Source organism: Oryzias latipes, chromosome 18, assembly GCF_053564925.1.
Source record: "Oryzias latipes strain Hd-rR chromosome 18, Olatipes_Hd-rR_3.1".
NCBI classification, from domain to species: domain Eukaryota; kingdom Metazoa; phylum Chordata; class Actinopteri; order Beloniformes; family Adrianichthyidae; genus Oryzias; species Oryzias latipes.
In genome coordinates this window covers 16,237,521-16,474,011 of record NC_136254.1, presented here as the reverse complement: position 1 = coordinate 16,474,011, position 236,491 = coordinate 16,237,521, and the positions used below count along the sequence as shown (strand labels likewise).

The window sequence follows — 236,491 nt, the reverse complement described above, 5'->3', positions numbered from 1 at the left end:
TTTTTTTTCTAAACTGTCATTCTTGTGCCTGAAAAATATTATTTGTTTTTAAACTTGAATAGGTGCAGAAACAACAAAATCTTATAATGTGCAATTAACCCCTTCATGGCAACGTACCATTCAGTCCAGGACTGCACTTTTTTTTTCATTATTGTCAGGTAAAATGTTCTTGCTCTGTAAACAAATAGTTAAATAGACTTATCTCCTTGTATACATTTTTACTACATTTTACGCTCATGAAAACCACTTCTTTTTTGTATTTTTTTTGTTTTTTACTGTTTAGGGTAATAATTTTTCATGTTCAAAGCTCATAAAAAAGGATGGATTTGGCACATTTAACCCTTGTGCAATCTTAGATGACCCCACCCTCACATTGACGTGTTCTTCCTACCATGACAAAGGTGGATAAAGGTGGAAAGATTTCATGTACCGGTAATCCATGGACACCAGTGAAGATCACAAATCATTGAAGAAAAAAGGTTCAGCGCACTGTCTAGTGGGTCTAGATGACCCAACTCCCAATGTTAAAGTGCCTAGGATAGCTCATGGGTTACGCTCCAACAGGATGAAAAGAGCCTGCCATCTTGCATCTGATGTGTCCTTTTCCATAAAGGTCAAAGATCATAAATGAAAAGACTTCATAGTTTAACACAAATAAATGTTGTAAAATAAGCATTTTAAACAATTTTTTAAAGATCTGTTGCAACTGGAATTCTAAGAAAAAACTATCTAAGTTTAAAGATTGAATTTGTTTCTGTTTAATACATGCTCAGTTTGTTAAAACACGTAACCAATCAAGGCTAAAAACAATGCGTCATCATCAGCTTCATTTATTTTTAAAGCCTGCATGCCGCTCATGTTACAGTACCTGCTGACTGCAACAGGGTCCAGCCATTGTCTTTTTTTCCCTCTATACAGACATCCTTCCTGCTGTGCTAATATTTAGCTGCAGTATTCCCAGAAGTGTTTGTGTGCAGCTGAGAAGGACAATGGGGTCAGGGAACTGGAGCAGAAAGAAAAGAGTTGGAACACATTCAGAGGAGACTAAAAGAGTTCCTTTCAAATGTTTCAAAATAACTTTTTAATAAATGTGAAGTAAAAACATTTAGGTTGTAAAGTTGAAGGGCCTTGGTTGTCCTGGAGGCGTATTTGATTACTTATTTAGGCTGTAATGACAATGTCTTAATAAAGATGTGCTTAATAGAGGCATAAATAAACAAGTATACGCCAATTACCATAAATGTTCTCTGGTGGAGTTGGAATGGTGCTCCTCATGGATCTCAGACAGAGTGAAAGTGTCAGACACCAGAAAAATCCTTCATCTGCATTAATCCAACACACAGCTTTCCTGTGTCTGCAGATGTTTTTTTTTTTTTTTAATCTAAGTGGATTTTGTTTGTACAATTTGGCAGCAAATTTGTTCAATCCTAATCTACCAGGACAGACGCAAAGACTTAAAAAAATCACTGCCAAAATGGACTCCTTGGAAATGAGTTTTTAATTTCAATGTACGTATGACAATGACAATAAAGATCTATCTATCTATTTATCAAAACTTATTACCCCATTGGCAGATTTTATTTAAATAAGACAAAAAAACTGGCCAATGGGGTAAGAAAAATGGTCCTAAAAGAATTATCTTTTAAGTAAAAGATTGTAAGGTGTTTTCTCAAACTAAGATTATTCTGCTATTGAAAAACAATTGTTTTTCTTGCAAAACAGAAAATAAGACAGTTTTTCTTGAAATAAGGATGTTTTTACTTTCTTAAAATTCAGTTTTTGCTGTGTAGTCATTTCATTAATCATTTACGCTCATGAACCAGCAAGATTGTAAAACAGGATTTTTTGTCGTACTTCCACAAACACCAAAATTCCTCCTCTCTCCTCTTCAGACTTTAATCGGGATGTAAATAATCTAGAAAACTAGATAAAGAGCGTGTTTAGTAATCATTGTCCTGACTTATTAGAAATAGCCTCAGATACTAAATGAGTATCAGTCAAACTATCTCTTAATGTATCCTTGTTCTTTGACATCAATGCATTATCTCCTATTTAAAACATCACAGTTTACAAGAAGATTGGTCTCTTTGAGCATGCTCTTTCCGGATATGGTGATTTAAAATAACTTTAAAAAATTGTGAATCTCATTGAAAATACCTGGAACGTAGTGGTTAGCACTTAGTAAGGTGTACAATCCAGCAGGTAGCTGCAGGATTTAAGATGCTGGTAAGGAAAGCAGACATGGAATGTCTGCTTTCCTTACCAGCATCTTAAGCTATGTTAACATGAAGAAGAAGGAATATGTGAAACTGAAAAAATACCAGAGACTCAGAGAAGAACTGGAAAACGCATGGAAGGTAAAGGTGACAGTGGTGCCCGTTGTAATTGGAGCACTCGGAGCAATCACCCCCAAACTGGAGGAGTGGCTACAGCAGATTGCTGTGGAAGCACAAAGTACAGATTGGTTGTCATATGATATCCACTCCAGCTCATGCTGGAGATTTTCTTGAGCGTGTAGACGTAATATAACTGCCCAGGAGATTACCCAAAACGCACACAAAGGAAGTTTTCTAACCCATCCATGTATTTTCCAAACCGGTTTAATCCCTGTTAGGTTCACGGCACGGGGTTCCTGGAGCCTATCTGAACCACTGCTGAGTGAAGACACTGTACACTACGGACAGGTTACCAGTCTGTTACAGGGACACACACTCACTTTCACACCTAAGGGACAGTTTAGAATGATCAATTTACCTTTAAAGCAGGTGTTTGGACTGTGGAGGAGAGCTCACCACTGTGCTGCCCCGGTTTTTCTAACCGATATTAAAATAACAAGAATCCGAACATCATAACATAAATCATCTGCTGGCTTATTTCGACTGCGACGAACTGAGCAGCAAAATGAGGACAGCAGAAAATGTATTCATAATTTTTATTAAATGTTCTCAATAAAGTAGAACATATACAAAGTGGACCCTAAAAAGAGATGAGACTCTTTAAAAAATGTACACAAAAAGATGAATATAAATGCATCACAACCACAGATATAGGACTCAAGTAATAAACAGTTAGATTATTGACTTTTGTTATATTTATGACCAAAAAAACACTCAAATCATGTAGAAGATAAGAAAAAAACGTAAGAGTTTAGAACTGTAAGGCCTTTATCCACCCACAGTCTGTGAAATGACAGTGATCTACATTTCAACCCCCACATGACAGTTTAACAATATCAGTACATAAAAACAAAATTACGATTTTCACCACCTAGAGCCAAGAATAAAAGTTTGTATTTGTGGTGAAAATACGCTGCAAATCTTACTTTTCCCTGTCCAAACTGGCATCTGATTTAAAATTTAACAGCTGGATAACGCCAGTGTTGTTTGCACTTTTCTTTGCACCTTTAATGTTTGGTTGGGCTGTGAGGGGCTGTAAGCCAGCAAAAGTGCCTGTTATTCATTCGTTGCATCTGAATGGAAAATGCTAACTAGGTTTTGAAAGGTCTTGCTGAGGATTCTGAGTCAAAGGTTAAGCTCTATAACTTTACTGGGATCTCTCTTGTTACATGTGATTCTGGAAATACAGATCTTTAAAAAAGAACTTGGTCTTGGTTCACAGGAACTCTTATACTTTTGCTGTTTTATTTTCCTTCTGGAACCCTTTTGGAGTGGACATTTCCAGTCCATTTTCATTGCACAGTGAATGTCTTCCTACTAAACTTCATTTATTCACTGGGAAACTGTCCCAACAAAACCAGATTTCATGGGATTTCAAAGAGACATTAAGTTAGAGTGTATGTTCAAAAAAGTAATGATTGGGTAGCTCGGTTGGTAAGGTGGGAAGCTACCATGCAGGAAACCAGGGTTTGATTCCCGGAGGGGACTGAGCAATGGTACTGGGGGCAATTACCATATCAATGGCGAGCAGTTAACATCACCCAGTGAGGGTCCTTAGGCAAGGCCCTTAACGCTACTGCCTCCCGAGCGTGGTTTCGGCTGCAGCTCACCGCTCCCCAAGGGGATGGGTCAAATGCAGAGAAAGAATTTCCCTTCGTGGGATAAAATACAGTGTATAATGTGTAATTAGTATTTTCCTTTAGGATGTATTTATCTCATATTTCATTTTGATGGGCACAGAGCAAGTACCTGTAACATACTTGTTCAGATATAAATTAAGACATTTTAGCATAGTTAGTATTCAACTTCATCCATACTGCCTCACTTTAATAGACTACTTGTAGCACCCTCAAACTATATTTTGTTCTATTGTAAAAGAGTCCCTGTGGTCTTTTATTTCTGATTATGACATTTTTTAACCTAAATCAAACGTGTGTTTCGTTTTTTATGACATTTTTTTGCAGTGGCAGGAATTCATCAGCAACAAAAATTGCGAGCAACATCAGAGCTATCCAGCTGGACGAGGAAAAGGAAAATGTTTATGTATGTATTTGTCTACAAGTGAATGCATCAGAATGGAGCGGAGGAGGGAGACTTTGGCCCACCCATTTAGGTGCTGCATCACCACTGAGAGCTTTTACGACATGGCGGGTTTGATCTGCTCCATCACAATTTAAATAAAAAATACTAATCTTGAAATGTTATCCTTTATCATCAGAATTTAAATTAAAATTGAACACATAGTTGTAAATTGGGGTTTTAAATTAGATATTTCTGAGTACGCCCTTCCTCCGCTCGTAATTATGACGTAGTCCAAAAAAAGCCGGACGGCGTTTCTTCCCATCACGCAGGCAGCGGGAGGGGGAGGATGTGGATGCCAGGGGAGGATTAGAACAGCAGCAGGCACTAGCTGAGGGGCTTTAGGGCAAATAAGAGGTAGTCCATGAAGACAGACCCTCATGTAAGTATATAAATATGCTAATATTTAGTCATTTTACCGGGTAACAAAAGTTAGCTGGTTAATTGAGCAGGTTTACCTTGGGTTGTTGACGGCTGAGTTGTTGGCCACAGGCTGGAAATATGCGAATATGTCTGTTCTCTTGTTTTTACACATACTGTATTGTATTTTTAGATAACGTTTTGTCAGTTTATTTCAAAACTACCTCGGCTCAGTCAAACAAGCTTTGTGCGACCCTTCTCGAAAGCTCCGTCCTATTAACCAGCACATAGTCATATCCCACGCCCTTTTGTTTTTAAGCTTTATAACGGTTAAAAATAAATAAATAAAAACATCCACAATGTATATTAGAAATTATATTTGGGCAATATTTTCGTTTAATATGAAGTGCGCTTGCCATCTAGCCCCAAATCTCCCTTCGAATATCTACGTCAACCCGGTGAACCAGGACGTAGACGGAGCCCACTCTCTGCTCCGTTATGTGACTGCAACGCTTTTTCATTTCGGTAGAGCCTCTGTACAGAAAGAAATACGCTTTTCCCCTAAATGCGAGGTTTCTTGTAATTATGTTTAACAAAATAATAATAAAAAAATCGATAACCACCGATTTCTGAAGAGGACCAAATGTTTTAAAGCTGTTCTTATTGAACGCCTAATTGATTGTGTTAGCTTAGCAGAAGGATACAAACCGTAACCTCTAGAAGAGCCACAACTGCACAAATGTGAGTCATACTTTTAGGATTTTGGCCCATTTGTAAAAAGATGTAGAAAGCACGTGATTTTAACTATTGTTTTCTTTTTAGATATTTAAATGTTGGTTTAGTCTCCTTTAAATGATTGTTTCAGTTTGTTTCATACTAATCTTCTTCTTTTTTGTTATTGTTGCTACAGTGAGATGATTCACATCACAGAGCTGAAAGCCATATTGCCTTCCATCATCAAAAAGAGATACCCAGACTGCAGGATGGAGGAGGAATGACACAGTCTTTTGCAGCGGGGGATGACACGCTGACAGTCAGTTTTGAGAAAATGCCGGGCTTCTTCGCATACATCTTGGTGGTGCTGCTGCCTCTTGTTGCTTCTTTCACCCCCGGGGCCTTATTGGTGGACACAGACGGAAACCTAACAGAAAATAGCAACGTCACAGATGGTGGATATGTCCCTGCTTTGTTCAGTAAAGTGAGTCAGATCATTGCCCGCGAGGGGACCTGTGCACTGATTGATTGCAACATCACCGGAGACCCAGCTCCCAGCGTTCAGTGGTTCAACTCCCATGGGGAGCTCCTGGACACATCAAATGGTGAGAAGCCCTCTGGAGTCACTTACAATTACCATATTTTACAGACTATAAATCGCATCGGAGCATAGCAGCTAAAAATAACGCATAATAAAAAAGAAAAAAAAAATTGTATACAAGTTGAACTGGAGTATAGTTCGCAATTTTGGGGGAAAAGTGCAATGCTTCTGAACAAATCTGCCAAGCCCAGCATAACGCTGTGTTCATATACCAAACACAATTCATACATCAAATCTTCGTTCACTGCCATTTTTTCATCAATTTCTATGCCCAGTGCTTGTCCAAAAATGTGTTTGTAAGCTAGACGCTCCCGTTGCATTTTCTCTGTAAATTTCAATTCCATCGCAGGAAGACATCGATGATGTTGAGAGATCAGGTTTATTTATTCCAAAGAGCTCTACAAAAGCGTCGGTAAACGCATCTCCATGGCTGGGTTCATGAGATCACTTAGTCTTTTAATTAGGTTACTGCAGGACCTACTTCTGAATGTTGGTGCTTTCAGTAGTACTTCCTTGTCTCTGTGACACCGTTTTATGACTTGCTGTACTTCATTAATCCAAGGAGGGAAAAAATAAAAACAAAAAATTATTATATTGATGTAAATTATAAAAACATAAAGTTCGGGGGAGGATGATTAGATTCTCTTTCATGTTTGTTTTGGACAGCTTTTCTTCCTCTGCATTCCTCGAAGTACCAAATACTGATACAAGTACCTACAGGGGCCTCTAGTGTGAAACAAGCGCTAAAGGGCAACCTTTAGTCCTTTAGCGCTTGTTTGAGATCAGCCAGGCAAACGCAGCGCTGTGCAAATCATCTGGTGCGCGGTGTATGTTGTTTGTTTTTTTTGCTCCAACGTCACATGTCAGTTATCATGACAATATCACGGGAAAGAGGCGGGTGGAAGGCGCCTACCCAGGAGAACGCATTTGGAAATTTGTTACTGCTCTGGCTGCAAGCTGCCTTGATCACTACAAAACAATGCATTGTGGGAAACTGTGTCCTTACTGTAGTTTAAAGCAGTGTTTTTCAACCTTTTTTGAGCCACGGCACACTTTAACCTTGACAAAAATCCCGCGGCACACCAGCATCCAAAAAAAAAAAAAAAACAAAGATTCATGGTCTGTATTGATCGACAGCGCCGCCCCCCCCCCCCCCCCCCCCCTGCAATCTCACGTGCATTTTTGTGATAATTGTGGCCGGAAAAGCAGGAAGTTGCGGCTGTTTTTTCTAAGAGATGAAATGAAAGTTAAATTTGAAAATTTAGAAACTGTTTGTTTGTTGTGGTTTCAAGGCGTTTCGCAAGGACAACTCATTGTGCGCTGGGACACTGGCCCTTTAAGCCAATGCATCATGGGAGATGTAGTGTGAAAACTGCCGAAAACTTGCAGAAAGACTCGCGTCTCTGAGCTTCATTGTATTGTCCACTTGTTTCACGGTCTGACACCGGACTCTGTGGAAAGCTACACCGCTAAAGAAGAGCTTTAGCTGGCATTTTTGTTAGAACTGAGCGACTTTATCAGCAGAATTAAGAACAAGGAAGTGAAGACTTTAAGCACTTCTTATTGGTCAGACTGATGACATGTGATTAAGCCTTCAAGAATGATTGGTGGAGACAGTTAAAGGGACGGGACTTTTCCGCAAACTGTCATAGCTGCAGGGAAATCGCGGTAGCGTCATTCTTATCAAAATTTCTTTAATAGAATTAAATAAACACAAAGAAAAAGTAATTTTAAGATCTTTTATATTCCTAACTACTCAGTGTTTTATCCGGGCCTGTTTGGATGAACAAAGAGCTGATATCCTGGAGATGGGAAATGTTTTTAGATCAGTGAATGATTAATGAGGGCAATTTCTCCACGGCACACTTGACCATCTCCCACGGCACACTAGTGTGCCGCGGCACACTGGTTGAAAAACACTGGTTTAAAGTGATGCTAAACAGAGACAGCTGGCACTCAATAACGGAAATCTGCATATTTTGTAACTCTTTGCAAATAGTAATTCACTGATGCAAAAAGAACATATACTTCTTTTTTTTTTTACAAATGATAACTGAAATCAACATCACTAAGATTACTTTATCATTAGAAATTGTTTTACTAGAAATATTAAATTCCTTAATTTTTTCCACTGATAATCATTTTGGTTTGAATGCTAAACATCAGACAGACATTTGCATTCATGCAACAAAAGGAACTCATAAGGCATCACAAATTATTTGTGGTTGTATGTTTCAATGTTGCCTGAATAAGTTAACTTCCATTTCAGTTAACATTAAACATTAAAAGGGTCACGAGCTGCTAATCTGTTGTCCCCGGACAGATGTTAAAATTGTCTACCTTAAAACCTGAAAAGAACAATTAAAAACCTTTGAAAATTTCTATAAAAATGATATACAAGAAAAATGCAATTAAAAGACGATGAAAATATAAAATACCTATTGATTAAAATAATAGGCTTCATACATTACAAAACATTAAAATTAATATAAAGACATAATGGAACTGATCATACTAAGGGGGAGAGGAATATTAATATTCACTGAATGTAAAGGACAACTCCAACTTCCTGTCCTTGTTCAGTCTCGCTGCAACAGCTCAGCGTTCGCCTTCATCTCAGGCGCCTTTCCCCCACCTGCAGCCTGCAGCTGCCTGGTCTTGCCAACGATTCAGGCTGGTGCATCCAAGCATGCCGACAAAAATATGTATGTTGACAATTCAATTTGCAGTTCAGACTTGGAATATGAAAATACATTTTGCAATGTAGAATACTAGTCAATACTAGTTTGTTTTAAAGATCGGCCCAGCTCCTCCTCTAACGAAAGGAGGTGGTGGTTTGTTTTTAAGATCTGCTGAAACCTGCCATCAGGAAGTGTGGTGGCGATGTTGTTATCATGACCTACAAACCTAGAACTGTGTCTTTGGAGTCTCATTACTCTCGGTGGAGGACAGTTTTTGAGGATTTATGAACCTCAGCTCCCAGCAATATTTGAGTTTTATTTCTTCCAAATTTGATTCTTGTTTTGGGCTGTGTATTAGTGGTATGGTGTGATTAGGTAGGAGGGAGATAAAATTAGAAATGTTGCTCTCTGCTTGAAACGGATTGGGGTGGGTGGGGGTTCAGTAAGTCTGCTATTCTTCCATTTCCTGACTGCCCAATCATCTTCTCCTGAGGGCATCAATATGGGGCAATTGTTTTTTGGTAATGTAGCATGAGGCAAAAAAATAATATAAGTATGGGTGAAGCTGCACTGTTCCAAACTCTGATATGGGCCTATTTGAATTTCCTCTCAGTATTGGGAACAGAGGAGTGGATGTAAATGCCCACTCAGGATTCTAAGAATGAAGGTCATTGACTGGAACAGGTTGCAAATATTTAAACTTTTCTGCGTTGCCTCTGTTGATTTTTCTTGTCTTTGTGTATTGAAAGCAAATAGATTTCTGCTGCAGATGGAGATGAGATTTAGAGAAAAATATGCTTATGGGAAAAGTAGGAAACACAACTCTAGCTTTATTAATAAATCAGGATGAGAAAAAAATCAGTATAAAACTAAATACTGTATTTTCACGACCATAAGGCGCACTTAAAAGTCGTACATTTTCTCCAAAATGTACGTTGCACTCTATGATGCACTGCGCCTAATGTGTTGTTGCATGACTTCGGTAAAGAGAATGCAGGAGAAGACAGCATGAGAACGGTAAGGAGTGAAGTGAGGACGTGAAAGAAGACTCACCCCCGAATAGTACAAAAGTGCAGGTATGTGAATTATGCAGAACATCATTTTGGTGCCTACGTGGGCAATGACAGTGGCACCTGAAGGGGCATGATTGGTAGGAATGGCCCCCCTGATCTGAACCTGAATGGTGTTTTGTTATTGGACTTCTGTGCTCCTCATAATTTTTCCATAACGAACACCATGTTCGAGCACAAGGGTGTCCATCAATACACCTGACATCAGGACACCCTAGTCAGGAGGTCAATGATTGACTTTGGACTTGGAAGACCCAAACGCACTGTGAGGGTCTCCTGGGAACGTCTGGCTGAGCCCTCCATTAGAGAAGTCTTTAACTCCCACATCAGGGAGAACTTCAAACAGGTACCGAGGGAGGTTGGGGACATTGAGTCCGAGTGGACCATGTTTTCCACTTCCATTGTCTGCTCTGAGCTGTGGTCAGAAGGTCTCTGGTGCCTGTCGCAGCGGTAAACCCCGAACCCGGTGGTGGACACCGAAAGTAAGGGATGCTGTCAAGCTGAAGAAAGAGTCCTACCAGGCCTGGCTGGCTTGTGGGACTCCAGAGGCAGCTGACAGGTATCGGCAGTCTAAGAGAGCCGCGGCCCGGACTGTTTCGGAGGCAAAAACTCGGTCCTGGGAGGAGTTCGGTGAGGCCATGAAGAAGGACTATCGGTTGGCCTCGAAGAAATTCTGGCAAACCATCTGGCGCCTCAGGAGGGGAAAGCATTTCTCTACAGGCACCGTTTTCAGTGCAGGTGGGGGGCTGTTGACTTCGACTGGGGACTCCTCAATCCCACTGACACGCCTTCTTTTGAAGAAGCAGAGAATGAGGACTCTGGGGTGAGGCTGTCTATTACCCAAGCTGAAGTCACTGAGGTAGTCACTGAGGTAGTCAACGAGCTCCTCAGTGGCAAGGCTCCGGGAGTGGAGGAAGTCTGCCCTGAGTACCTCAAGTCTCTGGATGCTGTGGGGAGTGTCTTGGTTCACATGTCTCTGCAGCATCGCGTGGCAGTCGGGAACTGTACCACTGGACTGGCAGACAGGGGTGGTGGTTCCCATCTTTAAGAAGGGGGACCGAAGGGTGTGTTCCAACTATCAGGAACTTACACTCTTCAGCCTCGCTGGGAAAGTCTATGCCAGGGTACTGGAGAGGAGAGTCTGTCCGATAGTCGAACCTCAGATTCAGGAACGACAGTGTGGTTTCCGTCCTGGTCGTGGAACAGTGGACCAGCTGTACACCCTCTTTAGGCTGCTGGAGGGATTGTGGGATTTTGCTCTTCCAGTCCATATGTGTTTTATGGATTTGGATAAGGCGTTTGACTGCGTCCCCCGTGGTGTCACGTGGAGGGTGCTCTGGGAGTATGGGGTCCGGGGAGCCCTACTGAGGGCTGTCCGGTCTCTGTATGACCGGAGTAAGAGTTTGGTACGCATAGCCGGCAGTAAGTCGGTACTGTTCCCGGTTCACGTTGGACTCTGGCAGGGCTGCCCTTTATCACCGGTTCTGTTCATGGTTTTTATGGACAGAATTTCTAGGCGCAGCCAGGGGCCGGAGGGGGTCTGTTTGTAGAGGATGTTGTCCTGTTGGCTTCATCAGGCCGGGACCTCCAGCGTGCATTGGGGCGGTTTAAGGCCGAGTGTGAAGTGGCTGGGATGAGGGTCAGCCCCGATAAATCTGAGGCCATGGTCCTCGACCAGAGAATGGTAGTTTGCCATCTCTCGGTGAGTGGAGTGTCCCTGCCCCAGGTGGAGGAGTTTAAATATCTGGGGGTCTGGTTCACGAGTGAGGGAGGCCGGAGCGTAAGATTGACAGGCGGATAGGAGCAGCGTCTGCAGTTATGCGGTCGCTGTATCGGTCAGTTGTGATGAAGAGAGAGCTGAGCCAAAAAGAAAGCTCTCACTTTACCGGTCGATCTTCATTCCAACACTCACCTATGGTCATGAGCTATGGGTCATGACCGAAAGAACGAGGTCCCAAATACAAGCGGCTGAAATGCGCTTCCTCCGTAGGGTGGCTGGTGCTCCCTTAGAGATAAGGTGAGAAGCTCGGTAACCCGTGGAGAGCACGGAGTAGAACCGTTTCTCCTCCACATCAAAAAGAGCCAGTTGAGGTGGCTTGGGCATTTAGTCCGGATGCCTCCTGGACGCCTCCCTGGAGAGGTGTTCCGGGCATGTCCCACTGGGCGGAAGACCCAGGACACGTTGGAGAGACTGTCTGTCAGCTGACCTGGGAACGTCTTGGGGGTCCCCCCAGAGGAGCTGGAGGAAGGGGCTGGGGCGAGGGAAGTCTGGGCATCTCTTCTTGGACTGCTGTCCCCGCGACCTGGTCCCGGATAAGCGGAGGTAGATGGATATGGATGGATGGAACATCGTTTTGGAAACCCTGAAAAGGCTACCTGCAAAGATACACGCTTATGAAATACAGTTTAAACTACAAGCTATCGGCTACGCGGAGGAACATGGGAATCAAGTAGTGGCAAAAGAATTCCAGATTAATTCATCCATGGTTCACAAGTGGAGGAAGCTGGAAAACGAACTCCGACAAGTGGAGAAGACTGAGCTGAGTTCCCGTGGAAACAAGGCGAGGTGGAGTCGGGTTGCAAGACCGACTTGAGCCTCTGAGATACTGTGTGGGTTTTTAAGTCCAGCTGGATCCTTAGTGGAGTGTTGTATTGATCCTTTTACTGAAGCAGAATCTACGGCTATTATTGGAGCAGACGTTTGTTTTGCTATTAAAAGCCTTCACTAACTTAATTGGAAGAACTAAAACAAATGGGTTGAAAGTATTCGGCCCCCTTGAACTTTTCAAACTTTTGCCACATTTCAGGCATCAAACAAAGATATAAAACTGTAAATCTTTGTGAAGAATCAACAAGGAGGACGCAATCATGGAGTAGAACGAACGCAAAATGTTATGTTTGGCGTAAAAAGCAACACAGCTCATCACCCTGAACATACCTTCTCCACTGTCAAACATGGTGGGAAGATGGATGGAGCCAAATACAGGAGCATTCTGGAAGAAAACCTGATGGAGTCTGCGAAATACCTGAGACTGGGACAGAGATTTGTCTTCAAACAAGAAAATGATCCAAACCATAAATCTACAATGGACTGGTTCACAAATAAACATATCCAGGTGTTGGAATGGCCAGGTCGAAGTTCAGACCTGAATCCAATCAAGAATCTGTGCAGAGAACTGAAAACTGCTGTTCACAAACACGCTCCATCTAACTTCACTGAGCTCCAGCTGTTTTGCAAGAAGGAATGGACAAAAATTTCAGTCTCTCGATGTGCAAAACTGGTAGAGACATACCTCAAGCAATTTACAGCTGTAATCACAGCAAAAGGTGGCGCTACAAAGTATTAACTTAAGGGGGCTGAATAATTTTGCATGCCCAATTTTTCATTTTTTTATTTGTTAAACAAGTCTGTAATATCCAATAAATTTCATTCCACTTCATGATGTTGACTCACTTGTTTTTGATTCTTCACAAAAAATGACAGTTTTTTATCTTTATATTTGCAGCCTGAAATGTGGCAAAAGGTTGAAAAGTTCAAGGGGGCCGAATATTTTCGCAAAGCACTGCAGCTGGCTGGTTATTCATCATTTAAAGAGTCTACCAGCCTGTCTTTGGTGTCTGCTGTGATTTACATGTTGCTTATTTAGAAGTTATCACTGTAGGAATGTTAGAAAAATTGTATACCGTAAATTCCGGACTACAAAGCGCACCCGATTACAAGCCGCACCCACCCATTTTTACGTGTTTAATTAATTTTATACATACACAAGCCGCGTCAGAGTACAAGCCGCGCATGTGTTAGGCAATATTGTGATCCTGACAGATCACGGCCAGCATCCCAGAGTGAGTGCAGTTCATTAGTATGTTGTGGGTGTAGCCAGCTTTGCCTCTGACCCATGCATTTGAGTGTATCGACATCTGTCAAACAGCATGGACCTGTATTCTGTTCACAAGTTCCTCAGTTATGGTATTTTTATTTCATTCTTTTTTTTTTTTACTTATTGACAATCTAGGTATCATACATAAAATTACAAACAGTAACCATATAATCAACATTACATCCCTCAGTTATGATGAGGAAATTTACATCCGCGATTTCACATTTCCCATGAGTCTTAGGGGCTAAAGGCGGGGCCAACGCCCGGCTCGCCATACTGTTGTATGTGTTTAAGAATGAGCAAGTATCAGCAGTGCATGGAGGGGTGAACGGGTAAAGCTCTCCTTCCGCTTGTGTCGCGGCAGCGTTATGGGATTAACAGGGCTGGTTAAAAAACACACCGGTAAAATACCCTACCAACATCCCTGGTTAAATCCTGCCTTCCTTCTCTTCTTCCTTTCATTTGTGCCATTATTCACTCCTCATTGACATCAGGTATTGTCCCCTCACTCCTCAAGATCGCTGCCGTCAGACCCATCCTAAAAAAACCCGGCTCAGACCCCAATTCCTTTCATAATCTTCGTCCTATTTCTAACCTCCCCTTCATTTCAAAAATTCTTGAAAAAATAGTCGCCTCCCAACTTTCCCATCATCTCACCCAAAATGATCTTTTTGAACCCTTTCAATCTGGTTTCCGTCCCCTTCATAGCACAGAAACTGCCCTACTAAAAATCACCAATGACCTTCTCCTTGCAGCTGATTCTGGACTCTTCACCATCCTCATCCTCCTCGACTTGAGCGCAGCATTTGACACCATATCTCACTCCATCCTTCTCCACAGACTTTCAGCCCTCGGTATCGAGTCCACCCCCCTCCGCTGGTTTCATTCTTATTTTTCAAGCCGCACTCAGTTTATTCAACTGAATTCTTTCAAATCCCAACCCTCACTCATTTCATCTGGTGTTCCTCAAGGTTCTGTTCTCGGTCCCCTCCTCTTCATTACCTACCTGCTACCCCTTGGCAATATATTTCGTAAATTCAATATTGATTTTCATTGTTTCGCGGATGACACTCAGCTCTATCTGTCCAGTAAACCCAACTCTTGTATTCCACCTGCCTCCCTCTCCTCCTGCCTGTCTGAAATAAAAACCTGGTTCACCCTAAACTTCCTCAAACTTAACAGTGATAAAACCGAATTACTCCTCGTAGGTTCCAAATCCACCCTTTCCAAAATTCCTAATTTTAACATTTCCATCGATTCCTCTCCAGTTTTCCCCTCCCCTCAAGTAAAGAGTCTGGGTGTCATCCTTGATAGTACATTATCATTTCAATCCCACATCAATAGCATTACTCGGTCAGCCTACTATCATTTACGTAATATTAATCGTCTCCGCCCCTCCCTCACCATCCACTCCGCCTCCATTTTAGTTCATAGTCTGGTCACTTCTCGTCTCGACTATTGTAATGCTCTTCTCTATGGTCTTCCCAACAAAACTCTAAATAAGCTTCAATTGGTCCAGAATTCAGCTGCCCGCATCATCACCAGAACCCCCTCCTTCCATCACATCACTCCCGTTCTCCAGCAGTTGCACTGGCTTCCAGTAGCCTTTAGGATTAAGTTCAAGCTCCTTCTCTACACTTTCAAAGCCCTCCATAGCCTGGCTCCCTCCTATCTCTCTAATCTCCTCCATGTTAACACTCCCTCTCGCTCTCTTCGATCTTCTTCCTCCCTTCAGCTCTCTGTCCCTCCGGCCCGTATGGTTACCATGGGGAGCCGTGCCTTCAGTCGCTCTGCTCCCCAACTCTGGAACTCTCTCCCCCCAGACCTCCGTAACACTGACTCCTTTCTGATCTTCAAATCCAGACTCAAAACCTTTCTGTTCAAGCTTGCATTTCCGGAACACAGTTTCTCATTTTCTGTCAGCTGATTTTATTAATGAATCCAATTTATTTATTGTTTTTAACTTGTGATTTTATTGTGTTTTACCTCTAACTTTGTACAGTGACCTTGGGTGTTTTGAAAGGCGCTTTTAAATAAAATGTATTATTATTATTATTAAATACAGCAGCGGCGACTGAAAAGCGCGCGCCTCAGCGCGATACGCGCGCCTCAGTGCGGCGCGTGCGTCAGAATTCAGAAGCCTCTGCACTCCGCTCCCGCCCCGCGCGCTCCTTGTCTCCCCTTCCTATCTACTCCGACACCTCTGGCCAGGGCGGCTTCAAGGAGGAGCACTTCGTCCCCGTTGCGCCGGTGGATGGAGCAAATCGTGTCTGTGCAAAGCAATCGGACTTAATACTGTACGTTTTGTGTATGAGGGGCGGATGCGTTGTTACGTGTGGGAGCCATCAGACTGCCATTGGCCCCGCAGCTCTATAAGAGCAGCAGGAGAAGATGTCTCCAACTCACACGGAGGCTGTGAGCTTTTCAAAGCAAAATTCCGCTTTTACGGTTTCCTTAGAAACCGTAAATGGAGTGTAAATTCACTCCATGCGCTGTTCTCTCCGTCACGCAGCAAACCGGCTTTTCCAAACCCGTTGGTGATGGTGGACTTTTTTACGCTGCTTTTAACGATTGCTTTTAACTTGAAAGCTTCATCATATTGTAGCGGCGATCACGTGCACGTTGGGTCTAATGGCCCCAAAGGATTCTGGGATGCGGCCGGGCATGCGTGTTTCGTTTTGTTGAACCATGACTGAAGTGTCTAAGACCTGAAGCCAAGTCCATGCTGTTTGCCTGCCAAGAGGTGTGTTGAAGAGAAATGCCTTGTGCTTGGAGTTGGATAGAGAGTTCAAACTATTCACTGAGTTCAAAAGTACATACACGGCGGCTGTCAATGAAATCCATAAATTAGCCGAGTCACTGAAAAAGCCGCAGGGCTGTAAGTGCAGGAAAAAAGTAGCGGCTTGTAGTCCGGAAATTACGGTAATTTAGTTTCAGAAAATGTGGGTTAATAAAAATCTTTAACAAATCTTTTAAAAAAGTATTTGTTGGTGCAGATAAGAATGCTCTTTTTACCTGCTTCCTTTTTAAAGCACTGAGAGAATAGCAGAAACAATCTGACAAACACAGAAAAAAACTTTATTTATCTGACTAATCATCTAATGAGATTGGTGCAGAGAAAGTTGCAGACATGTTGCTTTTTTAGCGAGTTGCACACTGGAGCCCAGAATGGGCAGTTTGTCAATTATCAGATCTGAGGATAAAGTATTGTAATTGTAGGTTGCATTACCGTCAGATTCATGGAGTTTTTCAATGTTTATTTATGACAAACATGTCTCTGTCTGCAGGTGGGAAGTGGTGTCTGCAGGACAGCGGGGTCCTCAACATCACCAGCATCAAGTTTGCAGACCGCGGGAAGTACACCTGCATGGCTTCCAACGTTCACGGCAGCTCCAATTGCACCGTGACGCTGCGCGTGGTCTTCACCAGCGGCGACATGGGCGTGTACTACATGGTGGTGTGTTTGGTCACCTTCACCATCATCATGATCCTGAATGTCACACGCCTCTGCATGATGAGCAGTCATTTGAAGAAAACGGAGAAGGTGATCAACGAATTCTTCCGAACCGAAGGTGCCGAGAAGCTGCAGAAGGCCTTTGAGATTGCCAAGAGGATCCCCATCATCACCTCTGCCAAGACGCTGGAGCTCGCCAAAGTGACACAGTTCAAGACCATGGAGTTTGCGCGATACATCGAGGAGCTGGCACGCAGCATCCCCCTGCCGCCACTCATCATGAACTGCCGCACCTTTATGGAGGAGATCCTGGAGGTTGTGGGAGTGGAGGAGATGAGACACACCTTCATCAGGCACGCCCCAGAGTGGCGCCGTGAGGCGGCCGGCAGGTTTGCTTCAATCGCTTCGCGGGACGTCTTCACCCTCTTGCAGTTGAGGGACAGGGAGCGCAGCGAGTCCCCCACCGCCGATTCAGACAACTCCTCCATTCATGAGCAGCCGCAGCACATCGCCATCCAGGCGTCCGTACACCCACCTCTCGCTGTCACAGACTACAGCAGCATCGAGGCCCAAACCCAGCCTGAGTCCTCACCACCTTCTCCTCCTTCCTCCCCTCCACCCCCGTCTCCTCCTCCATTGGAGGAACAGAGTGAGACAGTGGAAGACATGATCCCCAAACAGGCTGAACCGAGGGCGCATAACACTCCGCCCTGCCAGGTTTTCTATGAGAGCCATGTGTGACGGAGTGATGAGCAGCCATCTTTACCCTCTATGCATTTTCACTTGAAAACAAAAATATATTTAATTTTGGAGAAAACGATCCCCTTTTATTTGTCTTTTCTGAAACCCTTCCAATCTTTTCTAGATTGATCCGCTCAGTCTTAAAACTTTTTCAGGCACTTGTTTTCTCACTCTGGACCTGAATGTAAATGGGAGGAGCCAAGCGGATTATCGGTGTAGTGAGTAGAGATTGTATGTGCCCAAAGCGAACCCTGGCACCTGAGAGGTGGGCTGGTCTGTTTCTGTTAAAGAGGCAAGAAAATGATTTCCTTAGTTTGAGGGTTTTTGTGTTTTTCTTTACAAATACGCCCCAGCTTGGTTTCCTTCATTCAAGATTCACATCCAGCTCCTGTCATGACGTCTCTGCTGCTGTTTATACGCTGCGTTCACGTACAGGTGCATGCTGGGGCCAGAATCAACGAAAGGTCACATGATTGTACAATCCTAAACAAGCAAAGCGAGCTAGTGAGTGCAATGCATTTCCTTAATAGACATTTTTAGGTTGATGTGTTTTTCTTTAAGATAGTTAATATTATTAATACCTAGTGTGACGTGCTTTTGTTTCTCAGTAGTTACTTTTTCTAGTTTTGTTTTCTTGGATGTTTTGTGGTTTAAATCCGACTGGTGCCCTGATCCGAGCATTGTCCTGCTTCCGCTGGGGTTTCACAGTTGGCTGCATTCTGCCTGCATGTGCGAGTGTACTCTAAAGGTGTCGTACGTCTTTCTCTGAATCTCTAAACCTACTGTGCTGCTTCCTGTTGCTTTGGCTCAAAGTCCAGTCTGTGGCAGAGAAGAGCTGGATGCTGTTCTGCTTTCACTGCTGCTTTTTTTGTAGTTGAATAAAAGAAAATTGCTGTGCTTTAAGAGAAAGAGGGTGTGTGGACTTTTTTGGTTTGGTTTTTTACTGTTGAATCATTTCAGAACACAACACAGCATGAGGAACCAATGATAGACTCTTAAAGAATCTGGAAAAATATGTTTCTTCCCTCTGATATGTCATGTGGGCCCCTTGCTCTCATGGTAGCTACAGAATTGTAGGTCATTGTTCTGCTGTGACACTAAAGGCACGGAAGGAAAAGGATCTGCTGACACAAACAAGTCAAATGCATTTTCATTTCTGTTTTTAGAGGCTTGCATGGACAATCACCAAAAATGTTTTTTTTTTTTTTTTTACTTTTTCTGTCCAACAGCTGAGCAGACAGATGAGAGCTGAAAGCGTCTTGTGTTGAACATATCTTACTGTTGCAATAGGGGTTATAAAACGTTTGACACACTAGGTGTACGGTACGGTATATATAAACCCCTTTTGTAATTTAGGCTAAACCTTTTTAATCTTACTCGTATCTATAACAGTGTTTTGTTGGACCGGATGGAAAAGAAGGGGAAGAGGAGAGAGGGATGCTGGATGTTTACAATCATTACAGTCCGGTTTATTAACAAGATAAATCCAAAAGAGGGCGGGGCCTGTCCACACACACACCCCCAAATGCTGCAAACATACCTGTTGGCTCCAAAAATTCCCACATACAAAACATGTGAACATGTACACAATACAACTGATGTTCACACACGCATACTTATGCATTCGCACCAACCCATGTGAAATATTTCATTTGATCACTCAAACTATTTGTTCAAAGGTGAGATAACACATGCGCTCCTGTGAGTCTTTATGTTCTAAAGTGGATGCGGAGCCGCCATCAGTGTATGAATGTGTGTGTAAATGTGTGTGTGACAGGGTGAATGGGTCTGTGACTGTAAAGCGCTTTGTCCTTGTAGGAAGAAAGGCGCTATACAAGTATACACCATTTACCATGATGGAATGTAAAAAGGAGTGAGAGTACCCAGCCATCCCCACACCAAAACCCCTGCCGCTGCAGCCAGGACCCCCCCCCCCAAAAAAAAAAAAAAAAAAAAAACAACACCCGCACTGCAGCAGATAGAGAACAACCACCCGCTGGGCATTTACATCCGCCAGGGACAGCAGGACCGCCACAGGGGCCCCCAAAGCCTGGGGGGAAAGAGACTGTAACCCCCAGCCCAACCAGGAGGGCACCCCCCCCCCCCCCCCCCCCCAGACAAGCAACCCACCACCACCCAGAAGTTCTGGGCATCCCCCCACCCCAACCCCCTCAAGGGAGACCTGCCCTGCGCTTCAGACAACCGCCCACACAGTCCACGGTTGGTCCAGTTGAGAGCAAGTCAGGGGCCAGCCACCCCTGTCCAGGAGGAAGACGCCCCAGAGTGGTACACTTCAGCCCAAAACCCTGAGGTCCACAAACACAAACCTTTGAAATATTCAAAAAACAGCAATAAAAGGAGATCTTACCGTAAAACTGTTGCATCTATTTTTCGAAATCCCCTTCCTGTATTGCTACATCAGCTCAACTGTGTTAAGAGCTTTAAAATCCAGGTCAGGATATTTCTGCTCAGAAAAGCTTTTCTGATCTTAGCCTAAACGTAATTTGAATGTTTATCCTCCCTTTTAGTGTATTCACTTTGGGATTTTATTCAAGTGCTATATGAATACACATGGGTGCTATAAAAGTCTACTTTGGTGATTTTAAAATTTAACCTCAGACTAACCCTTGTGCTATCCTATGTCACCACCCTTACATTCACGTGATCTCCCTACCTGGACAAAGGTGGATAAAGGTGGAAAGATTTCATGGAATCCATGGACACCAGTGAAGATCACAAATCATTGAAGAAAAAAGGTTCAGCGCACTGTCTAGTGGGGTCTAGATGACCCAACTCCCAATGTTAAAGTGCCTAGGATAGCACATGGGTTACACAGCATCATCATAATAAAAAGACCACTGGGAACGCTTTACAATAGTTGAAAAGAAAATCAGAATGGGTCTTTATTATTTATTGGAAAAAAAAAAAGTATGAACAGAGTTAAATAACTAAAGCAATTGAAATAGGTTTTAATTTTATGCTGCAGTTTTGATATTAATCTAAATAAATCCCGTCTGCATTCTAGTCGTTTTAGACCCCACCCCCTCCCCCTTGGCTTTTTGATGAAAACATCCTTAGTGTTGTGATTTATTCCAAGTTTTTCCTTTAGCCTCTAAACTACAGATACTCTAGTCCCCAAATTGCAGATAGTTTTTGTGTTTAAATTGGATTTCTTACAACTCTGCAGACAGTTGAGCTCACCTGCTCCACACCACACCACTTGTTAGGTCTTTCAACAAAAGATGTCAGGTTAAATTATTCCATAACACCAAAGAATCTTCTCTTCTTTTAATTTAAACAAAATGTCCTTTTTTTTTTTTTTTTTTTACATATTCTTTTTTTCAAATGTACAGTCAAACAATCAAAGCAATCATACATAAAATTCTTTATAATACTAATAATGCACAACTCTATTAACACTACCCATAAATTAAAAAAGGAGAAAACATTGAGATCAATATGAAATGTTAGGTAACACCACAGGCTGACGGAGGTGATGCTTGGCGCTGTCGCACAGTCACCGCAGGAACGACAGTCACTGCAACACAAAGACCTTCACAGGAAAACAGAAAAAAAAGAGCCCCGCAATCATACACATTCACTCGGCCAGGCTAGGTCAGCCCCCCCATTTCTTCTCAGGTCCACATGATGGGTGATATGATGAAGTGGGGAAACATGGCGTCTCTTCAACTATGACAGCTGAAACAGATTAAACTGCTGGATTAAAGAAAAGAAAAAATATTCTCCTTCATATCACTGACAGGTTTACACTGCAAGCAAACAAGAGGTTTGTTGTTTTGTCAACACTGGACTGCTTCACTGAAGGACAAACCTTCAGGCCTTTTAGTGTTTTCAAGAAAGGTTATTAAATATCTTATTTACCATCTTTAATCTGGTTATGAATTTAGATTAAATTTAAAAAACTAACGTGCTCAGTGTGTGTTAGAGGCAAAACATCCCATCAACTGCTATTGTTTTGGAAATGAAAGAAAACATATTTGCAACCAAATTTTTTTGAAAGGGGATGAAAAGGAAAATAAAATAAAAGACTATCTTCATCTCCACATCTTGTGAAACAAATTTAGTTTTGTTTTTTCAAGCATATATGAGGAGCACAAATCAGGTGGAAGAACAAAAACGAAAGACTTATTTTTTCTACCAACAGTGCAATAGAAGCCGGGAACTTCTTTCCTCAGTCCACACGGACAGAAAAAACAAACGCACACATCCATATGTGCATTCGCTCGTCTAACAAATGAACACAAACATTTGGACTTTTTTCGCTTCTGTTAGACATCTTTTTTTTGTTCTTGAAATGCTGCACGGATCTCCTCTGTACCTGTTCACATTTAAGCCATCGCAGCGAATCAGGTTGTCCTGAAGCATGGTGCATGTCTTCCTAGTTACCGTGGCAACCTGGCAGGAATGTGGAGGTGCAACACACAGACACATCCTCACACACTACAAGTAAACAGAACGTTTTGTCTTTTTGGAGGGCTGATCGAGCGTGTTGATGGTGGTGGTGAGGGGAGGGGGGGCAGCCTGGAGCTTTGAGGTCCTTTGTGGCATCCCCGTTTGTGGTTCATTCTGACCTTTGACCCCAGCCAGGTGACTCCCACCTCAGTAAAGACAGGAAAGAAGGGGAGGCACATTATGAGTGTCAGTGGGTGTCACTTTACAGCTCAGGGGGGGGGGTCATGTATGTGTGCTGTGGACACAGCATGCATGTGCAGGTGGAGAAGGGGGGCATTAGTGGCCAAAAAAGGTGCATTTCTCTCAGCAGCTGGATGATGGTTGTCACTTCACCCTCTGTTGAAGTCTCTGAGGGCCTCAGTCAGACAATCAGTGAGGTTTAACGCTACATGAAACAGAGGGGTCCATGTGTCAGAGGCTGGAGCCATTAAGGAGGCACACCACCTCCTCCTCCTCCTCTTCCTCCTCTTCGCTCCCTGTGCCCCCTCCCCCCCAGCCATCTTGGAAAGAACGGATCAGTTGAACATGATGGACTCTGGATCTTGGTTTGCCATTTGCGCCATGTGACGGAGGATGTCTTTTTTTGTGATAATACCAAGAAGTCGCCTGTAGGGGGAGACAAAAACAAGGGGAGGGGGGGAAAAAAGACAAATTTAGAGGAGAAAAGAGGAGCTGCTGGTTTGAGCTGGAGTGAAGGAGAGAAACATGTTTTTGTTGGCAAGGCTAGTCCCCATAAAACATTGTTTAAAAAAAAGCCCAGGATTTAAAGCCACTGTTTTTGAAAGCCAACAAAAACACGAGTCCCTGAGGAGAGGAGGTGCAGTGAGGAAGGCCGGTCAGAAAACAGCACCTGCTCCAGAGCAGGGTGTCGTTTTAGACGCAGCCCCGCTGGTTTATAATTTCTGTCCAAAACAAAAGCTGGTGAGATAAAGGAGGAGCTGAATCCTACAGGAGAAAAGGGAGAACCGAGCAGGAGGAGGAGAAAAGTTAGATCCACTGAGAAGCAGGAAACACAGCAATGCTGCAGAAACAGGAGCCAGGACACAAAATTAAGACTAGTTCTTGCTTTGTACTCCCTAAAATACTAAATCACATCAACAGAAGTGTTTTAAATAACTTATTTTATTTTTCAATACACAGCTAGTTGTTTTAGAGCAATACAGCTTAGAAATACTTCTAACATACAGACAAAACTGTTCTTTTCACCATTTTTAACCCTATATGTGTGGTTGTGTATATAATTACTATATATATATAATTTATTTTTAACATTCGATTTACACATTTCAGAGACCCTTCCATTACCTTTGTTTTCTGTCCTGTAGTTCATCATTACTCCACCAGAGGCAGTAGAAGGACTTTTCCTGCTCATTTCAAAACGGCACTTTCTATAAAATCTCAAAAACAATTTTGGCAGGAAAAGTTTAGCTAATTTTCATCTTTCATACTAACTCATCTATTGCTCTTTAATGCTAAATTTGTTGATAATTAATTCTTTATAATACTGTTACACCATGTTAAAAGCTTGTGAATTAAATTTGAGACCGTGGGTAAATAAGGTGCTTTTCCTTGAGAACTCATGTCAATATTTTTGCATCTTAAAGTAACATTGTGAGATAAAACTTCTTTAAAAGTTTGAAAACATCTTAACTGTGAAAAAAAATTAACTTTTCTGTCAAGTCTCTGTATGTAGCTGGCTTTACAGGGATAACTTAAGTTTTTAAAAGCATTTTTTCAGCTCCACAAAATATTGCATTGATGAGGTAAAGTAGGAACATCATTCAAGTCGCATGACTGCCATCACATTTTCAGGATCAGAACTCTTCTCACAGGTCAATCCAGGCTTCCATGTTTACAAAATGTGTGTTTTTTTAATTGTTTAGTCAAAAAACAGACATTTGATAAATATATTTTGTGATCTATTTCATATCGAGTTCCAGACTCCTGTGACATTAGCTTGCGTCCTGCCCTTCTTCCCCTGTTGTGAAGAGAATTTTTGCTAATTCAAGAGCAGCTTCTGCGTGAATTAGTAACATGTTCTGGTTTCAAAGCCCTCTTGAATTCAGCCTGGAATGCACTGTGAGATCAGGTGAGGAGGATCAGAAGCTGAGCGAGGCTGAAGCTGCGAGCAGACTGTGCAGGCTCCCAGAGGCTCAGGTAACACGGTGAGGTTCTGACCCAACTTCCTGAACCCCCCCAAAGGCAAAACACATGAACCCAGGCCTGAGTGGGTGGATCTGGGGGTGTGGTCAGCACAGGTCAGACCTGGGTTCCCCTGGTTGTGTTGTCAGTCATTTTTCAGATGCTTTGAGGCCGGGATCCCAGTGAACTAGGAAGAGGGGGGTGGCAGTGTTTCCACTAACTCCCACAGTCCAGCTCAGATCTAAAGAATACACCGATAAAAGTTTTTCAAAGGGTTTGGGGGAAAAAATAAGACTGCTTGATGTCTTCCTGGGAAGATTTTGAAGAGCGGGACACAGCTTGGTCACTGGAGACACTGCCAGGTTCCAGTAGAGGACGTATTTCACATCACACTAAGAAGCTGAGCTACTACAGTGCTAAGACAACACTTCACCATGAGCTACCACTACACACTGAGGGAAATGTGGAAATGAATGGTGCCACTACAGATCGTTTCTCCTCTTTCTAATGACAAACATCACTAATAGAAAATTGCTTTGCTGTCTCAAGGCGGGCTGCTACTCGCCAAGTGGTTGTTTAGGCGATCCATCACATGTCGTTGATCTGTGAGGACCCAGGGCAAAGCAGCGGGATCGGGCAGTGAGGAGTTTTGAGGAGGGAAAAAAAAAGCCTGAGTGAACTTTCAAAATAAAATAAGCATTTGTTGAAGTGATAAATGAGAGGCACACCACATGCATGATGTCTGATTTTAAAGGACATCATCCGCCTGCACGCACGTAGATTCAACTGATAGAAAATATGATTAATGTAAAGGAAAGATTCATGCTAAGCTTTTACTTTTAGAGATTAAAAATACCACTTTGTGGCCAAAAGTGATGAGTAACAAAACAAAAAGCAAAATAACTAAAAATAAATTGCAGATCCCTATAAAATTTCAATATATATTTATTTCAAACATAAATATGTGATGAAAAGTGTGGAAATATAGATGTTCTATAATGAAGCGGTTAGGACTAAGCAGGCTTAAAGAAGGCATGAATGCAGTTGGAGGTGAGAATCTACTGAGCCCGTTTCAGATATGAAAAGCTGCAAGTTCAAGTCCTGACTGCTGGACGTAAGGACCAGCAGCCAATCATGAGGTCGAAAAAAAAAAGATACTTTTCAAGGAGTTGGAGTTTTTTTTTAATCAAACCTTTTTGAGCTTCGGTGATCTGAACAATACACAGATAGAGTTGTAGGATATTTCTTGAGCTAGAACTTTTATTTTGAGGTTGTCAATTACAAGTAGAAGCAGAAATGTCTTCACTTTTGTGACAGAAACACTTGCAAAGAACTTGCTTCTAAAAAAATCCTTTCACTCAAACTCTCCCAAATTAGTGACAGTTGTTTGTACTTCTACAGTTAACCTTTTCTACATGGCTATTATTTCTATAATTCCATCATAGTTGTAATCCCAACATTGTGAGTTTCCTTTAAGTAAGAGCTGCTTGCTAGAGCTGTTCGGACAAAAGCTTTCATATTTGAGTTGGATAATTGGCATTTGTGTGGTTTAGCACTCTTCTGCCACTGCAGAGCTCACTTTGTGTGTTCTCTTTAAAGAAAAAAAAAGTCTAAATGTTATTTTTAATATTGTAAAATAATGTGGAATAATTTGTTGGGCATTGATTAAAAAGACAAAAACTTTGTTTTGACTTTTGTTAAGCCAATTATAAAGAATTCCAAAACTCAATGAGAACTATTTAGGTAAAATTTATGACTGAGTAAAGTACAATAATGCTTTTATTTTGTCAAATCAAAGCGTATTATTGACCAAAAAATGAAATCTGATTTTCCTAATTCTTTTACTCCTGTTTACATTTTATCTTGGTTTAAGTAAACCCTTTAACACCGGCAACCCCTACATAACACACGCTCTTTTACATACCGTAACTCTGATAGTTTACACCATCAAAGTAAATCAGCTGGTTTTAATGTGGAGAAAAGCAGCTTTTCATATCAGCACCAACGTGCAACACTTTACTAATGTCCAATGTTGCAAAATGGAACAAAGCTGCTTTTCTCCGCAACAGAATCAGCTGTTTTACCTTGACTGCACTAGCTCTTCACTACGGTAAAGTAGGGATGTCCCGATCCGATTGTGTGATCAGAAATCAGGTCTGATCATTTGGTTGATGACTCGATAAAAACGGGATGTTGTAGCCCGATCAAGGAATCGAACATTTAATTTACTCTTATTATGATCAGTGCTATATATTTCAAGCTTGTTGTTCCAGCCAAGCACTCTCCTAGAATTCTGCATATCATGAACAGATCACCATAATTTATTGTAGCGCTAGTTTCGGCAGGAGCCGCACTAAACAGTTCGGCTAAGCTAAGCTAGGCTAGGCTAGACCCAATCCTGTTTTTATTCCTCTTTAAAAAGCCCCAGTTAAGCAGAATTAACTACTGGGGTACAGGTACTAAAACCCAAAACGTGATGTCCATGCATGTGAATGCCGGCCTTAAGAGGTTAAAAATGAATTCCATAATCTCTATAAAATAAAATAGAAATTGGATCGGGCCCAAATGAATCTAATATTGTTACTGTAAAGTGTTGCATATCAGTGCAAAGCTGCTTTTTCCGCTTCAGAATTCACTGGAATTACATTAATACACAGTTAGAGAGTTACGATAGTTGAAAGAATGTCGACACTAGAGCCAAAGCTCTGCTATTAAAGGGTTACACTTATTAAAGAATGACCTCATCTCATTTTGTGTGTAGAATATTCAAATGAAAATGGAAACAAAAGAGATTTAATTTAAAAAACTCCACAGGACTATTGGAAAGGTTCCTTTCCCCCCCCCGCGCCACTGTGGTCTGTATGTGAGGAGATGCAATCAAACCTCCAGTGCATTCAGTGATGCATGTCTGAAAGGGGCTCATGAGTGATGAAGGTGACAGTTCCCACTGAAGTCCCCACGTTACAGGACCCACAAATCTCCAGAAACGCATGATATCTCTAGAAGGCTTCCAGCTACAAGTGATGAAGATGAAGTTCAGAGAACACGGACCTCTCTACCACTGAAGGAATCCAAAACAAACCAACCCACCAAAGACTAGAGTGTGAGGTAAGAAAGATGAGGAAGCAGTTGGAGAATGAGGTTGGGAACTGTCAGCAGTTTTTCACACCACTTTTCATGCATCCTTCCTAAGAGGCGAGTGTAAAAAGTGGGGGGAAAGTTCACGTGTGTAAAGGGGTGGGGCTAGTCACCAGGGGCTCCGTGTGCTGCTTGAGCTCCTCCAGATGCTCTAATATATTCTTCTTTGTGATGATGCCCAACACAATCCTGAAACACACAGCTGTTACTCGGCAGACTGGCCGGAACAATCAACACACACAGACAGCAGCACAAAACATAACAAATGAGTTTGACAGTACATTCGAAAACAAATTAAAAACAACAAACATTTCAGAGAACTGAGAAGGTATGAATGAACTAAAATTAAGTCAAAAGAGTCGCTGTCAGCAAATCACACAAGAAAACCAAAGCTCCAATATTCTCCTTTCATTAAAATCTGAAGTTTTTTGGAGATGAAAACATAAACATACTACATTGCTTGGACCATAAGGCTTAAAATTCTTTAATTTTCTCAAAATGTGACTGTGCTGACTAATTCTGGTTAAGTTATTGATCTCAAATTGATTTTTCTGTGGTGCACGACGCATAATGGGTACGGTAGACAGGAGCCTGGTGGAGGGATATGAACTGAGCTGACTGGAAAAAGCCAGTGTAGTTTTGTTTTTTGTGTGTTACGACTGAACAATGCTGAGCTGGGAATAAAGTTTGATGTATCTGTGGTGTTGCATACTGTGCAAAAGCTGTTATTTCATATTAAACATGAATAACCACACTTCACTAGAATAACTTCCCACCAATGCCTCTGACCAATTCCCTGCTGCCTATTAGCCCCTCTAGGGATTGAGGCCAGTGTAGTCTAACCACATTGTGTGACTTTTGTTTTGTTGTGCCCTAAAGCAGGGGTGCCCACACTTTTTTGGCATGTGAGCTACTTTTGAGATGACAATGTCTTAAAGATATACACGCAACGCAACGACCAACCCACCCACCCACACCCTCGCACGCACACACACTGTATTTTGAGACTAAAATACTGTTTAATTAACATAGTATTATGAACCATTAGTACATAACATTGTTTATGTACTGATAATTCAAAAACTACACAGTAAGAGTACACAAGATACTTCTGTATTAACAGATGAGGTGTTTCATTACAAAAACAGAAAGCAGTGGCTATCGTATTTCATGCTCTGCTGTAAACCGTGCAATGGGGGGAGTATGGCATTTCTAAAGCGCCAGCGCCAGAAACGCGTGTTACAGGAAAACACTGCTGGCTTAGTGAGCTCGGATCCGTCGGGCTGGAACTGCAGAGGCACGCGGTGCGATCTGGGCCTCGATAAACACTCCAGTGGGCCAGAGTGGTCTTCTGCCGGGGACTTGACGTGCCGTGGGACAAGTAGCGACTTTCTGATGACAGACAGAATTTGCCCTCAGTGTATTTATACACGCATGTGCAGTGACGTATGTATCAGGGGATGTTCGATTGGCCGTTCTGCATGTCAATCAAGTCACGTACTTCTCGGTGAGGATTTAATTTGCTGAAGTATATTTTTATTTTTGTGGTTATTTATCTCTGCTGGCCTGCGATCTACCCTCATGTCCTTGAAGATCGACCGGTCGATGGCGATCGACGTAATGAGCACCCCTGCCCTTAAGTACCGGTTATCATTTTTGCCAACTTTAGTGGGTTTTCCAGAATATTTAGTTTCTTACTGTTTACATGCAAGATTACAGTCTTTTCTTTTGTGTGGTTCCCTGAGGACTACATTCCTGCAACTGAAACCAAACTGAAAACTGTCCTCTGATTAAAGGACTATTATGTATGCATTTAAGATCTCAGGCATTTTCTTGTTTGTTCTGCCATTAATGCCATCATCCATGTTAAATTGCATAAAATGTGTTTTTTTTAACACAATACACGGTTTTTCACACATTAGTTACTTCTCTCTCTGTGATTTGTGAGCGTACATAAATGTGGAGGAGGGCAGGAACTAGTACCATTTACTTTAGTACATTTTAAGTATTCCCAAAAGGGAACCATACTTGTTGCTTTTCACACTGCTTTCAGACCAAACCAAATTGGCGTCCACTGCCTCTTTTTTACCACGCATCAAATTCAATGCTTAATGCTTGTCCAAAAATATCTTCATAACCTTGAAGCTCCAGAAGCTAGAGGGAGAAGCTAAAGTTGAGGCTACACCTGCTGATCAGACAGAGCGACACTTCATCTCCTGGTGTGGACCCCTCAGTGGAAACGAGGCATTATACTACAAAATATTGTACTTTTACTTGTACATATTTATTGAATACTCTACCCACATCTGCATTAACGAGGGCTTGGTGTGAACAAAACATTTTCATTGAGTATTTCCATTTATAATTGTTGCTTAATGTTTTGTCTTTCAGTTTACCAAGTTTAGGTGCAACAAAAAAAATTAAAATACCACTACTAATAAGTTTACTCAACAGGATGAACCTGGCATTTCTGCAAACTGAAAGGACTTTAACAAACAAAAATCCAGTTTATCACAGAACAAGTTAAAATACTGTTAGTTTTGGTCTTCTTGAGAGATTTGTTAACAAGCTTAGAACACAAAAATACACCATGATTGGAAACACAAATTAAGTTACCCAAAATTAAATCAGCACAAAAACGAACACTGCTGCTCAGTTTCACTTCAGGGATAACCACAGCAAAATCAGCTGAAGTTCTATAAGCCCACCAACAAACAACTCCGTGTGCAAAACAAATGTAGAGAATAGGAATTCACCAGACAACATAACCTATTATATTAAAAACCCTCTGAAAATCTGCTGTCTTGTAGAAAAATAGTGTAATTTTTCCAAAGATTCGTGTCACACAAAATAGGTGGTTAGTTAAGAGAGCAGCTTAAGGACACTGCTAGTGAACGCCTAGTGAAGGGATAAAGGAAGTGCAGCACAGCAACCAGCCAGTTCATGCAGGATCAGAGAGCCCATGCAACACAATGTGTACATGTGTTTGTGAGCCTCCCATCGGGTAGAATGTGAGACGAGGGCGTGAGGGATCCTTCAGCACGTCCTACCCTTCAGAACAATAAACTTACCCGTTGTGTGTGACTAGGCACTGGCGCAGCCCCAGCTTTCTGAAGATGTCTACCACAATCTCCATGGGGGTGTGGTCAGTGACCGTGAAGGGGCTCATGTCCAGTATGGAGCGCAGTTTGAGGGGCCGAGGGCTGTCAGCAGGCAGTGAAGGCGCATGCTGGGTAAAGTACACCCTGGAGTTAAGTAAAATGCCTTCCTGTTTCCGACGAGCGTTTTCTATAAAGATTTATAAAAAGAAAACAAAGGTAACTTTTTCAAAAATCTTGGATTTTGTATGTTTTGTATGCTTTTCTCCTCCCCTACCTATAGCAATGGTGATGTCCCTGCGCAGAGCAAAGCCCACCAACCTCTGCGACTCCTTGGACACTATGACTGGGAAACCATTGTAACTGGTTTCATTGATGACACTCTGCAGCTCTTCCACCGTCAGGTCATCCTGAGTCAGGACTGCCAAAGGCGGGTCGTTGCGCCGCGGTCTCATCACCTCTCTGGCTAGCGTGGTGTGTGTAAACTCCTCTTTGGCATCCAGGAACGGGTATCCGTTCAGGCGAATGTGAGCCTCGTAGATCCCTTCTCGGCCAAACGCGTCGCCCACCCATTTGCTGGTCATGACGGCTGCCATGAGGGGGACGATGTACTCCAACCCACCCGTCAGCTCGAACACAATAACAACCAGAGAGACGGTCATACGTGTCACACCACCTACCAGGAAAGAAAATCATTCCATTTTTACATTGAGAGTCAAATTTCTCAACGATTTTCTAACTTTTTTCTCCAGTTAAACCATTACTTGGTAATTTTTGGACTTACCCAAACAGGCCGCGGCTCCCACCATGGCGTAAAGCCCTGGAGTGATGCAGTCCGCCCCCACCTCACACCATTCTTTGAACAGAAACCAGTCGTGGTGGTAATAAGCCAGCTGCTCCACGGCAATGCCAACAATTCGGCCTGCGATGGCGCCGATGGCCATGCTGGGGATGAACAAACCTGATGGTACCTGAGGATGACAGATGGTGATTGGACTTTGGGAGAGTCATGCAGGGTAAAACTATATCATACTTCTGTCTCCTGGGATCACCTTTAGCCCAAATGTGAAGATGGTCATAATGATTTTAAAAATGAGTGCCAGGCAGAGCTGCCACATGGCGGAGTAGACCCCGGGCTCCGCCGGCTGATTTGGATCGTCGGTGAAAGCTTTGCTGCCGTTCATCTGGCTGCGGTACTTGCAGAGCTGAGAAGTTTCCAGAGGGCCGCAATCGGTGAACAACTCCTTGATCAGCTCACTGGTGTTCTGACGGGTGTAAGGGTTCGGAAAAGCCACTATTGCTGTAATGGCCGCCACCAGGATCACCTCCAATACTGGGTACTTCCCTTCAAAATAAAATCCAAAGCAAGTCAGACAAATGATACACTTGCAAATCTCAGTAAATTTTGACAAAGTAATTTCCTTTAACTCACACACTAAGGGATCTCGACTGTGAACTGCTACATTTCCTCTCTCTATTAGAAAATTCTGCATTTTTTGTGCCTGTTAAGACTTTTCATTGATTTTTGTAACAACATTTTGAGGCAGATAGCTGGTCTTCCTCTGTCTACTTCCTCTGAGGTTTCAGTCGTTCCTCTCCACTGTCACCTCTTGCATGTTCAGTTTGAAGAGGGTTATGGAAGAAAATTCTTAAAGATTTTGCATAGTAAATGACTTCTATTCAAAAGAATCAAAGGTTGTTTAATTTTATGAAGTTATAGTTAAAATCCAATTAGTTGTCACACGTGTGAAATTTGTTCTTGTCCCATCCTTGTCCCATCCCCTTAGGGCAATGGTCCCCAACCTTTTTAACGCCACGGACTGCTATGACGTCAGACAAAGTTTTCACGGACCAGTCTTTAAGATGCAGCAACGCTACGACAAAGGAGGAACAGAGACGTGACAAAACGTACTTTGAACTTTTGTTTTGACACGCATGACATTGTACATCGCATAGGTGTCATCATCCTCTCCCCTTCCCCACTCTCATGGTGCTAAAAAGAAGTACTGTCTATTAAATGTAGCTTTCTTTTTTTGGAAGTCAAATGCTCCTCTTCTGTCTCCTGGCTGGACCTTTTCCCCCTTGGCACAGAAACTTTCCAAAGACGTTTGTTTTTTACTCATTTTGCTCATTTTCGCTTATTTTAGCGGTAACCTATCACGTGACCGAGAAGAGCCCCATGGCCTGCTTCAAGAGTGACATAGACGGATGGAGAAAATCGGGCAATTTTTCAACATAAAACATCTTTCAGATTCTGAAATAAATAAAACGGAATGTAAGATATTTATTCTTTCTGTGCGGCCTGGTACCAAATGACCCACGGACCGGTACCGTTCCGTGGCCTGGGGGTTGGGGACCGCTGCCCTAGGGGAGCGGTGAGCTGAAGACAAAGCTGTGCTTGGGAAACATTTGGTCGTTTAACCCCCAAATCCAACCCCTTAATGGTGAGTGTCAAGCAGTATTACATTTGGGCATGTTTATAGTCTTTGGTATGACTCAGCCATGGTTTTGAACCCTCGACCCTCCGGCCTCAGGACAGACATAAGAATAAATTAAATGTCTGATCCCTGATTGGGTTATAACATCCAATTTTCGATTGAGTCATTAACCACATCAACAGGCCCAATTTCCGTTCACGTGATCGGATTCTGACATCCCTATTAATGACAGATTGTCTTCTCACCGAAGCGCGTGGACTTGCGCCGCCGGCACCAGGCGATGTTGGCTCGGATGAAAAAGGCTCCCCAGAGCCCCCCAAAAACTCCCAGGAGAATGAAGGGAATGAGCTCAAACAGGTACCATGGTGTGTGGTACTCCACATAGAACAGCACCAGGCGGCTGTTTCCGAACGGGTTAATGGAGCGCAGGACGAAGGCCGCCACTAGGGCAGCAAAGAAGGAGCGCCACAGAGTTTTGAGTGGAAAGTAGTAACTCACCTGGATAAAAGACAGGAACATTTTTGATTGTTAAATATGCAGTTGTTAGCATAATGTTTTTTGGTTTTTTTACAATAAAGAATCAAATCTGCTGCACCTCCTCCAAACTAAAGAGAACACCTCCAATTGGTGCTCCAAAAGCAACAGACACACCAGCAGCTGATGCAGCAGAGAGGACCTGAGAAAGTGAAACACGTTAATGATGAAAAAACATGCAGCAGTAAAACGAGGGAGAATTGAAAACACCAACACACACGTTACCTCTCGTTTCTTTGCCTCGTTCTTGCTGTATTTGGGGAAGAGGTAGGAGAAGATGTTCCCACAGCAGCAGGCCACATGGACCAGAGGACCCTCTTTACCCAGGCTAAGGCCAGATGCTACAGCCAGAACCAGGGTTATGGTCTTGATCATCAGCGTCCACTTCCCCAGGTAACCCCGGATGATAAACCCACTCAGGATTGTCTTGATCTGGGGACAGAGGAGAGTGGGCAGTGAGGAGGAGCAGGACAGAGGTCAAATAAAAGCTCAAGTAGAAGGTTGAGTTTCACGTTCAGGAAGTTATGACTCAATAAACTAAAGTGTGTGTAAATAAAGAGTAAATGAAGGAGCACAATAATAGCGTGCTTCACTTTTTACCAAATGGTTAAATTTAAGAAAAGGTTTTAAAAACAACTTGATTATTTATCTGTTTTGATACGGATTGAATGAGTGTTACTGAAGCCCAAGCTTTTCTAAATCATCTGCCTGGATAATGACGTAGTGGCAGGGAGTGAGGACAGGGATCACCCAGAAAAACACATACTGTGTGTTTTTAGAGCTTTAGTGACAGTTTGTTTCTACACTGGAAAGATCAGTGTTTAATTATAGGCTATATTAAACTCAAATTAGTTGTGAAGAGTAAAAATTACACGTCAGCAAAGACAATTCTCTTTAATACCCACATTTTTCACCTTTAAATGAAACAGCCATATATGAATGACGTTACAGATAGGAAAGTTTCTGCAAAACACCTTCATCTCCAGATAATTTTTGCCTTTTATATACTAAAACCAACTCTTACAGGAGGTAATAAAACTGCACTTTTATTAAAGAAAGTGAATATTTAGTTGCTAAAGCAAATCTACATAATACATTAAGCTAGTTGCTTGTAAAAAAAAAAAACAAGTTTAAAAGATTAATAAGCAAAAGATTCAAAGTCTTTGTCTTTTGTCTAACAAAAATACAAAAAACAGTTCTATTTTCTTGGAAAAAGAAAAAGAAATTCTACTTCTGAAAGGGGAATGCATGTGTCTTACCTCAGGGATCCCTGAGCCGCACGCGTAGGGTGCAAATACTTTGACCAGGCAGACAGCCAGGAAGGCGAAGGAAAGAGCCCAGTATATGTACATGAAGTAGTTCATGATGTATGAGCCAGGACCCTGCAGAAAACAAGCACAGAGCAAGAAAAGATCAGAAAAAGAAGCTACAACAAGCCCTGCAGACACTTCTTGACGCCATTTTCCGTTTTCGTAGTTATCGAATTATTTTTCTTGTGCTGCATATACCCACATTTTTTGCGTTAAAAGGGTACTTTTTTGTCATTTCATAAATAAGCAAACCAACAAATGCACAGCAGCTCTGACTGCTCTGAAGTGGTATTCTACCTCAGCCTGTCCCAGTATGAGCTCAGCCCAGCTCTTCCACTGAGGACACTTGTCCCTCTCAGCAAAGGTGGTCTCATTGGACGTCCAGCAGCACTGCTCATGGTTGAACCACATGGCGCTCAGACACACGCCTTCCTTCAGGTCATTCATCCAATCAGCAGCAATGTCAATCAGGCCAGCCAAAGCACCTGGCAGGGGAGAAATAAAAAGGGAGGAAGGAGGTTGAGACAGGGAGGGGAGAGGTACCAGACGAGGAAAGATAAAAAAGGAAGAAAGGCAAAATCCAGGCTCAGGATTTGGAAGATTTTCAAAAGAAAATAAACAACTACAAATGTTCAAAATGACTTTTTGCATCATAGCAGCTTTGAACTTATTAACAGTCTTTACACTGTTGATGTTTATGCATCAATTTTGATGCATCCAATTGCAGACAGAAAGATCCACATACGTCTTTGTTTTCCTTGTCTAGACTGGCATCTGGCTCAAAACGGTACATCTGGATAGCTCCAATATTTCTTGCCATATTTTTTGCATCAGTACCGTTAGGTAGGGGTTGTGAGAGGCTTTAAGCTAGCGGTAGAGCGCCTAAACAAAGACCTCTCAGCAACAGGGAGGGGCACTGGAAATGTTTTGCAAGATAGATCAAAAGATGATCAGAGTGGGTCTTTCATTTTTTTAAAATTAGGAGTGAGAAGTATAACTGGCTAAGTGGCTAATAGTCCACATATATACTTAAAAAAAAAAAAAAACATCTATATGTGTTCTAATTTTGAGTCAAGTAGTTGACAAGTACAGGTTGGAGGGGAAACAAAAGCTGTTCTTCATGTAATAGATTTATAAATGTGACTATTGGGGAATCTGTAACTTTTGGAAACAGGAGTCTGCTTTGGCTTTGCCATGGAAGATGGTTTGTTCTGAATACATGAAAAGGAAGCAGAAAACAGAAAATGCAGAGCAGAGGCTGCTTGAGGCAAAGCATGTGAGAGTACACAGCAGTGAGGCTACAAGTCATGTGAGAGTGTGTGCCTGTGTGTGTGTGGTTTAACCATTGTGTTACCTGATGCTAAACCAGTGAGCGTTACGACCAGCCAGCCGGACCAGGCGTCGTACAGGCTCTTTGTGAACTCCCATGCAGACTCTTTTTTCTTGCTGTTGATCTATATGTGCAAAAAACAAAGATAAACCAGAGAGATTTAGTATGTAAACAAATGCGAATCTTAACAAATTTAGACATAAAAGCAGAAATAAATACAAATTTTAAGTAGTCGAGTGGAAAAATGAAAACTATCCATGCAGACCATTTTTTTCAAGTATTTATTCATTTTTATTTAAAATATAATCCCTTTTAAATACATTTTTAAACTATAACCAAAGTCTGTAAGACTACCTCAAAAAAAAGGTTTCAGAAGATATTCAGACTCTCGCAAAATTCAAATGGGTCTAACATTTCTTCTACTCCTCTTTATGTTAGCTTAATAAATCAGCTGATCACACCACTTACTGTATCATACGTGGGGCTGTTTTAATAATACAAAAACATCAAAATTCAAGTTTTATCTAAAGAGTATTGAGTTGAGCAATGTTTGGAAAACGTGCTAAAAAACAAAATCAATATTTGGACAATAAAACAGTTCCATCAGGGTAAAATACTCATGGATTGTGTTCACTTTTTTTTTTCCTGCAAGGCTGCATGACAACTTTCAAATATATACAGGCATAAAGATATGCATCTAACATTTTATAAATAGTGGACTGTTTAGTCCAAATGTTAATGTTTATTGTCAGCATTTGAAAAAAAATCCTTTTTGTTGAAATATCCAACAGGAATCGGGTGCGGAAGTTCTTTTTTTTTTTTTTTTACAATTCATAAAATTATTATTCACCAGCCTATTGTTTTTTATTTGATTGGTTGTATTTAATTGTATTTCTAAAAGATAAACTTTAATTTCCACAGAAAAAAAAAATCAAATGTTTTTATGCTATGAAAACCTTTGCCTTTAGAGTGCTAAAAAGGTTTTAGTCTATGAGACAGGATAAAGGTTAATGACCTACTCTAATGAAAATCATGTTTTTGGTCTTTATAACGTGTTTCTGTGAAATTTTTCTCATGATGGAGAACATTTAAAGAAATTAAGCTAAAATAAAGTATTTCTGACTATTGCTTTATTAAAATCATTGTGATCAGCAGCAGATGAAAATATGTCAGTTTGTAGTTGTTATTTACAAACAACAATTGAAAGGACACAAGCTCACTGCTCTGCTCTGCTCCATTCTAATGCATCCATTTGCAGACGACTACATCCATGTACATCTTTGTTTTCCTCGTCCGAGCTGGCATCTGACTCAAAACTACGGCTGGATAGCTCCAATATTGCTCACCATTTTTGTTGCACCAGTAATGTTATATTGGGGTTGTTACGGGCTGTTAGCTAGCAAAAGTGCGTATAGACAAAAGCATGATGGGAAATGGGGGCAGGCTTACTCCACCCTAAACTCAAAGGGGATTTTTTTCCTGCAGAAAAATGTCCTAGTTTTTAGTTAGCCTAAAAACGTCATAACAAAAGTACAAGACCGTATGAGTGAGAACTGAGTCATAACGCTTTGAAATAGCCACAGCATTCTGGCATCCCCTGCTTCTCTTACTTTTTTTTTTAAATGTACTTTTGCTATTTTATGAGATGCAATATACAACAATGCACTTTCTTTATATGGGCATCTTGAGTATTTTTTTGTTTAAAGGAATATCTTGAGTTAAAATAAATCATTAATGTTTCGATATATTAATATATACACAGTATATATATTTAAAGTACTTTATACATGTTTTATTAAATATATGCTTTGAAGCTTTTAAAACATTAATTTGGGGCTATATCTTGTACATTTTCCTGTTGTTTTTTTTTTGCCTTTTACTGATCCAAAAAATGATACAAACCGTGACTCTCAAACCACAACACGATCCGAACCGTCAGTTTTGTGATCTGTTGCATGCCTACTTAGATAAACAAAATAGATAAAGATGATCGGAGTGGGACTTAAAACTGGCTTTAGTCCTGATAGAACAGGATGTAATCGCTTTTTCTGTGTAAACATACCCTAAAAAAACCCACCCCGAGAATGTTTTCATGTCAAAGTTAATGACTATTTTCTATTTGCAGAGTTTAGTTTAGCTGGCTTAAAGGAGCATCCCAAACAAGCTATGGCTTTACCTTTTTATGCTGCCATTTCCCAGAATGCCATGTTTCCTGTGCAGTTTGGGATTTGTTTTTGCTGACACAACAAAAGCTTTGTGAACAGGAAATGAGACGTCTGCTAAATTCTGCAGATTGGGGTGAATGTATTAACATGGAAGTTCCTACATCCTCCATTCTTTTTGCAACATTCTGTCCCACATTAAACTTGAAAGGGGAACTGAAGCTGCGTCGAGGTAGTAAAGCCTTTCCTGATGAAACATTTTGCTGTCCTGTGAGGACATTTGGTTCTACAGAGCTAGAGCATGTGGAGCATGTGGAGCATGTGGAGATTTTCTGTGTCCTCACCTTTCGATGTCTCTCACGATCTTTGCACTTCTCTCTGACCCAGTCAATGGTGTGGAAGTCGTCGTAGGTTCCCACGCCAGGGATAGGCTCCTCCAGGAAGTCCAACAGGTGAGTGGAGCTACTGGCGGCTCCGCCCCCATTAGACATGGCGTAATTAGATCCTAAAGGGAAAATTAAAATTAATGAAAAAACTGACGATTTCAGGAATTTATACTGTAATTTCAATTCACCACATTTTTGGAGGGTTCCTTTATTTGAAACATCTCATACGATGTCACCCATCTCAAGAAACCCACACATTTGTAATACTTAAAGCTGATCTCTAGGAGGGAAACCACATTTTATCCACAACATTACAACCTTATGGTTGATATATTGAACATTATCACCTCTAAATCAGCTAAATGCAAAGTCAGATATTCACACATCGGCCTTAGACAGGCCCAGCATTAAGAACCACAAAAGTAAAAAAAAAATCATGAAAGTGAGCTTTAAAGATCAATAAAGAAAACATTCCTATTTTGGCCACATTTCTGGTGGTGGATTCCTAATGAAAACCTCTTCCAAGGACATTTTTCTATGACATATGTAACAGTGACAAAAATAAAGACAAAGAACCTCCAACAAGAGCATTCACAAGTGATACAGAGATGGCCAATGACCTGCAAGATCAGGGTTGCTCCTTAATTGTGGGCACAAAAGAGGGCTGTACAGTTTCATAGATGTAATCAGTATTTTAAATCTACAAATAAAAGGTTTTTACTTCCAAATTAATAAATTGAAGTCACTTGTAAATAAAAGCATCTGGATTAAAATAATGCAAAAATTGCTTCATTGTAAACAAATATTAACCACAGGACTTCATCCTATCTTTGACCAAAATGATATCTGAATTTCATCAACCAAACTTTTATGCAATTGCCCTCCGTTCTTATGGAAGTTGAAAGAGAACATTTTACTCTACTCTTTTTCATTATATAAAACCCCCAAACTGTAAAAATTAATGCTTTCTTTGACACATGACTGCATTCAGTACCAAATTTATGCAAGAGGAAAATATCCTGCACCGCCTTGGATTATGCTGTAGTCATGTGAAATCTCTTTAACAACACACAGTGGAGTATGAGCACCCTCAAATATGATTATTTAGGTGCAACATTTATCCACTTTTTGTTACAATGCCTTCAGAGTCCTTTCTAGACCACAGTATTTGCCCGTTTTGCCCTTCATTTGGGACAAGAAAATGGGGTAACTTAAAGAATGATTGTGGGTATGGTAAATCCCACCATCATCAACAGAAATCATCAAGAATACTCAGTTTAGGTGAAGCCTATTTCTGCAGCTTTACTACCAGAAATCCCATGATGCAATCTGATCAAAGTTTGATAGTAAAAATCAGTAAGAAACCATCTGGTGATTATTTGAAAATATTGACACAGTCAAAGCTCCCACTTCTGACAACACAAAGAGTTTTACGCAAACTTTTGTTCGGTATTAGACTAAGAGACAAAAGTAAAAGTAACATCAAGCATCTCTTGTTATAACCCATTTAAAAACTCATCTACACTTACAATGATATAATATACATATTGTGTTTCCAAGGTTAAGGCCGACTCTACTAAAGCAAGTCAAGACAGATGACAATGCCCCAATCATATAGAGATAACAATGCACAGGAAACATGTCCCCTATTCATATAAACCAGGTCTGGCAAAGTGGCAGTCTATATGTCCTGTGATATGGTTAATACGCTAAAGAGGCCTATTAGCTAAACTATGAATATGGCTCAAATTAAAAAATGGTTTATTTTGCCAAAGGATCTAGCTTTATTTGCGGCCGTGGTGCAGTGTTAGGGCGGTTGACCACTGTTCGGAAGACTGCAGGTTTGATTCCCGCCTTGCCTGCCCATGTGTTGAAGTGTCAAGTGGGCAAGTGGTCAAGACTGTAGTGGGCAAGACACTGAACCCCACCTTGCCTCTGGTGGAAGGTAGGCACCACTGTGTTCTGCAGCAGAGCCGCTGCCAGTGTGTGAATGTGTGTGTGAATGGATGAATGGGTCTGTGACTGTAAAGCGCTTTGGGCCTTCGAGGAAGGTAAAAAAGCGCTAGATAAGTATACAGCATTACGGCATGTTTAAAAAGTTTATAACACATTCCACAGTCCGGGTGAATTCTCGATTGTGATTGGCTGCTGGGTGTGGATTAAAAAGTGATAATGCACACCTAAAAAATAAGTTCGGGTCACATAGCTTAAATGTTCTATATCAATGCCCTGGCTTCTTTAAAACAAACTTTTACTTCAACATCAGGACAAAAACGAATTTAGAACGAATTATCTCTCTGAACTGATGCTTTATTTAACCCATCGAGATGTTCAGCATATATATCACTTTCCTTCGCCGCTGCAGTTAAGGTCGGTGCTGCATGAGCGGCGCGTTGTCACATTACAGTAACACGCTGTGGAAAACTGAAGCATCGGTCCGCCTAGCGTCGAACGGTTGCTTCAGCAAAGTGAGTTAATTCTGATGATGCACACTTCTTGCTATGTGACCAGAACTTCTTTTTTAGGCGTGCGGTTATCACCGTGGTATATAACTTTTTATCGACACCAGGCAGCCAATCAGAATTGAGAATTTACCCGGATCCTGGTTTAAAAGGTGGTTGTAAAGATGGTCAATGCCAGCTGCCCCAGAACGCAGCTTGAAGAGCAAGGAGAGCGCAGGAAATATGAAGGACATGAGTGAGCTGAGCACAAAAATAAGTCCAAGGTAAAACTGTGACATTGGCAAGATAGGATGATAAGTCCGTGAATTTTTCTGAAATCAACCCTCAACTCTTCCAAAAGCACAAAAACTTCTACATGGATGCGTTACAGTCTATGTTTGGAAAAAAAATCTCTCTCGCATTTTAAAGCGAGAGATAGCATTTACTTAAGCTGAAAAGATGCACTCTTTTTGTTACCTTTCTTGGCATGAAACAATTTTTTCGTAAAACTGCCGGTTTTCCCTGCCATGCTTGCTATCGGACATGCGAAACATAAATGAAAAAATATGATTTGTATTCATAAAAACAAAGACAGCAATCTTCCTTTGCATTTGATCCATTGTGTGCTAAATTGATTTGCATCTGCTCCACTCAAGCTTTCTGCAAGAAGAACTTATAGTATATTCATCAATGGCAAACTGACAAAATTGATTTTATGTACTATTCTGCCCTTCTACAGATGCAAACCAGTTAGTCAAGTGCAAAAGGTTAACCATTTGCATAAGTTTTTGTGTATGCAAAAAGAGCATAGTAAATAGTCAGAATGATTTGGGTCTAATAAGTTCCTAGTTCTTTTGCTATCAGACATGTGATATATTTGAAACATTATATGGGTCTGTAACAGATATTTTTTTTGGACTAATAGTGTGTTTGGTGATCTAGTCCTGAAGGCTCCTGAACTTTTTCATTTCTGTTGGTTCAGTGGCCCTTACTGTAGAAATAAAACAGAATTACATACAATTATTAGTCAACGTTTAATCCCCACACTTAGGATTTTTTATTTAAATAATTTCAGTGTAAACTTTAAGTTGCTTCATCATCAGGACAAAAACAAGCGGAACAAACTTTACACTTAAAGTAAGTGTAAATAATTTTCACTTACTTTAAGTACGTGTAAATTAGTTAAACTAAATGGTTAAAAATCTCATGATTCACATGGATGTTGAGTTGATATTTTTTAGACAATAAAAATATTTTGGTTATTTTGAAGATATTGTGATTAAATGAAAAAGAAATGGAAAATAAATCTTGCTATCCAGGTATGGATTGTAAATTGTATTAGTCAAAATCTATTCAGTACTAAATAACTTCCTGATCAGTTGATAGTACTTTTTTAGTTTAATGGTGTAAATGACATATAATCATATAGCACTTTATTACCTTCCTTGAAGGCTCAAACTGCTGTACAGTCATAATCCCAATCACTCATGCACACACTAATGGCGGCTCCGCTGCCAAAAACTGGCACCAACCTATAACCACCAGGAGCAATGTGGGGTTCAGTGTCTTGTCCAAGGACACTTTGACATACGGGCGGGCATGGCTGGGAAAGAGCATTTCTTTATTCAAATTGTGGTGAATCGGCAGCAGACGAAAAATGCCATTAGAAAAAGCTTGTAGTTGTTATGTACAAACTACAATTGGCAAGTCACTAGTTCGCTGCTCTGCTCCTTTCTGATTCTGATTTATTCACTTGCAGAACGACTAGATCCATATATGTCTGTTTTCCTCGTCTGAGCTGGCATCTGGCTCCAAACTGTACAGCCGGATAGCTCCAATATTGCTCGCCATTTTTGTTGCACCGGGACTGAGGGACTGTAAGCTAGCGGGAGAGTGTAGACAAAAGAATAGTGGGAAAAGAGGAGAAATTTAGTTCTGCGCCAACAATATGCGCCACAACTCAGGGGTGAATTTTCTAATGACCTCCTGCTGCTGTGCAGAAACTATGTCATAGAAAGTGACAGTTTTTTTTTTTATTTAGGCTAAAAACAACTTGATAAGCTGCATGGTGGAACAGTGGTTTGCGCTCTTGCCTCACAGCAAGAAGGCCCCTGGTTCAAGTCCCAGCTGGGGAACCTGAACCAGTACATCAACGGAGGACCTTTCTGTGTGGAGTTAGCATGTTTCTTCCCATGCATGCGTGGGTTTTCTCCGGGGTCTCCGGCTTCCTCCCACTGTCCAAAAACATGCTTCATTGGTCAATTGGCAACTCTAAATTGTCCCTAGGTGTGGTTGTGAGAGTGAATGGGTGTGTGATTGTGGCCCTGCGACAGACTGGCGAACAGTCCAGGGTAGGGTTGTGCCGATGGACGATACCATCGTCTATCGTGATGGGTGACTGACATCCCGATGGAGAGACCACCATCGTGATGCCACGCCCCCGCCACGCTGCGAGTCGACACCATAAGCCGCGGTTACATGTGAAAAATATCTTGACCGGATCAATGGTCGGATTAGAATCCAACCGTGTACATGGTTCCAGAAAAATGTTTTCAGAATATAACAAACGTTCACATGGGTCACACTTTCGGTCGGAATAAATCATTCACACATGCGCAGTAGGATTTGAAAAACCGGAAGCGGATATCAGTTCCCCCGAGCAGCTATTTTTTTCTCAAACTTTATTGAACGTAACAATTCAATACAAAACAATGTTGCCGAGCGGCTTTATACATTGACATGTCAGCTCGGTAATATACAAGACGATCTTCTAAACGTGCTTTTAATAATGTTACGATTATTATGAAACGCCTGTTCGCTCATCATTTTATTTTTAATCCGTGTGGTCATTGCTTTTTTTGTTGAAAAACGGAGCCGGAAAGAAGCCAGAATTAGCAGAATGGTAACACTGGCTAACAGCATTAGCTTTGGGTGGTGCTGTAATCTGCATCTTGGCTGCATGTAAACATGTGGGAATAACATCAGCCTTTATTTAGTCGGGACACGACTCGAAACACAAATCCACGTGATTGTTTGAATGTTTTCTAAGGACTGAGCGGCCTTTCTGCTTTGAAGCTTACACCGCCCCAAAGCGCTGTGTGTGTGCTCACGATCCTCTGCTCAGACACACACTTTTAGACCCGGTTCTGAGTTCGGTAGCCCGTTCCCCTAGAGCTGCGGAACGGATCGCAGTTCTAAATTTCCCACATACCGCTCATGTAACAAAGCACCCCCCCCCCCCCTTCCACTCAAACACAAAGCTGTAAGTCCGCGCTCCGCCGGTCCACTTGACTAGTTAAGTGCGGGAGCGGACCATTTCTTTTCTAGTTTGTTTGTTACTTTTTTTGTTAAAGTCACTTCCCTCAGTTTATACTGGATAATCGCGGATGAGTCATTAGTTGGGAAATAAAATAAATAAAGTAATAAAGTAAAATAACGAATAGCAATTATATAAGACCGAAATATCAAAAATAGCCCCCCCCACGACGATATCATCGTCCATCCCGATGGTTGACAGCAAACATCGTCAACGGCCAATTTAAGGGACATCGCCCAACCCTAGTCCAGGGTGTCTTTGGCCACAAGTGGCCGGGATAGGCTCCGGCAGCCCCGTGATAAGGCCCCAAAAGGGATAAAACGGTAGAAAATGAATGAATGAACAACTTAATCATAATTAAAACATGAAGAAACAGACTAAAGTTTGAGCAAGTGGCATAAGATCAGAAACTTAAACTGGGATGAAAATGTTACCTTGTTAGGCTGAGTCGGTAGTTTAATTGACTGTCTTTTCTTGTTTATGACTGATTCCTAGCGAAATCTAATCATCATGACGGCTAAACCGCAAAAGTTGACCACAAACTCCAATAACAATAGGCAAGTTTCAAATATTGGTGCTACAAATGTTTTTAGAAGCCTAAACTGTCTTTTAAAATGAGAAATAATTATTTACTAAACACCCACAAGAACCAAAACACTAAGGCATTCAAAAGCTTCATTTGACAGAAACTAAAGAAGAAAAAAGGATCAAATATACCAAAGCCTCTGCTGTTGAAGCAAATTATGTGTATAAGAACAGTAACTTTGCAATTCTATTAATCCTGGATTAGTGCAAATAGCCACATTAGAATACGTGTAGGCTTACTGACTCTCTAACATTAAATTAAAGAGAACTGTTTCATTTCACTCATTCTAGTTGCACTGTCAATTCTGTTCATGTGATGGATGACTTCAAAAGTGTCTCGCCCAGCTGAATCAGTGTTGGGCTTCTACTATATTTAGTTAACAAAGCACACATGCATCGTCCTCATAAATCCTCCATCATGTCGAGTAAAGCAGATCAGGGAGGTTTAGAGGTAGAGTAAGACACCCTTGATCAGCAGAGTTGGACCAGAGTGCTCCGCCGTCATGTGATCATTAACTGACCCAGCTGTTGAGAGTTGAAGTAATGTCAAAAGAATCAGTTACTTGAAGGGCTGGCATAAATGTATCGCAGTCTTAGAGACTTTCAACATTTATTTTCCTTTAGACTGTAATAACTCCAAATCTGTGTTCAACATCAATCAATTAGTCAGTTGCATCCACACAACCCAAAAACCTGCAGCACCAGTACAGGGGTAGACCCGTATGGGTGCTGCAGGTTTTTGGGTTGTCTGGGCCCATGGAGGGTATAGACAGAAGCATCTTAAGGTGAGCACAGTTGTGTCTCGCCGTTCCCTTGAGGGTTGTGCGGCCACCTTAAGGGGCGTCATAAACACGGAATGTGCCATTGTTGTGGTAATGGTATTGTGAAGTACATGTAAGGTTAACGTAAGCTACACAGACAAATAATGAACGGATGATGCTGTCGTGTGGTGTCCTTAAGATGCATTCTTGTCATTAGTAAGGTGCGTGTACTGGCTCCTTACTCACCTTAAGTGGTCACTACAACCTGCCGCCCGCAGCATTCCCATAAAAAAATGAACATTTTCGATCTACAGGTCCACACTGTGGTCTCAGTCTTAAAACTTCATGTGTGGCATGTGTCCCAGGTTTGCCCATTTTTCCCCCTCAGGCTGTATCCACGTGTAAGGGCAGTTCTAACTAAGGCATTAGCTGCAACCAGATATCTCGTCACAAACTCAGTGACAATGTACAAGTCTGCGGTGTACTAATAAAACTCACCTGTGCACTGAAGCAACTTTTCAATGTTCCAACAAACATGTTACACACCTCTAAGGCTGCATTTAATAAGGTTTTGTCTCTAAATATGTAAACATGTTACTACAAGTAAAATCCATTAATCCGCCTGATGCCATTTAATTGGTAGAGAATAGAAAAATGCCTACATTCAGGAAAGAAAATGAAAACATTTTTGGAAAAATATAACATTTAGAAGAATTCACATGCTGAACCCTCTATATATAGTAAACATTAAAGGTTGTGCCTGCCATGCATCGTCTTTGCATGCTCTTTATAAAACCTAAAACAAGAATTGGGGCAACAGATGTACTGAAAGAGGAGATCCTTAAATGTCACATAAGGATGCAGATAAAACTCAAAGTACTGATTGCACTCATATATGTATAAATGAAAGGATGCCAAACCATCCTGTGCCCCATGTGGTGTAATGTATTACAACATCCTAAATCCCACCAACAGGTGCCACGCAGCCATCATCTCGGACATTAAAAGCGTCTGCATCCTTCTCCTGTTCAAGCTTTTACTCTAATGTCATCTTTATTCACTGTCAGTATGCAGGCTAAAGGTGCACTTGAAATTGACTTATCTTTGACACACACAGCTGGTTAATGATCAACACACTGTACAGATGATTGGGAAAATGAGTCAATTTCCCTCACAAATCAACTTTAATCCATACTGGTCCTCCAATTTCCATTTGTTTATCAGCTGTGGAGGTGGCTGCTCCTCGTCTTCCTGCCATAAATGTTAGCAAACACTCGCAGTACAAGACGAAAAGGCCTCTGTCATCAGAGCAGCGTGAGGTAAGGACGCAATCGGAAGCAGAAGGAGAAGAGGAGACGTGGCGTACCTCGCCTAGGAATCTCCTGCAAGGGAATGGTGTCCCCTCCCCCGTCGTAGGGTAGGTAGGGGTCAGCCGCCGCGTCCTCTTCTTCCATGTTGACAGTCACAGGGAAGCTAAGCTAAAATAAGCTACGTTTCGCAGGGCTCGGTTTACTGCGTGTGCCATTCGCTGCCATGTTTACCAGTGGAAGACAAGCAGCGCTGTGTAACAGCGAGAGTGTGTGTTTATGTGTGTGTGTGTGTGTGTGTGTGCGTGCGTGTTTGTGTAAATGCGCGAGCGGAAAAATACTTGTGCGAGCTCACAGTCCTCCCCCTCCCTCGCTCTCCACTGCAGCAGCTGACTACAAGAGTTCATGACGTCATCTAATACAAGCGCGCACACAGAAAGACGGTCCACTCTGCTTGCTACCATTGCTAAGGGACTATTTGAAGCTCTGCCTTTATTAACCTGTAAAGCAAGTCACAAGTGTCTGTTCATCTTTTTAATATATATCTATCTATATATCTATATCTATCTATATATCTATATATATCTATATATCTATATCTATATATATATATATATCTATATATATATAGATATATATATATATCTATATATATAGTTTAAGTTGAGCTGTAAAATTGATTATTCAAATATTTTTTGGGATAAAAAGTCATAACTAAACAGATCTGAAAAGGGATTTATAATATCACTGCCAAGTCAAAGAAACTTTTGTTTCCTTTGTATTTTCAAAATAAAATTAATTTACGGTAAAGCCACAGATCATGAAGGCAAAACAACACCTTAATTTCTTACAGTTAGCTTTGGAGAGCAGACATTTAAAACAACATTGACCCCACGTGTAATCACCCAGAAAAAGGGTCCAACTGTTTATTTGTTAGAACATTTATTTTAACACCGCTGAAATGCTTCCTACACTTCCCTGTAGTGCCTTAACCGAATTATCTTAAAACAATGCCATAACACCTCAATGATGAGACACAGCAACTCATTGAAATTTGGTCAGATGAATGCAGGCTCATCAAAACAACTTTTAACATGATGTCCATTGCTTTTCACAGTTTCCGACAATCTATAAGTCATAAACACTTATCAGCAAACTTTCTTAGCAGTCTTCTTGCCAGTAACCACCAAACCAAAAAAGCGAGTAAAAAAATGTTGAGCCTGACGTTGATAGACGTTTAAAATTGGTCTGCAAAATATAAAGTTTGAATGAACTATCTCAACAAGGATTGCAAAGCGCAGGGCTTCCATAATTTCTTCCTCTTGTTACTTTGCCCCACCCTCGTAATTCCTGACCAATGACTGAAGAGATCTTTAGTCATGTGGTTTTGCTTAGAAGCTTTTGTCCAAAACAGGAAAGTCTCAATACAGCCCAAACGCAAGGTTCAGGACTTTATCTGGAACAAATTAATTGAACTGGGTCCAAACCAACTGATTTTTCCAGTCTGAATACACCCTTAAAGTAGGATTACTATTTATGAACACTCTGCCAGGACTACAGAATCTGCCTTTCTTATTTCCCCTAGAGATAAACTAACGCACTTACCAGGGCAAGGGTCTGCAACCTAAGGCTCCAGAGCCGCATACGGCTCTTTTATTCTTCCACTGTGGCCCTTTGACTAAATGAAATATTTGTTAATTAAGTTTTGTCAGTTATTTTCACATTTTTAGACTGAGGTGATCTTACTTGAGTAAAAATTAACTTTTTTTCTTAACTACCATGTAACTAAATCAAGAATCACAGAGCTTTAGCAGTCCTCCAAAATGCACGACAAGATAACAAAGCAAAACCAAGGGAATAAAGTTTGTTCTGTTGTTAGAATGGTTTATAATTGCAATTAGCTACACTTATTTTCTTACCTTATGTCTAGTTGCTGTTCAGAAACAAAGTTCTTAAAGTGTAATTGCAAATCTACTGCAGCAGGATCTTATTTGACACAGTATACATTTTATTTTGAATGAAACTTGCATCAGCTGTGGTCAAAAGCTATTTAATAGAAATATAAAACTGTTATAAATACATTACTGCAAATGTTTAAACACTACATGTTACAGTGGTGGACAAAATTGTTGGTACCCCTCCATTAAAGAAAGAAAGTCCACAATGCTCACTGAAATGACTTGAAACGTTCAAAAGTAACATTAAATTAAAATTTATTGAAAATTAAATAATCAAAATCAGCCAATACTTTTGAGTTGTTGATTAACCTAATTATTTAAAAAAAAACCTAATGAAATAGGGCTGGACAAAAATGATGGTAACTTAATATTTTGTTGCACAACCTTTTGTGGCACTCACTGCAATTGAACAGTTTCTGTATTTGTCAATGAGCCTTCTGCACCTGTCCACAGGTATTTTGGCCCACTCCTCATGAGTAAACTGCTCCAGTTGTCTCAGGTTTGACGGGTGTCTTCTCCAAATGGCATGTTTCAGCTCCTTCCACAGATGTTCAATGCGATTCAGATCTGGGCTCATAGAAGGCCACTTCAGAATAGTCCAACGCTTTTCTCTTAGCCATTCTTGGGGGTTTTTGGCTGTGTGTTTTGGATCGTTGTCCTGTTGGAAGACCCATGACCTGCAACTGAGACCAAGCTTTCTGACACTAGGCAGCACATTTCTATCCACAATGCTTTGATAATCTTGAGATTTCTTTTGACCTTGCACAACTTCAAGACACCCTTTGCCAGATGCAGCAAAGTAGCCTCAAAACAGAACTAAGCCTCCTCCATGTTTCACAGTAGGGACAGTGTTCTTTTGGTTGTATGCTTCATTTTGAGTCTACTGTACGAACATAGAGCTAATGTGCCTTACCAAAAAGCTCCAGTTTTGTCTCATCTATCTAAAAGACATTTTCCCAGAAGCGTTGTGGCTTGTCAACATGCATTTTTGCAAATTCCAGTCTGGCTTTTCTATGATTTCCTTTCAACAGTGGTGTCCTCCTTGGTCGTCTGCCATGAAGTCCACTCTGGCTCAAACAACGACAAATGATCCTGATGTACCTTGATCTAAGAGTTCACCTTTAATGTCTTTGGAGGTTGTTCTGGGCTCTTTGGTTACAGTTCCAATCTCCTCAATTTGTCATCAATTTTCCTCTTCCAGCCACGTCAAGGGAGGTAGGCTACTGTCCCGTGGGTCTTAAACTTCTGAATAATATGTGCCACTGTCGTCAAAGGAACTTCAAGCTGCTTAGAGATGGTTTTATGGCCTTTACCTTTAAGATGTTTGTCTATAATTTTGTTTCTAATGTCCTGGGACAATTCTCTCCCTGGCTTTCTGTTGCCTATGTTCAGTGTGGTACACACCTTTTCATCAAACAGCAACGTGACTATTTTTCTCCCTTTAAATAGACAGACTGACTGATTATGGGTTTGAAAACAGCTGTGATGTCAATTAAAAGACATACCTGAGTTCATCATGACCCCCTGGGCAATTAGTTCTCAGTCTTTTAAGGATGTACCATCATTTTTGTCCAGCCCTATTTCATTAGTTTGTTTTTTTTAATAATTCTGTTAATCAACACTTTAAAAGTAATGGCTGATTTTGATTATTTAATTTTCAATAAATTTTAATTTATTGTTACTTTTGAGCATTTCAAGTCATTTCAGTGAGCAATGTGGACTTTCTTTCTTTTACTGAGGTGTACCAACAATTTTGTCCACCACTATATAAATGAATGACTTAATTGCCATAAAAATATGATTGTATTTTTCTAAACAGCAAAGTGGGACTTTGTGGCTCTCATTGGGATTTGGTCTGTAATAAACTGGACCAAATGGCTCTTTTAGTGCTGAAGGTTCCAGCCCCCCGTCTCGGGCATCACTGTTGAGAATTGACACACTAATTATGCAACATGCATCCTGATGATAGTTGCAGGTGTGTTTCTGCTCATTTCTCTTGGTTTCAGATGCTTGGGGTTCTGTAAATATCCACCTACACATTTGCAAAGACAAATAGCCTTATTTAAACAAAAGTATTTTTTTTTCTTTTCAAAATAAATATTGAATTTAACACTAAACTGAAAATTATCCTTAATGTTATCCAGTAGTTTCACATATGTCCCAAAAAGTAAGTGGTTATCTCAGTTTAAGGTCAGAAATATTATTTATTGAATATTAAAGAAAAAAATAAACTCCAGCAGTATTTTCCCCAATTAAACTTGGTAGAAGATTAACAGAAAATGTTTCATTTATTAAAAAGCAAATACGTGACCACCTGTGGTAGTTTCCTGGATGACATTCCAGGATAAATGTTGTAGTAGTCCCTTTTTTTGGAATCAAAATTCAAAAATTCTCAGTCAAACTTGCATTTAAAAAGGTGTAGCCCTTAAACAGAACACAATGTCTACTAATTCTTGAAAGTCTTTCAGAGACTTTACATATAATTACATGTTTTTATATGAAACACAAAAGTTAAGCCAGGTTCTTTTCACACGACTTACCTTTCCCATGCTTTACTTGAAGAGTGGTTTAACTGTAAAACGCAAAAAAAGTTTATTTTCTCTTACCTTTTATTGCTGTTCCTTATGGTAAGCAGTGACACGCATAATCTCACACAGTAAGACTCAGTTTTTCACCTCCTTATACAAGAAATTCCATCAAAGCAGTGAAACGACAGGGAAGTTTGGTTAAAAGTAAAATGACTATCTGCATTTAATGCTGTTTTAAGAAGGAAGCAGACTTTCTTCTAACTTAAGATATGCAGTTTCCTTTTGTACTCCTCAGCCAGCCAAACCCGTCAGTGCACAACTGCATGTGACTAAAGCGTGAACCAGCCTCTGGTCATTTTGCACTCTATGCTTGGAGGAGGGATTACCAAGTTTCCAAAAAACACACCCCATTGCCACACCGTCAAAATAACCCAAGTAGACTGAGATGGACGGCGGAGCTCAAAGGTGGCGAGTTCATTCAGAGACTTCCTGGCAGACACATATTTAAACCAGCTGGTAGTCAAACTGGTTTAGTTAAACTTCTGGAAGGGCCATGCCCAAACACATTCAGGTTTTTGCAGCCAGACTCATACAAAAACATACAACTGTATGCCCCATAACAATACTGAATATGACAAAAACATACAACTGTATGCACCATAACCATACTGAATATGACATAGTAAATCATATTTTCTAAATTATTGTTGTATTTACAGGTTTACTCAGCCTCACAGCTGTAAATTTTCTAACTCTTCCAAACATCACATCAATGGCCTTTACAATAGATATTCAGATGAAAAGCAATTAAATAAATTTTATATTCTTAGATTTTGTCTTAAAATAAAATCCCCAGCTACAAGAGTTAAAAATTAACCACTTTCATTCAAACATTTATTTAATTACTTTTTTTACAATATTACATTAGTAACATTTAGGCTCCACTGAAACTCGTTAAAAGCGCACAGATGAGACAGAGAGAATTTTTAATAATCTCACATGCCTTTTCTTTGCCTTGTTGCATATGGTCTACGGTATATTTTCAAATACTTAAAGACCCACTCTGAAGATCTTTTGGGCTACTTTAAAAGTGTTCCCAGTGGTCTTTTAATTATGATTATGCAGTTTTAGCTATAATCAAAAAACCTGTGTCATTTCCTATAGTAGGACAGTTTCTGCAGAGCGGCAGTAGTTCATTAGAGATTCACCTCTGGGTGGGACTGTTGGTGCGGAGCAACCCCATCCCCCTTCCCCAACTCATTCCTGAGAGCTCAGAGCAGGGAGCTTGTGGCCCACCCAGCCTTTTTTCTTCATCACAAATAAGATCCGTTTCTAACATTTTTTTGTCTACTCCTGATACAATCAAACTTTATTTATAAAACGCACTTCTCATACTTTGCACAGCTTGAAGCGCTTTACAACAATTTTAAATAAAGAAATAATTAGAAATGCAATTTTAAGCTTAATTTTATTTATATGTGCTCTCAATCATCAGAAAAATGCCACAAGAACATGTTAAAAACAAAATTTTCATAAAAGTGGGTATATAAACCATCCTAAAACAAATTATTTAATTTTTAGATCAATAATAAAAAAGTCCTACTAATATTCCAAAGCCTTTTCTCAGAAAACAGATTTTCCATTAGATGTGCTCTCCACTTGTTTGCATAATTGTTCATAAACCATTTGTAATCGCAAAATGGATTCTATTTTATTCACAAAACATCTCTTTGATTCAAAGTTTAAGTAAACTCAAACTCTTAAGTCAGCAATATTAACATAAGGCTCCGTGCAGGATCATGTAGCAGTGACTTTCACAGCACATTTCACTTCTCTATTTCTAAATATAGGGCCCAACATCCCGCATGGTTTTCTGTTTTCCACCAAAAACACACCGGATTCCACCCATTATTTGTGTGTGCACAGGCATGATAATTATAATCAAAATCTCTGTCAAAGGTTTGTGAACAACTGTTGAATTGAAATAATGTTATACATGAAAATTCCCCCCAATACAGTTGTCACAAATATTGAATCTAACCAAAGAGGGCAAGATTTGTTCAAAAAGCAGACTACTTAAAATTAGACTGACTAAACCAAACCCTGCTTGCATTAGGGTTAATCTGGAAGTTAAAGGGTTGTCACTTGGCAAACGCATACAGTACAGACCAAAAGTTTGGACACACCTCATTCAAATAGTTTTCTTTATTTTCATGACTATAAAAATTGTAGATTCACACTGAAGGCATCACAATTGTGAATTAACACATGTGGAACTATATACATAACAGAAAAATGTGAAACAACTGAAAATATCATATTCTAGGTCCTTCATAGTAGCCACCTTTTGCCTCGATTACTGCTTTGCACACTCATGGCATTCCCTTGATGAGCTTCAAGACGTAGTCACCTGAAATGTTTTTCACTTCACAGGTGTGCCCTGTCAGGTTTAAGAAGTGTGATCTTTTGCTTTATAAATGGGGTTGGGACCATCAGTTGTATTGTGCACAAGTCAGGTGGATACCTGACTTCTGCTGATAGTCATACTGAATAGACTGCTAGAACTTGGATTATGGCAAGAAAAAAGCAACTAAGTAAAGAAAAACGAGTGGCCATCATTACTTTAAGAAATGAAGGTCAGTCAGTCCGAAAAATTGGGAAAACTTTGGAAGTGTCCCCAAGTGCAGTCACAAAAATCATCAAGCGCTACAAAGAAACTGGCTCACATGTGGACCGCTCCAGGAAAGGAAGACCAAGAGTCACCTCTGCTGCAGAGGATAAGTTCATCCGAGTCCCCAGCCTCAGAAATGGCAGGTTAACAGCAGCTCAGAGTAGAGAGCAGGGGCCTCATTTATAAACGTTGCGTACGCACAAAAGAAGGCGTACGCCACTCTCTACGCAGTAGTTGATATTTATAAAAAGCAAACTTGACGGGAAAATGTGCGGTCTTTCACGCAAGGCGTACTCACAAAAACGGGTGAAATGAGAAACGGCGACACCGTCGGCAGATGGAAGAAACACGTGAAAGTGAAAATGATAATACTTCCTCTCATAAATAACATGAAGACTTCACAAAGCAAGTCTTACAATTAACGGCCTACACGAACACCCGTTTGATCGATCAGCAGTGAAACAAACAAAAAAAAAAAAAATCAAACGAAAATTACAACAGAAATTCAAATGAACACATATTTGCAGAAAGAAAAGTGAAATATGTTCTGCAATATTGGCCTTTTGTGCAATTCCTCCTCATAAATAATATAGTTAACAGAACGAAATAATGTCCAAAACTGATATTCTCGTCAGTGTGTCCGTCTGGCGGAGCAGATATAGGTGCCAATTGTCCACTGGGGAAAGTTGTTTTCATATCAAAACATTTCTTCATAAGATATGGAATTATGGTATTCATACATATGCCTTTAGTTTGTTTTATTTTTGATAAAACAATGTATGGCGTATCCCGCACTTAACTAGTCAAGTGGACCGGCGGAGCGCGGACTTACAGCTTTGTGTTTGATGGAAGGGGTGTTTTGTTACATGACCGGTATGTGTGGGAGATTTAAGACTGCGATCCGTCCCGCAGCTCTAGGGGTACGAGCTACCGAACTCAGAACCGGGTCTAAAAGTGTGTGTCTGAGAAGAGCTTGGATCGTCAGCACACACAGCGGTTTGAGCTTCAAAGCAGAAATGTCGCTTAGAAAACATTCAAACAATCACGTCGATTTGTGTTTCCAGTCGTGTCCCGACTAAATAAAGGCTGATGTTATTCCCACATGTTTACGTGCAGCCAGGATGCAGCGCCTCCCAAAGCTAATGTTGTTAGCCCGTGTTAGCATACTGCTAATCCTGGTTTCGTTCAGAAAAAGCACTGACCACACGGATTAAAATTCAAATGATGAGCGAACAGGTGTTTCATAATAACCGTAACACTATTAAAAGCACGTTTAAAAGATCGTCTCGTATATTACCGAGCTGACATGTCAATGTATATAGCCGCTTGGCGCTGTTTAACATTGTTTTGTATTGAATTGTTACATTCAATAAAGTTTGAAAAACAAAAGGCGCTCGGCGGAATTTATATCCCCTTCCTCTTTTCAAACCCTACTGCGCATGTGCGAATGATTTATTCCGACCGAAAGTGTGACCTTAGTGAACGTTTTTTATATTCTGAAAAAAAATTTCTGGGCCCATGAACACGGTTGGATTCTAATCCGACCATTGATCCCATCAAGACATTTTGCACATGTAACCGCGGCTTATGGTGTCGACTCGCAACGTGGCGGGGGCGTGGCATCACGATGATGTCTCTCCATCGGGATCTCAGTCACCCATCGGCACAACCCTAATATATATATATATATATATATATATATATATATATATATATATATATATATATATATATATATATATATATCTAGTCCATTTCCGTCTTGTTCCAGTAGCTCACTTTCCATCAGAGTGCTCTGGTCCCCCAGCACCTGACGCAGACCTTGTATGGCCGGGCGACGTCTGAGCCGGCATGACATGTGGTTCATTGTCTCTCATGTTTGTGAGGTAGGCTGTAGCGTAAAGGGTCTTGCCCAAGGACCCTCACTGGGTGATGTTAATTGCTCGCCATTGTTATGGTAATTGCCCCATTTCCATTGTTATGGTAATTGCCCCCATTTACCATTGCCATTATATTGTTCATTCCGCCCCTGGGAATCGAACCAAGGTTTCCTGCGTGACAGTCCTGTACCTTACCAACTGAGCTACCCAGCCGCTATCCTGTGGGACTTCCAGATCCAGACTGATAGGATGGTAATGGCGAACCAACCAGACATTGTAGTGGTGGATAAAGAACAGAGGAAAGCCGTTGTGGTGGATGTGGCAGTGCCAAGCGATGGGAACATCAGGAAGAAGGAACATGAGAAACTGGAGAAATACCAGGGACTCAGAGAAGAACTGGAGAAAGCCTGGAAAGTGAAGGTGACAGTGGTGCCTGTGGTAATTGGAGCACTCGGGGCAGTAACCCCCAAGCTGGAGGAGTGGCTGCAACAGATACCTGGAAAGATCTCAGACATCTCAATCCAGAAAAGCGCAGTGCTAGGAACAGCTAAGATACTGCGCAGAACCCTCAAGCTCCCAGGCCTCTGGTAGAGGACCCGAGCTTGAGTGAGAAACCACCCACGAAAGGGTGATAGGGGCAAGTTTTTTTTTTTTATATATATATATATATATATATATAAATAAATTAAATAATATTAGTAACTGTTTGTTATTTATGTTTAGTAGTTACATTGTTTATTTGAACATTATTGTTTGTGTACTGATGATTAAAAACTGCACAGTGAGATTACACAAAGATACTTTTGTATTAAGATGTGAGGCGTTTTATTACAAACACAGAAAGCAGCAACTATTGTATGTCATGCTCTGCTGTAAACTGTGCAATGGGGAGAGCATGGCCTTTCCAAGGCCCTGCTGGCTCCGTACAGAAGCGCGTGCCTCTGACAAAACAGCTTCCTTAATGAGCTCGTATTTATCGGGCGAGACCTGCAGAGCTGATAGCAGGAGGAGACACGCGGGGCGGCTTCAATAAACAATCCGGTTGTCTGTAGTGGTCTTCTGCCGGGGACATGATGTGCCCCGGGGCAGAAAGAGTTTGCGCTCAGTGAATTTAAAGACACGTCTGCAGTGACGTATGCATCAGAGGATTTCCGATTGGCCGTTCTGCATGTCAATCAAGTCCCATACTTCTCGGTGAGGATTTTGATTGGCTGGCTGATTTTTTAGAAATGCTTTTTTTTTCTTTTTTTTTTTTTTTCTTTAATCTTCTCTGACCCGCGATCTACCCTGATGTCCTTGAAGATCAACCGGTTGATCGCGATCGACGTAATGAGCACCCCTGCCTTACAACAACCAATCAATACCTTTAATGCTGCTGGTGCAAATTCTAGGTACATTTTGTAGAATGGGCAGTGGGGTAGAGGTAGTGGTAAAAATGCAAGAGATGAATTACAGAATGTGTGTTTTAATTTGGGCAAGCATGTAAACTGTGTGCACGTTAAATAAAAATAAAAAAAATGATACATTTATAAAAAGATCTCACAGTTATTCGAGAAAGCTAAAATGCACATAGCCTTATAAATATCAATGCAAGAATCTGTATAATATCCCTGCTAATAGTAATTAATATACCCCACCTTAATTTGAAACTTTGTAAATTACTGGGGGTTCAAGAAAGTTCTTCTTGTAGAGCAAGATTTAAGGGTTCTTTATGCTTAAGGCATGAAACAAAAGCTCAAATACAAAGATATGTTTGCGTCTTACCTGGGGAAGTAGCGTCTCCATCTAAAAGATTGTCATCCTCTGTGGTGTGGAAGTCCATGATAACACCAGCTCCATCCAACAACTCTTCGTCGCTGCTGGCACTGGCAATGCTGTTGTAGCTGTTTCTGCAGTATCCTCTTTGGTACAACTGCTCCGACTCCATTTAGCAACTCACCGTTCCCCTAAAAGACGAGCAAGAATACAGGTGAAGATACAGACACAGAGTAGACAAGGTAAAGAAAGTAACAGGTATACAGACTGGTAAATTGGGAAAATACACAGTTAAGCAGATAGTAAAGATGACGTAATTCAAAAGTGTTTCTTGAGTTCATCATTCATTGATGTGCACAGATGTCCGTAGAGGATTTTAGCTAACAGGTTTTTACGTGAATTTGGTTTGAGCTGGTGAAAATTTTTGGTCAGTTGAAAATTGCACAGTTTACGCGTATTTTATGTAGTTTATATGCAATTATTACGTAAAACCTATGCCATCATGCATGATTCTTGCAAGATGCATACGCAAATTTGTGGCTTTCCACAACCGTTCCATGTATGTCCACATGTGTCTAACAGACTTTTCATGCATGTATAACTTTTATATCGTATATACGGCGCACATATCACGTTAAAATTATGTTCCTGACGCACACATCACTAATGAATTGGATGTAAATAGCGAACATCGAAAATGGCTCATGTTCTACAATGATTTGTATTCTTTGCGTGGTTTATGTGTACTTCCGTGGTTTTAACATAGTTTATTCATGATTCATCTGGGAAATTTTCACATAAAGACCACAACTTTTCTCACTTTCCCATGTATATTCACGCCATATGACAGTTTTCATCTGTGCAACATGCACAAAATGTACGTAATGGCTGTGTGACATGGCCTTTACACATTACCCAGTTCAATAATCTGATGTTAATCTTTCCTTGTATTGTCATCTAGTCTTCCCTTCATCTAATCTGTTTTTAGTAGACTTGAGAAACTACAGGCAATTTTGTAAATTTTTGCAGGGTCTTGAGAAAAAGGAGAGGGAGTCTTACAATATTCTATAATTGGTGTATTTATTTATTATTTAATAATTGTAATTATTATTTTCTGCACTGTTTTATAATTGTTTTAATCCACTCAGACATTCCACCTTAAACAATATTAGAAAGGAATACTTTCTAAAATGTTCAACTTTCTTCTAAATTGCTGTAATTTATAATTTTAAATAGAAATCACAAAAATAACATCCAGAAAAGCAAAAACTACTTGTTCAACAAGAAGAAATGCCATTTCCTCTCAAAGGACACACCCTATTGGACATGCAGAAAACTGCACCCAATCTAATCACTATACAGTTCTGACATTAAAAGACCCTTTCAAAAGCAATACTCACAATACAATACAACTGTTCCAATGACAAGGGACATTTCACAAAAATCCTTAAGCATTCAAGCTTTCATAGAGGAAAAAATATAAAAGGTAACACATTTACATTGATACAGGGGAACAGTAATATTTCGTAGTCAATTACACAATGGATCATGAGAAGGGAACCCATTGACAAAGATGAGTTTGTTCATCATTGATACAATTTAATTGTGATAGACGGAATATAAAAAAAAGAATCAAGGAGAGAATGCTGGTGCAGAAAATAAATATTTAGCTCCTACAAAAAAAGCACGAATTCTGTTCCTTCCAGGCCTGCGACTTCTTCCAAAGAAGTTCTTCTATACTCCACTTGTTACTCATATTAATGTCACCTGTTTGAACTGGTTATTTGTAAAAAAAAAAAAAAAAAGAAAAAAAAAGGCACATGTCTACACCCTTAAACAGTCGGACTGTAACCTCGTCACCATGACCAAAACCAACCATGACCAAAACCAAAGCGTTGTCTGAGGACACCAGGGAGAAGAATGGGAGAATTTCTGCCAGAGAGAATGTCATAAGACCCAAATAGAACTCTAATAGAAACGCCACTCACCACATTTAGAGGGGGAAGAATTCTGAACTGCACCCCAAGAACACCATACCCACTGTGAAGCATGGTGGTAGAAACATCATGGCTTCGGGCTGCTTTTCTGCAAAGAGGACAGGATGACTGATCCATCCATCCATCTATTTTCTTAACTGGCATTATCCCTTTTGAGGTCACGGGGTTGCTGGGGCCTGTCCCGGCTACTGTTGGGCGAAGGCAGGATCCACCCTGGACAGGTCGCCAGTCTGTCGCAGGGCACGACTGATCCACATATAGGAAGGGATGAATGGAGCCATGAAGGCTGAGACTAAAGGCCCGTTCACACCGGGACGAATTTCGCCGACGCTTAACGCCTCGTGACTAAACAAAGGGCACCAATGAGAGTGTGCACACCGACGCGAAAAAACGCCACGCGTCGAAGCGTCAAAAAAAAAAAAACGCCTTGGGTTCGTTTTTTTTTTCGACGCATCGCGTCGAAATCTATTCGACCAATGAGAATGGCGCTTTTGCACACGTGTCTGGAGCTTCTGAAGTTACAGTAAAACACAACTTGGGGGCGCTCAAACACAAAACTGCCTTGCTGAACACACATACCAGCGAAGAAGATGGACGCCGAGTAGCGTCTACACAGCAGCGAAGAAATAATGACGGATATTCTAAAATATCCCCGAACCAAGCACCAGTTGGAGCAACTGGTGCTTGAAATATTCATGTTTTCTTTGTATGATTCTGACAAGCGCGTAAATACTTGCTCTCTTCTTCTGAGGGAAAAGCGACTTTAAGAAGCGTAAAGTTGCGCAGCGCCACCTTGTGTACAGGAGTATTTCTGTTTACATTAAGCGCCATCTAATGTCAGGGAATCAAATTGCATGTTCGCTCGGCTCATCGTCAGCGAAAATGGCCTGGGTGTGAACACAAAAAACGTGGCGAAAAACGCTGGCGAATAACGCCTGGCGAATATTCGTCCCGGTGTGTACGGGCCTTTAGGCCTAAAATCTCCTTCCATCAGTAAGAGCATTGAGGCTGGATTTTGCAGCATGACAATAGCTGTGTTTACATGTGCAAATTATATTTGATCGGATCAAAGATCTGATTAGAATTGAACTGTGTAGAAAAACTTTATCAGATTATAACAAACATTTACCTAGCAGACCAGCCAGACAAACTGCGGTCCCAAGCCTCCTACGGACCCCACACCGTTACAAAGCACCCTCCCCGCCCCGGAAACACGAAGCTACGAGTCTGGCTGATTTGCTCAGAGACACGCTTCGCTCGTCTTGTTTGTAGTCCAAAGCCTTGTCTGGAGCGCCACACCATCTACGCATGACGTAAAACCAGCGCAGTACTGAGCCAGAATCAGCATAAACTGTTTATCGTATTTTCCGGACTATAAGTCGCCCTTTTTTTCATAGTTTGGGAAGGGGTGTGACTTATACTCCGCAGCGACTTATATTAGAAATAAATTGAAATAAATACATTGTTAACCCTCCTGTTATGTTCATTTGTGAGGAACAGAGATGATGTTCCTGGGTCAATTTGATGTATGAGGTATGTTAAGTGTTAAGAGTATGTTAAGTGACTCAGAGAATCAGCAAACCTTTTTTTAGGATCTTGAAGGCTAAAAACATAATATTCTATTTTCCAATGATTTCATAGATTCAGAAATGCAATAAAAATGACAACTGTTTCTACAAATACAGGATGAAAACAGAGTATTAGTTGGCCAATGATGCTTCATGAAAGGAATAGATAAATAAGTATGAGAAAGAATTATTGTGAAATTATGAGATAAACAGTCTGCTATGATTGTAACAGATGAGTTTGTGCAAGTTATTATATCTTGGTCTCAGATTTTGTCAAATAAATTTCCCGTCAAAATGCAACTTATAGTCCAGTGCGACTTATCTGTGTTTTTTCTTTCTACTTTATAATGCATTTTTGGGCTGGTGCGACTTATACTCCGCAGCGACTTATAGTCCGGAAAATACGGTATATGCATCACGATCGGATCAACAATCGCCATAACCCACCTATCTCGATCAGAAAGAAATTTTGATCCGTACAGGTCTTATCGGGGCAGACTATTCCGAACGGCGTGTTTACACGATGCATTTTTATTTGGATCAGGCATTTATTCTATTACTTTCGTTCATGTAGACACAGCTAATGACCACAAACACATCACCCTGGCAACAAAGGAGTGGCTGCATAAGGTCCAAGGTTCTGGCGTAGTCAAGCCAGTCTCTGGACCTTAGTCCAATAGGAATTAAGGGAGTTTAAAGTCTGTGTTTCCCAGGAACAGCCACAAAACCACACAGCATTTGAGAAGAACTGCATTGAGGAATAGAAAAAAAAAGTATGGAATCTTTTTTTGAGTCAAAATTCAAAATAATATGCAATTCTCAACTGACAATTCAATATGCAAATCATGCCTGGGATATGAAAATATATTTCGCAATTAAGAATTTAACAATAAAATATGACAATTTCAAAATTTTAAATTAAATATCCAACTTGACCTCTAATTTTGAAAATGTATTTAGCAGTTTACTATAAAATATTAAAAAATTACATTTCATAACATTGTTTTCTTTAAACTCATAAAGTAACTTCAAATCTATTGCATTTTATTTATTTTTGTGCCAAAAATCAAATGAAATTGCAAAACAGCACCCCCCTGGTGTAATGTATTTGTATTTGAATAGCATCGCGCTGTGTGTGTCAAAGTTCAAATTGAAATGCAAAACTGTCAAGACTCATCATGGCAGGGCCCACCACCTTCCTAAATTAGCTAAATCCAGCCTTAACTTCCTTTGATCGACCAGTTAAAAATATGAAAGACTCTACTAACCAATAACTAATTTGGTGTCTGAGGTTAGAGAAGAAAATGTGCTATCTGCTAATGAATTAGCTTCTATGTTTATGACTACGACTGAACTTGTTGCAGCTCTTAAACAGTTATTTATTTTTGGAGCACATCTTTAGGGCTGCAGTGTCTTTTAAGACAGTGGTCCCCAACCCCCAGCCACCGACAGAAAAAAGAAATACGCCAACTTAGATCATTTCTATTTTGTTTATTTTCTGATAGTGAAGAAAATTTTACTTTGGAAAATTAATGGATTCTATTCACCACATCAGTCTATAACTCACTCTTGACGATGTCAAGTCATTCGCCTTGGTCCCGTTACTCAAAACGGCTATTCTAAGCTAGTACCCCAAAGCTAAAAAGCTAATTAAAATCAAACAATGAAACATAGTTGGAAAGTTTCTTCTGGGAGAAAAGAGTCAGTGAGGAAATCCAAGAAGAGCCTTCAACTTCAAAGAAATATAAAGCTGCTATTTACAGACTAAACTAGGAGTCTTCTTTTACCTACGTATTTATTGAGACAGTTGATCCCACGTACCAGAAGCCGCTCTGCATAATATGCGGTGACAGACTCTTGAATGTTTCACGCATGCAGATAATACAGATGCAAACAGTGGATTCACATTTATTTTTTATATTTAGAAAATACCAGTTTCACAATGGTTTTCATTTTGTTTTGCTTTAAATCGGTCACACCTTAAAAATCGGATGCACCTAAAGTTAATGTTTTTTAGCATCCAAGTCTAAGATTAGATATGGTAGGCTGCTTATATGGCTTCCTGTATGCATCTTTTGTGATGTTGTGTAAATATGTAAGCACATGTGAATTACTTTGTTTAGATCTAGCTGGATTCATTTTAAGCATACTGTATAAATATCCTTCAACAGACTGCTTAAAAATGTGTTCTTTCATCCCCTTTGTTGAGACTTTTTAATATTGAATTGTAAATTGCAAAATGTTTTTTCAAATTCCAAGCCTGAATTGCCAATTAAGTTGTTAATTGCACAACAAACATTTGACATCTGTCAATGGCAATCAATATTACATTACAAAGTATAGAGGTGAACTTTTGCTTTTGACTGAATATGTATTTTCTACTCCGTTTTACAAGTACATACTTTAAAAATCCAACAATGTGATTTCCTGGATTTCTTTTTTCTCTGTCTCTCACAGTTGAAGTGTATCTATGACGAACATTACAGACCAAACTCATCTTTTTAAGTGGGACGGCTTTGTCTTACTGTACCTTTACTTTAGAAACATGCTAAAAACCTTTAAAAAAAGAGAAGTGGGTGTTTCCTCCATATAGAAGGAAACTTCTCTAAAACTGAGAGAACTGTCAGCAGAAAAACACTGCAGTAGTTTAGAGCAGTGTTTTTCAACCAGTGTGCCGCGGCACACTAGTGTGCCGTGGGAGATGGTCAAGTGTGCCGTGGGAAATTGTCCTCATTAACTGATCTAAAAACATTTCCCATCTCCAGGAGTGTTCATCCAAACAGTCATCCAGTGTTCATCCAAACAGGCCCTGATAAAACACTGAGTAGTTAGGAATATAAAAGATGTAAAATACATTTTCTTTGCGTTTATTTTATTTTATTAAAGACATTTTGATAAGAATGACGGTACAGTACCGCGATTCAGCTGCACCTTCGGCTGTAGTTTGGAAAAGTCCCGTCCCTTTAACTGTCTCCACCAATCATTCTTGGGGAGCTTAATCACATGTCATCAGTCTGACCAATCAGAAGTGGTTAAAGTCTTCACTTCCTTGTCCCGATTTAGCTCGTAAAGTCGCTCAGTTCTAACAAAAATACCAGCTAAAGCTCGTCTTTAGCGGTGTAGCTTTGCACAGAATCCGGTATCAGACCGTGGAACAAGTGAACAAAACAATGAAGCTCCGAAAACCGATCTCCAGCCGTTTTATGCACTACATGTCCCATGATGCATTGGGTCATGAGATTGACAGCGCACAAGGAGATCTGTTGTTAAACGTCTTGAAACAACGAACACACATCAATCTGTTTTTAAATCTTCTAACTTAACTTTTATTGCATTTTTTTAGAAAAAAAACAGCTGCAGTTTCCAGCTTTTTCTGACACAATTATCTCAAAAATGCATGAGAGATTGTGGAGGGACTGTAGATCAATACAGACTGAGTTTCTCTTTTTTTTTTTTTTGGATGCTGGTGTGCTGTGGTGTGTGTTTTTTTTAAGGTTAAAGTGTGCCGTGGCTCAGAAAAGGTTGAAAAACACTGGTTTAGAGAACAGAGCTAGTGTACTTTTGGTTTTAAAGGACAACTTTAAAATAACCAACTCAAATGGAAAAAAAACGTATACAGAGTTCATGCAGCACCTGTGACACACAGCATTAAAGCTCAGTTTTCATATGCAGTTACATGAAAGTGTTTCCTGAGAAGATGCAATCATTAACTAACCATGTTAAGGCCAAAAGTGCAAAAGGTTCGATAAAATCAGATTAGTCTTATATATGTTTTAATATTTATTTTTTTATTTTAAGCAACCTTTAATACAAAAGCTTATTCTTGTTTTTATGTTAATGTGACATTGTGTGTTAAAATGAAAGCAAAAAATGAAAAAAGATTAAAAGAATATTTGCCCAGAAAACAGAATTAGTTTTAAAATATTCATGACAATCTCCAATGTTATAACTTGTTTTCTATGGCTTAAAATAATTTTTGTAATATCAAAGCTCTGTCTTATGTCTTACATCCATCTACAATTGTCACGCATGATATTTTGGTCTTGGCATTTGGTCTGTAAAGTTTTTTCTATTGTCAAATTGTTCCCAGTAGTCTTTTTATTATGGTTGTGCATTTTTTAGCTAAAAACATGAAGTCTGTGTCGTCTTTAAGACTTATTTCAGCAGGAGCTTATTTGGAATTTGCTTTTGGGTTGTGGGGGGACTGTTGGCGCTAAAGTTAGCCAAGCTAACTTTTCAGCATCCTATTGTTTATTTACACTCTCTCCCGCTAGCGACACGCTTCTCACAAGCTAACATTAGCATAGCAAATCGCGAACAATCGGAGCTATCCAACCGCACAGTTAGGAGCCAGATAAAAAAATAAAAACTGATATATATGTCTGCAAGTGGTAGATTTAGAATTGTAGTGGAGGAAAAGTGAGACCACCCATTGCAGTAGCTGCATCACATTTACAAGTCCAATCTTTTTGAAACATCCAGTTTTCATCTTCTCCTGATCTAAGGCAATTTGAATAAGAAAATACTCAGAAATGCAGATTTAAGCTTAAATTATTTTAAACAATTCCTCTATTAAGAGAAAAATGCTCCAAAAACCAGATAAAAACAACATTTTCATTGGAGTGGGTCTTTAAGCAATCTTGCACAGTCAATTTTACTACATCCGAAGATGTTAAAGGACCCAATTGTTGGTCATTCCTTAGTTTATTAAATTGCAAAAGATGGTTAGCATAGTTATAATCAAGTTTACACAGAGATTAAAACCATTTGATGATTCCAATTAAAAAAATTATTTTCTGTATTCTGTCACTCTGAATTTTTTTTATTTAACCAGTAGTATAAAAGTTTCTTTCTCACTAAAATGTGGTGATATGTTATATAGCAAAAACAAAAAAATAGTCAAATCTGGTTACAGACTAATGTTATTAGCTACACTTTATCTTGACTAAATGTGATCATTGTAATCAGATGCAGTGACACCCAACAGACACATTTTTAGTAACAATAGTTCTGCCTAAATATACTTAACTTTTTTTTAGAAATCTTAAAATAGTAAAGGAAGAAGTAGCAAATCTTTAATACAAACATCTAAAAAGTATTACAGATTTATTTGAAAAAAAATCTATTGCACAACATTGTAAAACAATCTTCTATATACATCAAAAAAAATTGTTAAATGGCACCACACTATAACTATGCCAGTGAGAGTGTTTTGATAGAGGAGTGAATACCAAGTGACTCAGATTTCAACATTTTCAGGATGCAATTTTCTGGAGGGTTGTGATTGTGCTACAATCAATAACAGAAACACAATCTGCAGTGAAAGAACAAACAACTGCTGATGTTACACAACTTGCTATGGAGAACATTTTTTTTTCCAGCTGGTCACCATGAAAGGGTTGCCCAGACAACAGTTGCTGTGATGTGACTCAGCATTTTACTCGTCTGTGGAGGACACATCTCTTCCACATGGGTGTCCATTGCTACTCGCTTATTCATCAGAAGCAAACAGTTAGATAGATCTTTTATAGGCATTTATTTTTTATTTGCAAAACACCAAACACAAGGAGACTATGCACAGGTAAGTCTTAGCTTTTCGTAAATAAGATTAGACTATTAGAAAAGATTCAGTAAAAAGTCAGGTGAACCTTAGTAAATGAAGCATGAAAAAAGTACATCTCCCATTTTTTTGCACTGTTGTTGAAGTATCATCAATTATTATTAGGGGTGTAACAATTGATCGATTAATCGATAAATGAATTTTTATTCCTAGGATGGAACCAGATTGATCTGTCTGAGGCAGAATCAAACCGAACTATATCATTAAAAAAAATTGATAATGAAATCGAAATTAGAAAATACCATATGAGACATGGTAGTTTTATTTTACTATAACCTAAAATCCACCAAGTGCATCACAGCAGACAACACATGTGATGACCGCCACAAAAAAAAATCCTCAATCATTATAGTCCAATGGTTGGAAACACTTGAATTTTGCAAAGACATGTAACCATGCAGTGTAGTTACTACACTGTAGTAGAATATTCTATAATGTTCCGTTTGTATTATTTTGATGTGGAAAAACAAGAGTAGGCGGAACTTTAGGAAACTAAAATGTTAATGGATTGGCCGTTAAATCTTGTTTACTTGTTTGTTTTCACTAGGGATGCACGATATGAGGAAAACACGCGATATGCGGTATTAGTGATCAATATTGCGATGACAATATAACTTGCGATAAATGAACAAATAGCAAAAACAACAAACATTTCCATTTCACTTCAAAAGTTTAATTTAAGTAAGAGTCAAAATTCCTTAAATTAGTCTCCAAATGACCCTTGTCTAGTTTGTACACATGTTTAATTTACACTTGATTATCTTGAAGAAATCCAAAGAATCTAAAAAACTTCACTTCCACTGTTCAGCATCCTGGTATTTATCTTTAGGTCACACTGGTTGTTTTTTAGGCTAAAGATGTTCTGGATCAATCTTATGTCAGTGAATTGGGTTGAATTAGATCATTTAAAATAAAATAAAAATGGAAAGTGAATCAAATCGGCAACCATAAATATCAAATCGTTGTAAAAATTAATTGTTACACCGCTGTTTATGATTATTTTTTTTACAAATTATCAGTTTCAGACAGAATATGAATTTATGCTGGAACTGAACACCTCAGCCAATATTTAATCTAAATTCTGAGCCGTGTTCACAGCGTTTGGTTCAAAAGATGTTGTGGATTTTGAAACGTTCACCACACAAAGAGGCACTGTAGACACGGATTTGCTGGGTTATGAAAACAGTTTACAAGTCCCACAAGTTAGACTGGGAATTTGCCAAAAAGTTTAGAGCCAAGTTGACCAGTGTAGCATTGCATTAGTTATATAAAGCATATAATTAAATGTAACCTAAAGTAAAAAAAAAAAAAAAGAAAAAAATGGCAAAAAAACAGTACAGTAACCACAAGATTGAGAAGGTAGCACAGATTTATAGGCGGTCCACCACAACGGAAAACAATGACATAATTTTGACATAATTGACATAATTGCAGACAGTTAGTGTGTGGTAGGAAAATTCCACGGGTAGGAAGGATTTGTAGAACCCTTGTAGAACAAATGGTTAATTCCAAGATAAACCTTCCAGACATGTCTAATTGGAACTTCACATGAATACATATCACATTCACATAAGCCCAAACTGTTGGCTTATGGGGTCGGCTTGCGGTCTGCCTGATATTTTTTATACATCACAAATACGTTTTTTTTTTCAAACTGCCTTTTTTTCATTTTCATCACAACAATTTGAATAAAGAAATACCTAGAAATGTAATTTTGAGCTTAATTTTATTTATCTATGTCCTCCATCATCAGAAAAATGCCACAAGAACATGTTCAAAACATCAAAAACACCATTTTCATGGGGGTGGCTCTTTAACAACTTGAAAGAGATTGAGCAGCATGATCTGTGTTCATTGTAACCATTGCTTCACTATTTCAATGAAAACTGTAAAAACCAGACCCAGGAGCTCTACCTGTCCGTTCTTTTAATGAGACAACTAAATATGACATGGAGTTATAGCTGCAAAAAGGATAAGGAGTTTTGCACCACCTTCCAAGGTGATAGAAACTGAACTCAAACTACGGTATGTTGAGTAATTAAGCAAAACCATATGACGTAAATGCAGCTATACTGTTCCACGAAGATAAACTAAGGCTGCAAAATATAAGCTACAATTTTTCTCCATGATTGTCCAATTGAATTAAGGTTTTATTTTTCTTCACAATTCAAAAAAATTTAATTAAAAAAAATGTCATTTTAAAATATATAAATCCATCTAATCTTTAAAAAAAAATGTGTGAGGTCATGAGTTTGTTCCAGAATTTTTATCATAAAACAAGCTTGAAGGGTAGAAAGCAAAGGCAAACACAATACACCACATGTTGCAGATTAACACATTATAGATGGCAAATCAAATAGGGAGCTCTGCTGTGCCTTTGGCCTGACCCGGCTGTGACCACTGAATGAAAAAAGTCAAACGGCTACACAAGGCTAGTCTGCTGTGACGGTACAGTCAGCTCACCAAATCTTGTAATGTTGGTTGTATATTGTGTGTTTGGAAACACACCAAAAAACTATAATTTATCTTTCTGGTAGTACTGGCCAGACCTATATGAACAGTAATTGTAGTCCAACTCCAATCATTGTATGATCTATTTTCAAAGCGTTCCCGGTGGTCTTTTAATTATGATTATGCATTTTCAGACGAAAAAAAAAAAAAAAACCTGTGTCATTTTCTAGGATATATTTCTGCAGACGAGTTGTGGTTCATTGAAAATTCACCTCAGAATTTTTGGTGAAACTGCTGGCGCGGAGTAAACCTTCCTCCATTTCCCATCATCCCTTTGTTTACACGCTACCTTACAGCTCCTCACAACCCCAAGCTAACATTACCGATTAAACAAAAACGGCAAGCAATATTGGAGCTATCCAGCCGTACAGTTTTGAACCAGATGCCAGCTTGGACGAGGAAAACAGAATTACATAGATCTAGTCGTCTGTAGGTGGATGCTTCAGAATGGAGCAGAGCAGGGGGCTTGTAGGTCTTACATCACACAGACAAGTTTTTTCTAACAGCACTTTTCTGTCTCCCCCTCATTCACAAGGATTTAAATAAAAAAAAATACTCAGAAATGCAACTGAATTTCCTTGACATATCTCCTCCATCATCAGAAAAATGCCCTAAGAACATGTTAAAAACACAATTTCTATCGGAGTTGGTCCTTAATAACTATTTAGGTAGGGTGCATTTGGGCTTATTTGAAAACAATGGTTTCTTTGTCTATGCATGCGAGTAAACATTTAAGGTAACCCTTTGTTGTGGTTTATGCCGTCTTTTGCTATACGTCTATTTCACAGGCTGATATTCTAGTATTAAATGGTAAATGGCGTATACTTATATAGCGCTTTCTACCCTCTTTCGAAGGCCCAAAGCGCTTTACAGTCACAGTCCCATTCACCCATGAACACACACATTCACACACTCCGCTCCGCTGCCGAACACTGGCGCCAACCTCCCACCAGAGGCAAGGTGGGGTTCAGTGTCTTGCCCAAGGACACTTCGACTCATGGGCATGCAAGGCGGGAATCGAACCTGCAGTCTTACAATCATGGGTCAACCGCCCTACCGCAGCACCAGCAGTATATTATTATTGTTAATGTTGTACTTGCCAAGTCATTCTATATAAAGAAAACATTAAACATAACATTAAACATAAAAGAAACCCAAAAATAAAATTTTAAAAAACATTTTTTAAAAAGTCATAACATGTTCACTTAAAAATAAATACAGTGCAATAAGCTGCTTTTGTAAAACTAGATTCCGTCATGTTTATCAAACCCTTTCATTGCTAAAGGTCAAAGTGGACGATTTTGTTCTTAATCTCAAATATAAACTGCAGTTATGCGGTTACAGCAGAATGTGATCAGATAAATTATCTCTGTGTTCTGGAGCAACATCGTCAAACACAGTAAAGTCTAAACTACTATGTTCCAAAGTGGGTTAAGGAAATAATTCCAGACATTTCTGAAAAGTAAAATATGAGTAACGTTAGTTGATTTAACTAAATGACAACATTCGATTACATCGTGACGCCAAAGTTTAAAACTTCTGAGTCCCACTATCTGAGCTGTCATATTAGGAGGAACAAAGTATTTATTTAAAGTGGTTTCTAAAAGGTGACAGGAAGAATAACACTAAAGTGTTGTTGTGTAATTGAAGCAAGGGAACTCTGTCAACCCCGCCTGGTACCAAAGACAGCCCCACAACAAGCTCGGCGGTTAGCCGCGTGCGCAGACCGTGGTTAACGGGGTTTGCCCGGAGTGTTTGGGGGAAAACGAGGAAAAAATAGCGCAGAAAAAAGGAAAACAAACGGTAGACCCGACCATTTATCTAATTATAACCAGGCATGCACACAGCAGGCTGGTGAATTTCCACTCACTTTTCAGCACCTGCTTTTAGTTAACGGCGAGCTAGCTCACAGCTAGCTAGCAAACTCAGCGAATAACACCTGTTCAGCAGTGACACGAACGCGAATTCGAGCCGAAGTCCCAACATTTGGAGGGAAGATGACAGGTTGATGGCCTCTGGTGATGTCAAGCCTGATCTAAAACAGCCGGTGATCCATTACACTCAACTGCCGCAGAATAACGGAGCTGCCTGGACGTACCTTCCCGGTGCCTCAATCCCAGTTCGTACACAACACATCCTTTTTCCACAGGTGAAAATGTGGAATTTTTCTCCGCCTTCCCCTGCTTATAAGACAGGATTTGACATTTTTCTCCTCATGATGCTGTTTTCTTGCTCCAGTCCCATCCCCGTGTCAGTGACGTTGACTTCCTGTTGCCGTCCCATCGTCCCAGCAGGGGCTGCAGCGGCACAGTTCCCACCCACAGGCTCAGAGAGCATCAGAGGCTGCGAGGACATGAGCTGATCAATTATTCATTTGATCGCTGCAATCAAGGGGCGGGGGCAAGAACGGAAGAGGGCAAATCAAATCAATTAGGAGGAGACTGACATTTCCCACCAGCGGGAACTCATTTCCAGAGTCCAAGTAACACATTATCACTTAAAACAAAAAGAGAAATTCAGGGATGTTTTTTCTTCAAAGAATTTTGACTTTATTGCCTTAATTCCGACTTTATTCTCAGAATTCTGACTTTGATCTCTATATATGAGACTTTAATCTCTTTAATTTTAGAATCAAACCACATGATACACATTATACCTGCACGGTGTGGAGCATGGGGTGGTGTGTGTAAATATTGATGTATATATGTATATATAGTGAGGTCAATAAGTATTTGATCACCCTGTGATTTAGCAAGTTCTCCCACTTAGAAAACATGGAGGGGTCTAAAATTTTCATCATAAGTTCATTTCCACAGTGAGAGACAGAATCTAAAGAAACATTCAGAAATCAAGTTGTATTTTTTTAAATGATTTATTTGTATATTACTGTGACAAATAAGTATTTGATCGCTTGAGTTAAACAACTTTAACATTTGGTACAAAAGCCTTTGTTAACAATTACAAAGGTAAATGGTTCCTGTAGTTCTTCACTAGGTTTCTACACACTGCAGCAGGGATTTTGGCCCACTCCTCCATACAGATCTTCTCTAGATCTGTCAGGGTTCGGGGCTGTTTCTGAGCAACACGGAGTTTCAGCTCCCTCCAAAGATTCTCTATTGGATTTATGTCTGAAGACTGGCAAGGCCACTCCAGAACCTTGATTTGCTTCTTACTCCTTGGTTTTCTTGGCTGTGGGCTTCAGGTCATTGTCATGCTGAAAGACCCAGCCACGACCCATCTTCAACAGAAGGGGTAAGGAGGTTTTTGACCAATATCTCACAATACAGAGCCCCGTTCATCCTCTCCTTAATACAGTGCAGTTGTCCTGACCCCTGTGCAGAAAAACACCCCCAGAGCATGATGCTTCCACCCCTGTGCTTCACTGTAGGTATGGTGTTCCTGGGATGATGCTCCTCCTTCTTCCTCCAACACGCCGAAGTTGAGACCAAAAAGTTCTATTTTGGTCTCATCTGACCACAAGACTTTCTCCCATGACTCCTCTGGATCATCAAGATGGTCATTGGCAAACTTCAGACGGGCCTTGACATGGGCTGACTTCAGCAGGAGAACCTTCCGTGCAATACATGATTTTAAAGCATGACGTTTTAATGTCTTACTTATAGTAGCCTTGGAAACAGTGGTCCCAGCTCTCTTCAGCTCATTGAACAGCTCCTCCCGTGTAGTCCTGGGCTGATTCTTCAGCTTCCTTAGCATCACAGATACCCCACGAGGTGAGATCTTGCGAGGGGCCCCAGTCCGAGGGACATTGACAGTCATTAGCCTCTTCCATTTACTGAAAATTGCTCCAACAGTTGTTCTTTTCTCACCAAGCTGCTTGGCAATTGCCCAGTAGCCACTTCCAGCTTTGTGAAGGTCTACAATTTTGTCTCTTGTGTCTTTTGACAGCTCTTTGGTTTTGCACATGTTGGTAGTTAGACTTCTGACTGATTGTGGGATGCACAGGTGCCTTTATGCAAGCTAACGACCTCAAACAGGTGCCACTAATTTAGAATCACGAGCAGAGTGGAGTTGGACTATTTAAAAGCAGAACAGCAGATCTTTGCTGGTCGGAAATCTATCTGATAATCAAGTGATCAAATACTTATTTGTCACAGTAATATACTAATATGTTGTTTAAAAAATCATACAACGTGATTCAGATTCTGTCTCTCACTGTGGAAATGCACCTATGATGAAAATTTTAGACCCCTCCATGTTTTCTAAGTGGGAAACCTTGCTAAATCACAGGGTGATCAAATACTTATTGACCTCACTGTGTATATATATATATATATATATATATATATATATATATATATATATATATATATAATTTTTTTTTTCAATTCTGTGCTTACTTGTACCCATTTAGCACATTTTGCATAATAATTATTCCCTGAAGATTGATCAGTCCTTATTTATATGTCCATATTCTACTTTTTTGTAAGTGCTCCTGCTTCACCACTCTATAGATAACCCGCGTTGTTGGAATTTACTCCCTTGATATTTTTTTGAGCAAACCATGCCCCTCCCTCCAGTTAACAACAATGAAGTTAAACGAAATTGATTGGCAGAGTGTACTGAAAATCCAAATTTCTGCTATTGGGTATTTTTAGAAAACAGTTTGTAGCATCCTTTTTTCCACATTATTGGCTTTTGATTAAAAATAAATAAATAACAACTCAATTGGCAATGATTAAAAAAAGTAGAATAATCAAGGTTGTGAGCACCATCCCTACAGTGTAATAACATAAAATTCACATTATTCATGCTGGAGTCTTGAGCCAGTTTCAAGAGTGCAACCATTAGGGATGCCATTGTTATTATTTTAAAACTGAACCGTGTTATCCAATTGAACGAAATAGTTGGAAAAGTAAAACTTTGCATACCTACAACATACCAGTATGTTTACACTAAGAGTGTCAAACATGTATTGGGCTAAATTTAAATAGGATTTTTTTTTTGTTTGTTTCATTACATAACAGTGTAAGACAACAAAGGCTTTTTTCATTGTTACTTGCTTCATAGCCAATGAAAAAAAAAATGGTTCTGAATTTTTCAGTTTTTTGTTATTGCATTATTTTGTTATTATGCAAATCAAATATTAAACCAAACAAAACTCCATACCAAGTACCATCCTAGGTCTCATAGTGCTTCATTCTTCTGCATGTTGCCAACAAAGTACATCTATGCAACTTGTATTTCAGCAAAAAATCAATTCAAATTTAAAGCTGCGAACGGCTTTGTAGGCCTGCAGGCACTACCCACCCTCGCCAACCCCCATTGCCCCTTTTCATCTACCCTCACTGGCTGAGCAGCTGCTTTGGCCCTTCACTCTCTTTCCCTCTGCCTCTTCCACCTTTGTCAGAGCTGCGCGTCACAAATTCATGAAAAAACAACTTTTTTCAAAATAGCAGCTTTTCTGTTTATCTCTATAGCAACCTTTTGTTTTGTCACCTGGGGGTGACAAACGAGATGTAATTTTTTAAAGAATCTGCAAAAGTATTTGTAGTTCCTTAGCAACTGAGGTTTTTGGTAACCACGCCTTCATTCCTATTATGTTCATATCGTATGTTATATAGTTTCATTCACTTTAAGCTAAGGATTCATTTATTAAATTTTCACAGTATTTCAGTAAAAAAATTTGCGAGCGACAGGGGAACGCCACTTTTGCAAGTTCATCACACGAACGCCGGTCAAATTTTACAAATTTACAAGCTCAACATTTTTTACCAAGTAGTTTCTTAACAATGATCTTGAGGAAAGAGGAGGCAACAGATCGAAATCTCTAGGAAGATTTTAAATTTGTAGGTGTTTATTTATTCAAAATGGCGGCCTCTTCCCGGAACAAAGGTATACGAAACGTTGGTGGTAGCTGTAGGCTTTATCTGGTGGCATGTGTATGAAATTCCATGAATTTCCCCATAATATTTTCAAAACTACCTTCGGATACCCCCGTTGTGTGTTTTTTCGTTTCATTTTTTTTTTTGCCTCATTCATTTCTTGGACGGTTTCTCCTGCTGTGATGTCATGGGAGTGGGGTGGGGGTGGGGGATTATTTACTACTCCCAAAATTCCTTTTCACCGAGTATCAGGTGTGTGCAAATTTTGGTGAGTTTGCCGCGGAGGTAGAATTTTCACTCAAAGGGGCAGTAAAAAAGGAAGAATTGCAAAAACAATACAGTCCTTAGAATCCAGGACTGCTGTGGACCATAATAATGGAGAAAAAGGGAAAACCTCTACAGCTTCAATTTGCAAAATTGCTTTTTTGAGATTTAATGATTTTATCATGTTGAAATTTATTCCAGACTGTGGTAGAACGCTGTCTCTCTGCGGTGCTGTTGGACAGGCATATTTTTTCTGGTTCTCCTCACTTTATCCAAGTCGACTTCTACTAGCACCACTGCAGGGCTCTCCCCTCCACAGTCAGCTAGCACCTCGCCCCAAGGGTCCACTGCCAGGCTGTGACCATAGGACGCGCGCTTCTCGTGGTGTTGGCCGACCTGGGCTGCTGCCAAGACAAAGCACTGGGTCTCGATTGCCCGAGCGCGGAGTAACACCTGAAACAGGTACAAATATTAACACTGTCTTTTTTTTTTTTTGTCATCATTTACTGATTTCCGCACCTCCCAATGAGCAGCTCCTGTTGCCACAGTGAAGGCTGATGGGTACGTCAGGATCTCAGCACCGCTTCTTTGCAGAGCGAGTGATAATTCAGAAAACCTCAGATCATAGCAAATACCTAAGCCCACCTTTGCAACACAAACAAGACCAGGAAAAAGCAAAACATTAAGAAATACTCCAGGTCAAGAAACCTCATATGTAAATAGATAAAAAATATTTGAAATATTCTCTTTTACTTCATTTAGTAGTTGAGCAAAAACAGACTGTTTAAGGTAAAAAGTAATGTTTTTCTGCAATAAAATTCAGTCTTGTCCAAAGTCATCTCTTTGAATGCACCTTGCCAATTGGAGTCTGCACTGGGGATACAAGTGAAGGTCCAGGGAGCGTGAAGTCACTTTCCATGAGGGATATTCCTTTTTCTGGCAGCTTCACATCAAACAAATGTGACTTCCTGTACACTGAAACGATGTCTCCTGCAATTACAGTTCACTGGTATGACTATGTACCCAGAACAAAATGTAAACAGTTTGTCTTACAAATTAGTGGACAAAAAAACTTTTTTTTAAATACATAACCTTTGTTGTTGATAATGATGTGACTGTTGTAAATGCGTTTTTCACGTTCCCACTCGGGCCCTTGTTCGTGAAATCCTCCCAGAGACAGCCACACATCTAACTGCCTAGTTTAAAGAAAAGTTACAAAGGTATAATAAAGAAAGATGAATTTGAATTTAGTTTTGTTACTCTTTAGAAAAATGTCACTAAGGCAAAATGTTAGATTTTTCTTAATGATTTGTTCTGGTAAAACAATAAATACCATATAGACAATACTGAAGTGTTTTGTGATTTGTGTGTCTGTTAAAATCGAGAATTCTGGTAGAAAAAAAAACGTCTTTGGAATGTGAGAACTACATGTGTGTCACTTCTAGTTTACATTTGTTTGTATTTGTTGCCTTTTTTTCTAATAAATACCTTTTTCCACATTTCTATTGAGAGCATAGGTTTGGTTTTGTTTAAATTAGTAATGTTTGTGGTAGTATGGCCTATATTTTTACTTTTAGACATATTGGTCAGATAGGAACAGTTATTTAACATCATATTTGTGCAGCAAAGGAAAATAGACAACGGAAAAACAAAGAAAATGATTAAAGTAGACCCAAAAGTTCGAGCTTGAGCCTGTGATGGAATAATAAATGGTGCTTTATGTAATAAGAGATGATAATCTGACTGTCTCAATCTTCTAGAGTATACAGTTTTAACATTACCACAAGAGAAGGCTGGCTTAGCATTAATTCGTTTTTTGTGACTAATCGAACAGTTGAAAATATCAAATGTGTATAAAATAACAAGCTTATCTGAAATGCGAAATTTTAAGTAACTATGCAGCTTACAATTATTCTTACATGTGTGGTTTTAAGTGTGCTTTTATCCTGGTAGTTGGGTGAACTTAAGTTTGTATTTTTAAAAGGCTGATGTTATTCGCACCTATTTACATGCGACCAAGCACATAAATGGATGGAAATTCACGTTGGCCACACGTAATATGTAAGGCAAAGATGCACATTGCCAGCACATATTTTAAGTGTGCCCAAGGCTAAATGTTGTTGTTGGTCACACATATTTGAAGTTAATGTTAAATTTAGGGTCCCATTAGCTGTCACTCACCTAGATGTGTAAAATTTGTTCTCCACAATTGACCCATCAGCTAGGAGAGCGGTGAGCTGCAGACCAAGCTGCGCTCAGGAACCATTCGGTGGTTTAATCTAACTCTATCATCAATGCTAACCCTAACCCTCCTCCGGGTCCGTGCAACCAAGAAAAACGTTTAATACTGGCCGTACATATTTAAAAAAAAATTCTTGTGAATAGTCACTTTCTTTTGTGGGAGCAAGGCTTTTCTGTTGTATTTAGCCCGGAGGTATCTTGTACAATAAATGCTCCTTAAATCAACATTTTTAATATTTTGCACTGCTTGAGATGTATTACTTGGTTGTACTAGTCTGAAAGATAAATGAGTATTGCTGAAAACTTAAACAGTTACAACCTTCAGTTAAAACTACTCTAAATGTAACCTTACTCAAAATTTTACTTGCTTGCACTACACAATTTGTCCTCATTTTTACAATGTTTACATTTGATTATAGAAGGTTTAAATTGACCTTGCCACTTTGATGTATCCAGCTATTGTGTCTCCTGCCAAACTTTCTGAGAGCGATAAAGTTTCTTCTCGACTTGAACCAATGTAGTCAAATCCCTCAGGCAGGAAGGCCATGGAGGCTCCTTTCTCCTTAGCTTCCTCCACCAGCTTTTTACAGATGGAGAAGTTGGCCTCTTTGTTGGGGGTAGCTGTCAACTGACATATCGCAGCCAGAGGAGGAGGTGATGTGGACATCCTGCACAGATTGTTGCACGTCATTGATTATATTGTGGAGAACAGGAGCACAAATTAGAAAAAATAAAAAAAACATCCTTAGGCCTTTCCTTACTATGTTCGTCTACACTTTTGTTTGTTTGTATTTGCAAACAACAGTTGCTGTGAATAGGTCATGTCAACATAAACACAGAATAATATTTATAAAAAAAGAAGTCATTTCTACTTTTATTATATGTATTTATAAACTGTGAAACAAAGCAAACACAGATATAGCATAACACGTTTCATTGTCCCAGTAACAAGCATACCTACTTTAGCTGCGTGGTTTTGTGTCTCAGTCTTGCTAAAGACGCCAAATGCTTGGCACACGATCCCAAAACCCAACTGAACATTGATCCCGGGAACCGTCAACTTCCCTGTTTAACCCATTTTAGTTATTGGTTATCTATGTTTAGCTCGTGTTAGTGTAACATTAACATTTGCTCTCATTCTCAGCGGCAGAAGGTTGACAAAACACTCTTCTTCTCTGCAGTTAACGTGTAGCTAGAAACAAGTGTTTGGCACACTGCTTCCACCTACTGGACATATCTGTGCACTGCTTCCTTACACGAAGGAAGAATCGATTTAGAATAAATAAATGACACGATTCATTAAAAAATAATCTATTTACGATATGAAGTATTGTAAGAAGTAAAGAGAAAAATCACAAGTGTTTGAAATACAACAATATATAGAGATATTTAAAAAAAGTTTTTGGTATTTCATTTTATTTTTAAATGAAAGACTTTTTTTAAAAATACATACAGAAAAGGTTGGTTAATATTATACCAGAAGCTGTTTGCTATCACACTGTGGCAACAATCACATAGGGTCAAATTGTTATGCAGCGAAGTGATATACATTTGGTCTCTACAGGAAAAAGTTGAACATTTTAGCTGAAAATGAAAAAATAAATAAATAAAACAGTTAGACTACCCAAAGCTTTTGAAATGATCATTTCTAATTAGCAGAAACTTTTTAAAATTAGAAATGCCTTTCTTTCTTTAAATTTTATGTCATTGTAGCATGTCAGGCTGATTATTCTGTTAAAAGAAGTTAAACTGTTTTATCCTTTGATTTGTTCGAGGGAAAATGTTTACATGTTACACTTGTGTACTCTACTTGGATTTTATGGTAAAACATGTGCAAAATAATAATAATAATAATGCATTTTAGTTTCTAATTGGCCAATGCACAATCTAGTGAAACCCCGTGGTAGAAATCAATTGTTAGCTGATCAAATAAGCCTTTACTTACTTACTTACTTACTTACTAACTTACCCACTTACTTACTTACTTACTTACTTATTTACTTATTTACTTATTTACTTATTTACTTATTTACTTATTTACTTACTTACTTACTTACTTACTTACTTACTTACTTACTTACTTACTTACTTACTTACTTACTTACTTACTTACTTACTTACAGTTGTGGGGGGCAGATAGAAATTTAACTTGTTTCCCATTTTAAAAAAAAGGATCAATTTGATCTTAGTGCTGTGTCCGAATTTCCAACCTAATCACCAACTACTAAAAACGATATAGTGTCGTGGGTTTTAAAAGCAATTAGGACACCATCCTCACTATTTTTTTTCTTTTTTTAAAACGGGAAATATAACGTTACCGATTTCACGAAGTGAAAATCTGATCAATACATACTCCGTCGTAAATACAAGCAATTTACAACAACTATTTATTAATTCATTGCGTACTTGAAATAAAAAAAATATTGATTGTTTAAAAAAAAGCATTTCAACACATTGTTTTCGCAAAAAATGTTCAAAACGCAATGCATTGTCATTGATCTATGTTGGCCAATTTAATGAGCGTCGATGCACACTGGTTAATTTGCAGAGACTTCCGAGAAATTTCTTAGGAACTGGATTTTGAAATTGTAGATTCGGACAGCATTACAAAATTGCGAACGCACTGTATAGTGCACTGTGTAGTGAGTGGTAAAGGAATTTAGAGATGTATTTTTACACAGGCAGTCATGAGACTGCCTCTGCCTGTGAAAAAAAACTTTCACATGGGTCGGGTCCTTCAAGTGCACTCTATCAAGATGGCAGCCAACAGCAGCACGTTCAGCAAATCGAGCAGCAGCGCGGCTGGAAAACAGCCCGCGCAGTCAGCCGAACAGGTATCCTATTGAGTAGCGGAGTCTTTTGTCTCGGTACTCCTGAGATTGTGACATATTATTCGTATATATTCAGCAGAAAGTAACTAAACCGACGTACAGCCAGTCAGCGCTAACGTTAGCTTCCCCGTGGCCACAGAAGTGTCTTGCAGTCAGACCCATGCGAGGGGAAAGAAATTGTGAGCATGAAATTAGGTCCAATTTGTGCTATTTGCACATCATGGAATGGGATAACGTCAAAGATAAACTAAAGGTACACCATTCTGTATGTGGGTGGTGTGGCCCTCAGAATGGGTCTGACAGAGCATGATGATGCTATTTTTACTACTCAGACAGTCAACAACTATGCACAGCTCAAGGGCTACGGAAGCCTTTCATATAAGAAAAAAACTGTTTCAACACGTTGCCAAATTATTAGTATAAAGCGACGTCTTAGTGATAGACAATAACATGTAGACACACTATAGGAACAAATTAGCATAAAAATGGCAAATGTTGAAATGTATTAATCTTTATTCGATGTTTGTTGAAAAATAACATTAAAAATACATATGAACTTCAAAAAATTTTGGGGTCAAAATTAAATATTTTCATACAGGTTCAAAGAATACTGTGAATTAAGTCATATTAGGAAGTCATATTCTAAGTTATAAATTGCTCTTGATTGAAAAAAGAAAGTAAAGCTAAAAAAAATGGTACATACATTATATATAAAAAAAGTAAAACAATTTGAAATCATTAACATGGAGAAGGTTATGCATTTGGTCTGCTTAAATTGAACCAGAGTTCACTTTAAGGTCTGGGACCTTGACCCATCTTTGCAGGTGGTCTTGGTTAATTTCCAATCAGATTGAGCTCGGGTTCGCTCTAAGATTCCTCAATCTGAATACCACTGAACCTAAATGGCCACCATAGCTGACATAAACAGAGTAGGAATGTGGCTACAGATGAGCCGCGGACAAATAAGCAATTATTATCGTGTTATCAAACAGAAAAAAAGAGTTCAAGTGTTTATTTGTTAGAACGTTTATTTTAACATTGCTGAAAAGGCTACTTGCATGCTTTTCTGTATCTTGTTACGCGGCATTCGCCTGTGGCATGACTAAAAGCTATATTATAGTTTCCTTAACAGAATTCTCTAAAAACAATGCCCTAAAACCACAATGATGAGACACAGCAACTCATTGAAATGTGGTCAGATGAATGCAGGCTAATTAAAATCATTTTTAATGGGAAACACATTGTATCTCACTGCAGGCTGAAATGACACAATTCTGATTGTTTTTTGCCCCTATGCGACCTGTATCTGATCTTTTCATGACAGTCTGAACGACACAGATCCGATCTTTTCAAATGCGACCCAGGCCACTTGCGTATGTGGTCCTGAATCCGATATGTATCCGATCATTTCAAATGCGACCTCCGTCTGAACGTCCAGGCCACATGAATCCGACCCGTACGTCATTGATACGCTGCAAACATCATCATTTTTCGTTGAAGTAGGCGGGAACAAGAACATAAACATCAACCAATGGCGGACGATGCTGCTGAGACCAGTCAGTGGAAGGGAAGCGAAGTCACCGATTTGATTAATATTTGTGGTGACGGCTCTATTCAGGCCAAACTCCAGGGCTCTTTATCGCAACCATGCGGTTGCCCCTCAGAGAGGAGAGAGCGTGGCAGCCTACTCATACCCGACGTCTCGTCATCAATGCAGTTACTAGCATGCTCTGAGTTAAAGCACACACAGCACGTCTCCTTGCCACTGACCGCTTCGCAGCATGCCTTTGCCGTACCAAAGTAACAAATAAAAAGGCTTGTTCCCGACGTTCAAAACTGATAATCGAAAAAAATATAAAATTTTAATAATTTAACTGTTAAGCGGCACACGTCCACATTTCTCTTGTTTTGATCTGCCCTCGTAGTTCCTGGCCAATGACTGAAGAGATCTTTAGTCACATTGTTTTGTTTATAAGCTTTGGTCGCTAACAGAATGGGGCGCTTAACGCCAGTCTGATAAAGGCCTAACGCAAGGTTCGGAACTCGGTCCGGAACAAATTAAGCGGACTGGATCAAAAGGGACTGGGTAAAAAAAAAAACTCTCTAAAGTCACAATTTCCTTTTAAGGTTTGGTAAGTTTATTCAGCCTGAAAGCCCCTCAGTCTGAAACAGCTTACATGCTTGTGTTGGGATCAGACGGATGCGTCAAATGTCATTGGTCTGCATTGATGCCAGCTTTGCGGTGATGTTTTCAGGTGGTTGCCACCTTTCAGAGGATGCGTCAGGAACAACGCAGCATGGCGTCTAAAGCTGCAGAGCTGGAGATGGACATCAATGAGCACAGGTTAGCAGCTGATGACTTCTCCTCTGAGAGCTTTTATAATACTCACTTTTTATGTTTGATTGTTAGCAGGACAGCTAATTGGATCATGTTGGTCTGTAGTTAAATTGACCTTTTTACTTTATATACATTAAACTTAAAAAAGAAAAACATCTTGTAACTCACCTCGTCACATAACTGGTAAGTGGTAAAAGAGTAATAATTTTAATGTTTTTTTCTTTTTGTGTTCAGTTTAGTTATTGAAACTCTTAAGGAAGTGGACCCTTCTAGGAAATGCTATCGCCTGGTTGGAGGGGTTTTGGTAGAGAGGACGGTGAAAGAAGTTCTACCTGCTTTGGAAAACAACAAAGAACAGGTGAAAATAAACAAATAAAAGCTCTTTAACATTTATCACAGGAAGCTGTTTTTCAGGCTAATGGACATTAAAGTCTTACTCTGATCATCATTTGATTTATTTTAAAAACGTTCCCAGTGGCCTTATAAATATGACTATGCCGTTTTAGCCCAAATCGAGAAACGTGTCTTTTTCTAGGAAATTGTTTTTTGTAGCGCGGCTGGAGTTTGTTAGAAATTCACCTCTAAATTGTGGGGAGGACCAATAGGGCAGAGCAAACACCCCCCCCCCCCCCCCCCCCCCCCCCATCCAGTCACCCATAACAGAGCTATCTGTTAACATTCTCTCCCGCTAGCTTACAGCCCCTCACAACCTCAACCTAACATGACACCACAAATGGTGAGCAATATTGGAGCCATTCAGCTACCCAGTTTTGAGCCAGGTGACCGCTCAGATGAGGAAAACAAAGATGTACATGGATCTATTTGTCTACAAGTTGATGTATAAGAATGGAGCAGAGCAGAGTGTTTGTGGCTCACCCAGTGTATTTTCTACGTCACAAATATGCTCTTTTTCAAATTGAATTTCTTTGTCTGCTCCTGATTTATAAAAACTTGAATAAAGAAACTAAACTGCAATTCTAACCTACCGGTAATTTTTTTTTGATTTGCCCGAAATTTGGGTCGGCACAGGCACAGCCAGCTTCTTACTCAGAGGGAGAACGTTCACCGAATGCACACACACACACACACACAGACAGACCCCGCCCCTTCCCACCAGTCACCAGCCCACCGTTGATTGACATACACTGTGGTCCAGCAACTGGCAGAACGAGGGGGGCGCCAGCCACCCGCAGCTCTGCGCACGTGTCGTGAATGTAATCTTCCCTCCGCAAGCCCGCATCTATTTTGTTTAGGTATCCCCGATATGGAGCAGCAAGAAGTCAAGGATAAACTTCAGACAGGGGAACTGAAAAGGCAAACACGCACTGCAGCGGCTGCAGTATTTCTCCGCGTAATGAAGCGAGTGCGCATCAAGATCTCTCTTTCACTCTCTTTGTCTGGCCTCTTATTCTGTGTTCCAGCGTTATTTCGTTGTGTAAATGCATTTATCATGATCATAAAAATATGTAAATTATTTTAACTTTAAGAAATCTGGCGTTTTTTTTCTGTCAAAAATACTATGGGATAAATTGAAATTTCGGGTTTGCTTCGGGTTCAGGCCTGCAAATCAAGTTAATTGGTCGGGTTCGTACCGGGTTCGCCTTTAATGCCCGCGGGCCTGTGTCGGGTTGGGCTGGATTTTTTAGGCCCGATCTTACCTCTAGTTCCAATCAAGTCACTCTGAACAACAGAATCCTGTGATAACATTACCCTGGAAATCTTTACAGACATTGATTTTATTCTATTTTTTATTTGCTTTATAAATACTTTCTTAGAAATTATATTTTTGATGTACATAAAATGATTTGAGTCTTAATAGTAAAATACCTATAATCTAGAATTTATTAAAACAAATTTCCCATTTATCTTTCTCTCTCCCAACAGATCTCCAAAGCAACTGAATCCATCAATATACAGATGCAGGCAAAAGGCCGAGAACTGACAGAGTACAGGGAACGCTACAACATCCGGCTGGTTGGAGAAGGAGAGGGAGAGGGAGAAGGAGAGGGTCAGGGCCAGTCAGGAGCATCCTCTAGAGACAGTGAAAGAGGAGGATCCAAAAGTGGAGCTGGAGTTCTGGTGTCATAGTCTGTAATGATGAACAATGTCAATAGGGTCATTTGATTTTTACATCACTGAAAAACTTAGTTTGAAGAAGGATTGGCTGGAATGTCAAATTGTTCTTCCTCTGTATGTCCATTTGTGAATGCTAACATGTGTCATCTGAGGTTATTATGCATTTGCCTTTTCTCTTTTTGATGGCAAAAATACCGTCTTAAATTTCCTTATTAAATTTCAACGGCTGAAAACTTGCTTTACGGTGTTGCTTTGGAAGACTACAAACTAGGGGTGTAATGATTTTAACAACGATCCGATTCATATCATAATTTGTGGTTGATGATGCAATTTATAGTCGACATTGGTTCATTTTGAACATTCCAATACATTGACCTAAAATTGATCCAGAACATCTTTAGCCAAAAATTCAACCAGAGTGACTCAGGAATAAATACCTGGGTGCTAAACAGTGCAGGTAATGTTTTCCCAATTCTTTGTCTTTCTTGCAAGAAAATCAAGTGTACATTAAATATTTGAACAAACAAAGAAGTATATAAGAATAAATGGAAAAATCCATTCATATTTTAGCTTCATAAAGTTCAGCCCACTCTTGTTTTCCCATCAACATAATACAAACAAAACATTATTAGAACATTCTACCACACTGTATGGTCAAGTTATTGCTAAACTCAAAGGGTTTCCACCCATTGGACTGGAATGATGGACTGATCTTTTTTTGCTGCCATCAGATGTGTGTTGTTTGCAGTGAAAGCACTTGGTTGATTTAAGGTTATAGTAAAATAAACCTACCATACCTGAATCCAAATGGTATTTTCCAAGATTGAATATAATCAATTTATTTAATTTTTGACAGATTATATAATGGTATAGGTAAATTAAACTCTATTTACAACATACCTCAGATCGATCTGATTGGAATGTAGTAATACAAATCGATTTATTGATTAAGTCGATTCATTGTTACACCTCTATTACAAATTTTTTTTGCATGTATAATTTTTCAGCTGTTATAAATATCAGTTATTTTGAGGTGGATAAAATGTATTTCCTTCTAAAGGGGAAACAATAAAATTCAAACAAATTTAAAGGCATCTTGAATGATCAATGCAGGACATGACCTCATTACTTCAGAAATGTTACTTTTTCATGAGCAGAACCGTTTGTTGGAATTAGCAGACCATCACTACTGAAATCTGGCTGAGATTTTTTTTATATGTCCCCTTTCTAATATCGTTTGAAATCTTCCATTGTTTTTGTACAGTAAAATAAATTGATTTACTACATCAAAATATGATATGTGTATTTTTCTCATTTGTTTGCTGTTGTGGGCAATGTTGCTAACGGAAGTAAGTTTGAAAACAGATTGGGCTCTGTAATTCATTATTAGTTCAGAAGTAAAATATTTCCAAAATGACCAGAAAAATCAACCGACGAGGATGGGATTCGAACCCACGCGTGCAGAGCACAATGGATTAGCAGTCCATCGCCTTAACCACTCGGCCACCTCGTCATGACAACTCTCCACAGAGTCTGTGTATAATAAACTTTGCAGAAGAGATACATTGTTGTGATATTCTGTTTATTATGTAGTATAATCCCATCATAAATCTCATTACCGCGTGTACGACCGATTTTACCTACAGAGAACGGTCAACACAAAAACAGGCTGCGTCCTTTAACCCCACATTACGGTCATTACACATCCACACGCGCCGCTGTCGCAGCAGAAGATCCGGTGGTGTTGTGATTTGGTGGATTTCAGTTGAGTTGGGTCTGCATCGGTACCTATTCTTTCACGCGATTCCGAATTGTCTGGAAATCCATGTCAGTGCCAATACTTGGAAGCGGTTCGACATGCGGCCATGTGTTGTCTGCCCGTCTTTTAGGCTGCAGTGTTAGCATTAGTGCAGTGTAGGTATGGTTAGCAGGACAGACAGATAGCCTGCTCCAAAGGAAGAGAAGCAGTCAACTAAAGGAAGAGGCAGTCAACTGCAGGGTTTGGATCTAATTCGATCTTATTTGCGGTTCACTGGGATGCATCTCTCGAAGAAATGTTCCGCTTTCAAAGTGGTGCTGAGTGCTCTGCTGATCGTGGCGCTCCTGCAGCTCATCTACCTGTCCTTTCTGTCCAAGTTCCACGGTAAGCAGCAGCGGTACCGGTACTCCGAACTCTTCGGCGGTTCTGCGGGCAAGAGAAACGCGCAACCTGAAAAGAACACTCGGAAAGAGCGTCTGAGGTACTCCCTATCTACTGGTGGGATCTTTGATAGCAGCGGCCAATACAGGGTCTACAAGAACTTGATCAAAAGCGATTTCACCACAAATCAGATATCTGGCTCAGACCTAAACTCCAATGTCCTGGTTTTAGCCACACACACTACTATTAACAATCTTCATCACTTAGAATCACTATTGGAAAGGTGGCAGAACCCCCTGTCTGTTGCTATATTTGCCCACGGAGATGATGTAAAGTTTGCAACAGCTCTGGTCTATGCTCTCAGCTTCTTCTGCCCTCACATCCAAGGTCTGGTTGACTTCCACTTGGTCTGCCTGTCAGAGGAGATGGCCAGTTTCCCCGAGCAGGACCACGAGCATTTTGTTGGTCTGGAGGACTGTCCCTCTGTTTTCTCCAGACTGGAAACCCACAGAGACAAACACAAAAACTATGACATGAACGGAAACGTCTCCTACCCCAATAACCTCCTTCGTAACATCGCTCGGAGTGGCACAGAGTCCTCCTACATCCTGGTCATCGACATTGACATGATGCCAAGCGCCGACCTGCACCAGCAGTTTCTCAACTTGGTCATGAAGCGTCAACCCACAAGTGATGAGGTGTTTGTGCTTCCAGCTTTTGAGATTCGCCATGCCAGGAAGATTCCAGCCAACAAGGCGGAGTTGGTTCAACTCTACCAGGTCGGTGAAGTTCGTCCGTTTTACGAGGAGCTTTGTCCTCGCTGCCAAGCCCCCACGAATTACTCCCAGTGGGTTAACAACCATGTGAGGGGGATAGGCACTCTGGAGGTTGCGTACACACTTACCTGGGTGGACCCTTGGGAGCCTTTCTACATTGGACCTCGCACAGTGCCCCTCTATAATGAGAACTTCAAACAATACGGCTTCAATCGCATTAGCCAGGTTGGTAAAATCTAAATATGTATGTGTAACCTTTGTGCTATCCCAGGCACTTTAACGTTGGGAGTTGGGTCATCTAGACCCACTAGACAGTGCTCTGAACCTTTTTTTTTTTCAATGATTTGTGATCTTCACTGGTGTTCATGGATTACATGAAATCTTTCCACCTTTATCCATCTTTGTTATGATAGGGAGAACACGACAATGCAAGGGTGGGGTCATCTAAGATAGCACAAGGGTTAAAAGTGAACTTTGAGTTATGTCTTATATTGAAGATATTACAGAAAAATAAAAAAAAAAGTTTTTAATTTCCCAAAGTAACTGTAAAGTAAAAAATAAGTAAAGTAAAAAAATCAAAGTAAACCAACTGAAATTTTACTCAACTCATTCTCAAACAGTCGCTGGACAGTACGTATCTCTCCGCATGGCTTCTGACTACCCATAAAGCTCCAACAATCCATCAAGCGGTTCAGCTTTTCAGTGCAACGCTTGATTGTAAATGAGAACTGGGCTGACCCAGTGAATGTGACTTCACCCTAGACATGAGTTACTTACGGCTCCTTATTTTTTTGGAATCACTGCTGACATTAGACTTTCTACTACCACTTTTTCTGCATTGAGAATTTTCTCTTTATGTTCATGATTGAAGTGGGACTTTGCGGCTCCGATAGGGTTGTGGGCTGCGAGAAATCGACTTGTATGGCTCTTTAAGTGTTGAAGGTTGCAGACTCCTGTTCTAGATTATCCTCACTCCCGTGTCTGTCTTCTCATCTTGTCCTGTCTTCCTGCAGGCCTGTGAGCTCCATGTGGCGGGATACAAGTTTTCTGTACTGAGCTCTGCCTTCGTCGTTCACCGTGGCTTCAAGATCCAGGGGGAGTTTCATGCAAGGAAAGATGAAGAAAACAAACATAACCGGGTTCTGTTCCGGAGCTTCAAAGAGGGCCTGAAAACCAAATACCCATCCTCCACGCGACGATGTTGAGAGAAAGACAAAAACTCGATTTCCTGTGTTCTTTCATATGCACTGAAGCTCTCCCTGCTCAGCTTTCAAACGTCCCCATTTTCTTGAGGAATCTGATGATGCTACACATTCGGGAGTTTTAAATAGTAGGTTCAGGTCTTTGAAGAAGTGCATCAAGCAAATGCTGTCTTGGGACTGGGACTGAAACAGAGAAATGATCATTCAGGAAGGGAAAATGGATTAATTTAAAGGGAGAATTTATTAATTTATTATGATAGTGTACAAAGACTGCATTTCAGTTTTGAAATGACCTGGAAGTTTTCCAATTCAGAAAAAGACGGGAGTAAAGAAAGCTTTTCAATTTGTAAGGAAAAGGCTCATGCCACTCAAACCTCATACAAAACACTCAAAAACCTTTTCAAGTACCAACATTTCACCAATTAAATGTAGCCTACACATTTACAGTCTGACATCCAGCTTTTGGCTCACTGTGTGAGAGCAGAGTGTAAAGCAGACCTGTCTGTTTTGTACCCTTTGGATGTTTTTTCTTAAGTCATTTATATATAAAGTACACCACCAATGATGCTATTTCCCTTATCAGACAACATCAGCAAGGCAAATATGCGTTGTGTTTAAAGTGATGCGTAGCTGACAGACAGACGCAGCAATATCAATATGCAGAGGAGCTAATAGTTTTAGGCACCATCATTTGACTGTGGGATTAAAAAAAGTATACAAATGTCATTACCTGACTAGTATAAATCAGTTTGGTTTTAAACTCATGTAGTTTTACTTTAAATAGCCACTATGATGAAAATCTTGTTGTTGTTCTGTTTTTTCTTTTAACATGTTTTGGTTACTTTTTTTTTAAATGGAGCTTAAAGCAGTGACGTAGGTGCTACAGTCAGCGCCCTGCTCCACTCTATTCTGCTGCAGACAAATAGATCCACGTACATCTTTGTTTTCCTTGTCTAGGCTGGCAATCTGGCTAAAAACTGTATGGCTGGGTATTGCAAATATTTCTCACCATTATAGTTGCACCAGTAATTTTAGTTTGGGGTTGTTAGGGGCTGTAAGCTAGCTGGAGAGCATGTAAACAGATGGATGACGGGACATGGTGGCGGGCTCACTCTGCGCCAATGTCACAAGTAATAGTCCACTGGTAACCCTTTACAATGGATCAAAAGGTGATCGGAGTGGGTCTTTAAAAAGAGGGCCTAGCTTGACTTTTTCTTAAGTTATTTACTTAGTAAAATTTCATTTAATGATTTTTGTTTCAAGCCACAACTTGAGCCAGTTTGTCATATTTTAAAAAGTGACTAAGGTCTCCTGTTAAACAAATGACACTGATTTACTTTGACCACCAGATGGCAAGAGCCACTCTAGTAACACAGATAACACAGTGTGAGTGTTATTTGTATGCAAACTAAATATATTCATCTACATTAGGAACATTTTACATATAAACACAATCATAAACACTGATATGTGTTAACACTGGACAATGTTAAAACACTTGATAATGGACTTTCTTGCTTGATGTTTTTGTTACAGATTAGACATCATTTGAAGCACATGAGGGGACTGGCAGTTACTGGCAGAAACATAGCAAAGTTAGTGATTATTTCAATTATTGTAATCTTTCAAGATTGTTTTTAAAGAGGTCGATATGGAAATGGAAGCATATTTTTGGTTTTAGTCTTTACTTGCTGACTTCATACCAGTTTTAAAACATGAGTACCAGTCTTGTGTTTGTACACTACTTGTCATGTAGGAAGGTCTTGCTTGATCACTTTGTCATGTTTAATTTTATGAAAATATTTTTTATTCTATTTTTTTTTGTGCACAATGGTTATTAATTGTAAAAACAATTTCTTTAACAAGAACTGGCTGGATTTTCCCATTTTTGTTTGTTTTTATTGAACTCAGTAAATTAAAGTTGTAGCATGAAACTGTTACACATCTAAGTTAATTCCTTTTGTATTTTCTTGAAAGTGAGATCAGATTTCATGTTTACTTTTGTGAATTAGTGGTGAGTTTCTCTTGTGTTTGTGTGCTTTCTATGTGATTTTTTTCTTTTTTTCAAGTCACAAAATATAAATTGCCCCAATTGCTTTGATGGATTTTCTATTAAATTTCCAGGACAATGCTCAACCGTGACACAAGCACAGTTTTAGAGGTTACACAACAACAGCTACTGAAAAACAGCCATAATCATCAGAAAGCTTTCTGAGCACTTGGAAACAGATAAATCCAGCAGTGAGATTTGCACTGATGTGCAATGTCAATTACTTTTCTAGAAGCATCACTTAAATAAGAACGTAGGAAGCCATCACAAATAAATAAAGTAAAACTACAGTTTTGAAGCTTTTTTGAGTCGTTTCAGTAACAAATTAACTTTTTTTCTTTTAACCACAAGATGTTAGTGACTTGCCCAGTACTTTGTGGTGTAACATGATTTAGGATTGAGGTTTAAGGTCATCTCTTCGCTGACCTGATTGGTGATAATAAGGTGAGTGGGTTAGACATCCAATTAAAAGCTCCTACTTACTAATTGAGATATGTATTAAAGTGCCCCTTGAGGAGTTCCAGGTAAAGCTTACATCACAGAAGGATATATTTTGTGGAATGCAGCTCACAAATGGGGACAAAGAAAAGTAAAAAAAAAAAAACAACCACCAGTGTGTTTTGGAGTAACCTTTATCGGTAAGCTGGCCATCTGCTGGTGAAGTGGAGCACGTGTGACATTCTGCACTTGACAACTATCTGAGGCTCTGTGGCATTTTGCTGCTAAGCCTGCAATTAACGGATGCATTAATGAGGCTGAGCACATGAGAGCTGGCACCACGCAACTCTGCGCTTAGCTTTAAATTAGCTCTATTTAACCAATTTACCTCATTCTTCCCTAACAGAAGCTGTTCGTTCCACACAATAAATATCAGTCCTAAAAGTGAAAAGAATTTTGGAGACCATAAGCTTTTTTGGGGCACTGACAAATGCACTTAATGCACAGACTCAGTTCTGTGAGGGCTGCATTCATTTTCCTCCCCCCCCCCCCCCCCCCCCCCCCGTTTAGGGTGTTAATTATGTGGCAGAAGGTGCAGAAATGTTGGGTGGGGGGGATCACGAAAGGCAGGTTTGGTGAGGTAAAGTGGGGTTTATCCCAACAGCTTTGGGGAATGATGGCTTATCTGGGTCAGAGAGCTTTGTGACATAAGCAATTAGGGTCGCCCACTCTTGTGTGTGTTAGTAGGAGGGTGGCCTCCCGCTACCAGATTAGCCATCAAACTCAGGCCAGCAGAGCGCCGTTCATCTGAACAGAGGAGGGAACCAGCTGGAAGATGAGTAGATATTGGAGGGAGGTAGTTCCTCAAGAGGGAGATGTGTGCGCTACAAGAGTAAGAGGTCATTGAACTTGTCTTGTAAATACAATGGCCTTTCAATGTGGATCAGCGAGTGGAGGAGAAAAAGAAGGAGCCACTGACCCATACTGAGGAAAAGAATTTACCTTTTTAAATTGCGGGTGCAAATGAAACAGTACTTAGTTAAAGGAGAATTAAGACAAAAGATGATGTTTGTTTCACTTGGCTTCACATCTGGGATTGCTTATCATAAGACAACTGAATAAAAGGACTTATAGGTGACTAAGTCACTAAGTTAACCCTTGTGCTATCTTAGATGAACCCACCCTTACATTGACGTGTTCTCCCTACCATGACAAAGGTGGATAAAGGTGGAAAGATTTCATGTAATCCATGGACACCAGTGAAGATCACAAATCATTGAAGAAAAAAGGTTCAGCGCACTGTCTAGTGGGTCTAGATCAGTGTTTTTCAACGTGGGAGATGGTCATGTGTGCCGTGGGAAATTGCCCTCATTAACTGATCTAAAAACATGTCCCGTCTCCAGGATATTAGCTCTGTGTTCATCCAAACAGGCCCTGATAAAACACTGAGTAGTTAGGAACATGAAAGATCGTAAAATATATTTTTCTTTGTGTTTATTTGATTTTGTTAATAATGATGGTACCGCGATTTAGCCGCAGTTTCAGCTGTTTTTGGAAAAGTCCCACCCCTTTAACTGTCTCCACCAATCATTCTTGAAAGCTTAATCACATGTCAGCAGTCTGACCAATCAGAAGTGGTTAAAGTCTTCACTTCCTTGTTCCGATTAAGCTCATAAAGTCTCTCAGTTCCAACAAAAATACCAGCTAAAGCTCGTCTTTAGCGTGTAGCTTTCCGCAGAATCCGGTGTCAGACCGTGGAAAAAGTGAACACAACAATGAAGCTCAGAGAAACGATCTCTGGCTGTTTTCTGCATTACATCTCCCATGATGCATTGGGTTAAAGTGACAGCGTCTCGGCGCACAATTAGTCTTCGTGTTATACGTCATGAAATACCAACAAACACACATAGAACAGTTTTTAAATCTTTTAACTTAACATTTATTACATCTTTAAGAAAAAACAGCTGCAACTTCCAGCTTTTTCTGCCACAATTATCACAAAAATGCATGTAATATTGTGGAGGGGCTGTAGATCAAGACAGACTGTGAGTTTCTCCTTTTTTTTTTTTTAATTTTCGGATGCTGGTGTGCCGCGGGATTTTTGTCAAGGTTAAAGTGTGCCGTGGCTCAAAAAAGGTTGAAAAACACTGGTCTAGATGACCCAACTCCCAACGTTAAAGTGCCTAGGATAGCACAAGGGATAGCACATTAAAATCAGCTTAATTTAGTGTGTACATTTCTTTCCTTTTATTCTGTCATCCTTTGTCTTAATAATTAATTTCTCTGATTTAATTTGCTTTGAATTACCTGTTTGACTTCCTGGAGTCTTGTGGTTTTTTCTGTTCCAAAGAGATGGTTGAAGGTGGAGCTGCTTTTTATGCTGAAGATCATTTGAAGGACTCAGCCACCATGGTAGAGAAAGACAAGAAACTGGAATTGTTCATTTGTGCTTTGATTAATACTTTTGAATAGACATAACCTTTTTAAAATAATAATTTATTTATGTGTTTATTTAATACAATGTTGTACACTCACCGGCCACTTCATAAGGTACACCTTGCTAGCACTGGGTACCTTTGCCTTCAGAATTTCCTTAATTTTTTGTGGCATTGATTCAACGAGGCACTGAAAACATTCCTCAGAGACTTTGGTCCATATTCAAATGATAGCATCACAGAGTTGCTGCAGATTTGTTAGCTGAACATCCATGATGTGAATCTCCAGTTCCACCATATCCCAAAGGTGATCTATTGGCATGAGACCAGGTGACTGTGGAGGTCATTTGAGTCCAGTGAACTCATTGTCACGTTCAGATGATTCCGGCTTTATGACATAGTGCGTTATCCTGCTGGAAGTAGCCATCGGAAGATGGGTACACTGTGATCATAAAGATATGGACATAGTCAACAACAGTACTCAGGTGGGCTGTAGCGTTGTAGCCATGCTCAAAGTGTGCCAAGAAAATTTCTACCACACTATTACACTACCACCACCGTTGAGTCAAGGCAGGATAGATCCATGCGTTCGTGTTGTTGATGCCAAATTCTGACACTGTAATCCGAATGTTGCAGTAGAAATCCAGACTCATCAGACCAGACTACATTTTTCCAATCTTCTATTGTCCAATTTATGTGAGCCTGTGTTAATTGTAGTCTTAGTTTCCTGTTTTTAGCTGACAGGAGTGGCTCCCTGTGTGGTCTTCTGCTCATTTTCGTAATGACTTACTGATCTCCCTCTGTTTCTTTACAAGCTTTAAGGTTTTTGTTATTTTATTACGATTTCTGTCCACTTATTTCTTTAACCCGTCTAAAGTCAGCAAGTGTTAAACCAAAAACTAGATTTCAATCAAGAAGTTGTACATTCCATTTTTTGTAAACAGTCGCCCAGACCTGACATGTAGGAACCTATTTTACTTAAACAAGTAAGGGATTATCTGCCATCAACACCAGCTCTAGGGGAAGTTTACCTGTCTGGTTCCAGAGGAAAAGCCTTTAAGACATTGTACATTTATATCACTGGACTCTAAGCCTAATGTAGTTGACCAGTCAGGTTGCCTGGCATTTTAAATGTATCCAGCTAAAGCCAGACTATCCAAGTTGGAGGGCAGAAGTAATGAGACCTGACACTCCTCAGGGGAGAGAATAGGAGGCCTAGAGATAAAGGTAATCCCTCTCACCAAGCTAACACCTCCCACCCGTGCTGTCCCATGAACCCAGCAGGAAAGAATGGAACGGACAAACACACACACAAAAGCTTAAAATAATCAATAAATGTCATCACGTTTCCATGTCCATCTATATCTTGAAAAGTGTAAGTTTAAATGATACACGCTCATTTTAACCGCAAACATATGGTCGGGGCCAGCCGCCAACAATGGCTCCAACTAAGATTGATTGACTAATTCAAGGCTCATTCACAAAAACACTTCAACAGATAATGGGAAAATTAGGATACATTAACCCAAAGCTAAAAAAAAAACAACTGTCAAAGATTAATTAACAGGTTTGAGGGGTTACGTAAAAAACAGAACTTTATTTTGTGCTAATAGTGTTTAATGTCTTTAAGCCAAAAAAAATTGCTAATGACAATAATAAATCCAAACAGTGATAAGCAGTAAAACCCGTATTAACTGATTTCATTCTTAAAAGACCCATTCTGATGAAAATTATGTTTTTGGTGTTTTTAACATGTTCGTGTGGCATCCTTTTGATGATGAAAGAAAACTAAACCTAAATTGCATTTCTTAGTGTTTTTTTTAATTCAAACTGTTAATCTGGAGCAGACAAAAAACTGTTGTTTGAGAAAGAGCTTATTTGTCATATAGAAAATACGTTGGGCTGGCCACAAACTCCCTGATCTGCTCCATTCTGATGCATCCACTTGTAGACGACTAGATTTCCTGATGAACTACTGCAGCTCTAAAAGTTCTGTGGTGTTGTGTGCTAAAGAACGACACAGGTTTTTTAAAATTTTTATTTTAGCTAAAATTGGCATGATAATAGTTAAAAGACCACAGGAAACGCTTTTAAAATCCTGTAGTCAAACAGATGATGGGACTTTAAGTAACGAGACAAATCATACTGTTTCCTACCTTCATGTTCTTGGATTCCAAGTTAAGTACACTACATTACCAAAAGTATTGGCTCACCTATCCAAGTGATCAGAATCAGGTGTCCTAAACACTTGGCCTGGCCACAAGTGTATAAAATCAAGCACTCAGGCATGCAGACTGTTTTTGGGAAAGATTGAGCTGCTCTCAGTAGTTCAGTATATTCCAGCGTGGAACTGTCATAGCCACCTGTGCAAAAAATCCAGTAGTGAAATTTCCTCCACAGTCAACTGTCAGCTAAACAAAATGAAAGAGGTTGGGAACAACAGCAACTCAGCCACAAAGTGTTAGGTCATGTAAACTGATGGAGAGGGGTCAACAGATGCTGAAGCTCATAGTGTTAAGAGGTCACCAACTTTCTGCTCTGTCAATTGCTGTGGAGTTTTAAACTTCATGCGACCTTCAGATCAGCCCAAAGATAGTAGGCAGAGAGCTTCATGGAATGGGTTTCCATGGCCAAGCAACCACATCCAAGCCACACATCACCAGGTGCAATCCAAAGCGTTAGATGCAGTGGTGTAAACCATTTCGGACTGCATTGTGCCGAGTATAAAATTTAGTGGAGGAGGAATTATGGTATTGTGTTGTTTTTCAGGACTAGGGCTTGGCCCCTTAAATGCTTCAGGATACCAAAACATTTTGGACAAGTCCATGCTCCATGCTCTAAGAATAAACAAGAGCATGAATAAACAAGAGTTCAGAGTCGACCAAGTAAGCACCATTGAGGGCAAACGAACTGGCGATGAATACTAGTCTGGAGCCATCTTATACACAGATGCAGGTGATGAGGTGAATGCCGACAGCTGGGTCCAATCTAGGAGGAAGCAGAGAAGGGAGGGGGCAGGAGAGGACTCCGGGGGGGTACCATGACAAAATCACAGTGAAGACTGTGAGCAAAGGGATCTTGTCCAGCATCAACTTTTCACTTTTCCGTTCTCCTGGTAGATTGGTCAAACATTCCCATAAACACTATTTAAAGTTGCATAAATATCTTCTTGGAACACCTGGGCGTTCTCAGTCTTAAGGTTGTCTCAGTGTAAGCAGTGCTGTACGCAAAGCTGGGGCTGACATCCAAGAGAGGATCAGATAAGGCAAGTCACCGCAGTAGGAATTAATGAGTATTATAGTCTTAGCTAAAAAAAAAGCCCTGCATTAAGTCCCTGTGGATTTCTGAACCACTCTGGAGACCAGGCAAGAAAGAAAACATGAAATTAAGCAAAGAAAATAATGTTTTCTGAACAAGTTTCTTCATAGGGAAAATCAATTAACGCTATTAAACTTATTTAAAGACCACAGTTTAATGACCTTTTCATCATGTCATTTAACATTTCAGTTAAAAATTGTGTGCAGATAAAGGTTTGTACCTTTATCTGAACATTAAAGGAACAACCTTTGTTCCTTTAATGTTCAGCATCATTTAATCATTTTCTTTAAAAAAAAATTCTCTATTAGTCAAAGCTTAATAAATGAATGAAAAAGGGGTTCAATAAAACTTCAACTGATGTATCTGAACATCAAGCTTGAACACGAACAGCTTCAAGCGAAAATCATTTACTTAAAGACCAGCTGTCTTTTTCTTGTTTTCCTTTAAAAAGTGAGCTTTAAGAAAAATGTCAGAAAATGTTTAGGAATTTGACGTTGATAAAAACATGCATTTAGAGAAAAATCCTGGCTTTTTTTAAATTTCCCTTCTACTTACTATGTAGTGCACTCTCTATGTCGTTCATCTTTTTGTTGGGATGTCCAAATCTACACTTCCAAAAACCAGGGCCCTGGCAATTTCCCAAAAGTGCGCATCAATGCCCACTAGATTGGCGCTTGTAGACGTTCGAACAATGTTAATTGATGATAAATGCTCAATAATTTTTTTTTTAAATCATCCACGTTTTCATCATCAGAACACTGTTGCTACATACATAGTCTTCGGAAAATGTTCATAACTAAAAAATATTTATTTTGGGGAAAAAGTGGTGTCATATTTGGTGTTAAAAAAATAAAAATGTGAATTGCATTAAAATTCAGGGCCGTGGATGATCCCGCACTATAAAGTATTTCGGGGTTATAGGAAGTAGGAGAGAATTCTGACACAGCTCAGGATTAAATTGAGATTTTAAAAATTGGTCCCTAAAAGAGTAGTAAAAATGACCACAATAATCCAAACTTTTTCATCACAGCGTTTGGTCTCCATCAGAGACTAATTCTTTGGACAGTGAATGGTTTGGAAAGCACTAGAGCCTTTCTTTACCAATTAAAAGGCCACTATTGGCTGAAAACCAGGGTCACAGTGGCTCAGGTGGTTGAGCAGGTCAGCCAATGATCAAAAGGTCAGTGGCTTGAACCCCCATTCCTGCAGTCAACTGACACCTCACCCTCTCTGCCTCCAGTGTGGCTCCACTGGTGTGTAAATGTGTATGAATGTCCCTGTGCCCCTGATAGCCACACCCTCATTCATCACCAAGCATGAATGAGGAGTTGATGATTGATGACTACATATATGTACTTTGATAGTCTAGAAAAGCACAGGAAAATCCAAATTAGACATTTAATGATTGCCATGCATTTTTTTAAAAATGCCAGAGGCATCCTACATCCCCAAAAGCAAAGAAGCATGTGTCAGTAAAAAGTTACAAATGGTCTCTTTTTAAATCGACAAGTGGCTGTTGAATCCTGGCTTCCAGGAAAGTCTTCTGGCAGCTTTTCAACAACTTACAGTTTTTTTTAAAATCCTGCCTACTTTTCAATTTCCCAAAGCTGGGGGTTTCTGTGATGAGACAGCGAAAATGGTGAAAAAGTGGAAAAAAATATTTGATTTTATTCTTTCAATACAAGCCGTTCATGTGAGCTCATACTTTTTCCTATTTCTTCAAAATTTATGGTCAAACCCTGCTTTAGGAAAGACGTTTAATTAAAAGGTTCAGTCGTTTTTGCAAGAAGAATTTGAAAAATGAAATACAGTCTATAGTAGGATGTAGTTTCTTCAAAGTGTACGTCTGACAAGTTATCTGTCCTATCTGTTATTTAACTATCTTTCTGAGACAGATGGCAAATAAATTGGATTACACCATGTTCATTAAGATTATAAAGTTATTTTTTGTGGAACTGAGTGGTGTTTGTTGATCGTACCTGCTGTTTTACAGTAAATGTTAAATGTGAAAGTCAGATTAAGCACCAAACACGTTTGCCAAACAATGGCTTTGACTTCAAAAGGAGGGTCTCTGAAAATTCTTAGATGCTTGATAAAGAGGACACAATACCATAATACCATAACACCAATAACACTCCTGTGTTAGCTTCACTTCACTGGCTCCCAGTTGATTCTAGAATTAAGTTCAAAATCCTCCTGTTAACCTATAAGGCCTTACATGGTATGAACCCATCCTATATCAAAGACCTCACAGTGCCTTACCACTCAAACAGAACACTTCATTCACAAAATGCAGGACTACTTGTGGTTCCTAAAATTTTTAAAAGAAGAGTGGGAGGTAGAGCCTTCAGCCACCAAGCCCCTGTTTTATGGAATAAGGTCACAGCTCATGTACTACACATGTCCCTCAAAGTGCTTTGCATAAAATACAATAAAAATGTAAAAACAAAATGACACGACAAACACCCCCCCCCCCCCCCCCCATACACGCACATACACACACCATGATAAAAAGAGTGATAAAATAATGGAATGTAGAGACCTCACTTTGTACTGACGTGGGGAAACGATGTTTTGGGGACATGTCCACATCAGTGACCCCCCACCCAAGTTTATGGAGTACACTATCACAGGACCCATTTTACTTAAAAATGGTAAGTTGGATACTGGAAAATAATTGTTAAAGTTGTATGGATCTAAATTACTCTTCTTCAAAAAAAGGCATCACCACTGCCGTTTTAAATGCAGTCGGGAAGACACCTGTCTGAAGAGAGTAATTTACAATATTTAAAAACTCAACTCGTGAAATGTTTTTAACAGTGATGTGGGGATTGGGTCTAAAAGGCAGGTGGTTGGCTTTAACTGATAGAAAACTTGACCAAGCATCAACCAGGACACAATTTCCAGTGTTTCCTCTGATGAATGCAATGCTATAGTTTCATTCAAAACACCTTTTTGAGTTAAGAGACTAGATCTAATAGCATTGATTTCACTCCTGAAGTGGTCTGCAAAACTCTCACATGTAGCATCCGAGGCTGCTATGGAGGACCTTTGAGAGTCTCTTTTAGTTAAACTGTCTATTGTTTTAAAGAGAACTTTAGGGTCATTTTTGTTTTGTAAAATTAATTTTGAGAAGTGGAGGGTTCTAGCTTTTTTTATTGCATGACTGTACATCATTTGCTGTTCTTTAAAAATTTTGTGATGTACAGTAAATTTTGTTTTGCTCCACCACCTCTCCGCTCTCCTGCATTCACGTTTCAAAGCTCTGATTGGTTCGTTCCTCCAGGGTGCTGTAGCTTTTGCTTTCAACGTCTCAGTTTTAAGTGGAGCTACAGCATTAATGGCTGACTGTAGTTTGTTGTTAAAAAAAATCTGAGCAAGAGTTTGATGTAAAATATTATTTAAATTTGCAGCCACATCAGGAGTTATGTATCGTTTTCTCACAGTTCTCGCTGGAGCTTCCTGTCGAGTAAAACTGTTGATATATTAAGAAATAGTGATCTGACACAGCCATGTCAACAACAGAGGACACACTACAGGACAGGCCATAGTCTATGACCAAGTCTAGAGTGTAAGAGAGGTCAACACAGTTTCTACAAAGTAAGGCTTAAAACATTCCTTTTTGGACAGGCTTATTGCCGGACTAGCTAGTAATCAGAGAATGTTTAACTTACTGTTAATTTTTTTAAATTAAACTTAAGAATAACAATTATTCGTTAATAGGCTGATAGAAGTTTGAAGCTGGGGAAACTATGGTGCACCGGGGATCTGTCCTTTATTCTTATCTACTTCGACTCTCCTTCTCTCCTCTATTCTTAATCATTGTTTAGCATTTAGTTCCCCATGTCTCTGATGGTGCAGTGTGATTCATGTACTGTGCCTCTTTCTCACTCCACTGAGGGAGTGGGAGTGCTTCCAGAATCCAGAATCCAGAATCCACGGACGAGTCAGTCCGTGCTCCTTTACCTGACCAAGTACCTCGTCTCTGGCTCGTCTCTGCTACTGGTCCTACACTTGGCTGTGGATCCTTCCTCTGGCTCGTCTCGCCTCCGCAGCCTTCCACCAACTCCATCTGGATAAAGCTCATCTGCTGGACCTTAAATATGTAGTTGTAGAGTTAGATAAGTTAATTCTTCTCTATGAGTTCTGGTAATTTGCCTGTCCGTCCTGGGGGAGGATCCCTCCTTCATGTGGGCACCCCTGAGGTTTCTTCGTTTTTTCCGGAATCCGTTTTTTTAGGGGTTTTTCCTTACCGCGAAGGGGGGTCTAAGGGCAGTCTGTTTAGTTAGTTCAGTTTCATTTAATATACTATTAAATTCTATGTATTCATGATCTTTTGATTTTATGTTTACTTTACAATTACCGGTACGAAGCCCATTGAGATGACTGTTGTTGTGATTTTGGGCTATACAAATAAAATTGAACTGAATTAACCCTTGTGCTTTCTTAGATGACCCCACCCTTACATTGACTTGTTCTCCCTACCGTGACAAAGGTGGATAAAGGTGGAAAGATTTCATGTAATCCATGGACACCAGTGAAGATCACAAATCATTGAAAAAAAGGGTTCAGAGTACTTTCTAGTTAATAAGTATGTGCAGATCAAAAAATAAATAAGTACAACATCTTACCGAGAGGGAAAAAAAAGGGAAATGCACCAAGGGTCATAAAAATGTAGAGTAGTTTAAAATTGCACAAAATATTTTTTGAAGTGATATAGAGTAAAATGACTAAGAAAACAAATGAGGAAATTTCTAGTTGGTTCACTTGGAACAGCTCAGATTATAAAGTCTCATGGCAGCAGGTTGTAACGACTTATCTACCGGTACATAAAATATTTATATTATAGGGTTTTTTTTCCATTGTATTTTTACAGCAGAGTTTTGGGAACTTCACAAAACAAAGAAGGATGAAGAACCAAAACGCAAATGTGAGCACATGCATTCAGCTTTTCCTTGTTCATCTGAGTTCTTTAACCCAAAAGCTTTCCCTCTTACTCCTGCTGTGATATAGCTGTATATATATATATATATATATATATACATATATAAGTCAATTTAGTTGTTTGTTTGCCACGCCCCCTTGCGTGGTCAGAGGCAACAATGCAATCTTAAGTAACAAAGCTAAATGGAGTATTTTTGGGACAAGGGGAGGGGAAGACGCAAGAGGATAGACCTGTCTGAGAGGATACGGCTATTGAGTTGTAAATGAGCTTGTAATTAGCTCTTACACATTTGCTGGAGGGAATTAGTGTGTGCGTGAGTGTATGTTTAGTGCAAAGATTGTGTGTGTGTGTGTGTGTGTGCCCATGCTCTTGGGTGTCTGCTATTGTGTTTTTAACCCCTTTTCCTTAGAATAAGGGCTGTTGGTGATAAGCAGATAATACTAATTACTTCTCCTCCTAGTTTCTCCTTAATTGTGCTTGGTGTGGGTTTATACAGGATGTAATACCCCCCCCCCCAATTCTGCACCCACATGCACACGCAGATGCATCCCTACTGATTCGCCTGTTGTCAAAATCAACAGGTCATATTATACATAAGCGGGTTATTTTAAGCCACTGATTAATTATGCCAAGTGGGGCTCCACCAAAAATGTGATCCCACCAATCAGGGTCACAGAGTGTTTGTGTGTGTGGGGGTGTGTAGATTCAAATTTCTATTAACATTAACATATGCACCAGCTTCCCCCTCTCCTTATATTCAATTAGCAACTATAATTATAATCACTGTAACTACAAGCTACTGGGATAGCTTACACAGTAGTCTATTTTTTGCACTGTGTGGTAGCTCTCATACACCCTTTTTATTTCTGTTACACTTTGCTCAGTAAAAAGAATAGACTGCTTTGTTTCAAGAGATGATAAAATTGTGGAATATATGAGGCAGGTTCTCTATAAGTGGACAGAAAAACTTTAGAATTTCCTTCTTCAAAAAGTTCTTCAAAAGTGCTTTTTAAAGAGTTTTTATAACCAAAGATTTAAAGATGCTGCTGAAAATAGAGGGACGTGAGACGTGGTGGCTTGGGTTGCTTTCACAGTGTTGTAGCGCTATCGACTCGGTTCAAGTGTGCGGACAATACTGATGGTTTTCACACCTAAGTTTGTTGTGGTATGCTTCAATCATTGACTGTAATGTAATGTTCACACCACATTTGGGAATGCGGGATCAAGCAGCAACTTACAATGGAAGGTTCATGTAAACGTGTGTATATGCGTGCGTTCAAAACTCTTGCATTTGCCGCAACTTTTTAATGATAGTTTTTGGGCTCTACGTTCAAAACCCGTGGCAATTAAACATGTGTTGAAAGTTAAACTTTCACCAGTACGGGACTTGGATTTGGTAGTGACGTATGGGTAGCATCCTCTTCAAAATGCGTAAGTGTCAATCATTTGTAAATTGATCACGAAAATTTATAGTATCACGAAAATTAATAATTGTGGTTTGTGCCCAGTCAAAATGGTATGACACCATTTCTCTCATTTGTTAGAATATCGTAAGATTTGCACTTCTTCTACGTTTGCCATCAAGCCTCTTCCAACTGTGATTACATGTGCTAGCATCGGAAAGCGACAGTCCATTGGTAACACCTTATACTAAAAGCGCGTTCAAGAATGTGCGTTTAGTGGGATCTTGAATGTGCATCACATGCCCGGTGTATGTAGCATGTGGAAACTGGATAGTGTGTGATGTCACCCATAGAAAATGCCGTAATTCCGGCTCCGATGAAATGAAGTCTATTCAGTCACCATTTTCTTTTTAGATACAGACATTGCCATGTTGGAACCAGACAATGTCAGTAAGCAGTGGTTGGTCCGAGTTGGTCTGAGTCAATGTTTCTACCACTCTCGCCAAGTAGGAGTGAGCTTGAAAGCAGAATCTGGAGTATCTGTCAATTAATTGTTTTGAATGTTCAACGTGGGGGGCCAGCGGGCATCCCATACTTTTATTGAGGCATCTGATTGGTCAGTTCATAACTTGAATAACTTGCGCTACAGAAATAACATCATGGAAAAAATGTAGGATTCGCAAGAACACTTTAAAACATACTAGAGCAAGAACGTTTTTTCTGACAAATAAAATGACTGAGTAATAGCTTATTTCTCTATAAAAGAAATAAGCTATTAGAAGGGGGTTCAGTCACTCCAGTTCTGATATACAGTTTATTCTTTCACACACAAATCTCCATGGAGCAAAACAAAGAATAAAGTAGACAAGAATGTCAACAAAAACAATCCCACTCTTTTAACAGCTTATCGGTCAGTAAACTGACCAGGAAATAAAAAGAACAAAAATGACACAATGTCTATCTAACCGATATTTAAAAATGGTTGAATCATTTGCTTATTTAAATTTATGACCTTTTTTTGCTTGCTACTTCTGATGCATGCCATTGATGTCCTGTCTTTGGGTTCTCAAAAAGTCCATCTGCATTCACGGTTCTAAAAAAAAATAACTTTGGTGCAAATCAACTTGTGATTGTAAAAGTACCTTTGGAGTGCTGTCACACTAGTCTGGGTGATTTGTTTTAATAAGGCAATGGGGAATGTGTAAAGGTTTACCACATTTGTTACTTCACTTTCAAGAGCAAAAAAAACCAAACAAATCGGGCAGCTACATACACTATATTACCAAAGATATTTACTCTCCCATCTAAAGGATCAGAATCAGGTGTCCTAATCACTTGGTCTGGCCATAGGTGTTTAAAATCAGGCACACAGGCATGCAGACTGCTTTTACAAACCTTTGTGAAAGATTGGGCCGCTCTCAGGAGTTCAATGGATTCCAGCGTGGAAATGTCATAGGATGCCACCTGTGCAACAAATCCAGTAATGAAATATCCTGACTCCTAAATATTCCACAGTCAACTGTCAGCTCTATCATAATGAAATGAAAGAGTTTTGGAACTACAGCAACTCAGCCACAAAGTGCTAAGTCATGTAAACTAAAGTGCAGGGGTCAATGGAGGCTGAAGCTCATAGTGTTAAGAGGTCACCAAATTTCTGTTCAGTCAATTGCTACAGAGCTCCAAACTTCATGTGACATTCAGGTCATACCAAGTACAGTACGCAGAGAGCTTTATGGAATAGGTTTCCATGGCTGAGCAGCTACATCAAAGCCCCACATCACCAAGTGCAATCCAAAGATGGGATGCAATGGTGTAAAGCACACCGCCACTGGACTCTAGAGAGGTGGAGACGCGTTCTCTGGAGTGATGAATAACGCTATTCCATCTGGCAATCTGATGGCCGAGTCTGGGTTTGGAGGTTCCCAGGAGTACAGTACATTTCGGACTTCACTGTGCCAAGTATGAAATGTGGTGGAGGAAGAATTATTGTGTTGTGTTGTTTTTAAGGACTTGGGCTTGGCCCCTTAGTTCCAGTGTAAGGAACTCTGAATGCTTCAGGATACCAAAACATTTTGGCCAAGTCCATGCTCCCAACCTTGTGGGAACAGTTTAGAGTGAGCCCCTTCCTCTTCCAACATAACTGTGCACCAGTGCACAAAACGAGGTCCATAAAGACATGGATGACAGAACCGATAGAACACCTTTGGGAAGAATTAGAGCAGAGACTGAGAACCAGGCCCTCTCGACCAATATCAGTGTATGACTGTGATATAGTGTACGCTGAAAGGCTTAAAAAAAAGGTATGATATAGACCCAATAAAATGTGAGCTGACTCCCAAGTAATAACTGTTTAACTATTGATTCATTTATTGTTTTTATTTCAAAATCAATATTGTTTGAGTTTTAAAAAATTAAACTGTTTAAAAATAATCAGCAGTTATTTTTTATTCAATAAAATCATAAATCTTGCAGTAAAAAACAGAAAAAATGTTTTTTGTCATGATTTCGAGGAACGGAAACAGACCTAGATGCTGGAATCCGGAAAGATCACGGAACTCTGTAGTGGATTATAGAAAGATTTATTGTCCAGATATGTCGGAGGAACTTGAGTAGCAACGCCTGAGACGAAGGAGATGGACTGAGGACCTGTGGGTAAGTAGAGCGTTCCAAAAAAGGAGGCGAGGCGTGGTGTGGAGTCGTGGCTCGACATGGAGTCTTGGAGTCTTTTGTGACAGCAAAAGCAGGTTGAGAGAAGGTGGAGAAGCCTCAGTGATAATAACTGCTGCATCAGTGCCAAGCCAGGTTTCAGTTAAAAACAGACAAGTTACATTAGTTAAAATACTTATTTAAAATGGATCTGACATTTAAAAGAGCAATTTTTATTGTTAAAATCTGATGTGAGCAAGACGTGGCTTTAGTGACTGGTATTGTGTGAATTGGATGGAGACGTCTGACACCAGAAGCACGTGGACGTGAATGGAAATTATTTGAATATCTATTATGTACTGGTATGTGTGTGGCAGAGAATGAAAAGTCTGGGGTGTGGGTGTCCTGGTTCAATCGTCAGCTGGAAATGGCTTTGTAAGAACGGAGCGTGATGTCAATATTCATAAAGAGAAAACACAATCCTTTATGTTAAACCGTCCGCTTTGAAGAGGCATGGTCTATTGTAAACGGTTGTGAAATTATCAATGTAAGGAATACTCATGGAGCGATAGTATGTTTTTAACCAAATGTAAAGCAGATGCGTGAGAACATGATGTCTCCATAACGGGGTGCGGGCAGTGGTCCAGCTATGATGCAAACTATGTTTAATTGTTGGATGTTGGAATGAGGTTGAAGTCCATTTTCAGAGTCTCAGATTGATGCAGTTTCAGATTGTTGGTGTCTGCATGCTTTATGAATGTTTTAGCAGAGGGGTTTTTAACAGTGAGTTAGGCAGAGTTAATAATATCCTTCACAACTGCTCCAGAGAGTGACAGTGTGTGGCACCTGGCAACTTAGACATGCCAAACAATGGAGTCTCCCACAACGAGCACGGGCTGGCACACATCAGGTCCGGATCTCCCAGCAACGGCAGCAGCAGCAGCCCCTGCTCCACTGGGCTCAGGTGGGGAGATTGGAGCCCCAGAGTGATATTTACTTGAAGACTGTATAATGTAAATGTAATGTTTCCCACAAATCATTTTTGTGTAAAAAAAAATCTGCCAAAATCCAGTGTGGGTCCTTAGGCAAGATCCTTCGCGCTGCTGCCTATCTGGGTCTCTCTGTGCCTTGAAAATACAGGGTTGTGCATGGAATGACAACTCTCTGCCAATTAACCTGTGCGGATCTGTGAAAGCTGATTTACTGTGGCGACCCCTGATGGGATGTGCTGAAAGGTGAACGTTTTGTACAGCTGGTTTGAGTAAGACAAAGCTCTTAAACTCCACAAAATACTTGTGAAAAAAGGCTTTTATGAGGAGGAACAACTAGATTCTATTCAAAGTATTTTCCTCACATGGGTAGAGATCAAGTTATTCTGATTCTTTAGACTCTTCCAAGTTGAAGTTCTTGAAGTGGACCCTTTCATGGGTGGATAAAGCCTCCTGTTTCAAAATAGATGAGGACTTTGCACTTGGTTTATGTCTGATTTTGTTTCTCTTCAGACAAAATTTAAGCTCCTTCACAGTCTTTTAGAGGCCAGACAAAGATTTACCTGACTGCAACCTTTATGAAAAATCTATAGTTATGCTGAGGGATTAGCATTTGTCTGTCCTTAGTGGTGTCTGGTAAAGAAAAATGTAATATCTTAACTATGGAGCATTTGTTTGCAAATGTTTAGGGTATAAGAAAATAACTCTTTAGACTGATTAATGAGCTAAACAGAGATCAGAAGGATTGAAGCAAGCAGATCATTAATTCTGTGTCCTGACTTGCTTTGTCCTGTACACTGATGTCCAGGGGCGTTTTCATTATGCCCTGGCCTGACAAGAGGTCGCAGAGGATAGCTAATGTGCAATCCATGTCTGTTTTAATTACATGGGTATTAGCAGGTGGGGGATCGCTGCAGCTTTGTGCCCCCAACATGCCCCCCCCCCCCCCCAAATGTTTTGATGCATGTGATGACTTCTCATCTGCATGGCACTACAGAGTCACACAGGCATGGTTGTTATTTCCTCTTATCAGATATATGCAATAGTGAAACACCTGAGGGGAAATTATCTTTAAACATTTGGGTTCCTGCAGACTTGATGTAATAGCTCCTGCTCATCTCATGGAGATCCGGCCATCTCAAACACCAATCCTTACTTGTTTGCTCACTGCACTTACTGGCAGTCAGTGTATCCTTAGGCTAAGCCAAACAAGCTGATCAGCCAGGCACCTCTGCACACACCGCCCCCCGCAAAGAGGCTAATGGCCGGGATGTATAATCCTTCTCAAAACAACCACAGAGATGCTAATTGTATCTAGCTATAAATACTGACGACTACTTGTCCCCGTTCTTCATTTGCCTCTCCTTCTCTAAATGCAGAGCCTTCACCGCGGGCTTCCCTGAAGGATTTTCCCCAATACGAGGAAAGACTCGGTTACATAAGAGAGGTGGGAGATAGAGGCTGCAGGTGTCAACAAACTTGCTGGAACAGAGAAGAGAGCAGGCGGAGAGAGGAGCTTTACGCACAGAAAACTAATTTTACGCATCAACGGAACGTTTCTGAACCGAAAGGACGAAGCAACATGTTTCCTCTGCCGATGTTCACTCCGGACCAGGTCGCTCGGGTGTGCGAGAATTTGGAGGAGACCGGGGATATCGAACGCCTTGGGCGGTTTCTGTGGTCTTTGCCCGCCGCCGTCCCCGGTTCGGCCGGGGAAGCGCTCAACAGGCACGAATCCGTAATGCGCGCAAGAGCGCTGGTTGCCTTCCACGTGGGGAACTTTGAGGCTCTGTATCAGATCCTCCAAAGCCACCGGTTTACGCGCGAGTCGCACGCCAAGCTGCAAGATCTGTGGCTGGACGCGCACTACAGGGAGGCGGAAAGACTCAGGGGGCGTCCTCTGGGTCCCGTGGAGAAATACCGCATCCGCAAGAAGTTCCCTCTGCCCCGCACCATCTGGGACGGCGAGCAGAAGACGCACTGCTTTAAGGTAAACGAGTTCACATGATCCTTTATTATAGCTGTTGCACACATTGAGAGCCACCATCATATAACTCTTTGAGTGCAACTTGCTCCAAGTTGCCATTTCCAGAGAGCAATTTTTAACTTCACTGCAGTTACCAAACGGTCTGGTCTTTGAGCTCTTAAGATGATAAAGGTTACAGCCACACAGTGATCCTCCTGCCTTCTGCCGTCAGCTTTAAACTGCTTTAGGGATCCCGAGCTGTACGGTACGAACATCATGCCAAACATGACGCTCCACCTGGTATTTTATAGCACCGCTGAACCATGACAGAACATTTGGTTTGGCATTTCAAAAAAGTTTTTATGCTTGTTTCGCCTTTAAGATATTGAAATACACTGAAATTAAAATGAATCTGTAGCCTTTAACACACATTTAACATAAGATACCTAACTGAACACAAAAACCCAGTTTTGTCTTAAAGAAAGTTATTTTCATAGGATTTTAATTGGTTTAGAGTTGAAACAAAAGAAAAAATCTCCCCAAATAGCATTAAGGTTAAGAAAAAAGTACATTTCACAAATTCTCTTCTTTCCGTGCTTCAAAATGGAGCATAAATGATTAATTTAGATAATTATTTGAAGTTATAAATAAAATCACCATGCAACAGACTGGCGACCTGTCCAGAGGGGCCCCCTGCCTTCGCAGGGATAGGCTCTGGCCGCCCGACCCTGAAAGGGAATAAACGGAAGAAGATGAATGAATGAATAAAAATAAAAGCTATACAGTATTTGAAGTTTCTCTGCATGTTTTTTATCCCTCTAGTGGCAGTCAGAAGTTTTTCTCAAACTTATAATCTTTAATACTAAACCTCAAAGAGGAGTTGCAGGTCTAACAGCCTATTAATCCCCTTACCTTAATCCAATTTAGTGGATATACGTTGTTATGTTCTTTAATGCAGCTGGTGTTTATCTGTTTATTAATCCAGCCTTATATGATTACACACAGCATCATTTGAGAGTGATGAGATTACTGTGGTCTAATACATCAGTTTATCACACATGACGCTTTTATGTCAATATAAATCAGGCTGTAATCGAGCTACTTCTTATGAATTTTCTCCAGGAAAGAACTCGCAGTTTGTTGAGAGAGTGGTATCTCCAAGATCCGTACCCGAACCCATCCAGGAAACGCCACCTGGCCCAGGCCACAGGACTCACACCAACACAAGTTGGAAACTGGTTCAAGAATCGCCGTCAAAGAGACCGTGCGGCTTCTGCAAAGAACAGGTAAACCTTTATTATCCAACCAAAGTAGACTAGTATTCTAGTAGACACTGACACATAAAAATCGAATTCTACGTTCACACCAGGCATGTGACGTGTGAACAAATGCAAATGCATGTTTAGCCCAAAGTGTTCACACTGGACTGTTGGTACCTGATAGTGGCGCTTGTTCTCTTCTGACAGTTGGAAGAGGCTTGGTGTGAATTGCTAAAGTGGTGCAAATGTTGCTCTAGGTTTTTTTTTTTTGCAGCTCTATTCTGATACATGAAAGAATTGGTTTTATATACTTCCAGCCGGGCAACAAACCTTAATTATTCATTTCTTCTCTGTAATTCATTTTCTAACAGTTTTTGTGATTAAAAAGGGATCCCTTACATGCGTCACCACCAAATCTGAATCCCTGATTGCTCAAAGTTCAACCTGGTTCACTTTTCAACACGCGTTCAATGCCCATGCAAGTCATGGACTAAACAAATGTATAGAGTATCTCTAATAACAGCATTCATATCTGTCCTTCAACCCTCCAGGCTTCAGCAGGATCCTTCGCTTTTGCCCTCCGAAGGATCAACTGATGGCTTTCAGGAGCGCCAGCATCACTCCCAGCGACTCCCAGCCTCCCCTCAACACCCAGGCAGCCCAGAGGCAAGCGACTGCAGTACAGAGAATGAGCGTGTTGGAACAAGAGCGTCCACTCCAGAGATCTCTGTCAGCAGTGACAGTGAGTTTGAGCCTTGAGATGAGAGATTTTTTTATGGACGGACTCCTCAAAACGCAGAGAAGTCGGACAATGAGCTTCCAGAGTGGCTGCAGAAGCATGGGAGCTGCAGGGAGGACGGGTCAGGCCGGAAATAAGGGAGAGATTTGCACTTATAAAAGCACTGCTATAACTTATCTTCCCGAGGATCAGAACTCAACAGATGAAACAGACTTTTAAAGGTTTTACGACAGATTTAGACATATAACCTATTGTTTTTAGTTAATTTGAGTGTTTTCACTTTTTCATGTTTTATACTAATTTCAGTACAATGTTTTGATAAGAGACTTTTTGTACTAGTTTGAAGGAAAATACGTTTATTGTTTGGAAACAGTAATAGCAGTATAACAATGCCTTGACTAGGCCACAATTGAATGTGAATGTCAGCATGCACATCAATATTTTGAATGATTTCATTAGTGTGCTTTTATAACAAACAGTTTAAAGTTTTTTTGAGAAAATGTAGTTTTTCTGTTGCATACCTAGACTACCATGTGCATGTCAACATAAACACAAACCCATTCAACTCATCTGACTGCCTTAAGTGGGATGACACTACAGTGCAACATTGAGTCATTAACACCAACACATACATGTGTGATAAGGGCTGCAAAGAGGCTGCTTTAAACATAAACAGTTTTTGCTTTGAAGCTGTTTTTCCTGTTCACTTCTCTTGTTTTTGACACACTGGACAGCTGGTGGCGCTCTCAGATTGCTCTGGTTCCTGCTCACACAGCCATTACAATTCAGGGAGAATCTTCAGCCCTTGTCTGTTCTTAACTCCATGTGCCTATTGACATTTCAGAGCAGTGAGACGTGTTAACAGATCTGTCTTTGTGATGTCTTTCTTACAGATTTCACCTTCACAACAAATTTATGCATTTTAGATGGGTGTATTTTGTAAATGTTTGTGTGAATAAATTGAATCTATTTTTATCCAACAACACTTTAATTCACTGTTTTGTTAGTTTTGGACAGAATTAATACATGATCTATTATTATACCATGGTCCGGGTGCATACTCGATTCTAATTGGCTGCTGTGCGTGCATTTAAAAGTGATATACCACAGGATAACCGCACAGTAAAAAAATAAGTTCAGGTCACCTAGCTTAAATGTTCTGTATCACTGCGCCGGCTTCTTTTAAACAACCTTTTGCCTCATCATTTGGACAAAAGCAAGCAGTAAGAGGTGAACTTTCTCTCTGAACTGATGCTTTATTCAACCCATCGGAAAAGATCAGCATATATATATATATCGCTTTATATCGCCGAATCTTGACTGCAGCGGTGGTGCGGCGTGACGCAGACTATTTGTTACGTCGCGCCGCACCACATAAGAAATAGTCCGCTTTTTGTGAGAGAAGCAATCAAAATCGGAAAAAAAACAAGAATTAAGGACTAAAAACTGGTTAATATTTATTGCTTTTGTAAGTGACCATGGTATAAGTGGGTTAATGCTTTTCAAAGTGTGCATTATCACTTTTTAACGCACTTCGCGGAAGCACGTCAGGCGGTTCAGGCTTCCATTGCGTGCGTTAAAAAGTGAAAATGCATACTTCGTTGGCCATTAACCCTTACATAATTCTCCAAAGTCAGGCTTCAAGCTAAATCTTAGCATTTATAGAATTAGAGCATATTTAAGCTCTGCTGGAGGATTTACCTGAATTCCTCAAGCATTAATGCAAAAAAACAGTCATGCCTACAGTTTATTAACAACCCATATCTTGTGACATTGAAACTCCAATGACAGAAAATTCCAACCCTTTTTTTTACTGTTAAAAAATCCTAAATTGACAAAAGTGCTAATTTAAAGTAAAAGCAATTATTAAATCTCCATGTTTTGTATGGACTGAATACATATTTTATTCTGTCTGAAAATAGTTTAAAGGCTGTTTTTACTTTTAACTTTGCTTCACATTTTGTTCAGTTTAAGTTTCACTTAATTTTTTTTATGGAGGTGTATGTTGATGAAGTCTCAGCACATTTAGTCATTTTAGTAGTGGATAAGATTTTTTTTATGAAGTCAGGCAAAATTTTCTCTTTACAATCAGTGACATAAATATAAAATACTTATACAGCGACAAAAAATAGGAGCAAAATTATTGCTAAATTTACTTAAAAGCTAATCTCCCGACTTCTTAAATAGTGTATAGTTTTTACCAGTCAGCTAGTTTTTCATAGGGTTTTTCTTCTTCAACCTACGATGAAAGAAAACCTTTTTGTGGCATCGTGTGATTGCCTGTAACAAGAGGTCCCACACAGCGTTGGAGGGGCAAATGGGTGATGTGATAAAAAGTAACTTGGCAAAAAAAAAAAAATTCCATCAGATCTTCAACTTCAAGAATGTTTTTACCTGCTGAACGTCTTTTTGTAAATGTATGTTTTTAAAAGCAAAGATCTTAGCTTTTGTTGCCAGTACAACAATTTTGTAGGCTTATTGTGAAGAAATCAAAAGTATCGAGAAACCTGCTGATAAAGGTTGGCTGTTAGTTTAACCTCATACTATCACTTCAAATTGTAAAGAATTCTTGTTTTAGCAACTCTACAAACACAATTTTGTTACAAGGAAAAAGGAAGGATCTCAAGCTGCTTTTAAGCGTACCTTGAATTTAAAGGAAAAAGGCTGAAAATGAACAAATTCATGGTGTAATACAATACTCGGGGCCACTCAAAAGATCATGTGTCCGGCCAAAATTCAACAAGTTTTGTTTTTGAATTCTTTTAACCAGATTGTTAGTGACCTTGATCCTCCTCGACATCACAGATGGAGTCTGTTAAATTCCCTTGTTATAGAAAAGATTTTAGGCCTTTATGGATCAACAAGTGACAATGCTGTCAATAACAAAAAACATTTTTCGTCAGCATTTGCCAACAAAAAAGCTAACAATAAGGACATTTTTGTATTTTCAAAACTTTCCCAAAGAAAGAGTTAACTTTTCCATAGTGGCTTCTATGTCCGGGTTCCTTCACTACTCACCACATCAGGGGTTCTCAAAGTGCGGCCCGGGGGTCAATGGCGGAAAAAAAACCGGTAATTACACCCAGGTGTCAACGGTGCAATGTATTAGTTTCATCACAGGAGGGCAGGCAACATTTACTATGTCACAGCCCCTGCAAAAGTAAGGACCGTGACGACGGATGTAAAGGGAATCAGAGCAGGATTCGGAAAGAGAACCAGAGAATGTTACTTTGAAGTAGGGATGGGAATACAAGCCCCATGAAGCTTTCCTAGGGGTTTATGTAATTGTGCCGGAAAAATGAACCAACCATTCAGGGCTTTGAAACCACATAGAACAGCGGCATCTGGTGGCGGACTGGACATATATCATATGCTTCAACTATGCTCCTTGTAACACTTCAATGCGGGAATGATAATGAAAAAAGTAAAACAAAACAATGTTGTTAATAATGATTAAAAAAAACAACGTAAAACAACACAGCGAGTTACGTTTTCTGTGAGAAGTGCTTGACACAGCAAAACACACATCACATGAAAAAAAAAACGCAGAGCAAAAAAAAAAAGAATTTGTAAAATATCGGTTTTGAACCCTAAATTTCTGTATGCAGACACCTTGACTCTTCCACGGAGCAACCCTACAACTAGAATGAAGCTTTGCCATTATATATTCGTAGAAGTAGTTTCTTTACAAATAAATCAATATAAAATCATTACCATGTTACAAATCATAACAACTATGACAAATTTAAAGGCGAGGAGTGCAACAATAAGCTCCAACAACGAGGCTATGCTGCACACCAGATGTTTACAAAAATGGCTAGATCATGTGAAGCTGTGAGAGAGGATAACTACGTTGTGGCTTTGGAAATGGTCCGGCGTAGTAAGCCCTTCTCCCTTGTGCTATCCTAGGCACTTGGGAGTTGGGTCATCTAGACCCCACAAGACAGAGCGCTGAACTTTTTTCATTAATGATTTGTGATCTTCACTGGTGTCCATGGATTACATGAAATCCTCTTCACCTTAATCCACCTTTGTCATGGTAGGGAGAACACGTCAGTGTAAGGGTGGGGTCATAGGATAGCACAAGGGTTAAGTGATGGGGAGTTTGTAAAATGCTGAAAGAAAAAGTTTGAAGAAATAAGTCTGTCAAATGATATAGTTACTAGACGAGTAGAAGATTCGGGCAGCAACCTCCGACCGCAACTGGGAAAAACATCTGGAGCGCCTGGTTAACTGTACAAATGACTCATCCTCATTAAAATTATTAAAAACTATTTTTTCTGTTTATCCATTTTTGGCCCCCAATCTAATGTTGAGTTATTAATTTGGCCCTCCGCTACAAAATGTTGAGAACCCCTGCACTACATAGTCTACTATATAGAATTTCCCAGAAGTCTCTGCGGAAAACCAGTGTGCATTGATGCTCACTAGACTGCCGGATATAGACCACAATGCATTGCGTATGAACAACTTTTGGGAAAAAAATGTATTTAAATGTATTTATTAAATAAATCATCAACATTTTCATCTTCAGAACACAGTGAATTTATAAATTATTGGCATAAAATGCTCGTATTGATTAGATTTTCACTTTGTGAAATTGGTGACGTCATATTTGCTGTTGAAAAAAAAAAAAGTAGTTAGCATGGTATCCGAATGAATTTTAAACAGTTCTAACTACATAATTTAATGAAGTTCATTGTGTCTACAAATTTAATTGACTTCTTATATTATTTTTTATCAGACACGGTTTGTTTTTGTCAAACATACCTTACATGTTTCGGGGGAACACCTTCCGCCTTCGTCAGAGTTGGACAACTCTAACTACAGTTCCTGGATGCTGCACACCTGACTCTCATTCACTCAATCAACCACAGCATACTTAAGCCCTGGAGTGAGCTCAGCTCAGTGCGACGTATTGTTTGTGCCACCCTGCCTTCATTACCGTCTCCCGTCTCCCGTCTCCCGTCTCCCGTCTCCCGTCTCCCGTCTCCCGTCTCCCGTCTCCCGTCTCCCGTCTCCCGTCTCCCTGCCCTGACACTCGCCTGTAATTTGACCATCCTGTCTCTCCTCTTATAAACATATCCCTGTTATGACTCCTGGCCGACTGACCCTGATTTAGCTTTGCGGACTATTAGCTGAGCTAATAAACCTGCTGCATTTGCATCCAGCCATCTGACTATTCTTGTGACATAGTCCCGCACTATATAGTTTTTATTAGTTTTAGAGTAGGGAGGGAATTTGGACATATTTTTATAGGCTGCTGGTAATTATGGAAGCATTTGTGTCTCATAATTCAAAATAAAACTTACTACCGGAATTGCTTTTTCCTTTTCACAATGAAGCTGCGTTCATTGACTCTTTTTCTTCTTCAACACCGCTCATTCTGTCACTTAATTAAAATGATAAAGAAAATTATATTTGAAATTTCATTCAAAAATGTTCTCTGGTAAATATGTAGCAAAATTCAATTAGAAATATCTAATTTGACAATTAAAATGGATAAAGAGAAATGCCTTTTCATTTTCACAATGAAGCAGCATCAATTGACATAAATGTAAAATTCAAAAACTAACCGTTTCAAAATGCTTTTTCATTTTCTACTTCAACACTGCTCATTTTGTGACATAATTAAAGCGAAAATGCAAAGAGAGAATTGCAAAGCGAAAAAACTGTCGCATAATTCATTTCCCGTCAGCAGTTCCAAGCGGTAGGCGGGGCGATGTCATCAGTGCTCACTCGGTTTGGCTGAACTCTTCTGATAAACGTTCAAATGTGACAGCAAGTATCTCAATTATTTTGTGTTAGTACAGAGATGGAAATACAAATGCATTTCAAAACAAAAAAGATCCTTTTTTTTGGCCTTTTAATGAGAAGTGAACTTTTCAAACTGGAAATGGAGAAACGGCAGCAAGATGGCCGCCAAGGGACCGTCAACAAAGTGCAAGCTCAGAGAAAAGATCAATAATCTCTCAAAAATAAATAAATGTCTACATTTATATGAGCTGGTAAAAAAGACTTGTCAGCATACTCATGCTACACTAAATATTTTGTGAGAAAGTCCATCTTTATTTTACCGTATATATATATTTTAAAATTTTAATATAGATAAATGAATCATAATAAAGGTCCTTAATAGATCTGACGATACTGAAGCTATTGTCATCAAACTATCTGTATTAGTCTAAACCTAACTCTTCTTCCGGGTCAGTTCGTCCAAAAATAAAGAAAGATCGCCAGCTGCAGCCCCCTCAACAGCTCAAGCACAGATTTCGCCATGCTGAACTTTCCAGCTTCTGACAAAATTTCTCAACCTCTTGGTCCCTGTTTTTCCAGCGCCAAATACGTGCAGTAGTGACAGACGAAGAATCCCTGCCTCCCCCCTGGAACTGCTGACTGGAATAGATTTACATGACACTTTTAGTGCTATGATTGTTAAAACAAAAATGAAATCCCCTCTTTGCACTATCGCTTTAATTATGTCACAGAATGAGCAGTGTTGAAGTAGAAAATCCAAAAAGCATAATGGAAGATTATTTTTTTATTTATATTACTTTTAAGTCGATTGATACTGCATCATTGTGAAAATGAAAAAGCATTTGTGTTAATTCATTTTAATTGTCAAATTTGGTATTTCTAATTGAGTTTTGCTACACAGTTACTAGAGAACTTTAAAAGAAATTAAATGTGAAATACCATTTTCTTTATCATTTTAATTAAGTAACAGAATGAACAGTGTAGAAGAAGAAAAAGAAAAAGCTGTTTGGCGGATTGATTTTTCATTTTATTTTTTCGAGTCAACAAACGCAGCTTGTGAAAATGAAAAAGCATTATGTTTTGAATTATGAGTCAGAATTTCTTCCATTTTTTTAGTGGCATCAGACCTCACTGTCAGAAACCTTACCAGCCCCAAATTCACAGCATCTCAATTTCAAAGTAAAAATAAAATACAAAGATGCTTTTGGCTCCAATAAAAGTCGAGGTTCCCCTGCTGAACCGTCATTTAGCCCTTTAAGTAAAGAAGACCTGTGCTAAGGACATAAGTTATGATGACTTTCACTGAAGGCACATAACCTATACAATTTTTAATTACAAAGATTAAAACATATTTAAGACTATAGATTCTGAATTTTCTTTTAAAGGTTTTTAAGCGAAACAAAAAGTTTCAGGCAGAAGCAGAATTTCCTCTTCCCTCCCCACAAAAAATGGGTGTTCTCAAATGCAGCGGTCCCTCCCTTGCTCAAAGTGCAAAGCAACCTTTGCTTTACCTGTCAGTAGTAATCCATACTGAAGTGATGTGCGCTGATCCAAAAATATTTGCTTCTTAGTCAGACAAGTGGGAGCCTTTTGAGCTGTTTTTTTTTACTCTTTGAAGCATGGACAGTCAGGGGAGGAGAGTGGTGGTCTGTGACAATGGGACAGGGGTAAGTCTGACAAAGCTTTAAAAATACAACAGCAAAAAAAAAAATCTGATGTTTGTTGTTTTGCTTCATTTCCTTTACTTTGAAAAATAACTTAAAATAACTTCCCAATATTCACATTATCTGCATGTCAGTTGAGGAATACGGTAAATTGTCGTAAAATATTTTCTAAATTTAATTTGACCAAATAATCTTAAAGGGGCATGCTCACACTTTTGCTATTTTATGCCGAATTTATGAACATGCCAGAAGTGTGAAAGCGTGAATATTAAGCCTTGTTTTCACATCTGTCTGGACTTGCCACACTTGCTTTAACACACAGCCATAAATGGTTGTGATGCCTTGCACAGAGCACACATTGGATGAAAAACAGGAAGAAACATCAGAAGTGCTCAAAAGTCGGAAGTGCCTTTTAAACCAAATTGCTGCATTTAGACTTGTAGAAACTCAGCAGATTCTGTTTCTGAACTTCATGGTTAACTAGAGGGATTTATTTTCCTGCATTAAATTGATGTTTAGTTAATATTTTTCTATGTCAGGAATGTATTGACTGTTTCAGACTAAGGAATGTGAGAGTGGCCACACTGACATGTTGAGACAGAGAGGTGGGAGGTGCAGTCATTACAGGCAGAAGCTCGGTCTATGGTTATTTCAAGCTCCCTAGCACTGTCTCTGTGAGATACAAGGTTTGCACTTGCCTTAAATAACATTGAATTTTAACTCTAAATGTTTTTCCAGATAACTCTAAATTAATTTTAATTATTAGTCCAGAAAGTTTTGCAGATCATTTTTAGTTCAGGGCTATTTGAATTCTGGGTTTTGTCAAAAATAAAATAGAGAACTTTAGAGTCATGCAGAAAGCTTTTCAGTTTTTCACTTCCTTTTACAGTTTGTCAAATGTGGCTTTGCTGGGGCCAACTTCCCTGAGCACATCTTCCCTGCCTTGGTGGGTCGACCAATCATACGATCGAATACAAAAGTTGGAAACATTGAGATCAAGGTGAGAATAATTAGAATTAAACACAGTTTGTAGGTGCATGAAATGTATTTATGACAGACGAAAGCAGGGATGGACAACTCTGAGGCTACAAAGCCACTTTCATAACCGTTTTCCAGGTTATCACCCCTGTCTGTGGGTCAGGTGTGTCCAGTCATCCAAAAGCCACAAGGGCAGTGATAGCTGGAAAAAAGCAGCTCAATGACTCTGAAGAACTAAAGTTATATATCTTTGAAATAAAAGCAAAACAAGAATCTGTTATTTAGAATATTTGGAAAGTGGCACACAAAATTTATGATTTTTGGTTTAAAATTCAAAGATTTTGTGCATCAATCAGTTCAATCAATCAATTTTAGTATTTGTACAGCACCTATAAAATCAGGAGCAACCAACGTGCATCATTCATGCAACAGTTTCAATAAGAAGATCTCTTGAAAGTGTGATTGAAAAATTAAAGCGTGAATAGTCTGAAGTCTTTAGCGGTTTGGCTCAGGGCCGGAGACATCTTCCATCTTTGCGATGACCTTGGACTAAGGGAAGACACCCCAGAGCCAAGATGTTGGTGGTGATTAAGGCTGGACCGCTCTGAATCGAAGAGCCAGGAGGGGAAATTGGCGGAGGTGGAGGTGTCTGGAAAGTACATAAACAAATTTCAGGCTCCCAATGGAGATACATATAGTCTTAAAGAAATAGTAGCTTAAATTTATTTTACTGTGCCAGTAACAATGCTCAACCTTGTATAATGTCACTTGTGTCACTGTATTCTTTTCAAAGCTGAATTAAGATGCAGCTTTGAGTCTGATCAGCTCATTAACTCCCTGATCCACCTTACCCCTCCACTTTGCTTTCATTGCATCTCCTAAGTCTTAAAGTTTCTTAGAATCTCACACCTGTCAGGCTCTGCACACAAATGTCACACACTCATGTAGCCTGACACCACCCCTAACCTTCAGAGCATTTAGCCTGTTAATCCTTGCAGGATTTTGTTCAGGTGTTTTGAAGTGCAGGTGCAGGCAGACTAGCACAAAACTGAAAGCTTTTTGGTTGTTTGTAAATTACTACAATGGAGACTTCTTATGTGAAAAACAACAAATAATTCAACAAAACAAGTTTGAGTGGAGTTGATCTGACAGTTTGTATATTAGGTGGAAAAATATATATCCTAATGTGTGAAAACATACATCTATAACATGTCAATAACAGATCCCAGTCTTGCAATGTCAGTCAATAAAATATTGCTCCTTTCCTGACCAAGCCTGAGGTTCCATACCATTTTGACCCAAAAGTACCAGTGATTGCAGTTTCTTCAAAGACCACTGGAGGCAGCTTTCAGAAGGGAGCAACTCCACGTTGACTCCCAAGTGAAAGAAAATGAACCCATGAATTTTTCATTGACTGTATACGAAAACTGAACTAAGTGAGTGTAACATTACCATAGAAAATAGTTTACTTCTGGCTCAAACCAAATGAAATCATTTCAGTCACTATTTTTGTGTGATACACACACCACCACATTGTCAGTAAGCAGTGACCTGTCTGAATCCTTGTCAATTAGTAGTAAGTTTGACGGAAAGCCACACCCCTTCCACTGAAAGCGGGCTCAAGAGAATCTGTCAATCAAACGCTTTCAACGTTAAATTTGAGACCACACTTCTATTGTGGCATCCGCTTTGTCAGTTTATAACTTGGTTGACTTGGACTACAGAAAAAATATAATAAAAACATTTGAATTATCAATAACCTCTTAAAAAAAGGTATGAGACCAAGAATGGTTATTCTGACAAAGAGAATGACTGCGCAAAAGCTGTTTATTTCTCTATAGAAGTCTATGGGATTTTGTCTTTTTGGAAGCAGCAGCTACTTCCTCTTTGGAATTCCAAGGGGGAGGAGTCACTCACTCCATTTCTCACATACAGTCAATGATTTATTCTGGCCTCTGAATCTTTTTTGAAGAAAGGAAAAACAAACATTACTCTCAGGGATGGGCAACTCCAGGCCTCAAGGGCCGCATTTCGCATGTTTTCCAACGTACCCTGCTCTGGCATGTTCTAATTGGTTGGACACACCTGAACCAGGCAATTAGTCATGACAAGGTAGTGGATTTATCGATCCACTTTAATGTAGACATTCCAGGACTGGAGTTGCCTGTCCCTGCTTTAGATGTAACTCATGACAATTCTGAGGGGCGTGAGAGGATTTTCTTTCAAAAATAACTTATTATTATTGTTATTTATTTTATTAGAACTAGATTTTTGTGGATGTTTAGGGGTTTGGATTTACTGATTGGGCTGGTAAAGATGGGGTGAACCCCAGTTAACATGCCTTGCTCAAGTCAGGCTTCATTTTTACCATGCACAATCCAATGTGTGACATCAGAAATGATCAGTTCTGTGCATTCATGTCTTTGTTCCTAACCTTACAACATCTGAATTCTTATCCTTCACCAGGACCTGATGGTGGGGGAAGAGGCCAGTGACTGTCGCTCCATGCTGGAGGTTTCTTACCCCATGGACAACGGAATTGTACGTTGCTGGGAAGACATGCTGCACCTGTGGGATCACACCTTTGGCCCAGACCGTCTAGACATAAACCCATCAGAATCCAAGGTATGTAACCAACAGAGATGGATCCTCTGATGTCTTCTTAAGATTCGGTCACACCCATCTGTGCTAGAATGATCAGCCAACTCCTCCAGCTTTTCAAGAACGGAACCAATGCATTTGAAATAATAATAATTAATAAAATAATTGATATATGAATGAATATGTTAATATACACTCACTGGCCACTTTATTAGGCATACTTGTCCAAGGGCTCGTTAATGCAAAATTTCTAATCGGCCTATCATATGACAGCAACACAATGCACTTATGCATGTAGACATAGTCAAGACGATCTGCTGCAGTTCACACCAAGCATCAGAATGGGGCAAAAAGGTGATATAAGTGACTGGAGCAGTGGTCTATAACCTTTTCAGGTTTGATGTCAGACTATATTTTAAGGCCACATTTTGCGTTTCATATTTTTTAAGCTTCCGGTTTCTGAAAAAAAGCTATTTTTCAAATTAAAATTTTACCACAAAAAATTTCGTTTGAAAAAGTCATTTTTTTTATAGATGACAAAAAATCAATGAAACAAAGTTATTGATTTTTTAGGAGTTGTCTCTGATTTGTAAGAAGTTCAATAAAAGGGACATTACAGTTTTTTTTTTTTTACATAGAACTAACACTGAGAAGTCAATCAAGCCTCAGATCAGCTTTAGGGGCAAAAAGATTTATTATAATTAATTTTTACCTAAATTCTGATTATTGTGAAAATTTTTTAACATACAGGAAACAGTTTCTGTGCTAAAGTTTCTTAACAGATGCCTGGCTAATTCACCCTTGCTGTAGGAAAATTCATAAATGTCTCTTTTACAAGTTTACACATATCAGCAACTTTATTTAATTGATTAAATAATTAGATTCCCTTTTATTCAAAAGTAGACGTTAACTTTAGCTGCGTCCGACTTCTGTGTTCTCCCTGGCTCTTGTCTCCCCAAATAAACTTGGTTGTTTGGTTTTAATTAGCTTTTTAGGTTTGGGCTATTAGCAGTCCAAGCTGCTGCTTTCAGTCACGTGACGTGTCAAGACAGACGGATGTGGTGAACAGAATCCGTCAGTTTTCCAAAATAAAACTTCCGCCAGTATTAAAAATAAACAAAACGGAAACAATCTAAGTTAGTGTATGCATTTTTTTCTGTCTGCGGCCTGGTACCAAGTGGGCAACGGACCGGTACCAGTCTGCGACCCAGGAGTTGGGGACCACTGGACTAGAGTATTTCAGAAACTGCCGATCTACAAGGATTTTCACGCGCAACCATCTCTATGGTCTACAGAGAATGGTCTGAACAAGAGAAAATATTCAGTGGGCAGCAGTTCTGTGGGTGGAAATGTCTTGTAGATACCAGTTAAAGGAGAACAACCAGACTGGTTCCAGTTAATGGAAAGGCAGCAGTAACTCAAATAACCTCTGGTTACAACCAACATCTGCAAAGGCAGATGGACTACAGCAGCAGAAGACCACACTGGGTGCCACTTCTGTCAGTTAACAACAGGAACCTGAGGCTACAATTCACACAGACTCACCAAAATTGGACAACAGAAGATTGGAAAAACCTTGATGAGTTTCTATTTTTGCTGCGATATTCAAATGGTAGGGTCAGAATTGGGAAATAGGAAAGCATGGATCTGTCCTGCCTTGTATCAACGGTTCAGGTTGATGGTGGCGGTGTAATGGTGTGTGAGAAATTTTCTTGGCACACTTTTGGGCCCATTAGTACCAATTGAGCATGGTTACAATGTCACAGCCTACCTTAGTAATATTGTTGACCGTGTCCATCCCTTAGTGTAGCCATCATGGCTACTTCTAGCAAGATAACACACCATGTCACAAGGCTGGAATCAGCTCAGACTGGTTTCTTGAACATGAAAATTAGTTTACTGCATTAAAATGCCCTCCACAGTCACCAGTTTTCAACCCAATAGAGCACCTTTGGGATGTGGTGAAACCGATGATTCATGTCATGGATGTGCAAACCTGCAGCAATTGTGTGGTGTTATGTAAATATGGACCAAATTCTCTGAGGAATGTTTCCAGTATATTGTTGAATCTATGCCACTAAGGGTTAAAGCAGTTCTGAAGTACTGGGTCCAACCCAGTACTGGAACGTGGACCTAACAAAGTGGTCAGTGCGTGTACATACAAGAAAGTCGTGGCACATTAAAAACAGAAGTTCAAGAGCATTCAACTCTCCTCCTTTCAATGGCCTCCAACATGGATGTTTTGTAGCAGATGAAGTCCATGTCAGAAGTCTGCATGTGTCTGCTTTTCTTTTCAAAGATCCTGCTAACTGAGCCCCCCATGAACCCTACCAAAAACCGGGAAAAAATTGCTGAGGTCATGTTTGAGACTTACCAGTTCTATGGCATCTATGTGGCAATACAGGCTGTGCTCACTCTGTATGCCCAGGGTGAGGAACCATCATCAATGATCCTTCAGCTTTAAATATTATGTTTAATTATCTTTTATAAATTGTTGTTTTTTGTGAGGATCTTAGAAACCATTTTGATTCCCACAGGTTTGCTTACCGGTGTGGTCATCGATTCAGGAGACGGTGTCACACACATCTGCCCAGTGTATGAGGGCTTTTCCTTACCCCACCTGACCCGTAGGCTGGACATTGCAGGGCGTGACATCACACGCTATCTTATCAAGGTGAGCAGATTAAAAATTGAGGAATACTGTCTATACTTGTGAACGCCACCAGTTTCTAGAATTTTTGGAATAAACTATTTCTCAGCTGCTGCTTCTCCGCGGCTACGCCTTCAATCACTCAGCCGACTTTGAGACTGTGAGGATGATGAAGGAGAAGCTCTGTTATGTGGGATACAACATTGAACAGGAGCAGCGACTGGCTACAGAGACCACCTTCCTGATGGAGTCCTACACAGTACGTCATGGAACAAATGTCCAATATAGTCATGCACACACAGTGAATATTAAGTCATTTTCCCTTTTTCCTTTAAGTTTGATTGTGTCAGCGGAAGGAAACCCAAATAAACCCAAAATGAAGCTTTGGTGATGATGGCGTAATTTATGAATGAACCTGCTTATTAAAGTAATTTATCATTTCATTTATTACTGCACCTGGCTCAAAACTGTACGACTGGATAGTTCCGATATTGCTCGCCATTTTTGTTCAACCTGTAATGTTTGCTTGCGGTTGTGAGGGGCTGTAATAGGAGAGCGTGTATAATTGACTGTAGAAGAGAGAACTGGACTAAGTGAGTGTGATGTCACCTATAGAATATGTCTTACTTTGGTTCCAACTAAATTAAGTCAATTCAGTTGCTAATTTTTTGCGATACAGACTTCACCATTGGAACCAGACAACGTAAGTAATGATTGGTCCGAGGTGGTCTGAGCCAACATTTCCATGACAACCACTCTCGCTAATGAGGAGTGAGCTTGTTGGAAGGCCACACCTCTACCACTTGAAAGCGGGCTCAGTAGAACCTGTCAAACGTTTAAACCGTTTGAGGTATGGGCCAGGGGGTACCACATGTTTTATTGAGGCATCTGATTGTGTCACGAGAGTGTGGGGGGTGGGGGGAAGTCACCCAAATGCAGAGATGAGGTGGCAGGTTCCAAGTCAACAAAGACTTTAATTCTTTAATAGCAGGCAAGCCAAACTAATATACTACACTCTAAAAAGAAAAAAGTTGATCCAACTTAATTGAATCACTTCAATTGATAACACCTAATTGAATTAAATTTATTCAACTTAAATTTTTATGGCTATCTAACTCAATTTGATAAGTTGATCTAACTTAAAACAAAGTTTTTCAATTTTGTTTATACAATTTAAATTGACACATTTTTCTAAAGTTTCAACCAATGGGCCTTGTGATTTTCATATCAAAGACATGAATGACCCAGCAATGTCTTGCATTACAAAGTAGAAGCTCACATGTCATGAAATCAGTCTTTAATAATTTAACATACGGTGTTTTATCACACAAGGGGGTTGGTCATCATCCTCTACCAAACTCTAACCCATGGTGCAGAAAGAAATAAACATAACAGTTTAAATTACTAGTTCAAACAGAGTAAAACAGCTAGACAACAAAACCCATTCAATTCAATTTCATTTGTATAGCCCAAAATCCCAACAACAGTCGTCTCGATGGGCTTCGAAGTAAACATGAACTCAAAAGGATCATGAATACAAAGAGTTCAATAGGAAAATACTAAACTGAACTAACAAACTGACTAAGCTATACTGGCATCCCTGCCCTTAGACCCCCCTTCGCGGTAAGGAAAAACTCCTAAAAAAACGGATTCCAGAAAAAAAGAAGAAACCTCAGGGGTGCCCACATGAAGGAGGGATCCTCCCCCAGGACAGACAGGCGATTTACCAGAACTCTTAGAGAAGAATTAACTTATCTAACGCTACAACTACATATATATGAAGTCCAGCAGACGAGCTTCATCCAGCCGTGGTTGAGGGAACAGTCAGGGGCGCGAGTCAAGCCTGAGACAGGAACCACGGCCAGGTGTAGGAGCAGGAGCAGAGACGAGGTACACAGTCAGGTACAGAGCAGAGACGAGCCTGAGACGAGGCAGAGACAGGAACCACAGCCAGGTGTAGGAGCGGGAGCAAAGGCAAGGTAAACGGTCAGGAACAGGAGCACGGATGAGCCAACTGGAGTCTGGAAGCACTCCCACTCCCCAGGAGGGGAGAGGGAAAGAGGGACAATACATGAATCGCACTGCACCAAACAGAGGCATGGAAAACTAAATGATAAATGATGATCAAAAATAGAGGAGAGGAAGGGTAGAAGTAGATGAGAAAAGAGGACAGAACCCCAGTGCACCATAGTTACCCCAGCTTCAGCTTATAGCAACCTTTTAAAACAAATAGTTATTGTTATAAAGTTTAATTTAAACACATTAACATTAAGTTAAATAATCTCTGAATACTAGCTAGTCTGACAATAAGCCAGTGCAAAGAGGAATGTTTTCAGTCTAACTTTGAATGTAGAAACTGAGTCGGCCTCTCTTGCATGAGCTGGGAGCTTATTCCATAAAACAGGGGCTTGGTGGCTAAACGCTCTACCTCCAACCGTACTTTTACTAATTCTAGGAACCACAAGCAGCCCTGCGAGCGAAGTGTTCTTATCGGATGGTAAGGGACTATGAGGTCCTTAATATAGGACGGGGCCAGTCCATGTAAGGCCTTATAGGTTAACAGGAGGTTCTTGAACTTGATTCTAGAATCAACTGGGAGCCAATGGAGCGAAACTAACACAGGAGTGATGTGATCTCTTCTGCTAGTTCCTGCTAACAATCTAGCTGCTGCGTTCTGAACAAGCTGGAGACTTTTTAAGGAACTCTCAGGACACGCTGCTAACAAGGAGTTACAGTAATCCAGCCTCGACGTAACAAATGCATGGATGAGTTTTTCAGCATCACTCTTAGAAAGTAGGTTTCTGATCTTAGCAATATTCCGCAGGTGAAAAAAGGCAGTTCTACATGCCTGAGATATGTGAGCCTTAAATGATAAATCCTGGTCAAATAAACCCCCAAGGTTTCTAACTGTGGAATTGGGGGCTATACATATACCATCCAGGGAGACAATCTGAGCAGACAGAGCATCACTGAGGTTTTTAGGACCTAGTATAATAAACTCAGTTTTTTCTGGGTTCAAGAGGAGGTAGTTAATTGTCATCCAGGTCTTGATGTCATTGATGCAGGCGTTCAGTTTCTCTATCTGGTCATTCTGGTCAGGTTTCATGGATAAATACAACTGCGTATCATCGGCATAACAATGAAAATTAATGCTGCATTTCCTGATTATGTTTCCTAGTGGTAGCATATAAAGCGTAAACAGGATGGGTCCTAAGACTGAGCCCTGTGGGACTCCATAGTTAACTCGAGTGCACTGAGAGGAATGTCCTTTTACATTAACAAACTGATACTCATCGGACAGATAGGATTTAAACCACTGGAGATCAGATCTTCTGATCCCCATGTCCTGCTCTAATCTGTGGAGTAAAATACCGTGGTCGATGGTGTCAAAGGCTGCACTGAGGTCTAACAGGACCAGAATAGAAAGTAGTCCCTTTTCTGAGGCCAATAACAAGTCATTAGAGACTCTAACTAGTGCAGTTTCCGTGCTGTGGTGGGGTCTAAACCCCGACTGAAAGTCTTCAAAGTGGCTGTTGTCCTGTAGGTGGCAGTAAAGCTGCTTAACTACAACTCTTTCTAGGATTTTAGAAATAAAGGGGAGGTTTGATATTGGTCTATAGTTGGCCAATATGCTAGGATCCAAACTGGGCTTTTTCAGAAGAGGTTTAACAACTGCATAATTAAAACTGTGGCACGTAACCCATTTCCAGAGAGGTATTTACCCATGGACAAAAACTCCCGCTTAAACCCCATTCTGCCCAAATAGGCAAAGAACATGGTATCCCATAATTCCTTGCGCTGCCTTACGTTATGACGTCATGACGCATTGACAGCTTCACACCAAAGTTACACCAACTTAATTAAATTAAGTTGATTGAAAATAAAATAACTATGTCAGACAACTGTTATTTTTAAGTTGAATGAACTCAAAAAAATTATTTATTTTCACCAAACTAAATAATTAAGTTGGAACAATGTAAAAAAGTGCATCTTTCCAACTACAGCCCAAATACTCATTTTAGAGGGGTAGACTTACAAACAGAAAATCAAGACGTAATGGACCAGCACAAGAAGAAGGCAAAGACAAGACTTAAATACACACAGAACTGACAAGACACAGGTGAGAATGATCAGGAGAGATTGGGGCCAGGAAGTAAAATTCGCAACACACATGCAGGAAAACTTCAAAATAAAACAGGAAACAGAACTTAAAAAATAACAGAGCAAAAACAGAAGCAAAAACTAAGGCAAAGAAACTCAAACCATGACAGATTGGCCAGTTTATAACTTGAATAACTTGCAATAAATAAAAAAATGTGCAAAAACATGTTAAAAAAGGTATCAGAGAATGAATGGTTATTCTGACAAGTATTATTATGGAGGAAAAGATGTTTATTTCTCTACAGAAGTCTATGAGATTTTTGTTTTCTGGGACCAGCAGTTTTGAAATGCAGGCTTGCTCCCAGCCAGTAGTCCTGTCCACAGCTCAAAAGTGATTTTCTAATGAACTCATGCCGCTCTGCAGAAACAGACTAGTGGGAACACTTTCAAAATAGTTCAAAAGATGATTGAAGTGGAACTTCATTAAAAAATATGATATTGAATCTAGTAGTTTAATGTTCCTTGTCTTTGTTCCAGCTTCCCGATGGTCGTCAGGTGAATGTTGGAGGAGAAAGATTTGGAGCCCCTGAAGCTCTTTTCCAGCCTCACCTCATCAACGTGGAAGGAGCAGGAGTGGCTGAGCTGGTTTTCAACACCATCCAGGCTGCAGACATTGATCTCAGGTTTGAGTCTTCTCACTGCTCCCTGTACCTTTCATTGAGTGAGTTGTTGACCTTTGACAACAAAATCAAAGAAATTCCTGAAAGTGTTTCCGAAAGTTCTCTAATAGGGAAATCCCAATCCGATTATGTGATCAGAAATCAGGCCCAATCATGTGGTTGATGACTCGATCGAAAATCAGATGTTGTTGCCCTATCAGGGATCGGCCATTAACATTCTTTCTATTAAGATCGGTGCTATATATTTCAAGCTTATTTTTCCAGATAAAAACTCTACTAGAATTCTGCATATCATGAACGGATTACCACACATTTTTGTACAGTAGTTTAAACAGGAGGCGCACAAAAACAGGTAAACTAAGCTAAGCTAAGCTAAACTAAACTAGTGAGACTGTAACCACCCGACCTGTATGCAGATCTCTATTGGTTTCACAGTACGATCCAGCATGCGAGAACCACGCGTCACTTCCTTTTTTCGCTAACTTGAATATTACTAATAAACACGCACACAGACAAAATTTGTTATGAGGCATGAGGGCTAATTTGTTCAATCAGCAGATGGCAGGATCCACGTACAATGGGGAGTAAACCGCAGTTGTACGGAATTTCGTGGACGCTTCGCATCGGACAGTTCAGGCTTCCACGCCATTCCACACTTCGTCTGCCATTATCCCTTATGTATAGAATACAAAAACTGACATTTTTATTGCAGATTTTCACTAAACATTCTCAGAATAGCTGTAGGTGACCAATATATCAGTTTGAAAGTTCTTAGTTTGGATTTAGTCTCTGAGTCAGGAATTGAGAGAAATATGATAGAAACTGGACCAGACTTACATGAACTCAAAAACTATTTTTTTTTATCAAATTGACTGACATCCTGAATTATCAAATTTCTTGCAGTTTTATAACTTTAATATTAGTGAGCTACAACTCTTGGCATTGCACTTTTGACGGTGTGCGTGTGTGGATAGTTGGTCTTGTGGCATCACATACTGGATTAAAGTGTTTTCTTAACTCTGGGGATGCTCTCAGATAATTCTGAAAGAGAATACAATGTAATTATGCAAAGTTTTGTGGCAAAGTCAGGCAGTTTTTATTGGAATGAATAGGAAAGGACTTTCTTGAACAACAGCTCACCTAGTGGTTATTTGGAGAACAGACCTGCAATTCTTATGTTTAACAAGCCTGATTGTTTTTACTGGAATAAGATCTGCATCAAACTTCCATGGAAATATTACACAAGTTTACACCATGTATTAGGAGGTGAATTTCTTTATTTATTCATTTGTTTCATAAGAGTATTTCTATATTTTAACTTGCTCTCTGTAGTTTACTTTATCAAACATTTTTATCAGGTATCCCAAATAAAGGAATTTGTCCCATTCTTTTTGACTGGATCAATGCTCTTTTTGTTTTGTTTTTTTGTAAAATGGTTAATCCTAAACAATTTTACCAAGCCATTTTTTCTGCTCAAAGCTGATTTTCTATTTGTACCTCTCCTGGCGTCCCTATATGTGTTATAGCCTTAGTGTTTGCACGATGAAACTCTAAATACCAAAACGTCAGACGATAAATTTTCAGTTTTCTAATTCTGAATGTTGTGCAGGAAACCTTCTTTCTTCTGATTTATGGATATCCTGTTGCCATTTTCCTGAACTTCCATCTGCTAATAAATGTGCAACGGAATGAGTCATTAATTATCCGAATGTCATCGTCCCACAAGTAAATCCTAGTCTTTGATTTTTGCATAGTCGTATGGGCAGTGACAGAAACTTAATCAAAACTGAACTTTTCAGCACAAGATTAATCATGACAATGTTTTGAATACTTCTAAAATTCCAGCAATAACACAGCAAGGCTGCTTACAAGAAAACTAAGGAAGTATTCAGAGACATTTTAGAAAGTCCTTGATGGTTTAAATTTGGAATTTGTTGCTTGCACCTGCAGCCGTGTCACACGGCCACAACCACACCTACACACAATTCGGTGCAAAACAATGTCTTTATTATGTCTCTCTTTGCAGGGCTGACTTCTACAAGCACATTGTTCTGTCTGGAGGGACCACCATGTACCCCGGCCTTCCTTCCAGGCTAGAAAGAGAGATCAAGCAGCTCTATCTGGAGAGGGTTCTTAATGGAGACACTGCCAAACTATCTGTAAGAGCACATACATTTAATTTTAATGATGATGAATTCTTCAAGATTAAAAACCAGATGAGGCTTTCAAAATACTTGGTATAAGTCTTTTGTTGTGGTGTTTTTGTGTGGCAATTTATTATATGTCTGTAGTCAAGAAAACAAGGGTTTGGTGTGTTTTTACCCTTTACACTGATCAAAAAAATAAGTGATAAAATACTTAAATGTGTGAAAATGCGTATGTGTGAAAAACTACTTTCATTTTATTTTGTTTAATTGCAGAGGTTTAAGATCCGCATCGAGGACCCTCCCCGACGTAAGCACATGGTGTTTCTTGGTGGCGCTGTGCTGGCAAACATAATGAAAGACAAAGACACTTTCTGGCTGAGCAGAGAGGAGTACCAGGAGAAAGGCCTGGGGGTGCTGAAGAAGCTGGGAGGGGGAATCAGATGAATTAAAAAAAACAACCTACAATAACAAAACGACAAATTTTTGAACAAAATGTTATAAATGCCTCTAACTTTGTCTTTGCTCTGCACCTTGTTTTAGCTTTTTAGTGATTATTTCCTATTCTGCATTCTTGGAAAATAGTAAAAGCTTATTGAAAAGATTCATAATTTAATGTTGTTTTTTGGTCAGCAATTCATTCTGAACGTTATTAAATGGCAAGGTAGATATTTTAAATCTTTTAAGACAGCCTGCATGCTTAAATTAATGAACTTATCAAAGTATAAGATTAATTCACACAAATTTTAGTTTAACAGTGGCACATGGATTAAGATATTTTATGTCAATACAACGAATAGAAGGAGGATATCCATCCATCCATCCATCCATCCATCCATCCATCCATCCATCCAACTCTTTTGTGCGTTCATAATAAAATGTCACCAATGTAAACGTTTCATGTGATGTGAAGAACAAGGGATGCAGATTTCCAGTGTTCTTTGCTGTCATCTGGTGGTTGACAAAGTGAAATGCTACCTCTGAAATGCTCCACCATCGCTCTTGCAGAGGTGGACTGAGGTATGGAAAATGAGTGGCTTTTGTTATCTTCCCATAGCTTGAGAAAGGAAAATTTGCCATTCAAACATTTATTTATCTGAAAAATTAAAAACTAAAAGATTAAAAAAACATTAGATCCATGGCCTTTATGAAATCAAACTAGCACAGAATAGAAAACACTACCATCATGAACATGGTCAGATAGTAAAATAACTTTTTGAATTATTTGAATAAAAAGAAAAAATCCCTGCTTTACCTAATGTGGAAGATAAATTAAGGATGCATTCTATCAGAGTTTTGGCAAAATCCAATCATTTAAAATTTATTTTCTTTATTGATGAACATTTACAAAATCTAATATTTTCTATGTTATAAATGATACGGCCCACCAAACATTTCTGACTTTTTCTAAGCAACATTACACACAACATGCCAATTTGTTCACCATGGCTAAAAAACAAACAAAGCTGAACCACATTACAAAGAGGTATTTTTGGCAAACATTTTACTGACTCATAATTGCATTTATCTGCTGATGTAGATTTTGAGCAGATGCATCACAAATCCAAACTACAAATAAAAAAAGTAACTAAATAAATACAGACCATTGAGGTAAAAACTGTTTTTTTATCATAAATATTTGCAAGTAAATATAGAAATTATGGTGCAGTAAAAATATTTTGAGACACATTTTTTTCAAAGTAACTGAAGTTAAGTATAATTTTTTAATTCCCACCTCAGCCCCCTGTTAAACACTGATGTACCAAGTCTGGAAACATATTGCAATTTTTATTGCGATACTGAGTTACCTGACAAAATACAATCGTACATTGAAAAGAAAGTGTGACCTTTCATACAGTCATACTCACACACACACATGTGCCCAAACACGACATCCGGAGAACGTTCACATTAAATGAAAAAGCATGCATTAATGTTGAAAACACGTCAGAGCAAACCTCTTTAGCAAAACCAAAACACTAAATGTGTTGAAAATCCATATTTAGGTTTAATATTTACTCAACAAACTGAACAATTAAAGGCTGTTTTTTAATACACAATCTGATATTACGTAATGACACCGTTTGGAACAGTCAGTTGATCGTGATGACTTGCAGCAGTAGTCACCAGAAGCTGGTGACATGGACTTTTACATTCAACCAGTCTCTTCTTATATGTCAGACAGTCGTCTCAGGACCGCTTGGTCAAGAATAACAACAGAACTTAAAAGGGGGAAATGAAAACATAGATCAAGTGTGATTTCTAAATGGTTTAGCTCATATAAAAGGGAAATAAACATTTGCAAGTTAGTAAATCTGTTGTAAGATGCACTATGGGAGGAATGATGGGATTAGTCCTCAATCTCCCACTTTTATTTTTATTTTCCTTACAGCCAAAACCACTTTTTATGCAGGGAAGCTGCATCATTTCTGATTTAAAGCCCACTGGAAACAATTTTTTTGAGCAAGTGAATGGCTGTTTTCCCACAAATTAGCTTTGTCTTTGACATTTCCGTCACTTTGGTATGGAGTCTTGGTCTTCGATTTAATAATTCTCACCCTTTATCTTTATTCCAGCATATACTTAAATATAATCAAAACATTATAGATTTTGCCCAGAACTACACTGTGAAAGGGTTACATCACCACGTGGACAATTTGCCTTTGTGTGTCTGCATACAGGAAGTGATTTTGTTTCCAGGCAACAGTAGCCTCACAATATTTGTCTTTGGGTTTCAGCCTCCTTATGATTCAATGATGTCATCCTTTCTTGGTGTAACTCTGGGTTTTCAAAATACAGTCAAATCCACTTATTACACTTTTTTCCATGTCACAAACAGCACACTCCTTTACACTATCAGCCACACTGAGTGGGTACAACTTTTGGCAACAGTCTCTGTGTGGGTCATGCCCTCACGTCAGTCCCTTTAAGTAAAAGGTCGCCATTTAGAGTCTTTCTGTAGAAGAACTGTGGTTCTGCACGACGAGTCTCAATTCACGATGAAAAACAACTTAAAATTGGGAGAAAGAGACAGAAAAAAAGCAACCATCTATCTCCTCCTCCCTCTTGCCTCCATGCCTCCCACTCACTCCTCACACACCGACTCGCTCAGGTCCACAGCGCCACCTCTGGTGAGCCGCCGCATCTTGCTGAAGTCGTGATCGGTCCTCAGGTAGGAGAGTGAGGGGCCCCCCTCACTGTGGCTGGCCAGGTCCTGGGGTTGGGCCTGAGGCGGCAAGGCCCTCATCTCGCCTCCGCTCCGCCAGTACAGAGTGTATTGCTGTGGGTCTGACACTCCGAATGTGGAGGCACAGAGCTGCGCCAGCGCCTGGCAGGTCTCCCCGGCTCTCCACTGCAACGTCCGCACAGCACTCCGCTCCCCGTCCTGGAACAGTATCCGAACGCACCTCTGGAGCGAGTAGGGGAGGGAAGGAAAGGAGGCGGAAAGGAGATGCATAGGAAAACAAAGTGAATATATGCTGTTTTAATGCAAAACCAGAGGTCAAGAGGCTTACCACGAGAGGGCAAAAGAGGGGGAGGAGAGGGATGGAGCCAGAAGAGGAGTAATAAGTGTGGAAGCACACAGGCTGGTGATCTACGATAATCAGGCAAAAAATGATGCTCGGGAAAGAAAATGCTTCTAAAACAAAGGTTCTGCTTCCCACACACAGGCAGCCGGGTCATTACTCTTTAAATAAAAATCATTTCCATGCAAATGCTCTTTTCTCTACAAAAGCCTTTTTGCCCACACAGCCAACAATATTCCTGTCAAATCTCTAACTCACTCATTTTTCATCCAAAGTTTTTCTGTTCTTAATCAATTTTTTTTACTCTAAAAAACAAAAATCTCTCAACAAACACTTTGGGTGTTACATAATATCAGGTTCACCTACACCTACAGACACGTTCATATAGGCTGTTTCAGCACTCTCATTGAATACATACTGGACGTCACCTCTTCAGCAAATATCAATTCTGGAAAAACTACAGAAAAGCTTCTGCTGAGGCAAGCAAACTCTCAGCAGCAACTGCTACAGCTCGCAACACACAAACATAAGCGCAGGTAGCCACAGAGACTTAAAAATAAAAGATCAATAATACACAGTAACCACAATCAACAGGTCTGCCATCATCAAAACTCACAGAGTCACTTAGCTCCTCGTTGTCCGTGTGCATATTGTGTTTTCCTGCTTCAACGGGTAGATGCAGCTCAATAAATTTCATGTTATCTGACCGCCCACCTCTTCATAGCACTTGGCTCACCGATACCCGCCTGTGTCAGTGGAAAATCTGGCTGCCGGGTGAGTTAGATCGGCTATTTGAAGCCAGTAGAAGCACCACGTGATGAGACAGGAACGTGGATGACAATGCCTTCTTCTTTTGGCATCCGCTGAATTGTTAGATTCAGAGCCAGGTGGATGATAATAGAAGAGTGTGGGCAAAAAAACAAAAACGTAATTGCATGTGTTTGTATTAGTTATAAGCTGATAGCACGGATCAACAGATAATCTTTTAAAATGAGTAAAAAAAATACTTTCAAATAAATCTGTGGCATATTTGAATACAAATGTGCAGGTGTCTCGTTTTTTAATTTTTTCAAATTTTTGTATTTTAAAAGTAATATTGCATGTCTGATCACTCAAAAATTCATGCACTGCCCTAACAGCTGTGGTGATCAACTCTGATTCACATGTGGGCCACTCACTCAGCCCCACCTGTCAGCACCACAGATGTAGGACAATGAAATGTTACTCAACATGTTCCGCCATCACTATAATTAAACAAAGTCACATTTGACCTTTTCTTGACGGATTATACCTGTGAATCTTTGCCAGTTTTGTCTTTTTCGGCTTTTCAATAAACACACAATGCCTGTTTTGAGCAACACATATAGAGGGAAACCTCCCTGAAACGTACTTGAGTTATTCATGTCAAAGATTGACTAAAAGTAAATAAAATGAGAAAAATATCCTTAATAAATCCACAAATGTTTTAGACTCAGAGAGTAAAAGTATTTATGAATATGTGCCAACTATTTCTGAAAACCTTGAAATGTTTAAAATAACTTGAACCAATTTAGTAGATTTGTCAGTGGTAACAATTTGGGTAATGGAAAAGAAATTATTTAAAGATGTGTAAAAACAGAAAATGTGGCAGAAAAAAAGTTAGATGAATACAGACCAATATAAAACATGCACTAGGTCATAAAAATACAAACTACAGTTCCACCGATAGCATAGTAATATGGAGTGGTATTTAAGCAGACAGGTGGGGCTAATGTACAAAGATGAATCCATTTTTAGGTGATTGTAAAAGGTAAAACGAGCACAACTATATGCCTCCTCAATCAAAAAATGTTGCAGTTTTCTGCACGCCTCCAGTTTAATTCATGCCTCCTTTAACCAACCATGGATTTGGGTCCCCTCATTTTTAATTCCACCTTAGACATTTAGGGCCCCTTGGTGAGAGGGTGCTTTTACATCACTGTAAGCAACCAGGAGATGTCCTCGCAGTGCCCTACCCGCCAATTTTAACTGCACCCTTTAGAACACACACCCTTTACCCCACAACAATATACACACCAACACCCACACACACATGCACGCACACATCAACAAACACTCACACACCACACAAGGAAGGTGGGACTTCTGATTTTCTCCCCATCCCTGGCAGGGGGAACTGGGAACGGTGGCACTCTCTCCACGCAGGGAGAGGGATCCCTGAGTTTTTTGGCAAGACCATGAGCCAGGGATCATATCACATCTAAGCCTGGGGGTGTCTGTGTCCTTGTGGTGCTAGTTCTGGTCATTGCCCTTAAATGCTGGGCCTCTCCAAAATGAGCCTGTGGTAAGCCTGGTTGGGCCGCGTTTACAACACTCTTCAGGGACCTCCACTTCTCTTGGGCTTCCTCCTCATGGCTCGTGCCTGGGGTTGGGTTGGGAAGATGTTTAGAACTCCTGGTTGGTAGCGGCCTGCACCTCAGGGGTTTGGGGTGCCTTCCCGGGGTGGGGCCCCGCTCTGGGCCCCCCGGACGTGGTGGTGGGGGGGACTATTTAACTGGTTGGGCTGGACCTTGCACTCTCTGCTCTCAGGCGTTGGAAGTCCTGCTGGCCCTGGTCTGGGTGATGGACGTGATTGCCCTCCGGGTTGATTTCCTCCATCTGCTATACCGTGTGGGTATCGAGGGGTCCTGGCTACCACCGCCTGCTTTGGGGGGCCCTTTTGGTGTGGGGATGACCAGGCACTCTCCCTCTTTTTTTTTCAATTGTTATATTCCATCTTTCACCTAATCAGAAAATAAACACTCACTCAAGCACAGGTGTCAGCTCACCTTTGCACAAATTGTATGCATGTAAATGCTTTACATGTCTGTGTGTTTGTATGCATAGGTATGTGTGTGTGAACTGTAGTTTCATTGTGTACATGCTGACATGTTTGTATGTGAAGATTTTTGAAGCCAACAGGCATGTTTGTAACATTTGAGTGTGTCTGTGGTCAGGCCCCACCCCTTTTAGACCAACATTTCAACAACAGTGTCCTCTGTTGTATTTTATTTTAGAATAAGACTACTGTTTTTGTCTTCTTGGGTATTTTCCTGAAATTCAAACTTAAAGTTTATTTATTTGTGTGGCGCCTTTCATTTCAACTGAAAACACAAAGCGCTTTATATAAAAGCAAATGAAATAGCCATAAAATATTAAAATTAGTGAAAACAAAAAACACAGGACACTCACACAAAATTGGCACCCCTCCCTCCACTCACCCAGTTCCCCCAGTATAACCCTCAACAAAAACGTAAGAACTGGAGCTTAAACAGAGCTAAAAGTCTGGCTTGGTACTGCTTTGCAGAAACGATATAATGGGGATCCATTTATTCCAACCACAGGGGTCAGCCCAAAACAGCAACTCAGGGCTCACTCTATGGCTATTAGACCACAGAGCGGGACCCCAGACGGCCTAATGAGAACGAGCACCGCAGCAACAGCACCCCCTACAGGTAGGGCCAGTAGTTCCCCAGAACAATGGATCCCCAAGAGGAAACACTGGAGTAAGACACAGCATCAGAATATAAAAAAAAATACAATAAAAGTCATGTAAAAGCCAGATTGAAAAAGTGGGTCTGGAGCCACTTCTTACAGTCTCTGCGGCCTTGAGGCTCTCCGGCAGGTTGTTCCACAGGCGAGGCTGTAATGTTGGAACCAGGTCTCGCGTGTTTTGGTCTTCACTTTAGAGACATCTACGAGGTTTTTGTCAGAGGACCGCAGTGTCCGTGAGGGTTCAAATTTTAAAAGCAGATCGGTTAACTAAGAAGGCCAGAGACCATAAGAACATTTATCAACCGTTAGTAGAATGTTATAAGCAATCCTGAAATGCACACGGAGCCAATGCAGCGATTTTAAAATGGGTGTAATGTGTTCCTGCCCCCTGGTTCTCATCAGAACTCGTGCCGCAGAGTTCTGTAATAGTTGTAAGTTTGAAAGAGATTTTTTGGGTAAACCAGAGAGCAGGGGATTACAATAATCTAAACGACTAAAAATAGAACCATGCATTAGCACCTCAGTGCTGGCAAGAGAGAGAAATGGGCGGACTCTGGCAACGCTTTTAAGATGATAAAATCCTGTTTTCACAACGTTTTTGATGTGAGGAATAAAACTCAGCTCAGAGTCAAAAGTACGCCTAGGTTTCTCACTCATTGAGAAGGTTTAAAATTCTTGAGTTTTGGTAAAATCATCTCTCTCTTGTCTTCAGGACCAATGATTAAAACTTCAGTTTTGTACTGGTTGAGCTGTAATACGTTCTCTGCCATCCACAACTTAATGTCTAAGATACAGTTTAAAAGAGTGTTAACAGGTTCAAGGTCATCAGGAGACACGGCGATGCAAAGCTGTGTATCATCAACATAGCTGTGAAAGTCAACACTATGAGGTGCCGTGTAGGACATAATTCAGAATTAGCATTCACAAACACATATGAAAACTCTCACACACACTAGTGAAATGCTTGTATACATACAACTGAAAATGTATTCATTCACATACACATGTGAAATCTCTCACATACACATGTGAAATCTCTCACATACACATGTGAAAATGCTCTCACATACACTATCGAAAACGCTCTCACATACACATGTGAAAATCCTCTCACATACACATGTGAAAATGCTCTTACACACACTACTGAAAATGCTCTCACATACACATGTGAAAATGCTCTCACATACACATGTGAAAATGCTCTCACATACACATGTGAAAATCCTCTCACATACACTACTGAAAATGCTCTCACATACACATGTGAAAATCCTCTCACATACACTACTGAAAAAGCTCTCACATACACATGTGAAAATGCTCTCACATACACTACTGAAATTTTCGACAGAAACGGAAGGCATTTCAGTAGAAACGGAAGTTGGCTGATTATCGCGAGATAATCATTCGTCTGAATCATTCGAAAATGGCAGCCGGTTGCGCAAGGAAAACCACCGAAACGTGTAAGTATATTAAAAAATATCCAGTATCTGTTGCAAAATATATTTGTAAATACTTAAGATGATGTGTTTAATATGTTATATTCCTAAATCAACAACCTAGATTGTTTTGAAGCTCATCAATTTCAGTAATGCTAAAGCTAACGCTAACGCGAATTAGCGCCGAAGGCTAAAAACAAACGCTAGATATTACATCAAAAAGCAGTGACTTCTAACCGTAGTCACAAGTTATTAACACATGCTTTAAATGTGTTCATATATGTAGGGACAGACGAGGATGAGGAAAATCCGATCCATTTGCGTATGGAGAAAGATAGCCTGTTTGTTTTCAAGCTAGCTCGTGCCAGATGGGTAGAGACACATGATCAGATTTGACTTCATTCTAATAAACGGTTAATCGTTGTCGTACTGGGTTAAAGGTTTATGTTAAAGACCCAGAAGAGAGAGGAGGAAAGGGCTAGAAGGGAGGAACAGCGACAGGAGAGTCTGTTAAGTTTACTTGAGTTGAAATTATTGTTCTAAAATGTAATGCAGCCATTGTTTTTCCAATTTGTTTAATAAATGTATGAACAAAAATGAATAATTTACATGTATTATTTAAATCTGAGCTATTTTTAACAATCTCAAAAGGATTTTCATATAAATATCAGATGTACATATTTAGAATTTCGTTTTGTATGTTAATATTTATTTTTATACATGTTAACAATAATCCTGGTCTTCTATTTTTTTTTTTTTTTTTTTTTTTTTAACTTGTCCTGTCCAACAGCTAGGCAAACAGATGAGAGCTGAGGGCCTCTTGTGTTGGACATATTTTATTTTAACAAGAGGGGTTATTCATCTTCAGACAAACCAAAGGTATGTCTGAATAAACCCCTTTTGTAATTGAGGCCAAACTTTATTAATTTCAATCATGTTTGAAAATCTTTGGTTTTGGACCGGACGGAAAAGGAAAGAGGGGAAGAAGAGAGAGGGACGTTAGAGAGAGGGGGGGGTAGGAGGGTGATAATAGGAGGGGAAGGGGGGTAAGACCATGAAGCAGCATAGAGCAGACAGGTTTACTGGTTGTTTATCGTTACGGTACGGTTCAAATGTAGTACAGAAAGGGCGGGGCCTGTTCACACACACTCAAATATTATCAACACACCTGCTAGCCGCAAAAATGTCCACATGTCAACATGCACACAAAACAGATAGTGTTCACGAACGCATACCTATGCCTTTAAACCAACTAGTGTGAAATCTTTCATTCATTCAATCATGCAAACTATTAGTGCAAAGGTGAGCTAACACCTGTGCTCAAGTGAGTGTTTATATTCTTCTAAAATGGATGGTGGAATGTGAAAAGAAGGAGGAGGAGCGCCCAGCCACCCCCACACCCAGACCCCCGCCGCAGCAGCAGCGGCAGCCGGAATTCCCCCAACGCCACACGGGAACAGGCAGGGAACAACCGCCCCCCGGGCGACCAAGACCGCCACCAGGGCCAGGGCCAGCAGGACCGCCGCGAGGCCCCCAGAGCCAGAGAGCAGGGAGGCGCAGAGGGAAAGAGAGCGCCGCCCCAGCCCAGCCAGGAAAGCAGCCCCCCGCCGCGCCGGAGGAGCCCAACGCAGGGCCCCACCGGAGAGGGACGCCCACAGCCCCAGACGAGCACCCCACCACCACCCAGGAGTTCCGGGCATCCCCCCGCCCCGACCCCAGGTACGAGCCAGGACCCCCCAAGGGAGACCCGCTCCGCACTCCAGGCAGCCACCCACCCGGCCCACGGTTGGTTCAGGTAGGAGCAAGGCAGGGGCCCGCCGCCCCCGCCCAGGAGGGGGGAACCCCGGGGAAAAAAGGGCGGCCCACAAGGGGTGTTATAAATATGGCCCGACCAGGCTCGGCCATGTTGGAAGTTTGGCGGGGCCCAGCGCCCAGGGGCAAGGACCAGGACCCACCCCCCAGGGACACGAACACCCCCGGCTCAGGTGTAATATGAACCCCCCCACCGCGCGGAGAGAGCACCGCCGGGCCCAGGGAGCCGGCACCCAAGGGACACGGCCGCCATCGCCAAGGGGCCCGCACCCCCCACCAGGGAAGGGGTAGGGGACAGATGGACCCAGGTCCCACCTTCCTTGTAAAATGTGTGTGTGTGTATGGGTGTTTGAGAGGGTGTTTGTGTGCATGTGTGTGTGTTTATGTTTGAATGTATATATTGAGGGGGGAGGGGTGTGTGTACTAAAGGGGGTGCAGTTAAAATTGGCGAGTAGGGCACTAAGGGGACATCTCCTGATTACTCACAGTGATGTCCCCTCACCCTCCACACCAAGGGGCCCTAAATGTCTAAGGTGCGGTTAAAATTGGCGGGTAGGGTGCCAGGAGGACATCTGCTGCTTGCTTGCAGTGATGTCCAAGCACCCCCCCTACCAAGGACCCTACATGTCTAAGGTGCAAATAAAACCGAAAGAGGGGGGGCCCACTCCATACGGCAACCATAGGAGGGGGGCCACTCCCAAGTAGCCCCCCCCCAAGGCGCATCGCAGGCTAGACCCCCCACCCCCTCACCCTAATATGAGGTTATATAAGGAAGGGGGTAAGTTGGGGACAGCTGGTAGACTGTCCCCCGGTGGTCAAACAGCCGTCCCCCAGCCCACCCCCAGCAAAGGGGCCAGGGCCACCCAGTCCTGGTCTTCTAGAGTCATGTGTGTCACAGTTGGAGCTGAAAGGAAAGCAAAGATTTGTCCTTGCAGACAGACGTGACTCTGCTCGTCCTGCATGTTCCTGGTGTTGTCCTGCTGTGGCTCAACATCTGTGGCTAAGCAGTCGCCTTTGCTGATGCACAGAATGTGCAGAATTGAACTGCAGGCAATGATTTTCATTGCAAAGGTTGGTTTTACTTCCAGTGCCCCCAGAAATATTGCTCTCCTCCTCATCTTTATCATGCCAAATGCTCTCTTCACAACAGAGCGTGTTCTGGAGTGGTTCTGGTTGTAACTGCCTCAATGGCATTCCTCATGGGTTCCCTGTAGGGTGTCAGCAGCATGATGGGATGTGCAATGCAGGGATACCCACCATCACCCAAAAGGATCCTTCAGGTGGGTTTGTTTGATTTACATAAATTGGGCTTTTACGTAGAACCCGTGAATCATGGATTGATCCTGGATTCTCAACAAAAATATCTATAAATTTGGCATTAGAGTCACATACAGCATGCATTTTAATGGAATAAAAAAGCTTCCTGTTAAAATAACAAGCTGCATTTTCTTTTAGGGCCTTTATTCTTATGTGGCAGCCATCAATGCTCCTTGTGACCCTTTGGAAGGAGAAAGACCAAGCGAGCTGCTAAAATCCAGAGGCGACTTATGGTAGTTCATTCCCACTGGGAAGCTGGGTGACCCTGCTCATCAGCTGGAGGATGCAGTCTGCCGTCCTGTGGACAACATCGCTCACGGTGGACCGTGTCATGTCAAAGACTCTGGCTACCACACTGTAAGATGTGCCACACGCCAGCCAGAAAAGAAACACCAGGACGTCAGTCTCCTGTGACCCCCCAGAGTGTGAGGAACCCGAAGCTGATGCTTCAGGACCATCGACCCAGATGCTCGATGGTCCTGCGGGTCAACCGAAAATCCAGTCTTGTGTCGGACTGACCGTCAGCGTAAAGGGCCAGGACAGACACCTTTGTGTTGGTAAAGCAGTAGAGACGTGGAAGACCCTGGAAAATGCAACATTAATTTTTTCATTGAGGAAATTAAATCACATTTTTTTAATGTTTCTATTTATTTTGATGTCTTACATTTTAGATTATGAAGTATTTATTAATTCTGGAAAATCTCGTGGTTTTTATTTGGCTGGGTTTTTGGATTTTCATTTAAACTTTTAAAAATGAAAGTTTTTGTTTTGTTTTTGTTTAAAACAAGTGATATGGTTTGACTCTGAATAAAAAATTCTAAACTTTGAACTCACAAGTGTTTCATGTAATTGGACTACACAACTCACTTGAAAAAGAATGTTAAACTCTTACCCAGCAGACTGTGTAACCTTGAGCATGATTAGTAACAAAGTTTAAGTTAAAGTTTAAGTTTAACTAAAAAAAAAGCTTTAAGTTTAACTCACAAGTTATTCTGTCTGGTCAGGGCATCCAGAGGAAATCTTCTGAGATGTCTGCTTGTCCTTGCCGTCCTGTGATGCTGCATATCTGCTCGTTTTCAGTTTGATCTCACGAAAAACGGTTGAATTATTGCCAGGAACACGGACAGATTCATTTTCAAAGCCATTTTCAGTAAGGTGTAAGAAAACTACAGAAAAAAATGCCTCCTTGCAAGAGCCCGTAAATCGTTCAGCGGCACAAAAACAAAATAAATATTGGCATGAAAAAATAACTTGGGGGTTTATTTATGAACAAATACATTAAATCAACACCAAAGTGTTTGTAATTTAATTATTTATAAATCAGTCACGTTTTCCATGATCAGAACACAGCAGATTGATAAATAGTCTTTGTAAAATGTTCATATTTATTATGTTTTTACTCTGACAAATAAGTGTCATTCTCCGCGTTAAATAGGAGTAGTTCGCCTCCAGACCAGGTGGTGGCGGTAATGCGCCACTTTGTTTTCGTGTCAAGCGCGTTGTGAACAACACCCAAAAGAAAAAAGTACTGAGCACCGGTGTCTGAATTGCTTTTAAATTCAGAGAACTATATAGAACTATATAGTTCTGCACTATATAGGGTTTTAGTAGTTAGGGATCAGGGCAGGAATTCGGACACAGGTTCATTTCCACTGAAATGCCTTCAGTCGACCAACTTCGTTCCTAACAATAAAGTAAAAAAAAAAACGTTGTTTCTACTGAAATGCCTTCCGTTTCTATTGAAATTTTCACATGTGTATGTGAGAGCATTTTGGATAGTGTGTGTGAGAGCATTTCACATGTGTATGTGAGAGCATTTTCAGTAGTGTGTGTGAGAGCATTTTCAGTAGTGTGTGTGAGAGCATTTCACATGTGTATGTGAGAGATTTCACATGTGTATGTGAATTAATACATTTTCAGTTGTATGTATACAAGCATTTCACTAGTGTGTGTGAGAGATTTCACATGTGTATGTGAATGCTAATTCTGAATAATGTCCTACACGGCACCTCATACAACACTGTGTCTCCTGATGACAGAAGGGTTGATCATTGAGATAGGAATGAAACCAGTTGAGAACAGTTTCTGAGGGGCCAACCTGACTCCTAAGTCTGTCTAATAAAATCTGGTGATCTACTGCATCAAAGGATCATCACTAGGATCCAGCATCATCAGAACAGAAAGTTTCTCCGAGTCAGAATTATCTATCTATTATCTATCATTTAAAATTTTTAAAAGGGGCCGTCTCAGTACTGTGATTTGTCCTAAAACCAGATTGACATTTTTCTAAAATATTTTATTCATTTAGGAAATCATGTAGTTTTATAAAAGCAATTTTCTCAATATATTTACCTAAAAATGGTAAGTTGGATACAGGTCTGTAACTGTCCATAATATTTGGATCCAAGTTACTCTTCTTCAGAAGGGGTCTCTCCACCGCCGTCTTACAGGCAGAGGGGAAGACACCCATCTGAAGATAGCAGTTTAATATGTTTAAAAGCTCTGACTCAAAGAATCCATACAATGTTTTAAAAAGATTAATGGGCATTGGGTCTAAAAGAAGGCAGTTTGTAGTGTTTGCTTGGGAAAAAAACTCCACCAAGCATCTTCTCATCAACCAGGACAAAACTCTCCAGTGTTTCCTCGGGTAAAGACAATGCCACTGACCTACTAGGATTAGTGCAATGTGCTATGGGCGGTCGACCCTCTGATTGGAAGATTACAGTTTCAATTCACGCCCATGTGTCGAAGTGTCCTTGGGCAAGATACGGAACCTCACCTTGCCTCTGGTGGAAGGTTGGCACCAGTGTTCAACAGTGGAGCCGACACCAGTGTGTGAATGTGTGTGTGAATGGGTCTGTGACTGCAAAGCGCTTTGGGAATTCTAGGAAGGTAGAAAGCGTTATTTAGGTATACGCCATTTACCATTAACCAGAATGCCAGACAGACAGCGATCCCGGGTGAAGCTTAGGAGGAGGATCCACCAAAACCCCGGAAAACCCGGAAGGGCGTTGTGTTACTGCCTCACGTAGCAGCTGGTGGCGCTTCACTTGTGGGGTGGAGAACTGAGGGATAGCGGCTTCAGGCAACCGGACCGGCGCTACAGCTTCGAGAAAAAGTGTGCTCTGGCCTTGCTCCCGCGAGGTGTGTCCGGAGGCAGTGGGCCGGTCGAAGAGGGCCCGGAGGCCGCAGTGGAAGTCCCTCCCCAATTCAGAACCCTGATCGTAGCCGATGAGGGGAAGGCAGGAGGCGCCATCAGGACCAGCACCAGCAGTAGGAGATGAGACTGCTGGAGGTCCATGCTGACACAACCCCAGTCCCGCTGGGTCCTGTTGGTTCGTTAGCAAATCAGCAGGGCCCGGATCTTCAGCCACCGGGGCATTGCGGTTGGAGAGCGCCAATTTAGCCGAGCAAGCAGCATCAGGTTTCGGCCCATGGCTCTTCCGGGCCTCCGCCCATGACAGCTTGGGTGTAGAGCTGAGTGCTGGGTCCCTGAGACCAGCATCGGCCTGCTCTTGCTCGAGGTCAGTTGGAAACTGAACCCACTATCCAGGGTTGGGGTTGTCTGGGCACCGGATCTCGTCGGTCAGCTCCAATCCATCTGTAACACCACCACGAAGATTCACAACATTGCTGTCGGAGCCAGTGGAGTGAGCTTCAGCTTCAGCAGGCTTTCCTGGCTTGGTCCTCCATGACTGACTGCTGGAGGTAGGAGGTATAATTCGACTGGGATGCTGTAACTGAGAGTATTTTATCGATCAGTTGTTATTTCTCCTTAAGCTCAGATCTTAGCTTTTGAGTGGTGACTTGAAGTTGGCAGTGATCCGAGTTGCAGTCTCCACAAACGGGAGCTCTAGAATCTCCGTCAGGAGGCGAGTCTGCCATCTTGCCAGCCATCTTCTTGTTTGTTTCATCCTGCATTTTTTTTCTTCAGAACTAAATTAAACCAAAAAGAATGCTGTTCCCATTTCTTTGGAATAGTCTGTAAATAAAATACCCATATAATTTGAAGCTGCTTGTGTCTGACCCATCATTCTACACCTGACTACATAAGGATCCTTTTAGTATTAATAGTAATAGTTGGATTATTAGGCATTTTTTTATGTACTTAAGTATCAACAAATGCGTTTGTGCATTACTTACCATTACTTAGCATAAGCCTACAATGAAATGCATTGGTGATCAGTTAGGTAATGGCTAAACATAGGTCAACTGCTTACTTGTGATTTATATTTAGATACCATATTTGATATTTAATTAATGCACTAACAAACATTGATGTAGGTACATCGTAATTGTCTCAATCATCTGAACGCACAGATTGAGGCTGCACAGGTGAGTTCCTGTTCAAACTTTTCTCCCACTGTGTCCTGGAGCTCGTAAACACACAAACCTATGTTTCAAGGCACCACAATAGTGCAACACATCCTTTCAGAACTGCTACCATATTTAACTCATTCACAGTTTTTTTATGTTTGTGTTCATTTCTTTAAAAAAGTTTTTCTTCATTTATTCACATGGTCCTGAATCAGAACAGGAGGGTTACACTAAATAATAAGCATCTGTCCATGCATCCATCAGCATTTCACACAAGTTGGCTTTGTCACAGCTTACACAGCTTGTAACGCAGTAGTAATTCTAATGCTTCCTACACTGTAAAAACACATAATCTCACCAAGTATTTTCGTCTAATCTTTGTCTTAAATACCTTATTAAGTTTAGAATCAGCTTTATTAATCCTATAGGTAAATTAAGTTATAGTTGAAGCCTAATCCAAGCACAATAGAATAATACAAAATGGACAGGGAAGAAATTCTTACATACATGTTCACACATGGCAGCACACTTGACATGAGACAAAACTATATAACTAACCAGTAACTTTTCAGTTTTATGTAATGACTAGTTTCAAGACAATAAGTCTTTAAAATCTTGTCGAGTCATTTAATCTTGAAAAAAAATCTTGTTTTAGCAATGCATATAATGAAACACCTTTTTACTTTGCATGATATTTTCAAGCAGAAGTTTTATTTGTAATGGTAAGTGGACTTATTTAAAGAAACAGATTTGCTTGACTTAGGGAAACTGGAAAATTTTATTTGACTTACTTGACCAATTTATGTGCAACTTTATTGACAAAGACAAGTCATTTAAGAAAAAAATTAGAATTTTAGTCTTTAATATGATCATGATCTCGAAAAAGGGATAATTGGACCGTCTTCTTGTTTAAAATAGGATACATTTTGGGGGGAAAAAACAAATAAATATACCCACTTTAAAGAGTTAAATAGCTCTTTTTGTTTTTTTTAGCAAAACATGCTTATTGTAAAACTTAATATTTCCAGCTACTGAAGCAATATATATAAATATTAGAGTTTTTAGCCAATTTTAAGATTTATTTTTTCTTTGAAGGGCTGAATGACCCTGTGACAGACTGGCGATCTTCTCAGGGTGTCCCCTGCCTTCACCCATAACTGGCCGCGACAGGCTCCGGCAGCCCCGTGACCCCGAAAGGGACAAACGGAAGAAGATGAATGAATGAATGAATGAATGAATGAATGAATGAATGAATAAATGAATGAATGAATGAATGAATGAATGAATGAATGAATGAATGAATGAATGAATGAATGAATGAATGAATGAATGAATGAAGGGCTGAATGTCACACCTTATTTTGAGAAATCGCACCAAGACAAATTGCATTTTAACCAGTTTCATTGGCAGTTTTTTTTTCACTTCTACCAGGAAAAAAAACATCTTGTATTTTATACTTTTAAACTTGTTTTGAAAAGAAATTGTTTTTCCAGTGTGCTACAACTAAAAAAATTGGACATACTTGGTTTCGCTGATTCTCCTTTTGTCTTTGGGCCTCCTGGCTCCGCCTGCGGCTCCACTCCTTCAGTGCTTCCTGGAGCTGTGGTGTCAGGCAGTCGGAGAAAGGCTTGTCCTGCTCCATGCCTTGAATCAGACAGAGGCTGGCATACACGCTGGTCAGGTAGTACCCACCTGGAGGCAAAACAAAGTGTGTGTGACTCCTTCTGTCCTCTTATGCATTGTCTAAAAGCTCTTGTTCAAATACATCTGACTCCAAATCTGTAGTAGAATATTAACATTGGAACACACTTATTTTTAGAGTTTATACAAAGTTGTGCTTACAAATACTAAAATATACAGAAACATTAAATATAGCCAAAAGTCTGAAGTTTCAAGTCATTTTTAGGGCACTTTATTAATTTCACCCAATCAGCCAATCTCATGGCAGCAGCTTTTATATAGAAGCTGTTAAAAGACTGTCGTTGCATCAGCAACTTTCTATGCTGTGGTCTGCTGGTGTGGAGGAATCAACAAAAGGGACAAAAAGAAGCTGGACAAGCTGGTGAAGAGAACTAGCTCTGTCCTGGGCTGTCCCCTGGACTCAGTGGACTCTGTAGGTGAGAGGAGGATGCTGACCAAGCTGTCCAGCATCCGGAACAACCTCTCCCACCCCCTGTATGCGACGGTGAGGACCATGAGGAGCTCATTCAGCCAGAGACTGCTGCACCCCCAGTGCAAAAGAGAGCGTTACCGGAGGTCCTTCATCCCAACAGCAGTCAGACTATTCAACAACACGGTCTAGGACTGCTGAAACCGCTGCTGTTATTTATTGCCTTATTTAATCCGTTATTTATTACCTGTACTTTTACTTCCACCTTGTATTATTTTTATTCTTACCCATTGCTACTTTGTTTTTTCGTACTTTTCCAACTGCTATTTTTTTGTTTTTGGCTGCTGTGACAACCCAATTTCCCCCCGGGGATCAATAAAGTCCTATCTTATCTTATCTCATCTTAAAATGACTAGGTACAACAAACAAAAAGAATGCATGCAAGTGTTGGAAAAAATTGTTTTGGCGATATATCGCGCTAGTTCATTTGGCCATACTTGTATCGATTCAAAATGCTGTCAGAACGATATTTATTTAATTATTTATGAGTGTCCTTCAGCGTCTGACTCTTGCTTTCGACTTAAACCTCAGACCGCTAGTTGGCAGCACCGCACACTGAGCTTGTTTGAGCAGCTCTACACCGGACAAAACAACTACTTGCAGCTTGTTTTGTTGTTATAAGACATGCACTACTTAGTTTTTACTTAGGATGTGTTACGGTGGGGGATTGGGGAAGCACCCAGGTGCAGAGAGGAGGTGGAGGCAGGAGGTTGCAGGATCACGGGTGTTTAATAACCACAAAGTCCAAAACCAAACAAAATACCACTGCAGCAGGCAGGCAAACTCAAAAAAAAACAACACAAAGAGACAGGAACTCGGAACATAACTAACATGAGACTGTGGATGAGAACAGGGGAACGGAAGACACTACTACTAAGGGAAGACAGGACTTAAATACATACAGGACTGACGAGACACAGGTGGAAACAATGAGGGCAGATGGGGATCAAAATTAAACTTAAAAACACGACACAATACAGGAAACCCTACAAAATAAAACAGGAAGAGAACTCAAAACTTGAAGAAACAAAAGACAACAAGAACACAAAAGTAAAGAAAAAAAAAAACGTGATAGGATGGGTACCGTACTAAAACTATGTGCCATGTTGCTGCCAGTATCATATAAAAACGTGGATTGCGGTGCTTTGTAGTGGGCTCAGATAAGAACAAGTGAAGCACTGCAGCTGCACAGCGGCTAATGCACTTAACATTGGCCAAAATGCTACCAGCAAAGCGGGCCAAAGTTCTGCGGAACCTCACAGCAATAGATTCTAGTTCAGCAACATGATGGATCAGAGTGATATGTACAACACTCTGAAAAAAGGCCAACATCGTGGCGATGACCATTAGATTAGATTAGATTAGATTAAATTAGATTAGTTTAGATAGTAAAGTGACCAGTAAAGTAAAGTTACTAGTAAGGTAAAGTGACCACAATTTTTCAGGATTAGCAGTACAAACATTATAAACGAACAGAATAACATCTGCAAACTGCACAAGGTAAAATTAAATTAGAGAAAATAAATAGATAAGTAAAAGTACACACAAAAACAACCGTTGTAAGAACAAAGAACAACTGAAAAACAACAAGTAAATAAATGATTAAATGAAAAACACCCGTTGGTCCATACTGTGTCACTTCAGCACCGTGTTGTACAGTCTGACGGCTGTGTGGAGGAATGACCTGTGGTAGCGCTCCTTGCACCGTTACTAGTTTACTTCCGCATGTGAGAAAGCGGGGCAGCAGCGGTGCAATGCAGACTGTCTCGTAAAATTAGTATCTTTGCCACATTAAAGCAACTTTCTTTCATACTGTCATGCTGCCTCATCACCACACTTTAAGTTACCATTATAAAAGCTCTATGAATTTGCTTGGGTTAAAGCAACCTATATATTAGATACAGTTGCAGTTCTTAACATTGTGAGTATTAAATAAACTGAATTTTACAATTGTATTACAATGGAAGATGGATTGAAATTCAGGTAGAGATTTTTCTAAGTCATACTTTAAAAAAAAGAAGAAGAAAGAAAATGTGTTCCAGTACAATATCGGGATATGTATCGTATCGCCAGGCTCTTGCTAATACACACCCTTAGTAAATACATGAGAATGTATTAAGCTGCAATTCAAAGCCCACCTTCTCCACAAAGCCAGGAGGGCTCCAGGAGCTCCATCATGTACTCCACTTCTATCAGAATGTGAGGCCTGTTACATTCCACAAGCACATAAGATAAAGATGGCAGGAAGTCTTCCCAGCTCACTTCCTGTCCTGAAACGCAAGATAAGAACATGAAAAGCAGGTCATATATCTTTACGGACTTTATCATTGGTAACAAGATATTACCAAAATTTCAGAATTTTGTTTTTGCTCTCAGATATTCCAAGTAAAAAATTTCGTGTTGAAGGAATTGATAATATATATTTTTTTCTTTTTAAAACCAAATATTAGTCAATCATGCTTTAATTTGGGAGCAAAAATTTGAACCTAATGACATAAGAAAGGACAAACAATGGTTTATTCCAAACAAGCTCTAAAAATCTGATCTGGTTTCAGTTTGTTTTTAAGGATTGCTGTCAAAACATGCAGCAGTCTCACCATGTAAGGAACCCATGGCCTTGTGGACACACTTGCACATTTGCAGCAGCAGCAGCACCTTGTCAATGGGTGAATGTGTCCGCTGCATCAGGATCATTTTGCGTTTCACCCTCTCCACCTCGCGACTGTCTGGGACCCCCATCCGTACTCCAAGTTGCTCTATGGTCGCGTCCCCTTTCAAGTGCACCAGGTTCTGGGTGAGGCGTTTAATGGAACCGTCTTGGTTGTGCAAAGCAATCAATGCCTTTTCAAGCTTGGACCTCAGAGGCCGGAGCACGCTAGAGAACATGGCCCTTTCCAACGCCAAATCTGCAAAGAGTGAGAAACTGCTGAACTGGATTTTTGTTCTTTGGATGTAAATTGGTGGGTTGCACAAGGTCTGTTGGTTAGCACCTCACAGCAAGAATGTCCTGGTTTATGTTTGGGGTTTGCATATTCCTGCTATTGACATGTGAGTATTCCGCACATAATCTAGTTTCCTACTAAACAATATCTAACCCATGATTTTGAGAGTGACTGTGAGCACATAGGGTTACATGTTACGTATGTGGCCATATTTGTTTTTTTTGTTCTGTTTAATCTGTGTTTTGTTTTAATTCTATCAGAGTGGGACTTTGTTGTTTTTTTGGATCTTTGTATGCATGTTTGTCTGATTATTTTTAGGTGTGGTGCATGAAGGCAAGGCTCACATTAGACCCAAACTGATGGAGAGAGCCTTCAAAAGCCCAATATGGACCTCCAGCCTGTGGGAAAGGAGCTTTGCTGCAACCGGTCTCCACTGCAGAGTAAGCAAGTTTAGGCTGACTTACGCTAGAGTTCAGGGTTAAAGTCAGGGTCCTTTAAACTTGCTTTCTGGAGTGTTTTTGCTATTGTTGTCCTGTAAGTAGTTTACCAGATTTCTGTCTGTCACTAAGGTTGCCTCCTGCTAGTTTGATCATTCCACAATCATTACAGAGATACAAAAAACTATAAAAACAAATTAACCAGTAATATGAAAGCATGCAAAAAAAGACTATGATAAAGAAATATTAGAAAAAAATACTAAAAGAATCTGGAGAGCATTGAACAGTCATAAGAAAACTGTCATAAGTCAGAACTCTGTCTCCCCCTTTGGTCACTGGCAGGAACTGTCTCCAGAGTAATGAATGCACTTCATCTCCCAGCAACCCCAGCATGCAGTTTCTGAGTGCTGCACACCCGACTCTCATTTGCCATATCAACTATTTAAGCACTGCACTGACCCTCACTCAGTGTTAAGTATTGTTTGTACCACTCTGCCTTCCTTACTGAGCGATATAGCTGTACCCGATCTTCTATCTTCTGACTCTGTTTGTCTGCCCCAACTCTCGCTTGAATTTTGATGACCCTGTCTCTCCTCGGATGAACTTGTGCCTGTTTTTGAACCCTATCAGCCTGACCCTGATTAAACTTTGTGGACATTTAGCTGAGCTAACAAATCTGCTGCATTTAGAACCAGCCATCTGCCTGTTCTTGTAACAAAAACACAAAGAAAAAAACAAATTATCCAGACTTTTTGGTTGGCAAAAATGAGATGTGCAACAATATTCAGGATATGAATAGGGAGTTTAATGAATATTTTGTAAAAATAGGCCCAAATTTAGCCGACGAAATAAATTGTACAAATAAATCAGAAAAGGAAACTGTTTAACGCTAAAAAGAAGTCCTATCTCAATTTATTTGAAACCCGTGGAAACAAAAGTAATTCTAAAAATTGTCAAACAATTCAAAAACAAAACATCTACAGGCTGTGACGGAATTAATATGATGGTAGTAAAAAAGGTAATTCATTCCATTGTTGACCCGCTAACCTATGTTTGCAGTTTGGTGGTGGTAATTCCATTATTCAAATCAGGGGACAAACATCAACTCCCAAATTAAAGACCAGTGTCTTTGCCAATTTTCAAAAATACTTGAAAAAGTATTCCTCACAAGGCTGGAAAACTTTGTGGAGAAACATAAACAAATGTCAGATGATCAATATGGCTTCAGAAAAAATAGATCAACATCCATGGCGATTACACTATTACCTGAACAGTAAATGGCGAATACTTGTTTAGCCCTTTTCTACCCTTCTCGAAAACCCAAAGCAATTTACAGTCACAGTCCCATTCACACACACATTTACACACTGATGGCAGCGCCTCTGCTGAACACTGGAGCCAAAGTTCCACCAGAGGCAAAGTGGTGTTCAGTGTCAAGGACAATTCGACAAAAGGGGCAGACAAGGCGGGAATCGGACCTCCAGTCAATTTGTAGAAGTTCAATTAGCTTTCATATAAAGAGGATATGAAAATATTTATATAATATTATAAATATATATTATATATAATATTATAAATATTAATATTTGCAGTTTTGAATTGAGAAATTTACTTTTTTTTTCAGATTTTTTTTTTTTTTGGATCAACAGTGACGTGGCTCTCCATTAAGGGGACATTGGCAGAAGTAGCTTCTGCTGTTAGAACCATAGCTCTAACAGTACGAATCCAAAATTAGTTTATTTTCCAAGTGCACTTTGAACCATTAACACTCGGTGGATGTTAATATGACATGATTAGTTGCTTAAAAGTGCAGTGTGCATTTTATATTGTAGTTTTTGAGTCCAAAACAGTCAATCTCATCCCAGATGTTCAAATATGGATTTCAGTTCCCCTTTCCTCCTTTGAACCCCCTTCTGAATATTGGCATTTCACATCAGCAAAACCAGCCTACCAAAATGATTGTTTATACTGTACTGTTCTGGAAGCCATTATTAGTTTCCCCACTTCCCACAGCATCGCTGTTTAAATGTTGATTCTGACTGCTCAGTTTATGTCTCACCCCCAGTGAAAACCAAACAGGTCATCAACTTTTCTGCTTGCATGGAATCCCCTCTGAAGCAATGTTTCTCTGAGACCGAAGGATGTTTGCACTGACCTGTCTTGTCTTCAGTTTATCATTCCTAGAACAGTGCACAACTTAAAACAATAGTTTGAAAATGCTCACAAACCTCAAATAAATGATCCCTATGTCATCAACCTTTTTCTTTTTTGTTTTGCCTTGGGTTCTTTTACATTGCAGAATCAGTTTGATGAGACATCTCTGGTTTCAGCTGAAGCTCATTAACTTCCTCTTCTTTATGAATTCCTGGTTGACACTCTGTGTCTCGTTAGTCATTCATGAAAACTTTTTCTGCCCTCAGAGTCAGTAATCTGCAAGACCAGCTTTTATTGCTAAAAGGAATTAAACAACACAATGAACACATTCCAACCAAGGACTTTAATATGGTACTAACTGAAGCCATGAGGCTTTGTTAAACTAGTTCTATATTTATATATTTAAATATATAAAATATATATTTAAACTAGCACTAATGCTAGTTTGCAGCTGTGAACTAAAGCAGCTTATGGCTAACTTTACATCTATAATGTGCAGACAGTAACTATATTCACATAATGCATGGCTAACGTTCATCAGTCCAGTGATGTTATTGATAAAATGGCAAATTAAGTTTTACTCAACACTGATCCAAATATAGTTACCTTCTAAAAAACTTTCTAGGAAAGCAAAGTTTTGGCAAATTTTCTTTTTGACTGTGTTTGCTCATCACTGATGCAAACTGGCAATGTATTTTTATTGTACATTTTGCACTTTGCATGTGCTATAGGCCTATGAGTAGTTGTAAAGGCCATAGGGAAAGGATCTACTTTCTAAACTCTAGAATTTTTGTTAGTTGCTATTGGAACTAACATGCTTCTGGACAGATTTTCTGTACTATTTGTGAAAAGCTTAAAGGTTTTATTTCCATGGGTCAGAACAGTTTGTAGTTGTAGAAGGAGAACTGAAAAAAGACACAATTTATAGAAAACACGTTTATTGAAACCACATATTTTAAATTACACACATGCTACACAATTTTTTTAGACCTTTATTTGAGAGCCTGGCTGCAGAAAAATGGCACCTGACATCATCAGCCGGAAGCGAAAATTATACAACTCACCCTAACCCTAAATCCAGTTGCAATGTTAAGTAAATGGTACAGATAAAATCTAAGGTCCTGCGGCACGATTTAAGCGTCATGGCTACTGTTGGGAGAAGGTGGGTACACCCTGGGAAATCTGTCGCAGGGCCGATGGAGCTGGAGCTATCTCGATCACTATGCCCCAAGAAGGCAAGCTGGCGGCCAGACAGAAACCAGCTGTGGGATGGGAAGCAAGCCTGCTTGGGCCTCCTTAACTTATGGATATTTTTCTTATTTTCATCAAGACAATGATTAAAAAAATGTCCCCTGCTTTATCACTGTTTTTATTTTTACCCTCTCTGTTTAAACCCAGTCAGAAAGAAAACACAAATGCGGAGAACACGTACCTGACATCTAATGGGACTTTAAATTTAATTTTAATTTCAAATATGTGTGGGCAACTACAGAATCCAGCCTTGGACAAACTTAAATATGTGCGGGCACTGTAGCAATGTGCCATATTCTTTTCTGCCACACTTGAGCTTTTGCACACTGAACGGGGAAAATCAGGGAACTGGCACAATGCACATGTGCTCCTGGGCCGTTGTGACATTACAACAGCTCAATAATTCAAACCGAGCCTGTTTGTGACAGTTGATTGACAGCGATTTAAAAGTAGAAATACTCAGAAATGCAAAAATGAAATGATTTTTTATTAAATTTGTTTTCTTTCATAAGAAAAATGCCCCATATACATGTCAAAAACGTTAAATATATTTAAAACGATATTGGGGAACTTCCGGGTCAGTTTGAGGATTTCCGGTTCCCTTCAATCAAGTCCTCTTTGGATTCTATGAACAAAACACGTGGCCATTGAACTCGGCTTGAGATTTAAACTAGGTCAAAACCAGATCGGAACTCTTCCATCATTTCCCAAAGTGGCGTTAGCTTAGCGGACACTTGTTCCATAAAACTTTTCAGCGTTTCTTGAATAATGTCAATAGTCTTATTGAGGTCTTCGTATTCCTGGGGTTTCTTCGGGGGCATGGTCAGCTCTCTTTTTTGGGGAAAATCAACTTTTTAAGTAATTTGAAGATAGTTGTATTCGCAGAGAAGCACGCCACGCGTCCTGCTGTGTAACCCGGAACCGGAAAATGTTGTAAATTGTAAATTGTAAATTGTAAACGTAAAATGTTTCAATCAAGTCTGAAGGAGTATTCAGTAAGCATACTTCCTATACAGTACATGGTCTGTAGTATACATACTATACTTTTACCTACACTCAAGTGTACTTAACAAAAAAAAAACTTTAGGTGTATTAAAGGTTCTAAACATTGCTTCTCTTAAGCTTTTCAGAGTAAACTATATCCATATATATGATAATATATTACCTTTGGCACACAAAACAAAGATTTTATTAAATGAAATAGTAGTTATTTTCATAAGTTCATTTTCCTACCCGGACGTAAGAAGACTGGATGTCTGAGGTACCGCCTTTTGCTCCTTGTGGGTGCCGTCCATTTCATGACGTCAACCTAGAGTTGGCCTCAGCAGCGTGTCTGCGTTTCACCCACAAAAATAAACAACATTCTAACTTTTGTAAAGAGGGATGTGCATATTGTGCTTATAAAATGAAAGCGGAGAAACTGTGTCTGTGTGTTAACCTTAGCAGACATGTGGGGTAAAAGGAATATTTTGCTTGATAAAGCAAATTCTGTTAGCTAGCTAAGCTGATCCCACTGATGTCATCCCCATTTATTATCCTAGACACGGTAATGATAATCTATGCAAACAACTCATGAAAAGATGACAAACAAATTCGTTTTTTTTAGCAATCACTGCATATGAAAAAAAACTAGGGTTTCTCCTTTTTCAGCCTGACAGCAGCAATCAAACACACATTTATCTTCATCCACAGATGATGGGTACCATGACATGTAGAAACACTCAGCGAGGTAATATTCTGCAGAAAGTGGGCAGCCCTGACTCAACATTTTCCACTCATCATCAATATCCTCCTCTCCCTCCTTCATGATTTCCTCCTGTACAATCCCCCACATACCTTCCCATCTATATTACTATAAAACTCATACCTGTGCGATCAATTACTCTCGTCTCCACTCCTCCCTCCCGTCTTTCACTGTAAATCTGCTCTTGAGAGTAACTGATTACAAGTAATCTGATTACAACATCTCTGACAACTTTTCTAAGTGTATTTTGTTGTTATTACTCATGTTTTGTAACTGATTACTTTCTCTAAGTAATCTACCTATGTGTATTTCTACCTCCCACCCTCCCGTGAATCGTGCTGCTTTTCAAGTGAGCGTGGGACTGTGATATCTTTTTATGATAAATGAGGGGGAGAAAAAAAATGCAAATGCCTCCCGCCGACGCAAAGAGAGATAAATCAGAATAACAGAGGAGGAAGGAAGGAAAGGAGGAGTGGATGACCGCTCTCTCCCTGAAGCCTCTGCACAACTAAGCAACAATCATCTGTCACTGCACATGTACACACACCTGCAAACTCACATGCAGCATCACGCAAAGCAGTCCAAAACAGAAAACACCTACACACAGGACCGTGTTGGAGGATCTAAGTACAACCCAGGCAAAGTAACACCCTTCAATGTCTTTGCAATGATGAGAATCCGTTTAAATGCAATAGATGTGAATGCCAGAGCACCTAGAAGGGCTTTCCTGATGCTGTTTACCAAATTTTATAGACAACATGAATATTCCCTTGCACCCACCACCACCACACGAAAACTATGTTCACTTGAGTCTGCCTTTCACTGGAGCTTAGGAAACCCAATATTTATGAGAAAAGATTGTCAAATTCCACAAGTCTGCATCCTCCCTTAGTTTTCCTGTCTTTTGCAATTCACACATGGTTTTCTTGATGCTTCAGTCACATGGGCAGCAGTTTAGCTCAGGCGGTAGAGCAGGTCGTCCAACAACCAAAAGGTTAGTGGATCGCTCCCCACTCTCCCCAGCCAGCTGTCGACCCCCAAGCGCAGCTAGTCTGCAGCTCACCGCTCCCCCCAGGGGGATGGGTCAATGATGCGGAGAAGAATTTCCCCATTGTGGGATAAATAAAGTATCAATTATTTTTTTAGCGGCTGCCAATGTGGAAGGCTGCCACGCAGGAATCCAGGGCTTGATTCCCAGAGGGGAATGAACAATGGTAATGGGGCAATTACAACATCAATGTTAGCTGTGACATACAAGTGACACTGTCATGGGGTGCCTTTTACACAACTCTGTCACCTGGACCACTGTGGTATTACCATAGTTATTCCTCAGTTTAACACAACAGCAAAACAGTAGAAAGACATGAGTGATTTCACAGTTTATTTTAACCTGTTTGATGAATGTGATAATTATCAAGACTAGGATGCAGCAGAAGAGAAAGAGAGAAGATAATACAAGAAGATGAGATAGATGATGAGACACAAGGTGACACAGGAGGAATTGAAACATTTAGACTTTGGACTTTGATTCTTTGAAACAAACTTTTGCTTCATGATATGGACAAAAACAAGTGATAAGAGGTGAACTTTCCCTTGGAATTAACTTTTTATCACGTAACATGATCTTTAGAATACAGTACACCACTTTCCTCGGCTTCAGTAGAGTGAGGTCGGAGGAGTCTCCACAGCCGTTACCATGACAACACATCGCACCGCATATCAAATAGTCCGCTTTTGTTGAAAAATGATTTACAACAAACTATTACAAGATTAAAAGTACTGACATTTGACTTCATATATATTTCTTTTGTAAGTGACCATGATATTATACAGGATGATGCCCTTCGAGGGGTGCATTATCAGAAAAATTATAGACTTCGTAGACACAACCAGTCTCTGGTTTGCGTTGGATGGTTCAGGCTTCTGCATAGTCCATTATTGGGCATAATCTACGGTGGACCAGAAGGGTCACAACACAACACTTTAGATTTCGCAACACAACACAATAACTCACAACACAAAACAATAACTCACAACACAATAACTCACAACACAATAACTCACAACACAACACAATAACTCACAACATGAAACAATAACTCACAACACGAAACAATAACTCAAAACAGAAGTATACATGCAACGATTGTGCTTTTATTCTGAAATTTCCACAGGCCTAAAACATCGGTAATCACGTTTCCAATCAGGGTTCATAAGATCGTTCAAAGACTCTACCGGCAACTGCAGCTTCTCTCCTGCTCCGTCTGAGAGCTGTCTGTGTGTCAGCCGCTTCCGCATGTTTCTGTGTCTATAAGATCCACTTTGAAGGCTCACTGTCCCTCAATAACCCAAGAGGGGAAAATAAAAACATAAATAAAAGTAGGGGACTCTTTTTATTATTATTATTGTCGCTTTGAAAATATTAAAAATATCAGTTTGGTAAAGTTTGAAAGACATTCACAAATTCTGACTTGGGGTTCAATAACTAAACGTTCAAATCCGATTACAAGTATCTCAAACCTTTTGTATTAACACAGAGAGTGAACTACAAATGCATTTCTTAAGAGAAAAGATTGCTTTTTCTGCGTTTTAATGAGAATTCTTCTCCTCCAGCTGTAAATGCAGACACGTAGCGAGACAGTTTCCAAGAGACCATCAACAAAGCAAACTCAGCAAACTCTGTAAAAATTAATAATCTCTCAAAAACAAATAAATGTCCAAGTGTTGTAGCATGCGCCAACATGCAGTGTAGCTGAGTCAAAAAAAACATTATCTGTGTCCGAATTCCCACCCTGACCCCTAAATACTAAAAACTATATAGTATGGGACTGTGTAGTGCCCTGGATTTTAAAAGCAATTCGGACACCATCTTACTATTTTTTTATAAACGAATATGACGTCATCGATTTCACAAAGTAAAAATCTTATTGATATTAGCGTTTTGGAACGATTATTTATGAATCCACTGTGATCTGAAGTTAAAAAAGTCTATGGTTTATTAAAAAATACATTTGAATACATTTTCTTTGCAAAAATTGTTCAAACGTAATGCAATGTACTCTATATTTGCCAATCTAGTGAGCATCGATGGACACTGGTTTTTCGCAGAGACTTCTGGAAAATTTCTAGGGCATTTGATTTTGAAATTGTATTTGTACAACACAAATAAATCTAAGTGAACATTCTCAAAACCTTCTCCACTTGGTTATTTATAAGGCTTTTTAAATGCCAGTTTTACCGCTGTTATAAGACCAAGTCTCGCGCTGACCAAGACCAAGTCTCGCGCTACACTAAAATGTGCTCTCTGTTAATAACGTTAACGTTAATTAAGAGTGAGCCCGGTTTGAGAAGGTTGCGTCAGGAAGGGCATCCGGCGTAAAACATTGCCAAATTTACCATGCGACTCGTTCGCTGTGGCGACCCCTGATGGGAGAAGCCGAAAGTGGAAGAAGAAGAAGAAGAGTGAGCTTTTCCCCCATTCCGCCCAGAATGGATTTGATCATGTGGAGGAGACAGGCCCAAGTGTTTCATTAAGAGGTGAACATGAAATGGGATTTGTAGCACTTTAAAAAAGACTGTTGTGACTGTTGGCAATTTGTGACAGACTTGGAGAGTTAACATCTAGTACAAAAATTAAGATTACTTATTTGTCGAGTTCATTAGCAGTTTATAAGGTAATATTTTAATTAGCACTTTATTAAAATGTCCTTTACAGTTTATTAAATTTAAAACTTTGAAACTTTTATTTTAAGTGTGCTTGTTTCATTACCACAAAACCTTATTCATCAAAATGCCTTGTAAATATTTTTGGAATTCTAATTTGTGTTAAGCATGACGACCCTAGTTTACCTGTTCAGTGTGAAAATAAATGTCTTTGAGATGATCACATTGTATCATATATTTTCCCCACAAAGTCTTACTTTGATGATGAATTTGAATGGGCCTTGAATCACTTTTTACTGGGAAAAATGGGCCCTGGTGTCAAAAAGGTTAAGAACCTCTGGTTAAGTGTCCTTTGCTACCTGTCCTCTGCAGCATGTCCGTAGAAACAAAAATGTGCATGAACATTTTACCATTGCAGGCTCACCAGGTGGTCTACGATTTCACTTGGGCCACCTGCATGCCCTGTACACATTTTCTAATTTTTTCGCCCAAACAGCCTGTATCCACCCGTAAGGACAGATGTGACTAAGGCATTGCACGATTAATAAATCATCTATTCATATAAGAACTTAATAAAGTGGAGTTTTGCTAAACAGGTAATATATTTGTGACAAAAAATGTAAAAAAGTGCAGGTTGCTGGTTTTTTTTTTACCTTTCTCATTCTCTGGCACCAAGGTTTCAATGGGAGGCTCCAGCTCTCCACTGTCCAGCAGGCAGCACTTTGCGTGTGACAGAAAGAGACGCAGACCCTGAAGAAGCTGCACGGCTGTGACACATGGAGACGAAGAAGCGGAGGTCACCGATTTCAGCACTTCCTTCTGCTCTAAAATGAAATCCTGGACCATACTTCCAAACACTGAGCGCATGTCTCTGGACAGCTCCTCCACCAGACGAGACACCCTCTTGTCTGGGGCAAAGAAACATACAAAGGCCTCACTCATACGGTGCAGGCCACCACGGCCTCGAGAGCGGACAAGAGGTGGACGCTGGTAGCTATATGCTTGAGTTTGGACCGTGCTTTCTGGATCCGAGTCGGAGTCATTATCCTCCTCTATACTGCTGAAAGAGCTGCTGCTGTCAAGTTCAGCCAGTGATGGAACTGGACGATTCTCTAAAGCTTGAACTGCCACTTCGATACCTGGCTCATGCTGGGATTTTGACGCCTCTTGAGTGTTGCCAGATGTCTAAATCAAAAGAAAATACTTTATTTACCAGATAAAATTAACACACATACGTTAAATGCACATTTTATAATGTAAAAAGGAAACTACTTGTGGCACATAGACAGACATCACGTCCTCTTCCTCTGCAGACCCAGGTGACACAGCAGGGGTTCTTCTCAAGACCCCAGCACCTGCATGAACTCTCCTTTGTGAGTTAGTGCTGGCCTTGTGCTGTCCCTCAGATCCTTCCGGTTGCTCCACAGACAGCGAAGGTGAGTAGGAGCCGACTCCTTCAAGAGACAAATTCATGGAGGACTCAGAGAGCCGGAGCCTCATACTGCGCTTAAAGCGATGCCGTTTATTGGAGGCACTGTGGTTTGTGGGTTGTGGCTGCTGTACAAAGCAAAAAAAAAGGGATTTTTTTCTATTCGGAGAATAGAAGTTGAACATTCTAATAGATTTTAAGAACATTTTCCAAAAAGTCTTAAAGGCTAAAGTCATGAATGAATGACTGATAGATTTATCTATATTTTATTCTAATGCACCATTAAACAAGCATTTAAATCAATATCAAATTCCAAATTCAGATCTATCTAACTGATTCAGAGAAAGCTGCTAACCTCAAAATCTCCTTACCGAGATAACCTCCAGCTGAAGAAAGAGTGGATTGATGAAGCAAACTTTGCCTTGAGTGCCTTGATTCCACAGAGAACACTGCTCTAGAATCCTCCCCATTTGAGCTTGACTCCCGCTGTTTATTGCAGTTGGTCCTGCCGGCCCGTTCTGAATATCTGAAGCATTTGGCGAACTCCAGAAGTCTGAAATCCAGAAGGAAAGAGGCAGTACCCTTTACCAATACTTCCAGTGCTTCAGCAGTGGGATTTACAGCTTTCTTGAAGAATTAATTTTATAATCCAGCAATATCTGCACTCATGACACTCTACAAGCTAAATTTAAAGTATAGTTTGTCCCAACTGAGGCTAAAGTCGGTTTCAAATCCTGTTTTTTGGTCATCTGTTCTAATCTCGGCAGAGAAGCAGGGTTGGGTCTGGTTAGTCCTTGTGGAGAACACTGTATGGAACCAACAGGTGTTGTAAGTTACTGAAACCACATGGGGGCACTCTTCTGTGTTTCCATGTGCCAGTCCAAGTAAATGCGTGTCTCACTGTGGTATAGAAGCATATGTGTCTCATATTTCAAAAATAAAACTCAATACCGGAAACGCTTTTTTATTTTGACAACAAAGCTGCATCCGTTGACTAAAAAATAAAAGGAAAAATCAATCAGCCAAATGGCTTTTTCTTTTTCTTCGTCAACATCGCTCATAGTGTCACTTATTAAAAAATATACAGAAAATAGTATTTGACATTTCATTTTTAAAAAGTTCTCTCGTAAGTGTGTAGCAAAATTCAATTCAAATTAAAGCCGCAAGCGCCGTTGTATGGCCTGCCGGCGCTACCCGCCCCCGCCACCCGCCTCTACGCACCACTTACACTAAGGCTGCCCACCTCTATGCTGTACCGCCGCCCTCACCGCCCACCTTTGATCAAGTCTAGTCGTAGCTGCATATGATAATTATGCTAACTATGCTAGTTATGCTAATGTTGCTAAAAGTGCTAGCATTGCGATCGGAGATTTTTTGCTAAACACGCCCACATTCCTTATATGTCCATATCCAGTGTTTTTCCAATATGTTCAGTTACAGCCATGGATGCATGCATTTAATTTTCACAGTATTCCATTGACAAAGAGTTATAACAGTATGCCACATTTGCACATTAAACTCGAAAATCGCCAATTCTCAGAGTTTGCCACAAAATGGCCGCCAAGCTGTAGGTCATGTGGCCATCCCATAATGGTTTTTAAAACTTCTTTGGGATATCCCAGACACATGTTTTTGTTTTGTAACTGTATTTTAAAATATTTTTTTTGGCTCCATTTGAGATTTTGGCTGGATTCAATTTATCCTAGGTGTCTGCTTATTTTAGTGACTTTTCAAGCATGTGGTGGGGGGCAAATAGGGGGCTTTAAGGCTTCCTTGAGAGTATTGTTTCAGTGCAACACTCCTCAACCAGGGTAGCTTAAGAATAGAAGTGAGTTCAGTCAGCAGGTTGGCATAAAGCTGCTCACATTTTGAGCCAAGATGAGCCTAGCTGTAACATGTTAGCACTTAAGGTCTAAACCAGAGCCGTTCAACCCTGTTCTTGAACATCTACCACCCTACTTGTTTTGCATTTCTCTCTGCACTGCTATTGATAGCTGACTCAGCTTTCTTCTTGTTTTGATTCGAACATATTTGATCCAGATATTTAGCAGCGGGAAAAAAAAAATCAGGGTTGTACATCCAGACCAGTGTTTTTCAACCTTTTTTGAGCCAAGTTACACTTTTTGCTTGACAAAAACCCCACAGCACACCATCAACCAAAAATGTTGAGTCTGTAGTCTGTATTGATTTACAGTCCCCCCACCATCTCACGTGTGTTTTTGTAATAATCGAGGCAGCTGTAACTGTTTCTCCTCAAAGTTGCGATTGTTCTTTATAATAATTTTTAATTAAATTATTTGAAAGTTTGCCAAGGAAGTTGCTTTTCCCTAAAGTTAATTAAAATGCAGTACTATGTAACTTCACAATTTTTTTTTGTGTTGTTAAATTTAAACTTATCAACATTATATTTTTAAGTTTTATTTTAAAATCTGGAATCTCTGACTGTTAATGATTCCTTTTTTCAAACTTGAAAGAACACTAAACTGTGTTCCTGCTTTTATCAAGAATATTTACAAACTGTTAGAACAGACGTTTTGTTGTGCTTCATAACTGTTAACAGCAACGCAGTAAGACGCCGTCACATTAACCCCAATGCATCATGGGAGTTGTAGTGAAAGCAGAGGTTCTGATGCCGGACAAACTCATCTCTCTGAGCTTCATTATTTTGTTACTTTTTTTCCACGGTCTGACACCCAATCCCGCTGGTAACTAGGGCTCAAGGATGATCCGTTATCCATACGTATCACTAGCCCCGGTTTCAGGTTATCAGCAGTAGATAAGACAGGATTTATGGAAAACAAGCAGGAGGCCAGCCCTCGAGACCTGGTGTTTGACACCCTTGATCTAGTTGACTAGGGCTGAGCAGTTCTGGTCTAGGCACACTCCTTGCAGTTGCAGTAGAAATCACATCTACTAGTCATCCACTATAACATCTTCGAGAAGCAAAGCAGCTCTGAACACTGAACATTCTGGAAAACGTATTAAATTAAGATATATTTGCTCTGGGGCACAATTAAATGTTTCATTCAAGGCCAGATATGGGCATGTGTGTATGTGTGTGTGTGTGTGTGGGGGGGGGTGCCCCTCCAAATTCCATGCTAAGGAGTTGATTCCATCAGATCCTCAGATTTAGTGGCTTCAATTTTCTCTCTCTCTCTCTCAAAGGCTTCCTGTCTGTTCCATCCAATTTCTATGAATTTCTATAAAGTTCAATAACCAAAACTTATTAACTCAGGAGTATTCTGTGAGGCCTGATAGGAGTGGATAATAATAAAAATGATGACTAACCTTGTCCCATGTGTGAGATGGCTTCCAGCTGCCTGTGTGTGGTGGCTTTAGCAATGGCATCTGGTAGCTGCAGAGGAAAGGGTAACGTGTCCCTGCAGATGAGGGGGAAAAGAAAATGTGTTTATGTGGGACCAACAGGTGATGAAACCATATATGTGACTTTAGCAGTTTACTATACAAACAGGCATCTAAGGACTTCTTCTGTCCTCGTGCCTTCATGTATCTGATTTAAATCAGTGTTATATATTACCTGCTGATGCAGTAGAAGGCCACCAGGCGACACAAGTCAGGGAAGCTGAGAGCTGAGCTCTCCAAAGCAAATGCTTGGGACAGAAAAGACAATGACTGACAGCAGTGAAGGCAGTGGGCATCCTCATTTTGCAACAACTGCCAAAAGTAATACAGAAGACTCATCGTCTCTGCTACACACTTTTTTTCTGTTAACAACAACGCAGAGCACCAAAATGTTGAATTTGGAAAGTCTTTAGATTGACCTGGACCTCTGCTTATCAGTGGCTCCTTCATGTAGGGAGCAAACAAAAAGAATAGAATTTCATCCAGATTTACTCTAATAAAGGCAGAGTCTAAGGTTTGATTGATGGAACGCGTCAATAATAAATGCCCTCCAGGTTTAGAGGATGCATTTCCTACTTCATTGGTTTCTAGCAGCCTTTCCTCTGGGGTTTAAGAAACACCTACACCTTCTGCTAAATCTCTACTACAGTAGCTAAAAACCGCCCAAACACGAAAGACATTGAGGCAGAAAGTTGTAAAACCTGTTAATTTGTTGTCTTCAGAGAGACAGGATCAGTGGGAGTTTGGAGCAACATCACAGAGGCTATCCTCAGTTTCTGAGAACAATCTCAGTTCAGGTAAATCATGTACACAGCTCCAAAACGGCATTTGTGTTGTCACACTTAAATCGAAACAAATTTTTATTCACACAACAGCTGGCAGCGTTTTTTCTGTTAGATGACAAATAGCATCTGCAGATCATTTTTTTATGTTCTATGCAGTCTATGCTTTATAACTGTAGTTGTGATTGGAAGCTGGTTGTCCATATTTGCTCTGGGGCGCAATACAGGCATGTCGGGGGGGGGCTCCAAATTCCCCCCAAATGTTATAGCCTGGAAAATCCAAACTTATCTAAAGAAATAGATATAAAAATAAACTCCCCACAAAAAATAAAGAAACAACAAATTAAATAAAATAAATAAAAGGTTAAAAAAAAACAAACAAGGATGGATAGACGGACAGAAATGCATAAATGCATCCTCAACAGGGCACAAACCAGTGCTCTGCTTGTGTTTTTCCCATGCCCGGTAAATGCAGAAGGAAGTCCAGGAAGAGCATTCAACATAAACTTAAAAGACATCAAACAGATCAAAGGAGAAAACAGATCCACTATATTACCAAAAGTATTTGCTCAACTGCCTTGACTAACATTTTAACTTAAGTGCCATCAAATTCCTAACCCCTAAAGTTCAATGTGATGTCTGTTCACCTTTTGTGGCGATTACACCTTCAACTCTTCTGGGAAGGCTGTCCACAAGGTTTGAGGAGTGTGTCTATATAGGAATTTTGGACAATTCTTCCAAAAGCACACTGGTTAGGTCACACACTGATGTTAGTGGAGAAGGCCTTGTAAAAGACCCATTTTAATTGTTTTCTTGTTATTGTTCAACATTTCCTTTGATTGAAGATGCCTTTAATTTCAAAAGAATTATGTTGAAGATGTAAAAGAAAATGACAAAAAGGTGTTAATGTTTGTAAAGTGTATTTTGTTTTGAAGACTTTTATTGTGAAGGTTCCACTTACTTCCGCTTTTTCTGTGAAGTGTGTCAGTTTAACAGAAACAAAAAAAAAAAAGGTTAACAGCTGATGCTACGGCAACAAAGGAAACAGACAAAAAAGACGGACGGATAACAGTGTAAAGCTGTAATTTGTTTTTGGCATCTAGCTGGAAGGCGAACAGGTATGATTTTTGGTTATGTTTACTGTACACATTTTGTGATTATTTTCAATTTGTGTTATGTAAAATAACAAAATATGTTTCTGTTTGAAGTTATCCAACAATCTAACACTACTAGCTGAGGTAAAGAATGGTTGTATATCAAAAGGGAATTATTGTAAGTTTGTTTTTATGCTTTTCTTCATCTCTTATGGTGTGACTATGACTGGGGAGTAAATAAATGGGTTGGAATACCCCATCATAGTCCATCAGTTACTATCATTGAGTCCATCGTCTGAATCGAGTCCGGCTGGAATGCTACAGGCCTGGCTCTCAGTCTCCGCTCTAATAATTCATCCCAAAGAAGTGGTGGGCTGTCAAGGCCTTCAAGGCTTTTTGCACAGGTGTGCCATCCTATGACAATTCCATGCTGGAATTCATTCAGCTCCTAAAAGTGGCCCAATCTTTCACAAAGGTTTGTAAAAGCAGTCTGTATGCCTAAGTGATTGATTATATACACCTGTGGCCAGGCCAAGTGATTAACACACTTGGTTCTGATCGTTTGGATGGGTGAGCGAATACTTTTAGTGATATAGTGCACATGGATAGATGAACTGAAAAGATGTTTTTTTTAAGCACTTTAGGGACTTGGAGGGATATGACACCCTCTCAGCTCACCCAGACCCCCCCCCCCCCCCCCCCCAACACGCCATTCTAGGAACATTTTAACTTTAGTGTTTTGAACTTCAAAACTACAAACATAGCAAGCAGATTGAAGTTTTAAAATATTCTTATTCATTACTCTCACCATGTGTTTTAACTTTTATGCTCTGTGATTTCACATGGGAAAGATTTCCGGTTCCGGGTTTCAGCACGGACACGTGTGGCTCAATGTGGCTATACAACTATCTACATAATAATTAAGTAATTCATCTTTGTCATGTGCTTTATTGATACTTTATGATTCTTAATTCTGTCTGATAAAAGCTAGGAACCGGATAATGATAAATCATGTAATAAAATGGTTACGGTATAACGTGGTGGGATTATAAAAGTTCGCTTCCTTCCACTCCCTTTCAAGCAATATTTATTAATATGTCTAATTATCCTAAGTTTGATTCGTCATTGTATGAATGTATAACTGATGATTGTATTGCTTTTGTGTATTCTTATTTGATTGCTTGAAATAAACCAATTAAAAAAAAACAAAAAACAAAAATGGGACCCAATTCACAGTCTACATTGGGGGACTGGGTGTATTCTTGAACTGTGAAATCTTCAAGTCTGCAAAATAAACGTAGTAGCATTGTGTCTGCTGCCATGTTTTTTTTAGCTACTACTCTCCAGCTTCATATTTCAAGAGGATGCAGGATGCCCTGCTGAAAACGCACTATTATTTGACGATTTTCACGTTTTTGGGCTAAAAAATGTATAAAAATGAATTTAATAAAAAGTTATGAGGCTATTCTATTGTTTTTAAAGTGGAATCTCTTTGTCTATTTGAATGTTACATAATTCCAAAAGTTGGCAATATTCTAAAACACCTCAGTTTGTAAGTTATTCGACTATCCAGCTGCAATCCAACACCTCTCCTACACGCTGATCTCACTCCAGCAGAAACAGTGCACAGCTCTGTGATGGTTTAACTGCAGGTGGAAATCACCTGCAACTGTCCGCGTTGCTTTTATACTCACTGGAGTCCTCCTCGCTGATGAAGCACTCCTGAACGGAGGAGGCACTTCTCTCGGCTGTCACTCTCAAACACAGCACTTTCCTCTGGCTGGAACTGCATTTGCGCACTAGAAAAGTCTGTGAGCGTGAACAGCAATCACAGGAAAATCCGAATGAAAATGTTCTTTGTGCTCATAACATTTTTATTGAGTCTTTTCAGAAAAGGAAACTGAAAGAATCCTGTTTTTTACTGAAATTATCTATGAAATAAGATTATAGGATTACTGGTTTGCAAAAAGCTGATGGAAAATGTTGTTTTTAGATCCTGACGTTAAATATTTCTCCAAAAAACTACAAGCTGTACCTAAGCGAGAACAGGAACCTAACTTGATGCATGAAACTGCCTCAGACACACTGAAGATAGCCTCACCCCAACAGGTTCTCTGAGCAGTATGTAGAGGGCGGAGTCTCGGTTTAGGGACAGCTGCAGCCATACAGGATGAGTTAGCAGCAGACGGTCCAGGATGCTGAAGGCCCGCTGAGCGGCCCGCTGAGAACATCTCTCGTCCTGCATCTGCAAGGCACAGAGGACAACCAAGATATCACAAGCTGCTGTCAACAGCTTCAGATCCAAAGTTTTGCAGGAGAACAATCTGAACGATCTGATATTAATCCAGATAAACATCTGGTGCGTCAGAAGATTCATAATAACCCCATGTTGTAAAAGAGCCATTTGGTCCAGTTTCTTACAGACGAAACCCAGCGAAAGCCACAGAACTCCACATTTTTGTTGAGAACAATACACTTTAGATTAAAAACATTCAAAATGTCAAATATATAGAACAGGTGAATTATATCTATTATATTTTTCTATTTATATTAAATTGAACTTTTTTTTTACTTTTAACAGCAGCACATACAAATTCCTTTTAAAATGAAATGCACCCTCTTTCAAATAAGATTATCCTGCTGCAGAAGATTTACTGAAATTAAAAATGAAAAAAAAAAGGCAAACATGACATTTTCTGTTATTATGACTTTGGTCTGCTCCTGATTCAATTTGAATAAATACACACTCAGAAATTTTAATCTTAATTTTCTCAATTTATTCCCCTTCATTATCAGAAAAATCCCACAAGAACATGCATCATAAAAATACCAAAAACAAAATTTTCATCTGACTAGGTCCTTTAAACTCTTAAGTAACATCTGTGGTATATAGGTCTGTGATGTTGCAATTTTTTTTTAATTTAGACATCGTATACAGTGATTGACTTTTAGTTTACAATTTATGACAAAAATGAAGCAAACCTTGGAATTTAGCAGTCACTTCAAACACCCCAAATTTATTTTGTAAAGCACTTTTTTTTTCATTTGTGCCCTTTAAAGCAGCTTTACACCCTTCTGTTCATTCTGCTGTTTGCTAAAACGTTGTTCCAGGTTCTAAAATATCTGTCTTTGCAATAACAGAAAAAAACCAAAAAAAGACTAGTCTGTTATGCACAAGGACAGAACATAAATCAACTGTGCGTCTTTTTGCACTTTAAAATTAGTGTTCAGTCACAGCTTTACTTTCTCTGAGACTGGCTTGTTGCTATATGTCAGTGTGTGGGTTGCTGGTGATCGCTTGCAAGCAAAGCAGCAGATGGTTGCCATGGCAACACAGGTCTACACATCCTACCAGGCATTCCCACTCAGCGAAACACCCTCTCTCTCAGGTTTGAGTTGCACGCGCCTGTGAACAAACACTCAGGTCTGTGTACAGTATGAAGACAGTACACACCTGTGCAAACTCTAAAGGTTTTCTCTTTTGATATAATAAAATGATTATTAATCTGCGTTGTTGTGCTATTTTCTGTGTACCTTTGTGGGAGCACCAAAGACAAACAGAGGTCGGGTTCTGTAACCTGATTTTAAAGCTCCAGAGGAGGTATTACAAGTATTGCTTCTATTTAATAACACATTTCCATTTTTCCTGTTTTGCATCACCATTTGTCGCTTACATAACCCCCCCACCCCCCGGGAAAACTGGTTATCTATGCTTGAGTCTGTAGCCATTCACAACAAACTCTTTACAGCAGTGAATAACAATTAGTTATGAGAAGTCCCAATCAATGGGATTAATCTGCCTTTAATTTTTATAGACCCACTCTAATGAAAATATTTTTTGGGTTTTAAACATGTTCTTTGGGCATTTTATAATAATAATAATGATAATAATGGATTGGATTTATCTGCGCTTTTCAAGACACCCAAAGCGCTTACATTATGTCCATTATTCATTCACTCCTCATTCATACTTGGTGATGGTAAGCTACGGTTGTAGCCACAGCTGCCCTGGGGCAGACTGACAGAGGCGTGGCTGCCATTTCGCGCCTACGGCCCCTCTGACCATCACCGGGATCATTCATACACAATCACACACCAGTGGAGCAACACTGGAGGCAGGGAGGGTGAAGTGTCTTGCCCAAGGACACAACAAGGATTTTACTCATGATGGAGAACATGTGTGAAGAAAACTAAACTTAAAATTGCATTTCTGAGTATTTCTTGAATTCAAATTGTTGTGAATCAGGAGCAGACGAAAAAATGTAAATTGAAAAAACAAGAAAGAATTATCATCTTCTTCCTCTTTTGGCTTTTCCCATTAGGGGTCGCCACAGCGAAACAACCTCACTCTTGTCTCATGGTTAACTTGGCAATGTTTTATGCTGGATGCCATTCCTGATGCAACCCTCTCAATTTATGTGGGCTTGGGACCGGCACAGAAGCAGAGAAGGGAATAGGGAGCAGCCTGGATTCGAATCCTGGTTCCACGTACGGAAGGCGCCGCAAACCAGCACGAGCTAAACTGGCTCCCCAAAAAAGAATTATCATAATGATACAAAAAGGAATTAACAGTGAAGGAAGAAAAATAGCTTCTGAAATATATATATTTTTTGTGGTGTTTGTTTGACACTCAGTTAACCAGTTTATTACATCAAGAAAACCTGTTTTTATTTTAATTAATAAAAATGGGTGATAAAATATGCCAAATTAAGGATCTTTTTATTAATGTTTGATGCCTGCTAGTTCCTCTCAAACTAGTCACTGGGATCTGGAGTTCATTAAAAGCTGCACACTCAGAAAATGCAGAATCACCAATGTGCTACTTTTTGTGTTGTTTAGAGGAAGCAAAAGTGATAAATTGTCAGGGGCACACGGAGAGCAACACACACAGCAACTAAAGCACACACTATGACTGATGCAGCTGTAACACTATAAATCATATCACAGTTTTATGTTGGAACAATATTCTAAACACTTGCCGTCTCCCTCTCCCCACAATGACAACAAACTCTGAAAAAGATGTAGTATGACTACGATTACAAAAAAATTCTGATAGCTTCGCCAACTTGGAAATTTATAAAACTGACACCATGACTGCCAATCTTTCACAGCATACGCTTAGTCTGTTATGCATGATGTTTTAGTATGGAGTGATATTTCTGCCACCACGTTGCACACAAGCTTTCTAAATTGCAAATGAAAATGTTAAATATTTGCTTTTCAATTATTTTTTATTTTGCTTTGTTTTTTTTGTTTTTTTTCAAAAACTTTTTTTTTGGTTTCAAAAACTCTTTTTGCGTTTGCAAAACACACGTTTTCACGTGCGTTGTCTCAAATCTTGCTTTTTTTTTCCCAACAAACTTTATTGTACATTTTACAATTTACAGAAATTCACAGTCACTTGCACAATAAACAATATAAGACCGAAAAAACAAAAAACAGTAATATTTTAATCTTGCTTTTTACCTATCTTTGATTTTGCTGAATTAAGTTTCAGTTTGACGACAAAGCTGCCATCAGACAACTGCTGATTGGTCCAGATTCTAACCAATCAGGTGTCTTTCTCTCGTGTTGACGGTGCTTGGAGGCAGATATGGACTTTGGACTTTGTGTCGGTTCTGTTCGTACGGGATTCTGCCGTTTTCAACCATTCTGGCCTGATTCTCTCAGAGTAAAACCCAGAAGGAGCAGCAAAACAGCAAAATCAAACAGAGTTTTGTATTTTTTTATGTCAGTGTAGCGACCAACGTGTTTAAAATGTCTGCAGCAGAAAAAAAAATGTCCGAGCTCCGACTCTGTCCAGCAGGAAGTAACACTTTTTAAGATTTGTATCTGAACTAATGTTTTATTTTAATCAATAAATGTTGAAATATTATGAGAAAATTGCATTTTTTCATGAGTAATTTCTTTTTAATTTGGACAAATGCTCACAAGTTCTAAAACACAAGACACTGTGAAAATTAACATAAAAGTCAAATATGCTTCTCCTGTTAAATACATTGAGTCACCTTTGGTGAGCCATCATTCTTTTGCTTATTATTGCTGTTCATCTAATCCCTAACACTTGTGCAGCATAAAATAATATGTGCTTTAAATCTTTTATTGTTTTGTTTTAACAAACAGATCTTAAAGAAAATCAAAATTCTTACTAATATTTTGCTCCAGAAAGTTCACATATCTCACAGACAGGCCTGTTGATTTAGTGTCAGCAGATAAACTTTACAGTTTCAGGAGATCCTCAGCCATTAATTCACAAATTTTACTTAATAAAAAAAATAACCAATGCAAAAAAAAAAGAAAGAAAGTATGAATTATTGTTAAAATGATAAAAAAATGAAAACATCTTCATCCAAAAAGACAAAATTAAGGGTAAAAAGAGCTGGTTTGGTTTCTGAGCCTCGGTAGCTGACACCATGTTAGATACATATGGCTATTTGATTGGTTAGATTCTGGACCAATCAGCAGCTGTTTGATGGCAGCTTTGTCACGTCAAACTGAAACTTAACTCAGCAAAATCAAAGTTAGGACAAAAGCGAGATTTGACACAACGCATGCAGAATAAAAAATTATTGAAAAGCAAATATTTAATATGTTCATTGCAACTTAGAAAGTTTTGTGTGCAACGTGGTGGCAGAAATATCACTCCATATTTTAGCCTTAATTTTAGTCAGATCTCACAGCAGATCACTTTTTTTCAATTACTTCAAAGATTTTCACTGGTTTGAAGAAAATTTTGGAGAGAGATTTTTCTCCTTTACAATCTGGATGTTACCTCTGAGGAAAAACTTTTAGCTTAATTCCATTAAAAAAGGAATTGAAAACAGCTGGCATTCCCAGTCTGAGTCAAGTCTACAATTTAGTCCCTGACGTCCTTTGACGGCTTTTTGGTCTTGGTCGTGGCGGAAAGGTTGCTGTCTGACTGTTTAAAAGTTCACTTTTGATCTATTTTTAAATAATTCCCAGTGGTCTTTTGATTATGATTATGATGTTTTTAGCTAAAATGTAAAAAAAAAAAACAAGTTGTTTTCAAGGACATAGTTTGTGCAAAGCGTCAGTACATCAGAAATTTGCCTCTCAGTTGTGGGAGTAGCTGTTGGTAGGGAAGAAAGCCTTCGATAATTTCCGGTCATGACAAAACATGTTAGCTTCCTTTTGTTTTTGTTCTCACTTCTTTGTTTCTTTATGCAGAATGGCTGTGGCTCCTGTAGGGCTCTGCCCCTTCACGATTCAAGAGATTCAAGAGATTCAAAATTCAAGATTAATTTATTTGTCATTGTCATTAAAGCATGGACAGCGAAATTGTGTTTGGTGCGATGCCTATCACCCTAATACGGAGCCCGTGTCCTGACATTAAGATATAAAAATATATCTTGTTCCCACAGATTAATATCTTGTTCCCACAGGTTATTATGTCGTTCGCACGAAATACTATTCCGTTCCCACAAGATACTATTCCGTTCCCACAAGATACTATTGCGTTCCCTCAAAATACTATTCCGTTCCCTCGAAATGATTAACCCGTGCGAACGCAATAATTATGTCGTTCGAACGCAATAATTAATCCGTTCGAACGCAATAATTATTCACGTCATAAGTCATTCACGCGGATATGCTCTCTGTACGCCGGCAAAACTAAGCCGCTTTCAGCGGTAACTTCCGTGTCTCTGTGACCCATATTCGTTCAAAAAAGGAACATGAAAAACAAAAATGATCACTTTATTACCGTCTCAATGAATATAAGAAAAATATCAAAAGATTTATGATAACTAGGCTGCTTTGTCATACGATAGCTCCTGCTAGGCTACTACTAGCTCCGCCGCAGAGCTCTCTGATCATGTATGCCGGCATTTGGGCAACTGGCTGGTCTGTTGTCAGACAGCTGATATTGTAGTTTAGGGTCGAATAGGAATAATAATATTCAGGACTTGTCTTTTATTAACTTTAGCAGTCAGTATCTTTACATTCGAAGCCTATTAGGCTACATGCTAACTGACTAGCCGATCATTTCCTGTTATTAATTTACGTCATAGATTTACAGCAGATACCTTCACATTTCTCTCTGTGTGTGTCTGATTACATTGCATTGAAGACAGAGGATGTTTAGAGAACAGATTTATTTATTTCAAAAAGCACAAAAGCATCCATCGTATTTACGTTCATTCACATGATGATCTGGTACGCCCTCAGTCATCTTGCTGCAAAAGCCGCTTCCTGCCGCTACCCCTATTGAATGCTCACAGAGACACGGAAGTAGCGGCAGGGAGCGGCTTTTGCAGCAAGATGACTGAAGGCGTACCAGATGATGTGAACGTGAATACGATGGATGCTTCTGTGCTTTTTAAAATAAATAAATCTGTTCTCTAAACATCCTCCGTGTCTTCAATGCAATGTAATGAGACACACACAGACAGAAATGTGAAGGTATCTGCTGTAAATCAATGACGTAAATTAATAACAGGAAATGATCGGCTAGTCAGTTAGCATGTAGCCTAATAGGCTTCGAATGTAAAGATACTGACTGCTAAAGTTAATAAAAGACAAGTCCTGAATATTATTATTCCTATTCGACCCTAAACTACAATATCAGCTGTCTGACAACAGACCAGCCAGTTGCCCAAATGCCGGCATACATGATCAGAGAGCTCTGCGGCGGAGCTAGTAGTAGCCTAGCAGGAGCTATCGTATGACAAAGCAGCCTAGTTATCATAAATCTTTTGATATTTTTCTTATATTCATTGAGACGGTAATAAAGTGATCATTTTTGTTTTTCATGTTCCTTTTTGAACGAATATGGGTCACAGAGACACGGAAGTTACCGCTGAAAGCGGCTTAGTTTTGCCGGCGTACAGAGAGCATATCCGCGTGAATGACTTATGACGTGAATAATTACTGCGTTCGAACGGATTAATTATTGCGTTCGAACGACATAATTATTGCGTTCGCACGAGTTAATCATTTCGAGGGAACGGAATAGTATTTTGAGGGAACGCAATAGTATCTTGTGGGAACGCAATAGTATCTTGTGGGAACGGAATAGTATTTCGTGCGAACGACATAATAACCTGTGGGAACAAGATATTAATCTGTGGGAACAAGATATATTTTTATATCTTAATGTCAGGACACGGGCTCCGTACCCTAATTATTTCAAAGTGGGGAAAAAAACTCAGATCCACCAAATAAATACCCAACAAATAAATAACTAAAGTGCAAAATCACTACAAAAAAGAGCAGAGCGCGGACTAAACAACAATAAGACATTCAGTGCACACGTGTGTTGTAGTCAATAGCAGCTTGATGTTAACGTGCAGCAATGCAAAGTCCAGTTCACAATTATTTCAAGGTGGATATGGTTATTGTGGAGAAGGTGTGGGGTACAGTATATACAGTCTGTTGGGATATGAAGCAGGGGATATTTATTAATGAAATTCAGTTCATAGTGTACTCAGATGAAGGTTGGAGAAGGGTGGGGGCATTTGGTGGGCGGCAGCTGCACAGCCTGTGGATAAAGGCTGTTACTCAATCTGGTTGTTCTGGACTGGATGGACCTGCACCTCCTTCCTGAGCGCAGTTGGTGGAAGAGATGGTGGGCTGGATTGTGCTGGTCACGCAGGATGTTGTGGACTCTCTTTAGACTGCGTGTGGTGTAGAGGCTACTGATCTCTGGGAGAGTGGTCCCAATGATTTTCTGCCGATCAGCCTATGTGCAGCTGTAAAACCACACTAAAAATCCATATGTCAGAACACTACTGATGGCACAGTTGTAAAAGTTCACCATCAGCTGCCTGGAGATTTTAGCATTCTTTAGTACAGGCGTTGTTGGGCCTTACCCACCACTAAGGCAGTGTGTGGACCCCATAGTGACCCCCAGAAATGTAAAACTAGTCAACCTCTCCACCATCTCCGTGCCAATGGAAAGTGGTTGATGGTTTTGACTGCATCTACGGAAGTCAACAATAATTTCCTTGATCTTTTTTATGTTTAGGATCAAGTCGTTCTTGTTGCACCATGACACCAAGTGCTGCACTTCCTTCCTGTAGTCTTATCCATTATTGTCATTGATAAGTCCAAGCACTGTAGGGTCGTCAACAAATTTAACAATAAGGTCGGATGAACATGATGAGCAAAAGCCATGTGTGAACAGAGAGTAGAATAAAGGGCTCTGTTCGTCATTCAAGGTTCACCTGTCTGTACCTGGAGTGGCGCACTGCTGCCTGCACTATAGTTACTTTGTTGTGTTATATTTAAGCTCCCCCTTTTCTATGCTCTGTGTTGCAGTGTGGTTTTCTGTTTGGTTCTTTGACCTGCTTGGCTCTTTGTTAAATAAAACTACTCACTCCACTTTGTCTCTTCGTTCCTGCATTTGGGTTGTCCTTATTCCCTGTAACACTTCATTCATCTGTTTACACTTTCTTTTGCTACCTTACAGCCCCTCACACCCCCAATCTAACATTGGCAGTTCAACAAAAATGGCGAGCTGATTGGATTGTCCATCATTTCAACTACCGGTAAGTTATTTGTCATGAAACAATAATGGCTATGCTCAGTACTGGCTGTTGTGGTGCAGGGTTAGGGCGGTCGACCCATGATCGTAAGATTGCAGGTTCGATTCCTGCCTTGCACACCCATGTGATGAAGTGTCCTTGGGCAAGACACTGAACCCCACCTTGCCTCTAGTGCAGGGGTGTCAAACATACGGCCCGCGGGCCGTATCCGGCCCGCCAGGTGGTTAAGTCCGGCACACACATGAAGAGTAAAAATCATAAGGATGTTTAGAAAAGAAAGCAAGTTTCTAGTCCATTCCTGTGGCGAGTTATACAGCTGTGTATATTTAGTAGAGATGTTAAAGAGACCGTAGCAGCTGAGTTTCTTGAGTTGATGGACACAACAACAGCTGATGACATAATCAGCTCTTTAGTTACTGCGCCAGTCGATGTTGAAGTGAACTGGTCACGTGATGTCAGTCTGGTCACGTGATGTCAGTCTTGTCACTGATGGCGCCCCATTAAAGGTCAGGAAGAAGGCAGATGTTGCCACAAAATTCAGGTATCAATCCAGGAAAAGACTCTTGGACATTTCATTGTGTTTTGCACACTTGAATGAAGGAAATGTGTTGCTGCACAGGATTTGAATCCTGATATTGATGGTTGGGGGAAGTTTCAGGAGAGAAAGGGAGGTGAAATTCTTATGTTCACAAATGTTAGCAGGTTTAATTTAGTTTAATTTTTGATGGTTTGGACATTTACATTTTAGGCACGGTGTTTCGTTTTTTTTCTGTAACCCCTCTTGAGTTTATTATCGGGATTGCTTCAGTGACAGATGTAAAATACTTAGTCTGTATAAAATTGAATAGACCAACTTTTTTTTGAAGGGAAATTGATTTTATTTTAGATCCATTGGCCGCAAGTGATTAGGCTACTATGTTGGTTGAGGCATTTTTTCCAACCGAGTAAAAAAACCAAAACAAAGCTGTAATTTTGGCTTTACGCCACTGGTCCGGCCCATTTGAGATCAGATGGGCTGAATGTAGCCCCCGAAACAAAATGAGTTTGAAACCCCTGCTCTAATGGTAGGTTGGCGCAGCGGAGCCACCACCAGTGTGTGAATGTGTGTGTGACTGGGTGAATGGGTCTGTAACTTTAAAGCACTTTGGGCCTTGTAGGTAGAAAAGTGCTATATAAGTATATGCCATTTACCATTTACTGGTCATAAAACTTTCATTAGTTTGAAGACACATTGGAAAAAATTCAAACATAAAAAATCAAACATCATCCAATCAGCGAACTCCCACAGTACCTATGTTTTTTTTTTACATTTTATTTTGATTTCTGGAAATTCCTATTGTTTTTTGAAACATTTCATTTTTATTTTGTACCATTTTCTTGTAATTGTGCTATGGTTCAGGAATTTTGCTTTGATTTTTAAAATGTAATGTTTTTTAATTGTCGTTTTAATCTTCAATATGTTTCTGAGTTGAGTGATTTGTTTGTGTGATTTACACATCAGGACCATTACGGATACTTTCCAGAACTTGTTTTTGTCCTACTGTAAGTCAGCTGAAGCAGGTACTTTTACATGCAGCAAACGTTTGGCTCACTTTAGCTTAACAGAATGACCAAAGACCGACAACAAAGCTAGCCAGGCTTGGCAAACCGCCAAACCAGGTCGACATTCTGAAAGCAGAAAACAGCTCCAGCGGCAGCGTCTACAGTAACAGTTACAAAGCCAACCAAAAATGGCAAGCAATGGCTGAATAAGAAATAGAGGACATTAAAAAAAATCTTTGAACTTTCTGTCAGAAGATACTGCAAACATCTAAAAAGAAAAACAGTGTCACGGTGAGGTGGCTCGAGAGCCGGTTGGACCCAGATGCAGAGGCAGGAGGCAAGGATCAGGGCTAGTGGGTTTTAATGCACAAAAAGAACAAACAAAAAGCGCTGCAGAGCAGGATGACAAAAACCAAACGAAAACTCACTGTGGCGTGGCGAGGGACAAGGAACGAGGAACAGGGCATGACATGGCATGAACACCAGAACAGGAATACTAATGGACCAACACAGGAGGAAGGCAGAGACAAGACTTATATACAGACAGGGCAGACAAGACACAGGTGGACACGATCAGGGCTGATGGGGACCAAAGGAAGTAAAACTCAAGAAAACAGACAAGACAGGAGACTTTCAAAATAAAACAGGAAACAGAAACAAGACAGAACAAGGACCAAAAACAAGACAAGTTCAAATCATGACAAACAGCAGCAAATTGTGGACTTAGTTGAAGAGTTAAAAAAGCAAAATGCAGAAAAAGATTTGCAGTTTGCACAGCTCCACTGTCGTATGCCGGATCTTGAACGCTATTCCTGCATAAATGATGCCGTCATCAGTGGTCTTTAAATCAAACTGTCTTCCTATGCAAGAAATGTTCAACCAGCAGACAATGGGGTAGAAACAGAAAGACAGACGGAGCAAGAATCAGTGGAACAACAAGTCCTGGCTTTCCTGAACAAAAAGGGCATTGCTGTCAACAGAAAGGACATTGAAGCTTGCCATCCTCTCCCAAAGAAAATGAAAAATAACCCCTCAGTGATAATAATGTGATTTTTGAATAGAAAACATAGAAATGCTCTATTTAAAGCAAGGAATAAAACAAAAAGAAACAAACGTCTACCTGAATGAACATCTTGCCAAAGGAAATTCTGACATTGCACAGAGAGAACGATTTCTCAGAAAAGAAAAAAAATATTACAATTGACGTGGACAACAAACTGCAAAGTTTTCATTAAATCAAACGGCCCACCTGAACAGGCAAAAGTCCTCGCAGTCAAAGAAACTGAAAAACTGGACACATTCTAATAGAAAACAACAAAACTGCAGTCCGCTGCACACACATTACACACACCAAGAATGAAAAAATACGCAACGATGGATGTAAACATTGACCCACATATCAATTTCTTTAGCTTTGTGAATAACGACTAGTTATTTTACAGAGGAAGAATACAATAGAAACACTAATCCAAATCCCGAACTCACAATCATACATTTTCACAGCATAAGTTTGATCACAATATGTTTGATAAATTTTACACAAAAAAACTAACTATATTTATGTTTTGTGTTGAAGTTTTATGTTGAAGTTTTATTAGTTTTTCTTTTGTCTTAATCAAAGATGAAGTCTTTGAAAACTTTAACAAAAATGTTTTATTTCTTTTAAGATGATTAAATTGTTTCAATTTTGTCTGTTGGCCACTTCACCTTAATCCTGTTTGTTAAATGTTGTTATTACTTCTTATTCTTAAGTTTAACATATAAAATAATCCAGACGTTATAAGAAAAGTGTTTCAGTTAGAAAGATGACTTGGACCAAACTCTGGGGTGTTTGGATGTTAATAAAATCAAACTTTGAAGGAGAACTGAACTGTTGACCTCTGATTTCATCAGGAAGATTTAAAAATTGGTGGATGTGTGTTTGTTGTGGTTTCAAGACGTTTAACAGGGAAGACTCGTTGTAAGGCAGAGATGCTGTCACTTTTAACCTATGTGTCACGGGAGATTTTGTTCAAAAAACTGCTGCAGATTGCGGAAAGACTCACTTCTCTGAGCTTCATTGTTTTGTTCACTTGTTCCACGGTCTGACACCGGATTCTGTGGAAAGCTACACCGCTAAAGACGATCTTTAGCTGTTATTTTTGTCAGAAATGAGAGACTTTATGAGCTAAATCGGAACAAGGAAGTGAAGCCTTTAACCACTTCTGATTGGTCAGACTGATGACGTATGATTAAGCCTCCAAGAATAATTGGTGAAGATAGTTAAAGGGGCGGGACATTTTCAAAAACAGCTGAAGCTATTAATATTAATATTTCTTTAATCCAAACAATAGACAGAAGATTTTATGCATACAATGTACAGTTTAAGGCAGGGGTCGGGAACCTTTTTGGCCAAGAGAGCCATAAACGCCACATATTTTGAAATGTAATTTCGAAAGAGCCATACAATAATGTAGTGTCCCTTTCCCACACTGAGGCACGGAGACTTAACCTCTTTTAAGGTTCTTTATTCCGATTACTGCAGACCGCAACAAACGCCGAACAATTAATTCAGCAACTCCTGAATCTCTCCCGCCGAGACGAGACGAGAGAGAGCGCGTCTCCCAACTTTATATTCCCCTGCTCCCGCTGCAGCCCTCCCCTTTCCCTTATTCGGCCCATAGCTGAACCCCATTGGTCCAAACTACCTAACAACAGGCTGAGCGACAGAACTGAGAGCCAATCAGCTCTCTGCTTGATGCGGTCAATGAACTCCAGAACTTTTAACGCGGCCCAACAGCCATCCAACTCAGTCCGCGACAATATGTTTAAAACTAAAATACAAGTGAATGTGTGCATTTGATGTAATTTCAACCTTTTTAAAGTACAATAAGTCTGTGGATTCTTTTTAATACCATTGTTATGCTGTTTCTAATAAATGATGAGTATTTCTCGTGGTAGTTTTGCTGATGGTCTAGTCTGGTTGATACGTGGTGAGTTTCTGCTTCATGCAGGCGTTGAGACTTTAAACGTGATCTTAGGTTGGTATGAATGTTTTGTAGATGTGAGACAGACTGCTCACATGCGGACCTGGAGCCAAACACACACTCACACGCTGCAGTGAGTGACAGGCAGTGGGTTTTACCTATTTACAATCCCTGCGCGATTCACCTGCTGCCTGTCCCCACAACACCTCAGCCCCACCCTCTGCTTTCTCCCTCACACATCCCGTCCCCGCAACTGCGCGCTCTTTCTCAGAGACGGGAGCGCGCAGTTTTAGGCACGTCAATTCACAGGTTTCCGGGTGGTACAAACTCTGTGAATTAATAGACAATTTTAAACTTATACTAGTGCTGGCGCAGATTTGTCTCTCTAAGCACCGCTACTACTGCGCGCCTCTGCCATCGCATCGCGCACGAGAAGGACTGGTCTAATGAAGAAAAAAAATTTGAATTAAAGATTTGTCTGCGAGCCACATGTGACCATCAAAAGAGCCATATATGGCTCGCGAGCCTTAGGTTCCCGACCCCTGGTTTAAGGGATATCCAATAATCAACAAAACCGAGCAGAATAACAACAAATAGTGCCGCCTTGATAGACCATATATTAACAAACTGCCTTGAAAACCGAATAAAAGTGGATTGCTGATGACTGACGTCAGTGACCAACTTCCGGTATTTGGAAACTATGAATGTGTTTGTGGAGAACTAAAAGAAAAAAGGCAAATCATTTACAGAAGAAAACTAACAGAGGAATCATCGAATATTATTTAAATCACAACTACAAGCACAAACTTTGAAAACCTCGTATGAAAGCAGCGATGTCAACTCAGCATACAGAAAAATGTGTGCCGGGGTTTACTACAATATACGACAAAAATTGACCTTTACAAAATCCTTTAGTAGAAAACAATATAATAAAACCCAATGGATGACAACTGGACTGAGAAATTCACACAAAGGAAAGAATAATTTATTCTTAAATAATTCTTAAAAAGTAGAACTGTTGAAGCAGAGCAGCGATACAAAAATATAAGAACGAATTAATCAGTATCATTAGAACACCTGAAAAAGGCAATTATACAAAAATATTACAAAAAATAAATAAATTACTAAAGAAATTTGGAAACTATTGAACAGTGTCATTAGAAAACACAAAAGAGAAGACAAATGATCCAGACTCTTTAGTTGATAAAAATAAGATATGCAACATTATTCAAGATATGACTAAGGAGGTCAATAAATATTTTGTAAAAATAGGGCCCAAGTTAGACGATGAAATAAGTTGCACTACTAAATCAGAAATGGAAACTGTCGAACACTGCATAAAGAGAAATCCAAACTCAATCTATTTGAAACAAGCAAAAGAAATTTTAAAAATCGTCCAAAAATTCAAAAACAACATCTACAGACTGTAACGGCATTAATATGATGGTGTTAAAAAAGGTAATTGATTCCATTTTTGACCTGCTAACCCACATTTGCTATTTATCCTTTCAAACAGGAACATTTCAACAAAAAATGAAATTGCCAAAGTAATTCCACTACACAAATCAGGGGACAAACATCAACTAACAAATTACAGACCAGATTCTTTGCTCTGCCAATTCTCAAAAATACTTGAAAAAGTATTCCTCACAAGGCTGGAACATTTTGTTGAAAAACATAAACTAATGTCTGACGACCAATATGGTTTCAGAAAAAATAGATCAACATCCATGGCGATTACGCAACTAACTGAAGAAATTATAAATAGCACAGATAATAAAGAGTTCACAGTAGGAGTGTTCATGAATCTGGAAAAAGACTTTTGACACTATTGATCATGACATTTTAGTAAAAAAACTGGAAAGATATGGAATATGAGGACTGGCATTAAATTGGTTAAACAGTTACATTAAAAACCAGCAACAGTTTGTTCACCTTGAAGATTACATATTATTCCTGCTAAATTTAAGCTGTGGAGTACCACAAGGGTCAATATTAGGCCCAACGCGGTTCATCCTATACATTAATGACATACACATGGTGTCAAATACACACAAATACTTTTTATATGCTGACGACACAAGTACAGAATGTACAGGGGTATATCTCAGTCAAGTAGAAAAATAGTAAACACAGAATTAGGGAAACTAAAACAATGGTTTGACAAAAATAAACTCACAATAAATGTTAACAAAACTAAATTCATGATTTTTGGAAATCGCCATGTTCCTGCAGATTTAGAAATGAAAATTGCTATTGATACTCATATTTTGGAAAGAGTGACTGAAATTGAGGTCCTTGGAGTAATTATGGAATAAGCTGGAAGCCACAAATGAAGCAAGTCAGAGCTAAACTTGCTAAAAGCATAACAGTGTTGGGAAAAACGCACCATACACTCACTGACAAAGCACATCTACTAATATATTATAGTACAATACTACCACATTAACAATACAAAACATTAATTTTTTAATAACAAGAACTTAGTTGAAATTTCTTTAGAAACATCAAATCTTAAACATTTTAAATAGATATTTTGTTATGAATAAGGGCTGACCCTCCTCAACCGAGAGACAACCTATGGAAACTCAACAAAGCACAAGTGATAATGTCAAATTATAAAACTGCTGCTTCTACCTCACAATAGAAGCTACAATTGAATGTGTAAGTGTTTGTGTTTGATTGTGGGTGGGCAGGGAAAATAATCTCCCTGTTTACTTGGAGCTGAAGATTTGCAGTCTGGTGACCCAACAGCACACACAAGCACACAGGCTGCAGGACTCACACAAAGAAAGGAGCAGAGAAAACAAACCGTGGAGCCAGACCCAAGTGTTTCTCTGGCCATTTCCAGGTTCGCCTTACATAAAATAGAGCGCTACCCACACACACCAAAAGACTTATGTAATTCCCTTAGAGAGACATACAGTAATGGAGAAACAGAGGAGAAAGATTGAAGAAAAATGATAAAAAGATTAGAAAAAGCAAGCAATGCAAATTAACTGAGGACAGAACTCTAGCAGGTCCGCAGTTATTGCTTTGTTAAAGATGCTAAAGAAAATGGTATTACTGTATTTAGAAAAAGGTTTTTATTTGATGGTTTTTGATCGTCTTTTCTTTTTTTTCATGGTTGTACTAAAAAGGAACTTTCTTTAATTTACTACAAAATATGGAGAAAAAATGTCAGCAGGGTTGTAGCTCATTACTGAAGTGGCAATCCAATTTGATCCAACTGTCAACTTCCTAAGGGGTATTTCAGAAAGCAAGTTTAACTTACTCTGACGTTAACCCTGAACTCTCAGTTAAGTAGCCCTAAACCTACTTACTCTGGGTATGACGGTTCCAAAACACCGGTTGTGAGTTTGGTTATTTAACCTCCTTTCGGCAACCCTGAGTTGATGCGCGTGCATGGAGCGTGGATTGGTGATTTCCGGAGTCACCATGGAAACGAATGGAGAAAAAAAAGAGAGCGCTATACTTCAGTGAGACGGAGTCGGAGGTTTTAATGACGGCGTATGAAGGGTTTACCCCTATCAAAAAAAGTAATACGGCTGCATCAGCAACAGATTTTCTGCTTGGCAATAAATAACGGACAGAGTAAATGCGTGAGTTTCTTACCTTATTTCCCGTGTTATTATGATGCAAAATGCTTTTCGTGAATCTATCTATCTATCTATCTATCTATCTATCTATCTATCTATCTATCTATCTATCTATCTATCTATCTATCTATCTATCTATCTATCTATCTATCTATCTATCTATCTATCTATCTATCTATCTATCTATCTATCTATCTATCTATCTATCTATCTATCTATCTATCTATCTATCTATCTATCTATCTATCTACAGTATATACAGTACAGACCAAAGGTTTGGACACACCTTCTCATTCAAAGAGTTTCCTTTATTTTCATGACTGAAAATTGTAGATTCACACTGAAGGCATCAAAACTATAAATAACACATGTGGAATTATATACATTAAAAAAGTGTGAAAAAACAGAAAATACGTCACATGGTTCTTCATAGTACCACCTTTTGCTTTGATTACTTCTTTGTAAACACTTGGCATTTTCTTGATGAGCAAGCAACAAGTTTCTGGATGGTTATACTCATTATGGTGAGGTTCAGATGTATTACAGGTCTATAAAGGCGGGGCCTGTCCACACACACACTCAAATGTTTTAAAAATACCTGTTGGCTCCAAAAATGTACACATGTCAACATGTACACAATACAAATATTGTTCACACATGCATGCCTATGCCTTCAAACCAACTAATGTGAAAAATTTCATTTAATCATGCAAACTATTAGTGCAAAGGTGAGCTAACACATGTGCTCAAGTGAGTGTTTCTGTTCTTCTAAAATGGATGATGGAATGTAAAAAGAAGGAGGGAGAGTGCCCAACCATCCCCCACACCAAGACCCCCAGCAGCTAGAACCCCCCAACGCCCGCACGGTAGCAGATAGAGAACAACAGTAGTTCCGCCTCGGCGCAAAGTTAATACATATGGGGGACAACAACAAAAACAGAAAAAACGAAACAGTACACAAGAGTGCCAAACGAAATTGCCAAACCGAAACGGTTCGGTACAACTACGTGTACCGTTACACCCCTAATATATATAAATTAATTAATTTATTATATATTATATTAATATATGTACAACACTTACCATTTAAATGAGCATTTGTAATGCTTTTTACAGTCATTACTTCAATGTGTCATGCATTTTTATTTTATGTTTAATTTTATATTGCTGCATATGATGTATACTATGCTGATTTTCCTGTGTGTGGTGTTTGCTTAAGAATATATGATGAGTATCTTATTGGTTTTATTGTATTGCAGATGCTGATGGTCAGTTTGTATAACTGGAGCCTCCTGCATCCACACACCGTCATAATTGAGTTAATTAAGTGAGTATTGTCTTTACATCTTTAGTTTTCTGTTAGATCAAGCATCTTTACATATTTACACTGCAGGATGAAGATGAATAGATCATAACTGCTGTCACAGAACTTGACACAGCGAGACTCATCGAGCTATATGATGCCCCCACCCTCTTTTTTAGTTTTTTATTCTTTAAATGAGATAAATATTGTCATTGCAATTTTACTGAATATTGCTGGGGATGGTAATGCAGATGAGTGTCAGTGTACCTCCACCAGGAATCTTGGGAGTGTAAGAACATTTTTGCAGCTACATTTTCTGTTAATATTTGGTCTGTATTGCAAACGTCTAATTCCAATTGTGTGGAATTACTTTGTCTTTGTGGTTGCCTGCCAGAGAGCTGTATAAAGTCCATCTTCTAAGGCAAATTAGAATATGTGACCTTGAGATGGACCTTGTACCACTTTATTGCCAAAAAGACCAGTCTTAAAATGAATTACTGGAGCAACAACTCAAGGTGAGAAACAGTATGTGAACATTTAACCTGTTGTTTGTTGAATGGAGTATAAAGCGATAAATTCACTATTTTTATTCCTTCACTATTTTTACTAAATGGTCAGCTGGGTTTAATGGGGCATCCGTCTTGACAGCATTTTGAATCAATACAATTATCACCAAAGGAACTAACCCGATATATCGGCGATTTGGTTTTTTCTAACACCCCTAGAAATCTTGACTTCAGGATGCCTAGTCATCTCCACCCTGACCCGTGTTCTGCTGTGGGCCAGGTTGCTTTCTATTTTTTTGGAAGTCAAATGCTCCTCTTCTGTCTCCTGGCTGTGCCTTTTCCCCTTGGCAAAGAAACTTTCCAAAGACGTTTGTTTTTTACTCATTTTGCTAACTCCTGGGATTCATTTTAGGGGTAACCTATCACGTGACCGGGAAGAGCGCCTTGGCCTGTGTCAAGAGTGACATAGACAGATGTAACAGACAATTGGGGAATTTTTCAAAACAAAACATCTTTCAGATTCAGAAATAAATAAAACGGAAGTAATGTCAGTTATTTATTCTTTCTGTTTGTCCCTGTACCAAATGACCCACAGACCGGGGCCCGGGTGTTGGGGACCGTTGATTTAAAGTATGATTAAAAGATTTAACTATAATATATTGTTACCTGCACATTGATCCTATGCATTGACTTCCTATTAACATAGTCTCCTTCATTGACTGAAGAAGCTATAATAGGAATATGTGTTCCATTAATGCACCCAATCACATTTGGGAACCCTGACATTGGAGGATATATAATTAGAAACATTGTAATGAGTGTAACTGTAAACAGTATGGATATATTGATGAAGCAGTGCTGTGTAATTGAAAGTGTGTCAAATAAAATAATAGAAAGGGCATACCTGTTATTCTGTGGAATTCCTCTTTAATGACTCTCAGTGGTTTATGGCCAGGGAATTGCACAAACGTTCCTAGAAGGCGTTTGAGTGTCAGACACACTGTTTAAACTGCCCTACACACAGTTGCCTATCCCACATGTTCAGCATCACCCCCCACTAAAAAAACTCGCCGTCGCACAAAGACAAAGGGCGATGCATAAAATGTGCTCAGTGCTCAGCGCTGCTCCACGATGTGTCACCTTTGATCTAAAAAGATTCTTTAAAAGATTCCTTAAATAAATTAACTTTTTAAAACTAAAAACCCCCCAGTAAATATTTATTTGGATTAGAAAAAACATTCATACGTGGTCTTATTACCATCACACGGCGGAAAAAAATATTATCTGAGCTTCTACATCCACTAAATAATTTTCACCTCCTTCAAGTCTCTGAAACTTAACTAGCCTTCAACTAAACCTACTCCAGACCAGGTTATGTTCAGAGCATGATTTGCAATGCCAACTTAACATATTTTTTGTTTAGACAGTCAAAATTACTGAAAACAAATTTACTTTTTTAAAACTTATTTTAATTGACTGAACTTCAGTCTCTTTCTTTTTTAACTATGAAAACACCTGATAATTCTACTTTCAAAATGAGAACCTTTACCAACACTTTACTTTAAAGATTTATTTACTTCCACTGACAGTAACACACTGACCAATATATATTCTATACTGCCTAAGTACTGACTCAGCCATCCAAATAATTGAGTTCAGGTGGTCAACTTATAATATAATAATAATTGACATAATCAAAAATATGCATATTGGCTAAAAAAGTGCAAGCATCAAGTTATTCAGTTTTTTTTGGAGCACTACGCATTATGTAGTGATGTAACATTTGAATATTTTGTTAATTTCAAAAACTCCACCTGTCTGATTTTTGTGAACACCATAGCACTGATGGTTGTTGCGTTGATGTGGGCACTATTATGTCTGCAAACTAAATAACACCATGCCTCAGTTCACTGTTTCTGCTCCCTGAGGAAGAAATAGCGGTTGCCATGGATACGCAACACCACTTTAGGGGCTCATGTGATTTATGTCTGTTCCATTTCTATTAGCCATGCACAGATATGTAAAAATACAAAATATGTCAGATAAAGGGATGTTAATTGGTTTGGCAAAAGAGTATTTAGTCAGCCATCAATTGAGAAAGTTCTCCCATTTAAAAAGACCAGAGAGGCCTGTAATTTTCTTCATAGGTAGATCATACCTTCAATATGCACAGTAAAAGTATTATAAAAGTATTATCAGAGACAAAACGACAAGTAAATCATCAAGTAAATCCTGTAGTCTGATTTTTAAAGAATTTAATTGTAAACTATAGTGAAAATAAGTATAAGTAACAAACGCTGGCAGCTACGCACTAACATAGATGACCAGCAGCTATTGAAGACGTCATTGAGTAGTAATGTCCACATTTGAAGACACTAGCTTTTCCATATCTCTTCACTTAGAGGGATAAATGTAGGGGTTAGGCTGAAGGAGTATAGAAACAATTCGTTATCAAGTCACTGTAAACACAACCTGTTCTTGTCAGTGAGTGTGGTCACGCCAAAGACAAGTAGCTATGATTGTTTGACATGCAGTGTTAAAATCGCTGACTTTTTAGAAACCTTTAAGGAGAGTTAGACCACAAGAAGAACAGCAGTTCAAACTTGAAAGAAGCTGATTCACTGCATTGTTCTGAAAAAGTTAGTTCAAGATACAAAAAGATGACATTTAGTTCTTTTGTACTTTGTGAGCAGTATTGGATGTAACCAGTCACTGATAATGAACAGCCGCTGATCAAAGCCTGGCCTCATGCTGTTGGACGTCATTGTGTCCAGATTTTGCAGATTTTGCCAGAGCTGTGTTCTGTCAGCTCCCATTGGAAAACTCTTAGAATGTGGGAACAACGGGGAAAACAAGGAAAACAGGCACCATATCTTGGTTAATAAAATCTTTCCTGTAGCGAAAAAATCTTAAAATGCAATTGGAAGCAAACTGTCTGATCCTATTATTAATGAATACGATGCCAAAAAGAGCAGAAACAAATGGATTTTTTTTATTTTTTTCAAGTGGAACAATTAAAAAAGTGCTTTAAATAAAGGTGAGAGGATGTGTTTGCAATGAAAACAACAAAAATGTTTAGATCTAACAAAATTTAATAAAGAAAACAACTAATTTCTTTCTGATTTCTTGAACAAGAGTATCTGAACAGTCTTTAGTCACTTTCCTTCTAATGTATTAAAAAGGCCTTCGGTTCAATAACAACACAACTTTATTTTTTTGCTTTGTTTTTCCAAAGTGTGAGGAAAAATATGATTATGCTATATATGCTTTTGTTAACTTTTAGGTAATTATTGTAAAAATCTCTGGAAATCAGCCTTTTGAGCAGCTCCAAGAGGGGAAAGCACATTGCGGGATTAATCCCTCTGTATAACTCTATAATTAGGTCGTTCATTGGTTTATATTTGTGTTAGCCTGCTTTTCCATCTCCTTTAGGTTGTGAATTCCAGCACTGATGCACCATCTCACATAGATTGATGTACCCTTAAAAGCTGTAAGATATATTTTACATATGATTGTAATACATTTGGGCTATATTCAAAACCAAAACTGAAACATTCATGTCACAATGTAGCCAAATCTTTCCTATCTAATTTATAAGCATGCAGGGAAAGATTCATCTCCATCAAAATGTTGACAAGTAACTGGGAAGGAGTTTCTTTCTCCCACAAGTCTTAGGAAATGATCAGCCATCACACTAGAAGTGCATAGACCAATTAGGTTATTCTGAGTTACAACTGTGGTCAATAATGAATAAACAGTTACTGAAATTATTTTATTTAGTTTTCAGAACAAAACAAAACCAATATTTGGCAGAAAGACTGAAATAATACATTTTTATTCCTTTTTTTTAAACATTTTACTTCTAATATTAACAGAACAGATCTGTGCAGATCTATATGTCACAGCTTGTTCTGTCAGACTAACATACCGTAATCTTTTTGTAGTGCCACAGACTGCTGTGTAAACCTCTTTTTTCGGTTTTACCACAAACTTCTAGCTAGGTTTATGTCTATGGTTGTGCATCAACAGATTAAGAGCAGAGATATTTTCCGCATTGAAGTAATATTATAATTTCCCAATCTATTGCAAAAATATCACTGTCACAATTTACAAACACTTAGAAAAGAGGTTGGTATTTCTCCTGTGTATTTCTTGCCTTAATTTAATCAGAAACACAAAATATCTTGTAGTCCACCCACTCCGTTACGGTAACGCTTTCTTTTACAGTACTTACAGTGTACTTAAGTGGTATTTACATGGTATTTACTGGGTACTTACAGGGTGTTTACATGGTACTTTTCATGGGACTAACTGGGTACTTAAATGGTACTTTTTTGTGTCTAGTCTGTGCTTACATGGTACATGCTGTTTATTTATATGGTACTATTTGCATCACACTTATGTGGTACATACTGTGTATTTATTATATACTTACTGGGTATTTACATGTTGTGAAAGGTGTCTTTTGTGGTACTTACCACATGTAAGAACAAGGTAAGTACAAATAAAGTACCTTGAATTTAAGTCTGCACTCGTATTTTTCATGATATTTACCATGAATTTACCACAGAAACTACCCTTTAAGTACAATGAAACTGGACTGTAAAAGAAAGTCAGCCCTATTTCCACTGAACTACATGGTAATTTCAATACTAAATACTGAGTTTGTTCACTTGAATATTACTTGGTACTTACCCCTTTAGTAAAATGAAACTGGACTGTAAAAGAAAGTCAGCCCTTTCATAGCCTACTTTCATAAGTACCATGTAAATGCTGGGTATGTTCACGTATTACCTTCCCGTACAGTGTATATACACACTTGGTCTTCTGACCTTACCAAATGAGACAATGCAAACTTGTTGGTAAAGGTGAAGTAACTGCATTGTAAAAACATATTCTAGCCTGATTACTTTTTGTAACATGTGGCAAATTTAAAGAGAAACAAGACAGTAGTGAAAACAACAATCTTTACTATGATACACTTCTGCGGCATACAAAGTGTCATCACAATGAAATTTGTTTTAAGTTCTCAACAAAACAGTAAAAAGGAGCATTCCAAAGAACAGATTTTTTCTCTCCATATTATTCATCTTTTCTTCCAGAGTTTTGTGTTGTTCCAGGAATGATTTGCACTCCTTTGCTTAGCTCATGTCACCCACCGTGAAAACAGGAAATGGCCTCAGATCCTCACCTTTTCCAGCCTAAGTCATTTCTGTAATAGTTGCAGTCAAGTCTATTGTATTTTTGTCAATATTACACTGGCGACATGTGGGGTCATGCTTTTTGTCCGTCAAAATTCCTTCAGCAGTCCTTATCGGTCAAGGACTTCTTCAGGGTTTGTAACTACAAGAAAAATCACAATACAAGCTTAAATGAACATAAAAAGCATAACGACTTTATTATGTTTTAGTTATTTAATCATTTCTGTAATGAGTTTGAAAAATCTCTGAATTTTTTACTTCTTTGACTGCAATGCTTGAAATCAATCAATTATCCTCAATTATAAACATGATAGATTATTCACAACTTCACTTTTTTTTTTTTTACTATTGTTCCAAACATGAACTGGTTTTAATATAGATGTAAAACAACAAGGCTAAATATTTACTTTCACGTTAATTGACATATTTTTTAAATGTTGAATGAATGATATGTAAATATTTAAACTGATCAAACGTCATAAAGAAGCTCATAGAGTAACCTCGTGATTTCAAGCTGCTCTCTCTGTGTTTGAAACGTGACGTAAGACTAAGAGCATGTTTGCTATTATAAACTACAATAATTTCAGTTATTTCAAAATGTATAACTTTTCAAAGTTTGTAATGAAAATCTACAATCATTGTTGTTACTTACCAGGAGAGGGGCCACTGTAAAACAAGCATTTAGCCTAAATGATACAGTCTGTTGTTCAGTGCACGTTTGAGCGCACGTCTTTCTGGGAAAATCAATTAATGATGATGACGTACTTCCGTCTTTTTACCGCTTTAGAGCAGCTATGGTGAAGACATCCCAGACGAATCCGTGGAGCCACAAGAAAGCAATCAAATGTAAGCTAAATCCACCAAGTGGACATATTATTTAGATGAATGAAAAGTTTAACTGCCTTTTCCCCATTTTCTTTTCTTTCTCCTTTTTATTTTATTTTTATTTTTTCAAATATGATGGAGACAACAATACCACCTAACAGTGAAGGTAACTGTAAGTTTAAAACATATTTTTGTGAGTAACTGTATTGAAATTGCTTCTTTATTTATTTTTTCCTTTTCTTTTTACATTGCCATGTGTTTTATGCTAATGCAAATTGTTGGTGCAAATAATGTTTATAAAGAAAAAATACATACATCATTTGCCTATTAAAACATTACTTTTGTGATTCTTTGTTTAAGCAGACAGATTTTTTATGGCAAATTTGATTTTCTCCTTTATTTTCTTTTTTGTTGTTGTTTTTGTTTTATGTAACTAAAATATCCTTTGTACTTCATTAAAAAAAGTGTAGTTGTGAATAATCTATCATGTTTATAAATGAGGATAATTGATTGATTTCAAGCATTGCAGTCAAAGCAATCAAAAAATCACAGAGATAAATCAAACTCATTACAGAAATATTTAAATGTAACTAAAATGTGCTTTGTACTTCATCAAAGTTGTTTTGCTTTTTACATTCACTTAACCATATATTATGATTTTTCTTGTAGTTACAAACCTTGAAGAAGTCCTGCACCGATACCAAACTGCTGAAGTAATATCGACGGACAAAAAGCACGACCCTCACATGTCGTCACTGTAATACAGACAAAAATAAAATAGCTTTGACTGCAATTATTGCAGAAATTACTTTGGCTGGAGAAGTACCGAGTAGACACATTGAAGTACAATGTAAGTACCCAGTAAGTCCCATGTAAATACCATTTAAACACCCTGTAAGTATCCAGTAGTTACACAATAAGTACCATGTAAATACCACTTAAGTACACTGTAAGTACTGTAATGTTAAATAAAGCGTTACCTCAGTTCCTTTGCTTTTACTTGTTTTTGTTTCAAACACTGTGCAAGCCCCTTAAACCCTTTAATCAGTGTATTAATGAGTGTAAACTGCAATTAATAATTCATAGATCTAGATTAATAAATATGAAGAAATAACTTTACTGTTAATGAGCTCTTTGACCTTTTAACGCAGTCAAAATATGTTATGAAGACAATCAAACCCTCAGACTTCATGTCAAGTAACAAATGAAATAGTACTTCAGAACTTCTACAGAGATAAATTAAATACACTTTTCTGAGATTCTCATTCATTCATCAAAGGTTTTTCTTTTGTAAAGGTTTGCAGCTGATTTATTTTCCGTTTACCAGAAAAAGTAACCTATTAGTTCACTAATTTGCATCCTAGAATAGCAGGGCGCTTGAAATGTAGATCCTGTAGAGTGGGATCTGTGTGGAATCTTGCAGGCCCAAGAATATGCAGAAGGGTCTTGTGAGCATCTGCAAAAAAGCTTATTCCTTAAGACCTACATGTGTGGCCTGTTAGCATTAATAACCTGGTTAACTTGGTTTATTCAATACAAATCGTGGGTGTTCCAAATATAGCAAAAGAAAGGAGGAGTACTTTAAACAACAAGCTGTGTGTGAAAAGGCATACAGCAGATAAGTGGATCTAAATGATAAATAGTGGAAATCTCAAACACAAGGGTAAAGACGGATGATAACAACCTGAAGAGAAAAGCAGAAAAGAAAATCTGTATTTCAAGATTAACATTCACAAGATAAACAAAGCTGTAGGAATGAAAAGCTGAAAGAGACAGAAAAAGACTTTTGCCAGTCAATTGACAAACCGTGTAGATCGAAACATTTTAAACCATCCAGCCATTTTTTCCCCCCTCTCATTGGGGACTGGCACCAGTCTAAGCAAATATGCCCAGACTTCCCTCTTTAAGCCTTAATTTCTCATCATTGATGATTATGACTCCCAGGAATGAAAACGCAAAAGTCATTCTTTCAGAAAATAAGAATATTGAAAAAAATTCCTTGTTAGAAACTCATGCTGTCTCACCCTAATCAGCTAATTAAAAGCAAATACTTGATAGGTGTCCACAAGACAGTCATTCTGTCAGGAACTGGTGGAGGACCCAAAATGCAGGAGACCAGGCTTGGCAGCAGAAACCTAAACATTTGATAAATTAACTTAAACAAGACAAAACCCACAGAGAAACTGAAAAGGTGACACAATAGAGCAGAGCAGATGAACTAAAGAAAGAACTGAAAAACAGACACTTAAATAGACTGAGATCGATTAACCGAAATGAAAGCAGCTGTGAATAGTGATAAATAAAAAAATGGTGACTGACAAAAAGGGGGAATTCAAGACAGAACATGACCAAGAACCATAACATAACTGACACAAACCAAACCAAAGTTCAAAATCCTCACACATTCACACTATTTTTCAAAGAAGGGAAGCCACTAAAAGTAATTGCTGAGCAAGCTAGTTGTTCACATACTGCTGTATCTAAACATGTTAACAGAAAATTTAGAGTGAAATAGTCACAGCAGCAACAGTTATCACTGGAGTCAACAAGCGATTGTCAAGCAAAATCCGATTACGAATTTGAGGGAGCACCACAGAGTGGACTAAGGCTGAAGTCAGATTATCAAGAGCCATCACACACAGATGACAGCCAGACATGACCTAGAACCACAGCGTCCCACTCGTCAATCCACTCCTGAACAGAAGACATTAGTTACATCTTTGCTCAATGTTCAAAAGTTCTTTTTTTTTTTCAAATCCAAGTAAATTTTGCATTTAATTCCAAATACAAAGTCATATAGTCTGGAGAAGTACCAGAGAGGCATAGAATCCATGTTCCTTCAAATCCAGTGGGAAGTTTCCAGAGCCAATTATGGTTTGAGGTACCATGTCATCTGCTGGTGTTAGTCCACTCTGGTTTCTGAAACCCACATCAATGCAGCCATCTAACAGGAAATTCTAGATCACTTCCCGCTTTATTCTGCCGACAAGCTGTATGGAGATGTTGGTTTTATTTTCCAGTAGGAAATCTTCCCACACCACCTAAGGTAAAGCTGGTTCAATGACCATGCTGTTATGGTGCCTGATTGGCCAAAAAAACTAATCAAAATGCGACAGAAAATCTACTTGGGTTTCCATTACAGCCCCGTAGTGACCCTGGATGATCATCTCCATGCCTCATTGATGCATTATATAATGCAAAAGAGAGTCTTTGGGTGATCAGACACCACTGTTGGCAGACGGAGGGGTTCGTGTTGCCCCATTCCACCAATTTTAACTACACCCCTTTAGTAGACACACACATGCAACACACAACAAGAAAAGGGTGGTCATGTCGGGCCAGGTCACTTGCCTTGGCCTGGGTGGGACAGGGCCAGTGACAGATGGTGGGGGTGCCTGAGGTGGTCCTGTGATCCTGGCCTGTGCAGTTGGGGGGTCCATAACATCTGAGCTGTGTGGACCTTGTTCCCCTGGGTGTGGGCAGGATTTTCTGCATCGGAGTGCTGGGCTGCCTGATCTTTCCATCATTGTACATAGCAACTGGAGCCTTGTCCTCCTGACATTGATATCCTATCATCACCCTTCCCCACACTCATTCCGTCTCCCACCCTATTGTCCTGTCTGAGCGGCTAAAACTCAATGAAGTTCAGTTACAAGAGGGAATAACATTACCAGACTAAGGAGTATTAAACAACTCAGATTGTAAAAGCAAAATAAATCCACCGCAAAAGCCATTCAGCTTAAATGTGTTTATTCATTTGCTAGACAGGACATTTTTTTTACAAAAATAAATAATGCAAAGAAAATGCCTAAATAAGTAGAGTGCAAAGTTTTCAAAAACCCACTGTGTATTGATACAGATATGAAGTGCAAGATATAAAGTTTCGGAGATATTTGATTAAAGGTTTTTATAGTCCAAAATTTTAAGAAATAAAGGCTTTTATTTATTACACTTTAAGCTTAGTTTTTAAAAACAATAATATCATTTGAATTGACTGCCAAATCTTTTTCTCATGCTGTTCCTATTTTTTTATTTTAGTTTTTGGATAGAGGTAAAATATTTTTAATAATAGCAAGAAGACAACATAACCAAAACACTGAATCAACTATTAAAACTGTCAAGCTTTTGCTACAAACCAAATGGATAAGTTTTTAATGACAGAAAAAGCTAAATAATGGAACTTCATTATTATCTCTATTTACATGATGAGAAGAAAATGAATAAAAAATACTGAAATATTAGGATTGCTAAGTGAAAAATATCTTATTATGCTATGCTAAGATATGGAAAAATACAAATATTACAGATTAAACCACTAAAGATAACAAACAAATCACAATTTGTTGTATCTTAACAAAAGTATACCGGTACTCACTTGTGCAGGTTGAGTGTTTGTTCCTGACTGACAGATGATTCAGTGTCAGCTGAGCCAAAGTCATTGATGTGTTTCACAATGGAAACAGGACCTTGGATTTTATAAATGGACACAAAAGCATAAATCTTCTTCCTCTTTCGGCTTCTCCCATCAGGGGTCGCCACAGCGAACGAGTCGCATGGTAAATTTGGCAATGTTTTACGCCGGATGCCCTTCCTGACGCAACCTTCTCAAACCAGGCTTGGAACCGGCAGAGGTAGAGAAGGGAACAGGGAGCAGCCTGGAGTCGAACCCGGGTTTCACGGACGGAAGGCGCCGCAAACCAGCACGAGCTAAACTGGCTCCCACACAAAAGCATAAATAACCTCGTGAAAAAGGCTGAAACAGTTTCTGTGAGGATGTCTTTAAGAACTATGCATATTATACTGTTACACACTTCAAGATCTGTAACGTATCAGTCAATAAGTGTCACATACACAAACTCAAAAATCTGTTGGACTAGAATTGTAGGTTTGTGAAAAAGCTAACTCAGTCAATCATTAATCACCAGCAATTTACAAGAAATAAATTATTTAAATTCCATTGTCACACAACAAAAATATATATATAACAACTAAACTAACACATGTATGAGTCAGAACACAACACATAGGGCTTCTTGGCATCTCCTTTCTCCTGTTTACCATCATAAATATAATTTTTTTCCAGTTTTCATTTTAAAAATGGCGTTTTCACTCCTGAAAAATCAAATCTTCATAGAGCCTCCTGTGGTTGGTTTGTATGTGTATCTGTGTGCGTATATGTATGTGTTCCACCTGCAGAAATGTCCTGTTCGCTGCCTGACTCCATCTTCTGCACTTCTGATTGACGCTTCTCTCTTGCTAGCCAATGACTGCAGGCCTGCGAGGCCTTAAAAGCTGGTTTTTATACCATATAAAAGTGTCCTAAGCCCTGGTTGGCTTTATAAATAAAGTTTAAGTGAACATTTTTTTAGGGCTAAGATTGCACCGATTTTTCTTTTACACACCAGTCAGATTTGTAAATTTAGTTTTGTGGGTCATGTTGATTAGCTTCCACACTGTACCCTTCTTTTTTACTTTCCTGCTCATTAACCCCTTCATGCTGGAGACCTTGTCAATAAATCTCCTCCATGTCGTTTCTTCAGTACAAATTTGTGTAGCTTAACAAATCTTTATAAATCTTACATTGTGATCAGATCTTTGTTTTAATTCTATAATACTGGACTTATTTTTCCACAAAGGTTGAAACCTTGAGAGTTAACCCTAACCCCAACCCTAACGAGAAAATAGAGTGAAAATGTTCTGTCTTTCTGAGAAAAGTGTAGTGAGGAGTTTTATTGGCTTAAAACATCCATAGAACAAATCAACCGTTCTCTTACCAACTTTTACCAAGGTCCATTCTAAGGCCCCAATAGAGAATAGGTCATTTATGATGTATTTGTTTGGTGCAGTGTTGGCCATGTCAGCTTGTTTTTGTGTTTCTTCTTTGTTAGTTATTATACGTTTGTGGTGGAAAAATGCTTTTCCCTAGTCCAGGGGTCGGCAACCTTTTTTACTCAAAGAGCCATTTGGGGCCGCCCTTTAATAAAAAAGAAAGCACCCGGAGCCACAACCCGTTTTGACATCATTATATATATTATGCATGTATATTCAAAGGAGCTCATTACGTCGATCGCGATCTACCGGTCGATCTTCAATGACATGAGTGTAGATAGCGGGCCAGAAAATATATATAAAAAAAAAAGTACTTCTTTAAAATCCACCAGCCAATCAAAATCCTCACTGAGAAGTACGGGACTTGATTGACATGTAGATTGGGCAATCGGACATCGTCTGAAGCATAAGTCGCTGCAAATGCACATTATGTTCTTTAAAGGATGATACCGCGACCGCGTGTGGGAGGAGCTACTGCTTCTGGTCTGATCGCTGCATGGAGCGATGTGTTTGTCAATGCATGGTAGACACTGAGAATGTGGAGAGATCAGGCTTATTATTTTGAAGAGTTCTACTTGGTAAGCATGTTTCCATGTTTGAGTTCATAAAATGATCCCAGGGAAAGTCTCTGCTTCAACTCCTGCAGGGAAGGCTGCATCTGAATCTGACGCCTGTGTTTCCATCTCTCTGACAGAGTTTGAAGCCAAAATCCCTCCCCCGCCTCTCTACCTGCTTCTCCTCTCTACCTGTTCACCTGTTCACATCTTCTGCAGCTGAGAGTTGGTTTCCCCGCGCTCCTCAGCGTGTCCTACACAGAGAGCGCAAAATACCGTAGTCAGGGCGCTCCAGCGCAGCACAAGGATGAAAGAGCCGGACGCAGGTTATAGCGGGTTAAGCAAATGAATGGAAGAAGGCGGCCCGCTGAAGAAATATTCAATATTGTACACATTTTATTATTGGTCAGAACTATCTTTTATTTAGAAAAATCTTTTATTTTATCAGTCCAGTATGAAAAAAAAACATCAACAAAAGCTGTGTTGGGCGGTTTTTGGCTGGGTCTGGCGGTTTTCAGATGACTTTTCGGCTGGAAACCTGTGACTCTATCTGGCAACGCTGGCGCGAACTCTCAGTCTGTCATCACCAGTCTCTGTCAAGTATGTCAAGTTACCGGCAGAAGATCGGAGTGTTTATTGAAGCGTGCCTCTCCCTGGTATCAGCTCTGCAGTTCTCTCCCGCTAAATACGAGCTCATTACGAAGCTGTTTTTTTACGTGGCTCGCGCTTCGTGCGGAACCATCAGCGCCTTTGAAATGCCATGAAAAATGAACAAACTAAAATAAAATGTAATTATTATAAAATACTCATTATTTTCCAAAGTCACAGGGAGCCACAACAGATGGATGAAAGAGCCACATGTGGCTCCGGAGCCATGGGTTGCCGACCCCTGCCCTAGTCTGTGTTAAAGAAAATACAAAGTTGGTTTTCAGTTGCATTAGGCCCCAGTCCAGTGTTTCCACAGGAAAGCTATCTGATGCACAACCGTTCTGCAATTTGGTCTGCAATTTTGAATGTTAAAGCGCTAGAAAGGAAGAGAAAGAGAAGAGAAACCATATGACAAACACATCTCAGCTGTAAATCCCCTCACTACACAGTTTCTTGATTTTTCTCAGTCAAACATGAACATTTTCACACTTTTCTCTCTTGTTTACACTCTCAAAGTTCAATGTTTAGTAAAAAAAAATAGGTCCAATTATTATAGAATGAAGAAAAAGATCTGATCGCGATCAAAGAGTTATGTAAATGTGGAAAGCTGAGGGCATTCTGTACAGGAGACATGGGACAAAGGAGATTGATTGACATAGTCAACAGCCAATCAGGATGCAGAACCCAGTGTACTGTTAAAAAAAATAAATTATACAAATAAAAGCTGGCCAAACTGCACTGTTAAAAATCAGCGAGAGAAAGATGCACTGCAAAATAGCAAAGGAACACTGTAAACTTTTTTTTTTCACTTCAGGTAGGCTAAATACTTAGCAATTGTCAGCAGAGTTGGTATGGATGCCTATCTTTGCTCTATCAGTTTAATGTTATAAATAACAATTGCATGTGAGATTTCAAATATTCAATAGTGGGACCAAAGTTTGTCTTACCAGAAAGAAATCCAAGTGAGCTAAAACTGTGATGTGAAAACAACATATACATACGTAATGTTTACCTTTATTCATCAGTAGTGACGACAGCTAAAATCATTTGTGTCTCAGAGTGACCATAAGAATGGCTAAGTATAGCCAGGAGTCCATCACTGCATGCGTAGGATGACTAATGGAACAACATAATTGCAGCGTGCTATAAGTGTCCACAGGTGGCAACAACGAGCACAGGGCCTACTGACTGATGACAGGTAACCGTTTTGATGTCTGCTGCAAAAGTGCTGCAGCACATTCACCAAGACCCAGCGACAAGGAGGTGAGAGCTGAGCCTTAGTGAGTACATGCATGTGTGCACACAGAAAAGTCTTACAAAGGCATTAGTATGACTCAACACCAACACTTGGGCTGCAAGGGAGATGGAAGACTGTTAGCATAACTGTGAATCTTCATAATCTTAGAAGCATATCACGAAGCTGTTGTGGTGATTCAGAAGGAGTAATTCACAGATACTTCTGTCAGACCACAGATGTATGTGTGCCTGATTGAGTGTTAAAAAAAGAAAAGCAAAATGCCACAGTCCATCCAACAGTGTCATAAAATCCATGACATGCTTCTACTTTTACAGAATTGTGTTTTATTTTCTGTGAAATAAGTATCCATCAGCTTCCATTTATAAGCAACAACAGTGTGGGGAACACAAAATTTTGGAAATGTTTTAGTTCCAGATTCGCTAAAATGAGATTTGATTATCCACAATCTGTTGGTTTTGAGGACTACAAGGACTACAGCATCTTCAACTGGTAATAAACCTGAGATGCTATGGACAGTAGTTTTATTTTATCTTACAAGTAAAATGTATATGTACCATATTTTCCGCACTATAAGGGGCAATTCCAAGCCTTAATTTTTTTCTAAAAACGACAGCTCACATTTTAATCCAAAACGCCTTATGGATTAATTCTAGTTGTGTTTACTGATGTTGGAGAAATTTTAGTAGGTACACAGTGCTCTGTCAAAATATCAGTTGAAAAAAAGGTTGGATGTTATTGTTAATTTCCCAATGTGGCTACGTAGCAGTGTTGGTCTGTGTGTTGTTTTTTTACATGTTACCAACAAGTTTGGAAGTTCGTGTAGTCTAAGTAACTTTTGTTTTAACGGTATTGGTTTGTTTTTGTTGCAATCAAGGTTGGAAGTTACAGGTAGTGTGACTATGCTAACAAGGGTAATGCTTCTAAATCGGCTAACAGATATTTGTGCCGAATTGTGTTTTTTTTTTTTTTTACATGTCATTGAGAAAGTTGGGAGTTAATGAAGTCAAAGAAACGTTTGTGTTAATGGTATCAGTCTGTTTTTGTTGCAATAAAGACATTGTGAATATGCTAGCACAGCTTACGGTTCTAATTTTTTTCTTGTTACAAGTGTAGGGATGGGTATCGTTAAGGTTTTAACGGTAATACTACTCTTATTGATACTGCTTATTGATCTGGTATTTTAACGATCTTACTGATACTGCGGTCTTGAAGAATATTGCCTGGGGGCTATTTCAAAACCGGGGCTCGGTACCCATCCCTATACAAGTGTTTTAAATTTCAACAAATTTCAACACATATTTGTTCATTTGATCTTGTACAAATGCTGGTGTGAGATTCAATCATAGAAAAGTTTACTATTACTGTTTTTTCTGGCATGTTTAATGTTACGTTCACACCGAATGCAATACGCACGTCAAATTCACGTCGGTGGAGAATTCGCTGCTCGAAGCCTGTCCAGAAATGTATTCATAAACTTGACGTGTGTGGGAGAAGCTCCTGCCAAATGTTTTTAGCCTGATAGCTACACGCAGCAGTGTCTGGGTGTATATCTCCTTTAAACATCATCTGTCTCCTCCATGCATTTTAGAGATCAGGTTAAATTATCTTGATAAGCTCTACAAAAACATTGGTAGTCACGTCTCCATGTTGGTGTTTATGAGATCAGTCAGAAATTCTCCCAGTATGATGAGGTTCACCTCTGCAGCAGGAGCTGCATCTGAATGACAGCCGCTTGCTGTCTTGCATTAGTTAGAGGAGGGAAAAAAAAATGTAAAAAATTAGAGGATCTTTTTTTATCATCCTAATATCAATAAGATCAAGAATGATTAGATTCTCCTCCACATTGGTTTTGGACTCCACCTGCTGATCGGGTCATTAAACACATTACAGGCCAGAGCTGAGTTCCTGATTGGTTCATGCAACACATCTTGTTTGCCAAAGTTCCGATTTTTTAACCCTGGATGAGCTGCTCAAATTGTGCTGTGACCTCACATCGCATCTGTACATAAACTTAACATTAAAACTGGGCTCCCCAGCCTCACAGATCGCATTTGGTGCGAACGCAGCATAGTGTTCACTTGTATATGAAGTGACGTAGACAAGTGAGAAAAGCCTCTTGCAGGAAGAATCTGCACTGCCAGCACCGCCCTCAGGCTAACACAAACACTCGGTTTCTCCCCGGAGCTAGAGGTGCTCATTTTAAATGCACAATATCATGCACAATATCATGAGATAGGGTGGTAATATAAATGCCCAATAAAAAAAGAACGCCTCTCTCGCGGGTGAGAGGGGCGTATATATATATATATATATATATATACAATGGCGAGCAATTAACATCACCCAGTGAGGGTCCTTGGGCAAGACCTTTAACGCTACTGCCTACCTCATAACATAAAAGACGATGAACCACAAGTCATGCTGGCTCAGACGTCGCCCGGCCAAACAAGGTCTGCGTCAGGTGCTGGGAGACCAGAAAACCCTGATGGAAAGTGGGCTACTGGAACAAGACGGAAATGGATTATGAGAACAAGGTTCTGTTAGAATGCTACTACTCAAGTTGTCATGTGCGGGGGGTGGCTCGAGAGCCGGTAGGACCCAGACGCAGAGGCGGAGGCACGAGGAGTAGAGACTAAAGGATTTAATGATAACAAAAACCAAACACAAAGCGCTGCAGAGCAGGTTTTCAGAACTAACAAAAACTTACTTGACGTGGCGAGGAACATGAAACATGGAACGTGGCAAGAAACAGCATGACAAGAAACACCATGACAAGACTAATGAACCAGCACAGGAGGAAGGCAAGGACATGACTTAAATACAGACAGGGCAGACAAGACACAGGTGAACACGATCAGGGCAGATGGGGACCAAAGGAAGTAAAGCACGAGAAACAAGACAAGACAGGAAACCTTTCAAAATAAAACAGGAAACAGAACCAAACAAGACAAAACAAGAACTAAAAAGAAAAAACATGACACAACACACTCAAACCATGACAGTACCCCCCCCCCCCCTCAAGGAACCGCTCTGAGGTTCCAATAGTCAACTGAGGGGGGGGCCCCGGAGGACAAACTTCGACGGGCATAAGAGTCCAAACAGTCCGGAGGAGGGCCGGGGTTCCTTGCCGTCCGGCGGGGCAGGTCCGGAGGACGGCTGGGGGGCCGAGCGGTCCGGCGAGGCACGTCCGGAGGACGGCCGGGGGGCCGAGCCGTCCGGCGAGGCAGGTCCGGAGGACGGCCGGGGTTCCGTGCCGTCCGGCGAGGCAGGTCCGGAGGACGGCCGGGGTTCCGTCCCGTCCGGCCTGGAGTCGTCAGGCCTGGAGTCGTCAGGCCTGAAGTCGTCAGGCCTGGAGTCGTCAGGCCTGGAGTCGTCAGGCCTGTAGTCGTCAGGCATGGAGTCGTCAGGCATGGAGTCGTCAGGCATGGAGTCAGGCTCTGGCGGGTCGGGCCAGCAGTCAGGCTCTGGCGGGTCGGGCCAGCAGTCAGGCTCTGGCGGGTCGGGCCAGCAGTCAGGCTCTGGCGGGTCGGGCCAGCAGTCAGGCTCTGGCGGGTCAGGCGTGGCCTTGGCAGCGGGGGTCGGTCGGGGTTCAGGCGGCACCCCCCTGGGAGCCGGGACGGGTCGGGGCGCAGGCGGCACCCCCCTGGGAGCCGGGACGGGGCGCAGGCGGCACCCCTCTGAGAGCCGGGACGGGTCGGGGCGCAGGCGGCACCCCCCTGAGAGCCGGGAAGGGTCGAGGTGCGTCCGGGACCACCACTGGACGTGGTTGTGGTGCGTCTGGGACCACCACTGGACGTGGTTGTGGTGCGTCCGGGACCACCACTGGACGTGGTTGTGGTGCGTCCGGGACCACCACTGGACGTGGCTGTGGAGCGTCCGGGACCACCACTGGACGTGGCTGTGGAGCGTCCGGGACCACCACTGGACGTGGCTGTGGTGCATCCGGGACCTCCACTGAACGTGGCTGTGGGGGACGGCGAGGACGACGGCGACGTCGACCCCCCTTCATTGCGAGACGGCTTCCAGCATAATCTGGACGGCTCCCACTCCAGGAAGATGATGGAAACTGGGCCTGATCAAAAATCCAAAAAGTTCTAGTCCTTTCTGCTTCCTGGCAGTAGGCCTATAGGAGCTTCATGTCCCGCTCTGCTGGGTCCAGAAAATAAGGCTGGTCCATTCGGTCGTGTCATTTCTGTCATGTGCGGGGGGTGGCTCGAGAGCCGGTAGGACCCAGACGCAGAGGCGGAGGCACGAGGAGTAGAGACTTAAGGATTTAATTATAACAAAAACCAAACACAAAGCGCTGCAGAGCAGGTTTTCAGAACTAACAAAAACTTACTTGACGTGGCGAGGAACATGAAACATGGAACGTGGCAAGAAACAGCGTGGCAAGAAACACCATGACAAGACTAATGAACCAGCACAGGAGGAAGGCAAGGACATGACTTAAATACAGACAGGGAAGACAAGACACAGGTGAACACGATCAGGGCAGATGGGGACCAAAGGAAGTAAAGCACGAGAAACAAGACAAGACAGGAAACCTTTCAAAATAAAACAGGAAACAGAACCAAACAAGACAGAACAAGAACTAAAAAGAAAAAACACGACACAACAAACTCAAACCATGACACAAGTAATCCCACCAAGAGGGGTTACATGCAGAGAATGTGGAATGAACGGATGCTTAAAAACCCACAATCTTCCTACCACAACAATCACAGAAACCAATGAACAGGTTTACACTTCAGCAGCAGTGATCCTTCAGATGCTTGGCTATAAGAGCAACCATGGAAGAAAACAATACCCACCATGGAAGCAATGGTTAGAGGCCAAAATCAAGGCAACTCTGAAGGATGTGAGTAAGCTGACAGAGGCTCAAAGAGGTACAATGAGAAAGCAAGTACCTAAGAGATACAGCCAGAGGCACTGGAAATTGCCAAACAAAGGCTCTTAGCCTTGAGCAGCCACCTAAAAAGGTACACAAGAAACAATGAAGCCAGACGGATAAACACCTCAGTGGCAGGGTCAAAACAGCCGAGCAGACCCACCAAGGCTGGAAACTGAACAGTACTGGAAAAGTATATGGGAAAAAGAAACAGCACATAACAGCAATCCCCAGTGGCTGGTCTCTCTGAGAAATGAACATAGCAACCTCCTTGAACAGAATCCAGTAACCATCACAGTGGCCGACATACAAGAAAGAGCCTCTGGTATGAAGAACTGGACAGCACCGGGCCCTGACATGATACATGCCTCCTGGCGTAAGAAACTCACCGCACTCCACAAGCGCCTGGCAGCACAAATGAACCAGCTGCTAAGAGATGGGACTCACCCCAAATGGCTAACGGAAAGGCGAACGATCCTAATTCAGAAGGATCCTTCAAAGGGTGCAGTCCCATCCAACTACCGGCCAATAACCTGTCTGTCCACAACATGGAAGCTCATGTCAGGCATCATTGCAACCAAGATAAATAGGCACATGGGTCAATACATGAGCAACACATAGAAGGGCATTGGTAGAGACTCCAGAGGAGCCAAACACCAACTCCTGGTTGACAGAGCAGTCGCTCAAGACTGCAGGTCACGACACACCAACCTGTGCACAGCCTGGATTGATTACAAGAAAGCCCATGACTCAATGCCACACACGTGGATCACTGAATGCTTGGAGCTGTACAACATCAACAGGACTCTAAGAGCCTTCATAGGAAACTCAATGAGGCTGTGGAAAACCACCTTTGAAGCCAATGGGAAGCCACTTGCACAAGTGTCCATCAAATGTGGGATATAACAAGGTGATGCTCTGTCCCCACTGCTGTTCTGCATAGGTCTGAACCCCCTCAGCCAAATAATCAGCAAAACTGGCCATGGATACTGACTCAGAAATGGGGCCAACATAAGTCACCTCCTCTACATGGATGACATCAAGCTATATGCTAAGAATGAGCGTGACATTGACTCCCTGATCCACACCACCAGGATCTACAGTACTGACATTGGGAAATCATTCGGGCTCGAGAAATGCAGCCGGATGGTGACAAAGAGAGGCAAGTTAGTCCACACAAGAGCGGTCTCACTCCCAGAAGGAACAATAGCAGACATTGAGGACAGTTACAAGTACCTTGAAATTTCGCAGGCAAATGGCAACCTGGAGCAGGCAACAAGGAAAGCTGCAACGGCATAATACCTCCAACGAGTAAGGCAAGTCCTGACAAGCCAGCTCAGTGGCAAAAATAAGACCAGGGCAACAAACAGCTACGCACTGCCAGTTATCAGATACCCTGCAGGAATAAAAAGATGGCCAAAGGAAGAGATACAGACCACGGATGTTAAAACACGAAAGCTCCTCACCATGCATGGAGGGTTCCATCCCAAATCCAGCACCCTGAGACTGTATTCTTGCCGCACGGAAGGAGGCCGAGGACTAGTTAGTGTGGAAGCCACTATCCAGGATGGAACATCCAAGATGCATGAATACATCAAGCTCAAGGCCCCAACTGACAGTGTGCTCAGTAAATGTCTCAGGCAATGGAGAGCAGAGGATACAGTGCTGGAGGACAGATCCTCATTGGAGGACAAATCCCTGCATGGGATGTACCACCGGACCATAACTGAAGTGGCTGATATCAAGAAGTCCTACCAATGGCTAGAAAAGGGGTGGCCTACAAGACAGCACTGAAGCACTCATCCTGGCAGCTCAGCAACAAGCCCTGAGCACCAGAGCAATAGAGGCTCAGATCTACCACACCAGACAAGACCCAAGGTGTAGGCTGTGCAAAGAGGTGCCTGAAACAATCCAGCACATAACTGCAGGGTGTAAGATGCTGGCAGGGAAAGCATACATGGAGCGCCACAATCAAGTGGCTGGGATAATATACAGGAAAATGTGTGCAGAATATGAACTGGAAACCCCACGGTCAAAATTGGAAATACCTCAGAAGATGGTAGAGAATGAAAGGGCAAAGATCCTGTGGGACTTCCAGATCCAGACTGATAGGATGGTAATGGCAAACCAACCAGACATTGTAGTGGTGGATAAAAAAAAACAGAGGAAAGCCGTTGTGGTGGATGTGGCAGTGCCAAGCGATGGAAACATCAGGAAGAAGGAACATGAGAAACTGGAAAAATACCAGGGACTCAGAGAAGAACTGGAGAAAGCATGGAAAGTGAAGGTGACAGTGGTGCCTGTGGTAATTGGAGCACTCAGGGCAGTAACCCCCAAGCTGGAGGAGTAGCTACAACAGATACCTGGAAAGACCTCAGACTTTTCATTCCAGAAAAGCGCAGTGCTAGGAACAGCTAAGATACTGCGCAGGACCCTCAAGCTCCCAGGCCTCTGGTAGGGGACCCGAGCTTGGAAGAGAAACCACCCGCGGAGGGTGAGAGGGGCGTTTTCATAAAATAAAAAGTCACCCTCACCCTCCGCGGGTGGTTACTCCTGGGCGTTCATTGTCTCTCATGTTGTGAGGTAGGCATTAGCGTTAAGGGTCTTGCCCAAGGACCCTCACTGGGTGATGTTAAATGCCCGTCATTGTTATGGTAATTGCCCCATTTCCATTGTTATGGTAATTGCCCCATTTCCATTACCATTAATTGTTTATATATATATATATATATATATATATTTGTTTGTTTGTGTGTGTGTTACATGTTTTGGGAAGTAGGAAGTGAGCTTTGATAAACATGTTTAAGGTTAACAATTTGTTTTCCATAAATCAGAACATAATGATAAGGAACAGAATAAAAACAAATGACCAAAACAGTAAAAATCTATAAATAAATGTAATGTATGTAAATGATTTCCACATCCTGCTTGGAGAACTATAGCACTGACGATGAAGAATGCTTTCATCCTCAGGTTGTGTTAGAGTGACCACAAGAGGACAGAAGCCTGAATTATTACAGACCTTTCCTTTCACCAGCGGGAGATTGTCAGGATTTTTCTTCTTGTTCTCTGGGAGAAACAGGTTTTAATGGAATCTTTGCACCATTAACAAACAAACATGAAGCTTTATTTGTACTTTTATGGGAATCATTCAAACTGAAATAGTAATAAACAGTAACTAACATTTAAGTTATGACTGGAGATATTGCTTTGTTTGAGATGTTTCTTCAAAGACCCTTTTGGATCATCTTTTGATCTTTTTTCAAAGCATTTTCAGTGGTTTTTAAAAAAAATATATGATTATGCTGTTTTAATCCAAAATCAAAAAATCTGTGCGGTTTTACATAGCAGAGTAGCAATAGTTCATTAGAAATTCACCTCTGAGTTGTGGGCGGAACTGTGGCTGTGGAGTAAGCCTGTTCTGACTTCCCATCATCCTTTTGTTTACACACTCTCCTGCTTGCTTACAGCCCTTCAAACCCCCAACCTAACATTAGTGGTGCAACATTATTAACACTTAATGTTTTTTGTGTATGTTCTCCATCATGAGAAAAATGCCACAAAGACATGATAAATTACAAGCACAATTTTCATTAGAGTGGGTCTTGAAAGACTATTTTGCTGTGTTGATACTCGGCCCAGATGATGAAGAGTGAAACCTGGTAAATGCTAAACCCTGGAGAAAAAGCTTACTTACAACCTGTAACGTTTCTACATTATAGTAACATAATTCTAAATAATAGAAGTCAGGGCTGAAACTGACTTTTTTTCTGAGTCTGTTGAGTGATGCTACAGTTCCTTATAAGTGAAGGGGGAACCCTGCCATATAAATGAGTCAGGCTACTGTAACATGCCTGTCTGCAAACTGTTTCCAGCACAGAGGACAGACTGCTCAGTAAAGGACTAAAGTCTGTCCAACAGCTCTCGAGCGTCATGCCTGGGCACTCTGCGTTCGCACTCCTACACAACATGGGGCAGAAGCAGCTCCTCTGCATACACAGACATTAAAGCACATTTGGTCAAACCACCTTCAAAATATGTGTGTCATACCACACGCTGCAGTCACACATTTCATGTGGGTTAGGCTAAATCAGTGTGAGAACTTGAAACACTTCCTTTTAAAGCCCATGAGATGAAAAAAAGACAAAGAAACACAAATTTGTTTTCATTTAGCTGAGATAAAAACTAAAAAATGACACTTAAGAATAAGAACTCTCAGAAATTAGTGAGCAAAAGAACAGTAAGGAAGTGGTAGTTCACATCTACTCCTACACAGGCAGGGTGGTTCAAAAGTTATGCAACAGTCCAGAGTGAGATGATTTCCACAAAAAACACACAAAAAAATGCAATGATGAAAATTAAGTAAACACAAAAGTTTCATCTTAATTGAATTCCTTTAAAATAATAAGAAAATATTATTTCTTGTGGTTGATTAGATGCAGGGAATCCAAATTAAACTTCCTCTGTCCATGCATGCAAACATTTAACAGAAAGTCTGCAGAGATCCAGAACTGGAACGGCTTATTTCAATACATTTATTTATTCATACATTCAACAAAAACATGAAACTACATGTACTATAGCTGTAATCCTGGTTTTAGTTTCTGGCAAGCTGTGCAGTAAATGAGGTTACCCTGACTGCCAAAGCCCATGTTTGTCGATTTATTGACCAGATGCCAACCTAATTAAATGTTGGGGGTTTGGAGTTCTTTTTCTGGTCCACGTGCATGAATCACGGAATTGCATTGTTTACTAATACGTTCCCTGGTGACTGGAAACTACGTTAAACAACAAACGCCAACGCGTTTTGAACTTGAGAGAAGAAAGAGACCCTTAAAAAAAGGGAAAGAAACTGGATTGGTCTCTGCAGCCATCCTGCATGCGCCAACTCTTCAGGAACTCCAGCTGCGTCTTTTCTTTTCTCTTTTTTATATTTCTAACAGGTTGGAACGCCAGCTCCGTTTCAGGAGCCACTTACCTTCTTTGCCAGGGTTTGGAACAGGTGTTGTGCGTGGTCTGCTGTCTAATTGGGCGTCCGGCAGAGTTTTAGGGTGATGCGCGGAGAGGATGCTGCGCCTCCGAGTCCGAGCACCATGCTGAGGGAGCAACGGCTTGACAGAAAAATGCGCGCTCCGGTGACAGGGCGGAGGAGCGCATTTTTAATTCTGCCTGAGCGTCTGAAGTGATACAGTCACAGCAGAGACACCCCCCCCCCCTCCCACTTCCTCTTTCACACAAAGCAACACACTGATTACATTACCCTTACTGACAATGTTCCACAAGAAAAGTGCTGGGAAATGTATTCTATTTTCAAACAGAACATGTCTATTTCAGCCAAATAAAGAATAATATTTTGAATTTTTTGGTCAAAAATACATTTAAAAAGGAATAAATACACTTACTGCGCATTTGTGCTGGGGGAATGATATTATTTATCATCAATGGTTACCACTTTGTTCATTTTTTAAATGTATTATATTCATGATTTTAGGAAATATACAGCACATTGATGAAGAACATATTTTTCCTAAGTAGCAAACAATAAAACTGTGACTGTTCAACCCTTTCACCGGAACTGGACTTTGACGCACAGCAGGTCTTTTTTGTGTGTGGAGGTTATTTTTGGGCATCCACGCGCTGCATGCATCACAAAAAAAGAAAAAAAAGAAGAAAAGAAAAGAAAAAAATCCTCATAGTAACAGGTGAGCAGTGTGTGGTTCATTCTCTGTCCACTAGAGTTCACCAGAGCACTCTCCAGAAGCAAAGATGCACCCAAAAACGTGTGGGGCGACACAGCTTGTCTGTGATAATGTTGCAGGGGGTTCATCCCTGTGGGTAGTGGGGAAACTAGGGGGGCAAGCTGTCCCCCACTCGCCCCACCCAATTTTGGAGTTAAAATTTGTTTCATTTTGTACAAAAAGTTTTTTAAATAATCATTTCAATTTTTTAAGCATTAGTAATAGCACCTCAGCTAAAAGAACGCCTGTTTTTATATTATTTATAATACCAATATTGAGACTGTTTAAAACTTGTGTTTTGATCCTTCCATTTGAAATGGCCGTCCTTTCTGCTGTTCTCCTTTGCCACTCTTCCTACATCTTATGCTTCCCTCCCAGTCCCCCCATATACAGTGGCGGACAAAATTGTCGGTACCCCTCAGTTAAAGAAAGAAAGTCCACAATGCTTACTGAAATGACTTGAAACTTTCAAAAGTAACAATAAATTAAAATTTATTGAAAATTAAATAATCAAAATCAGCCATTACCTTTGAGGTGTTGATTAACAGAATTATTTAAAAAAACAAACTAATGAAATTGGGCTGGACAAAAATGATGGTACCTCCATAAAAGACTGAGAGCTAATTACCCAGGGGGTCATGATGAACTCAGGTATGTCCTTTAATTGACATCACAGCTGTTTTCAAACCCATAATCAGTCAGTCGGCATATTTAAAGGGAGACAAATAGTCATGTTGCTGTTTGGTGAAAAGGTGTGTACCACACTGAACAGGGACAACAGAAAGCGAAGGAGAGAATTGTCCCAGGACATTAGAAACAAAATTATAGACAAACATCGTAAAGGTAAAGCCTATAAAACCATCTCTAAGCAGCTTGAAGTTCCTGTGATGACAGCCGCACATATTATTCAGAAGTTTAAGACCCACGGGACAGTAGCCAACCTCACTGGACGTGGCCGGAAGAGGAAAATTGATGACAAATTGAGGAGACGGATAGTTGGAACTGTATCCAAAGAGCCCAGAACAACCTCCAAAGACATTAAAGGTGAACTCCTAGATCAAGGTACATCAGTGTCAGATTGCACCACTCGTCATTGTTTGAGCCAGAGTGGACTTCGTGGGTGACGCCCAAGGAGGACACCACTGTTGAACGGAAATCATTAAAAAGCCAGACTGGAATTTGCCAAAATGCATGTTGACAAGCCACTAAGCTTTTGGGAAAATGTCCTTTGGACAGATGAGACAAAACTGGAGCTTTTTAGTAAGGCACATCGGCTCTATGCTCGAAGACTCAAAAATGAAGCATACAACCAAAAGAACACTGTCCCTACTGTGAAACATGGAGGATGCTTTGCTGCATCTGGCAAAGGGTGTCTTGAAGTTGTAGGTAAAATGAAATCTCAAGATTATCAAAGCATTCTGGATAGAAATGTGCTGCCTAGTGTCAGAAAGCTTGGTCTCAGTTGCAGGTCATGGGTCTTCCAACAGGACAACGATCCAAAACACACAGCCAAAAACCCTCAAGAATGGCTAAGAGAAAAGCGTTGGACTATTCTGAAGTGGCCTTCTATAAGCCAGGATCTGAATCCCATTGAACATCTGTGAAAGGAGCAGAAACATGCCATTTGGAGAAGACACCTGTGAAAACTGGGACCTGAGACAACTGGAGCAGTTTGCTCATGAGGAGTGGGCCAAAATACCTGTGGACAGGTGCAGAAGGCTCATTGACAAACACAGAAACCGTTTAATTGCAGTGATTGCCACAAAAGGTTGTGGAACAAAATATGAAGTTATGGGTACCATCATTTTTGTCCAGCCCTATGTCATGAGTTTGTTTTTTAAAATAATTCTATTAATTAACAACTCAAAAGTAATGGCTGATTTTTATTATTTAATTTTTAATAAATTTTAATTTATTGTTACTTTTGAACATTTCAAGTCATTTCAGTGAGCATTGTGGACTTTCTTTCTTTAACTGAGGGGACCAACAATTTTGTCCACCACTGTATATGTTGTAGCTCTTCCACTGCGTGTGCGTTTTCTGTTTGTCACTACCCATTTTACCAAAAAGCTATTTTAGGAGAAAGAAAAGAACCAAACTTTTTTTTTTAACTTCAAATGCTTACTTTTTGTAATTGTTAGTTTGAAAACTAACAATTATTACATGGAAGATCATGTGTATCAGAATAAGACAACCCTGCTGGGTGCACACAACATGTCAAAGAGGGGGTGCAATGAGCATCATCCAGTGTGGGTGTTTAGGGAAGACCCTTTTTGCATCCCCGTTTGCATCAATAGTTAATACTGTCTGAGATCTCAGAGGAACTGCAAACAGGAGCTGTGTTTTAGGAGAAACAACTGTCAGAAGCTTGGTTTAATAGCCAAACTCCAGAAAGGCCCCAGCAAGGGTTTGAACCACCTTGGCAAATGTTGCTCAAACTTTTACTCCTCAAACAGTAAACGTGGTCGTGTTTGGCACCTAGCGAGTGTTAATTTTGGACACCGCCTTCATTCCTTTATCCCTGGAGCGTTTGTCTTCCTTTTCTGTTCTTTTGTTTCTAAACTAGACACCTGATGTTTCCTTTGGTCTTTTGTCCATTTTCAACTAACCTTGAATAGACTTTTCTGTCTGTCAAACACCTAGAGTCAAGATGAGTGAGATGATGGAAACAAATTCACTTTGACGCAGACTCCTATTTTTTTTTTTCACTTTTCAAAAATACAGTAAACCCAATAAAGTACGGTATATTCATTTGAAGGGTGAAAACTAATTTTTATGCATTTATTTATTCAAAAGTAGCAGTTAGTTTGTTGTGAGGTCTGGAAACATAAGTCTAAGCGCCTCCCTCACAACTCTACCTTTTTTCTATGCTTTTTCATGAACCCCCTTTGATCAATCTGTTTCAGACTCTATGTATATGCCTGTGATGTATTTTTGACAGTGCGTTAACAGAACAAATTTTATATTTAAGATGTGGAGGGATGGAGGGAACTGTGTTTGCGTCCGTATCCTCTTGGAGTGATGGAGAAATGCAAAGGCACTTTATCTTTTGTGCTTAACAGCCAAGATTATTTGCAAGAGAAAAATCCAGAACATGCTCCTTGGATCAGGGAGTCCGCCATACACGTTACATTGCGCATGCCCCCCTTAGCTGCAGAACGACAGACATCGCTGTCGTCTGCTTATTGTAAAACACATTGTACGAACACATCCTAAAGCATACACTTTAACTTTTCATAGTTCTGACACGTTAAGACACGTTGAAGAACTCCATGCCAGAATAAATGTTAAATCAAAGTATCGTTTGTGCCTTTTATCAAGCTCAGGTAGAGTAACAATATGTACATGTCAACAGGTCCCACAGAATAGGAATGTAGGCACAGTCCATGATGAGTTCACCAAAATTTCCTCGCAGCACTAAAGGGAGTTTAGGTGTTATATTTAATCAAGAAACAGTTTTCAGTCATAAAAAAAGGAAAACATTTTATCAAATGTTGCCTAACTCAGTTTAGTTCTGATATTTTTAACTATTTAACTTAAACATTTAACTATGTGGTTGAGCTGTGTTCAAACAAACTGATTTCTGTAAGTCAAATTACACCCATTTACGTGTCACCCTAACTGGTGCAGAATATTTGGGCAGATTCCTGCTCCTGACCTTTGTAGCTGAGCGAAAGATCACAGTGGAGGTTTAAGAAGCTCAAACAAGATTCTAGGAGCAACAACATCCCAAATGATTGTGCCATCCATGTGTGGAATTAATTAAAATTTAAAAAATAGAATGAAAATATCAAATAGTTAAGAACTATTTAATAATCTTTCCTCCACGTATTACTGTTGTTTTTGTGTAGTTTTTAATTAACTTATTTGATAAATAATTCAATGAGGCCTGATGTTTTTTCTTTTGATGTCCTGTGCTGTCATGCAGCCTAAAACCTTCAGGAAAACGCTTTGTCTCAGATGTGGCAGCTTAGAGTGACTCATCGCTGTTTTTGCCTCATCAGGACAGCCCACACTGTCTCGTAGCTTGACCTCAGTATGCCAGCGTGAGAACAGGCCTTCAGTGTCGGTTTATAGCAAAATGTGAACAGAGCACAATTGACTGAAAAGAAATGCCCCTGAATGCTCTTATCTTATTTCTAGCTCCCTTTTACTTTTCGCTTTGACTCTCTAAAACATAAACACACAGTATTGATGCATCCCAACACACCTTACAGGGTTATAGTGCATTCCTGTCAGAAGTGTTTTGAAGTTGTAAAATGATGTCCATACATGTACTGTAAATCTTTAAAAAAAGCATAAAAAGCATAAAAAAGGATTTGGTCTTTTTGCAATATCAATTTTAACGTGTAAAAAACATGGCTTTAAAAAATTGCTTGAATGGTGCACATTCAAATGCTTTAGACTTCCCATTTTTAGTATTACAGTGACAACATGCAAAAAAAAATTACAGAACTGCAAAAACCTGGGTGTCTTACTCAGTAAATTTGAAATAAATCTTGTACTACTGCATAATCTGCAACAGGCTGATACAAAGGGATTCCCCCCTTTGGGTTTAACGTACAGATTAGCATCTTCCAGTTTGTCAGTCTATTAAAGAATTGCTATTCCTAATCCATGCCAATTCTTATAGAATAGACTCTTAAAACATCTATAAGCAATATTTTTATATTTTTTTGCTGAAAAAACACAGACGGTAGTCTAAACCGAATATTTAGGGGTTTTCAAACTGAAAAAGTTAGTTAGTCTGGACCAAGTCGACTTAATTTGGTCCAAGTCTTGAAAGTTGCATTCAGGATCTGAATCCTACTCAGATCATCTTTTGAGTTATTTTCACAGTGTTCCCAGTTGTCTTTTAATTATGATTATTCTGTTTTTAGCCAAAATTTTAAAAACTGTCGTTTTCATGGACATACAGTAGTTCCTGCAGAGCCGCAGGAGTTCATTAGAAAGTCATCTCTGAGTTGTGGCACAGAGTAAGCCCACCCCACTTCCATTTGTTTTTTATTATCTCCCTCAAACTTATAGCCCCTCACACCCCCAACCTAACATTACTGATGCAACAACAATGGCAATCAATATCGGAGTTACCCAGCCATAAAGTCATCTTCTTAAGCCATTATTAAGAGGAGTGGACCGCCCACCCACCCAGCCAGGTGCAGAGAAGGCCCTCCTACAGGGGTCCCCCCGCCGCCGAGAAGCATAGGCGAACCCGGCTTCCGGGCCCCCAGGCCACAGGACAGGAGTGATATGGTGCCTCTGTCAGACTCCTCCCCCTCTCCTCTCCGCTTGGCTGCTGATTCATCCCAGCTGCAACCACTTATCTCATCACCTCACCTGCCTTCTTAAGGAGCTCCAGGATCATCATTCTCCGCCAGTCTGTTGCCCCTGATGGTGCATAGTTGGTCTTCATGTCAAGCTCTAGTTTGTCACGCTACGCCAAGCCTGTGCCTAAACTCTCTTTCTGCTCACCCCCAGGAATCCATAACCACGAGTGGTCGCCAAAATCAGCCTCAGCCCAGATCCCCCATTCTGTCTTCTGCTGCGGTCACACCTCGAGCCACTACCGTCGCCTCTGTTCCTCGGACCTCCACTTCAGACGGCTGCACATTCCTGAGGAGGAACCCACCAGTGACGCCATCAACATCTGCCTCACGCCAGGGACCTACCTCAAGTCCTGATCACGGTCTGCCACCTGAATCTACCATTAAATCTCTTACCTGCCACGCTCGTCTCCCGCTGTGTTTCTTCTGGGTTCCAGCATCTGGGTCCGAAAGTGTTCTGTAGCCATGACAGAACGGACTGGCCATAATCCCGACCCAGCTGACCCAGAAGGACTCAGACTTGCCGTTTCCCAACAAGGCATTATGCTGGGACGTCAAGCGGACGCCCTGTCACAAATGGCTGCAGCCCAGGAGGACCTCTTTCATCGCCTGGATGGTATGACAAAGACCTTACATGAAATAACAAGTCAATTTTCCCATGTTTCACCCGCCACAGCTCATGCTCCCGTCAACCCAGCTTCGTCCGCCCCCGAAAATATCCGACTCCAACCAGAACCCTTCTTCGAGGATGTTGAAGCCTGCGGAGGGTTTTTGCTGCAGTGCCAGTTGATATGTCAACAAGCTCCCAGTTACTATCAAACTGACCAGAGTAAGATCACACTCATTATCAATTCTCTGTGAAATAAAGCTCTCCAGTGGGCCCAAGCCTTTCTCTCTGCCAATCCTATCACTCACCTGTCTTATGAACGTTTCCTCAGCGAATTTCGCCTTATATTTGACCAACCTCGTAAGCAGGAAAAAGCGACCCGACGGCTACTCGCTCTCAAACAGCGGAGCCGACCCGTTAGCGATCATGTCATTGATTTCCGCATCTTAGCGGTGGAAGCTGGCTGGCCCGATCTGGCTCTTAAAGGTATTTTTTACCAATCCCTGAACATTCAAATTAAAGACCACCTCTGTTCTCAAGGCGAAGCACACTCCTTTGAGGAGTTAGTCTCTGCAGCTCTTAGATCGGACATTAGGATACGAGAACGTCAAAGAGAGCGAAGTCATCCACCTACTCGTCTTCCAACGTCCGCCCACGTTCCACCGATCGAATAGAGCATGATCACCGAGCTCTCCGTTCCCTCTAAACCCCCGGATGAGCCCATGCAGATCGGTCACTCCAAGCTGGCTGAAGAAGAGCGTCGCAAGAGACGCTAAGCTGGAGCTTGCTTCTACTGTGGGACTAAAGGCCACTTAGTTTCTGTTTGTCCACTCCGTTAAACTCTCAAGCCCCTCGCTAGACGACAGGCCGCGAGGGGAGTTCACAGCCACAGATTCTGGTAAAGAATTTTTGTTTTTACCTGTTAAGTTATGCCACGATCTTCAAGTTCATGATTTAAGGGCCCTCATCTACTCTGGGGCTGAGCAGAGCTTAATTGATTTCCTTGTTGTCAACCGCTTGTCTATCCCCACAGAACCTCTGGACACCCCCATCAAAGCCTCCGGTCTTGGGGGTCAACACCTATCCCGTATTACTCACCGCACCAAGCCCATCTTGCTAGTCACGTCAGGTAACCATAGAGAATCTATCCAATTTTTCATCACTCAGTCTGCCCACTCTCCCATTGTGTTATGGTTCTCCTGGCTTAAATTACATAACCCTCAGTTCAATTGGTCCCAGGGATCCATCACTCAATGGAGCCCTTACTCCCTCGCTAATTGTTTATTATCCTCAGTACCTTGTGTGTCCACCCCTGACCCCGAGAGTCCAGTTTCCATAGATTTAACTGCTATACCGCAGTGTTACCACGACTTAAAAGCTGTATTTAGCAAGACCAAGGCTAGCGTTCTTCCTCCCTCACAGACCCTATGATTGTGAGATTGATCTCCTGCCAGGTGCTCCCTTACCCAAGGGCCGACTGTTTAACCTGTCTGGTCCCGAAAGAACCGCAATGGAGCAATATGTTCAGGAAGCTCTCGCTTTGGGTCACATTCGACCTTCTTCCTCCCCTGTGGGGGCAGGATTTTTCTTGGTAGAAAAGAAAGACAAAACACTCAGGCCATGCATCGATTACCGCGAACTTAATCAGATCACTGTCAAAGATAAATACTGTCTGCCATTAATCACGTCCGTTTTCGACTCAGTTCAAAAAGCCCGCATTTTCACTAAGCTTGACCTCCGCAATGCTTATCATTTGGTTCGCATCAAAGATGGCGACGAATGGAAGACTGCCTTTAACACCTCCCTTGGGCACTATGAATATTTGGTCATGCCCTTTGGCCTCACCAAGGCCCCGGAAGTCTTCCAGAGAATGGTCAATGACATTCTTCGAGACTTTCTCAATCGTTTCATATTTGTGTACTTATATGACATACTCATCTACTCTCACGATCAGGCCCAGCACGAACATCATGTGCGTCTAGTACTCGAGAGATTACTCGAAAATCAGCTTTACGTCAAGCATGAGAAATGCGAGTTCCATGTGGCTACCGTCCAGTTCCTAGGTTACATCATTGAGGCCGGCTGCATTCGTCCTGACCCCTCTAAGATTGAGGCGGTCACCAACTGGTTACCTCCTGAAAATCCAAAGAAACTTCAACAGTTCTTAGGCTTTGCAAACTTTCACAGACGTTTCATCAGAAATTATAGCAGCATCGCCTCCCCCCTCACTCGTCTTACATCCATTAATCGCCCTTTCATCTGGTCCAAGGAAGCTCAACAAGCCTTCGACAAGCTTAAAAACCTTTTTGTAACCGCACCCATCCTCATCCAACCTGACCCATCTCGACAATTCATTGTCGAAGTGGATGCGTCGGACTCAGGTGTAGGGGCTGTCCTCTCCCAAAAGGAGGCCACCACTGGCAAATTGAAACCTTGTGCCTTCTTCTCGCGCAAACTGTCACCAGCAGAACAGAATTATGATGTCGGGAACCGGGAACTACTCACCATCAAGCTGGCGCTGGAGGAATGGCGTCATTGGTTGGAGGGAGCCGAGCAGCCGTTTATCGTATGGACCGACCACAAGAACCTGGCCTATCTCCGCCAAGAGGATCAACTCTGTCCCGGAAATACAGCCCTTCTGAACACACCCCTTCCAATATCCTGCCATCCACCTGCATCATTGAAGCCCTTAATTGGGACATCGAAAATAAGGTACTCCAAGCCCTGAGTAACCCCAACAACCATCCTCCTGTCCCCAGGGGCACCTTGTTCGTTCCGGCTGAACTGCGTTCAGAGGTCATCACCTGGGGACATACGTCCCGTTTAGCCTGCCATTAGGGAGTGCACCGGACCCTGAGTCTCATCCGTAAGAGGTTACATTGGCCTGCCATGGAAAAAGACGTGCGGGAGTACATCGCAGCCTGCTCCACGTTTGCCCGGTCTAAATCTTCATCCTCTGCTCCAGCAGGTCTGCTCCATCCCCTTCCTACTCCCAACCGCCCCTGGTCCCACCTGGCCATGGATTTCGTAACCGGTCTTCACCAGTCACACGGTAACACAGTCATCCTCACTGTTGTTGATCGTTTTTCTAAGATGGGTCATTTCATTCCCCTTCCTCAACTCCCACTGAGACAGCTAAACTTATGGTCAACCACGTTTTTCGCCACCATGGCATCCCTGTTGACATAGTCTCCGACCATGGCCCCCAGTTCACTTCTCAGGTCTGGAAGGCCTTCTGTTCGGCCTTGGGGGCCACGGTCAGTCTCACATCCGGCTACCATCCCCAGTCTAATGGCCAAGCGGAGAGAGCGAACCAGGAACTGGAGGCAGCTCTCCGCTGCCTGGCGGCACAGAATCAACAGGACTGGTCCCAATTCCTTGTATGGATTGAGCATGCCCATAATACTCACCCTTCATCTGCCACCGGGATCTCTCCTTTTGAGGCCACCCTCGGGTACTCACCACCTCTGTTTCCGTCACAGGAATTGGATTTGACAGTGCCTTCCGTCCAACATCACCTTCAGCGTTGCCAACGCATTTGGACCGCTCTCCTCCGCACCAAGGAGAGCAACTGCCAGATCGCCAACCGTCGCAGGGTGGTGGGGCCCGATTACCAACCTGGTCAGAGGGTATGGCTCTCAACTCGTAACATTCCCGTTCAGGCATCCTCTAAGAAACTGGCTCCACGGTTCATCGGACCCTGTGTCATATACAAACTCATCAACCCTACCTGTGTCCGTCTCCGTCTGCCCAAAGCCCTGAAAATTCATCCTTCATTTCACATCTCTCAGGTCAAGCCAGTCCAGGACAGTCCTCTGTGCCCGCCGTCCGCTTCCCCACCACCCGCCCGTATCATCGATTGCGCTCCGGCCTACGACGTCAACCGGATTCTGGATGTCCGTCGTCGGGGTCGCAGATTCCAGTTCCTGGTCGACTGGGTGGGCTACGGTCCGGAGAAGCGCTCCTGGATCTCCCGCTCGCTGATTTTGGACCCCTCGCTCATAGAGGACTTCTTCCGAGCCCACCCGGATCACTGCCCTTGACCGCCTGGAGGCGGTCGTTGAGGGGGGGGTACTGATATGGTGCCTCTTTCAGACTCCTCCCCTTCTCCTCTCCACTTGGCTGCTGATTCATCCCAGCTGCAACCACTTACCTCATCACCTCACCTGCCTTCTTAAGGAGCTCCAGGATCATCATTCTCCGCCAGTCCATTGCCCCTGATGGTGCATAGTTGGTCTTCATGTCAAGCTCTAGTTTGGCACGCTACGTCAAGCCTGTGCCTAAACTCTCTTTCTGCTCACCCCCAGGAATCCATAACCACGAGTGGTCGCCAGAATCAGCCTCAGCCCAGATCCCCCATTCTGTCTTCTGCTGCGGTCACACCTCGAGCCACTACCGTCACCTCTGTTCCTCGGACCTCCACTTCAGACGGCTGCACATTCATGGAACCCACCAGTGACGCCATCAACATCTGCCTCACGCCAGGGACCTACCTCAAGTCCTGCTCACGGTCTGCCTCCTGAATCTACCATTAAATCTCTTACCTGCCACGCTCATCTCCCGCTGTGTTTCTTCTGGGTTCCAGCATCTGGGTCCGAAAGTGTTCTGTAGCCATGACAAGGAGTGCTTAGCCGTACCAGGCCCTGATCAATTCTGGTGCTGAACAAAGCTTAATTGATCGCCATCTAGTCAAGCAACTTTCTCCGCCCACTAAACCTCTAGATTCCCCCATTGAGGCTGCGGGATTAGGAGGGCAGCACCTCACACGCATAACCTATCGCACAAAACCTATACTCCTTATTACGTCGGGTAACCACAGGGAATGCATCCAATTCTTTATCACGCAATCCTCTCAGACCCCCATAATTCTAGGGTTTTCCTGGCTCAAGTTACATAACCTCAATTTGATTGGGCTCACCAACGCATAACTAATTGGAGTACCTTCTGTATAGCTAATTATCTCCAGTCGGCTATTTCGTCTGTTCCTCCATCTGTTTTCAGCACTTCGGAGAATGTCAACCTTTCTAAGGTTCCCACCAGTTAAAATGATCTGAAGTTCGTATTCTGCAAGGTTAAAGCTGCCGCTTTACCACCTCATAGACCCTATGATTGTTCCATAGATCTTCTCAACGGTGCTACCCAACACTAGGGTAGACTATTCAATTTATCCGGTCCCGAGAAAGCATCTATGGAAAGTTACATCAAGGAGGCCCTTTCCTCGGGGTACATCCATCCGTTCTCTTCACCGGTAGGGGCGGATTTTTTTTCGTCGCGAAGAAAGACAAGTCCTCACATCCTTGCATTGACTATAGTGAACTAAACTAAATAACCGTTAAGGACAAATACTCAAAATCCTGTTCAACTGGGAAACCACGTCCCCCTTGTCCTGGAGAGGCTTTTAGAAAATCAACTCTATGTCAAGTCCGAAAAATATGAATTTCATGTCTCCACTATCTCTTTCCTGGGTTACATAATTGAGGCAGGTTGCATTTGACCTGATCCAGCTAAGATAGAAGCTGTCCTCAAATGGGAGCTTCCTGACACTCGTAAGAAACTGCAACAGTTTGGGATTTGCCAATGTGAAGGAAATTGTTTTATTATTAGTGGTGGTTGTTTTCTGTCACACTGGTTTCTTCTCCTTTGTGCATGAGAAACTTGATTCTTGTCGTGGTCTGTTGTTTCTAATTGTCTTTTTCTTTAATGTCTAGATGCATTTATCTGACAGCCAACTTTTCCCGTCGCTTCTTTAGAAATTACAGCAGTATCGCTTTGCCTTTAACCCAACTCACATCCATCGTCAAACCATAAAAATGGAACGCTGAAGCCCAAGTGGCTTTTGAAAATCTTAGTGAACTCTTCATCACAGCCCCCATTCTCATTCAACCGGACCCTGATAGACAATTCATCGTGGAAGTCGACGCCTCCGACACTGGAGTTGGAGCAGTCCTCTCGCAGAGGGAGGAATCTTCAGGCAAGCTGAAACCTTGTGCTTTCTTTCCCCGTAAACTATCCCCAGCAGAACAAAATTACGACGTGGAAAATTGAGAACTGCTGGCGATTGAGCTCGCCTTGGAGCACTGGCGCGATTGGCTGGAGGGGGCAGTGCAACCCTTCATTGTTTGGACAGACCATAAGAATTTGGCTTACCTACGCACGGCTAAGAGACTCAACTCCCGTCAAGCTCGTTCGTGTCTCTTCTTTGACCGGTTCGACTTGTAAATACACTATTATCTACAGACCAGGCAGTCGCAACATCAAACCGAACGCTCTTTCCCGCAAATACAATCCCTATGAAACCCATTCCAACACCACCATCATACTATCCGCCTGCATAGTAGGCAACCTCACCTGGGACATTGAAACCAGGATCCTGCAGGCACAAGGTGAGGAACCTAATCATGCACCATGTCCCAACAGAACAGTTTGCACCATCATCTCTTAGATCAGGTGTTCTTACCTGGGGGCATACATCCCGCATTTCATGCAATGGCGGAATCCACAGAACCCTTGGCCTTCTCCGTAGACGTTTTTCTGTCCATCTATGGAAAAAGACGTGCGGGAGTATATCGTTGCTTGCACTACCCGTACACGTTCTAAGTCATCCAACTCTCCCTCCTCAGGACTCCTCCATACTCTATCCACTCCCAGTCGTCCATGGTCCCACATTGCAGTGGATTTCGTCACTGGATCGCCTCCCTCCCAAGGCAACTCTGTTATATTCAGTTATTGATAGATTCTCCAAGTCGGCTCACTTCATTCCTCTTACCCAGGTGCCCACAGCCACAGAAACGGCCGACATTTTGGTTAATCACATGTTTCGTCACCATGGAATTCCCACTGATATTGTGTCTGACCACAGCCCACAATTTATCTCCCAGGTGTGGAAGGCGTTTTGCTCTGCCTTGGGAGCCACTGTTAGTCTCACTTCAGTTTACCATCTCCAGTCCAATGGTCAAGTGGAGAGGGCGAACCAGGAGCTGGAAGCGGCACTCTGTTGCCTGGCAGCTCAGAACACTACTGACTGGTCCAAATCACCTGGTGTGGGTATGCCGACAATACTCACCCATCATCGGCCACAGTGTTGTCTACATTTGAGGCCTCCCTCAACACACAACAGTAATACTTTTGAAATAATGTGCGATTCATTTTCGCTGAAAGTTAATAGTAGTTATTGTGATTTCATGGCACTGTTCTTGATATTTTCCACTTTTGTCGAACTGCACACAAATCAGTTGTACAGTACAGTGAGATTAAATCAATCATTTACCCGGAGATCGGAAACAGGGTTCTGGGTCAACCCAACTTCCACAGCTGATTTGGTGTCATGTTTTGCTCCTTCCTGATTGGATGGTTGTCCCACGCGTCAATAAAGACATCCAAACTGGCCTGGATGCCTGGTAGGAAAGTGTAGTGGCAGCAGAATAGGTGAAGGATGTTACTGATATTGAGCAAGGCTTGGTCCTCAGGAGAGTGCAGGATATTGTAATATAAAACAGTAACACTCATGAAGACGTCATGTCAGAGGGACTCAATCCTGTATTTGGAAAAAAGCAAAAATAAATATTGTATTGTCAGATTTCTCTTTAATATATCATTTACTTCTATGTATATATCAAAGCTTCCCAAACTAGGTTTAACTCACCAATGATTGTGTGTACTCTTTTCCTGCAATGAAGCTGTTTGTGTCAGTTCCATGTACTGTGAACATTAATTCTGCAATGCTCCCATTTTCTCCTCCATGATCTTCTCTCACCCTGACAATAACATGAAAATCATGTTTCAAATACATAATTACAAATCCATCGCCAATACGGTACACATCAATTTAACATTTTTATGTAAATTTTCTTATGTACGTTACCGATAGGTTGAATTTCTATGTTAATAAAATTACAGGAATGAGTTACAAGTATTATTGGAAAAAAAATTTGAGGCAAGAGAGGGACTGTTAAGGGGGTGTTAAATGTTATTCATGAGGGAAAAGAGTTTTAGATATGCCTTTGTTTTCGGAGGAGTCTAAAAATGTTATTTTATTTTTGTACAAATAACCAAGTACTTATTCTGCCTGATATGTGAATAAAAGAGTTTTTTATGAATAACAAGAATCCCTCAGAGGAAAGCCATGCACGTTCACAGCGTCACTGAAGAAGGCCAAGTGGGTGTCTGCCCAGTTGTTGTCTGCTACCTTCAGGTACAAGATCTATGGAATACGAGTACAAACACTTTCAACTGACAGATATTTACAGGGGCAAATATGCTAAATGCCCAAGTGACAGGTACAACAGTAATACAATAAATAGCATGATAAATTATGAAATAGAACAGAAGGGTGTGTCACGGTGTGGGGTGGCTTGAGAGCCGGTTGGACCCAGTAGCAGATGCAGAGGCAGGCGGTTCAGGGACAAGGGGGTTTAATGCAAAACAAAAAGCGCTGCAGAGCAGGATTACAGAACAAACAAAAACCTACTGTGGCTTGGCGAGGGACATGGAAACATGAGCGTGGAAAACATGGAACATGAACACCATGACAAAGGCTAATGGACCAACACAGGAGGAAGGCAGAGACAAGACTTATATACAGACAGGGCAGACAAGACAAAGGTGGACACGATCAGGGCTGATGGGGACCAAAGGAAGTAAAACTCAAGAAACAAGACAAGACAGGACCTTTCAAAATAAAACAGGAAACAGAAAACAAGACAGAACAAGAACTAAGACGAAAAACAAGACAACAAACTCAAAACCATGACAGGGTCTTTAATAATCCCTGAGGAAATTTAAAAAAAAATGGCCATCTGCTGACATTCATAAAACATAAAAACACGCACGCATAAAAAAAATAAAGATATCACAAATTAAAAAGAGTAATAGATAAAAAAACTTAATAATTGAAAAATCAGTGGATAAAATGTATTCAAAGAAATTGCATCCAAGACGCCCTGCCAGTGAGTTGTATTGCCTGATGGCACGAGGGACAAAAGATTGCTTTAGTCTTTCTGTGGAGCAGAGCTGGGACAGGAGTCTGTTGCTGAAGGTCCCCCTCCCATGGTTGCCGTATGGAATACCCCCCCCCTCTCTCAGTTTTATTTGCACCTTAGACATGTAGGGGTCCTTGGTAGGGGGGTGCTTGGACATCACTGCCAGCAAGCAGCAGATGTCCTCTTAGCGCCCTACCCGTCAATTTTAACTGCACTTTAGACACTTAGGGCCCCTTGGTGGGGAGGGTGATGGGACATCACTATGAGTAATCAGGAGATGTCCCCACTAACTTCTACTCTTATCACTGTTGACAGCTGATTTCCCCCATCCTGTTTCCTGTGACTACTTATCAAGTACAAAACAGGCTAAAAACATTATAATGTTTGGGATTAGGGTTGTGCCGATGGACGATATCATCGTCCATCGTGATGGATAACTGACATCACGATGGAGAGACACCATCGTGATGCCACGCCCCCGCGCCGCTTCGAGTCGACACCGACTAAATATTACACACACACACTAATCCTAGTCTTTTCTATTTGTAACGGGAGGCACCTGAGGGTGTCGCTATACCCACGGCGCAGAGGGTATAAAAAGGAAGTTGATGTTTGGTTGCCATGGTTCTAGTTTCCTGTGACAAAGCCAGTTAGCTCACGGAGCAGCGTTAGTTGGCTCCAGCCGAGAGTGTGGTAGTACTGCTTTTATCCTTGCCTGTGGATGATGCTTTTAAGCATTGCTTGAAGTTTTTATTTGATCCCGTTTTATCGGGGGTTACGGACTGTCTGGGCGTGAAGTATTGCGAGTCGCGACGCACCATATACGCTCTTATCGCAGCAGAGGTCTATTTTAAACAATGGGTAATTTTTTTTCTTTTTATCAAATGCTTTATTTTAATATGTTGCTTCTTCTGTTTTCAGTGTTGGAATACTGTGCCCTGCTGTCCTGTTTAAGTTATAGCTTTTGTGTTGCGTTTGTCCGCTCCTCACGGGGCTCACTCGGCATGATTGACTAATCAAATGCAGAGCGGACTACTTCTTTTCTATTGTGTTTGGGTTATTTTTTTATTTTTTGTTAAAGTCACTTCCCTCAGTTTATACAGGACGTTATTTTTTCTAAGTGCCGTATCTGACCGAGTGTGCGGTGCATCACAGATTTCTAGCATGTTCGAATTTTTTGATTATTGGTTTTGCGTCGATTGTGAATTTTTTTCCTGCACGTTTGCTGTGGTGTATACGACGGAGTTTTAGGGCCACGGTGAGGAAAAAAATTCTGGCCAACATGACGAGATTAAAGTCGTCATGTCGACTTTAATCTCGTCATGACGAGAAAAAACTCGACACAAAGTTTCGAGATTAAAGTCGCATTGTTGCGCGAGAGCAGTAAAGCTGAGTCTTTCAGGAGTATTCAGTGTTATGGCTAATGTTAGTGAGCTAGTGGCTTTGTATTTAAGAGTTTACGACAGAGTTTTATGGCCACCAAAAAAAAGTAATTTTATTAGGAGATAAAAACTCGTAAATTTACGGGAAAAAAGTCATAGATTAGCAAGGAGAAAACCCCGAAGTTGTCTGTTTATCGGAGCCTAGCTTGAAGATGAAATATGTGGAGTCTTTTGTGAAGCTTTATTTCCGGATTATAGGTTTAAAACCTTCTGGCGACTCAAAATCAGATTATTTTCCGCGTAGCAGTCTTTCCGGGGTTCGGTGTCAGTAAAGCGGACTTTCATATGCAAAATAAGGAGCTCAGAAACACGTTTGGGTGTAGAGGACCGCTGCAGCCTTTATTTTCCTTTTCATTCACATAACCTGAAGTTCATCTGTCACCTTACGTCATGAACCTGTCATCCGATCACCAATGCAGAAGTAAACAGTGTTACATACGCCCCCTCCTGCAGATGAAGCGACCCGTTTGATCATTAAAAAACAAAGATGAATGAAAATAGTCTGTTATATTAGCATTACAGCGTTGAAAAAGGCAAAAAGTGCTTCTCCTCCTCAGAAGGAAGCATCACACAAACGTAGAGATCTTGTCTTTGGAGGAGGAAGAAAGGATTCAAGCAAACAGCTGCAGGGACACCCGATGGCTTCATCGGGCTGCAGAGTATGGAGGCAGAGATCCTGCAAACCAACCATCGATAAATAAAACTTTAATAACTTGTAAATCAAACAAATGAGCTTCCAGACATTTGGGACGTTATCAATTAACATTCAGCTCACCTGTTCAACAAAGTTTAGTCGGTCTGCTCTGCTGCTGCTCTGCATGCTCACTTCCACAATAATGTCGTAAATTTACGAGTTTTTTTCTCTCGCGCGCAAAATTGCGACTTTAATCTCGAAACTTTATTTCGACTTTTATCTCGACAAGACGAGTTTTTTCTCGAAACTTTGTGTCGAGTTTTTTCTCGTCATGACGAGATTAAAGTCGACATGACGACTTTAATCTCGCCATGTTGGCCAGAATTTTTTTTTCCTCACCGTGGCCCTAAAACTCCGTCGTAGGTGTAATCGGGATGGTATTGTACTGCAAATAATGGTGATCCTGTGTTAATAAAACTTTGACTTGCTCCACGGCAGTTATCAGTTTTGCTTGGTGCAACATAGATTATAGTTAATGTAAAATCTTTGCAGGAAGTGCTCTAAATTAAAAGGAGAATATTTACTAATGCATATATATGCTAGTTTAAAAACTCACTGTAGTCTATGCCAGAGACGTGACGTGTGTTAGTATGTGAAAATACGATGAGGCATTTGATCTTGACATTTATTGGAATGTTGACTTTTTTTAAATGTTAAAAAAGGTACATTTATTTTTAATTTTGTACAAGAAAACTGGGCCTTATTAATTAATTATTAGTACCCTATTGTGTCTCGGCAGATCGTGCTCATTGTTACATAGATGTGTGGCTTGACAGCACTGAATCGGCAGTTTAAACCCAGAATTCAGCGAACGTCAATTTTTGTCTGCTTAATAAAGAAAATTTTGCTTGGCCATAATGTCAAATCAAATTAAAGAATGAAGGTGGTTCAGAACAGATAACACAAATTTATTAAAACACAGGAACAACAAAGAACGAGAAAGCGGGAACAACACTCAGACCGCAACGTGGGTTTTACATAGACCAAGGGCTGTGACGATAACTGCATCACCGCATCACCGCGGTGATGAGGTCATCACCACATCACCGCACTTTTTTTACGCACTTTTTTTTTTACGTTTTGGATATGGTGCGTGATTGGAACTATAATAAACATATTAAACGCATTCATATTTGCTCATAATTTCCTTTTTCTGCATTCATCTTTGCTCATAATTTGCTTTTTCTGCTAGTCCTGTGTTCAGACTTTCCTTCTTTCTTTCAGACTGTTTTCTCCTTTTCTCAGACCGCGCCTGTCACTCTTAAGGCCCGTTCACACCGGGACGAATTTCGCCGGCGATTTTCGCCGACGTTTAACGCCTCGTGACCAAACAAAGGGCACCAATGAGAGTGTGCACACCGACGCGAAAAAACGCCACGCGTCAAAGCGTCAAAAAAAAAAACGCCTCGGGTTCGTTTTTTTTTTTCGACGCGCCGCGTCGTAAACTACGCGACCAATGAGAACAGCGCTTTTGCACACGTGTGTGGAGCTTCTGAAGTTACAGTAAAACACAAATTGGGGGTGCTCAAACATCAAACTGCCTTTCTGAGCACATATACCAGCGAAGAAGATAGACGCCAAGTAGCGTCTACACTGCCACGACGAAATAATGACGGACATTTTAAAATATCCCCGAACCAAGCACCAGTTGGAGCTACTGGTGCTTGAAATATTCATGTTTTCTTTGTATGATTCTGACAAGCGCGTAAAAACTTGCTCTCTTCTTCTGAGCGAAAAGCGACTTTAAGAAGCGTAAAGTTACGCAGCGCCACCTTGTGTACAGGAGTATTTCTGTTTTATATTAAGCGCCATCTAATGTCAGGGAATGAAATTGCATGTTCACTCGGCTCATCGTCAGCGAAAATCGCCTGGGTGTGAACACAAAAAACGTGGCGAAAAACGCTGGCGAATAACGCCTGGCGAATATTCGTCCCGGTGTGTACGGGCCTTAACTTTTAACGCCGACCGTGTTTACATAAAGGCAACACATGGAACAGCTAACTAGCTAGTTAGCATTGCATCAGTGTGTAACAACATCGCCGCCTCTAAATCAAAGCTTTTCATTAAACTTTCTTTGCTGCTGTAAATCCGGCATGTTTTTCCCCTTAGTTCCGTCTGAATCATGTATGATCTTAAGAACCTACAGATTGCCTATAGCCGCTAGCCGGTCCCACCAGCTTCACACAGGCAGACAACTTAAAGCTGGCTAGTTTGGAGGGCCCCTGGTTGGCTGTGTAGTTACTCGTGTTGTGTGAAGAGATGGTATGCCAAGTATAAATAAAACTTGACAACACCATCATAAGTCCCTCCCCCCCTCTCAACCATTTTAAAAATATGACCGCACAGGCTAAGCTAAGCTAATTTGCGGTGGGTGTACGTACTCTGCAAACGACTCAGCTGAAGGGTTCATAAAGCATGTCACTTGGCTAACTTAAGCAGAACGCTTCAACTTATTATTCAATGAGATTAAAAGATGTGCAACGAGGGAATGATCAGATAAATGCATTACTTACGGGCTGAGACTGATCCCGTTCGGCAGAACTCTCCGCCATGCCTGCTGCCCGCGTACTTTCAACTGCTCAAACTCAAACTTTATTTATTTATATAGCGCCTTTCATTTCAGTTAAAAACACAAAGCGCTTAACATAAAAGCAGATAAAACAGTCATAAAAAACAGTCATAAAAAATAAAAATGATCAAAAACAGAAAACAAAGGACAATCACACAAAGATGGGACCCTTCCCTCACCACCCCCCAACCCCACCGCACCCCACCCACCCAGTTACCCCAGTAGAACCCTGAACAGAAACAAAGAACTGCAGCTAAAGAAGGTCTGGCTTGGTACTGCTGTGAGGAAACAATATCATGGGGATCCATTTATTCCAAGACCCAGCCGGACCACAGGGGTCATTACCACAGTGCCCGCCCAACACAGAGCAGCCCAGGGCACAATCCATGGCTATTAGATCACAGAGCGGGACCCCAGCATGCCCAACGAGAACGGGCACCGCAGCAACAGCAACCCCTACAGGTTAAGCTGGTGGTGCCCCAGAACAATGGATCCCCAAGAGGAAACACTGGAGTAAAAAACATCAGAATAAAAATTATCATAAAATAACAACAATGAAAATGGAAAAGATAAAAAATAAAATAAAATATAACAATGTTAGCAATTAAAAAATAAAATATGTAAACTGATTAAAACATAACCTATGTATCATTGGTAAAATAACAATAAAAAGAATAGCATATTAAAAACAGAGATAATAATAGTCCTTACAAATAAATAAATAAATAAATAAGTAAATAAATAAATGAATTAATAAATAGATAAATAATAAAAGACATAAGAAATTTTCCAAGCCATATAAAAGCCAGACTAAAAAGGTGGGTCTTGAGCCTCTTCCTAAAAACCTCTACAGTCTCTGCGCCCTCAGGCTCTCCGGCAGGCTGTTCCACAGGCGAGGACTGTAATGGCAGAACGAAGCCTCACCGTGTGTCTTGGTCGTCACCTTAGGGACAACCAAGAGGCCAGTGCAGGAGGATCTCAGGGTCCGCGAGGGTTCGTATTTTAAAATAATATCATTTAAATGAAAAGGCCCAAGACCATTAAAACATTTATAAACCATTAAAAGAACTTTAAAATCAATCCTGAAACGCACAGGGAGCCAATGCAGCGATTTTAAAACCGGTGTAATGTGTTCCCGCCCTCTGGTCCTCGTCAGAACTCGTGCCACAGAGTTCTGCAATAGTTGTAGATTTAAGATCGACTTTTTCGGTAAACCAGAGAGCAGGGCATTACAATAATCTAAACGACTAAAAATAGAACTATGCATTAGCACCTCTGTGCTGGCAAGAGAGAGGAACGGACGGACTCTGGCAATGTTCTTATGATGGTAAAATCCTGTTTTCAAAAGATTTAAAATTCCTAAGTTTGGGTAAAATCATCTCTCTCTTGTCTTTAGGACCAATGATTAAAACTTCAGTTTTGTCCTGGTTGAGCTGCAAGAAATTTTCTGCCATCCACAACTTTATATCTAAGATGCAGTTTAAAAGAGTGTAAATAGGTTCAAGGTCATCAGGAGACACGGCGATGTAAAGCTGTGTATCATCAGCATAGCTGTGAAAGTCAACGCCGTGTCTTCTGATGACATCCCCAAGAGGCAACATATACAAGTTAAAAAGTATTGTAGCCAAAATTGAACCCTGCGGAACCCCACAACTTATTTCATGGACTCCTGAGGACCGAGTATCCATACTACATCAGCAGTTCCTGAGAGGCTGACCCGACTACTAAGTCTGTCTAATAAAATCTGGTGATCTACCTTATCCAAGGTGGCACTAAGATCGAGCAGCACAGAACAGAAAGTTGACAACATTAGTTGACCTGCTCCGTCAAAGGAGTCTCAATATTCATCATAGAAAAATCTTTCACAAATGTGGGGAGATTCACAAATGAGAGCGGGTTTGTGAATGCACATTCTAAAATTCGCATGATCTGTGAGTTCACATCACATGTGTACCTAGAAATCATGTGTGTGAAGCACCTACAGTGCATTTATGATACATTTATTGTTAATTTCTGAATTTTTCTTGTGTTTTTGTGAAACACAGTGTGCACATTTGTGAGAAACACTTATTGTGCATTTGTAAAATGTTCAGTGTGCATGTGTGAAACACAACGTGTATGTTTGTGCAACACAGGGTGTGCATTTCCAAATTTATATTGCATGTTTGCCTAAAATGACATTTGTGAATCGAAGTGTGTGC

At 40.3% G+C, this 236,491-nt stretch overlaps 8 protein-coding genes, 1 long non-coding RNA gene and 1 other non-coding gene across 21 annotated transcripts; 6 read left to right on the top strand and 4 right to left on the bottom strand.

The window, feature by feature from the left end:
• The first annotated feature begins 4,701 nt into the window (after positions 1–4,701).
• Positions 4,702–18,883, top strand: mfap3l (microfibril associated protein 3 like). Its single transcript, XM_004079926.5, has 3 exons — positions 4,702–4,857; positions 5,746–6,154; positions 17,067–18,883. The coding sequence occupies exons 2-3, from the start codon at positions 5,830–5,832 to the stop codon at positions 17,972–17,974; spliced, it is 1,233 nt and encodes a 410-aa protein (XP_004079974.1). The 5' UTR covers positions 4,702–4,857; positions 5,746–5,829; the 3' UTR covers positions 17,975–18,883.
• Positions 18,884–21,247: 2,364 nt separating this feature from the next.
• On the bottom strand, positions 21,248–72,267 carry clcn3 (chloride channel 3). Of its 8 annotated transcripts, XM_023949079.2 has the most exons (16): positions 71,982–72,265; positions 58,197–58,378; positions 38,944–39,104; positions 36,462–36,561; positions 35,405–35,592; positions 35,057–35,179; positions 34,023–34,229; positions 33,859–33,939; positions 33,509–33,761; positions 31,878–32,170; positions 31,610–31,796; positions 31,103–31,501; positions 30,799–31,015; positions 27,841–27,916; positions 25,155–25,192; positions 21,248–23,053 (listed from the first exon to the last, which is right to left on the bottom strand). In XM_023949079.2, the coding sequence occupies exons 2-15, from the start codon at positions 58,357–58,359 to the stop codon at positions 25,178–25,180; spliced, it is 2,463 nt and encodes an 820-aa protein (XP_023804847.1). In that variant the 5' UTR covers positions 58,360–58,378; positions 71,982–72,265; the 3' UTR covers positions 21,248–23,053; positions 25,155–25,177. The 8 variants fall into 8 exon arrangements, with proteins under 8 accessions (XP_023804847.1, XP_023804845.1, XP_078792022.1 ...); XM_023949077.2 differs by lacking the exon at positions 25,155–25,192 and having other exon boundaries at positions 71,982–72,267; XM_078935896.1 differs by lacking the exons at positions 58,197–58,378; positions 71,982–72,265 and adding an exon at positions 47,455–47,792.
• Positions 72,268–75,680: 3,413 nt separating this feature from the next.
• On the bottom strand, positions 75,681–79,425 carry nit1 (nitrilase 1). Of its 3 annotated transcripts, none has more exons than XM_023966351.2 (6): positions 79,189–79,425; positions 78,666–78,899; positions 77,083–77,186; positions 76,844–76,980; positions 76,510–76,635; positions 75,681–76,443 (listed from the first exon to the last, which is right to left on the bottom strand). In XM_023966351.2, exons 2-6 carry the CDS (start codon positions 78,896–78,898, stop codon positions 76,183–76,185), a joined length of 861 nt encoding a protein of 286 aa, XP_023822119.1. In that variant the 5' UTR covers position 78,899; positions 79,189–79,425; the 3' UTR covers positions 75,681–76,182. The 3 variants fall into 3 exon arrangements, with proteins under 3 accessions (XP_023822119.1, XP_023822117.1, XP_023822116.1); XM_023966349.2 differs by having other exon boundaries at positions 79,193–79,425; XM_023966348.2 differs by having other exon boundaries at positions 78,666–78,902; positions 79,193–79,412.
• A 1,483-nt stretch (positions 79,426–80,908) lies between these two features.
• Positions 80,909–86,768, top strand: pfdn2 (prefoldin subunit 2). Its single transcript, XM_004079858.5, has 4 exons — positions 80,909–81,065; positions 83,318–83,406; positions 83,635–83,758; positions 85,285–86,768. Exons 1-4 carry the CDS (start codon positions 80,919–80,921, stop codon positions 85,486–85,488), a joined length of 564 nt encoding a protein of 187 aa, XP_004079906.3. The 5' UTR covers positions 80,909–80,918; the 3' UTR covers positions 85,489–86,768.
• Positions 86,769–86,907: 139 nt separating this feature from the next.
• On the bottom strand, positions 86,908–86,989 carry trnas-gcu (transfer RNA serine (anticodon GCU)). Its single transcript has one exon. It is a non-coding gene; the product is annotated as a tRNA-Ser (tRNA).
• Positions 86,990–87,173: 184 nt separating this feature from the next.
• b4gat1 (beta-1,4-glucuronyltransferase 1) lies at positions 87,174–91,690 on the top strand. Its single transcript, XM_004079928.5, has 2 exons — positions 87,174–88,617; positions 89,406–91,690. Exons 1-2 carry the CDS (start codon positions 87,514–87,516, stop codon positions 89,595–89,597), a joined length of 1,296 nt encoding a protein of 431 aa, XP_004079976.1. The 5' UTR covers positions 87,174–87,513; the 3' UTR covers positions 89,598–91,690.
• A 17,474-nt stretch (positions 91,691–109,164) lies between these two features.
• Positions 109,165–112,762, top strand: six7 (SIX homeobox 7). The gene is made up of 3 exons (XM_004079929.5): positions 109,165–109,808; positions 110,907–111,070; positions 111,595–112,762. Exons 1-3 carry the CDS (start codon positions 109,401–109,403, stop codon positions 111,800–111,802), a joined length of 780 nt encoding a protein of 259 aa, XP_004079977.1. The 5' UTR covers positions 109,165–109,400; the 3' UTR covers positions 111,803–112,762.
• Positions 112,763–119,005: 6,243 nt separating this feature from the next.
• On the top strand, positions 119,006–132,961 carry zgc:101810 (actin-related protein 2-B). Of its 2 annotated transcripts, none has more exons than XM_004079859.4 (9): positions 119,006–119,206; positions 120,093–120,203; positions 122,648–122,806; positions 125,082–125,211; positions 125,320–125,456; positions 125,542–125,691; positions 130,071–130,216; positions 132,240–132,372; positions 132,634–132,961. In XM_004079859.4, exons 1-9 carry the CDS (start codon positions 119,159–119,161, stop codon positions 132,802–132,804), a joined length of 1,185 nt encoding a protein of 394 aa, XP_004079907.1. In that variant the 5' UTR covers positions 119,006–119,158; the 3' UTR covers positions 132,805–132,961. The 2 variants fall into 2 exon arrangements, with proteins under 2 accessions (XP_004079907.1, XP_078792019.1); XM_078935893.1 differs by lacking the exon at positions 119,006–119,206 and adding an exon at positions 119,767–119,889.
• A 1,163-nt stretch (positions 132,962–134,124) lies between these two features.
• Positions 134,125–214,117, bottom strand: rin1b (Ras and Rab interactor 1b). 2 transcript variants are annotated; one of them, XM_020711715.3, is made up of 12 exons: positions 213,917–214,117; positions 171,416–171,559; positions 171,009–171,123; positions 167,614–167,686; positions 167,364–167,455; positions 164,447–164,628; positions 163,919–164,203; positions 163,300–163,831; positions 153,053–153,361; positions 152,594–152,725; positions 149,808–149,977; positions 134,125–135,766 (listed from the first exon to the last, which is right to left on the bottom strand). In XM_020711715.3, the coding sequence occupies exons 2-12, from the start codon at positions 171,557–171,559 to the stop codon at positions 135,443–135,445; spliced, it is 2,358 nt and encodes a 785-aa protein (XP_020567374.1). In that variant the 5' UTR covers positions 213,917–214,117; the 3' UTR covers positions 134,125–135,442. The 2 variants fall into 2 exon arrangements, with proteins under 2 accessions (XP_020567374.1, XP_020567375.1); XM_020711716.3 differs by having other exon boundaries at positions 163,919–164,200.
• LOC144987037 (uncharacterized) lies at positions 143,533–144,255 on the top strand. Its single transcript, XR_013650892.1, has 3 exons — positions 143,533–143,722; positions 143,802–143,931; positions 144,107–144,255. It is a non-coding gene; the product is annotated as an uncharacterized LOC144987037 (long non-coding RNA).
• Positions 214,118–236,491: the final 22,374 nt, after the last annotated feature.

Bases quoted from the DNA above. Each gene is read 5' to 3' on its own strand.
- clcn3 (XM_023949077.2), bottom strand. From the start codon at position 58,359: ATGGAGTCGGAGCAGTTGTACCAAAGAGGATACTGCAGAAACAGCTAC. The intron at 34,230-35,056 runs GTAAGACACATG...CTCTGTCCCCAG, and splicing joins GCGGCTCAGGGATCCCTGAG to ATCAAGACAATCCTGAGTGG. The intron at 33,940-34,022 runs GTAACGTGTGTG...TCACTTTCTCAG, and splicing joins ACGAGGCAAAGAAACGAGAG to GTCCTCTCTGCTGCATCAGC.
- nit1 (XM_023966348.2), bottom strand. From the start codon at position 79,272: ATGTTCAGTTGGGTTTTGGGATCGTGTGCCAAGCATTTGGCGTCTTTA. The intron at 78,903-79,192 runs GTAGGTATGCTT...CAACAATCTGTG, and splicing joins CACAAAACCACGCAGCTAAA to CAGGATGTCCACATCACCTC. The intron at 76,444-76,509 runs GTGCGGAAATCA...TACCTGTTTCAG, and splicing joins CAGGAGCTGCTCATTGGGAG to GTGTTACTCCGCGCTCGGGC.
- pfdn2 (XM_004079858.5), top strand. From the start codon at position 80,919: ATGAGACTGCCTCTGCCTGTGAAAAAAAACTTTCACATGGGTCGGGTC. The intron at 81,066-83,317 runs GTATCCTATTGA...TGATGTTTTCAG, and splicing joins CCGCGCAGTCAGCCGAACAG to GTGGTTGCCACCTTTCAGAG. The intron at 83,759-85,284 runs GTGAAAATAAAC...CTCTCCCAACAG, and splicing joins TGGAAAACAACAAAGAACAG to ATCTCCAAAGCAACTGAATC.
- six7 (XM_004079929.5), top strand. From the start codon at position 109,401: ATGTTTCCTCTGCCGATGTTCACTCCGGACCAGGTCGCTCGGGTGTGC. The intron at 109,809-110,906 runs GTAAACGAGTTC...AATTTTCTCCAG, and splicing joins AGAAGACGCACTGCTTTAAG to GAAAGAACTCGCAGTTTGTT. The intron at 111,071-111,594 runs GTAAACCTTTAT...TCAACCCTCCAG, and splicing joins GCGGCTTCTGCAAAGAACAG to GCTTCAGCAGGATCCTTCGC.
- mfap3l (XM_004079926.5), top strand. From the start codon at position 5,830: ATGACACAGTCTTTTGCAGCGGGGGATGACACGCTGACAGTCAGTTTT. The intron at 6,155-17,066 runs GTGAGAAGCCCT...CTCTGTCTGCAG, and splicing joins GCTCCTGGACACATCAAATG to GTGGGAAGTGGTGTCTGCAG.
- rin1b (XM_020711715.3), bottom strand. From the start codon at position 171,559: ATGCAGGACGAGAGATGTTCTCAGCGGGCCGCTCAGCGGGCCTTCAGC. The intron at 167,456-167,613 runs GTAATATATAAC...CCTCATCTGCAG, and splicing joins GCCTTCTACTGCATCAGCAG to GGACACGTTACCCTTTCCTC. The intron at 164,629-167,363 runs GTTAGTCATCAT...TCTGGATTTCAG, and splicing joins CATCTCACACATGGGACAAG to ACTTCTGGAGTTCGCCAAAT.
- b4gat1 (XM_004079928.5), top strand. From the start codon at position 87,514: ATGCATCTCTCGAAGAAATGTTCCGCTTTCAAAGTGGTGCTGAGTGCT. The intron at 88,618-89,405 runs GTTGGTAAAATC...GTCTTCCTGCAG, and splicing joins GCTTCAATCGCATTAGCCAG to GCCTGTGAGCTCCATGTGGC.
- zgc:101810 (XM_004079859.4), top strand. From the start codon at position 119,159: ATGGACAGTCAGGGGAGGAGAGTGGTGGTCTGTGACAATGGGACAGGG. The intron at 122,807-125,081 runs GTATGTAACCAA...TTCTTTTCAAAG, and splicing joins TAAACCCATCAGAATCCAAG to ATCCTGCTAACTGAGCCCCC. The intron at 125,212-125,319 runs GTGAGGAACCAT...TGATTCCCACAG, and splicing joins GCTCACTCTGTATGCCCAGG to GTTTGCTTACCGGTGTGGTC.